Genomic DNA, 288358 nt, shown 5'->3' on the forward strand with positions numbered 1-288358 from the left:
CAGGTTTGGTAGGTTTCCCTAGGTGGCGGCTGAGCTACAGGCCAAAATCAACAGGTAGGCACTTTGCAAAAAAACAGGTCTATTTTCTGTGATGTGTCCACGTTGCGCTTTGGGGCGTTTCCTGTCGCGGGCGCTAGGCCTACCCACACAAGTGAGGTATCATTTTTATCGGGAGACGTGGGGGAACGCTGGGTGGAAGGAAATTTGTGGCTCCTCTCAGTTTCCAGAACTTTCTGCCACAGAAATGTGAGGAACATGTGTTTTTTAGCCACATTTTGAGGTTTGCAAAGGATTCTGGGTAACAGAACCTGGTCCCAGCCACACAAGTCACCCCATCTTGGATTCCCCTAGGTCTCTAGTTTTCAGAAATGCACAGGTTTGGTAGGTTTCCCTAGGTGGCGGCTGAGCTACAGGCCAAAATCCACAGGTAGGCACTTTGCTAAAAACAGGTCTGTTTTCTGTGATGTGTCCACGTTGCGCTTTGGGGCGTTTCCTGTCGCGGGCGCTAGGCCTACCCACACAAGTGAGGTATCATTTTTATCGGGAGACATGGGGGAACGCTGGGTGGAAGGACATTTGTGGCTCCTCTCAGATTCCAGAACTTTCTGCCACAGAAATGTGAGGAACATGTGTTTTTTTAGCCAAATTTTGAGGTTTGCAAAGGATTCTGGGTAACAGAACATGGTCCCAGCCACACAAGTCACCCCATCTTGGATTCCCCTAGGTCTCTAGGTTTCAGAAATGCACAGGTTTGGTAGGTTTCCCTAGGTGGCGGCTGAGCTACAGGCCAAAATCTACAGGTAGGCACTTTGCAAAAAACACCTCTGTTTTCCTTCAAAAATTTGGTTGTGTCCACGTTGCGCTTTGGGGCGTTTCCTGTCGTGGGCGCTAGGCCTACCCACACAAGTGAGGTATCATTTTTATCGGGAGACGTGGGGGAACGCTGGGTGGAAGGAAATTCGTGGCTCCTCTCAGATTCCAGAACTTTCTGCCACAGAAATGTGAGGAACATGTGTTTTTTTAGCCAAATTTTGAGGTTTGGAAAGGATTCTGGGTAACAGAACCTGGTCCCAGCCACACAAGTCACCCCATCCTGGATTCCCCTAGGTCTCTAGTTTTCAGAAATGCACAGGTTTAGTAGGTTTCCCAGGTGGCGGCTGAGCTACAGGCCAAAATCCACAGGTAGGCACTTTGCTAAAAACAGGTCTATTTTCTGTGATGTGTCCACGTTGCGCTTTGGGGCGTTTCCTGTCGCGGGCGCTAGGCCTACCCACACAAGTGAGGTATCATTTTTATCGGGAGACGTGGGGGAACGCTGGGTGGAAGGAAATTTGTGGCTCCTCTCAGATTCCAGAACTTTCTGCCACAGAAATGTGAGGAACATGTGTTTTTTTAGCCACATTTTGAGGTTTGCAAAGGATTCTGGGTAACAGAACCTGGTCCCAGACACACAAGTCCCCCCATCTTGGTTTCCCCCAGGTCTCTAGTTTTCAGAAATGCACAGGTTTGGTAGGTTTCCCTAGGTGGCGGCTGAGCTACAGGCCAAAATCTACAGGTAGGCACTTTGCAAAAAACACCTCTGTTTTCCTTCAAAAATTTGGTTGTGTCCACGTTGCGCTTTGGGGCGTTTCCTGTCGTGGGCGCTAGGCCTAACCACACAAGTGAGGTATCATTTTTATCGGGAGACGTGGGGGAACGCTGGGTGGAAGGAAATTTGTGGCTCCTCTCAGATTCCAGAACTTTCTGCCACAGAAATGTGAGGAACACGTGTTTTTTTAGCCAACTTTTGAGGTTTGCAAAGGATTCTGGGTAACAGAACCTGGTCCCAGCCACACAAGTCACCCCATCTTGGATTCCCCTAGGTCTCTAGTTTTCAGAAATGCACAGGTTTGCTAGGTTTCCCTAGGTGGCGGCTGAGCTACAGGCCAAAATCCACAGGTAGGCACTTTGCTAAAAACAGGTCTGTTTTCTGTGATGTGTCCACGTTGCGCTTTGGGGCGTTTCCTGTCGCGGGCGCTAGGCCTACCCACACAAGTGAGGTATCATTTTTATCGGGAGACGTGGGGGAACGCTGGGTGCAAGGAAATTTGTGGCTCCTCTCAGATTCCAGAACTTTCTGCCACAGAAATGTGAGGAACATGTGTTTTTTTAGCCAAATTTTGAGGTTTGCAAAGGATTCTGGGTAACAGAACCTGGTCCCAGCCACACAAGTCACCCCATCTTGGATTCCCCTAGGTCTCTAGTTTTCAGAAATGCACAGGTTTGGTAGGTTTCCCTAGGTGGCGGCTGAGCTACAGGCCAAAATCCACAGGTAGGCACTTTGCTAAAAACAGGTCTGTTTTCTGTGATGTGTCCACGTTGCGCTTTGGGGCGTTTCCTGTCGCGGGCGCTAGGCCTACCCACACAAGTGAGGTATCATTTTTATCGGGAGATGTGGGGGAACGCTGGGTGGAAGGAAATTTGTGGCTCCTCTCAGATTCTAGAACTTTCTGCCACAGAAATGTGAGGAACATGTGTTTTTTTAGCCAAATTTTGAGGTTTGCAAAGGATTCTGGGTAACAGAACCTGGTCCGAGCCACACAAGTCACCCCATCCTGGATTCCCCTAGGTCTCTAGTTTTCAGAAATGCACAGGTTTAGTAGGTTTCCCAGGTGGCGGCTGAGCTACAGGCCAAAATCCACAGGTAGGCACTTTGCTAAAAACAGGTCTATTTTCTGTGATGTGTCCACGTTGCGCTTTGGGGCGTTTCCTGTCGCGGGCGCTAGGCCTACCCACACAAGTGAGGTATCATTTGTATCGGGAGACGTGGGGGAACGCTGGGTGGAAGGAAATTTGTGGCTCCTCTCAGATTCCAGAACATTCTGCCACAGAAATGTGAGGAACATGTGTTTTTTTAGCCACATTTTGAGGTTTGCAAAGGATTCTGGGTAACAGAACCTGGTCCCAGACACACAAGTCCCCCCATCTTGGTTTCCCCCAGGTCTCTAGTTTTCAGAAATGCACAGGTTTGGTAGGTTTCCCTAGGTGGCGGCTGAGCTACAGGCCAAAATCTACAGGTAGGCACTTTGCAAAAAACACCTCTGTTTTCCTTCAAAAATTTGGTTGTGTCCACGTTGCGCTTTGGGGCGTTTCCTGTCGTGGGCGCTAAGCCTAACCACACAAGTGAGGTATCATTTTTATCGGGAGACGTGGGGGAACGCTGGGTGGAAGGAAATTTGTGGCTCCTCTCAGATTCCAGAACTTTCTGCCACAGAAATGTGAGGAACACGTGTTTTTTTAGCCAACTTTTGAGGTTTGCAAAGGATTCTGGGTAACAGAACCTGGTCCCAGCCACACAAGTCACCCCATCTTGGATTCCCCTAGGTCTCTAGTTTTCAGAAATGCACAGGTTTGCTAGGTTTCCCTAGGTGGCGGCTGAGCTACAGGCCAAAATCCACAGGTAGGCACTTTGCTAAAAACAGGTCTGTTTTCTGTGATGTGTCCACGTTGCGCTTTGGGGCGTTTCCTGTCGCGGGCGCTAGGCCTACCCACACAAGTGAGGTATCATTTTTATCGGGAGACGTGGGGGAACGCTGGGTGCAAGGAAATTTGTGGCTCCTCTCAGATTCCAGAACTTTCTGCCACAGAAATGTGAGGAACATGTGTTTTTTTAGCCAAATTTTGAGGTTTGCAAAGGATTCTGGGTAACAGAACCTGGTCCCAGCCACACAAGTCACCCCATCTTGGATTCCCCTAGGTCTCTAGTTTTCAGAAATGCACAGGTTTGGTAGGTTTCCCTAGGTGGCGGCTGAGCTACAGGCCAAAATCCACAGGTAGGCACTTTGCTAAAAACAGGTCTGTTTTCTGTGATGTGTCCACGTTGCGCTTTGGGGCGTTTCCTGTCGCGGGCGCTAGGCCTACCCACACAAGTGAGGTATCATTTTTATCGGGAGACATGGGGGAACGCTGGGTGGAAGGAAATTTGTGGCTCCTCTCAGATTCCAGAACTTTCTGCCACAGAAATGTGAGGAACATGTGTTTTTTTAGCCAAATTTTGAGTTTTGCAAAGGATTCTGGGTAACAGAACCTGGTCCCAGCCACACAAGTCACCCCATCTTGGATTCCCCCAGGTCTCTAGTTTTCAGAAATGCACAGGTTTGGTAGGTTTCCCTAGGTGGCGGCTGAGCTACAGGCCAAAATCAACAGGTAGGCACTTTGCAAAAAACACCTCTGTTTTCCTTCAAAAATTTGGCTGTGTCCACGTTGCGCTTTGGGGCGTTTCCTGTCGCGGGCGCTAGGCCTACCCACACAAGTGAGGTATCATTTTTATCGGGAGATGTGGGGGAACGCTGGGTGGAAGGAAATTTGTGGCTCCTCTCAGATTCTAGAACTTTCTGCCACAGAAATGTGAGGAACATGTGTTTTTTTAGCCAAATTTTGAGGTTTGCAAAGGATTCTGGGTAACAGAACCTGGTCCGAGCCACACAAGTCACCCCATCTTGGATTCCCCTAGGTCTCTAGTTTTCAGAAATGCACAGGATTGGTAGGTTTCCCTAGGTGGCGGCTGAGCTACAGGCCAAAATCTACAGGTAGGCACTTTGCTAAAAACAGGTCTGTTTTCTGTGATGTGTCCACGTTGCGCTTTGGGGCGTTTCCTGTCGCGGGCGCTAGGCCTACCCACACAAGTGAGGTATCATTTTTATCGGGAGACGTGGGGGAACGCTGGGTGGAAGGAAATTTGTGGCTCCTCTCAGATTCCAGAACTTTCTGCCACAGAAATGTGAGGAACATGTGTTTTTTTAGCCACATTTTGAGGTTTGCAAAGGATTCTGGGTAACAGAACCTGGTCCCAGACACACAAGTCCCCCCATCTTGGTTTCCCCCAGGTCTCTAGTTTTCAGAAATGCACAGGTTTGGTAGGTTTCCCTAGGTGGCGGCTGAGCTACAGGCCAAAATCTACAGGTAGGCACTTTGCAAAAAACACCTCTGTTTTCCTTCAAAAATTTGGTTGTGTCCACGTTGCGCTTTGGGGCGTTTCCTGTCGTGGGCGCTAGGCCTAACCACACAAGTGAGGTATCATTTTTATCGGGAGACGTGGGGGAACGCTGGGTGGAAGGAAATTTGTGGCTCCTCTCAGATTCCAGAACTTTCTGCCACAGAAATGTGAGGAACACGTGTTTTTTTAGCCAACTTTTGAGGTTTGCAAAGGATTCTGGGTAACAGAACCTGGTCCCAGCCACACAAGTCACCCCATCTTGGATTCCCCTAGGTCTCTAGTTTTCAGAAATGCACAGGTTTGCTAGGTTTCCCTAGGTGGCGGCTGAGCTACAGGCCAAAATCCACAGGTAGGCACTTTGCTAAAAACAGGTCTGTTTTCTGTGATGTGTCCACGTTGCGCTTTGGGGCGTTTCCTGTCGCGGGCGCTAGGCCTACCCACACAAGTGAGGTATCATTTTTATCGGGAGACGTGGGGGAACGCTGGGTGCAAGGAAATTTGTGGCTCCTCTCAGATTCCAGAACTTTCTGCCACAGAAATGTGAGGAACATGTGTTTTTTTAGCCAAATTTTGAGGTTTGCAAAGGATTCTGGGTAACAGAACCTGGTCCCAGCCACACAAGTCACCCCATCTTGGATTCCCCTAGGTCTCTAGTTTTCAGAAATGCACAGGTTTGGTAGGTTTCCCTAGGTGGCGGCTGAGCTACAGGCCAAAATCCACAGGTAGGCACTTTGCTAAAAACAGGTCTGTTTTCTGTGATGTGTCCACGTTGCGCTTTGGGGCGTTTCCTGTCGCGGGCGCTAGGCCTACCCACACAAGTGAGGTATCATTTTTATCGGGAGACGTGGGGGAACGCTGGGTGGAAGGAAATTTGTGGCTCCTCTCAGATTCCAGAACTTTCTGCCACAGAAATGTGAGGAACATGTGTTTTTTTAGCCAAATTTTGAGTTTTGCAAAGGATTCTGGGTAACAGAACCTGGTCCCAGCCACACAAGTCACCCCATCTTGGATTCCCCCAGGTCTCTAGTTTTCAGAAATGCACAGGTTTGGTAGGTTTCCCTAGGTGGCGGCTGAGCTACAGGCCAAAATCAACAGGTAGGCACTTTGCAAAAAACACCTCTGTTTTCCTTCAAAAATGTGGCTGTGTCCACGTTGCGCTTTGGGGCGTTTCCTGTCGCGGGCGCTAGGCCTACCCACACAAGTGAGGTATCATTTTTATCGGGAGATGTGGGGGAACGCTGGGTGGAAGGAAATTTGTGGCTCCTCTCAGATTCTAGAACTTTCTGCCACAGAAATGTGAGGAACATGTGTTTTTTTAGCCAAATTTTGAGGTTTGCAAAGGATTCTGGGTAACAGAACCTGGTCCGAGCCACACAAGTCACCCCATCCTGGATTCCCCTAGGTCTCTAGTTTTCAGAAATGCACAGGTTTAGTAGGTTTCCCAGGTGGCGGCTGAGCTACAGGCCAAAATCCACAGGTAGGCACTTTGCTAAAAACAGGTCTATTTTCTGTGATGTGTCCACGTTGCGCTTTGGGGCGTTTCCTGTCGCGGGCGCTAGGCCTACCCACACAAGTGAGGTATCATTTGTATCGGGAGACGTGGGGGAACGCTGGGTGGAAGGAAATTTGTGGCTCCTCTCAGATTCCAGAACTTTCTGCCACAGAAATGTGAGGAACATGTGTTTTTTTAGCCACATTTTGAGGTTTGCAAAGGATTCTGGGTAACAGAACCTGGTCCCAGACACACAAGTCCCCCCATCTTGGTTTCCCCCAGGTCTCTAGTTTTCAGAAATGCACAGGTTTGGTAGGTTTCCCTAGGTGGCGGCTGAGCTACAGGCCAAAATCTACAGGTAGGCACTTTGCAAAAAACACCTCTGTTTTCCTTCAAAAATTTGGTTGTGTCCAAGTTGCGCTTTGGGGCGTTTCCTGTCGTGGGCGCTAGGCCTAACCACACAAGTGAGGTATCATTTTTATCGGGAGACGTGGGGGAACGCTGGGTGGAAGGAAATTTGTGGCTCCTCTCAGATTCCAGAACTTTCTGCCACAGAAATGTGAGGAACACGTGTTTTTTTAGCCAACTTTTGAGGTTTGCAAAGGATTCTGGGTAACAGAACCTGGTCCCAGCCACACAAGTCACCCCATCTTGGATTCCCCTAGGTCTCTAGTTTTCAGAAATGCACAGGTTTGCTAGGTTTCCCTAGGTGGCGGCTGAGCTACAGGCCAAAATCCACAGGTAGGCACTTTGCTAAAAACAGGTCTGTTTTCTGTGATGTGTCCACGTTGCGCTTTGGGGCGTTTCCTGTCGCGGGCGCTAGGCCTACCCACACAAGTGAGGTATCATTTTTATCGGGAGATGTGGGGGAACGCTGGGTGCAAGGAAATTTGTGGCTCCTCTCAGATTCCAGAACTTTCTGCCACAGAAATGTGAGGAACATGTGTTTTTTTAGCCAAATTTTGAGGTTTGCAAAGGATTCTGGGTAACAGAACCTGGTCCCAGCCACACAAGTCACCCCATCTTGGATTCCCCTAGGTCTCTAGTTTTCAGAAATGCACAGGTTTGGTAGGTTTCCCTAGGTGGCGGCTGAGCTACAGGCCAAAATCCACAGGTAGGCACTTTGCTAAAAACAGGTCTGTTTTCTGTGATGTGTCCACGTTGCGCTTTGGGGCGTTTCCTGTCGCGGGCGCTAGGCCTACCCACACAAGTGAGGTATCATTTTTATCGGGAGACGTGGGGGAACGCTGGGTGGAAGGAAATTTGTGGCTCCTCTCAGATTCCAGAACTTTCTGCCACAGAAATGTGAGGAACATGTGTTTTTTTAGCCAAATTTTGAGTTTTGCAAAGGATTCTGGGTAACAGAACCTGGTCCCAGCCACACAAGTCACCCCATCTTGGATTCCCCCAGGTCTCTAGTTTTCAGAAATGCACAGGTTTGGTAGGTTTCCCTAGGTGGCGGCTGAGCTACAGGCCAAAATCAACAGGTAGGCACTTTGCAAAAAACACCTCTGTTTTCCTTCAAAAATTTGGCTGTGTCCACGTTGCGCTTTGGGGCGTTTCCTGTCGCGGGCGCTAGGCCTACCCACACAAGTGAGGTATCATTTTTATCGGGAGATGTGGGGGAACGCTGGGTGGAAGGAAATTTGTGGCTCCTCTCAGATTCTAGAACTTTCTGCCACAGAAATGTGAGGAACATGTGTTTTTTTAGCCAAATTTTGAGGTTTGCAAAGGATTCTGGGTAACAGAACCTGGTCCGAGCCACACAAGTCACCCCATCTTGGATTCCCCTAGGTCTCTAGTTTTCAGAAATGCACAGGATTGGTAGGTTTCCCTAGGTGGCGGCTGAGCTACAGGCCAAAATCTACAGGTAGGCACTTTGCTAAAAACAGGTCTGTTTTCTGTGATGTGTCCACGTTGCGCTTTGGGGCGTTTCCTGTCGCGGGCGCTAGGCCTACCCACACAAGTGAGGTATCATTTTTATCGGGAGACGTGGGGGAATGCTGGGTGGAAGGAAATGTGTGGCTCCTCTCAGATTCCAGAACTTTCTGCCACAGAAATGTGAGGAACATGTGTTTTTTTAGCCAAATTTTGAGGTTTGCAAAGGATTCTGGGTAACAGAACCTGGTCCCAGCCACACAAGTCACCCCATCTTGGATTCCCCTTTGTCTCTAGTTTTCAGAAATGCACAGGTTTGGTAGGTTTCCCTAGGTGGTGGCTGAGCTAAAGGCCAAAATCTACAGGTAGGCACTTTGCTAAAAACAGGTCTGTTTTCTGTGATGTGTCCACGTTGTGTTTTGGGGCGTATCCTGTCGCGGGCGCTAGGCCTACCCACACAAGTGAGGTATCATTTTTATCAGGAGACTTGGGGGAACATAGAATAGCAAAACAAGTGTTATTGCCCCTTGTCTTTCTCTACATTTTTCCCTTCCAAATGTAAGACAGTGTGTAAAAAAGACATCTATTTAAGAAATGCCCTGTAATTCACATGCTAGTATGGGCACCCTGGAATTCAGAGATGTGCAAATAACCACTGCTTCTCAACACCTTATCTTGTGCCCATTTTGGAAATACAAAGGTTTTCTTGATAGCTATTTTTTACTCTTTATATTTCAGCAAATGAATTGCTGTATACCCGGCATAGAATGAAAACCCACTGCAGGGTGCAGGTCATTTATTGGCTCTGGGTACCTAGAGTTCTTGATGAACCTACAAGCCCTATATATCCCCGCAACCAGAAGAGTCCATCAGACGTAACGGTATATTGCTTTCGAAAATCTGACATTGCAGGAAAAAATTACAGAGTAAAACTTAGAGAAAAATGGTTGTTTTTTTCACCTCAATTTCAATATTTTTCTTTTTCAGTTGTTATTTTCTGTAGGAAACCCTTGTAGGATCTACACAAATTACCCCTTGCTGAATTCAGAATTTTGTCTACTTTTCAGAAATGTTGCGGTGTCTGGGATCCAGCATTGGTTTCATGCCCATTTCTGTCACTGACTGGAAGGAGGCTGAAAGCACAAAAAATCGTAAAAATGGGGTATGTCCCAGTAAAATGCCAAAATTGTGTTGAAAAATTGGGTTTTCTGATTCAAGTCTGCCTGTTCCTGAAAGCTGGGAAGCTGGTGATTTTATCACCGCAAACCCTTTGTTGATGCCCTTTTCAGGGAAAAAACCACAAGCCTTCTTCTGGAGCCCATTTTTCCAATTTTTTTTAAAAAAAAACGAAATTTTCACTGTTTTTTGGCTAATTTCTTGGCCTCCTTCTGGGGAACCCACAAAGTCTGGATACCTCTAGAATCACTAGGATGTTGGAAAAAAAGGACGCAAATTTGGTGTGGGTAGCTTACGTGAACAAAAAGTTATGAGGGCCTAAGCGCGAACTGCTCCAAATAGCCAAAAAAAGGCTCGGCACAGGAGGGGGAAAAGGCCTGGCAGCGAAGGGGTTAAAGGTGAGACATGTGTCGTAGTTTGGACTTTTGCTCTGAGCAAGACTGCTGATCTCAGGATGACAGTACTTTTGTTTGTATGTGACTAAGGGCCATATTTATACTTTTTGACGCAAAACTGCGCTAACGCAGTTTTGCGTCAAAAAAATTAGCGCCGGCTAACGCCATTCTGAAGCGCCATGCGGGAGCCGTATTTATTCAATGACGTTAGCCGGCATTAGCCGCCGCCGCTGCCTGGTGTGCGTGAAAAAAAACGACGTACACCAGGCAGTGCCGGCGTAGGGGGATATGGAGCTTGGGCGCCAAAAAATGGGGCAAGTCAGACTGAGGCAAATTTTTCGCCTCAACCCGATTTGCGCCATTTTTTTCGACTCCCAACCCCCATAGAAATGACTCCTGTCTTAGTAAAGACAGGAGTCATGCCCCCTTGCCTGTGGGGCAAAGGCATGTAGGGGGCACAAATCAGGCCCCCCTATGCCACAAAAAAAAAACTTACCTGAACTTACCTTAATGTCCCAGGGATGGGTCCCTCCATCCTTAGGCGTCCTCCTGGGGTGGTCAAGGGTGACAGGGGGGGTCCCTGAGGGCATGGGAGGGCACCTCTGGGCTCCTTCCGAGCCCACAGGTCCCTTAACGTCTGCCCTGACCAGCCGCTACAAAACGGCGCAAAACCGGCTGTACGTCATTTTTTTGGACCCGCCCACTCCTGGGCGTGAATTCTGCCCGGGAGTGTAAATACGGCGCACATGCCTCGGAGTCACTTTTTTAGACGGGAACGCCTACCTTGCATATCATTAACGCAAAGTAGGTGTCCACGCTAAAAAATGACGCAAACTCCATGGACTTTGGCGCTAGACACGTCTAACGCCAAAGTATAAATATGGAGTTAGTTTTGCGTCGGAATTGCGTAAAAAAAAAACGACGCAATTCCGGCGCAAACAGAGTATAAATATGCCCCTAAGTCTTTTCCTACAATTAGTTGTAACTGTTGTCCAAACCTTACCGACTCACTAGCAGTACCTCACCAGAAACACAATAGTAAAAGGTGATTTGTAGCAGTCTCTTACGCATGTAAAGTAAGATATCTCAGGGTTGTCGTGGTTAAACGGAAATTACCCTTTTCTCCCAGATATATTATATCTCAGACAAACAAAGGCAATAACACAGATGCAGTGAAGTTATAATAGTTTTTATTTAACATAACTGCAATTTGCGATAAGTTGCATGAACTGCAATGATTAGGATAATGAATATACCAAGCAACAGTATTGTGAAGAAGAGAGTCATTGTTATGAAGACCCCCACCATTTTGCAATATATGAAAGAAATATATATGTATGTATAAGATGGAATATGCCCTAATACCCTAATGAGAATAGGCCTAACCTCCTACCTAAAGGAAAGCTGGGTTTGTTAAACCTAATCTGCCAAAGCCGGGTCCATGAGAGGAGGCCCCAACCCTCGATACCTTGGAATGAGGTCTCTATCTCAGACTCCGCAGGGACACGAAGACTGGGTCAGCGTCAAGATGACTGCAGCATCGGTATCAGCGATGGTGGCGATGCCCTCTGGTTGGAATCCCTCTGATTATCTGTCTAAAGTGTGATGTATTTATACAGATCTACAGTGCCACCGCTTCCCATTTAATATTACTTAGTATTATTGAGGAGACGGCGTCTAAGTTACGCATCAATTTCATCCCCAGATCCAGGGCCGGTGCAGCCCCATGCTCATTTTGTATTTGCTTTAGCACTTCCGGTAAATTGGCAAGTGTAGGGGTACCATGTGTGGTAGTATAAACGGCAGCGAAGACTGTACCCCATGTGGCACAGTCATCCACCGAGGGAACCATCCCAAACGGCAAGCACATAGTCAGCAGTCTATGTTTTTCCTGTGGCCCCGTATGGGGGAACACAGCTTCCAGCTGATTTGTTTTCTGGGCAATCCAGAACAGTATTTTTTCCCGTTCCGTGGGCACTTTACCCATAATAGTATGCACTGTCTGTGGATTAATCCCAGTAGCCAATTGATATCCACCAGCTACTGGCGGTGCTGGACGCGCTGGTGTAGTGTTCAATGTTCGCATTACGAACTGAACCAATTGTCTATATAATGCCACTAATTCATTATATAATACTCGTAAATCTGCGATCGGCATGGTCTGTATGCTTGGGTGAGGTGTATATGTGGCAAACATAGGCCATGTAGGTCCCTCATTACTTAAAGGACCTAGCCTCACCCGTCTTAGTACATGTGGTAGGGTGCCTTCAAACCAGTTCTGATGCTCTTGGTATGTGAGCAATATTTCATGATATTGGTATGCTTCGTATCTTACAGGAACGTTCGCAATTTCATATGTGTGAAATGTATGTGTTCTTTGGTCAGCCTCAGGAAAGGTGACCCAACTGTAAAAGTCTCTGTTTGGTATGCTTCAGTCGCTTCTATAATCAAAGTAACATCCCCGTCCTCTTCTGTAAGGCCACGCGCTAATAAATGTTGTGTAAGTGCATGTCTAGCCTTCGCAGGAATGTCTATGGTATCAGCCATAGTTGTTTAGAGAAACGGAACACCAAAATAGGGGACGTTTTTTCCCTGTTTATGAGTTCGGGCTCGAACAACCTACAGCTTAATTAGGTGTTACCTGTTCAGCTGAGGAGGATCCTCCCAAAGACCACGGATGTCTCCGTATAATGGTACTTAGGGTACCTGTTGTCTGTGAGACAGTGATAGTCAGGGTAACCGTAAATTAGTGCCTAAACACCATCATTGGTGGCGCCATGTCGTAGTTTGGACTCTTGCTCTGAGCAAGACTGCTGGACTCAGGATGACAGTACTTTCATTTGTAGGTGACTAAGGGGGTCATTCCAACCCTGGTGGTCGGTGTTAAAGCGGCGGCAATTCCGACCCTGGCAGAAACCGCCAACAGAGACCACCACATTAACATTCCGCCCACCACGGCGGGACAAACAAACAGCGCGGCAGTCACTGCCAACAGACAGGCGGGAGACAATGTACCGCCCACCCTATCACAACCCACCAATCCGCCACCTTTTCCGGGGCGGTAGCCCCGCCGATAAAAACACGGCGGAAACAGCCATTTCAAACGGAAAACGCTCACCTCCATACACCCCACGAGGAATCTGGACAGCATGGAACCCGAACTACACATCCTACCAGCCATTGTCTTCCTGCTCCTCTACCAGGAGCACGAACGCCGGCGCAGAAGACAACGGTGAGTACTGCACCTACGACACAGGGGAGGGGGAGGCAAAAAATTACGGGGACACACATATGCGACACACCCACCCTCACCCTCAACCACTACAACACACACATCAATGCATAGCAACACATCACAGTTACACCCCCAAATCCCCCGGAAGAATGCAAAGGCAAAAGGAAATGATTATAAATATAGAATTATATTGTAAGACTGAGTATAAAATATATCACACATCTATACCTTTATATACATAAATTGTCCAGTCCGATATGTCTATCAGCCATTGTTCGTGGGCCACTGGGCCAAAACACATGGGCAAAGCCCACACAGGATACCTGCCTCCAACGGAGAGAACACTGCAGATAGGAAAACTACAGGCACCTCAGGGGGAAGGGAAGCGGGGGCACCTCAGCCAGATGAGTCCACGACGCCAGATCCACGAGGGGCCTCCATGGCCACTGTGCCATCCTGGGGAGTGCAAAGCCACAGTCTCTCAAGTCTCTACAGCGAGTGGGTTGCCCACTGTGCCATCCTGGGGAGTGCAAAGCCACAGTCTCTCAAGTCTCTACAGTGGGTGGGGTGCCCACTGTGCCATCCTGGGGAGTGCAAAGCCACAGTCTCTCAAGTCTCTACAGTGGGTGGCTTGCCCACTGCCATATCCTGGGGAGTGCAAAGCCACAGTCTCTCAAGTCTCTACAGTGGGTGGGTTGCCCACTGTGCCATCCTGGGGAGTGCAAAGCCACAGTCTCTCAAGTGGATAACAGTCTCCACTGGTACTGGAGGGGGACTAGTGCCCAGAGTGCTTCGTGCAGCCCTGCCCGACACAGATGCGGGTCTGCCCCTTCCGCCAATGGGCCAGCGGTGCTTGAGATGAAGGGCCCAGTTCAGTGGTTCTTGAGACGGCGGTGCCCAGTGGAGCGGTGCTTGAGATGAAGGGCCCTGTTCAGCGGTGCTTGAGATGAAGGGCCCTGTTCAGCGGTGCTTGGGACGGCTGTGCCCTGTTCAGCGGTGCTTGAGACGGCGGTGCCCTGTTCAGCGGTGCTTGAGATGAAGGGCCCAGTTCAGCGGTGCTTGAGATGAAAGGCCCAGTTCAGCGGTTCTTGAGACAGCGGTGCCCAGCGGAGCGGTGCTTGAGATGAAGGGCCCTGTTCAGCGGTGCTTGAGACAGCGGTGCCCAGTTCAGCGGTGCTTGAGATGAAGGGCCCAGTTCAGCAGTGCTTGAGACGGCGGTGCCCTGTTCAGCGGTGCTTGAGGTGGCGGTGCCCTGTTCAGCGGTGCTTGAGACGGCGGTGCCCTGTTCAGCGGTGCTTGAGATGAAGGGCCCAGTTCAGCGGTGCTTGAGATGAAGGGCCCAGTTCAGCGGTTCTTGAGACGGCGGTGCCCAGCGGAGCGGTGCTTGAGATGAGTGTCCTGGTCAGCGGATCCGGCATGGATGTCACTCGCCACCTGACATGTGGCTGGCGGGGCCTTCCTGCCCATCTGTCTGGTGGCTTGCGGGGCCCTCCTGGGCTGCAGTTCTCGGCCTGTGGGTGTCCTCCTGCCCACCTGGGACGTGGTTTGCAGGGCCCTCCTGGGCTGCAGTACCGGGCCTGTGTGTGTCCTCCTGCACACCTGGGATGGGGCTGGTGGGGCCCTCCTGGCCAGCTGGCCTGCTGCCGGACTTGTCGGGCGTGCTGCCCTTCCCACCCTTCCCTGCACGCTTGTGGCCCTTTCCCACCTTTAGCGGTGTGCCAGATGGCACCTGACTTCCTGCCGGAGCCAATGTAGGGATTTTTGTCCCTGGGGTCTTTGGTCGCTCGCGCCGGACACTGGCAATCTTAGGATGCTTTTCCGGTGGTGGGCTGGCCGTGCCTTGGCTCCTAGCTGAACTGGATGCCCTTGAGGGTGGGGGACTCCACAGTGCATGGACAACAGTCTTCACAGGTCCCGGTTTTGTGGTTGCTGAGGTGCTGATTGGAGTCTCATGAGATGGACGGGGTGGGGGAGTTGTAGGAAAGAGGTCAAGTTTGGAAAAGAAAAGCAATTTGGAAAGAGAGGGACGGGTAGCTGTAGTGGGTATGGGAGTGGAGGAAGAGGATGTGGTTGTAGGAGTGTGAAGTCTGGTGTCTTTGGGTGCAGGTGCTTGGGCCGGAGGCTGTCATGAGGTGGATGGCTGTTGGGTGGGTGGCTGCATGCGTTTGTGTAGTTTGGAGGAGGGGGTGACAGACACACTTGGAGAGGACACAGGGGATGTGTAAATGGTAGTGGGGGTGGTGACTGCACGTGTGCGGAGTGTTCTGGTGGGTGTGCTGGTGATGGACGAAGTGGCTGAAGATGTTGTGCATGCAAGTGTGAGTGGAGACGTCACAGGGAGGGAGGAGGGAGACGAGGAGGAGGGGGACACAGTGGAGGCAGTGGCTGTTGGTATGTCTGCATGTGGATGTTGCTTTTGTGAATGCTTGTGTGATGTGTGGTGCTTATGTCTGGATGAGCTTCCCTTGGGTGTTGAGGTGTGTGCAGGCTGGTCTGTAGGTGTGTCTGGGATAGGCAGAGGTACAGGGGATTGGGTCTGGGTGGAGGAAGTTGGAGGGGGGAGGCTAGAGACAGGGACAATTGCTGCCGTCAGTGCTGAGGCCAGAGCATTGAACGATCGCTGATGGGCAGCCTGACCCGAATGAATGCCCTCCAGGTATGCATTACTCTGGTGCACCTCTCTTTGTACACCCTGGATGGCATTCAAAAGGGTAGACTGCCCAACAATGATGGTCCTTAGGAGGTCAATGACCTCCTCACTGAGGGCAGCAGGGGTGACAGGGGCAGGGCCTGAGGTGCCTGGGGCGAAGGAGATGCCCACCTTCTTGGTGAGCGGGCATGGGGCAAACGCTGAGGGGCTGCTGGGAGGGCGGTGCTGGTGTGCTGGGTGGCGGCTGTACCTGTTGTTGCGGGGGGCACGGATGTTGCCGCCACCACAAGGGAGCTCCCTTCAGAGGACGAGTCGCTGTCACTGACATCAGCACGAGTCCCCGCTGTGGAGCTACCCTCGCCCTCTGTCTCACTGGTGAAATCCGAGTCAGTTGCATGGCCCGCCATGACCATGTGAGATGCAGCTCCCTCGTGCTCCGATGCCACTTCTCCTCCGCCTGATGATGCTAATGTACACATAAACAGGAAGACCACAAAAAAGGGGGGGAGGAGAAATAAAGACATGTTGAGTGCATGGATTACCGCTACCGTTGGCGGACAAGACAGACACAGAAGCCCCCTGCACTACGCCGCGCACTTGGGGTCCACTACGCAATCCGTGGGACATGGCCTACAAGCCTATGGACGACAACTGCACACATAGATGACACAGGGCCATGTATACCTGTACTTGGTACCCTACAGAGGTGGGGGGCGGGGGCACAGGGCCATGCCTTACGGAGGGGCCTAGCCTACAGAAATCGCCCTAGCCTAGGGATACCCACAGCCCTCCTCCCCCACCCAGACACCTCCACTGCGCGCAAAGTCAGCAGAATGTATTTGTACTCACCCCCTTGTGTCTGCTGTGATGTCCTCACGCGCCCATCCAAATCGGGGTAGGCCACCGCCAGGATCCGGGACATCAGGGGGGTCAAATGACGACTGGCACCCTTCCTATGTTGGGAGGCCATCCCCAGCTGAGCCACCGCCGTCTTCCTGCTCCAGCGTTGGATGTCCTCCCACCTCTTACGGCAGTGGGTGCCCCGTCTGTTGTGGACCCCCAGGGTCCGGACGTCCTTGGCGATGGAACGCCAAATCGCGTCTTTCTGGTGGGCGCTGACCTATGTGACATGTACAGGGAGAGAAAAATTGGCATCACCTTCTGCATGCTCAATGAGAGTGGCCCCCCATCCCCACCCTTGCCATGTGGCACATGCTCTCATCTGTCGTTTGATGCATGCCTCAATCGCTCCCCTCCCCACCATCTTTCATCCACCCCACTCAACCCAGGCATTGCCCAATAAGCATGGTCCTGCCTGTTGGTCTGGAGGACCGTAGAGTAGCGCATACTGGGGGAGGACCCCATCCACAAGTTTCTCCAACTCCTCCGCAGTGAAGGCAGGGGCCCTTTCCCCAGTCGCATGAGCCATTGTCTCTTCCAGACCGAGGTCACAGCAGCACTTGCAGTGTAGGTCTTCTCCTGTCGAAGATCAGGTATCGAGTGATTAAGCAGATAGAAAATGGCGGTCATGCCCGCGGCGGTGCGTACCGCGACCGCCGGCGCACATCGTCATTGGCTCCTGAAACCCATAGGGTTCAATGTTAACCAATGCGGCTTAGCGCCGCGGTCTTCGACCGCCTACCGCCGCGGTGTGCCACGCCAGCGCATTGACCTCACATCCCACTGTCGCAGTTCACAGGTCAGGCAGCCGCCATTTCAAGGGCCCACATGGCCTAATTACCAACTGCGTCACACATACCTAGGCCATGCACCAACACTCATACAAGCCATTCAATGCATTGGGAATCGTGTTATGTGCAAGCTGTGGTTACGTACCTGTGGTTTGCTTGACTCTGTGCTCGCTGTTGTCCTTCATAGGCACCGTCCGCTGGGACATGCGAGGAGATGGAGGAATCTTCCCTTGTACAGACCGCTGGTGGACCTGTCGACAATGGAGGAACGACATGTCATACTGACATACAGGCTTGACCGAGCCACTATACAGGAACTGTGTGCCCAGCTGGAGCCAGACCTGATGTCACCCATCCGCCAACCCACAGGGATCACCCCTCTAGTGCAGGTGCTGTCAGTACTCCATTTCTTAGCAAGTGGGTCATTTCAAACAACAGTGGCCATATCATCAGGGATGTCCCAGCCTATGTTTTCCAAGGTGTTGTCCAGAGTGTTGTCTGCCCTGCTGAAACACATGCGGAGCTACATCGTTTTCCCTGAGGTGGGGGATTTGCCTACAGTGAAGGGTGATTTCTATGCCCTTGGACATATCCCCAACATCATTGGTGCCATTGATGGGACACATGTTGCTTTGGTCCCCCCCAGCAGGAGTGAACAGGTGTACAGGAACCGGAAGAGTTATCATTCCATGAATGTACAGATGGTGTGTTTGGCTGACCAGTACATCTCCCATGTTAATGCCAAGTTCCCTGGGTCAGTGCATGACGCCTACATCCTGCGGAATAGCAGCATTCCGTATGTGATGGGTCAACTCCAGAGGCACCGGGTGTGGCTATTAGGGGACTCTGGTTACCCCAACCTGTCCTGGCTACTGACCCCAGTGAGGAATCCCAGGACAAGGTCAGAGGAACGGTACAATGGGGCCCATGGGCAGACTAGGAGGGTGATCGAGCGAACCTTTGGCCTCCTGAAGACCAGGTTCAGGTGCCTCCATATGACAGGTGGATCCCTAATGTACTCACCAAAGAAGGTGTGCCAGATCATCGTGGCCTGCTGTATGCTTCACAACCTGGCTTTGCGCCGCCAGGTGCCTTTTCTGCAGGAGGATGGTCCAGATGGTGGTGTTGTAGCAGCTGTGGAGCCTGTGGAGAGTGAAGAGGAGGAAGCCGAAGAGGACGACATAGAGAACAGGAACACAGTAATACAGCAGTATTTTCAGTCACACACAGGTAAGAGTAGACACCGGCATATTACATTTACTTAATGACTCCTACCTCTCTACTGTCTGACTTTTTCCCCCAGTGTATGGTAACTGTGTTTTGACTTTCCCTTAGGTTTTCAGAGATGTGGGCCCCACTGCGTGACATCTGCTTTGTTTCCCCATGGACTACAGCTGTTTGACAGCGGTTTGTTAGCATCACAATGTGAATGAACATTTTGTCACGGTCATGTCTAATACATTTGTTCTAAATCACAGCCAGACTCCAGATTGTTTTGTGCAATAAGTGTTTTTATTCAAGTGCTCTAAATTGGATAGGTGGTTGCAAATCGGTGAGGGGTGATGGTGGAGGATTGTCCAGACTATCAGTTTCACAGGTGCATTGTCCAAATGCCTGTGGGAAGTGGAGCAGGGGCAGTTTAAGGTTGGACAGGGTGACAATGTGGGACAGTGGGATGACAATCAGGGCGGTGTCCTTTGCTGGCGGGGGTCTTGACATCTTACTCTGTCTTCTTCCTGGATCTCAGGGCCCGCTTGCGGGGTGGTTCTCCTTCTGCAGGGGGTGGGGTTCTGGTGGCCTGTTGGTCTTGTGTCGGGGCCTCCTGTCCGCTAGCGCCGGCGGAGGTGGTAGGCAGTTCTTGCTGCATGCTAGTGTCAGGGGCCCTTTGAGGTGCCACAGTGTCCCGCAATGTCGTGACTACCTCATTCAGGGCAACTACGATGGTACCCATGGCGGAACTGATGTTTCTTAGTTCCTCCCTGAACCCCATATACTGTTGCTCCTGCAGAAGCTGGATCTCCTGAAACCTGGCCAGGACCGTTGCCATCGTCTCCTGGGAGCGGTGGTATGCTCCCATGATGGAGAAGAGGGCCTCGTGGATAGTGGGTTCCCTGGGCCTGTCCCCCCCGTCGCACAGCAGCCCTCCCAGTTCCCCTGTTTCCCTGGGCCTCTGTCCCCTGGACCGTGTTCCCACTACCACTGCCCCCAGGTCCCTGTTGTTGGGGTGGTGGGTTAGCCTGGGCTCCCTGTAGTGGTGGACACACCCCTGATTGACGTGTCCTGGGGACAGAGGTATGGGCCCGCTGGGTGGGTGCTGTGCTGGTGTTCCCAGAGGGGGGAAGGTCTACTGTGGCCTGTAGCTGTGTGAGTGGAACCGACTGTCCCGAGGTCCCAGATGGACCGGGCTGGTCATCTAGATCCAGGGAGACAGAGCTGCTGTCCTCACTGTGGGCCTCTTCTGGGGGTGGAGTGGACATTTGTGGACCCTCCTGCGCGGTGACGTGGCGTTCGGGCCCTGCAGGGGTATAAAAGTATGGTTATTGCTTCTGTGTGTGTCATAGCGTGCAATGGGTGGGTGCCCGTGTACCCCAGTGCTGGCATTCCTTTGTGGGGGCTGTTGTGACGGTGGTTGGGGGGGGGTTGTATGTGTATGTGCAGTGGGCATGCTTAGGTGATGGGTGTCCATGCTTTGTGGACGCATGCAGGGCTAGGTGTTGGGATGGGTGGGTTGTGATGGTGAGACAGTTGCAAGGAGTAGGATGTGATGGGGGTGAGGGTGAGGGTGGGGGTATGAGTTGGCATGCAGGTGGGGTGGGGGGACGAAGTAGTTAAGATTTGCCTTACCAGAGTCCATTCCTCCACCTACTCCTGCGAGGCCCTCAGGATGCAGGATGTTCAAGACTTGCTCCTCCCATGTTGTAAATTCTGGGGGAGGAGGTGGGGGTCCGCCGCCAGTCTTCTGCACTGCGATGTTGTGCCTGGATACCATGGAACGCACCTTCCCCCGTAGGTCGTTCCACCTCTTCCTGATGTCGTTCCGATTATATGGGTGCTGTCCCACAGCGTTGACCCTGTCCACTATTCTGCTCCATAGCTCCATCTTCCTGGCAATGGTGGTGTGCTGCACCTGTGCCCCGAACAGCTGTGGCTCTACTCGTACAATTTCCTCCACCATGACCCTGAGTTCATCATCAGAGAACCTGGGGTGTCTTTGCGGTGCCATGGGGTGGTGTGGGTGATGTGTAGGGTGGATTGTGTGGTGCTAAGTGTGGTGATGTGTATTGTTGTGTTGTGTGAAGTGCGTGCAAATATTGCTGGGTGACAGTGAATTGGGCGTCTGGGTGCTCGGATGTCTTTTCTCGGTGCGTGTTCACGAATCTCTAGGAGTGGAGGTTTGTGGGTGATGTGGGTGTGTATTTTATATTTAATTGGGTGTGTGGGAGTGGTGTGTGTATGTGTCTCAGGTGTGTGTATTTTGAATTGTCCAATGTGGTTGTATTTTGTAAGTGTGTGTGTATTTTGAGCGCGGCGGTGTGTACCGCCAATGGAATACCGCGGTTGAAAGACCGCCGCGTGGATTCGTGTGTCGTGATAGTGTGGGCGTATTTCTGTTGGCGTGACGGTGGAGGTTTGGTCATCGCCAGTTTCTCGCTGCCCTTTGGTGTGGCGGACTTTTGTGGATGTCTATATTTTGGCGGTTTGCCTGTTGTGGGTCAGAATGACCGTGGCGGTTTACCGCGGCCGCGGCGGTGTTATGGCGGACTTCTGAACAGCGGTAAGCGCCTTTTACCGCCGAGGTTGGAATGACCACCTAAGTCTTTTCCTACAACTAGTTGTAACTGTTGTCCAAACATTACCGGCTCACTAGCAGTACCTCACCAGAAACACAATAGTAAAAGGTGATTTGTAGCAGTCGCTTACGCATGGACTCATAGTAAGATATCTCAGGGTTGTCGTGGTTAAAGGGAAATTACCCTTTTCTCACAGATATATTATGTCTCATACAAACAAAGGCAATAAAACAGATGCATTGAAGTTATAATAGTTTTTATTTAACATAACTGCAAATTGCGATAAGTTGCATGAACTGCAATGATTAGGATAATGAATATACCAAGCAACAGTATTGTGAAGAAGAGAGTCATTGTTATGAAGACCCCCACCATTTTGCAATATATGAAAGAAATATATATGTATGTATAAGATGGAATATGCCCTAATACCCTAATGAGAATAGGCCTAACCTCCTACCTAAAGAAGAGCTGGGTTTGTTAAACCTAATCTGCCAAAGCCGGGTCCATGAGAGGAGCCCCCAACCCTCGTTACCTTGGAATGAGGTCTCTATCTCAGACTCCGCAGGGACACGAAGACTGGGTCAGGGTCAAGATGACTGCAGCATCGGTATCAGCGATGGTGGCGATGCCCTCTGGTCGGAATCCCTCTGATTGTCTGTTTAAAGTGTGATGTATTTATACAGAACGACAAGGTCCCCTGACGTAGGTGTAATTCAAAACAATAGATAACAGGCATGCTTGGGACGGCAATTAATATCAACAATCCCTCAAAAGTATAGGGAGGGAAAATCCCTAAGTGTGAACACCTACTGTTTGTTTGTCTTTCGTGCTTGATCTTGAAGCCTTGGCACAGTGACACTGATAATAAAACTCATAACAAGTGGCCTAACTATAAACAAGGCTGCCATCTTAAAGGAAATAAATAATTAAATGGACTAAGACAGAGCAAGCTAAGTAGGTTAAAAGTCACTAGGTGACGGGGTCACAAGTTTACAAGCCAACGGCTAAGCTAACTCCTGTTATCCTGTTAAAACAAACTGGGATTCACTACACATGTACTGCTGTGGGTTACATGTTGTAACAGTGAAATACTGCCAAATTCAGTCTTCACTGTTGCAAGGCGTATCTCTCTCATAGGTTAAAATGGGGGCTGTCTTTAAATAACTTTAAAGTGAGATTTCCTTTGAGAGCAGGTGGAAATATGGAGTTCAGAGTCTCTGAACTCACAATTAAAAAAACCATCTTTTAGTGATGTTGGTTTTTATATTGTTAGTTTGAAAATGCCACTTTTAAAAAGTAGGCATGTTCTTGCTTAAACCATTCTGTGACTCTACCTGTTTGCAGATTGCCTGCCTGGGTCAGTTGAATGTGTGAATCCCCTCTAGACATCGGGCAAAGGGAGCTAGGGTGTATCCTGCATATCCTGATGAGCCATCTGTGCTAGAGTGGAGGGAGGAGCAGTCACTTACACCTGAATGGGCTGTGCCTGCCCTCTCACAATGCATCCTCCAACCACCTGCTGTGTGCCTAGGGCCTGGCCTGGGCAAGGCAGGATCTAGTGAACAACAGAGACTTTCCTTTGAAGTAGGTCACTTCAAAGGCAGAAAGGGGTATAAGTATTGGACCCAAAACCCCTGAAAACTAGATCACCTCTGGAACCAAGTGGAACCTCTGCCAAGGAGAAGAGCTGAAGAGCTGAGGAGGAGTGCTGCCCCTCCCTTTGACTGTGCTTTGTTGGGCTATCTTGCAGTTGCTGCTTCTGCCTGTGAAAGGGGACAAAGGATGGACTTCATGGTATATTCCTGCTTATGAAGAATCTCCAAGGACTTGAACTGAGCTTGCCTCCTTTTTGAAGTCTCAGGGTCATCAAAGTCTTTCTCTGCTAACATCTGGACTCTCTGCTGAGACTCCTGCCCTGGCAACCATTATCCTACCCAGTCCCTGGGCACTTGAAAGGTGAAGTTGGCAGACAAGAGCTGAAAATCCATGTACAGAACACTGTGCAGGGAAATGTTTGACACACCATCTGCAACGTGGATGATAAACAACGTGTCTCTGGCTTTGCGGCTAAATTCTACGCTCCACCTGTATCACGGCTGGGAGATCGATGCATCGTGGCTGGAGAAACAATGAGCAACACCCACTTGTGGCTGCTGCTAACAATGCAACCCCTGTAGTGCTGTTTTCTAACACCGTGCAACAGGATTTTCCAAGCATCATTCCTGGGTGTCAAACTCAACCCCACTCTGTGTGGATCAATACATCACTCTCTTGTGAGGGAGAAAAATGAGCTATCTCTGATCTGACTGGAGAAGAAACTAAACACGGGCTCCCTTGCGAGAAAGGAATCGACGCATTGCTGACATTTTTGACGCTGCCTCGTGCAGCTTTCTTTTTTTTACGCAAACCAGGTACTTTGTGCAAAATCATAATTTCCATTGTTTTCTTTGGAGCAAGACTATTATTCTTTTGAAAATTCATATTTTAACCTGTGTGTGTTGGAATTTTGTCATTTTGGCCTTGTTTGATTTAGATAAATATTACCTATTTTTCTAAACTGGTGTGGTGTCCATTTTGTTTTGTTTTCACTGTATTACTGGGTGTTTGTACAAATACTGTACACATTGCTTCCGAGTTAAGCCTGCCTGCTTGTGCCAAGCTATAAAGGGGGTGAGTCGGGGTTAACCAGGTGTGTTCCCCCTTTGCCCTGACTAGAGTGAGGGTCCTTGCTTGGACAGGGGGGTAACCTGACTGCCAACCAAAGACCCCCTTTCTAACACTGGTGATCAGTGGTGAGGATTGGACTTGTATTTGTACTTGACATACAATGAGTAAGTGCCCACTACTGTTTTTAGTGCACCATTATGTGACCACATACTATTTGATTTTACTTTTTCTCTTTTTGGACTTTTTTCTGCTTCCAGATTCTTGGTGATCTTTATATTGATTCTTGAACTCTTCATTGAGAACTCTTTTTCTGCTTTGGAACTTTGTACTTTTGATTTGCCACCCTGTCCCAATCTGGGGATGCACCAACTGGAGCTGCTTTTGAATTAGGGAAACTGGAAAGTTACACAATTGCTCAGTTGAAACACTTCTGTAAGGATTTTGTCTGTCCCATTAGGAGCTGCACTAGGAAGGAAGAGCTACAAATGGTACTGAGGGCCTGGATGACAGCCAAGGAGGCTGGGGGGCACACAGAGGATGAGGATGAAAAGGCATAGAGTATACACAATGAAGTAGTGGGTGGACCTGTTATGCCTGGAGGGGTGGGTCTCCAGGGCAGGTAGCTGTGTATCATCCAAGGGTCTGACTCCTGAAGAGTTGCAGGACAAACAGGCTGAGAGGGCTCACCAGGTGGAGTTAGAAAAGATGAGGCTGGCCATAGAAGCAATGAACATTCTAATGGCTCATGAGCTAGATCAGAGGAGCTAGTCTAGTAGAGATGGTGGCAACAATACCACAATGCAGCCTGAGAAGAGGGTGCACATTCCTAAAGACATAGTGAAGTATTAAAAGACGAAGGATGACATATACTTGTGTTTTAAGGAGTATGAGTATGCTCTCCACATGAATCTGGTCCCTGAAGGGGGGGAGGCGGGTCTGTGGAAGCACTTTGAGTTAGAGGGGAGGGATACACTGACATCCTTAGGGGATGCTCAGGGGCTCACTTACTCTATCAGGAAGGACGCCCTACTCACAAGGTATGGTCTCATCCCTGAGCAGTACAAGGACAAATTTAGGTCCTACAAAAAGAAGGAATCCCAAACATGATTGGAATGTGTTGACTCTTTTTGCAGGTCACTGGATGGTTGGGTGAAGGGCAGTAAGGTAACAACTTTTGAAGGGCTGTACAATTTGATTGCTTGGGAGTATTTGTATAGTCTTTGTTTTCCAGAGCTGTGCCAGCAGCTGATTGACAGCAAGCTGACGGGTCCCAGGAAGCTTGCACAGGAAGCGGTCTGTTGGGAGAGTACCATGGTCCAAAAGAGGTATGGGGGAGACCTGGCCAAGGGTGGGCAGAATCCCTCTCAGAAGAAAGGGGGTGAGGGTAAACAGGGTGAACAGAGTTCTCTAAAGGGCCCCAACCTAGCTCCCACAGTAAGGATTCCCAGCCCCCCAGTGAGAAGAAACCATGTGTCTCCAAAGGGAAACCTGAGGAGGGGGATCCACGCAAGTGCTTTGCATATTACATGTAGGGGTGACCCCAAATGTCCCAAGGGTACACCGGCACCCACTGGGGCTCAGTCACAGGATTTGGCCAGTGTAGCGCATGGGGAGGATTTGGTTACAGGTGGGAGGGAGCCATCTGAGATGACCCTTGTCTCACTATGGTACAGTAAGATAGTCCAGAGAACCCTTGTGCATGAGAACACTAAGAAATACCAATAGTGATATGGTCAAGAGAACTGTAGTGCCTGAGAACACTAAGAAATACAGGCAATGGGTGATCAATAATGGACAGAGGGTGGAGGTTCTGTGAAACACAGGAGCCAGTGTGACTACAGTGAGGAGTCACCTGGTTTCTGAAGAGCAGATAGATCCCCGTGTACTTCACCAAGTAGTTGCAGTGGCCAACTCAGAGCAACTGTGCAGAGTGGTGCAGTTTCCCTTTGAATGGGGGGGGTCTCAGGTTCCTTGAAAGTAGCTGTTAGTCCAACCATGCCTGTGGATTGTTTGCTTGGCAATGACCTAGAGGATTCTGCTTGGAAGGAGGTAGAACACAGGTCACACTTGGAGATGTTGGGTCTGCCTGGGAGGGTATGTATATCTACCCGGTCAATGGCAGCGCATCAGGGTGGTCAGAAGACTCTGGAGCCTGAAACAGTGACCAGGAGTCTGCCAGTAGGAGGAAGGGCAAGAGGCGTTCAAACCCAGCCCCAGAAGTTTCCACGGTCCAGGAGGAGGCTGCACCTGAGGGTGACACACCCCAGAGCCTACAGGGGAACAGGTGGCTGAGCTGGGAGAGGTCCCTGAGCTGTCACAGTGGCAGCAGGAAGGAGCACCCACCAGGGAGGCGTTCTGTGAGGCACTGAGAGTATGCCCTACTCTGGAGTGTTTGCGGCAGAAGGCTGCAGACTAGGTGGCTGGCAAGGAGCAAGGACCTCACCTGATCTGTTGGGAGGACGGCTTCCTGTATAGTGAGCCTAAGGTTGCTGAGCCTGGGTCTGCCCATGTGCTGGTGGTACCCCAGTGCTTCAGAGCCTTCTTACTGGGTCTGGCTCATGATACACCTTTAACTGGACATCTGGGGTATGACAAGACCTTTGACAGGCTTGGCACCCACTTCCATTGGCCCGAAATGTGCAGGCACTCAGATGCATATTGTAGGTCTTGCCAGACTTGTCAGGCAAGTGGCAAGAGTGAGGGGTAGTGTAAGGCTCCCCTCCAACCTTTTCCAGTGGTTAGTACCCCCTTTGAAAGGGGTTGGTATTGACATTGTGAGGCCTCTGGATCCCAAGACAGCCATGGGCAACAGGTTTATCCTAGTCTTGGTGTACCATGCCACTCAGTACCCAGAAGCCATTCTGCTGAGGTCAATCACCTCCCCTGTGGTTGGACATGCATTGATAGGGATTTTACCTGCATGGGGTTCCCCAAGGAAGTGGTATCTGATAGGGGTACCAACTTCATATCTACTTAGATGAAGTATCTGTGGCAGGAGTGTGGGGTAACGTAGAAGTTCACCACTACTTACCACCCCCAAATCTATGGTCTGGTTGAAAGGTTCAACTGCACCTTGAAAGGCATGATCATGGGCCTGTCAGAGCCCTTGAGACGTAGGTGGGATGTCCTCTCTCCATGCCTTCTGTTCGCCTACAGGGAGGTGCCTCAAAAAATGCTTGGATTTAGTCCTTTTGAGTTCGTATATGGCCACCCTCTTAGGGGACCTTTGAGTCTGGTGAAGGAGGGCTTAGAGAAAGCCCCCAGTAAACCTCCCCAGGACGTATTCAATTACATGCTAGCTTTTAGAAAACAGACTTCCTGCTTCAGAGCTCTTTCACAAGAGAACCGAGAAGTAAGCCAGGAAGATATGAAACAGTGGAATGACCAGAATGCCACTCTGGTTGTGTTTCAATCTGGATAGAAAGTGTTGGCAATGGTGCCAGTGGAGCCTAGGGCACTCCAGGACAAATGGACTGGGCCATTTGAGGTGGTGGAGCACAAGAGTGAAGTCAGCTACCTGGTGGACCTGCATACTCCCAGCAACCCCTTCAGGGTCCAGCATGTGAACCGCCTCAAGCACATGAGTGGGCTGAATTGTCCCTGCTCCTAGAAACAGATGACAGGGTGGAGGAAGAGAGTGAGCCTCTTCCTGACCTCCTGTCTGCTTGAGAGAAGGATAGGTATATGGAAGGAATGAACCTCTACCCCTCCCTGACCTCAGAACAAAAGAGGGACAGTCGCCAAGTGTTGGGTCAGTTTGCCTTCCTGTTTTCCTTGATTCCAAAGGTCACACACTTGTGTATACATGATGTGGACACTGAAGACAGTCCACCTGTTAAATAGGAGGTTTACATGGTGATTGTTAAGGTCACGGCTAGCATCAAAGATGAAGTATCAAAGATGTTAACCCTAGGGGTAATTTAGTTTTTTAGTAGTCCTTAGGCGACCCCTGTGGTCTTGGTCCCAAAGGCTGCTGCTCCTGGTGCCACAACAGAACTCCAGTTCTTTGTGGACTACCGGGGTCTCAATGCGGTCACTAAGCCTGAAGCACACCCAGTCCCCTGAGCTGATGAGATCTTCGACCGGTTGTGAGCTGCCAAATACCTGAGCACCTTTGACTTGACATCTGGGTTTTGGAAGATTGCCTTAACTGAGGGGGGTAAGGAGAGGTCAGCTTTTTCTATCCCTGATGGGCACTTCCAGTTTAAAGTGATCCCATTTGGGATGAAAAATGTCCCTGCTACCTTTCAGAGGCTGGTCAACCAGGTGTTGACTGGGCTGGAGGATTTCAGTGCAGCTGAGGGGTGAGAATCCAAAACTGTTGAGGTGGTCCATTTCCATACAGGGGATGGACTTTAGGTGGAACACTGCCCTGGCACGGAAAACATCAATGGTGCTGGTCTGCCCAGATTCTTCCACCTTAGTGATAAGAACTCCCATGAGGTTGGGTGGTTGCTCCTCACTTTCAGCCTGGAGGGGACACAGGTTAGACTTGGCATCCTTGGCGTGGTCTCCCCTAACTTTTTCCCTCTGCTTCCCAGGTTGTTGATGTGTACTGGACTCTTTGTTGTTTTTTGATACTCTGGGCACTTTACCACTCCTAACCAGTGCTAAAGTGCAAGTGATCCTATGTAAAATAAATGTGTAACTGGCTTATCCATGATTGGAATTTTGATTTACTAGTAAGTCCCTAGTAAAGTGCACCAGAAGTGCCCAGGGCCTGAAAATCAAATGCTGCTAGTGGGCCTGAAACACTGGTTGCACCAACCACACTAGTAGCCCTGTAAACACGGCTCAGACCTACCACTGCAGTGTCTGTGTGTGCAGTTTTAAACTGCCAATTTGACTTGCCAAGTGTACCCACTTGCTAGGCCTAAACCTTCCCTTTTTATACATGTAAGGCACCCCTAAGGAAGGCCCTAGGTAGCCCCATGAGCAGAATGCAGTGTATGTTAAAGGTGGGACATGTACTGCGGTGTGTAACATGTCCTAAACGTAAAATACTGCAAGGCCTATCTCTCATAAGTTAACATGGGGGCTGCCTGTGAACAACTTTAAAGTGCATATTCCCTTTGAGAGCAGATATAAATTTCAAGTTTAGGGTCTCTGAACTCACAATTTAAAAATACATCTTAATGAAGTTGTTTTTTAGATTTTTAGCTTGAAATGCCACTTTTAGAAAGTAGGCATTTTCTTGCTTAAACAATTCTGTGACTCTGCCTGTTTGAGGATTGCCTGTCTGGATTAGTTTGACAGTTGGGCTGTGTGTGAATCCCCTCTAGACAGTGGGACAAATGAAGCTGTGGTGTAGCCTGCATATCCTGATGAGTCATCTGTACTAAAGTGGAGGGAGGAGTGGTCACTTACACCTGAATGGGCTGTGCCTGCCTTCTCACAATGCAGTCTCTGACACCCTGGTGTGGGTCTTGGGCCTGGTCTGGGCAAGGCAGGATCTTGTGAACAACAGAGACTTTCATTTGAAGATGGCTGTAACAGGGTTGCGGTAACCCTGTCACCGTATAGTACAATGAGGCTGATGTGGTCGTACCCCGGGGGTCCAAGAGAGGGAAAAGAGGATCGGACCTTTTTGGAAATCCCAGATATCCAGGATACAAAGGATTTAGCAGAAAAAGAAGGTGCATCGGGAGGGGAGAAGGAGGAGACGCCAGCGACGGAAGGAGTGACGGTAAAGGAGACCTCGGAGACCGAAAGGTCTGCGATAGGGCAGGAGGAGAAGGCGGACGCACGGGGAGACAAAAAGGAAGGAGTATGGAAGAGGAGCAGAAAACACCGTACAGAGCAGGGAACCCGATATGGGTTGTGGAGACACCAGAGCGGGCAGACCAAAGACCCCAGCCACGTCCCTGGAGGGACATGGCTCATGCAGGTGCGTGCACATATTCCTAGCACCAGGGGATTTTGATGGAATTGGTGAGGCGGGAGGAAATACCTTGGGAGACGAGGAGCAGCAGAAGGGAAAATTCCTGTACACCGGGATTTGCATGGAAAGCATTGTTATGCTTTCAGAACACGATTCACACGCTCACATTATAGGGTAATTATAAGGGCCCCTTCCACACTCGCACAGGATATTTTTCCTTTGTTGTTTATTTTTCTGTTTCTCTCCCCTAACACTATTTTTGACCGCCCCTCCCCACCCATTTATTTTGTAAAGACATGAAAACAGAACAAGATCCACTTACCTTTTCTTTCCATGGTTTTTTCTTTTCGTATGGCCCAAGCCAATCTTGGAGTTGAAATCCAAAGAAGACATACCTAAGAAGGAGGAGAAGAAAAACTGGCAATTAAAAGAAATTACGAATAGAGGAAACACAGTGACCAGAAACATGAATGGGCAAAATAATTGAAGAGAGAGAGAAAAAGAAAGAGAGACTATTAAAGAGAAAGGACAATAAAATAAGATTTTTTTTCATACAGCTCTTCAAATAAATGAATCTAAGAAATTAACCTGGATTAACGTCACTTTTGTGTCTTCCATTTACGAGACCCCCAAAGAGCCTACCACAGTGGTATCAGAAGTGGGATTTTGGGGGTATAAAATACATCAATACTGGAAGACAAACCCACTTTAGAGGACATGATTCACCAATTGGCAGAAGGACAACGACATCTGCAATTGGTATGGGAGGAGCAAAGGAAAGAGGCTCACAATGATCAGGAAACGCTTCAAATCAAAATGCCCTGAAAAGTCAAGCTACAATAATAGCTAACAACCAATTGGTTCATTAAACAGCATTACAAAAACTAACCGATACCATTGCTTCTAGTCATGTCCATCCTAACGTACCAACTTCAGTTTTGCATAAATTCCAGGAGGGAGTAGATCCGGACAAGTTTTTTACTAATTTTGAGCGAGTTGCTGCTTCAGCTATGTGGCCGGAAGATAAATGGGGGCAATACATCGCCTCGCTATTAACTGGCCACCTATCAGGCTGTAAACCTGGGAGGCACCACACCTGGTCCTGAAATAAAAAAGGGATTTTAGAAAACGTGGGGTTTGATACTGAGTACTATTGTATCAAGTTTCGGAAAGCAAAATGGCACCCTATGGAGAATCCATGCGCCCTCTATTACCAAATATAGGATTTAGGTTTAAAGTAGCTGAGTTCCATACAGATAGGGACGAGGTGATTCAAATCATCCTACCTGAATAATTCCTAGAGGCCCTACCCCCACAAACCTGTAATTGGATTAAGCCACACTCAAACGTGGATACAACCACAGCAATAGAATTAGCCTGTGCGTTCCACAGGGCCCCTGAATGTAAGTTGGGAAAAGGGAAAACCATAGGAAATTGCCTACCTAGTCCCTCATATTGTGTAAAACCCATCAAAGGTCCTGAAGAAGCTCCCATACCAAAAACAAAAGACAAGAATCCTAATCAATTACCTCAGTGTTATCACTGTGCAGAATGGGGACACATTGCCCAGAACTGCTCCCACAAATTAGGCAAGGCTGAGCAAATGGAAATGGGGGTCAATAGAGGTAGAGTTCTCTCCACGGGCAAAGAAGTTTCTCACTATGTTAAGGAACTCTTAATAAATGAACGACCCACCAGAGCCCTAATCGAGTATAGTCAGTCAGTAATTTGTGCAAGTTTGGTCCCTAAGACGATATCAACAACTGATGATTGTGTCTCCATTTGTTGTATTCATGGAGATATGAAACAATACCCTCTGGTAAAAGTATCGATCGAATGGAGAGGACAGACTGAGACTCTTATGATGGGGCACTTCGTAAAAGAAGTATTTATAGGTACAGACTACGACAATTTTCCTATGTTATTGGACAGTATCCATGACAAGCAGAAAGTAGAAGAATGGTGGACTGAAGCTCCTTTTTCCCAGATTTTCATCACTCCGGAGAAATAACATCTGAAATTAAGTAAAAGACAGAGAAGAGAAGGGAAGAGAGCATACCAAATGGGGAAACTGTCCAGTAATTCACACACAGTTGATAAACCAGTATTGGCGATCATATCCCCTTTCAGGAGCAGCCAAAGAGATGACCCTACCATACAACATGCATCGGAGACAGATGTAACCAAAAAAACTGGACAGGTGGGTCCCTACTTTCTCGTCCAAAACAGTCTGTTATATAGAGTAAACTGTGTACTTGTATAGCGCACTACTTACCGGTTAGGGTCTCAAGGCGCTGTACACCTAACACTGTGGAACCCCTCCTGGCTTTTCCCTGTGAGGTGCCCACTCCTGGGCAACCTCCAAGGTGAAGCCAGGCATCCCAGCGCTGTTGGGGCCGTTGTGGAGATTAAGCAAGCCATTGCCCAGAGTGGGACCCATGAATTAGATTAGGCACCAATGCGAGAATTATCAGGTCCAAGGAAATTGAGCTCAAGACCCACTGAGGCGGGAATTGAACACTGGTCCCAGGCCAGATTTCTGCATCAGGGTCTGCCGCTCTAACCATTGAGCCACACTTCTCCTCAAGTGACCCAACATAATAAACAAGACAAAACACAGTTAGTAGTGCCCCATCCATATCGTACCCAGACCTTAGATTTGGCCCAAGCCACGTGGGAGGTGGGCATTTTGGTAGAGAAAAGACAGAAGAATACCAGTTACGTCGGTTTTATTGGCCAGGCGTCTTTTCAAAAATTTGCTGCTTTTGTCAACAATGCCCTAAATGTCAATTTATTAATCCCGGACCAAACAGAAAGGCTTCCCTCTTCCCTTTGCCTGTTATAGATATTTGTTTTTCACGGGTGGGTATAGTTTTGGTGAGACCTTTGACCCCATCCTCAAGGGGATACATGCATATCCTCGTTTTAGTGCATTATGCTACGAGGTACCCCGAAGCCATCCCTATAAGTAGTATGACCACCAAAAGCGTAGCACAGGCTGTGATCGGGTTTTTCTCTAGGGTAGGATTCCCCAGAGACTTACTCACAGACCAAGGAACTCCATTCATGTCCTGATTGATGTCACAAATTTGTCAAATACTTGGAGTTAACCACATTCGTACCTCAGTCTATCACCCCCAGACAGACGGCTTAGTAGAGAGGTACAATCGCAACCTGAAAACTTTGTTGAAAAAATCTATAGCCGATTCTGGTAAAGACTGGGATAAAAAACTACCCCTAGTGCTTTTCGCCATATGAACACATGTCCAATCGTCCACTGGCCAGAGTCCATTTGAGTTGGTCTTTGGACAACATCCCCGGACTTTACTAGATATGGCTGCAGAAAAGTGGGAGTAGAACGAAAGTGAAGACAAAGACATTCTGGAATACTCCCAACAATTAAAAGACCAGATTCATAAAGTTTGGGAAGATATCAGAATATACCTCGAGGAGGCACAGATGAGACAAAAGAAATACTATGATAGGAATACAGTCCTTAGGAAATTTAAACCCAGAGACAAGGTATTGATATTGCTACCCAGTTCAGAGAATAAATTATTAGCCAAATGGCAAGGTCCTTACAAGATACTAGAACCCATGAGTCCTGTCACATATAAATTAGAAACATCTGACAACCCTAAAAGGACCCAAATATTTCACGTTAACCTCTTAAAGAAATGGGAAGAAGCAGAGGACCCAACCAAATCTATAAAGACAGGGTTCTTCAAAAACAATGTGAAACCCATAGAATTTAATTTATGTCCACAACCCAAAGAGACATCTAATTTTCTTCCTACAATTACCTCCATGCTCTCTCAGGAACAACAGAGTCAGTTGAAGTCGGTTCTAATTAGATATAAAAAATTATTCTCCTTAACCCAAGAAAAAACACCCTTAATCCACCATAAAAAACCCAAGAGGGGAAAATCGTTCCTCTCTGCCCATACAGAAAACCAGAGGCATGTAGACAGGTACTAGAACAAGAAGTCCAGGATATGTTGCAGTTAGGTATCATCGAACCTTCTATTAGTCCCTGGCGTTCGCCAGTAGTCCTAGTTCTAAAATTAGTGGCTCTATCCACTTTTGTATTGATTTTAGACAATTAAATATTATTTCACAGTTTGATTCATACCCTATACTCTGGGTAGACAAATTACTCGAACAATTAGGCAGAGCACAGTACACGTTGACATTAGATCTTACAAAAGGTTACTGGCAGAACCCTCTACATCCCCCAGATAAAGAAAAAACAGCCTTCTCTACACCATCGGGCTTATAGTCGTTTCCAGTCCTCCCTTTTGGTTTACATGGGGCCCCTGCAACATTTCAAAGATTGATGGACAAACTCTTACGAGGACATACCGGATATGCAGCCACATATCTTGATGATATCGTAATATATAGTAACACCTGGGAGGACCATTTACAACATCTAGGTAAGGTGTTCTAAACATTATTCGAGGCAGGATTAACTGCCAATCCTGAGAAATGTTACCTAGCCTGTGATAAAAATGCATACTTTGGATATCACATAGGGAAGGGAAAAATAAGACCCCAATTGAATAAAGTGAAGGCAATCCTGAACATACCGCCACCTACCTCAAAAAAAGAAGTATGTTCCTTTCTAGTAATGGTGGGATATTATTGTCGTTTATACCAAAGTATTCCACCATCGCTGACCCCTTGACTGACTTACTAAAAAAGGGTAATCCTTCCAAGATTGAAGAACTAAATCCCCACCAACTCCGTAGCTATGAAACACTAAAAAGAAGCCTGACAACAGAACCAGTATTACAGTGCCCCGACTTCACCAAAATGTTATATCTACAAACGGACACATCTGACGTTGGCATTGGTGCCGTCTTATACCAGAAAAATAAACAAGACTCCATTTGCCCCATCGTGCATATCAGCAGAAAGTTGCTAACCCAAGAACAAAAGTACCCGGTAATGAAAAGAGAATGCCTAGCAATTAAGTGGGCGATAGAAAGCCTCCAATACTACTTGTTAGGACATCCCTTCATCCTCTATACCGATCATGCTCCCCTCACTTGGTTAGCACGACATAAAGACACAAATCCAAGGATACTGAGATGCTTTATGGAGCTCCAACCATTTGTGTTCAAGGTTCATCACCTCCTGGGCAGCCAGTTGTCAACAGCGGAATATCTCTACAGACACCCCGTGGAGCAAGGTCTCGATCAGCCCTTGTCGTGGGCAACAGTGTGTAACAGGGTTGCGGAAACCCTGTCACCGTATAGTACAACGGGCTGAGTGGTCGTATCGCGGGGGTATCAGAGAGGGAAAAGAGGATCAGACCTTTTTGGAAATCCTGATATCCAGGATACAAAGGATATAGCGGAAAAAGAAGGTGCGTTCGGAGGAGAGAAGGAGGAGACACCAGCGACGGAAGGAGCGATGGAAAAGGAGACCTCAGAGACCAAAAGGTCCATGATAGGGCAGGAGGAGAAGGCGAATGCATTGGGAGATGAAAAGGAAAACGTTGGATGGCAGGAGCATGGAAGAGGAGCAGAAAACACCGTACAGAGCAGGGAAACCGATACACGTTGTGGACACACCAGAGTGGGGCAGACCGAATAACCCAGGAACGTCCCTGGAGGAACGAGCTCAAGCATGTGCCTGCACACATTCCTAACACCTGGGGATTTTGGTGGAAATGGGGAGGCGGGAGGAAATAACTTGAGAGACGAGGAGCAGCAGAAGGGAAAATTCCTGTACACCGGGATTTGCATGGAAAGCATTGTTATGCTTTCAGAACACGATTCACACGTGCACATTATATAGGTGATTATATGGGCCCCTTCCACACTCCCACTGGATATTTTTCCTTTGTTGTTGTTTTTATGTTTCCCTCCCTTCACAGTATTTTCGACTGCCTCTCCCCACCCATTTTTTTAAAAGACAACAAAAACAAAACAAGATCCACTTATCTTTTCTTTCTATGGTTCTTTCTTTCCGCATGGCCCGCCAATCTGGGAGTTGAAATCCAAATAAGACATACCTAAGAAGGAGGAGAAGAAATTATGACTAGAGGAAATGCAGTGACCAGAAACACGAATGGGCAAAATAATTGAAGAGAGAGAGAGAAAAAGAAAGAGGGGCTATAGAAGATAAAGGACAATGAAATAAGATTTTTTTTTACACAATACTTCAAATAAACAAATCTAAGAAATTAACCCAGATTAAAGTCAGTTTTGTGTCTTCCATTTACGAGACCCCCAAAGAGCCTACCACATAGGCCTACTTCAAAGGCAGAAAGGGGTATAAGTATTGGACCCAAAACCCCTGAATATTAGATTACTTCTGGAACCAAGAGGAACCACTTCCAAGGAGAAGAGCTGAAGAGCTGAGGAGGAGTGCTGCCCTGCCTGTGACTGTGCTTTGTTGGGCCATCCTGCAGTTGCTCCTTCTGCCTGTGAAAGGGGACACATTCCTGCTTGAGAAGAATCTCGAAGGACTTGAACTGAGTGTAGGAAGGTAGCCTTGTTACCCCCACTTTTGGCCTGTTTGGGAGTATATGTGAGGGTGTTTTTACTGGGATCCTGCTAGCCAGGACACCAGTGCTCATAGTGGAAACCCTACTTGTCAGTGTGTGTGAGATGTGTCACTGGGACACTGCTAGCCAGGACCCCAGTGGTCATAGTTTGTGGCCTATATGTGTTCCCTGTGTGGTGCCTAACAGTTTCACTGAGGCTTTCCTAACCAGAACCTCAGTGTTTATGCTCTCTCTGCTTTTACAATTGTCACTGCAGGGTAGTGACTAATTTTACCAATTCTGATTGGCACACTGGAACACCTTTATAATTCCCTAGTATATGGTACCTAGGTACCCAGGGTATTGGGGTTTCAGGAGATCCCTATGGGTTGCAGCATTTCTTTTGCCAACCATAGGGAGCTCAGACACTTCTTACACAGGACTGCCACTGCAGCCTGAGTGAAATAAAGTCCACATTTTTGTCACAGCCATTTTACACTGCACTTAAGTAACGTATAAGTCACCTTTATGTCTAACCCTCACTTAGTGAAAGCTAGGTGCAAAGTTACTAAGTGTGAGGGCACCCTGGCACTAGTCAAGGTGCCCCCACATTGTTCAGGGCTATTTCCCTGGACTTTGTGAGTGAGGGGACACCATCACATGCATGAACTACATATGGGTCAATACCTATGTGTAGCTTCACAATGGTAACTCCAAACATGGCCATATAACGTGTTAAAGATCATGGAATTGTCCCCCCAAGCCAAATATGGTATTGGGGTGCCAATCCCATACATCCCCGGGGCTCCAGCATGGACCCCAGGTACTGGCAAACTAGCTCTCTGGTGTTCTCTCTGCAGCTACCGCTGCTGCCAACCCTCAGACAGGTTTCTGCCCTCCTGGGGTCTGGGCAACCCAGTCCCAGGAAGGCAGAATAAAGGATTTCCTCTGAGAGAGGGTGTTACACCCTCTCCCTTTGGAAATAGGTGTCAAGGGCTGGGGAGGAGTAGCCTTCCACAGCCTCTGAAAATGCTTTGAAGGGCACAGATGGTGCCCTCCTTGCATAAGCCAGACTACACCGGTTCAGTGAGCCCCCAGCCCCTGCTCTGGCGCGAAACTGGACAAAGGAAAGGGGAGTGGCCACTCCCCTGTCCATCACCACCCCAGGGGTGGTGCCCAGAGCTCCTCCAGTGTGTCCCAGACCTCTGCCATCTTGAATGAAGAGGTGTGAGCATAAAATGGAGACCTCTGAGTGGCCAGTGCCAGCAGGTGATGTAGAGACCCGTCCTGATAGGCTCTTACCTGGTTAGGTAGCCAATTCTCCTCTGAGGGCTATTTAGGGTCTCTCCTGTGAGTGTCTCTTCAGATAACGAATGCAAGAGCTCACCAGAGTTCCTCTGCACTTCTCTCTTCAACTTCTGCCAAGGATCAACCGCTAACTGCTCCAGGACGCCTGCAAAACCCCAACAAAGTAGCAAGAAGACTACCAGCAGCATTGTAGCACCTAATCCTGCCGGCTTTCTCAACTGTTTCCTGGTGGTGCATGCTCTGAGGAATGTCTGCCTTTACCCTGCACTGGAAGCCAAGAAGAAATCTCCCGTGGGTGGACGGAATCTTCCCCCTGCCAACACAGGCACCAAACTTCTGCATCATCGGTCCTCTGGGTCCCCTCTCATATTGACAAGCGTGGTCCCTGGAACACAGGAGCTGGATCCAAGTGACCCCGACAGTCCAGTGGTCCTTCTGTCCAAATTTAGTGGAGGTAAGTCCTTGCCTCCCCACGCCAGACAGTAATCATGTGTACTGCGTGATCTGCAGCTGCTAGGGCTTCTGTGCACTTTTGCAAGACTTCCTTCATGCACAGCACAGCCCAGGTCCCCAGCACTCCGTCTTGCATTGCCCTACTTGCTGGGTTGGCCTCTGACTTCGTGGAAAACCTCTTTTGTTGTGTTGAGATGACTGCCATGCTCAGATTTTCTGAATGCCTTTTAAGGTGCTTCTGCAGGTGCTGCCTGCTTCTGCATGGGCACTCTCTGTTGCTGAGTGCCCCTCTGTCTCCTCCATCAAGGGACGACCTACTGGTCCTTCCAGGGCCCTGGCAGCACCCAAAATCTTCAACTGTGACTCTTGCAGCTAGCAAGGCTTGTTTGCAGTCTTTCTGCGTGGAAGCAACTCTGCATCCTCCAGCTCACCGTGGGACATCTTCTGACCAAAGGAGAAGTTCCTGGCACTTTCCGTTGCAGAATCTTTGGCTTCTTCCACCTGGAGACAGCCCTTTTGCACCTTCATCTCGGATTTTGTGGGCTCCTGCCCCCCCCCCCAGACACTTGCATGACTCTTGGACTCAGTCCCCTTCCTCTGCAGGTCCTCAGGTCCAGGAATCTGTCTTCAGTGCTTTGCAGTCAGTTGTTGTCCTTGCAGAATCCCCTATCTCGACTTTACTGTCTTTCTGGGGTAGTAGGGTAACTTTACTCCTACTTTTCAGGGTCTTGGGGTGGGGTATCTTGGACACCCTTAGTGTTTTCTTACACTCCCTGTGACCTTCTACACACTACACTAGGCCTGGGGTCCATTCGTTGTTCGCATTCCACTTTTGGAGTATATGGTTTGTGTTGCCCCTAGGCCTATTTTCTCCTATTGCATTCTATTGTGCTCTACAGTGTTTGCACTACTTTTCTAAGTGTTTTACTTACAGGATTTTGGTTTGTGTGTATATTTTGTGTATTTTACTTACCTCCTAAGGTATTATATCCTCTGAGAGACATCTGCAATGCGGCAGCTAAAATCGACGCTCCACGTGCATCACGGCTGGGAGATTGATGCATTGCGGTTGGAGAAACAACCCACAGCAGATCGTGCTCCTCCACCAGATGATACTAATACACACAAGGACAGGATGACAAAACAAGAAAGGGAGGGAGAGAAAGAGAGACAAAGGATACACTGGGTCAATGACTGCATGAACACCAGTTGGCATACACATCACCGTCGCTCACAGGGAACAGGCTTAAGCACTATGCATTGCATTACCAGGGATATGGATAGACACTAAGGTGCTGAGGGCATCACAGCAGCCACAAGGGAGTGAGTACAGTGGGTATCAATACATATTTTGGCTGGTGGGGTGGTATCAGGGTGGTAGATATGTGTTAACGGGTGCCCCTAAGGCCAGGTCAGACATTGCAGCATGGGTCATCTGAAGGGTAATGGGTGTATAGCAAATACAGGTGACCTAACTTGTTAGCAGTCCATGTCAGCCAGGGCATCGTGGGTCCCAGGAGTGCCCTACCTTACACGATTCTTACACCCACATCATCATGCATCTTTGCCACTTGCATCGTGGTCAAAGTGTACTCACCTGTTGGTATGGAGGCCCATACAGCTGTCCGTACTGGGGTAAGGCCCCATCCACCCGTCGCTCCATCTCCTCCGAAGTGAAGGCAGGGGCCCTTTCCCTGGTCACACAGGCCATAGTAGGTTCCAGACTCAGGTCAGAGCAGCACATGCATTGTAGGTGTTTGTTAGAAATTGGGTTTTTGGTTGGCAGTCAGGTTACCCTCTGTCCAAGCAAGAACCCTCACTCTAGTCAGGGTAAGTCACACATAATCCAAATTATCCTGTGCCCACCCTCTGGTAGCTTGGCACGAGCAGTCAGGCTTAATTTAGAAGGCAATGTGTAAAGTATTTGTGCAATAAATTATACAAGAACACAATATAGCACCACAAAAATACACCACACAGTGTTTAGAAAAATATATAATATTTATCTGGATATTTGCAGGTCAAAATTAATAAAGATGCAATATGAAATTGTAGAGATATCACTAAAAAGTGATGTAATTTGTCATACGTCTTTAAAAAGCAAACAAAGTCTCTTTCAAGCACAAAGTACCTGGTTTAAAGTGGAAAATCGCCGCAAAGGGCCGGAGAGGAGGAGATATGTGGAAAAATGGTGTGTGCGTCGGTTTTGCCCCTTCACACACGGACTTGCGTCGTTATTTTTCACGTGGGGAAGTCGTGCGTCGTTTTCTGGCACGCGAACAGTCTCCTTCTGTGGTCCGCGGGATTACCAGATGTCCCGGGGTCTGTGCGTGGAATCCTAGGCTTGTTTTCCGGCTGCGCGTCGTTCCGTTGGGCTGTGCGTGGAATCTTCTCCCTCACGGCAGGAGTCGTGTCAATTTCCTTTCTGAAGTCGGGCGGCATTGTCCAGGTGAGGCCGTGCGTCGAAGTTCCGGTTGCACCGCAGGCATCGCGTCAAGCGGCATCTTTCCGGATCGGCGTGCAGTGAATTTTTCACCGCGGAGCAAGCTGTGCGTCGAATTTTTCGGCGCACAAGGCATCCAGATGAAAAAGAGAAATCTTTTTGGTCCTGAGACTTCAGGGAACAAGAGGCAAGCTCTATCCAAGCCCTTGGAGAGCACTTCAGCAGCAAGAGTTCAGCATGGCAGCAGGGCAAGAGCAAGGCAGCAGTCCTTTGTAGAAAGCAGTCAGGTGAGTCCTTTAGGCAGCCGGCAGTTCTTCTTTGCAGGATGCAGGTTCTGGTTCAGGTTTCTTCTCCAGCAAGTGTCTGATGAGGTAGGGCAGAGGCCCTGTTTTATACTAAATTGTGCCTTTGAAGTGGGGGTGACTTCAAAGAGTGGCTAAGAAATGCACCAGGTCCCCTTTCAATTCAATCCTGTCTGCCAGGGTCCCAGTAGGGGGTGTGGCAGTCCTTTGTGTGAGGGCAGGCCCTCCACCCTCCCAGCCCAGGAAGACCCATTCAAAATGCAGATGTATGCAAGTGAGGCTGAGTACCCTGTGTTTGGTGTGTGTCTGAGTGAATGCACAAGGAGCTGTCAACTAAACCTAGCCAGACGTGGATTGTAAGGCACAGAAAGATTTAAGTGCAAAGAAATGCTCACTTTCTAAAAGTGGCATTTCTAGAATAGTAATATTAAATCCGACTTCACCAGTCAGCAGGATTTTGTATTACCATTCTGGCCATACTAAATATGACCTTCCTGCTCCTTTCAGATCAGCAGCTGCCACTTCAACAATTTATGAGGGCAGCCCCAATGTTAGCCTATGAAGGGAGCAGGCCTCACAGTAGTGTAAAAACGAATTTAGGAGTTTTACACTACCAGGAAATATAAACTACACAGGTATATGTCCTGCCTTTTACCCACACAGCACCCTGCTCTAGGGGTTACCTAGGGCACACATTAGGGGTGACTTATATGTAGAAAAAGGGGAGTATTAGGCTTGGCAAGTACTTTTAAATGCCGAGTCGAAGTGGCAGTGAAACTGCACACACAGGCCTTGCAATGGCAGGCCTGAGACAAGGTTAAGGGGCTACTGAAGTGGATGGCACAACCAGTGCTGCAGGCCCACTTGTAGCATTTAATCTACAGGACCTACGCACATATAGTGCACTCTACTAGGGTCTTACAAGTAAAATAAACAGCCAATCCTGGATAAACCAATCAACAGTACAATTTACTCGGAGAGCATATGCACTTTAGCACTGGTTAGCAGTGGTAAAGTGCCCAGAGTTCAAAAGCCAACAAGAGCAGGTCAGAAAAAATAGGAGGAAGGAGGCAAAAAGTTTGGGGATGACCCTGTCAAAAAACCAGGTCCAACAGTGTTCTCCTGTTGAAGGTCAGCAAACAAGTGAGGATTGAGATAGAAAATGGGGGTCACATCCATGGTGGTGTACACCGTCACTGCCGGCGTAGATCCCCATTGGCCACTGTACTCAATAGAGCCCCATATCATCCATTGAGGAATTGCATGATGGTACAAGACCGCCTTCCGCCACGATGCCCAATGTCGGCAGAGTTACCTCACTTCCACCTGTCCCTACATCCAGGACAAGTGGTCACCATTTCAGAGGGGGGAACAGGGTTATCAACAATTGCTGCACCACAGATTGGATTGGCACATACTTCGCCATTAACACTGTACCAATAAATTAATGCACCATGTGGACTGCTGTTGTGGTGTAGGTGCTCAAAATGTGACAGCCTACTCACTCTTGTGTCCCTTAGATACCTACCACTATGGATGAAAAGGAGGTGGAGACATATCCCTGTGTACCTCTGGTGGACTTGGCTACACTGGAGGACAGGCACATTATACTGACTTATAGACTGGACAGGGCCACAATCACAGATCTGTGTGCCCAGTTGGAGCCAGACCTGATCTCATCTATCCGTCATCTGACTGGGATGCCCCCCTTGTGTGCAAGTGCTATCAGTGCTCCATTTCCTGGCGACAGGTTCTTTCCAAGTGACAGTGGGCTTGGCAGCAGGAATGTCACATCCAATGTTCTCAATCGTGCTGGCAAGAGTGTTGTTTGCCCTGGTAAAACACATGTGCAGCTACATTGCTTTCCCCCAGGTGGAAGATTTAGCCACTGTGAAGGCCGGGTTCCATGCAATCTGACATATCCCAATATTATTGGGGCAATTGACGGCACACATATTGCGTTTGTCCCACCCCCCCAGAATGAACAGGTGTACAGGAGTCATAAGAGTTTCAACTCCATGAATGTGCAGATCCCACATCAATGTATTCTGTGTTGGTGCATGATGCCTTTGTCCTGAGGAATAGCAGCATCTCAAATGTGATGGCCCAACTACAGAGGCACAGGGTGTGGCTAATAGGTGACCCTTGGTCCCCACCCAGTGTATGTTAGTGTATGCATCATAGGATTGTGTGTGGCTAAATGTTGTCTCTAAATAACTGCAAGTGACTCTGGCTACCCAAAACTATTGTGGCTGCTGACCCCTGTGAGGAATGGGTGAACCAGACAGATCATCCAAAGAACCTTTGGCCTCCTGAAGTCCAGGTTCAGGTGCCTCCATCTGACAGGTGGATCCCTGTGCTACTCACCCAAGAAGGTCTGGCAGATAGTTGTGGCATGCTGCATTTTGCACAACCTGGCCCTCAGACGCCATGTACCTTTTCTGCAGAAGGAGGAGACACGAAATGTCCCTGTGGCTGCAGTCCCTGATGACAGTGAGGATGAAGAGGCTGAAGATGACACTTCCAATGACATACAGGTGAGACAGCGCAACTTCACATTTCTATCACTATTGGTGTATTCTGTGTGACTTTTGCATGATGGCATTAACTACCTTTTACCTCCTACTTACTGTCACCTATGATTTATAATTTTACAGATGTTTGTGCTATGACAACTGTGTACTGATGTGCTGACTATAGCCAGCTTCAGGTCATTATTTCTATTCTCTCACAATGTACAGTTCATTTTCAATGAATGAAACAGTTTCCAGGGTGTTTATTTTAGTACTGACAAATTGTGGGAAAAGTACAATGGAATAGGGTGATGATAGAGGAAACTCCAGGGTATTGTTCCAGTCTGTTTGTAGCACAGGTGCAGTGTCCAAGTGGCCATAGGAAGGGACGCAACGGCAGTTCAAGGTGGACAATTTGACTGAGTGGGATACAATGGGAACAATCAGGAGAGTCTCATTTCCTGGCAGTGGTCTTAGCAAGTGTCTCTGTCTTCTGTCTGGGTCGTAGGGAATGTTTGTGGGGTGGTTCACCTTCTGCAGGGGGAGGCTCTCTAGTGGTCTGTGAGTGGGCTTGGGTGACCGACTGTCCAGTGGTCCCTCATGGGCCAGGTAGGTCATCCATAACCAGAAGGCCAGAGTTATTGTCATCACTGGGGTCATCATCTGTTGGGGTACTGGATAGTTGTGGCACCTCCTCTCCACTGACATTGGCTGGGGTACCTGTGGGGATGTAAGCAATGTATTATGCTTCATGTGTATGACATTTATACATCTCTGGCTTCCCCTCTATCATTGGTGTTTCCCTGCCACCTTTTGCTTGTGTATGGTGATGTATTGTGGGAATGTTAGTTTCCCTATGCTGTGCATGCTTTAGGGATGGGTGTCCATGCAGGGCTGGGAGGGGTGTCCATGCATTGGTATAGCATGCAGGGCTTGGCATTGGGGTTAGTCATATGTGTAGGTGCAGTGTGTGGGATGGAGTGGAGTGATGGAGTGACGGTGAAGGTGTGAGATAGCATGCAGGTATGGAGTGATAAGCAGTAAATATTGACATACCAGTGTCCAGTCCTTTGGCTACTCCAGCGAGTCCCTCGGGATGCAGTATTGCCAGCACTTGCTCCTCCCATGCAGTGAGCTGGGGGGGAGGAGGAGGGGTCCACAGCCAGTCCTCTGTATGGCGAGGAGGTGCTTTGCTGCAATGGAATGCATCTTCCCCAGTAGGTCGTTCCACCTCTTCCTGATGTCATCCCTTGTTCTTGGGTGCTGTCCCACTACATTCACCCTGTCCACGATTCTACTCCATAGCTCTATCTTCCTTGCAATGGTTATCTCCTGTACATGTGCTCCAAACAGCTGTGGCTCTACCCTGACAATTTCCTCCACCATGACCTTTAACTCCTCCTCAGTGAAACAGGGGTGCCTTTGTAGTGCCATGGGTGTTGTGTGGTGTGTGTTGGTGAGAGTGTGATAAGTAATGTGGTGGGATGTGTAATGTGGGGTTTGTGAGAGATGTATGGGTGTATGTGGTGTGTGTCTAGTTTTCTAAGTCATCTTCGTGTCAGTCTGGTGGCAATTATTTTTATTCTTAAAAGAGTTGTGGATATTGTGGGCGTGTGTTTTATAGAGGTGTCCACACCTCCATACCGGTCTCCACGCCATCGCCAACTGGATGGAGGCAAGCCGCCTAAAACTAAACTCAGAGAAGACCGAGATCATCATCTTCGGCTCCAACAAAGCAGCTTGGGATAACTCCTGGTGGCCTGCCACATTGGGAACTGCCAGAGAGCCCACCAACCACGCACGCAACCTCGGCTTCATACTGGACTCATCGCTCACTATGATCCAGCAAGTCAACGCCATCTCATCCTCATGCTTTAACACCCTTCACATGCTTTGCAAGACTTTCAGATGGATTCCCATCAAAACCAGAAGAACGGTCACCCACGCCCTCATCAGCAGCCGGCTGGACTACGGTAATGCACTCTATGCAGGAACAATTAAAAGCTCCAGATAAAACTCCACCGTATCCAGAACGCCTCAGCACGACTCATCCTCAACCTCCCTCGCCACTAACACATCTCAGCCCACCTGAGAGACCTCCACTGGCTCCCCGTCAACAAAAGGATCACCTTCAAACTCCTGATCCACACCCAAAAGGCTCTTCATGATGCCGGACCTGCCGACCTCAACGAGCACCTCAACTTCTACACTCCAACATGCCAGCTCTGCTCCGCCAACCTTGCCCTCGTCACCATCCCCCATGTCCACCGTACCACAGCCAGGGGCCGATCCTTCTCCCACCTGGCCGCAAAGACCTGGAACTCTCCCCCCATCAACCTACATCTCACCCAGGACCGCCTGACCTTCAGGAAGCACCTCAAGACCTGGCTCTTCGAGCAGTAGCTCCCTCCCGTCCAGCGCCTTGAGACCCTACAGGGTGAGTAGCGCGCTTAACAAATTACTGATTGATTGATTGGTGTGAGTGTGGTGTGTGTATGGGTGTCAGGTGTGTGTTTTTAGTATTGGCCAATGTGGTGTTGATTTGTATGTGGGTGTCCATTCTAAGTGCGGCGGTATGTACTGCCAATGGTTTACCACCTTTGAATGTCCACAGTGGTGATTCATGGGTTATAATGTGGTGGGCATTGATTTGTTGGCGTAACGGTATGGGTTTTGGGACGGCCACTTTATCACTGATCCTTGGTCTGGCGGATTTGTGTATGTGGCTGTATTCTGTCAGATTGGTGTGTGTGTGTCATGATATGGTTAACGGATATTCACCACCGTGGCGGTATGTCGCCCAGCGGCATGCTGCGTGAGCCGAATGTTCGGCTCGGGACGCGGCAGTGGGAAGTGCCACGCACTGATCCTTTCTTATCTTTATCGAGGCCCCACATTGGGCATGGGGCCTCGTTTCTACATTGGCGTGGCGCGGGACCCGTTAGTTCCTGCATTCCCCACTCACCTTCCATTTTCTTTTTCCTTCTTTTCTATCATCCTTGTTTTCTTCTTAACTCATGCTTTCCTTTCCTACCCATGTTTCCTTTCTCTTTCCCAGCATGCCTTCCTTTTTCCCTGCATGCACTGGGTCCCTATTTACTATGGTGCGTTTGCGAAAGAATTCAATATGGGAACTTTTACTTCCTGTCGGTCATTTCCTGTTCTTTGGGTACCTAAGGTGTGTGATTCCTTTTCTCTTTGCGCTATAACACTTCCTTTGGGTGGTGATCTTCGCTCCTGTTTTTCTGCGTCAAATATTGATTTTCTGATCTTGTTCCAGCTTTTTCCTGGTCATTTTTGCCTTTTTGTTCAGATTTTCTTTTACCTTTGTTTTTGTTTCAGGAGTTCCTTTTTTTGAGGTTTTTTCCCCTTTTTTTTTTTCCTCGGGGACTCATTCTGGAGGGCACGGACTGCCTTTGGCGTTTCCTCCATCAGCAGCACCGTGGCTACCAGAAAGGGTTGCCCCTATTTGTGCCAAGGCAGAACCTACAAGAACAAAAACCTCGCCACACTTCCCACGGGCCACAGACACAGACTACGAGTAGGCCGTGACACGGTATGTTGGCGGCAGTCAGCGTTGCGGTAAGTGGCATTTACCTCCAATGTCATAATGAGGGCCTAAGTTTGCAGCTTTGGGAATTCACAAAGGGAATTTACGAGTACTATGTTTAGGTCTCCACAAAAAAACTCAATAAAAGTACATCTGTGAGCTTAGTAAGAGGACAGAACTCTTTTGTAAAATGTATCAAATCCTACCAGGTTATACCTTTCTTAAATTACAGGAATGTAATTATTTTGGTCTCAACCTCTCTGATTCTGTGATAGGGCAGTGGAATAGTAAAGGCTTCAAAGAGCTGACTGATTTCCTAGCAAGAGATAGATATGTGACATGGGAAGAGGTCTCAATACATGTGGAGGATCGGGACCTAGACTTTCTTTGAGTTTTTTTCCAGATCATCCCTTTGCTAAATACTGATATACCAATAACTAGTAATAATAACACCCAACATGGAGGGCTCTAATTAGGACTAAACTAGTTAGTACTGGCAACTGGTATAGATTACTAGAAGATCACTCAGCTTGTGAATTTCTCACATATTTTAAGGAAAAGAAATTGCAAACCAACATAGTGTACAATTTCTAAAGAGGACTGGAGGATAATCTCTAAACTAGGACATAAATCTTCAAGGGCATCTACCTATAAAAGAATGCCTTTCCTCTTCCCAGGGATGGTATATTATACTCCTGAGGCTTTACATAAAATGTTCCCATCAGTTCTGGATCAATGTTTTCATTGCCATCAGGAGGGGAAGGAGAATTTGCTCCATATTTTTTCAGATTGCCCCAAATTGAGATTGTTCTGGTGGGAGTTAACCCCTTCGCTGTCAGGCCTTTTCCCCCTCCTGTGCCAGGCCTTTTTTTGCCTATTTGGGGCAGTTCGCGCTTAGGCCCTCATAACTTTTTGTCCACATAAGCTAACCAAGCCAAATTTACGTCCCTTTTTTCCAACATCGTAGGGATTCTAGAGGTACCCAGACTTTGTGGGTTCCCCTGATGGAGGCCAAGAAATTAGCCAAAATACAGTGAAAATTTAGTTTTTTTCCAAAAAATTGGAAAAAGTGGCTGCAGAAGAAGGCTTGTGGTTTTTACCCTGAAAATAGCATCAACAAAGGATTTGCGGTGCTAAACTCAGCAGCTTCCCAGCTTTCAGGAACAGGCAGACTTGAATCAGAAAACCCAATTTTTCAACACAATTTTGGCATTTTACTGGGACATACCCCATTTTTGCACTTTTTTGTGCTTTCAGCCTCCTTCCAGTCAGTGACAGAAATGGGCATGAAACCAATGCTGGATCCCAGAAACCTAAACATTTCTGAAAAGTAGAAAAAATTCTGAATTCAGCAAGGGGTCATTTGTGTAGATCCTACAAGCGTTTCCTACAGAAAATAACAGCTGAAAAAGAAAAATATTGAAATTGAGGTGAAAAAAACATCAATCTTTCTCTACGTTTTACTCTGTAACTTTTCCCTGCAATATCAGATTATCGAAAGCAATATACCGTTACGTCTGCTGGACTCCTCTGGTTGTGGGGATATATAGGGCTTGTAGGTTCATCAAGAACCCGAGGAACCCAGAGCCAATAAATGAGCTGCACCCTGCAGTGCGTTTTCATTCTATACCGGGTATACAGCAATTAATTTGCTGAAATATAAAGAGTAAGAAATTGCTATCAAGAAAACCTTTGTATTTCCAAAAAGGGCACAAGATAAGGTGTTGAGGAGCAGTGGTTATTTGCACATCTCTGAATTCCGGGGTGACCATACTAGCATGTGAATTACAGGGCATTTCTCAAATAGAGGTTTTTTTTACACACTCTCCTATATTTGGAAGGAAAAAATGTAGAGAAAGACAAGGGGCAATAACACTTGTTTTGCTAATCTATGTTCCCCCAAGTCTCCCGATAAAAATGATACCTCACTTGTGTGGGTAGGCCTAGCGCCCGCGACAGGAAACGCCCCAAAACGCAACGTGGACACATCCCATTTTTTTTAAAGAAAACAGAGGTGTTTTTTGCAAAGTGCCTACCTGTAGATTTTGGCCTCTAGCTCAGCCGGCACCTAGGGAAACCTACCAAACCTGTGCATTTCTGAAAACTAGAGACCTAGGGGAATCAAAGATGGGGTGACTTGCGGGGCTCGGACCAGGTTCTGTTACCCAGAATCCTTTGCAAACCTCAAAATTTGGCTAAAAAAACACATATTCCTCACATTTCTGTGGCAGAAAGTTCTGGAATCTGAGAGGAGCCACAAATTTCCTTCCACCCGGCGTTCCCGCAAGTCTCCCGATAAAAATGATACCTCACTTGTGTGGGTAGGCCTAGTGCCCGCGACAGGAAACGCCCCAAAGCGCAACGTGGACATATCCAAATTTTTGAAAGAAAACAGAGGTGTTTTTTGCGAAGTGCCTACCTGTAGATTTTGGCCTCTAGCTCAGCCGGCACCTAGGGAAACCTATCAAACCTGTGCATTTCTGAAAACTAGAGACCTAGGGTATCCAAGGAGGGTTGACTTGCGGGGCTCAGACCAGGTTCTGTTACCCAGAATCCTTTGTGAACCTCAAGATTTGGCTAAAAAAACACATGTTCCTCACATTTCTGTGGCAGAAAGTTCTAGAATCTGAGAGGAGCCACAAATTTCCTTCCACCCAGCGTTCCCCCAAGTCTCCCGATAAAAATGATACCTCACTTGTGTGGGTAGGCCTAGCGCCCGCGACAGGAAACGCCCCAAAGCGCAACGTGGACACATCCAAATTTTTTAAAGAAAACAGAGGTGTTTTTTGCGAAGTGCCTACCTGTAGATTTTGGCCTCTAGCTCAGCCGGCACCTAGGGAATCCTACCAAACCTGTGCATTTCTGAAAACTAGAGACCTAGGGGAATCCAAGATGGGGTGACTTGCGGGGCTCGGACCAGGTTCTGTTATCCAGAATCCTTTGCAAACCTCAAAATTTGGCTAAAAAAACTCATGTTCCTCACATTTCTGTGGCAGAAAGTTCTGGAATCTGAGAGGAGCCACGAATTTCCTTCCACCCAGCGTTCCCCCAAGTCTCCCGATAAAAATGATACCTCACTTGTGTGGGTAGGCCTAGCGCCCGCGACAGGAAACGCCCCAAAGCGCAACGTGGACACATCCAAATTTTTTGAAAGAAAACAGAGGTGATTTTTGCGAAATGCCTACCTGTAGATTTTGGCCTCTAGCTCAGCCGGCACCTAGGGAAACCTACCAAACCTGTGCATTTCTAAAAACTAGAGACCTAGGGGAATCCAAGATGGGGTGACTTGCGGGGCTCGGACCAGGTTCTGTTACCCAGAATACTTTGCAAACCTGAAAATGTGGCTAAAAAAACACATGTTCTTCACATTTCTGTGGCAGAAAGTTCTGGAATCTGAGAGGAGCCACAAATTTCCTTCCTCCCAGCGTTCCCCCAAGTCTCCTGATAAAAATGATACCTCACTTCTGTGGGTAGGCCTAGCGCCCATGAAAGGAAATGGCCCAAAACACAATGTGGACACAACATATTTTTTCACAGAAAACAGAGGTGTTTTTTGCAAGGTGCCTACCTGTGGAGTTTGGCCTGTAGCTCAGCCGGCCCCGGGTGGGGGGCAGAAATGCCCTAAAATTAATTTGCCACCCAACCCCCCCCCCCCCGGGAGCGACCCTTGCCTACGGGGTCGCTCCCCCTGCGTGACATTGGTGCCAAAAAACAAATCCCCGGTGCCTAGTGGTTTCTGCCCCCTTGGGGGCAGACTGACCTAAAATCGGCCAATCAATGGTCTAAATACAATTTGCCTGATGGGTCGCTACCCATCTCTAAAAAAAAACAAAAACAAAAAAAAACACAAAAAAAATTTTGCTCTAGCGCCTAGAGGTTTCTGCCCCCCCCCCCTCGGGGGCAGAAATGGCCTAAAATAAATTTGCCCCCCTAACACCCACCCCCCACCCCGGGAGCGACCCTTGCCTACGGGGTTGCTCCCCCTGCGTGACATTGGCGCCAAAAAACTAATCCTAGGTGCCTAGTCGTTTCTGCCCCCTAGGGGGCAGATTGACCTAAAATCGACCAATCTGCCCCCAAGGGGGGCAGAAATGGCCTAAATACAATTTGCCCCTCAGGGCAGCGACCCTTGCCTGATGGGTCACTCCCCATCTCTAAAAAAACAAACAAACAAAATAAAAAACACAAAAAAAAATTCCCCTGGCGCCTAGAGGTTTCTGCCCCCCCCCGGGGGCAGAAATGGCCTGAAATAAATTTGCCCCCCTAACACCCACCCCCTGCCCGGGAGCGACCCTTGCCTATGGGGTCGCTCCCCCTGCGTGACATTGGCGCCAAAAAAGAAATCCCAGGTGCCTAGTCGTTTCTGCCCCCTTGGGCAGAAATGGCCTAAAATAAATTTGCCCCCCCAGGGAGCGACCCTTACCTAAGGGGTCGCTCCCCTTGCGTGAAATTCACGCAAAGAAAAAACTCCCTGGTGTCTAGTGGTTTCTGCCCCCCTTGGGGGCAGATTGGCCTCATCAAAATAGGCCAATCTGCCCCCAAGGGGGGCAGTAATGGCCTAAATATAATTTTCCCCCAAGGGGAGCGACCCTTGCCTAAGGGGTCGCTCCCCACCTAAAAAAAAAAAATGAAACATAAAAAAAATGGTCCCCGGTGCCTAGAGGTTTCTGCCCACCCTGGGGGCAGAAAAGGCCTTCCCGAAAATGTGCCCCCCATGGGAGCGACCCTTGCCCAAGGGGTCGCTCCCTTATGTGAATTTCAGAAGAAAAAAAAAGAAATCCCTGGTGTCTAGTGGGGATTCAAAAGCCGGATTGCAAGCAATCCAGCTTTTGAAACCCTCGGAGAGACTTCAAAGGGAAGGAAATACTTCTCCTTCCCTTTGAAGCCCCTCCGGGCCTCCCCGAGTGATTGAAAGAGAAATGCAAAGCATTTCTCTTTCAATCGCGCTGGAAGCAGAGCTTCCAGCGCGATGGGGGAGGCCCCTGTGACAAATCAGCGCACCTCGCGCGCTGACGTCACTGGGGGGTGGGTGGGTCGGGGGTGGAAGGGGAAGGTCTTCCCCTTCCATCCCCGCCTTGAGGGGGTGAACGGGGGGGGCGCGCTAGCGCTCCCCCAAGTTCCCCTGTGCCTTGGACGAGGTGATCTAGTCCAAGGCACAGGGGAACTGTAGCCTTGGACGAGATCATCTCATCCAAGGCATAGAAGTGGTTAAATAAGGCAATAAATCGTAGCTCAAAGTTTCAGATGGAGGTTGAGACAAGCTTAGTCCCGTTTGAAGTGTCTAAGAAATCACATGAACTAACTAAATATGTTCAATATTTTATTGCTATTGCTTTTACGGTAGCTCAAACTTTAATACTGCAAAAATGGCAGACTCAAATAGTTCCTATGTTTCAAAATTGGTGGAATAAAATGTTAAGAACTAAGAAGTACAAGGATGCATATGCAAAAAGCTTTGGAAGTGGAAAAAGGTGTACAGCTATATGGCAGCATTTTGCAGAGTCCTAAATATTGCAAAGTCAGACAAAAGACTAGAGTAGCTTCAGTTGAAATATCTGAATCCGTGTCCAAGACAAGTGAAATATATTATGTTACTACACAATATGATACAGGTATATAGGAACTACCACAACAGTGCCAAATAAGTTAATCTTCAAACATGAAATGGCCAAACACCCTGGCCTCATGTGTCACATCCCTCATAGCTATGGCAGGTACACGTGACAAAATACAAACAGTGAGACATGAATTTGATGCCAGAATAGACATGGGGGGTCATTCCAAGCCTGGCGGTCATCGACCGCCAGGGTGGATGACCACGGAAGCACCGCCAACAGGCTGGCGGTGCTTCCCTGCCCATTCTGACCGCGGCGGTAAAGCCGCGGTCAGAAAAGGGGATCCGGCGGTTTCCCGCCGGATTTCCCCTGTCTGGGCTGAATCTCCATGGCGGCACTGCAAGCAGCGCCGCCATGGAGATTCCGACCCCCTTCCCGCCAGGAACAGGATGGCAGGAACGGGTGTCGTGGGGCCCCTGGGGGCCCTGCACTGCCCATGCCACTGGCTTGGGCCCCCTAACAGGGCCCCAGCATGATTTTCACTGTCTGCGTAGCAGACAGTGAAAATCGCGACGGGTGCAACTGCACCCGTCGCACCCCTGCAACACCACCGGCTCCATTCGGAGCCGGCTTCTATGTTGCAGGGCCTTTCCCGCTGGGCCGGCGAGCGCTCCTTTGGCGGGCGCCCGCCGGCCCAGCGGGAAAGCCAGAATGGCCTCCGTGGTCTTTTGACCGCGGAGCAGCCAAATGGCGGTGACCGCATGGCGGGCCGCAGTCAGAATGACCGCCATGATGTTGACATAGTACTGTATGGGCCATAGCTTTGAGTGGGCAACCATTGCCTAATTATCATACCCACAAAAGTATAACATGGACGAAAATGCGATAACTTTCTGCTATCAGGACGTCAGCATGGCTATCACATGCTTACATCTGATACATATATTTGTGTCCCAGTTTAATTGTAGCACATGCGGACAGGTATCCAACATTCATTTTGTCAACTCTGATGAGCCATCACACACGGCAATGTACATTCCTCCCTTACCAAGGGAATTACCTTGCAACAGGTGTGAAAATGTCATCTATGGACGTCATGTTGCATGCATGAAGTACACCCAAGCCTCACTGAATGTTGTGAGATACCAGAAACCAACATAGAATTTGGATGACTTGCTCCTTCCTGAATTAAAATCACACATAGACCCCACCGTTACATAGCAGAGGACAGAGAGAAACAACTGTCCCAGCATTCTTCTGTGACATTATGGAGGAATGATCTGTTGGTAGGAACTAATACCCACCAGAGTAGTAAAAGCAGATTACTGGTAAACAAAACACAGGCATATGAGCTCCATTCTGTGCAATGTGACTGAGAGGTCCCCATAGTTGTGTACCACGTCGCAAATCCAAATGAATATGCACACCTGTTGGCAATACATCACCCATGTGAACCAATGTGAGCACAGAAGATCTGTGACACGTGACACTTCACACATTGCCAGAGCTACCATTCTGTCCGTCATTCAATCTCCTGGTAAAGGATCAAATATGAGTTAGGTTTTTACTTACCTCCTTGTGACTGCTGTGCTGCCCTCAAATGCCCATCCAACTCTGGGTAGGCCCCCACCAAAATGCAGGTCATTTGGGGGGGTCATGATCTGACAGGCACCCTATCCTTGTTGGAAGGACAGCCCCAGATGGGCCCCTGCAATAATCCGGCCCAGCATCTCAGGTCCTGCCACCTCTTCCAACAGTGAGCGCTCCGCAGGGTGTGGACCCCCAGGGTCCACACCTTCTTGGTGATGGATCACCAAATCCCCTTCTTCTGATGGGTGTTGACCAGTATGGATGCAAACGACAAGACAGACAATCATGTCCACAAGCCTGACACAAGAACAGGCAGAGTTAACTACAAGTCAGTCCAACAAGCTGATACCAACCTGTCTTGAACATCCTGTCCAATTATGGCACATAGCAGTTATTGGATTGGGGGACATTAGGTATCCATCACAACAACTAGCTCAGCCCCTGCACTGACTAGTTAGTAAAGCAGTGTGTTTTGTGTGACATGAGCAATCCACATGACATTGACCAGGAACACAATATAACATATCACACCAAAGGGCAAGTGACAGGTACACAAAATAGCAAACATTACACACAAACATCCACAACCCCTGATGATCACAAGCTGCATTTGATCCCCACAGGTCACAGCCAGGCTACAGACAGGCCTATATTGCTACGTCAACATACAACGGAGGAGTCACATGTTGTACACACAAAGATGCAAGCCTTTACTGGTGTGCACATATGCACATACACATGCACCCATGTGTTACTTCAGGGAGTGGAAGTCTTTGTGTCAGTCACAAAAATGTCAAATTTACTTCCAAAACATGTGTGCACACAAAAACCATGTCAAAGTAAGATACACAGGCCTTGCGTTGGACATGTCCCACATCATGTCCAAAACATAGGCTCATATATCAGGGAACATCAGTGCACAGTTTTTAGATGTTCAATGCCCAAATAATTAGGAGCATGCATGGTACGTTTCAGACCTGGATTAAGGGGCCAACAGGGAAGTGTGATCATGGGACCTGTCAAGGATATGTAACACAAATGGTCAGAGTTGATCTTAGGATATCTGTCTCAGATCTCCACAATGCACCCAATACAATGAGAATAGTAATCACTGGGCATAGGCTCAAGTCAATGAATCTTAGTAGTGAGGCATGATTTTTAACCTTCACATGCTGTTTATGGATACAGGTTGTGGCTACAGGCTCACACTTGCAGTGCGAAAGCTATTCAATAACAGCCCAGATGGCAATATTTAAAGAAAGTGGCAACTGAAAAGCAAGTTTCTCTCCAGGCAGACCACACAAATCAACCCATAAAACCATGTCCCAAACAGCGAGATACATCACAAAACATCATATAATCCACAGCCAATTTCCAATGGCTGTCATTTTTCAGAGCTTAGGGCCATAGTTTGTTATTAGAGGACTTCAGTACAACACTACAACAAAATCAGGTGTGGCCACAGATGCATGTGCAGATACAGAAAGGGCACAAATATGGAGACAAACCGGCAAACAACATGCATCAGCAACTCCTGCTGTCATGGTACCACATATGACCACACATAATACACATCTAATGACAGGATTTACCTGGTGATGGTTGTTCTGACACCTCAGCTAACCATGTGCATCAATCACAAGGTGAATCAGGGAACACGCATTGCACACTCTCCAAAATGTCTCAGGACTCTAAACCTGTCACTTCACATAAGTACATGCCCAGGAACTCAACCATTTAAGCACACTGATGGCACCTAGAGTGTTTTAAGGACACATTCTGACATTTTGCCCAGAAGCCTAGGCTAACTAAAGAAAAGTTAATAGAGATACAGAAACATATGTGCACATGGTGCTCTTTCCTGCCTCTCTGGTGCACCACAGGTCTGTCTATACAGGGGTAGGACCTCCTCCACAAGCTTCTCAAGCTCTTCTGGTGAGAAGGCAGGGGCCCTATCAACTGTAGGATGTGGCATAATGGCTCTTGGAGGCAGTACACAGCAGCTCAGGTCATGGAGGTCTTGCTGGCTGCTGTATCAGGAGTTATGTGAGAGATTAAGAAGGAGATGATGGTCTCATCCGCCACATATGCAGCTGTCACCGCTGGCAGACACTGCCATTAGCCGAAGACCACCACAGGCAGTAATGTTATCTAATGGCAATGTCTGCCGAGGTAGTCTCTGCCTAACTCTATGACAACTTCCGCCGACGGTCGTAGTAATTTCCTATTGTTAAGTGGAGTAGGTCAGGCAGTCAACATTTTAAAGCCTCTTGATGGTTGACAAAGGTAATTTTTGATGTGTTGCAATGTGGAAAACATTTCTATGGCATAATTGATAGTGCTGGCATTTTCTGAAGATGTATTTTTGCCCTGAATGAAGGATCATTTTGTCATGTTGTTCTGCTAAATCCTACAAATCATTTGTGGTACAGTCACCACCCTCTCGGCCATGTGCAATCTTGTTTTTTAGGCATTTAATCACAGGCATTGTCTGATGTTAGTATCACATAGGGCCAGATGTAGCAAAGGGTTTTTCCCAATCTGTGTCAATGGGAAAATGTGTTCGTACATATGGCCCATAGTCTCGCTGACGTATTAGTTTATATATACATATCTTATTTGAGCTAAAGGGACAACAGGTAACTACTGTACCACTTTTACTATTGGTATGTTCTGTGAATCACATTTTCACTGTATCAAATTACATGTCACAGTTTTTATGTGACATATGTAATGTCACCTACAAGGGACACAATAAGATAAGTTACCCTGGAATGAGAAGGGTCATACAACCTCCGGTGTACAGTACACTAGCAGACTTGCAGACCATGGAGAATAGACATGTCAGACAAATTTACCACCTGGATAGGCAGACATTCAAGGGTCTCTGTCGTCAGTTCAAGCCAGATAAGATGACTGCCATCAGTCATCCTAATAGTATAACACACATTGTTCAAGTCATGTAAGTGCTGCACTTCCTGGCCACAGGCTCCTTCCAAAATACAGTGGCCCCAACTGCAGGGATGTCCTAGTCTATGTTCAGTCTGGTCTTGAAGGTTGTACTCTCTTCAATGTTGAAAAACCTGGATAACCTAGTTCCACAACATGAGGATTTTGCCCATGTTAAGGCAATGTTCTATGGTTTGGCACACATCCCACATTTAGTGGGAGCCATTGAGGGTACACATGTAGCCTTGGATCCCCCACATGTCAATGAACAGTCTATCAGAGCAGAAAGAACTTCCACTCTATAAATGTCCAACTAGTTTGTTTGCCAGACCTCTACATTCGCAAATATGTGCACGTACCCGGGATCAGTCCACGATGCCTTCATCATGCGGAACAGCGCTATCCCACAGCTGATGACACAACAGTACCCAGCGAGGGCTTGGCTGGTTAGTACGTTACATATGTCTTGTGTGTTTGTATGCTATGACTGCTGCCACATGTGATGGTGCCTTGAACTAATGTTTGCACACATGTCATAATTCCTTACAGGGGACTCTGCTACCCAAACTGTCCCTGGTTGTTGACAATAGTGAGGAACCCAACCATGCCAGAGAAAGTCCATTTCAATGAGGCCCATGGAAGGACACAGCATGTTGTAGAGCGGGCTTTTGGGCTCCTGAAGGCAGGATTCCTCAGCAATCCATAAGTCTGGTGGAGCCTTCCTCTACTAACCCGCTGAACTGTGTCAGATCATTGTGGCATGCTGCATGCTCCACCACCTTGCCTTGACACGACAGATCCTATACATCCCAGATGAGGGCGAGCTGGCAGTTCCACTAGGTGAGAATGCAGAAATGCTAAGTGAGGATGACAGTGATGAGGCTGAAGGTGGAGACATTCGGGCAGATCACATCAATCAGTACTTCACCTGAGTGTACATATGTGATGTTCTGTGATTTCACTGACTCTTTGGGGTACTTTAGGGGTCAGGATTGGTTGATAAGGGTCTCTGCATGACAACCCGACAGGTAATTTGATGCTATGCAGTACACAGCTCAGTTTTTCAGGCAAGTTTAGACTTGGAGTTGTGACTCTTGTGAGGATCTCCTTTGTTTGAGGCAGTCAAAATTCACAATCAAAGAAACAACAATATTTGGAACACAATTTTCTATCTCATGTATGTCTTTACCTGCCCAAACTCCTTGTTTATCACTTTTTCCTTCCAGGTCTCTTCACAACGCCATCCTCATGTGGACATTTCTGAGTTGTGTCAATGGCAGGTGGCTTTAGCCTGTCTGAGATGAGAAGAGGACATGGATTGATCCAGGTACTGTGTTACAGTTTTTGGAGTGTATGAGTCCCATGGCCAGACTGCCAGGATAGTGGGATGGCACAGATCTGTGCAACACAATTGACCTGTTTGCCACGGTATGCCGGTCCAATGGTGTCAAGTGTGTGATCATTTGTCTTTGACATGTTATCCTCTGCAATCCATTCCAAAAACCTTCACATTGTGTTGACAATGATGCTGTTTGACATGTATGTAGCTGTCATTGTGTTCCCTCTTTGCAGGCCACAGAGGTACAAGAATGGTTCCTCCCACTGTGCTGAGGCAGAAATGGATATATCTTGCACTTTTTGGTCATCAAGAAATGTCGAAAACCAAAGAAGGGCTACGGTTGACATACTGGTGGCCAGATATGGACAGTATAGTAGAGAGAACAATAAGGGAATATATGCAATGTGTAATAAGTGAGAAAAAAGTCAAACTCTATGTTCAGCCCATGAAGATTAGAGATCATCCTACCCAACTGTGGAAAGAGGTTGCCCTTGACATTTTAGGTCTGATTCACGGGGAAGGATATGACACGTACCTCATAGTTCTGACTGATTTATAATCTAGGTGGCCAGAGTTCATGTTTACTTAAGGAATTGAAACAAAACATGTAATAGGTTTTCTTAAAGAATTATTTGGGAGAGAGGGTAATGTTATGCTCACTTATAATGAGTACAATTGGTCTCTAGAGAAATGGAAATGTTTTTTAAAGACTATGCTATACGACACAAGAAGTGTGCACTATATCATCCTGAAACCAATGGCATGGTAGAGCGCTTTAATAGAGTGCTGAAAGAAACTATAGCTATGGCCAAAGACAGTGGGCTAAATTAGAAGAAGAAAGTGGTCAAAAGAACTGAAGGACAGAGAGTTTCACCTCACTCCACTACTGGGGAAACTCCTTTTGAATTCTTTAGAGGCAGACACCCTAATACTCTTCCAGCACCTACCTGGGTGAATGCTATGAAGTTAAGGTCGGGCAAGATGGAATCAGATGAAAATTGGAAAATAAGGGAAGAAAAAAATAAAAGCCTGCAAAGAAAGCCTGCAAAGAAAGCTTTGATACAAGGAAGTCTGTTAAAGAAACAAAGGTCAAAGTAAGAGATATTGATAAGAAATCTGTGAAGAAAGGAGGGAGTACAGGGATGTCATAACCTATGAGAGTTGTCAAGTTATTCACAAATGCAGTTAAGACTGAAGATTCTAGAATTTGGAATCTTAATCGCGGAGGTGCTCAAGGGAAATCTAGTTTGTCAGAAAAACTAACAAGACAATTGTAACTCTAAAGTACTTAGAAGATTATGTTCAGTAAGCATGATGTTTAATAGAATTCCATATCTTTTCTAAAATAGTTGTATAAATGTATTTATGTGTAACTAGCAATTGTTTGTGTTCTTTGTTGACAGGAGGACTGTGTGTAATATCCATTGCATTAATTAACATAGGCATAGAGAAGTCACTGTATTCTAGTTAAAATGTAATTGAGTCATCTTGGAATATTGAAAACCAAAGAAAGGCTACAGTTGACATACTGGTGGCCAGGTATGTGTGTCAACACTGACATGGGTGAGTAACATGACTAGGGACTGTTGTACTGTCCTCCGTTGTTATTATGAGGTATGTTGATTTGGTAGGCATGGTATTGGTATATGATAAGAGACATGCTGATGACAATTTCCATCAATCTGTTAGCCTATTCTGAGGGACACAGACTGACATGTCCCTTACTTGAGTGGCAGGTGCGATATTACTTACTGACACCTACGCAAAAGCAAAAAATGTTTAGACATACTTGACTATGACATTCCTGATGTTTGGGCAGCCTACGTGCTGCACAGTCTAATAAAAAATAGTTTGGTGACTGTCCACTTGTGTCACGGTGTTGGTAGTGACCCTCAGCATGACATGTCCCTTCTCACATTTCTTCCTTCTGAGTTAATCAGAAACAACTCACATTAATGAAAAATGACTATAATACATGGTGTATTATTTGTGTTTATTTTCATGTGCACAGGAGAGTAGGAAGAATGTGAGAAAAAAAGTGATGTTCAAACAGTTAAGGGATCAGTCATGGTGGATGTTATCATTAGAGCAGCTGCCACATCATTTGAAGTCTCAAGTCCAGTAACCTACTATATTGGAAAATTGGAAAGGGGTTGTAGAAAAGTCAACAGGGTGCATCTGAGGCATTCAAATGGAATCTCTCAGTTAGAGGTTACTTCCTGGCAGTGGTTGTTGTCTTGCCACCTGTACCTCTTGGTTGTTTGGGTGGGCATCTACGCTTGGGGGGGCTATTCAGCTATAGAGGCAGGGCTGTCTGAGGCAGGTCCTTCCCCTGGTAGGGCCTCTATTCCACTAGCTGCCACAGATGTTAAAGGGGCTGGTGTAACTTGGACAATGAAGGGGTCTGGTGTTCTGGACATTCCCTGCTCATGGTGATATTGATGTCTCTCAGCACACCTGTTAGGGAGACCATGTGGGCATTGTGGGCCTCTTACTTTTGCATGACTTCCTTGTGTTTGTTCCTCTGCAGCTGCTTGATCTCCCCCAGCATGGAAAGTATCTGTCCCATCATGCCTTGGGATTGTTGGTAGGCTCCCAAGACTCAGGAGATGGTATCCTGGACAGAACTATCCCTAGGAGCCTCATGCCACTGGCCCACACCATTGCTCCCATGCACCCTATCCCCGTTTGCCCAATGCCACTGGTACCAGGTCCATCATTGTTGGGGCTTTCGAGGTGTGACTCCGGTCCCTGGTATGGAGGGCACATGATGGTTGTGAGGAGTCGATGTGGGCAGGGTGAGGCTGACCGGGTTCTGCAGATGGGACAGAGCCATCCTCAATGTCCACACATACAGGAGCGCTGTCCTCACTGAGGGATTAATCAAGGGGGGAAGTGGCAGTCTCAGGAGTGTTTTCCCTGGTCCCAGAAGCAGGTAGACCTGTTGAAGATGAGAAACAGACAGGTACAGGTTGTATTGTGACATGTAGCATCAATTATTGTAGGTAGATATGCTCTGGGCCATAAACAGGTTGGATTTGCTTGATCCCCTTATGTGACAGTGACTCCTGCTTTCAATCATATAGACCTGACATTTAGGTTACAGACATTTCCTTTTTAAGTAATCTTGCTACAGGATGTCTGAGTAGCTTGGCTTTGGATGCCTGTTCATAGACTCATATATTGGCAGCAGTGGTGCATTATATGTTTCTGGGTTCTTCTTAGTTAGCAAAACTTTATTGTAGAGTTAACAGACAGTTGTACAATGTCATGGGAATGTGGACACCGGACTAGCCATCAGATTTAGAGTAACCAGTCTACCTGCCTGTATGTGGCAGGTTGCACAAAGTACAGCACACTGCATATATGTGAGATCCCCCCAAGTAGAGTCCAATAGGTGATGGGATGTAGAAAGGACAGATTAGCAGATGACACAGTTGTAGCTGTGTGTAAGAAGTATACCAGTGGAAGCTGTCCTTAACATTCCTGTCAATAGCTTTCTTATGCCAACAGACTACACAATTGTTATCTCCATGGGTGAGCACAGTTCTATAGGTGATGGGAGGCAGAAGGGACAGAGTAGCAGAGGAAATAGTTGTGGCAGTGTGTGAGGAGTACACCTTGTGGCAGCTGTCCTTAGCATTCCTGTCAATAGCTGTCCTATGCCAATATACTATACAATTGTTATCTACCAGGTGAGTACAGTTCTCTTGGTGATATAAGGTAGAAGGGACAGATTAGCAGAGGACACAGTTGTAGCTGCGTGTCACTGGTATCGTACTAACAGCTGTTCATAGCATTGCTGTCATTCCCACAGACTATACATTTGTGAACCATTTCAGTGAGTATACTCGATTGTTTAGTTTACATGCTAGGCTATTTTCAATGTGGTACACAGTTCTGGTTTTAGTAATGATAGAGCATTGCCTCTTAGGAGTTGTAGTGCTGTCAGTCTGAGTACTCCCCACACCATACACAGATAGTGTGCTCCCAGGTGAGTTAACTTCACATGTGAGATGCCAGACGGGGGTATTTTGACATTTGGACACAGACGTGGTGAGTGGTGTGACAGTGAAGGTGGCAAAAGGTGATCAGTGAGTATGCATGACAATACATTTTGGTGACATTATTTGTGTTGTGACTTTCCTTTCTCCACTCCCCAAGGTATTCCTGTCAAGCCCTGAGGATGCAGGATGGCAAAGACCTTCTCCCATGATGTGAACTGTATGGTAGGAGGTAGGGAACCATCACCAGATTTGAGGACCGCCAGCTGGTGCCTGGCAGAGATGGAATGCACCTTCCCCCAGAGGTTGTTCCACCCCTTCATGATATCCTCCCTTGGGCATGGGTAGCTACCTACATAATTCAACCTCTCGACTATCCTTTGATGCATTTCCATTTTCATTGCAATTGTAGTCTGCTGAACTTGGGCTCCAAATAAGTGTGGTTCTACTCTGATCATCTCATCCACCATGACACTTAACTCGTCACCTGTGAAACGCAGGAGTTTTTGTGATGACATGGTGGTGGTAGGCAACACAAAAAAGGTTGATGGGGTGTACGTGCTGTATGGTGAGGTGGGGACGGTTAACAAATGATATGTATAGGTGCTATTATGTGTGGTGGGAGTGTTGTGCTGATGGGGGATAGGTGCTACGTGATAGTTGGAGGGGTGCCAAATGTGTGGTACTGTGTCTCTGATTTTGGGCTCTAGCTTCTATACGTGACGTTGTAGGTGCAAAGAATTGTGGTGTGTGAAGGGGTGTTTTTTATAGTTAAGTTTGTAGGTGTGTTGGGTGTGTGAATATGTGGCAGCTGTGTGGAATTTAAATCCATCCAATGTGGTGTTTTGTATTACTGTGGGAACTGCCGCGGTTTGCGTCGCCATTGGAAGACTGCCATGAAAGAACCCACATTGTGATTTGTGAATTGTAATACGGTAGGTGGTTGGTTGACGGGCTGGGTGTGCTGGTGGGTGGACTGCCTATTTCCCACCTGACGGTGTTGGTTTTTTGGCTGTGTTTTGGCAGTCCTGGATGTTCAACTCCTAATGCGGCGGTCTGTGAGACAGCAAGCATGGCACATTTTGATGGCCGCAACCATGGCATGAGGCCATTTGTCATTTTCTAGCTCGGCATGGATGGCACTGTACTAATCCTATGCTTTAAAATATTGCTAGAAAAACAGAGATTTGAGGTGAGCAAATCTAGATTGTATATACATATATATATATATATACACACACTGCCTCCTATTCATGAAAAGGCACAGGCACTTTGTACAAGCAGTGAAAATACCTAGGGCCAGATTTAAAAGAAAGTGGTACATCAGCTGTGATGCACCACTTTTCTTGCACCTCCAGCACCTTTCTAAAGACACCATGTGTGTGCAGTAATTACAATACAATGCACCATGGCACATAGTAGGACATTAGCATTAGAATGTATGACGCTATTGTGGTATATTGCAGGGTTAGTGCCATAAATTGGGGCGCTAATAATGCAAAGTAAAGGGAGGCCCATTGAAAGTAATGGGTGCATCATTGTAATGCCTGATCTGAGCAGGTGTTATAAATAATGATAAAAATAGCACAGTAAAATGTTGTAAACTTCACTGCACCATTTTTACAGACCTCTCTGCAGGGGAACACCCCCTTGTATACATTATGCCTGATGAAGGCATAATGTGACGCACAGGGTTACAAAGTGGAGCAATGCATGCATTGCGCTACTTTGTAAATATGGCGAATGAGAATGGCCTCCTTAATGCTACATTAGCGTAAACAAATTACGCTAGTGTGGCACTAAGAGATGCTGGGGCCTTGTAAATCTTGACCCAAGTTTACTCTCTTAGCAGAGAAATATAAAAAAGCAGAATATGTTTCGGCAAGGTTGTTGCCTTTGTCTTTGCCTACAGGCTGACCCACTGGACGGAATACAGCAAATTTGGCAGGAAGCTAGAACTGGTGCGCAGATTGTGCTTTATGTTATTTGGTGTAAATTCATAAAGTTGTTATTAAAGGTTAAAAAATTTAGATATCAAGGGACGGGGAGGCTCATGCTGAGATCTGATTGAAGTGTTGGGAGCCTTTTTCGGACGAGTCCCAAAAAAGATACTAAAAAAAAAGAAAAGGGGGCAAAGGACAAATACCCTACCACTCTAGCCTTGGTCGTGGCATCAAGCCAGGGTAAAAAATGAATTTGTCTTACATTTTAATTAAAATCTGTGTTGGATCTGCAGATTTGACTGAAAAAGTTGAAAAGACAAGCAGGCATGTAGGCTGGGTAAGAAATAAAAGTACTGCTTCCGCACTCTGCTTTTCTGGTAGCTCCTTGCAAGCAGGGGCAATGCCGGCTTCTGCAGGAGTCGGGGAGCCAGCTGGGACTGTGGGGGCCTTGGGACTCCCCACGTGGTCCATGACAAGAATGAACACATAATTTTCAAGGTTCAACTGCATAGAAAACGCACTTTGGTGTTTTCTCTGCATTTGCACCTCAAAAACCTATCTGAGGAAGACGCTTGAGGAACAATCACATTGGCAAAATTACAGATACACAAGGTCACTGGAGACATTTCTTTGATGTCCTTTAGCAGCTGTGGTGTAGGAGATGCACTATACATATTCCCAACAAGGTATCACCTACTAATTAGCAAGTATAAAGTACTCCATTTGGGTAGACATTTTCACAAAATGGTGGCCTCTTCTTGGATAAATATGCAGGGCTGGATTTATTTTAACATGATGCTAATTTCATAGAAACCAAATCTCAATTGGCAGCACTTACAGAAATAAATAAAGCAGGTGCCCAAGTTGAAGTTCCACTTCTCTAAAGTACTAATTATCCAAATTTATAGAGGATGGACAGCTCATGAAAAGGACCCACTAAGCTAATTTCCCACCAGTTTTGGAGGCATGTTTTTGATGCACTGGAATATGGCCACATATTCCTGCTGAGCACAGCCAAGGGCTGCGCGTGGCGCAGGGTTGGGTGGTTATAGAGGGGGGTTGGCTGCAAAGCAGTGGTTAGATTAACATAAGGTAGTTAAAAGTGCATTATGTTAAAAAAAAAAAGTAATGAAATAGAATTTAAAAAAAACAAAGAAATGTACTTAAAAAAAACAGAGCGTACAGGGACATTATAGTTAGGTTCTGATTTTACTCGCACAAAACCAGAGAAATTCAGCAGTTGTAGCTATGGTTATCTCACGTAATTAAAACACATGCCCTAAGGTAACTATAACTCATACCATCGCCCAACCATTTGGCCATCTGCAGCGGGAGTTGGGTGCAAGGCATGCCTCTTTGGTTGTGAGAGTGGGTGTAAGAGTGTCTGTCTAGGTGTGGGAGTGGGTGTTTGAGGTTGTATATTGATGTGAGAGCGAGTGTGAAAGTATTTGTTTAAGTGTGAGAGTAGGTGTAAGTGTTTCTCCAGGTGGGACAATGGGTGTGAGAGTGTCTCTGTGAGTGGGTGTGTCTGTGTGGGTCTGTGAGTGCATGTGTGAGTCTAAGTGGGCCTATGAGAAGGTGCGTAAATGCCTGAGTGGTAATGTGATTGGGTGCATGAGTGTGTAAGTGGGTCTGTAAGTAAGTGAATGAGTCTGAGTGGGTCTGTGAGTGGGCATGTGAGTCTCTGAGTGATCTGTGAGTTGGTGCATGAGGTTTTGAGTGGGTGCATGAGCATTTGAATGGGTATCTGAGGGATGTGTGAGACTCTGTGTGGGTCTGTGTGTAGGTGTGTGAGTGTGTAAGTGGATCTGTGAGTGGGTGCATGAGTGTCTTGGTGGGTCTGTGAGTAGGTGCCTGGGCGTCTGAGTGAGTGTCTGTGTGCATTTGTGAGTGGGTGTGTGGGTGACTGTGTGGGTGTGTCTGTAGCTATGTGAGTGACTCTGCCACAAAGGAATCTCACCTGCCTTTTATCCAACAAGAGTACACAGTTTTTCACAAAATATCTACCCAAGTTGAGTTCTTTCTGCCTCCTTGGGTAAATGTCCATTATGTATTCTGCACTACAGCTGGGTAATGAAGGAAGTCGAACCAGCGACCATACTTGCATTTTGGCAACATGATTACTCCTATTCCCTGTTTCTCTAGAATTCTGTGATAGAATGAATACTCCTATTAAAAAGGACAACAATACTACAAAGATGTAAAACTCCACCAAACCAGGGTCCTCACTCCTATCCATATGAAGTAAGTGCTTCATTGTTTTGTGGAGATGTCCTCATATTACTCGGCATCAAGAATGAAGCATTTAAATCAACAAGAAATGAACTGGGGGCCCTTTGGGAAGCTATCCATCATCCTCGGAAAAGAGGGGAAGACATGCATACTACTAAGATGGATGGAACGGGGCCAGTGGGTGCAGCTTCCAGGTGATTTGCACATTTGCATACTTAGAAATTTAAAGGGAGACCCATGGACTCTAGTGGCCTGACCATCATAAAATGAAGGTGGGGTTGGCTTGCCCCCTATTCAGGCCAATTGTGGTCCCGGCCCCTGGGCCTGACCATCTCTCCTGGGTGCCCTCTGGGGGGAGCCTCAAGGCCCCGATGGTCCCAGCCAGCTCCCCACATCCTGTGGGGACCTGCATTGCTCTTGCACACAGGGAAATGCAAAACATAAAGCTCCCTTTGTGGAAGACCAATCAGTTTATCTCTTTTTCTGTCCACATGCCTGTAGCAGGGAAATAGATGATACCTCTACTTCCAGTGGGTTATAGCACTTTGACAGCTCTTGCCTGCTGGAAGCAGAGTGACTGCTCTGACTTGACAGGAGCTGTCAATTCTCCCACCAAGTCAGAGCAAACAGCTATGTCTAGGGAGTCGGTGGGACATAGCAGGAACCAGCCCTGGGGGTAGCAGACCCCAAGGCCATTGTTGGCTCCACCAGGGGGTCGCTTAGGCCTCCTTCAACATTTAAACACCTACAAGCAGGTGGTGAGTCCCAGGGCTGGGGGTCAGCAACGGACCATCTATCTTACTTTATTTCAGCCCTTGGGAGGTGAGAGTCCTGGGGCTGAAGGAGAGAGGTGCATGCCCCGTATATAATTAGATGTTAGCCCTGGGAGGCGGATGTCCCCAGGGCACAGGTGGGTACATGGCCTCCAAATACTGTTCAATATAACCCTGGGGAGTTGGCGGTCCCATGGGCATGAATAAGCCCTAGGAGGGGTGTCCTGTGTGCCCACCTCCTTGTCTTTTGTTAAATGCCCCTGGGACCTGGGTATCCCAGGGATTTTTTCAAAACAAGCAGGGGAAAAAATGCTTGTTTTTTTAAACCTTTTGCCGAAAATGTGTGACCCCGTCATGAATTCACAGCAAAAATGTTTTTTTTAAATGTACCTTTTTGCCCTGGGTGGGTCCCTCTGGGACCCCAGCACAAGAGCTAAGGGGTCAGGGTATCACTATCCAGGCCCCTTTTCTTTTTTTTTAATCTTTTTTCTGGGACTCAGCTGATGCTGAGTCCCAAGATGGCTGCCAACACTTCCTGGCTGAAGGGTTGGCAGCCAATCAGATCCAAACATGAGATCGGTAGGATTCAGGAAGCCTTCCCGTCTCCAGATATCTATATTTCTTTTTCTTTCTGTATCTCGAAAACTACTGGACAGATTTACACCAAATAACAAAAAGCATAATCTGCGTACCAAAAGCTACCTTTCTGACAAATCTGGAGTAATTCTGGCCAGTTGTTAGGGTTGTAGTTATGTACAAAGCTCCAATAGGAATTAACATGGGAAATGCGCATTTCCCCCCCCCCCCCCTCCTTTTTCTCAGCCCCTGCTTGGGCTTGTAAGTGTTGGGTGGTTATTGGGTTGGTCGCAAGGCCTGCCAAAGGACATACACAGCATGAGGTTGGACTGTTATAAGGGTTGTCTGCAGGGTTTGTGCAGTGCTTGTTGGGTTAACATATAGGTGGTCATTACGAACATGACGGTTTGGACCACCATGCCGGCGATGGAGGTAGTTTCCGCCACTGGCATGGTGGTCCAGACCGCCATATAAGGTATGTGGCAGAATCGCCACGGATGAAACGTCACCACCGCCAGGTTCCTACCACCAGTCAACTTGGCAGTGGCGGCATTTCTGATCCGACAGGGCAGCACTGCTCACTGGATAATGAGTCCGATTCCACCTGCCTTTCCGTGGCGGTTTATACCACCAGAGAAAGGCTGGCGTAATGAGTGATTTTGGGCCCCCCTCGGGGCCCCTGCACGACGCATGCACTTGGTATGTGCAGTGCAGGGGCCCCCATGCACAGCCCCATCGCGCATTTCACTGCCTGATTTACGGGCAGTGAAATGGGGGACGGGTGCTACTGCACCCGGCACACTGCCACATTGCCGCTGAAATCAATGTTCAGGCCCTGAATCGAGCTGGGCCGGTGGGCGGAAACACAGTTTCCGCTTGCCGGCCCAGTTGGATGTTCACAATTTGGCCAGCGGGGGTTCTGCGCGCTGGCGGTCTTCTGTTGACCGTCAGCGTGAAACCCGCCGAGATCGTAATGAGGGCCATAGTAATGAAAATTACTTTATGTTAAAAAAACTTAGAAATTCACTGAAAAAATCAAAGGTTACAGGGATGTTTGAGTTAGGAAATAGAATTTAAAAAAAACATAACATTTCAATGAAAAAAGAAAGGTTACAGGGACATTATAGCTAGGTTCTGAATTTGCTCATACAAATCCATTAAAATTCAGCAGTTATAATTAAAGTTCTTTGAAGTAACTATAACCTGTGCCCTAAAGTAACTATAGTTTGTGCCCTAGCCATGCACTGCTAATTACCCAAGATAATCCTCGATCAAAAGGGAGTATAAATATGTATATATATTTTTTTTTCATGGAAAAAACCCAAAGGTTACATGGACGTTGTAGTTAGGCTCTGAATTTACTCGTGCAAAACCATAGAAATTCAGCAGTTAATGTTACCTGAGCTAACTATGACTTGCGCTCTCGTTATGCACTGCTTATAACCTTACGTTACATCACTCATGACATGGTTAGTGACATCACTGGTGACATCTCATTTTTTTTATCTAGCCTTTTTTGGGCTTTCATATTGTTTAAATAAAATAAATGAAATTAACAAAATTCTTAAGGATTCCCTCGTAGAGCCAATGCTTTAGCAAGCAAGGAGCTGCTTTGACAGCCGCTCCATGCTTGCTGAAGCATTTCATATCTGTTCCCTGCACGCGTGCAGAGGACAGAGATGAAACTTTGGATTTTGACAGCAGGACCTGCTTTAAAGGTCTGTTGTCAAAATCCAAAATGTTTGCTGTGGTTTTGATGCAGCCAAGCCACAACAAACAGCTATGTCCTGGGAGTTGGTACCCAGGCACATTGCGGGAGCCAGCCCTGGGGGGCTGGTGGTCCCCAGGGACATCAGAGGCTCCATGAGGGGGTGGCCCCCTCCATCATGACATAGGTGGTCATTCCAACCCTGGCGGTCCATGACCGCCGGGTTGGAGGACCGCGGGAGCACCGCCGACAGGCCGTCGGTGTCCAATGGGCATTCCGACCGTGGCGGTAAAGCCGCGTTCGGACCGGCAACACTGGCGGGCTCCCGCCAGTGTACCGCCGCCCATTGGAACCCTGCGCCGCCGAGGGGATTCCGACCCCCCCTACCGCCATCCAGTTCCCGGCGGTTCTCCCGCCGGGAACCGGATGGCGGTAGGGGGGGTCGCGGGGCCCCTGGGGGCCCCTGCAGTGCCCATGCCACTGGCATGGGCACTGCAGGGGCCCCCGTAAGAGGGCCCCTAAATGTATTTCACTGTCTGCTGCGCAGACAGTGAAATACGCGACGGGTGCAACTGCACCCGTCGCACAGCTTCCACTCCGCCGGCTCGATTCCGAGCCGGCTTCATCGTGGAAGCCTCTTTCCCGCTGGGCTGGCGGGCGGCCTGAAGGCGGCCACCCACCAGCCCAGCGGGAAAGTCAGAATTACCGCCGCGGTCTTTCGACCGCGGAACGGTAACCTGACGGCGGGACTTTGGCGGGCGGCCTCCGCCGCCCGCCAAGGTCCGAATGAGGGCCATAGTCCCATTGGGCCCCCCTTTCTTTTTAACACTTTGCCCTGGAGGGGGGGGGTCCCCAGGGCATGGAGCGGCCACGGCCTGCATATTTTCAAATTGATGCCCTGGGAAGGTGGTGGTCCTCAGGGTGTGGGGGGGGCACAGGCCCCCCATATTTATTAGGTTGAATGTTCTGGGGATATGGCAGTCCCCAGTGGAGTGGGGGACCACAGGCCCCCCAAATACATAAAAATGGTGGCCCAGAGGAGGTGCCAGTCCCCAAGGTAGATGGGGGCCACAGGTCCCCCTGCATATAATCAAATAAAAGCTCTGGGGAGGTGATAGTCCCAACACAAAATTTGTAATGGCCCTGGGACCTGGCCCACCTGGCGACTTACAAAATACACAAGCATCTCGGAGCCTACACTTGTGTTTTTTTCCATTTTTTGCAGGAAATCTCTGGAACTTGCGGCAAAAAAATAATTACACAAATATTTGTTTGCTCTGGGGTGGTCCCAGTGCTAAGGGGCTCGGGTCTCTCTACCCTTCTTTTATTTTATTTTTACTTATTTTCTGGGACTCATCTCAAGCCAAGTCCCAAGACGGCTATGAACACTTACACACTTATACAAATTTGAATTCCCCTAAATTTCTCAAAAACTACTGAACAGATTTACTCTAAATAACCAAAAGCGTGGTCCATATACCGACAGCTGGCTTTCTGCCAAACTTGGGGTAATTCCGTCCAGTCGTTCGGCCTCCTTTTTCTCAGCCCCTGCTTGATGGATCAGCCCGAAAACGTTTTATGCGCCACTAGAATCACAGTGACACTTGTTTTGGGAAAATGTTGTTAAGATTTGTCAAAGGGTGAGGCAAGTCAAAAAAAGCTTTTCCTATGGAAACTAAGTCCTACCTATAACTACCTAGTGGCGACATATATAGTAATATATATAGTAATATATTTATATTACTATATATATATAACTATCTAGTTTGAGTGCTTTGCTTTGAAGACTGAGTTGAGGTTGAAAACCTTTATAAGCAGGAGCACCCAGATCTGTGAAAGGAAGATATAATTTACAACAATATTAGCGAGGAGAAACATTTCCCCTGCTTGTGTACTGTACTTGGAAGATTGGAACAGACTGTGAGGTCAATAACTTCCAAAGCGCCTTCGTGCCAACTTGTTTGTGGAAGAGATGGACTTATCTAAATTATGGTGAGCATATGTCTCTTCATTTCATGATTCACAGCACCGATGCGACCCTTTTAATTATATAGAGGGTCCGGGGATACAGCATTTGAACACCAACAGTTATTGTGCACAGAGGTTAAATAAGACATAAAATGGATTTCTGTGAAAAACACTGCAGGTATTGGAGCATATGCATGAATGTTGAAGTGCGGAGAGTTGAACTATTGAAATAATGAAAATGTGAACTGATATTGTGAAGATTAATGGTACAAACTACTTACTGGTTACTGCACCAACATTATTTGTGCCACCTCCTTTTTATTTTCAACTGCTCACAGAATAATGAAGTTCACAGTTGTGGGATATGAAGATATAAATCCCACAATACCTCTGTGCACTAGAAAGACAGGCGTTTTAAACCAGCATGGAAAAAGACTTTAAACCATTTGATAAAGAGGAGATGTCGAAACGCGTCAAGGAGCTTGATTTATGCTGCTTAAGTAACTCTGCCTGTCATTAAATCAACTTGCTAAAGAATTCCTGGGAGTGCAGTGTTTTTCTCTTGGGCGATTATATATATATATATATATAATCATACAGGGACATTATAGTTAGACACACAAGTTGTAGTTAGAGTTATCTAAAGTAACAATAACTCGAGCCCTAAGGAAAGTATAACTCACCTCTTCTCCATGTCCAGTTTTTTCATCAAACACTTTACTGCAAATATTACAGTGATTTTATCAATTATGTTATCAAAGATGTCATGAGTGCTGTAATTTGTGGGGAAATTAGCAGTGCATGGCAAGGGCGTGAGTTACTTGAGATAACTCTAACTATAACTGGTTAATTTTCATAGTTTTGTACCTTTTAAATGTGAGCCTAACTATAACATTCCTGTAAACTTTGGTTTTTAAGTGAATTTCTATCTTTTTTTAATGCTTATTATTTTTAATTACTGCACCTTAATCTAACTACCGCCGAGAACGGCCTTACCAGGCCCTGGGGCCAACACCCTATAAGAAGGCAACCTTGCACCATGCACAGCATTTGTCCGTGTGTGGCAGGGGTTGCTGCAAGACCTAGCCTGCAGCCAGACCCAGTGGCCAACCCCCTAACCACCCAACCCCACACTGCGCACAACCCTTTAGCCATGTGTGGCAGGAGTTGCCTGTCTTTCTGTGTGTGAGGATTGGTATAAGGGGGTGTATATTCAGGATAAATGTAGCTGTGAGAGTGTCTGGGTGTGAGAGTGGATGCATGAGTGTCTTAGTGAGTTAGCCAGGGTTGTCCAGGTCTGTGGGTGGCTGCATCAGGGTGTCATTGGGTCTGTGAGTGGGTGTGTGAGACTCTGAGTGGGTGTGTGAGTGGGTGCATGAGTGTCTGAGTGGGTCTGTGAGTGGGTGAATGAGGGGTTGTGGGTGGGTGCACGAGGTTGTGTGAGTGGGTGCACGAGTTTCTGAGATGGTCTGTGAGTGGCTGCGTAAGGGTCCGAATGGGTGTGTGAGTGGGAAAAAGAGATTGAAAGAGAAAGAGAATGAGATGGAGAGGGATAGAGGTAGAGGTAGAGATAGAGATAGAGAAAGAGAGTTTTTTAGGCTTTGATGGATGATATTTTTAGAATGAGATGTTGCTGCACAAATTGGAAAGAAAAATGTATTTGTCAATTAAACAGAGTAAAATCATCTTTCAGTATGAGTCCTAAACTTTGAATTTAAAAAATAAAATAAAGGAGAGAAATGACCAGGGATACACCTGGACTCGATCCTTTAACGCTCAGAGTGGAGGTCTTTCACAATCACATATGAACTATTGATTTAAAAATATATATATTTCTCCCTTTAAGGGCTATCTGGGACTTGGGGGGAGCCTCAAAGCCTACTCTGCAGTCCCTGATGATTTCTTTTTATTATAGGCCTTTTACAGGCTTTCTGGGACCATGGGGAGCCTCAAGACCTCCTCCGCAGTCTCATTGCTCCAGAAGCAGGAAGCTGCTTTTAACACCAGCTGCCAGGTTGCTGGAGTAATGCTTTCATCTCTTATCCTTGCACTCATATCTGTGTGCAAGGAACAGAGATGAAACCTCTGTTTTTTGACAGCGAAATCTGTTTGACAGGAGCTGCTGTCAGAAAGCAGGGTGTTTGCTGTGACTTGGCAGTCAAAGCTGCAGCCAAGCCACAGCAAAGAGCTACGTCCCTGTGGTGGGCACCCCAGGACAAAGTAAGAGCCGGCCCTGGGGTGGCGATCATCAGGGCCATCAGTGGCTCCTTGAGGAGGGGATGCGCAACCCCCCTCCAGCAATAGGAGACCTGGGGAGGTGGTGGTCCCCGGGGTTAAAGGGAGCTCTGTGGCCCCTGTCACGCTATATTATGAATGCCCCTGGGGAGCTGGTGGTCCCTGGGGCTGTGGGAGGGCCACGTGGCCCCCACATCCAATAAGTTAAAGTGCAGCAGGTCATGGTCACTGGGCTGTGTGGGAGGCAGATGTCCCTCCACCACAGAATGAAAAACATTTTGCCCTGGAGATGTGGTAGTCCTCGGAGAGGAGGGGGGCCACGCGCCCTCCAGCACATATTTTCAGCATTGCCCCAGGGAGGTGGCAGTCCCCTGGGCTACGGGGGCAGACAGCCCCAGTTACTTTAAAACAATACCCCTGGGACATGGCCCACCCAAGGGCTTCAAAAATCCAAAGCACGGGAGCCTGAGCTTTGTTTTTTTTTTTCATTTTCCCTGGATCTGTGGATCCACTGGGACTAGCGTTTTTTGTTTTTTTTTAAATATGCTTTTGTAGCCCTGGGGGGTCCTTCTGGGACCCCACAACCAGTGCTAAGAGGTAAAGGTGTCTATATATACATATAGATACTGCTCTGAACAATGTCTCGAAATCAGTGCTATCAAAACTAAAGAGATGACCTGCTCTAGTAAGAACAGGGTGAGGGGCACTGTAAATGTAGGTAAGGAAGTTCTGGAAAGAGTTCAGGAGTTTGACTACTTGGAGATTTGCCTGGCAGACTCTGGTTCTTGGGACCCACAGATCCTTAAATGTTCATACATGATAATTCATAGAGCTGGGGCAATTCTCAGGTTCACTAAAAGGGCTTATTGGTTCCCAATACTTCCATTTATGGAAATCTACAGGATGCAAGTAGTGGATGCAACATTACATGGTGCTGAACTATGGGGCCACCATAATATGGGTACATTGGGCACCAATTATAACACTTTTTTAAAGCCCTAACTGGTCTAGGGAGAGGAATGCCTTTGGTGCTTTTAACTCTGGACCTAGGTTTCAAACCTGTTACTGAGTTCACTGCTCTGAGGCCGCTACGCTAATGAGTGTGTATTTGTGTAAATGTACCACTAAAGAGAGGGACTTGGTGAGATTATAAAACTGAATCCCCTATGAAGATGAAGATTAAGTGGCTGGCTTATATAGAAAAAAGCATGGTTAGTCCTAGGCCTAGCCAATTTCTGGGAACATCCATCCTGGCCAACACTGGCTTAGTGGTCAAATCACGATTTTGGGAGAGAGCTACTGCCCATAATGAATTGTCCAGATGTGCCACCAGCCTTACAAGACGTTTTTTACTATACAATTCTATGCCAAAAGGGGAGGAACCTTTAAATTATATTTGTCCGGTGTGTTCCCATTTATTTATTTGCAGTTTAGATATTGGACCCTTCCATTTGCAGCTTATACTTCAATATGGAACTCTGTCAATCCCGTGCACTTCTGCTGCTTTTTTGTATTCTTCTTCTTATAAATCATTCCCCAAGATAACTATAAATCACTTCTTCATAAATGCACAGCTAATTACCCCACACATTATGTGTTGGAAAGTGGATTATTAGTAAGGGCAAGTAGGTACCTACACTTAATAACAGGCCACAATCCCACACTAGGTCCAGTCAAGGAATCAATAAATTATTCTATTCTCAATGATTGGTACCTTGGCCCAGAGCAGTTAGGCTTACGTTTGGAGACAGGTGTGTAAAGCATTTAATATCAACAAAATAGTAAATAAGTAAAACACAACACACAATAAAACTTCAACATCAATTTGTAAAAATAGGAAATATTTGTATCTTTATAATGAGGCCAAAATGACAAACATCCAATGTAGGGAACCGGAGATATGAGTTTTTGAAAGATTAAGTCCCTCATTACAACCCTGGCGATCAGTGATAAAGCAGCGGTAACACCGCCAACAGGCCGGCAGTAAAAAAAATCAAAATCATGACCACAGCAGAAACCGCCAACCAAAACAGCCACTTTCACACACCAACCGCCACGGTGGCGGTAACCGCCAACAGACAGGCAGAAGAAAATGTACCGCCCACTGCATTACAACACACCTATCCACCACCTTTTCCGGGGTGGTACCAACGCCATCAAAAGCACGGCGGAAACACTACTCTGAAGGGAAACGACACACCTCTCGACACTCAAGGAAGAACCACAACGCCATGGAGCCTGAGCTGCAGGTGTTCCCAATGATGGTGTATCTTCTCATATACCAGGAACACGAACGCCGGCGAAGACGACCACGGTGAGTACTGCACCTAACACACAAGGGAGGGGCGGAGGAAAAAGAGAGCGACACACACACGCAACACACTACGCCCTCACCCTCATCTCCAACACACACACACACACTGATGCAACAACATTACATATACGCCCGTAACCCTCAGGAATAACGCAAGGACAAAAGGAATGGAGTAAAATGAGTATAATAGTAAAGTCTTAGAAAAATACATACATAAATCAAGAACCAGTACAGTATCTCAAGTGGGTGGTTTACCCACTGCTTGGTCCTGGGGACTGCAAAAGCACAGTCTCTCAAGTGGGTGGTTTGTCCACTGCTTGCTTCTGGGGAGTGCAAAGCCACAGTCTCTCAAGTGGGAGGTTTGCCCACTGCTTGGTCCTGGGGAGTGCAAGGCTTCTCCACTGGTTCTGGAGGGGGCCTTGTGCCCAGGGTTCTTCATCCTGGCAAGGAGGGGCTGAGTGGATGGCTTCTTCCACTGGTTCTGGAGGGGGCCTTGTGCCCAGTGTGCTTCATCCTGGCAAGGAGGGGCTGAGTGGATGGCTTCTTCCACTGGTTCTGGAGGGGGCTTTGTGCCCAGTGTGCTTCATCCTGGATGGGGCAAAGTCACAGTCTCTCACCTGTGTGTCACAAAGACAGGTGTTGCAGGGGCCAGGACGCACTGCAGCCCATGTAGTCACCACTACACACTGCTCGCTGGCTGTGACGGCTGCTCAGTGGATGTCAGTTACGCTGCAGGTGGTGGTGCTGGCAGTGGTGGTGGTAGCCTCCAGGCCTTCACCTGCAGCCTCGGATGGCTGCCCAATGGGGCTGTTGCTGTTGGCAGTGGTGCTGCTGGTGGCAGTGCATGTAGCGGTGCTGGACGCGGTGCAGGTGGTAGTGCTGGCCGCAGTGCAGGTGGCGGTGCTGGCAGTGGTGGTGGTAGTCTCCGGGCCTTCACCTGCAGCCTCGGACGGCTGCCCACTGGGGCTGCTGCTGCTCGCAGTGGTGCTGCTGCCGGCGAAGCAGGTGGCGGTGCTGGCAGTGGTGTTGGTAGCCTCCAGGCCTTCACCTTCAGCCTCGGACGGCTGAAGTGTCATGGCTGGTGTTGTGTGCCCCTTCCTGCCCTTGGCAGGTGGTGGTGCCTCCTTGCTCGTTCCAGCTGGTGTCTTTTTCTTGCCCTTGCTGGCAGGTGGTGCCTCCTTCCCCTTGCTGGCTGATGTCCCTGGTGGCGGACCCTTCTTGGCCTTGGCAGGTGGTGCTGGCACACTGGCTGGGCTGACGGGTGCCTCCTTGGAGCCTCTCACACCTGCAGTAGCTGCAGAAACCACAGGGGCTGTGGACTGGGTGGCTGAGGGGTTGGGCAGGGTTCTGGCCACCCGGGCCCAAGGTGAAGGACAGTGGGAGGGGTAGGGAACAGGTCAATGTTGGCAAGGAAAAGCTTCTTAGGGACACTGGGGCAGGAAGAGGGTGAAGGTTTGGGAGTGGAAGAATAGGGAGTGGTTTAGGAGGTGTCAGTCTGCTGTGTTTGGGTGCAGGTGCATGGGCTGGATGCTGCTGTGAGGTGAATGGCTGTTGGGTGTGTGGTTGCATTTGTGTATTTTGGGAGGAAGGGTCACAGACACAGTGGGAGAAGACACAGCGGACGTGTGCATGGATGTGATTGTGATGACTGCCAGTGAGAGGGTGTGTTGTGATGAACGTGCTGGTGATGGAGGTAGTGGATGAGGATGTAGTGCATGCAGGAGTGAGTGAAGAAGCTACTGGTAGGGAGGTGGACTAGGAGGAGGAGGGGCACACAGTGGAGGCAGTGGATGTTGGTGTGTCTGCATGTGGATGGTGCTTGTGTGAGTGCTTGTCAGATTAATTTTGTTGCTTGTGTCTGCCTGAGCCACTTCTGTGTGTTTATTTGGGTGATTGCTGGTCTGAAGGTGTGCTTGGGATAGGCTGCGGTTGAGGGGATTGGGACTGGTTAGAGGATGTTGGAGAGGGGAGGCTGCAGACAGGGACAATGGCTGCCATCAGTGCGTTGGCCAGAGCCTGGAATGCTCTCTGTTGGGCCGCCAAGCCAGAGTGAATCCAGGTATGCATTTGTTTGTTGCAAATGGCCTGCTACACCCTGGATGGCATTCAGTATGGTTGACTGCCCAACAGAGAGGGATCTCAGGAGGTCTATAGCCTCCTCACCGAGTGCAGCACGGCTGATTGGGGCAGGGCCTGACGTGCCTGCGGCGAAGGAGAGGCCCACCCTCCTGGTTGAGCGGGCACAGGAAACTTGCTGAGGGGCTGCTGGGAGGGTGGTGCTGGGACAGGGGGGTGGCGGCTGTACCTGTAGTTGGGGTGAGCACAGAGGTGTCCACCACCGCCAGGGAGCTGCCATGAGAGGAGGTGTCGCAGTCGGTACTGTCCCCTTCTTGATCCGTCGTGGTGCTCCCCTCGCCCTCTGTCCCACTGGTGCCCTCACCGTTGGTGGCTTTGGCGGATAGGCCACCGCCAGGATGCAGAACATAAGAGGGGTCATGGTACAACGGGCACCCCTTCCTCATTGGGAGACCAGCCCCAGATGGGCCTCCGCTGTCCTCCTTGCCCAGCAGCGCAGGTCCTCCCAACATTGACGGCAGTGGATGCTTCATCAAAGACCCCCAGGGTCTGCACCTCCTTGGCCATGGCACGCCAAATACCCTTTTTCTGATGGGTGCTGATCTGCAGAAAAAATACAGCAGAAAAGGTATGAGTAATACCGTCCGGACTGTTATACTCATGGCCCAGCATATCCCCCATCCCCGTACGCACATTCATTGACCACTGTCCATGCAACACTCTGCCCAGGACCCCTCAAACCCGCCTACACGAGGCTTACACACACAGCAATCCATATATTCATGCCCCACACATCATGATCACAGTGTACTCACCTGTTTGTATGGAGGACCATGGAGTAAAGGGTACTGGGGTACGACCCCATCCACCAGTCTCTCCAACTCCTCCGATGTGAAGGCAGGGGCCCTTTCCCCAGACACTCAAGCCATTGTCGCTTCCAGACACAGGTCACAGCAGCACTTGCAGTGTAGGTCCTCTCCTTTTGAAGGTCAGGTAGCAAGTGAGTGCACAGATAGAAAATGATGGTTACATTAGCTGCAGTGCGTACCGTCACCACCGGCGTACATTGCCATTGGCTCCTGGAACCTATAGGTCCCAATGATAACCAATGTGGTGTTGCGCAGCAGTCATTGACCGCCGACCGCAATGGCATACAACGCCAGCGGAATTACCTCATTTCCACTTGTCCCTCCTCACAGGTCAGGCAGACGCCATTTCAGGGGGGCACAGGCCATGGCACCTCACTGCGTCACAGCAAACATTGGCACATCAACTGACTTTAGAGTTCACATACTGTTTCTGTGAAGGAAAAAAAGCATATTACGTTTGAAATATGTTTGAATGTGACCATCTGCTCACCTTTTTTTACCCTAGAGTTCAACCACTGAGGATGAATAGGAGATGGAGACATCCCCCAATGTACAGACCCCTGGTGGACCTTGCGACAATGAAGGACAGGCACCTTATCCAGACCTACAGACTTGATAGGGCCACAATCCAAGAACTGTGTGCCCAATTGGAGCCAGACCTGATCTCAGCTATCCGCCACACCACAGGTATCCCCCCTCTAGTGCAGGTCCTTTCAGTGCTCCATTTCCTGGCAGGTGGTTCCTTCCAAGCGACAGTGGCCATGGCATCAGGGATGTCTCAGCCTATGTTCTCCAACGTGCTGACCAGAGTGTTGTCTGTCCTGCTGAAACACATGCACAGCTACATCATACCCCCCCAGGTGGACGTTTTGGCCACAGTGAAGGCTGACTTCTATGCATAGACATATCCCCAACATCATTGGTGCCATTGATGGTACACATATTGCATTTGCCCCCCCACCCCGTAGAAATGAACAAATGTTCAGAAATAGAAAACGCTTTCACTCTCTGAATGTGCAGGTGGTGTGTTTGGCCAAGTATTCTGGCTCTATACATGATGCCTTTATCTTGAGGAATAGCAGCATCCCATATGTGATGTCTCAATTCCAGAGGCCCCAGGTGTGGCTAATAGGTGACCACATGGTCCCCACCCAGTTGATATAGGTATATGCGTGTGGGGTTGGCCCTAAGTGTGAGAGTCTGGCTAACAGGTATCCCTCAATTTTTTAGGTGACTCTGGTTACCCCAACCTCTCATGGCTACTGACCCCAGTGAGGAATGCTAGGACAAGGGCAGAGGAATGTTACAATGAGGTACATGGGCGAACAAGGAGGATCATTGAGCACACCTTTGGCCTCCTGAAGGCCAGATTCCGCTGCCTCCATCTAACTGGTGAATCCCTATACTACTCACCCAAGAAGGTGCACCAGATCATCGTTGCATGTTGCATGTTGACTAACCTGGCCTTGAGAGGCTAGGTGCCTTTTCTGCGGGAGGATGAGCCTGGGAATGGTCATGTGGCAGCGGGGAAGGCTGCGGACAGTGACGAAGAGGAGGCAGAGGAAGAAGATGTGGACAACAGAACCACACTAATTCAACAGTACTTCCAGTGACACACAGGTAAGACACAGTAACTTCACCTTCCATTGCAGTTTTGTGTTGGACATTGAACATGGCAGCCTAAATTCCCTATTTCCATGGCCACTTACTGCACTCTTTGACAGCTCAAACCTATCTAAATATTACAGTACATTTGAATTGCAATGTTTGCAGTTTGTGTAACTAATACATTTGTGACACAATTGACAGACTCCGTATTTGATTGCGTTCCAAGTGTGTTTATTTGGGTGCTGATAAGTGGAGTGGCATTGCAATGGGCTGGGTTGATGATGAAGGAAAGTCCAGGGTAGAGTTCAGTCTATTTTTTATCACAGATGCATTGTCCCAAAGGCCATAGGAAGTGGAGCAATGTCAGTCCAAGGTGGACAGGGTGACAGAGTGGGACACAAGGGTGACAAACAGGAGAGTCTTTTTTTCCCTGTGGGGGTCTTGGCAATGTTCTCTGGCTTCTGCCTGGATTGGAGGGACCGTTTGCATGGTGGTTCTCCTTCTGCAGGGGGGCTGCTGGTGGCCTGTTGTTCCTGTGGTGGGGCTTCCTGTCCACTAGCATCGGCAGAGGTGGAGGGCTGTTCTTAGGTGTGGCTGGTCTCAGGGGCCCGTTGGTGTGCCACTGCCTCCCTCATGGTGTTGGCCATGTCCGCAGCAGCCCTGCAATGGTGACCAGGATGGTGTGGATGTCCCTCTGGTTCTCCCTGATCCCCAGGTACTGTCCCCCCTGCAGCTCGCTGGGTCTCCTGCAACATGGCCAGTATCTGGCCCATGGTCTCCTGGGAATGGTGGTATGCTCCCAGGACGTTGGTGAGTGCCTCGTGGAGAGTCGGTTCCCTGGACCTATCCTCCCCCTGTCAAATACAGCAGCCCTCCCAGCTTCCCTGTTGTCCTGCGCCTCTGTCCCCTTAACTGTGTGCCCACTGCCACTGACCCCAGGTCCCTGATCGTTCTGTGTTTGTGGGGTTGCCTGGGGTCCCTGTAGTGGTGGACACACTGCTGATTGACGTGTCCTGGGGACAGAGGGATGGGCCCGCTGGGTGGGTGCTGTGCTGGTGTTTCCTGAGGGGGGAGGCTCTGTGGTGGTTTGTGACTGTGGCTGGGTCACTGACTGTCCAGAGGTCCCTGATGGGCCAGGTTGGTCATCGTGATCCAGACGTGCAGAGCTGCTATCATCACTGTGGGCCTCTTCTGGTGGGGGACTGGATGTGGCTGGCTCCTCTTCTCCTGTGACGTTGAGTGGGGGTCCTTTGGGGATGTAAATGCAGTGTCATTGTTTCTGCGTGTGCCATCTTGTGCATGGATATGTTTCCCTCTATGGTTGTTAATAGCAAGGCACCTTTGGGTTGTGTGAGATGTTATAGGTTTGGCTAAGTGATTGTAACTAGTGTGCTTGCTGTGGTGATGGGTGTCCATGCAGGTCTGTGATGGGGGTCCATGCATTGGTGTTGCATGCAGGGCATGGTATAGGGATGAGTGAGATGTGATGGTGGAGTATATGTGAGGTGGTGGAGTGATGGGGTGAGGGTAGGGGTAGGAGTTTGTGATAGCATGCATGTAGTGGGGTGTTAGTAATAAATATTTGAATTACCAGATTCCAGTCCTCCTGCTACTCCTGCGAGGCCCTCAGGTTGCATGATCGCCAAGACTTGTTCCTCCCATGTTGTTAGTTGTGGGGGAGGAGGTGGTGGTCCACCGCCAGTCCTCTGTACAGCTATGTGGTGTCCTGCAACCACGGAATGCACCTTCCACCGTTGGTCAATCCACCTCTTCCTGATGTCATCCCTTGTTCTGGGGTGCTGTCCAATGGTGTTGACCCTGTCCACGACTCTCCGCTATAGCTCCATCTTCCTTGCAATAGATGTCTGCTGCACCTGTGATCCGAATAGCTGTGGCTCTACCCGGATGATTTCCTCCACCATGACCCTTAGCTCCTCCTCTGAGAACCTGGGGTGTTGTTGTGGTGCCATTGGTGTAGTGTGAGTGGTCAGTGTGAGGGTGTGTGGGGTGATGTGTTGGGGTGTGTGCTGTGAGGTGTGTGGATGGTGTGTGGGTGATTGTGTTTTGTTGCTGTGATTCAGTGGGTGTTCCTGGCTTGTCTCTTTCTCACTTGCCAAAATCTTTTGGGTCATAAAAGGTTGTGGGTAGTGTGTGTGTATGCGTTTTATAGTGGTGTGGGTGTGTGGGTGTGTGGGTGTGTATGAGTGTCAAGAATGTGTATTTTGTATTGTCCAATGTGGTGTAGTTTTGTTAGTGTGTGTGTATTTTGTGTGCTGCGGTGTGTACCGCCAATGTTTGAATGACCACTGCAGTGATTCGTGGGTGATGATGCTGTGGGCATATTTCTGTTGGCGTAACGGTGTGGGTTTTGGTACCGCCAGTTTATCACCGACCTTTGGTCTGGCGGACTTGTGTGTGTGTCTATATAGTGGTGGATTTCTATGTGTGGGTCATAATACCGGTAGCAGTATACTGCCGCAGTATGTTGGCAACAGTCAGTATGGCGGTAAGGGGCACTTACCTCCAATGTTGTAATGAGGGCCTATATCTAAAAATTCACTTTTTAGCACCTAAAAACAAAATGTGCCAACTAGGGACCTCTGGTAGTGCTCAAAAGGGACAAAATCAAAGTTTGAGGCCGATCACGATGGAGCCCAAGTCGGATACAGAGAATGGTAGGCCTCAGTCAAAATATTACCTTCTGATTTAGGGCCTCATTAAAAGTCTGGCAGTCGGAACACCCGACTGCTAAACTCGTGGTGACGAGACCGCCACTGTGCTGGTGGTCTCCTCACCAGACCCATTATGAGTTTTCCACTGGGTCAACTGGTGGAAACCAAGGTTTCAGCCAGTCAGCCCAATGGAAAACGTGCAGCTGCATTGGACTCGGCTCCACATGGAGCGAGTCAAATGCCGTCTCACGGGGGCCGTCCGCAGTGTATGAGCCCCTCTGTGCTCCCATCACTTGCTCTCCACCAGCCTTTTCATAGAGGGGGCCTGCTATGAAAAGGCTGGTGGAGAAAAAGGTTGTAATCAGCCAGGTAGAGCTGAGTTCAGCTCCGTCCTGACTGACTACAACCAAGACCCCCATCACCCCAACGGGATCTGTGATTCTGGCAGGGACGGCAGTGATTAGGTGGGTCTACCTGCCTAACTTGTAATTTGGCAGTCAGACCGCCACAGCTGCAGCACTCTGACTGCCACAGTGAGGCTGGTGGTCTTGTGACAGCCAGCCTCATAATGAGGCCTAAGTCTCTTTTTTGGAGTTTTTTCTATTATCATGGGGGAGGCTTATCTTCAGGCCAGCTTCTGATGCAATATCATCGGTTTGGCTCAGAGTGAGGTCCTGGTCAACTCCTGTCAGTTTAATTGAAGGTGAAAAGCTCCAGAGCTTTAGCAGAACGAACCTGGGTCGCAGTTGGACGTTGCTAACTTGCCTGTCTTTAATGGGTTGGTAACCTCATGGAGATTTTTGCTGCAAACTTTTCCAAACCCATGGATCTTCTTACAGAAGTCATTTTGGGTCCTTGAAGTATCCACAAACTTGATCCAAGTTTCTAGAAGCTCTGAGTTGCTCTTTGGAAGTTGGGACTACACACATAAAATGCACCTGGTCAGAATCCTCAAATGATCACTGCACTCTGGTCAGCTGGGCTCCTCCTGCAGGACTTGAAGCATTGGACTCTGGTCAGCTCCTTTGAACATGTAGCTTACAGGAAGTCCACTCCTGGAGTTGCAGAAATAAAGCAAAGTCCTTCTTGTGGTGAAACCCAAAGTATACATTTGGTGCAGTCCTTGTAAGTACAGGCCTACAGGTGCAGACCACGAGTTCAGCATGGAAGTCCTTCATCTCCAGTATCTTCTTCCAGCATAGATCTGAATTGCTGGGAAGCTCTGCCATATTTATCCTAGCTCCTGGGTTGGCAAGCAGGGGTGCACCCCTGACCATTGAGGTGCAGGGTGCCACCCTCCGATGTGACCATTTCCTGTGAAGTGTGGCAAAAATCAGCCACAGAAAGCAACATTCTTTAAAATTCCAACATGGAGAAAATCTCTCCTTGGAGGTTACATCAGACTTAGCACACCCACTGGTGTGGACAACATTCCCTAACACACCTCTTCCAGCCCCTCTCCTAATCTAATTACTTCTGGTAGGGTAGCAGGAAATGGGAGAGGTCTTGTGTCTGTCCCAGGTGGTTTTCCCCTCCTTTGAAAACCAATTTGACCACTCGACCCCCTTCGTGTTCTGCAGCATTTCTTCTTCCACCAGATGCTTCCTTTGTTTCAGCCGAGGCCAATTCACTCCTCATTAAAGTCGGTTGGCTCAGGCTGCCAGAGTCTGAACACTCTTTCTGTGTACTAATCATAATAAGTCCAACATTGGCAGTTGTTGGATGTATTCTAACTGTTACTTTGATACCAAACATGATATATTTAGCTCTTTTCTAGCAGAAATGAGACTTTCTAATTTTTAACAAAAGCCTCCCAATGTTAGGCTATTGTGCAAATGCACCACAATGAAGAGAAAATAATGTGGTTGTTTTTCCCTCACAGGGGCATATAAAACATATTTTATTAAGTTCCTGCCAATATTCACCCTGCAACCAACCACTGGGGCACCTAGGGCAGATCTTCGGGGTGACATGTGGAAACATAAGGTTGTTTGAGACTTTGGAGGTACCAAAATTCCGAAGTCGAATTTAGGTTACCTACAATTTAAAAGCAGCCAGCAAGGCAAGCCTGCTTTGAAAATGACACCAGAGCCCACAGCATTCATGATTGTCCTAACTACCCTCGGGTCCCTAAACATACATGTCCTGCAATGTACAAGGGACTTATAGGAAGATTGTCAGAGCCACTTATAACTAGGACTAGTTTGCACATACCATTTTAAAGCAGTGCCCAGGGCACAGTCAGAGTCAGAAAACACCAGTATCCGCTAGAAATGGGGGCAAAAAGTGAGGGGGCTCCTGCATTCAGCCCAGTTTTCCCACAGGTGTGGCTAGTGCCCTTTACACCTCAGTGCACTAATCAACACTAGTCCAATGAAGCAAATATGTGACCGTCCCACCAGTACCCCTCTGATTGAGGCGTGAGGCCACAGTGCATGACTGAAACCCAAGGATGTCATTTCAAATCGGACACTAATCTCAGTTTGGGTGCAAATCATAACTATGCTTGATTTAGAATAATACATGCGCATAGAATTATTTTGATTCCATGGTTTTGACAAGAAAAAAATGTGGTACAAACCATGCAAGCTAATAGCGGAAAAAAACAAGTCCAACTGAAGTATCTTGCGCTATTCTCACATTAACCTCCATTCCAAGGTTCATAAATCAGAATGGTATTGAAATTATGATGAAGCCATTAATACTGTTCATTATTTAGGGCAGAGAATAAATTAACTCAGAGAAGTAAGTGCATGGGCACACGCAGCACAGCTTGGAGAAGCAAAGCAACAATTCCCTGTCCATGTTACCAAGCTCTGTTGTCTAAAGCACATGCATTAACTTGAAGAATGTTTGAGTTAATATATGCCCCGCAAACAGGCCAAGTTAGGTTAAAAAAAAGTCCCATCTACAAGTGAACTGCCCAGAATGACATACTGATATATCCGCTGGTGTATAATTCGCACTCAGGAAAATGTGCAATAGACGGGCTGTTCAAAATTCCTAATTTCTATTAGCTCAATTTTGCTTTCTTGCGCATAGATCTGGTAAACACCAGAAGCAATAAAGGTCACACCCTTGAATAAATTTTAGACGGTCAAATCTGCTGAAATTTAACAAGTAAAAGAGGTCTAATATTTACAGGGGCAGTAAGTAAGTCAGTATTGTACGCAATAAAATCAATCCATGTTATTCCCCTAGAACTCGAAATATGAAAAAATGATCACATCTTTTAGATTTTTAACACCTTCATGTCAGATTTGTATCCATTGTGTTATTTATGGCATTTAATAGGACATTCTCAGACAGTTATTTTCACAAAGCATTCTTTATGGTAGGCATTGGTTTGGAAGAGGAAAAATAGTATTAAGCTATCCTTAAAAGAAAAGTTATTTGCCATTCATCACACACTTCCCAAGTATCCAGGTGTTGCTAGAAAATGATTTTAGAGATTTAATAAATCCTACGTATATTGAATTTATGTTATGTGATTGAATTTATAACTGAACCCGGGCTTTGAATGAACAGTTAAATTTTTTGGATTGTATTTAAACATTTCATTCCATTTTGATTTCATCTGTGGTGAAGTGCAGTGCACATCAATAACCAGCTGTGCGGCAAGCTTATTTCTATTTTATATAAAACTTTTGAACAATTCATGCATTCTGTTCAGCAAGACTTTGGCAACACTATTAGTCAATTTTCACTTTGATTTACTGAAGACAGCGTGTCACCTTTTTATTGAAAATCATTACAGCTCTTGTCTTATTTGATTGCTATCCGAGTTTTTATTTTTTAGCTCGTTCCACTTTATTTTAATTACAACTGTGTGAATGTTTACAATAAAATCGTCAGTGTGACACCCAGTTATAATCCCCAACAGTAATAATGTTGAAAGGCAAATATAAGGAATCAATCCAATATATTCAAAAGAAGCGCATAACTTCAATCTTGTTATCGCAGCCTCTAGGAGTCCAATTCATTTTTAAAATTCGTGTCTGAATAGTTCAGTTTTCAAGAGCTTACTGAAGTGACTGTAATTGCCTTCTTATCTCATGAAGGTCACAGGGCATTCCACAGTCTTGGCCTTGCAGTACCCAAAGTTGCCCCTGTGTTATTTTTTCCACCAATCGCTTTTGGATCAAGTCTGCACTTGATGAGTTGATGATTATATCTGGTGTGTAATGTGCGCATATGTTTGAGCATATTTTAGGCTTTGCCCCAATAGGTGTAATGTATGGTGCATAGAACCTTATTTGGGATTTTGTCCAACCCTGGTAGCCAACTGACAGCTTTCAGAATGGGTTTTTTGTGGTTCTACTTGCATAAGTTAAGGCTTTTCTGCCTGCCTCCCTTTGTAGCTGTTACATTCTGGCAATGAGTATTTTGGGAAAGCCTGTGTAAATAATGGTACAGTAGTCCAGGCTGCACATGACAAGAACTTTAGTTAGTTCCATTTGAACAGTCTATGTGATGTAATGGAAGTATTTGGAGGAGCAAGGATGGCTATAGTTTCATCTGGTTAACCACTGTGTTGACCTGTGGATCAAATAACACCTCAAATGTGAAAAGTGTAGCCGAGTTGAGGGGTGATTCAGAGTTCTTGACATCAGTTAAAGAGTAGTGTGACAGATTCTCCACTTATGATGAACTGGTTTTTGGTACTTTTTAGGCAGAGGTAGGTCCACTGTAAGACAGAGTTCGCAGACTAGGTGAAATTAGTGCTTATAGTTGCCTAGTCTACATCTGGAATTAATTTTGGTAGTGTCTGCAAATATGTAAAAATGTAGTCCATGTTTCTTGAGAAGTTCTGCCAGGGGATTCACATAGGTATTGAATAAGAGGAATAGCAATAATATGCATCTCATATGTCATGTAGAAAAACTGATCATAGGTAAATGACACACTGGTTGTGTCAAATCATGGTATCTTTATGGCAGATATGTCACCTGTTAAGTAGTTGATCGGGCCCCATTAGGACAACATGGCGAGATTATCTATGTAGCTAGCTTCAGAAGCTATTCTAAAAATGGTCATTTATAGTCTGAAGTTTTCAAAATGACTTATATCCCTGTTGGCCGAAGATGCATTAGTTCAGTTACATGGTCATGATGAAACACTTAGGGGGTCATTCTGACCCCCGCGGGCGGCGGTCGCCGCCCGCCTGGAGGGAGCCGCCATATGGCCGCTCCGCGGTCGAAAGACCACGGAGGCCATTCTGGCTTTCCCGCTGGGCTGGCGGTCGACCGCCAGAAGGCCGCCCGCCAGCCCAGCGGGAAACCCCTCCCCACGAGGAAGCCGGCTCCGAATGGAGCCGGCGGAGTGGGTATGTGCGACGGGTGCAGTGGCACCCGTCGCGTATTTCAGTGTCTGCAAAGCAGACACTGAAATACAAAGTGGGGCCCTCTTACGGGGGCCCCTGCTGTGCCCATGCCATTGGCATGGGCACTGCAGGGGCCCCCAGGGGCCCCACAACACCCCATACCGCCATCCTGTTCCTGGCGGGTCGGATGGCGGTATGGGGTGTCAGAATCCCCATGGCGGCGCAGCTAACCGGCGGGAGACCGCCGGTTTTCCTGTTCTGACTGCGGCTGAACCGCCGCGGTCAGAATGTCCTGAGGAGCACCGCCAGCCTGTTGGCGGTGCTCCCGCATCTCCGGCCTCGGAATGACCCCCTTAGTATCTGACCTACATGCATCATTTTCAACATGATGTGTGGGGTGCATTTTAATAGTCTGTATGCAACTTGACACAACCAAAGTCCATCTTTGAATCACGTACATTTATATGTTGTTTGTTGTGTATTTTTACCTAGCAGGTCACAGGCCCAAAGAATGATAACCTTTGAATAGAGGGGTGATTTTATTCAGCAAGTATAATTTGTTTCATTATCTGCATACATGGCTACGGATATAGCCTTGCATTGTCTTATATAGTGAGTGCCCAAACAGTAGATCAGGTTTTGCTACAAGAAACGGTCCTGAAGAATTTCCATCGACCCGTCCTAGGCATCACAAGCAAGAAACATGATGACCACACTTTAGAACTCAGGGATCATTATTACCCCTTGAGTTCTTATGCTGCTTATTTTATCCTTAATATGTACAACGATGTAGGATAAAATTGTCCTTGGCGGTCCATGGTTATTTTTAATCTGATCACTATCCCATCTACCTTATACCCTTCTACCTGGACAGAGGAGGGCACGGATATTTTTGTTTGACCAACATCAGACTTAGGCCCTCATTACGAGTACAGTGCCCATGGACTGCTGTACCCACTATGGAGGTTGGACAGCTGCAACGATGGCAGTCCGACTGCCACATTACGATGCTGGCAGTTGTACCACCAACACACTACCACCCCTATCAGGATCATAGATATCGATGGTTTGGTGGTGGTGCAAGTTGTGGTCAACCACAGTGGAGCTGAGTTCAGCACTGCCGTGCTGATTACGACTTGCCTTTTTAACAGCCTTAGCATGGCAGGGACCCCACCATGGAAAAGCTGGTTTAAAGGCAGGGATAGTGCCACAGGGGGGTCCCTGTACTCCCATGCCCATGACATGGGCAGTGCTGGGGCTTCCCTGTCTGTACACTTGTAATGCGCACTGTCCACCAGGGACAACAGTGCATATTCCGAGTGTGCCGCTGGCACACACAGTGCAGTGACTGTGGGAAAACTGGGCTCAATGCAGAATACCCCTACATTTTTGACACCATTTCTATTCATGCTGGTGCTTTTATTTTACTCTGATGGTGCCCTGGGCACTGCTAACTAGTCCCAGGGCCTGTGCCCAGATCAAAATGGATATGTAAACTAGGCTAATTTTAATTGGCTGTATCAACCTACCTAAAACTCCCTAGTATATGGTGGGGCATATAGGTTTAGGAACCAAAGCATAAATGGTACATCCATAGGTGCAATGCTGTGGTGCCCAGTGTCATTTTGAAGGCAGGCCTGCCATCCCTGGCTGCTTTCATGCTAAAGTTAATCCCAAATTCGACTTTGGAATTAAAAGTACTTTCAAAGTCTTAAACTACCTTATTTGTACATATCTGTCACCCCTAAGGTGTGCCCTAGGAGCCCCCTGGGTTGGATGCAGTGTAACTATAAGCAGTGACTTTATAAAATATGTTTTATAAGCCCTTTGTGGGAAGAATACCTACATTTGTTTTCCCCATTTTTGTGATTGGGTCCATAGGCTAACATGGGGCGACTTTATTTTTAATTAATAAAGTTTCAAAAAGAGCTAGATATTTCAAGTTTTGTATCAAACGTATTGTTATAATAACTCCAACAACTTGCCCTTGTTGGATGTAATATAACTAACTCAGGGAATGAGTTTGAGAACTCTACCTGAAAGTTGTCGGTTTCAGCTCTGTAGTACCCTTCTCTGATTGGCCAACCTCTGGCAGCTTGGCCAGGCCGCCTTGATGAGGTATGACGTGGCCTGGGCTGAACACAAAGGAAGTGCCTGGCGGAGGAGAACTGCATCAGCAGATGGTGCAACAGGATGAGGGAGAGCAGCCAAACTGTACTTCAAAGGTGGGAAGGACATTTGGTCCAGCAAATGGACCTTCCCCATTTCTTGCAAAACCAGATAGCCAGGTGCCTCCCTGATTAGATTAAGAGGTGGCTGGAAAGGGGTGTGTTAAGAAAAATGTAGCCACACCAATGAGTGGGCCCAGCCAGACCCAACCTCTGAGACAGAATTTCTGCCATTTTGGATTTTTGAGGAATGTTGCTCTCTGGGATTGATTTTTGCCGCACTTCCCAGGAAGTGTTAATCCAAGAGGGTGGTGGCCTGCCTGTGATTGGACAGTTGCCCCCTCGGCTTTTCACCCCAGGGGCAAGGATTATTAAGTGGTTATTTGAACAGGATTTGAAACAGGTGCATTCTGGGAGTTAGAGTCCTAACCCTCAAGGAGCAACTCAGAGCTTCTGGAACCTTGGGGTGAGTTGTGGTCTCCTAAGGGACCTTCAATGACCTTCTGGAAGAAGAACCAGAAGTTGGATTACTTTTGAAGAAAAACTCCATAAATTGACCTACCCAACATCGTGAGTTTAGCCGGCTTAGGTCGACCGCAACCCAGCTTGAACTTGCAAGTTCGTCCAGCTGAAAAGCTCCGGAGCCCCAGACTTCCGGGATTTCGCCGGGGGCTCCTACAAAGGCAATTCAATGTAGTCGACCCGAAATCTGTGGAGGGTCATCCAACGTCGGAGTGAAAAAGCTCCAAAAAAGTAACAAAGTCCAATTTAGAAAGTTGACCGAGGCTTCCCGCACAGCGTATCCGAAGATGACTCCAGGGAGGTCAGCTTCCATTTCAAGTTGGTTCCTGACAAAGATTTTGGTCACGAAAAATCATCTAAGTCCGAAGGTAGAATTCTTCACCGAGGTCCCCTGCAACATTTATTTGAAGAGGGCTCCAGGAAAGTCGGATCCGACTTGCGACTTTGTCCGGGTGAAGAAAATCTTCAAGAAAAAGACTAGGTCAGAAGGTAAAACTTTGACCTAGGCCTCATGCTCTCTGTAGCCGAGCAGTGCTCCATCTCAGGCGGACTAAAGTGCAACCATATGTCCAGATTGGCACTTTTAGTTTCTATGTACTAAAAAACATTAATTCTTTAAAAATCATCTCTTCGGTTCCCTTTGTTGGATTTTTGTCATTTTAGTGTGATTTTAAAGATAAAACCTAGTTTTATAAATAGGTGTTGGATTTTTATTGTGTTTTGTGTTTTACTTATTTTCTGTTTTGTGATTTTTAAATGCTTTACACATCTTTCTCCTAAGTTAAGACTAACTGCTCATTGCCAAGCTACGAAGGGTTGAGCTGGTATTAATTTATTGAGACCTGACTGGACCTAGAGGGAGTTAGTGACCCATTGCTCACTATAGGTACTTACCTGCTCTTACCAATCATCCACTTTCCAACAGTGGCAGTGACCTTGGCTCTCCCTGTGTACGCCAGCGGGCCCGGCGGGGAACTCATAATATGGTGGTGGGGATGCAGCCGGCTTGGTGCCCGCCTCCCCACTGTCACATTGGTGGTCCAATGGTCAGACTGCCAAAGTTCCAAAAAGGCCCTTGGAGATACAAAATCTACTGCAAAGAGCGCTGCCTTGGACACTACAGCACCTACCCAGTGAGAAGTATGGCCTGCTTATGAAGCATGCCACTATGGCGGGTGAAGGTCTGTATTCCCTGAAATGTAAAAATCCAGTGACCTGAATAAGTCCACTTACCAGCCAGTGCCTTGTTTAGTGGGACCTACGGAACAGTACAACTAATTGACACTAATTCCTAGCAGGGAAAGCCTGTGCTAGACTGGCCAATACCTTTATCTTCCCCCTTTCTATTGAATGGCACTTATCATATTTGAAGATTCTAGATTTGAAACACTAAAGTATGTCTTTATAATATTGAAGATTGTTGCAGGTCACACTGGTTGCCCTTTAGGACTTTGTTGTTGACTAGTTCATGGTAAACGTCCAATACCTCTATTGATTTATCCATAACCTCAACAATTCATGTATTATCATCCTCAGACTAGTTTTTAAAGTCATGGTGGATGTAATTCAGGTAGGAAAGCTCTGCATGACATCATCCACTCCATTCTTTGATTACTTACGTAGGCTTTAAAGTTTTTAAGGGAACACAAATATCTAGGGTTGCAGAGTTTTAGTTTCAATGTATGCAGATCCAAAGGCTTTATCAAAATATTTCCAAAATGTCATAAAAAGGCTTTTAATGATATAGTTATTGGAGCTGTAAGTGGTACTAGTGTAAGAAGGTTTGATTCAAGGTTTCACACGAAGGAAAGGTCCAGCACAATCCAGATATGTGTATTTGATCACTAACTTCATATTTAAATTCATGCTATCAGCGTTGTTTAGTAGAGTAACATCATTTTGCAATGGCTCATCAGTCAAAGTATCATATTTGTGTCATACGGCTTTATAATATTTGCTTAAAGATCAATGACATTGCAAATCCATTCAAATGTGAAACCATTGTTGTGAGTTGTGCATTAAAAGAAGATTGAAGAAAAGATAACAAAAAATAAATTGCTCTCAAACAAGAGGTCAGACAAATGAAACCTTTTTACCATAAAGAAAATAAGAATTCTATTAATATTTTAGTATATTCAACGGAAAATATAAGGATGAGATTGGGTAGCTTAAAATAAGTAGGCTGTCTTCAGTCCGTAACAAAACTTCAATGAGAAACAAAATGGAAGGCTTATAGAGTGAGGAAATGGAATATGTTTCAGCGAGAGAACAAGTTAGCTGTAAAAGGAAAAGAAAGTGGGAGTTGGGCTTTGTTATGCATGGTGGTAATGGAAATGGTTGGTGAAATACTAATGCCCCCATAGTAAGTGCCATCTTATATTTTACAACAACTCAGCCTTCTGGAGGTACTGAGAATTTGGATACTAGTAACTTTAGCGAAGGTGAGGTGGAGCTGATGTGGAATTATGAGTAGTGCTATTAGGTTTACCATGCCCCATGTAATCTGGACCATGATACGGAAAAAGGGAGGCAGTGGTAAGGATGGGTTAGCAACAGGATAAGAAAGACGGTGAGGGACAGATGAAAGAAGGAGAACCCCAATATGAAGAGCAAAGGAGAATGAAGATGGAGGAGAAAAAGAGGAGTATACTTTGGACCTCTCTCATGTAACATATTAAGGAACAAAATGCTAACAACCCTGCTACTTATTTTATCAACTTTCAAGAAGGGTCTTGCAAAAATGAGCATGCAACAATAATGGCAAATTATGTTATTCCTGGTTCATTATTTTTGACTCATAAAATGGGAGCTAATTTATGCTGAGTTTCTTCACCATTACAAAGAACTTCAGAATTTCACTAGCAGCAGAACGTTGGTCGTAATCTAGCCGTAACAGGTTATTCTGAAAGATAAAGGCTTATGGCTCTGTCCTCGTAAATTAGAGTTTAGAATTTGAATGGTGAAATTTGCTTACTTCAGATTTTGGCTGGAGGAAGTCATAGGGCTACAAACGTTCACGTTATGAAGGACTATTCTATTTTAATATGTGGGCCCGATATACAAATCAATTTGCACATGTAAGTTTGAATTAGAAGTGCAACAATTGTATAGATGAACAGGGACGTATCTTGGTGAGTAACTATTCTCCTCCAGGAGAGAACTGGGCACACATAGCCAGGTAGGCTCCAGATTTTCGTGAGCATGCAACACACTTGTTGGAAGAAATTCTGGAACTCATCTCTGAAACCTTACACCCTTAAAATGGACAGTGATTTATTTCCAGTAAAGGGAGGTGTACATCCCTTTCCATGGTACAGAGGAAAAGAGATCATCTCCACAAATGTTGTGCTGTAGGATAAGTGGCTTCTCCATCTAAAATGATTTCCCTATAGATATATAAAAGAAAAAAGTAAATCTGCACTTTCCTTTTTTTGCTAGGGAATGAAAGTCATGAAAAAAATTCGAAGCTAACGCTTGGGAAATTGCATCTAGTACAGGGTTCCAGGTGAAAACTAGAAATGATCACCTACATATGATAATACTTTTACCAGGCTACACCAACAGTTTCCCTGGGGAGTCACTTGCTGTTATAGCTTGTGTAATCAGTACAGCACATCCCCTCACTAGCTGCCATTTCTGAGAAAGGCAAGGGTACAGGCAGTATATTCTGTTTAGTTCCACAAAAGTAGCCTTTTAAAACACTCCTCAGTCCTGCCACTGCAGCCAGAAGCACAGTTTTAAATCACCATTTTGACCTAGCTAAATAAGCCTTTTGCTAAGCCTAAGCATTGCTTTTTAATACTTATAAGTCACACCTAATATAAGCCCACAGTATTTAAAATGTAAGGCATGTGTTTTTAATTATCTGTTCTGACAGTGACTCCCAAAGTCTTATTCACTTTTTTAAAGCCCTTCGCTTTCATGTTCTAGCACTGGATTACCTTATTTCAATTAGTATGTGTTAGCTTCAGTTTGGGAGAAGATAGGGAATTGACAATTACCCTCAAATTAATGGTAAGTGAAAATCCTCTTTAATGGTGAAGTCAGATTGTAGATTATAATTATGAAAATTGAACTTTTAGAAAGTTGGCACTTTTATGCCGACATTTTCCGGGACTCTTCTATGAGTTTCCATCTTCCCAGACCTGTGATTGGTTCCGTCATAAAGAATGTGGATTGGGCATAGATAGTGAATAATGGGACCTTAGTGTAACTGGAAGAGGGTCTTCCTGGCAGTATGGCTAGGGAGGGGCTGGAAACTTGCCCTGATTATATTGGGAAGGACCTTGCCCACAACACACACAAGTGAACCTGATGCCAGGTCTGCCCTACCTTTCGTCACCCGAAACAGTGTGGAGCCAAACCTGGGAAAGGAGAAACACTGACAGAAGGAAGCAGTTTTGGAGGAAGGTTAGGGAATTCCTCCAACCAAAGTCCGATACCAGGTATAAAAAGAGAAACTTCACAACCATTCAGAAGAACACACCTGGACCTGTGGTAGATTCAGAAGGACTGCCCTCCCACTTGAAAGACTGCCTTGCTGTCTGAAAAAGGATGATTGGACCTGCTTGCCTTTATCCTGGGCTCCCTACAGTGCTCAAAAGGTCAGTTGACTGACCTCCTGTATGATCTACAGGGACACAACAAGCTTTCATTGGCCTCCTTGCGCCTGACCAGCTGCATATGGATATACCTGGGCCTGCCTGAACCCTGTTACTGGCCTCTGCAGAAGTGAGATCTGATCCCCAAAAAAAGGAACTTTGAGGTCCTGTACCATTGACTGGCATTGAGGAGAGCTCCTCCTGAAGTAAAACCTGAGAATCAAGAATTTTGGTCTCCTCCTGACTGCAATTTGGCAGTTGGCACCAGGATTCTGCCTCCTCCAATGGCCCCCAACGTGAGGATGCAGCGAGACTTCCTCATTGCACCAACAGTGACCATCCATGACAATTCACCTACATTTACCAGATCGTTGTGCTTCAGTAATTACCGTCTGTGAAGCTCACCCTGTTCTTTGCACCAGACATTTCCTCCTTATAGCCTTCCCAAATACTAAAGGAACTCTTTGTGCTGGAGTGAAAAGGTATCTCTTCAGGAGGACTAACCTGGATCCAGGATCTGGCCCTCTCTCCCCTGTGGCTGGCCTCAACCTGTGACTTTTCCCTGGTCCAGCATGATCAGATAACTGGGAAAAAGTAAACTTTCTAGCATCCTTAGGAAATGCCTTAGTCCCTTTCGTTCTTCACTATGCGAGTTTCACCATTCGAGGAGATTTTAACTTCCAACTTGAATGCAGCAAAGATTCAGATGTAACTAACTTTATGGGCACTGTGGGTCTCCATCAATTGGTGACATCACCTACCCATTCTAGAGGACATACCCCAGATGTGATTTTCTCAAATAACACTAAGCTGACAGTTCAGTCTCCCACTAGGCAGGCTTGGTCCAAAAATATAGTGATTCTTTTCAGTATTCAACTCTAAACACCTGGCCTATTTCTTGCCCCTCCACCTTTAGTTCCTCAAACCACATGAAAATAGGACAAGCTGCTGGCTGACTCTGATTTTGCCAGCAATGTATAAGCTTCCACCTCCACTTTGTCAGGAAATGTATAGAAAGAGCTTTGGCTTTTAAGAGATGAATGACTTGGGCCATCGATGAATTAGTATCAGAAATCCATATAAAGAAGAAACAAAATTCACATACCCCAGTCCCATGGTGCTCCCAGGCTTTAGCAGAGCAACATCTCCACTGCAAGCAGCATGAGTGGAAATGCGGAGACCCTATAATACAAAGGACTTACTCCAGTTTAGAACAGCGCTAAAAGTTTATCATGCCAGATTAAGACAATGAAAAGGCTTTACTTTTCCAAGCAGTTGAGGCAGCTCAATTTGGTCAAAAATACATTTTTATGAGTTCTAAATTACATTCCTCTCTCACAAACATTATGTAACCAAATTTCTTCCTTTAAAAAAAAAATAATTCTGAAGGTTTAAGGGGAGTTCTGTCCTACTCCTTCATTAGGTAGTGACGCAGAGAAGAATATCCCCCCCAAAAAGACATCCCTATATACTATCCTGAAAATTAGCCTAGCTCCGTCGCAACAGGCAATTTTGTCCTGTAAATCGGGATCCCCCTTTGACCCTTGTCCTTTATTGATATCATCAATCCAGTGATTAATAGGATCTTGAACAGTTCCCTAGCCACTGTTGAGGTCACATCAAATTGGAAGCATGCTGTTGTCAAGACCCTTCAGACAAAAATGCTGGCAAACCCCTCAAACCTAAGCCCCATCCCATTGCTCCCTGCTCTTGGCAAAAATGTTGAAAAACTGGTTAATAGCCGAATAACTACATTTTTCGAAGAGGTTACTATTCTTCACTCTTGTCGATCTGGCTTTCGCCCCAGGCATTCTACAGAGTCAGCTCTGTTGGAAGTGGCAGACACTCTAAAGTTAATTTTAGATGCTGGAAAAAAATCAGTGCTGATTTTATTAGACCTATTAATTGCATTTGATTCCAACCCCCAAGATATTCTGCTACAACATATTAACAACTGTAGCATTTCCTGCCTTGGCCTGGTTTATATCTATTATCGCAGATCGCAGGCAAATAGTTGCACTAGGACCTTTTTTATCCCCGGAAAAAACGTCACTTCAGGTGCACCGCAGGGTTTGTCACTCAGCCCTACATTATTTAACATATATATATGGCCCCCTAATTTCATTGAACATCTCTTCTGCGATTGAAACTACATCTTATGCTGATGAAACACAGTTGATCCTGTCCTTGGTTAAAGCATCCACTGGCTCCAAACTTAACTTCAAACATTGCCTAAATCCAGTGGATGCAATCCAACCATTTAAAATGTAACACCAACAAGACAGAGATCATGCTGCTGGATAAGGCCAACTCCTTTAACCCAGTGTTATGGTGGCCAGATTTCACACATCCCCTGCCTGCAACAGTTGAAGTAGTAAAAAACCTGGGAGTGAAATGTGACTCTTTGTTATCTCTTCACCCACAAGTACTTGCAGTGGCAGGATGATGTTTCAATGTGCTAAAATCCTCAAAAAAAATATTTGATTACCTTCCACCTGCAGCAAGAAATACAGTGACCTTTACATTAATAACATCCAGATTGGACAATTATATTAGTCAGTATGCAGGTACCACCAGCCAAACCATCCAGAAACTGCAGGTGGTACAACATGCCAAGCCTGGCTTCCGCTGAAACTGCCTCAACGGTCATTGGCATCTGCAGCTCTTAAAGCTGTACAATGGTCACCGGTGAACAAGAGGGTTCTTTTTAAAAACCTCCTGTTTACATTTAGAGGCTTTTGGGAGTCATGGCCAAAATAGCTAACCTCTATATTTGTCCACTACACCACCAAAAGTACCTTAAGATCCTCATCTGCCAATCTTCTCAAACACCTCACTTTCAGACTCAAATATCAAGGTGGGAAATTCTTTGCAGTCCTAGGGACTAAGGCCCTCAGTATGAAATTGGAAACAAATGCCACCTATCGCCACAGCGACGGCTGCAAACATACCATCGTCGTGGCTATGTTAATCCGTCCCAAAAGTGACGGTAAAGTGACGGATATACCACCAGCCGTATTACGAGTTCCATAGGATATAATGGACTCGTAATACGGCTGGTGGTAAATCCGTCACTTTTCCGTCACTTTTGGGACGGATTAACACCTCCTCCAAAGTTAGAATAACCTCCTATGTCCTTAGCAGCACTTTTGCCAGAAGGCTGGCGGATTTCCAGCGATGGGTATGGTGGCGGACGGTAGAATGGTGGCACTGCTGCCAGCAGCAGTGCCACACCAGCAAAACACTGCCTACCATATCATGTTCTATAACTTGGCAGTGTTTTTCTGGTGGATGCTGCTGCTGGTAGCAGCGCCGCGTCCCATCTCCTGCCGGAGGACCCGCTGCAAACAGGTAAATCGGGTTCTCCGACAGGAGAGGGGGTGGGGGTGTTATGTGCATGTGTGGGGGTGTGTGTGACTGTGTTGGAATGCATGCATGCATGTGTAATCATTGTGTGCATGAGTGGGAGTGTGTGTACGTGCATGTTGTGTCGTGTGCGTGTGTGTGTGCCTGGATGTATGTTTGTAAATTTAGCAGTGAGTGTGAATGTATGTATGCATGTGTGGGTGAATGTGTGTATGCGTGTGTGTATGGGTGTGTATGTATGTGCGTGTATGTGTGTATATGTGTGGAGGGGAGTCCGGTGGGGGAGGACTCTGGGGAGGGGAAGGGGGGGATCCGTATCAGTGCCATGGAAGGAATTCCCTTCCATGGTTTCCGTGGCGGTACAGAAATCACAGAAACCATGGTGGTGGGCGGGGTTGAAATACCATTGGCGGCCTAGTGACGGCTGCCAGGCTGGAGACTGAAGTCTCCATCCCGGTGGTCATTACTGCCATGGTGGTTGGTGTGTTGACTTGGCGGTTTGGCCAATGTCATAATAGTGGAGGTAGGTACCTGTTGGTGGTAATACCTCCACTATAGCACCAACTGCCGACCCCACTATCCCCGATTCACTGTGTTATGGGCTCAGGTAGGGACTTTTTTACTCCCCCCCCACGTGTCTTTGATGCATTATAATCCCCTGATTTTGCAGCATAGTGTTAGAGTGCTCCTCTGGGAGAGACAGTTACACTCTACAAATGCAACATTCATTTAGTTATTCCTTCTTCCTTGAAGCTGTTTTCATTAAAAAAAATAAAGTTCAATATGTCTGATTTTACTGACTGGATTCTTGTCATTCAGGTATCATTTTTTTAAAGATTTACTCTATGCTTCTAAATTGGGTTGAGATTTGTGTTGTGTTTACACTTTAATATTGTTTGTGTGCTGCATAAATACATTACACATTGCTTCTAATTTAAGCCTGACTAATTCTGTGCCACGCTACCAGAGAGTTAAGCATGTGTTAATTTAGTGACCTTTGTGGTTCACTGTGACAAGGATTGTGGTTGTTGCTTGAGTGGTCTTCAAGCTCTTTTAAGCAATTACCCATTTTTTTGCACCCGTCATGTCCCATATTCGTTCAAACATACATCTGCCAAGCACGCTCATCCCCATGTCTTCCCGATCCCAACACCTAGACAAGGATTCTGTACAAACCCGCTTATGCTACTTCCTTTGCCCTTTATCTGAAAAATATAACACACTTTAGGTTGTACTGTGAGGTGCAGGGTTGATTAGAGGCATCTCCCTATTTCCTCAGGACTGAGTGGATTTCCCTTCGTACTGTACATACAGACGGGAAAGTAGGGTGAGACTGTCGACTTCAAGTGTGCAGTCCCAACCACCCCATCGCAGCCATCCTTCTGCTACATCAGGCCATGGCAAAATCTGTGTTGTAGCCTCGAAAAAAATTAAAAAAGAAAACATTGTATTGTCGGTATCAGGAGCATGGTCAAAGGCCTAAACAGAAGGTACATCCAGGTTATTGACGCATACTGGGAAGTTTCAAAGTCTTACAATGATAAACTTTTAAGTTGAAGAAAATGTTCAAATGTTTCCAGTGGATGATTAACTGACATGTCCTGCAAAGGACTTGTTTTTGTTAATGTTGTTGGTGTGAACATCCAACAACCAAAATGTAGGGTGTAAAGAAATAACCACTTAAGCCTTCAGCCACCGTTAATGCTTAATACCTCTTGGGGTGAGCTGCCAAATAATTTCTCTTTCACAGTTGGGGGATACTGGACAATATAATTCTTAATTTTCGTTCTTCAGGACTATAAAGTACGTGTTGTTCCACCATGCAAAACTTTCAGTCCTTCATGAACATTTCACAAGTCCCTTTTAAATAATTATGGTTTTGACCTCGAGTTAAGCTCAGTGAAGTTGGACTAAGGTTTTCCACTATAAAGCGAAACTATAATACTTTATTTGTGCGAATTCTACCGCTAAGCTAACAAGTCAAATTCACAAAAAACAGGGCAACCCACCTACCTTTACAGCAAAGAAAGGCAAGACAAATGCCGAAGTAATTGTGTGCCATATCTCCCAAATCTCATGTCTTAAATGCATTTGGTGATTATCGAGGTTACTCAGATGTTGTACGACCATTAATAATACAATATTGATCCTTCTTATATATAAGCCAACTATTTCTGAAACCTGGGTGCTAGGGATCACAGAGCTTCTGCTTCTATGAGCGTTTTATACCTTGTTTTGTATTATAGTGGGAAATTTGTCAAAAACGTATGTTTACTCAGAGTGAGAGCCCTATGAACTAGATGTGGAAAAACAAAACCGTATTCCCTTTAGACACTGTAATGCAAAATCAGCCCATCCCACACAGATTCCAGAAAGTTCAGAACACAAAACAAATTGTTTAACATCCTAAATAATAAATGACATAGAAAGTTACATTTGTATTTGGACAATATATAATGGAATTATATAATTGCAACTAACAATATCCATGTGACATGAGTACTTGTCACAGATCATCATAACTGTTACCAATCTCAGTGTGATGTGATAGCTGTTAAGTCTCCCATGACAAAATAGCATTGTGAGTAGTTAAGAACTAAAAGGTCAATTAGAACTGATTGTCTCACAACTGATTGCAGTTTTTCTTTAATGCTACCGAAATGTTTCCATCAGAGGGCATAGCTAGTGTTCTTAAACCTTTAGAATGAACACAGAGTGCAAGGCTACGGCCCTGGCTTCAACTTTGATGACATTATTGATATTATGAATGCAATATTTGCAGTAACATTTTTGACCAAAAACTGTCCATGGTGGGGGCACTTTAGATAACTCTAACTATAACAGGAGAATGTCTATGGTTTTCTACGTTTCAAATGTAAGCCTAACTATAACATCCTTGTAGCCTTCATTTTTTTCAGTTAATACATATATTACCCCACCTCTCTAGCCTTGGTGCAGGAGTCCCCCAGGTTCCCCCCACAAGATTTTAAAAAAGGAAAGCGAAAATCATGGAGGATATGCAAATTTCCCAGTGATTTAAAAAAAGCAGGTCTCCCGAGCTTCCTTTAATTTTTGCCCCTGGTGTAGGCCTGGATCCGGGGGCATTAAGAGGTGAACAAAACGAGGGGAATGCACATGGTCCCCCCTCTTAGGGCTTTTCAAAGCCCTAGGAACTCCAACCTCCCTTGGGTACTGTAAAATAATGTATCGGGGGGCACACAGCCCCCCATGCCCTGTGGACCTCCACCTCCCCACGGCAAAAGAGTAATTCAAAATGGGAAAGTCCCTTATGGCCTCCCCGACAGCCCCAGGGATCACATCCTCCCCAGGCCAAAATAATCATTTAAAATAGGGGAGGCCTGTACAGCCTACCCCACAGCTCCAGGGTCCACCACCTCCCCAATGATAAGTATGGAATCAAAGCGGGGGGTGGGCGCATGGCTCCCCTGCAGCCCTGAGGACCACTCCCTGAGTAATGTATTCAAATTAAGGGGGGTACTCTGCGGCCCCCCCCCTGCAGCCCTGGAAACTGTCACTGCCCCGGGGCTGAAATAAAATAATGAAGGGGGTCCATCCCAGACCCCCTGGCCCGGGACCACCACCTCCCTGGGGCTAAGTTAAATATTGAAGGGAGGCCCCATGGCCCCCCTCATGTACTGAATAATGACCCTGCTGCTATATCCCAGGGTGCCTACCCCCGGGACATAGCTGTTTGCTCTGACTTGGTGGGAGCTTTGACAGCCCCCTCCAACTCAAAGAAGCCAACACTCCAGTTCCAGTGGGCAAAACCTGGCAAAGTGCTTTCGCCAATCTGAAGCAGAGGTTTCATGTCTTTTCCTGTGTGCAGAGAGAATTGGGCAGGGAAAGAGATGAAACAATTGCTCTTGCACATACGGAGCTGCATTATTAGCAGCTACCTGTCTGCAATAGAAATGATGTCTCACGCTGGAGGCGAAGAGACGGCTGGGACTGCAGGGGCCTTGAAGATCTCTCTGTGGTACCAGTGCACACTGGGTGCCTAAAAACATGACCAGGCCCTAGGGGATAGGGTCCCCAGAGCCGAAATCAGCTCAGGGAGGGGGGCCTTAAAGTGTTCCACCCTCATTGAATTGTGGTGAGCCCCAGGGATGAGGTCCCCTGGGCCAAAATTGGCCGGGGGAAGGGCCCCACCCATTTGTAATAATATGGACAGGTCTTCCTGCATTTTGCCAGGATGATGGACAGCTTACCAAAGGGCCCCCTGTGCATTTCCCACTGATTTTGGAGGCACGTTGTTGTTTGTGAGGTTTATGAGGACATCTACACAAAATAAAGAAGCATTTATGTAATGTAGATAGGAGGAAGGACTCTAGTTTAGTGGAGATGTACAGCTTTGTAGTCTAATTGGACTCTCTATAAAAGGATTCATGTTATCACAGAATCTTTGGAGAAAGATGCACAAGTCACATTCACATTTCTAAATGCACACATGGCCTCTTGAGACACTTCCTTATGGTCCACTATGCAGCTGTAGTGTAAAATAAGTACTGGACAATTACCCAAGGAGACAGAAACAACTCCACTTGGGTAGATTTTTTTGCAAAACTTTGCACTCTTGTTCAATGAAAGGGCCAGTGAGATTCCTTTGTGGCCAAATCAATCACAGAGCTACTGACACACCCACACAGGTACTCACACACCCACTCACAGACACACTCAGACTCTCACTCAGGCATGCATGCTCCCACTCAAATACCTATTCAGACATTCATGCACCCACTCACATACCCTCTCAGACATTCATGCACCTACTCACAGATCCACTCAGAGACCCATGTACCAATTCACAGACCCACTCAGACAATCATGCACTTACTCACAGACCCACTCAGACAGTCATGCATCCACTCCCAGACCCACTCAGAGTCCTGCATCCACTCACACATCTACTCGGAGACTCATGCACCCACACACAGACTCACTCAGATACCAATGCGCCCACTGACTGACCCTGATGAGGTACTCAAGCACACACATACATCCCAACTCAGATTCTTAAGTCTGCAGGGTGGAGTGGTTATAGGTGGTTGGCCACACGGCCTGGCTGCAAATGTCTGTTTGTGGTGCAGGGTTGAGTGGTTATGGAGGATTGGCTGCAGCCCAGGCCCTGTGGCCAACCCACACCGTGCATGGCCGAAGGTGTGGTGTGGGGTTGCGTAATTATAGCAGTGGCTGCAAACCTGGCAAGAGACAACCCCCACTGTGCACGGGCATTGGCCTTGCACAGCGGTGGTTGCACATATAGTTATCAAATTTACTTTACATTGAAAAAAAACATAGAAATTCACTAAAAAAACAATGGCTACATGAACATCATAGTTAGTATCAGGATTTACTCGCACAAAACCATAGAAATTTAGCAGTTATAGTTATGGTTAACTGAAGTAACTATAACTCATGCCCTACTGCAACTATAACTCACACCTTCACCATGTTCTGCTAATTACCCCAGATATCACAGCATTCTTGACAACTTTTGTAACAGAAATAAATACCCTTGGTAACTAGGGCATGGGTACTGAAGAGTGTCCACCAGAGTTTGAGCTCCAATTGTGCCACTCTGAGAGTCACCACACCAGGCTCATGCTGATGCCAGTGTTGGATGTATTATAAGTTGTACCAAGAGGAGACCTTAGAAGTGTCCTCTGCAAAACCTAACAGCCCTAGCATGGTTGCTGACTGGTCTTAGCCAGCCTGCCACCATCAGACAGAAGTCTGGACTCGTGGGGTGAGGGGCTCTGCTCTCAGGAGCCAAAACACAAAGCTTTTGGGTGGAGGTGTTACACCTCCACCCACAGACAGGCACCCTGCACCAGCAATCCACTTGAAATGCATGACCGCCTCAGAAATCTGACCCCTGCCTCCACTGCTAGCAGCAGATGACTGCCCAATGCTTCCTTTCCCCACTTTGAGTGGGTAAACTGGTGGGAAAACTTAGCCAGAGCAGAAGGAGTGGCCCCCGAGCCTGCACCACCCCTTAGGTGTGGCAGGTGAGGTGACCACTCCATTTCATTTTCCTCCATTTTTGATGGCAGGAAATAAGCCAATCAGTGTTAGGGATGAAGGGGTCACGACAGTGCAGGGTTCACCCTTTAGCCCCCTGCACCTGCTCTCCACTGGCCTTTTAATGAAAAGGCTGGAAGACAACAAGGATGATTACAACCTGCATCTGCCGTCAGCCTGTAGGTATCCAAGATCTGGGCAGGGACGACAGTAGGTTTTTAAATGATTATCAAGCAGTTCTGCCATAAGTTTCAAGCAGAGAAAGCCCGTACTCCAAGAAGTCAATGCCGAAAAAGCTTTATTGAAAGGCTAACACGTTTTGACCAACACAGTCTTTTTCAGAAAAGAGCATGTTGGTTGAAACATGTTAGCCGTTCATTAAAGCTTTCATTGTTGCAAAACTGCTTGGTTTTTTATCTATTTATCTATCTATCTATCTATCTATCTATCTATCTATCTATCTATCTATCTATCTATCTATCTATTTATAAATATACACATTTGTGGAAGGAAATTGAGTAATTCAGCACCTAACTATAATGTCCCTGTAACCTCTGCTTTTTTCAGTGAATCTCTAAGTTTTTTTTATTATGTTTCCTAACTATAACTTCCTTGTAACCTTTGCGTTTTTCACTGAATTTCCAAGGTTTTTCTAACGTAAAGTAGATTTAATTACTTTATGTTAATCCAACATTTGGCTGTGCATGGCAAGGGTCGGCCACAGGGCCTATAACCATCCAACTCTGGTTGTGAGTGGTTTAAATAGGCAGCAGGGCCTGGCCTGCAGCCAGGCACTGTGGCTTACCCAATGGCATGTATGAAGTGCTCCTTTGTTTGTTGGAGATGTGATTATATTCCTATGCATCAAGAACACATCTCTAATAGGTTTTGGGGGGGTAAGCCTTGCAGCAACCATATACAAAAGCAGGACTGAGAGTGAGAAAAAAGCATTGAGAAGGATGGAAAAGCAAGTGCTTGTGAATTCAGTAAGCTGTTCATTGCTGTGGGAAATATGTAAGAAGTCGATCCATGCCAGTAATGTGCATCAGGTGGGTCTTCTAGGTCATCTGAAGGATCAGTATATACTAAATGGTTCTCAAATGTTCAAGGATACAAACTCCTCCATTGAGGAGTTTATTTAGTGGTTTGCTCAGTGAATTTCTTTTGTCATTTTTTTTATTATTTGCAAAATTGTTGTGAAATGTTCTGTCTCATATATTCCGGTGTCATGGATATTCACAAATTTGAGGTGTTTTTCAAAAAGTGTAAAACACATATATACATATCTTGTAACTAACGGTTGAGATCAGTATTTTACTAATGTAATGTGCAAACTTGTATTTATGCAAGTAATTTTACTGTCAAACAGTATTTTATATGAGTTCCCGTATTTGTCATGACAAGGTAAATGTTTGTGAATATCACATGACTATTTAACAAAAAGATTTGATTGGACAATGCACTTTCCTGTTATCTTCACAGGAAGTCCCCACCCAGTTTCCTCTTTTTTTGCAGTTCCAGTGCTGATATTGGAAGCTTATTGCCAAGTCTCCTATAATTTGCACTGTTACTACTCCATTTTGATTTTTTTGGTTTAAATTCTTATATACAATGGGATCTGGAGGAAGTGAGGGCCAGGAGCCATGCCCTCAGGATGAAAGCTCTCTCCTCTGGGGAAATAAAAACTGTTGCAAAATTTGTAAAGTGCTCCTTATGTGAGAGAACTCTTTCGAAGGTCACTTTAAAAAAATATATATTTGTGGGACAGCAAGCATGTTGACCCATTGAACATTTGCCATCATAGGCAACTGACAAGAGCACAGAGGGAGAGAAGTTCTGGTGAACCACTTACCTCAACTGCATCAGCAGCTACAGCAGGAGTGCTAATTCCCAGTGAGTTGGAGAGATGTGGGCCTAAAACGTCTCCAGACCTGAGGAGCATAAGATCATTTTGTTTAGACTACAACAAGGTATTTACTGTATGTGAACAGTCTGTTTCTGTACTATTGGAGGCAGTGAAAAATCATATATGTTACTTTTTAATTTTTTTATGCACACCACTTGTTACCCTGTTTTTGAGTTTTTCCGGAGAATGTTTTTTTTCTAGTTGCCATTTTATTTAAGAAAAAATACAAAAGGTTAAAAAACTAAAAATAAAAACAGTTCCAAAAAAATGAAGGAAAAAGTGGTTATTGTTAGAACCACCTTTTTGTTTTAAGGAAGAGAGGCTGTATACTTGAATGACTGGGAGTGTAAGTGGCAGTATTGGTGAGGGATTGGTTGTGTGAGTTACAGTATAAGAGAGTGAGTGGGAATGTGTGTCGCTGTATCAGTGAGTGAGTGTTTGTGTGACTGCCTGTATGAGTGAGTGGCTGGCAGTGTGTCTGCCTGTATTGGTGAGCAACTGTGAGTGAGTGTCTGTTTGTTTTGCTCTATGATTGAGTGAGTGGCTATATGAGTAGTTGTATGAGTGAATGAATTGGGGCATGTGCACTTGTATGAGTGACATTGTGGGTGTGTGAGTGACTGTGTTAGTGGCTGTATGTATGAGTGAGTGGCTGAGTAGCTATTACATTGAGTAAATGGGAGTGTGAGTGACTGTATGTGTGAGTCACTGAGTGTGTGAGTTGTATGAGTGGAGTGCTGGATACATGACTGGCTGTATAAGTGACTGAGTGTGAGTGGGAGTAGCTGTATGAGTGAGTGGAAGTGTGAGTGTATGTATGGCTGAGTGACTAAGAGTGTACTTGCTGCATGAGCGAGTGACTGAGAGTGTGAGTGGCTGTATGGGTTAGTGACGAGGTGTGTGAGTTTCTGTATTACTGGCTGGCTGAGGGCATGATTGGATGTATGAGTGAGTGACTGTGTGAGTGCCTCTGTGAGTGTCTGACTGGGGGCGTCAGTGGCTGTCTGGGTGAGTGTTTGGGAGTGGCTGTATGGGGCAGTGACTGGGTGTGTGAGTTGCTGCATGAGTGAGTGGCTGGGAGTACTAGAAGCTGTGTGGGTTAGTGACTGGGAATGTGTTGTTGTTTTATGAGTGACCAACTGGGGGTGTGAGTGGCTACATGACTGAGTGATTTTGTGTGTGGTGCTTGTGTAAGTGACTGACTGGTGATATGAGTGGCTACATGAGCAAGTGACTGAGAGTGTGAGAGGTTCTATGGGTGAGTGGCTGAGTGAGGGATTGTATGGGTGAGTGAATGGAGTATGAATAGGTGTATGGATATGTAAGTGGGTGTGACAGTAGCTGTATGTGCGAGTGAGTGTGTTAGTTACTGAATGAGTGACTGTGTGAGTGCATTTGTGAGTGATCAACTGTTTGAGTGATGACTGAGATTGTGAGTGGCTGTATGGGTGAGTGACTCAGTGTGTGATTGACTATATAAGTGAGTGACTGGGAGTGTGAGTGGCTGTCTGAATGACCATCTGGTGGTGAGAGCAGAAGTATGGGTGTGTGACTGGGAGTATGAGTCATTGTATGGATGAGTGACTGGGTTTATGAGTAGTTGTGTGTGTGACTTAGTGCCTATGTTAGTATCTGTATGAGTGAGTGAGTGATTAGAATGAATGTATGATTCAGTAACTGGAAGTGTGAGTGGCTGTAAGGGTGAGTGACTGGAAGTGTGAGTAGGTGTATGGGTCAATGAGTGTAAGTGTAAGTGTTTGTATGGGTGAATGTGGATCAGTATATAGGTGAGTGGCCAACACATATATGCTATTTGACACATATGGGCCTGGATTTAAGAAACTATAGTTTCCCATTACCTTTAATTTCTTGTATGCCTATGTGGCATTAGGCTTCAAAAATCGCTGTGCCATATTAATTATTAAAGTGGCACAATACATACATTGAACCACTTTGTAACCCCTTGCACACATAATGCCTGTACCAGGCATAATGTATGCAAAGTGGGCATAACCCATTAGGGGAGCTTACAAAATGGAGCAAAGAAATCTAAAAGATTTCTTTGCACAATTTCTTGCTGTATTTTTAACACCTGCTCAGAGCAGGCGTTAAAAGTGGGCACACCATTGTTACAATGGGCCCCTATGTACTGTTCAGGGTTAGGGCCAGAATTTTAGCACTAACCCTGTACAGTACATCAGTAGTGTCAAAAACTTTGATACTATTGCCCCCCACCCTGCGCCATGGTGCCCCATATTTAAAATATGGCGCACACATGGTGCCAGTAGGGGGGTGCTAATGGGTGCTAGAAAAAAGGCACTACACTTCAGTGCCACTTTTCTTAAATCTGCCCCATTATTTTTTAGTTCAAGCCATTTTTATTGGAAAAAGAAGGAAGTGAACAATTGCACAGCAGATAATAAAGCCACATTACATGTTACATTGTGAAAGAATATAAGGAGTCTGGGTACATGAATTAGGTGGGAACAGTGGAATGACAGCAACCAATGATATATTTTTACCATATAAGACAACTTCATGGGGACTATGTCAAGGGAAGTAAAGGCCTGTGGTTGAGATTACTGTAGGGATAAATGTTGAGGTCCCTGCATTTGCCTGTGGTGAAAACACATGGACGAATAAAGTAGAAAGAAATGAAGACGGATGGGGGAAGAGGGAAGGGAAGGAGGGGACGAGGGCGAGGGGAAGGCTTGAGTGGTGACTTCTTCAAAAGCATGCTCCCCGAATTCATTGAGCTATGTGTTACAGTATTTTGCTTGGTGAGTTGGGCCCAAGGAATTCTATGTGCAGAGGCGTTGATGGGTTTATGGTGGGTCTATTTTTTGTATGTATAAACCCAGTTTATTCCATAAACAGGTTGTGTTGGGTGTGTTGTGCAGTTTCTTGCACATTATGTTATCCGCACTTCTGGTGGAAGACAAGATGTTCCATTACTTGTCAAAGAAGGTACATCAGTCGATTCCCATCCTGAAAGAACCGTTTTTGAGCACTGAGCAAGTAATCCGTCCAAAAGTAGGTTGTCGTGTAGGGGAGATCTGTACATGCTGGCTGTGGCCAGAACCCAGGCATGCAATTAAGATGGAGGTGTTGACACATATTATAATAATTCACTGCCAACAGAGCACCTGAAATATTTTGGATATTTTGCTATATGTACAATCAGCACTAGTATGAGGAAGCCAACATATTTGATAAACTCATTGTATAAGAGAGCAAGGAACACACAGCCAGAAATACCACAAATAATATTATATACTCAGATTTAAATAATCCATTATACATTCTGAACAAATGTCAAACAAACAGTGCTTAGGACGTATTCTCACTTGTATAATAAAATCATGTCGGCAATTATACAAAAAAATACAGTACTACAATCTTGATGGAATAGAAATCGAGTACCTGGAAAATTGTGTAGGTCAATCACTAGTCCAAAATTCAGTGGCTCTGATGTACGGTAAGAAATAACGCACTCCCTAAGCGTTAATCATGCGGACACAATGACTTGGGAAGGGGCCTGTATGAGGAGTTTAAATACTGACCACATGTTTAATCCACGAATGCAAAGGCCGTTTTAGAAATGTTATTAGAACCTTGGAATGCTGGGGGCTCCATTGAAAACAATGGAGTGCTGCGGGCTTTTACTGGCCGGTAAAAGCCTGCAGCACCAACATTCCAATGTTCGCTTTGTTCACAGCAACAGCTGTGAACAAAGCTCACGGAGCCCGAGGGGATTTTAATCCCCTCTGACTCCGTGAACATTTTTTTTTTTAATAGAACATTCTGCCCTGAGTGGCAGAATGTTATAATAGCCTTAGAACCCGCCGTAGCGGGCTCTGCCGGCTATTAAAGGCCCGCTCCCCGCGTTAAATGCCCGAGCCGAAGGCGAGGGCATTTAACAAGGGAGAGGGACTTTAATAGCCGGTAGAGCCCGCTACCGCGGGTTCTAAGGCTATAATAGACAGACTAGAATGAATTGAGGAAAGTGGGCCATGGCAAGATCAAACATGATTTATCCATGGTTGTCAATAAAGACACCGGCTCTCTCGTTGACTTTATTTTGCACCTATAAGAAATACAGGTTTGTGGCCTAATTGTTAAACTGATGGAAAAAGAGGAACGGTTTGTAGAGAGCTGTACTGCGGTATCTTTCCATTTTTTTCTATAGCCTTAGAACCCGCTGTAGCGGGCTCTACCGGCTATTAAAGGCCCGCTCCCCGCGTTAAATGCCCGAGCCGAAGGCGAGGGCATTTAACAAGGGAGAGGGACTTTAATAGCCGGTAGAGCCCGCTACTGCGGGTTCTAAGGCTATAATAGACAGACTAGAATGAATTGAGGAAAGAGAAAGTGGGCCATGGCAAGATCAAACATGATTTATCCATGGTTGTCAATAAAGACACCGGCTCTCTCGTTGACTTTATTTTGCACCTATAAGAGATACAGGTTTGTGGCCTAATTGTTAAACTGATGGAGAAAGAGGAACGGTTTGTAGAGAGCTGTACTGCGGTATCTTTCCATTTTTTTCTATAGCCTTAGAACCCGCCGTAGCGGGCTCTACCGGCTATTAAAGGCCCGCTCCCCGTGTTAAATGCCCGAGCCGAAGGCGAGGGCATTTAACAAGGGAGAGGGACTTTAATAGCCGGTAGAGCCCGCTACGGCGGGTTCTAAGGCTATTAGAACATTCTGCCACTCAGGGCAGAATGTTCTATTAAAAAAAAAAAAATTCACGGAGCCCGAGGGGATTAAAATCCCCTCGGGCTCCGTGAGGGTTTGTTCACAGCTGTTGCTGTGAACAAAGCAAACATTGGAATGTTGGCGCTGCCAGTAAAAGCCCGCAGCACTCCATTGTTTTCAATGGAGCCCCCAGCATTCCAATGTTCTAATAGGCCAATAATCACCCTGCAATAGGCGTGGCTTGTTGACCTTGGTGTTAAAGGTATAAATGGCATCAGAGAGTGCTACTTATTACCCCCTTCCCATGAGTTACATTCCTGAACATCCTTCAAATATCAAATTGAATGGAGATGACAATGCACGGTTTTTAGCTGCTGGACATGAGAATGTGAAAAAAACCTTTTCTTTCACTGAATGTGGATTCGCGCCTATGTCTTGTTATGAGTTAAATTCTGGAAATAAGGAGATAATGAATGCAGATAATTCTGTTTTGCCAAACAGGTTATGGTTGCAGAAGTTACAAAAATATACCAGGTATGTGTTTTCTTTAAGCATGTGTTCTGTTTCTTTCTCTTAAATTATGTAATTTTTAGTTTCCAGAATGTTTTAATTAAGTTTTAAAAGAAAAAAAGCTATGACAATTATTAAAACACATGGCCTATAATGTTCCACTTCATAAAAGTACTGTGATGGGAAACATAGATCTACAAATAACAACAAAGCATTCAGATTAGAATTATATAAACAATACAAAGTAAAATCATATTCCATAATATGAAGCAATAATAGGTACATTGTATGCCATGTCATGGAGATAAAAAAGGAAAAAAGAAGAAAAGAAAACAGAGAAGCAAGAAAGAAGAACCCCCACAGGAAAGAGAAAAGAAAAGAACAAGAAAGAAATAAGTACGGGCTATGGTTCATAGAATCAAGTCAATAGTAATACTTGAAAACATGGAACTTCAAAATCCCCATTATTTAAAATGCTATGGTAGGAATAATTGGATAGCGGAAAAGAAGCATCTATGGAGGCTTGCTTTTTTGCAAATATACATCGAGAGCGTCCCACATATGTCTAGAATGATTATTGCCATAGTTTAGCATATAATGTATTGTCTGCACCCCGGGTGTAGCAGAGAAGGTTCCACCATTTATCAAAAAAAGTAATAGATGTTAACTTCCAATTAGAAAGTATAGCTGTAACACCTAATTTGTTTATGATCAATCAAAATTAACATCTGATCCGTCCATTTCACAGGTTCAGGAGCTGCAAATATCCCAAAGGCAATAGTCGGAATGCCGATTTGAATAGATTTGAATATGAACACCAGTTATGTCATAGATAAGCGAGTTGATTGTAGACTAAAATGGGCAAACCATTTGACAAGTAAAAAACATATGCTGTAAATCACCTGTCTCCTCTTCACATCTCCTACATTTATTTGTTGTACTTAGACCGATTTTATGAAGCCTAGAAAGTGTCCAGAATGTTTTATGTATAGACCAAAAGCGGGATTGCTCCAAAGCTGGTGTAATTTTAGTACAGAAAGGAGATTGCCAAATTTTCTTCTGTTTAGTGTCTGAATGAGTCATAGTACGTGTGGGTTCAAAGTAGGCTTGCCATTTTCTAGAAAGTAATTTGCCTAATACTTTTATAGGTGAATCCAATAATTTGTAATGTAAATCTGATAAGCCGTATGTTCTTGTTTTTTTAAATTGGAGAAAAAGCCAGGAAATTCTGGAATATGAGGCAACTCCAATCTACCAACAGCACCTTTAAATTTCAAAAAGTGATAAAATTAAATATCCCCAAGATTAAATGTGCTTCTAAGTGAGGACAATGGAATAGGGAATGATCGGTTAACAAGGTCACCAACCAGATTTTTTTTTTTCATTTCCTATGATTTCCTGAATAACGACTTCCCATCCAGTGTAATTGTGTGATTATACCACAGTAACGCCGCAGTGAAACCCATCAATTGGATTTCTTATGAAACCGTAGAAGGGCCACAACAGTATCTAGGATAATGAGTTTGGAATGTTCCACAGAAAGTTTGGCTAGATTATGTACTGAAAGGGTATAGTTAAGAGGTAAAGGATGCAATAATTACATTACTATTGAAAGCCCTGGGGAAGGGCAAGTGTTGGTCATCTGGAATCACCAAGATCCTTGGGCAAAAGGAAAAGCTGAATGGTAACGAGGATAATCAGGAAGATTGATACCACCTAAAGATTTACTCATCTTCACTGTAATCATAGCAATTATCACTTTTTCCCCTTTCCAAAGAAACTCAGAAATATTAGTGTGTATAGAAGATGTAAAAAACATTGGATGCATGTCAGCTATAAAATTAATTAAAGATGAAATCGTCATTTTTACAGTATTTATTCTACCCCACCAAGTAATACACTAGGGAGACCAAGTTTTCTGATTTTGGAGAGGGTTGTATGTTCCTTATTAGTTATTGTTTGTTTGAAATGTTTGCCAAATCAAATGTCCAAATATTTGATAGTATCTAGCTGCCACTTCAAACCTACACTGCCAATGATATCAGACATACAATGAACATTTAATGGAAAGACTTCAGACTTACCCCTGTTTATCCATTATCCAGCTACTAATGAATATTTCTCAATCTTTGTCATGATAATAGGAAGAGCTTGGGGTGCATCTTCCTTGAACAGCAATATATCAGTGGAATAGGTTTCACCACCTGTCTTCCTGATTTAAAAGAAATCCCATGTGTATCTAGATTATCTCTAAAGGAAGCGATCAAAGGTTCAATTACTAAAAGAAAAAGAATAGGAAAAAGTGAGCAACCTTGACGAGTACCTTGAGCTAGCAAGAACAATTGTGAAAGATTGTCATTAGCTCTGATTGTTGCAGTTAGGTTAGAGTAAAAAGCCATGGGCATCTTCATAAACTCCTCACCTAAATGGTATTGATATAAACTGCTTCCAGAAATGGCCAAGATACTTTGTCAAAGGCCTTCTCAGCATTCAAAACAAGTGCAGCTGATAGAGAAAGTGAAAGCGTAGTTTTTTCCAATACATGACAAAATCGTCTAACATTATTCGAAGCAAGTCTGCCTTTTAAAAAATTAGGGGGTTATTACAACTTTGGAGGAGGTGTTAATCCGTCCCAAAAGTGACAGTAAAGTGACGGATATACCACCGGCCGTATTACGAGTCCATTATATCCTATGGAACTCGTAATACGGCTGGTGGTATATCCGTCACATTTGGGACGGATTAACACCTCCTCCAAAGTTGTAATAACCCCCTTAGTCTGTGATGGAACAATTAAGTGTATAATAACCGATTCCAATCTCCATGCCAAAACTTGGCATAGATCTTACAATCAAGATGAATCAAAGAAACTGGTCAATAATTCTTAACATTTAACGGATCATTTACCACTTTTGGAATGACAACAATAGTAGTCTCTGTTGCTGATCCAACTATAGAGCCTGAAGTGGCAAATTATTGAAAGACAGCAAGTAAAGGATTGGCAACTTTGTCTATGAACATTTTATAAAATTGTGCAGTGTAGCCATCTGGACCAGGAGCTTTCCCAATTTTAAGTGTATGTATAGCAGCAATAACTTCATCTTTCATAATAGGTCTATTAATATTAAGAACATTTTTGTGGGAAAGGTGTGGAAGATTGTAGGTTTCCAAATATATATTAATAGCAGCTGGGTCAGCTGAGCTATTAGAGTTGTCTAATTCTTCATAAAAGGTTTTAAAAGTTTCAAGAATAACCTATATTTCACAAACCACAGTCTCTTCTTAATTCTTTACTGCTGGGATAAGAGATTCAGATGTCTTGTATTTTAAATAATTTGCTAAGGTCTTACCCACTTTATTTCTATTACAAATTTTACTGGCAGTAGCAGCATCAAGTTACTTTTTAGCTCTTGTGCTCGAAATTTGGTTATATTCATATTGTATTGCTCGTAATTTAGGAAGGACTTCTGAACCTTTTGTATGTCTAAGTTGTTCATTTAAATTAGTCATCTCTGTTCCTAACTCCATCAAATGAGTGGAGGACGCTTTATTCTTAATTGATATTTGTTTTTATCATTGTTTCCCTTAATTTAACATTTAAGGCATCCCATTTGATCGAAGGTAAGGTATCAGAGATATGGCATCTACTCTCTGGTATGATCATTCTCAAGTCATATATCATATGGTTTCCACATATGAGGAGGAGGATTGACATCTACCACATGATCTGAAATTCTAATTGGTTCAATATTTGGAAAATGGGCTGAGTGTTACAAAATTTTGATAACAAGTAAGTAATCTATTCTGGAAAAACAATGATGTGCGGGAGAATAAAAAGTATAATCACAGCCCATAGGGTTATATAATTACCAAACATCAATTAAATCATTGTTGTTACAAGAAAACTTAATTTCTTTGTGGGAGTTGGTAAGTATACATTTACAAGCTGAAATTCCATGAAGGTTGCCATCCATAAGCTTAGGAGATTAAAGTCACCTCCAAGAACTATCCAAGACCATCAGGAAGGTCTGTCAATTGTTTATCTAAATCTTTCCATAAGAATAGCATTATCATTAGGGGTGTAGATGTTGAAAATTATAATTCAAGAATATTTTTTGTAACCTTTGAAATAAGCCACCTGCCATTTTGGTCATGTGTATGTGAAATAACTGTTAGAATAGATTTATTGGATATTAGTGTGATAACCCTTTTTTTTTTTTAACTGCAGGTGATATGCCATTATCCACTACTCTTGGGCTATACAATTTAGTGAGTTGAATGGAGTTTAGATGGTCTCTCATAGTAAACTTATATCACCTTTTAATGAGATACAGTATTCAGCAATGTTTTGCCTTTTAACAGGATGATTGAGATCCTTAGAGACATATTTATAAGCCCCTAGTGCTACCTTGCGGCAAATTAGCGTCATTTTTTTATGTTAATGTGGCCTAATGAGGCCAAAATACTTGCACCATATTTACAAAGTGGCACAATGCATGCATTGTGCAGTTTGAAACCTTTTGCTCTACATTGTGCCTGCACCTGGATAATGTATGCAAAGGGGGCGTTACCCCATTAGGAGGTCCCAAAAAATGGCACGAGGTAATCTAACAGATTTCCTTGCGTCATTTTTACTGCACTTCTAATGCCTGCTCAGGGCAGCCATTAAAAGGAGGCCTCTATTATTTATAATGGGCCCGATGTACTCTGCAGGAGTAGCACCAATATTTTGGCGCTACTCCTACAGAGTACATCAATAGCATCAATAAAAATTATGCTATTGCCCCCTACCCTGCTCCATGGTGTGCCATATCTTAGATACAGTGCACATGGTGATAGTAGTGGGACGCTGAGGGGCGTAAGGAGTTAGGCCCCTTTATGTTTCAGAAATCTATCTTAACAGGACAAGTCATCACTTTTTACCAAAATGCACACACAATATGATGGACATCTAATTAAAAAAAAATGTTTTTAAAAGATCCATCAACATATGAGTATAATGGGATCAGATATCGATCTGAATAAAAGAGAAATACATCCATCAAATCCAGCAAAAAACAGCCAGTGTAAGCCCTTTATAAAAACTGAAAAGCCTGAAAGATGAAGGAAGGAAAATAAAAGAAGAAAGTCAAAACTTAGCAATAACAAAAGACAAGCAAACTAAAAATATTTCTATGAAGTTCAACCACCCACCACCCAAACTCTGAAATGTGCCAATGGCACATTATCCACTCCCTGTTGATTATGGACATTAAGGCCATAAGCAGGGCAGCCTGAGTTAGGCAAACACCCCCAGAAGACACACAATTGTATATTAATTAGAAATTAATCATCTAAGATCTAGCATATAAAGTATAAGCACACACTTGTATATGTTATAAGAAAATAAAAAAGAGAAAAAAAGAAGGGAAAGCATCTTGATAAACAGATAGAAAGAAAAAGAAAAACATATATCAAAATATGTGAGTAATAACATTGAAAACTTAGAGATCAAGTAATATGCTGTAAACTACATTACAATCCCATTCAAAGCCTACATTATACTAAAGCATTAACATTGATAAAGGGAAAACAGATAATACTATGTTTAACTTATACAGACATCTTGTCAACCTAGTGCTATTAAAAGTAAGGAAATAGGTAATAGTGAAAGAAGGCCACTTAAGTGTGATCAAAACTCAATCATTTGTTGGATACAGAAATTGTTATCATTTAAGATTACAGCGAGGGGTCTAAAAACTCCTGAAGAGCAGTTGGTTCTGTGAAGTGAAAGTGATATGAAACTTCACCGGACCAACACATCTGAAGAGAATAGAGTGATCCCTCAATCTTTGATCACTTGAGAGGTAACCTTTTCTGATAGAAACCGTCTCTTTGGAGAAGCCTTGGGCTATGCTAATTTTGGTATCCCTCCATTGTGCATTTTTTTATCTTTCTCATGTGAGATAGTATTACTTCAGAATGTTTATATCGAAGTGGTAGAAAGAGCATAGTTTGTGGATTTAAATTCCCAGTAGTAGGTTGCAATTATGGTTTATCAATGGGCACACTATGAGCTCTTTCTATTTAAAAATCCCTATCAAAAGAGATCCTTAATACTCGTGGTATCCAAGCTTCAAGGAATTCCTCACAGGAGTTCCCTTCACTTTATGCATTTTTTAGTAGGCCAAAAGTACGTAGGTTACCTCTCCTATCACAATCTTCAAGTTTAGAAAGTTCTCTGAATTGCGTTTTAATTCTATTATGAAAAGTGTCATAACGTTTCTTTTCAGAGGAAGGTAAATCCTCCAGTAGCCCAATTCTAGCTTCTGTTTTGGTGAGCAGCGTTGCAAGATTTTAAAAATCAGAGCGCAAAGCTTGAATGTCTTGATGCATAGCATTTGGACTTGCTTTGTTCTTGCGTGCTAAGTCATCAAGAGCATCAAGTCTTTGTAGGGTTATGTCACGGCTAGTTCCTTGTTCTGTCATTGATTTAATTGAGGAATCAGGAAGGGGTGGCTCCGCTGTTTCTTATTTTAGAGTTGCCTTACTGCCTTTTGAATTTTGCCATTTCAGGCTAATTAACGTGGCAGAGAGTATCAGCGGAGAATTAGACAAACTTAATTGAAAAGTATGGGTAATCACTGGAAGTATAACAAAGGTGATGAGGTTATAAAGTGGCAGCAGATGGGTTGGATCAACAAGCTATCATGCACCACTAGTTCCTTATTAAAATTATAAACATAACAACAAAGACACCTCTATATAGTAGAAATTAAAGAGCATCAATAACAGATCTATCAGTGTTCTGTCACTGGTAATATTTGTAAATGAGCACGCGTTTATCGGAGAGATTTGATTTTTAGATCCAAGCATGAGGATAATCATTGGATTAAATACAGTGAGCAAACTATTCAAAATAAAAGCATGGAGGAGAAATAAAAATAAAAATCAATAATTGAATAATGTAAAAGCAACCCACGATAAGAGGAATCTTAGTAAGCTCTTGGACCACAGGGACCAAAGAGAATAAGATGGCCATCATTTTGTATTGTTCTCCATGTTATGCAGAACTTATAAATCCTCCAAGAGCACTTTAAACAACTCAGGCGGCAGTCAAGTGGTGGCAGAGACATTGAGACCAAATCAATGTCATGCAGTGCAGTGCATGTTCAGCACGGCGGCACCCACAGAGATATAAAGTCAATAAAGCATTGGGGCGAGCAGAAGCACATAGTTGAACAAGATGAAGCACAAAAGCAGTCCTCCATTCAAAAGTTAATAATCTTTCTGTTGTTCACCTTTTATTAAGCATATTGCCCTTTATCCTTAGTCGAAATTGGCACGCCCATTGCAGTCACCTATTTCTTTTGTTCCTCTTCTTCATTTATCCACCTCTTTTTTCCCTCTTCAACCAAGATGACTTTAGAAGCCATCCCAGAGACATTGGATGATCATCCAACCACTGTAAAAGTCATTTTCATATCATCCAAGATCATCAAGCTGTTAAGCTCATCACCATAGTTTAAAAAGCTGTGCCTCATGATTTAAGGATGATTTGAAAATTATTATCTGATTACTTCTTAAGCTGAGATTGTTTGACTTGGGGATAAGTTGAAAATGACTGTCCGAAGACCTCACCGGGTAAGATTATCCCTGGGGATTTGAGGATGAGCTGAAAATGATTATCTGAAGACTTCAACTGGTGAGGTTGTTCCTGATGACTTGAGGATACTTTAAAATAAATATTTGATCACTTTACAGACCTCGCCATTTTGTATGCACTGAACTGGCTCCTGATGATTTGGGAAGGGTTGTTTCCTGAGAATGTCCATAATTTTGGTATAGTTTTTGTTAGCTAAATTGCGTTGACCTGCTGAAGATGTAATGTATATGGCTATATAGTTGCTATAATAAATTATCCAACAATTAAAAGCAGGAAAAAAACAAAATCTGGGAGATTTATGTCCCCTATTGAGCTACATTTAAACAGAGGCACATTTATGTTGAAGGTGGCTAAAATAAAGTGTTTTTGGTTTAAAAAAATCAGGAGACTCCCATCGGAATTGGTCTTTTGGAATCTATGCTACTGGAATACAAAATTTCGGACCTAACAACAGCAAAGTTAATAAATAACAAGCAGAACTTTCCTTTCCAAGTCAGGTGAGAAATGTAAGTGTGCTGAACATGTGTTTAAAAAAAGCTCATTAGGTTGAAGCACCTGCTGCAGAGATTAGAGTGAATCTGCAGGTCAGATGGACAATGGGAATGTCATATCACTCCATGTTAGGAAGGTGCTTTGATTTCCTTTCAAAATCAGTGTAACTTTAATTGCTTGTAGCAAATGTTAACAGTCTCAGAACACCTTAATTGCATAGAACGTGTTTTATGGTGTGCTTCTAATATCCAGAGATAACAGTTGCTTAAATTTATTCTAAATTGCTTTTATTGCAGCAATTGCCATAACTTTTACGTAAAAAAAGTTTATATATGAATTTATAATTCTCCTTTGTATATAATGTACCTTTGCCCTATTTTTTTAATACATAAACATAGCTGCCAAGCATTCCAGTTCCAGGTGTGACATGTTAGGCCAGTCTGTGTTTTTCTTAGAATTCTGGGACTTGTAGTCATATTTAACCCAGTTTAAAACCAGGACTACAAGTCCCAAAATTTCAAGGAAAAAAAAAAAAAAACAGGAATGCCCTAATTAAAGGTGCATAGACCTGGGAAGCTTTTTTTTGCAGTTTTTATACAACTGGCACTTGACCCCAAGAGACTGGAGCACTTTATCCGAGCCCCGCTTGCATTACACAATGACACATTTTCTTTTTTTTTTTTTTGAGCTACAGGGAAATTAACTTGGCAGTTGTGTCTAAAACGTGTACATGCATTTGTTTCCCCATACATGTGAGTTACCAGTGAGTTAAAAGACACACATAAAAGCACTTATTCCTGCAGTGCTTTGCTTCTCAAATTTCAAACACATACACAAACAAGCACATATGGACAAAGGTTTTGGCGCCATGAGCTTTTTGCCCACTGGGCGCAACCAGCTGAAAAATTGAAAAGGGTTTTTGTGTGTGCCTTTTCTTTCCAATACAAACTGCAATTAAGAATATGTTACATTATAGCATGTTTAAGGGTAGCAGTTTGCATTTCTGCTTTTTGAGAGTTAAGCAGGAGCACAAGATATTGCTTGCTCACCCCTCCCACTGTGGAGGATTTGATGAATCCCACAACAGTCTATTCACAAATGCGGCCGTTCATCAAAGAGAGTCGTGGCTGTAGGAAAGTTCTTCGGTGCAGGGCAGCAGGGACAGAAAGACAGAGAACGGCCTGGAGATGCCGTGCAGGGAAAATAAGGAGAATAATAAGGGCCAAGAGTTGCTGTAGCTGGAAACTAAAAGGTAAAGGGAATCCTCGAACAAACTTCCCACATCGACTCTTGAAGCATGTTGCCATTTCAAGCTCTGCACCGGAAGAGAAGGAACACTCCAATCATGAGCTCCCTCTCCATCACTTACCTTTACCAAACATTGTTTTAGTATCCAGATGACTGCACGCTTCCCTCAGAGTGCAGCCCACTGGATGCCTGGAGGCTCGAACAATTTAAAGCTGAAGTACAGTCCTTAAAAGAGAGGCGATGCATCACGCAATCCTAAACACGGAAAAAGCTTCTAAGGGATGCAGATTGTAAACTTGTATTTCCACTCGTGGGTTGAAGTGGACGAGTAGTGCGACAAGTGCGTACCTGCAGTGCACATTTTTCTTTTGCATAGTGGGATTGGTAGTCCACGTCATGGTATTATAAAATTAGGCTGAGTAACAGAAAGAGAATAAAACCCTAGACTGGATGAAATAGTAGCACACTGACCTGGAAAAAACACTTATCAGATTTAAAGGCTTAAAGCATTTATGTGTGCATTTTGAATTTAGGAACCATGACCATCCTTTCCCTTTAAAGGGAAGGGGGCAGGGCTGGGTGTTCATGGGTGGACAAAACCTTTAGTCCTGGGATTTGGGCAGGATAGGTAATTTCAGTGCAGAAAAACTTGCCTTAAGTAGCTAACGTTTTTATGTTACTTAAACAAATATCAAGATGGATAATAAAACAGTCTTCACCATGTGCGGGTTTGTCCCCTTAGGCATTCATATACTTTGCATATTGGGATTCATTGGCAGGTACCACAAGTCCCTTAATGGAAAGTGGCACTGGCTAAACAGGATGACGGGCCAACATTAAATGGGGCTGTTCATATTTCGTGCACAAGACCAACACTTACATTTTGGACAGGACAGTCAGATTATACTGCCCAGCTAACCCCCGTCCCCACACCCAGCCAAGGTCACAACATCACCAGCACAGACAGCCACCTCAACCAGACTCACAGACCAGCTTCTGTCCCCACCCAAGATAGCAATGCCCTGACGTCCAAGTAAGACCCCCATAGAGGCAATTTACAATAATATTGAAATCTTTGCTACCGCACGTAGTGGTACATGAAATTCTTAAATGTTGGACATTTTTGCACAGGTAAAATCCTCTAGGGTGGGGGCTGGATATTTTGCCCTATGGTATTACCTGCGCTGTTTTAAATGCACCAATTCCACATGTAAAATTACCACAATGTTTCTAATAGCAATTTTGAGGTTTGTGGGGTTTAAACCTCTGTTGCCACCTAAATTGGTACTAAGAGATGGCTTGCAACATGATCTAAAGAGAGAGACTTTGTTGGTTCTGATGACGACACTGGACTAACGCACCGCATTTTTAAAAGGATAGAACTGGAAAAATTGTGTTTATACAGACATGAAGATATCTGGTAACGTTAAACAAAACCCAGATTCCTATCCCATTTCTAAGCTGTAACCAGTGTAGGCCCACATAACACATCCAAATATGCTGTCCAAGGCTTCCAATTTAGCTATTCAGGGCCAAACATCCAGCCAAGTTCCTGGTACGGAGCCCTGACCCCTAGGATAAGATTAAACCCAGGCATACAGGCCGAGTCACAGTTCATAATGCTTTGTTTGCAAAATGGGCCATTAAATGCAGCAGAAAGAGCTGACCTAATAAAACTACTACTGGCATTCCTTTTTGCCAAATTTTTGTTCGGACCTGACAATCTGGAGACTACAGGGCCGTTGCTTCGCTGGTAATTGATCAAATATTTCTCTGCCAGCACATGATGACAAATCGGAGAACAAGCAGAATATGCACAGTATTTATTACCTGATAGCTGACAGTATTACAGCTGCATCTCCCAGTAGCACCAGAGATGGGGGCCGCTGTATGCCAAACATATGCAATATGCCAGTATTACCCTATTGATGTCATACACGTGCCACTGCTTACCCTTCTGTGAAAAACTACTTCTACCATGTCAGACAGCATTTTCTTATGGTCGTCCTCGCATGGCAAGGATTACCTCTATTGTGCCAGCACCCTCATTTGGCATGGGTGGTCATTATGGCAAGAATCTCTTCCAGTTTACCCGCACCAGCATTTTTCCACAGGTGCCTGTTCTGTCACATATTGCCCTCAGTATTTTACATTAGCATTTTGTCATGGGTGTCCCAAATTCCACATATTACCTCTACTATGCAAGTGCCTGCATTAGGTCACCGGCTTGCAATCACAAAATCCCTTTCTTATGCTCACATACATTCACTCAGTCACACTCATGCTCATTGATTATCATACACTCACCTTTGTCTTACTCCCTCTTTCGCAATCAGTTACAATCACTCTTAATCCTGATCATACTTATTCATTCACTCTTTCACACATACGTCTCATTCATTCTCACTTTCCTATTCTCACTCACAGATTCACTAATCTCACTCACTCATTCTCACTTGCACTCCTTTATTCACACTCATTTTTACTCATTCATTGTCTTTCACTCTCATGTAATCACTCTCATCCCCTATTTCCACTGGCTCTGATTCGATTCACCCATATTCATGCACTTTTTCACTGACTGACTCTGTCATCTTTACTCATGCACATGCTCAGACACAAATACACATACATATTCTTTCACACACACACCTCATAAGAGGGAGGAGCCCTGGGCTCGGGTCACTACCGTTGCCACAAACCAAAGGGTCTATTCTTCAACCCAGAACTTATCTAGACTCCAGGTGATGACCTAATATTCAGATCCAACCCAAGGACTCAACATACTTCAAGGCTAGGTCTCCACAGTCACCCAGGCAAACCACTCAGCTGATACACCAAGCACAGACATTAAGACAACCGTAGCTTTCCCTCTGCTCTGAAGCAAAGCATATTAGGTGTAAGTAGATCGTTTAGACTGGTTTTCTTTTGCATTGTTCTTGCAACCATGCATTTTATAGTGGGCTAGAATATAAAAGAAAAAACATCTGGATGTGTTTCTATCATCTAACCATAGGAATCTTCTCTTAACTTGCCCCTCACAGTGGGGTGCTCAGTGGTTGACTAATAACTCCTTAACCTTCTGTCACACACACCTAGACCCTGTCACCTAAATTGTTTTTTGTCGACATATGTTAACCTGTAGGTATCCACTCATTTATGGCTTTACAACTTCAGTCACTCAGCCACTTTCAGTTTAGTTTCCCCAACTGTAGAGACAGTTGCTTATAGCATTCCTTAATAATGCCTGCCTATTTAAAAACGCACATCATTCAATTTACCTTACCCATTTGCCAACAGACTATCACTCTTATCTTCCCATGCCCCCTTTCACTGTCTTGTTGACACTAAACCGTACACTCACTCACCTATAAAATGTATCCTTTATCTCCAAATGTGTTAAGCTTTAAAGTTTGGATTACTGTCACTCAAACACCCACTGCTTCCCTCTCCTAGTGGCTCAAACTACAGAATCGGAGCCACTCACAGCCTCCTGTGTATTCAGGCACTCTTCTACAGCCACTCAGCCACTCGTGGCATCCTTAGGTCACTCTTCTACAGACATCCAGCACCTAACAGTATTCGTTGGCCTCAATCATTTATCTCTATCCATTTGCTTACAGTGTTCCTCAATCTAAGGCACTCATAATTTAATGCACAGGCCAACTGATTCCCTTATCTCACAAAAACACACCCATTAAAACTCACCCACAGGGTTTTATTATCATCCATGCCACTTACCATTTAACTTGATCATCACTTGCACTTGTCACCGCTTATTAACATTCTCACTATTCTTCTGAATGGAGAAGAGATGCTTGGTAGGACACAAATCAGGGTTCAGATCAGAGAGATAACTTGGAGGATGGCATCCCATCATAGTGGTTCGCCTAGAAGGCCTAGCATGGAGGAGATGCAGTCACAGTCAGTCATGGAATAATTCAGCACAATTATGAAGTTGTATGTAATAGGATCCTCATTGTGAGACATGTGGGTGTTGGTTGAGGTGGGTGTGAGTCCTTCTCAAGCAACATCTTTAATCCTTGTCAGAGTGAACCACAAGGGCCCCTAAATTAGCATGTGGTGGCTTGGCACAAAAACAGTCAGGCCTATCTTGGAGGCAAGGTGTAAAGCATTTATGCAACACACAATAATAAAGAGAAACCACAACACAAGAAAAATCCCACATTTGTTTAGAAACAAATGGAGTAAAATGTATTAAGTTAGTTGACATCAAAATGACAAAAAATCCAATCAGTAGATCTGGAGGTGTGCAATTTTAAGGATTTACATAAAGTAGTAGGTAAAAGCAGAAAGCACCAAGTGTGGTTTTCTGGTTGCACCAGACAAGGTTCCAGGACCTGAGTGGCACCTCTTAGGGGATCAGGACCCACTCCAGCAAGAGGCCAGCAGCAGGGCACAGGCTGCTCGAGTTGAGTCTGGGCATCCTGGCAGTCCTTCTTCTGAGTCTTCCGCAGGTCCTTAAGTGATATGAATAGTGGGTCTGAGGGTCCTATTTAAGAAAAAAAACAATTATACCTGGTGCTCACTTTGAGGTAGAAAAAACTTCTGCAGTTTTCCCCTAAACAGAAGTGTATGGAATTTCCTGCCTCATTACCCTGGTCCAGGATGTCTTAAATCCCAATGTTTTGGCATGAAGTCCATTTTGAAGTTGTCACAGAGTCACTCCGGTGTAATTTGTACTCCTTTGGAAGTTGTTACTGAACCACCCTAGAGTAATTTACTATCATACTGAAGTTGTCAGAGATTTATATTAAAGTAATCCACACTCATCCTGAAGTTATCAGAAATAGATCAAGAAGTAATCCCCACTCATCACAAAGTTGTCAGAGAATCATACCAGTTTAATCCACACTCATCCCGAAGTTGTCAGAAAATACTCTTAAAGTAATCTATACTCATCCCGAAGTTTTCAGAGAGTCATACCAGCGTAACCCACACTAATCTGGAAGTTGTATGAGAATTATCCTAAAGTAATCCACTCTCATCCTGAAGTTGTTAATTAGTATTGCTTGAGTAGTAAAAGATCAGCATGCATTTCAATTGAAGTAATCAGAATCCCATCCTGGAGTAGTTTGTGCGAAGACTCTAGAGTCATCTCATTTAAGTATTTCACCCTATACACATACTTCAGGTGGGTTGTGTTCACATACCCAGTTAATTGTAGAAATAGCCCAGTTTAAGTCATTGGATGACGACAGGATGAGCTTCCTTTTTGACCTGGGCTACTGCTGGCCATCTCTGGCGAGGTGAATAAAGTCATCAGTTGTTCCCACATATGTTCACTGGCAGAAACGTGCTCAGTGGATGTGATGTTGAGAGGGACATCGTGGATTTAGAGCAGAGCTGCTAACTCAGGCAGCCATTCCGCCTGGGCTCAAACCATGCCTGTCCTCTCTTAAATTATGTTCAAAGTATGGCCAAGATGAGAGGACCCCTTGGGCCCAAATTATGAGTTGCATAGTACTGGAGTAGTTTCTACTTGGTAAGTACAGCACAATAATTAATAAAATTCCATAGAATGTGGAATGATCATGTGAGTAAGAACTTTGTGACAAGAAAAGCATACGCAGTTCACGATTCCATTGAGTTTTTCTGCAAACGTTTACCCCCATCTCTGAGCAGGTGGTAAAGCAATTGATGCAGTTGGTGAAGGGGCAAGAAATGGGGTAGGGGAAGTAGAGACGAAAAGGATTTTTTTTCTAACAGGGAAAGCATTGTATCCTTCTGGATAAGAGACTCATGTGCATTTTCCTACCATTTTATACAGTTAGAAAAATCGTATTTGGTTCTCCCACCCAGACAACAGGTTAAGGAAAATCCAACAACTTTTAATCAGGAGGTGTGAAAAGATTGCATAAAATCATGCATTTATTTTTCCCTGCCCACGTAATAATCATAGCCTAAACTTCTGGAGATGACTTTATGAACATCAGTTGTGCCAAAACATCTCATAACGCAGTTCATTATACTTCTCTGATTATGATGCAAGCTGCTTCCTGTTTGCATGAATGTTTCTTTGAAACTTGTATCACATGGAGGTTACTTTACTGTGGAAGAGACAAGAAAAAATTAATTAAGTAATTATGAAGGAGGTTGAGCACTTCATATATGTATATGATACTGTAATACACCTAGGTTGTTGTAAGTTAAGGCATTATGGCCCAGATTTACGAAATAGTAATGCAGTGCAAAACAACATTGCAAAATGCTGTGCTACACTGTGTGAGAAGTGGAGAAGGAGAAGAGCACAATATTTACAGAAAACTCCCTAGGGCTGATGCAGATTTTAGCTGCTATGCACCACATAAACACACATTTGCACTATAGTGCAGGGGTGTGTGTGTTAGTCTAGTAAATGTTTTGTACGGGAAGTGTACCCTTCCATAACAAAATAATATGCTTAAATACACTTTAAAAATTTCCCTTCTTTGTATGTATGCTGCACAGTGCAGCACCCATGTAAAGATGAAAAAGGAAGGAGAAATGAAAACATATATCTTTTTAATGCCTTGTTTCAAATGGTGCTGTCTACTATTCTTTGTAGATAGGGTTTTGTGTCAAAAGCCCTGGGTATTGCAGCATGGCATGACTATTCATTAGGACTCACTGAATACAGTCAAATTAACATTAATGTGTCAGGACTGTGTTTGGAAATCCTACTGAATGAGCTGCAACACTCCCAGGCTATCAATAAAAAACAAAAGTAGCCTGGTACCAGCTCTGACTTCTAAAGAAAGCGGAACTGTTTCTTCCAGAAAGTGACTTTAGAGCTACTGTTCGAACCATTGAACCCTTTCATCCAGATAGTGGTAATACTCTGCTCCACAGCCTTCCTGATTTCACACTGGCACCCCTTAACAGCACCCTACACACCATAACATGTCTCATCCAGCATAGTCATGCTAAAATTGATATATGTTGATTTATTGAATACATGTACATAGATTCTCATACATCAATGCAGAGTATCCAAGAAAACAGGTGTTATAAACACAGTGATCTGGTCTTATCTTTCCTGTTTTATCTTGTTATGAGTAAATCGATGTTCATAGAGTATGATATTACATTAGTTCCATGTTGTAAATATGTATATATAAATATTAATATAGGAGTAGTATAGAGATATATTAATTTGTACATATTCAAGTTCATTAGTAGAGTGGTACGTTCCACTTACCTTGGATTGTTGGAGATGGAACAACCTGGAGTTTACAATGGAATGTTGAACTGTGGAGCTGGAGAGAGTGTGAGGAGTTGATCAAATAAACAGCTCAATTAAATTGCTCTCGTGTGATTACTACAGAAGAGCTATAACTTTCCAATGTAAACCTGCATATTTTGGTTTTCAGTATCCTGTGAGCTCATGCTTAAGGAAAAAACATTCTTTGTTGAATGAAACCTTAAATAAGACAAATAACTTTAAAGAAATCTGATGCCCAGTAAGTCAATGCTGGAGAAGGGTGCAGTACTTTCAATGGTTATTAGAAGTCTTTTGAGAGCGGGAGAGATGGGGGGGAGAGTGATAGTAAGGTCAGCAGAGAAGACAATGAAACAAGGACATATGAAAGAGGGAACAGAGGAATGGAGCAACCTGGTGAGTTGGCTAAACACGAATGGCCATTCACTCCCCTTAACTGATAAAAATCATATTAAACATGCAAAAGTGAAAAATATTTACTTACTTTGGTGTGGAGGGGTACACTTCATTCAATCAAAACATGATGGGACCAAACACAAGATTGGGGAGTATTGCTAGTTCTGTTGGCTAGAGTTGTGAGTGGGTCCACCCATTTAGTATGCCCAGATGTTTGTTTTTTGATCACACAGTTTTGGACCCTTATGGTGGCAGAGTATAACTACCTAAGTCTCGCCCCCAGTAATTTCATGGTGAACTGCATGTGCCTACTGCCAGGATAAAACTTTTAATGCAAAGCCACTGTGATGTAACCAGGGTAAAAGGCGCTAGGCTACTTACACATGAACATGTGCACACATATGTACACACAGGTATTGCTGCACATGAAAGACTACAGTTGTGCACATCCTGGTAGCTGCAAATAGGTAACCTGTATGTGGTGGTTTTAAACTGCAAATTTTGCCTGTAAAAATACACTTTTTGACAGGCCTAAACTTTCCTTTTAAAATGAATAATCACCCTTATATAGGCCTTATTACCCATTAAGTCATGGGGAAATTTTCAAAAGAAGATCCTGTAGAAATGAATGTTGAACATGTCCTTGAGGTGAAATATCCCAAAAGACAGTTTTCACTACAGCAAGGCAAGCTGCTACCATAGGGAATCATTTGACTTTTTTGTTACATTTATTAAAAGTTATGGGACATATTTATACTTTGTTTGAGCCACACTTGCATAATTTTATTTCCGCAAATGTGTGCAAACTTAACTCCATATTTATATCTTGACACTACACACGTCCAGAGTCAAACTATTGGAGTTTGCACCATTTCTTGGATGCGTCAATAAGATGCAAAGATTCTGTCCAAAAAAATTAGACTAGCGCCATATTAATCCACCGTGCTAAAATGATGCATGGGTGGGAGGCAGACCTAAATAACGGCGTTAAGCTTCCTAAATGTCATTATTTAATGCGTGTGTCAGACCAGGCATTACTGGACCTGTGGACCCATTTCTATGGCTAAACACCATGGAATGGGCTCAGAGGTGCCCGCCTCAAGGACACCTCCACCCACACCAGAGGATGGGGGACCCCATCCCAGGTAAGTAGGGTACGTTTAGGAAAGTATTTGTAAAATATCTTTAAGTGCCATTGGGGGCCCTGACATGGGGCCACCTGCATGGCACTGGGTGCAATGGCCATGCCCAGGGGACACTGGTCCCCTGTGCTGGCCATTTGGGTGATAGGCATGACTCCTGTCTTTTGTAAGACAGGAGTCATGTGTTATTGATTGTTGTGCATCAGGAAATTATGCTAGGCTGGTTAGAGGTACTTTTTGCCTCTAACCAGCCTAGCATAATTTTTTGACACTCAACTTCCATCTCCTCTACCACATCACCCACCTGGCTAGCATCATTTTTTGTGACACCAGCATATTCTTAGCACCGGCTGGCCCCATTCAATAAATATGGCGCCCGTCTGGCACTGTAGAATGACACAAGCTGGCACTAATATTTTTGCTGCACAACCGCGTTAGAGCAGTTTTGTGTAAAACACATAAATATGGGCCTAAATTCAGATTTGTACCCGCTGGAAAAATACCTCTTACACTCGAATTTTCATTTAAAGCCCTCCTTAAGGTTCAAGTCAAATTTTAAATATTTAGAAATCTCCACTTTTAGCATGTTTGCATTTTTTTGCCTACGTTTTCTAGGAATTTCCATCTACCTGGGCCGGTGATGGCTCTCCCACTGGGAAATGTGCATGAGAGTCAGACAGTGCATAAAAGGGCCTGTTTGTAAAATTAAGTGGGTTTTTCTGACAGGATGACTGATACCAAAGAGACCTGATACCAGCCTTTGCGTCACTAGCCAGGCCCAAGAAATGGGGAAGAATCCCCACTCATAAGCTGCACTGGGCATAAAGGTGGAACCCCAGAACATGAAGAAGAGCAAGACATTGGGCCTGGACTGAAACAGTGGCACCACCATGGACAGCTGGAAGGACAAGCCCCCGATACCCTAATGGACTGAAGAATTTAGGGCACATTTACAAGGGACTTGTGGCACCAGTGTGTGAATTTTTTTGACACAGCAGGAGTTCTTTCTTTGCTCCATATTTACAAAGTTTCTAGGCAGACACATCACTTTTCATCATGATGTGTTGTGTTTTTCCTTCATCGGAATCGGTTGCATTACATTAGAATGGGTATATGCAAGGTAGACCCTCCTTCGTAAAATACCCCGTAAAGCTGACGTAAAAAAGTCAAGCATCGTTAATAAGTGAGCCGAAGTGCTTGAAATTCGTCAAAATTCCAATGCCTCTAAAACCCAGGCATAGAAATGATGCATTGGTTGTTGCACAGGAATTTCACCAGCTGAAGTGGCTTGACAGTGCAATCTGCAATCAAGTCACATCCTCTCAACAGGTACATGCACACATAAAGTAGGTAACACAGTTAATTTCACATTACATGCCATTAATGATTTATGTCATACATACGTAGGCATAGTGGCATGCATAGGCACACTATGGACACTTGTATGATTGACATCTAGGACCAATGTAATAGAGTGCAATGTGAGTTTTTAACCTTTTGATACTCTATACATTGGTCCCCAAACAGAAGGCTATTTGCGTCAATCAAAACTGACACTTCACCTTTTTTTATGCATTGCTGTAGTTGTATTGGTTTTATAATCAACTACAGCAATGCAGCACATTTGGGTCGGATACTTTTCGATGTCCTTCTCACGGATACTTACAAATTGTTTATAGCATTCTTGGGACCTCGTGCCATGAAGCCCTATATTTTACATTTGGCGCATCCATGGCGTTGTAATGATTTTTTACTCAGGTGCAATAAATTTTGACCCATCGCTGCCTTGGTGAAGCGATGCATCTTTTCTTGTAAATGAGACTATTTGTGTGCAGTTGACCCAAAAACTAGTGGGTCTTTCCAGGGCCAGTGATGATGTCTCCTTTACACCTTCTGAGGACTAGTTGGGGAAAAACTTGGACTCTGCTGCACCCCAGGTGCCCTGCATGGTGGCCAGGGGTCTGCAGAGGGCACAACAAGAGAGAAGGCTGGTGCAGAGAACCATTGAAACCAGCTTCCTGCAGCGTGCAAGCCCTTTTGAGGGTGGAAGGGCTGCAGAGAATACTACTGGTGGCTAGAGCTTACCCCCAGAAGTAAAACAAGCCCAAGGCTGTCTAAATTGGACGCCCAGAACCCGAATGATGGTACTTTAAAGTTTTGTGACCTTAGACTTTTTTGAGTGATGGCCCACGTGGGGCTCTGCTGCATCTCTGAACTTTACACACTGGCTGAGCCAGGGTCACGGGGGCAGTGCAAGAATAATTTCATTATGTCTCCAGAGAGGGTGCATATGTGGGGCTTTCTCCTCAAACTCCCTCATCACTGGGGACCCAACCCTGTCCAGCACTCCAAACCCCATTCCTGGGCTCTGAAGATCAGTATCTGTTCCTAGGACCCAAAAGGATGGAGGTTTGCTACCCACTGCAAGAGCACAAGGAAAGTGCTCCTGCGTGGCAGGAGAGCACACAGATTTTGCCGATTCCTGCACAGCATGTTGATGCATGCTGGGTGCCAGCTGAGGTTGGGAGGGCCTTGGAGCTCTCCCTGCCGCACAGTCTTGAAACTTGCCTTGGGGGTGTCCCAGGTGTGACCAAGCACCCCTGGGAGTGACTATGCAACTCCAAAACAAAAGAAGAAAAGAAACCCAGAAGGAAGCCGCTTCTCTGGGCAGTGTGGCTCTCCCAAAATCCGTTGGAGAGACACTAACATGATATTCAAGGCTCCTGGGCTGTGAGCACACCATAATGACTCTGGAGAGGCTGACTTGCCACTTTCCTGCCTTTTGTAGTGTCTCAATGAAAACCACTAATTTGTTTAAAGCAGTGCTTCGGGCCATAAGAGTGCAGTAGCCCTTTCTTGCACGCCCTCCTCCACACCTCCTGCACGCCCCCACCCCCAGCTCCCATTCGCCCCACCTGACCCCTCCCCCCCCCTCCTACCTCATATGGCGGCCGCTGCGCGACAGTGGTAGCAACCCTTGACATAAGGGTAGGTCGCTCCCCCTGTCGCTGCAGCTCCTCCAGGTTCCTGAGTTCCTGAGACCCACCTCACAGTAAGTACCCCCCCTCCCAGCCCCTCGCTCTGCCCCGCGCTACTCACCCTCTCTCCTGCTCCTGTTTCTTTTCTTCTTTTCTTCTTCTCTATTCTTCTGTTCTTCCTCCTCGCTCCTCGTCTGTAATCTTCTTCTGTACTCTTCTTTCCCCCGTCTTCACTATTCTTCTCTTCTTCCTCATCTTCTTCTGTGGTCTTCTGCCCTCTGTTCTTCGTTTTTCTGTATCTTCTTCTGTGTTCTTCTGTGTTCTTCTGTGTTCTTCCGGTCTTCCTTTCTTCTCTCCTTCGGGTCTTCTGTTCTTCTGTTCTTCTGTTCTTCTTGTCTTCGGCTCTTCTGCCTCCTCCGTCCTCTTCTCCCCGCGCCTGCCCTCCTGCTCCTGCCTCATCCCCCTCCCCCACTCGCATCCCCCTCTCTATCTCTCCTATCTAAGCCGTTCACTATCTACCTCCCTCACTCCTCCTATCTACCTATCTCTCTATCTCTCTATCCCACTATCTAACTCCCTCACTCTCCACCTCCTCCTATCTTCCTATCTCTCTATCTATTTCCCTATCTATCGATTTCCCTATCTATTTTCTCTATCTATTTCTCTATCTCTCCCCCCCTCCCTCACCCCCTCTATTACCTATCTTCCTATCCTCTCACTCTACCTCTCACCCTCACCCACCTCTACAACCCCCCTCCCCTATCTTCTCTACCCTACTCCTATCTTTCTCCCTTATCTCCTAAACCTCCTAACACTCACCCCCCTCCACCCTTAAACCCCCCACCCCAGCTCTTCTCACTCTACCTGTCCCCCCCTCCCTCGCGCTTTCCCGCCGCGACCTCCTACACGCCCCCGCCCCCCAGCTCCCATTCGCCCCCACCTGACCCCTCCCCCCCTCCTACCTCATATGGCAGCCGCTTCGCAACCGCGCGCAGCGGGCGCGCCAGAGGCAAGCCCGTCTGCGCCTGTCCGTGCCTGGCCTGCGCCCAGCGCCACGACCCCTGGTCCCCAGCTCTCCCAAGCCCCGCTGACCCGCTACGACCCCACCACCCTCCACGCCCTCAACCCAGGACGCTCCAACACCTGCTTCCAAGCTCACCCCAAACGCACCCATGGACCCTTCGCTTGCAACTCCTGCAAACGCACCTTCCACCACGCAACAACCACGACCACAAGCCCACGCGCCATAACCACCTCAAGTGCATCCTAGTCAACGCTCGCTCCGTCCACAAACACGCCATTGAACTCTGGGACCTCCTGGACTCCATAGCACCGGACGTCGCCTTCATCACGGAGACCTGGATGAACGCCTCCTCGGCCCCTGACATCGCCACTGCCATCCCCGAAGGCTACAAGATCTCCAGAAAAGACCGCACCAACCAGTTAGGAGGAGGTATCGCCATCGTCTTCAAAGACTCCATCAGCGTCACCACCTCCACCGAAGTCACCCCTCTCGCCGCTGAACACCTGCATTTTCAGATTTGCACCGATCCGAGGACCACCCTCAGAGGATCCCTCGTCTACCGTCCTCCCGGGCCACGCGCCCCTTTCAGCGACGCCATCGCCGACTTCATCTCCCCGCACGCCCTCGCCTCGCCGGACTACATCCTCCTAGGTGACCTCAACTTCCATCTGGAACAAAACAACGACCCCAACACCACCACCCTGCTCGACAACCTCGCCAACCTCGGCCTCAAACAACTGGTGAACACCGCCACCCACATCGCCGGACACACGCTTGACCCCATCTTCTCTGCCAGCAAACACGTCTTCTTCAGCCACGCCTCCACCCTACACTGGACCGACCACAGCTGCGTCCACTTCACATTCCGACGCGAGACCCGCCACCTCCGCACCCAACCCATCCCTCGTCGACAGTGAACAAGATCCCCGAAGAGCAACTCTTCTCCGCACTCGCCGCCAACCAACCCACCCTCACCACCGACCCCAACGACGCAGCCCTCAACCTCACAAACTGGATCTCCAACTGCGCAGACATCCTTGCTCCCCTCAAACGCATGCATCGACAGGCCAACACCAAAAAACCTCTCTGGTTCTCTGACACCCTCAAAGAATCAAAGAAAACTTGTCGCGCCCTTGAGAAAGCCTGGTGCAAGGACCGCACCGCTGACAACATGACCGCCCTCAAGAACGCTACCCGCGAACACCACCACCTGATCCGCGCTGCCAAAAGGAACTATTTCACCGACAGACTGGACAAAAACAGACACAACAGCAGAGAACTCTTCAGCATCGTCAAGGAGTTCTCCAACCCCAGCGCCAACGCCGTCACGCCCTCACAGGATCTGTGCGAATCCCTCGCCACTTTCTTCCATCGCAAGATTAGTGACCTCCACGACAGCTTCGGACACCAGACCCAACCATACACCACCGAACCGGCATCCACGGCCATCACCCTCAACAACTGGTCCCACATCAACACAGAAGAAACCAAATCCATCATGAACTCTATCCACTCCGGCGCCCCTTCGGACCCCTGCCCGCACTTCATCTTTAACAAAGCCGACGACATCATCGCCCCGCACCTCCAGACCGTCATCAACTCTTCTTTTTCTTCTGCTACCTTCCCCGAATGCTGGAAACACGCCGAAGTCAACGCCCTACTAAAGAAACCTACGGCTGACCCGAGCGACCTAAAAAACTTCCGCCCCATCTCTCTTCTGCCTTTCCCAGCCAAAGTAATAGAGAAGACCGTCAACAAACAGCTGACCACCTTCCTGGAAGACAACAACCTGCTCGACCCCTCACAAACCGGATTCCGAACCAACCACAGCACTGAAACCGCCCTCATCTCAGTCACTGACGACATCAGAACCCTGATGGACAACGGTGAAACAGTCGCCCTCATTCTGCTCTACCTCTCGGCTGCCTTTGACACCGTCTGTCACCGCACCCTAATCACCCGCCTTCGCTCCACCGGGATCCAAGGCCAGGCCCTGGACTGGATCGCCTCCTTCCTCTCAAACCGTTCCCAAAGAGTTTACCTCCCTCCGTTTCGCTCAGAACCCACTGAGATCATCTGCGGCGTACCCCAAGGCTCATCACTCAGCCCGACACTCTTCAATGTCTGCATGAGCCCCCTCGCCAACATCGTACGCAAGCACGACATCATCATCACCTCCTACGCCGACGACACCCAACTTATACTCTCCCTCACCAAGGACCCCGCCAGCGCCAAGACCAACCTACAAGAGGGTATGAAGGATGTCGCAGATTGGATGAGGCTCAGCCGCCTAAAGCTGAACTCTGAAAAAACGGAAGTCCTCATCCTCGGCAACACCCCATCCGCCTGGGACGACTCCTGGTGGCCCGCGGCCCTCGCCACCGCACCGACCCCCACAGACCACGCCCGCAACCTCAGCTTCATCTTGGACCCTCTTCTCACCATGACCAAGCAAGTCAACGCCGTGTCCTCCGCCTGCTTCCTCACCCTCCGCATGCTCCGCAAGATCTTCCGCTGGATCCCCGCCGACACCAGAAAAACCGTGACCCACGCCCTCATCACGAGCCGCCTGGACTACGGCAACACCCTCTATGCCGGGACCACAGCCAAACTCCAAAATCGCCTGCAACGCATTCAAAACGCCTCGGCCCGCCTCATCCTCAACATACCCCTCAGCAGCCACATCTCCGCACACCTGAGACACCTGCATTGGCTCCCTGTCAGCAAAAGGATCACCTTCCGACTTCTCACCCACGCACACAAAGCCCTCTACGACAAGGGACCGGAATACCTCAACAGACGCCTCAGCTTCTACGTCCCCACCCGCCTCCTCCGCTCCTCTGGCCTTGCACTCGCTGCTGTCCCTCGCATCCGCCGCTCCACGGCGGGTGGGAGATCTTTCTCCTTCCTGGCGGCCAAGACCTGGAACTCCCTCCCCACCAGCCTCAGGACCACCCAGGACCACTCCGCTTTCCGGAGACTCCTAAAGACCTGGCTGTTCGAACAGCGATAACCCCCCCTTTTTCCCCTAGCGCCTTGAGACCCGCACAGGTGAGTAGCGCGCTTTATAAATGTTAATGATTTGATTTGATTTGATTTCTTGGCTACCCTTTAGAATTTACCCCTGTCTATCAAGTCCTAAAATGCATGACATTTGGAGACCTTTGGATCATTTTTAAAACATTCTCAAGTTTGAAACTTTTGTTCTGTAGCCTGGGATTGCATTGATCTATAGCAGTGGTTCCCAACCTGTGGTCCGGGAACTACTGGGGGTCCACAAATCCTTCTCAGGGGGTCCCTGACTGCTGAGAAAATTAAATAATATTAAGTGATTAGGTCCCCAGCTTTCAGCAATGACTCAGTGAACGGTCCCCGGATTCCAATAATGATTTAGTAGGGGTCCCTGGGCTCCAGTATTGATAAAGTGGGGGTCCACAAAAGTCCAAAGGTTGGGGACCATTTATACATAGTGGTTGACTTTATGGCTGTATGTCACGTGGCCGAAATGTGTAAAAGAACAACTCAGACAAACATTATGTTGATTGTAAATTCATTTTTTAGCTACATGTTTTTGAAAGTGATTTTGATAAACTTACAATTCCTTATTGACACTAATATTTGTATTTTACATGGTTATTCGTTCCAAAGATGATTGTGCTTTGTATAATGTGTATTATTGGTATTTTAATTTGGTAAACCTTTTGCTTAACCTTTCACAAAGCCAATAGACTTGCTTTTTGTATTGTGGTGATGACCCCTTGACAAAGCCAATATGCTTTCCTTATACATTGATCTAGTGACTTGTGACAAAGCCAATAGGCTTGCTTTATTTAAAGCAATACCGCCCTATAATGTGATAGGGGGTAAAGTCTAGGGCGACAACAGGGTGTTTGGTTCAAGTAAGGAGATTTTGTGGAACTTCGTGCAAGCCTCACAAAAATGTGTGTTACATTATACAATATTCTGTCCAGCTGTGTGGTCACTTCAGTGTTGAATGCTTATAATAGGAGGACTGCTGTTATCCTTTGAAAAGCCCTTTATAAAAAAGGTTACAGAAGTAAATAACTTTTGTTGAAAATAGTATCCATTAAAGGAAGGCTGTTCAGGTCAAGTGTGCAGCAAATCTGGCCTGTGTGGTAGAGGAAGGAGCTATCTCTCTTGTCACGAGTTACAAAAAACATCGTTTGATCCTTTATTTAATCACTCTTGTCCACGTCTTATGAGGAAAGTGCTATTTCAGCATTATAAATATCTTTCTCAAGCAGGCGGTCTTTCCCTCTGGAATAACAACTGGAGAGATTAAACGTTTATGAAACAATACAATTTAGACTCTCAGGAACTTGTAAATTATTGTCCAATCATACAGTTTTCATTTTTTAACTCAGAAAGTTGCAACTGTGAGCTTCTCATGCACATTGACTGCATTGTCCCCTGTAATCAGACCTTTCTGCAAAATATTTTTGTATTTTCTGTATCTTCTGCCATGAAGATCTCTTAGGCCTGTGGGCGAGGCGGGCACTACAAAAGGGGGTTAATATATTAAAAGAATTACCAACTACATAAATCCTAAACATTTTAGTTTTCAATTCCAAATATACAAACGCATTCAAATGATATTGGCTTAAAACTTCAAATCGTGTCTAAAACGTGTTGTGAATGTAGAACTCAAACAGTCTAGAAGACTATTCATAAAGTCATCAATGAGACGTGTAGTTATTGTTTTTTTTTTTTATATTGAGCGCTTCAAGCCATTCCACATAAATAACTACCTTTCTTAGATTTTGACAAGAAAATCTTTTAAAGTAATGGCGGAGTCCGACTGCTAATATGGCATGTATGATGGAGTGCGTTGTTCAAAAACGAAAATAGACATTTGATTTTAAGATCTATAAGTACATGGCTTTTGCTGAGCTGCACAGTTGAAGCTACACCCACAATACCTGCCATTCTTCATCAAGAATTGTACACATTAAAAATCAGTAACATTAACATCAATCACGGTCACCACTAGGACAATGTTTCCATAGAATAAGTGTTTATTGACTTGCCTATATCTTTGTCACCGTTTGACGAATCTTCACATCATTCTCCCCAAAAAGTGGAATCCTGATTCTTATTGTGCACAGGAGGTTTTGAGGAGATCCTTTAAGCGGGGGCAAGAAAAAGGGGGCTAAAAAAACATTCCAATGCACATAGGAACTGTCAACACGTCTACAACCCGAAGCACTGGACAGAATTATTTCAACCTTGGCAGAAAGGTAGCTACTGGTACACAGATTGAGCTTTTTATTATTTGGTGTAAATCCACTCAGTAGTTTAGGAGACTTTTAAGGGCAAATAAATTTGTATATCTCTGGCCTCGGATATTTCACAATTACTTTGCAATAATTCACGAAAATTTGTGAATTTTCACAAATACACATGCAAAAATACATGTTGCAATTGGCTGACCACAACCTGGCTAGAAAGTTGCACACCGCCATTTTATGTGACATGGTCCCTGTGGATGAAAATTCAAATTGAAAGTGGCATAAGGGACCAGGGTAAAGGTACCCTGGCCCCAGGGATATGATATAGGGGTGTTTTAGGGGCAATTTATAGGTTACTATAATTTTGTATCATGGCATGCACTATTCATGAAAATTCAAAAATTTTCATGAATTTCTGGGAATTATTCACAAAATATTTGCCATTATGGAAACATTCGAAAGAAAACTCACCGACTCATTCATACACTAATTAATTCACACACACATGCACACAGAGGCTCAGGTGCCCACTCATGCACCCACTTAGACCCACTCATTTAGTCTCTCACCCACTTTCAAACACTCAAGCACCCACGCACACATTTACTGATGAGACAGGCCCTGTGGCCAACCTGAGCTGGGCAGGGCCAAAGGCCTTGCGTGCCACAGGTTGGGTGGGTATAAAGGCTTTGCTGCAAGGCCTGGTTGCAAGGCCAGGCCTTGTGACCAACCCCTGTCGCGCACTGATTTTGGCTGTGCATGACAGGTGTTGGATTAACGTATAGGAATTAAAATTACTTCACATTAAGAAAACATAGAAATATACTGAAAAAAAGGTTACAGGGACGCTACAGAAACCATAGAAATTCAGCAGTTATAGTTCTAGTTCTTTCAATTAACTATAACTCGCTCCTTCACCATTCACAGCTAATTACTCCACATATTATGTCATTGATGAGATCTTGTATGGCATTGTTGATATCACTGCAGTGTTTGCAATAACATTATTGATAAGAAAACTGTCCACAGCAAGGGCGCAAATTATAATTAACTTAGGCTGCGCTGCGAGTTAGAACATGTCACTTTAGATCCTAGGGAAACCTTTTGGATCACTGCATTATAACCTGTTCTGTACTGATTAACCACCGACAGGGAACTTCACACTATGATGTAGTTACCGACAAAATATACATTATTTATGTTTGAGATACTGGAGGATTGATAGTTTTCTCTGTTTTGATGAGGGTTGTGACTGGGCTCTGTTATCAAAATAATATTGTGATTATTTTTAAGATAGTTATATTATGTTTTGGAACAGGAGGGTAAGGTATAATAATTTAGTGTCTGATAAGGTGGACTGTGATTTGAGATCTCTTAGGCTTGGAAGAATACAATGTTCAATTCGAAGACATTTTTAATGATTTAAGCGCTAATATTTTTTAATCATGTGTACTTTTCAATTTTAGAATTAGCTAGTTTGGTACTTATGATAGATGGTTCGCGTTATTAACTTTTTGTCAGAGGAATGTTGAATAAGGGGTGGTCTCTTTAACACAGTGGTCAGAACAAGAGTGGTTACTTTGATACAGGTGCATTTAATTTGTTAATGACTAGGTTATAAAAAGGAGTGGTGATGTAGTGTGCCTTGTGCATCAGTGGAGAATTCTCTCTGAAATACTTTTGCTAGCGTACGTAGAGTGGGTCGGGGTGCCGGTTTCATTTTGGGTAATGTATGGCTTATCAGAATAGGGGTACATGTAATGAAAGAGTGTTGATGGTGGGAAAGGGTGGCCTAATTTGCTGTGGAAGCCCGAAATACTGTTGAGGCAGATTGTTCTGATTTGGGATGTTGAGATCCTTATGTGATAAAGTCAGCCGGTCACAATTTACAGTGATGATTACTTTAATTTGAGTTTGAGGTTCATTGTTTTGAATGGGGGTGCTGGGATGCAAAAGCTGCAGTGCATGTAGTGATGAGGGGTCGTTGGATGGAGTATATTATGCCGACTATTATAACTCTTAGTTGAACTGTGAATGGGATGCTGAAATGTTCCGAACACGGGTGAAGCTTGTCTGATTTAGGACAGCATAAGGGGTGAAAACATGTTATATATTTCGGAAGCGTCTCACTTCCATTGTCTGGTGGCACAAGAAGGGAAAGATTCAGAGGTTCGGGCGGGGGTCGAATACATTTTTTTTTTCATTCTTCTGATGATGATGACGTAGTGTGCTTTAACTTTTGATTAATGATTGCAGAGTTAAAAACAATCGAACGAGTGAGAGGGTAGAGGCCGTGGGTTGGAAATAGGCATTTTAGGAAAATTTGTAAGTGGAACAACTTGATCGAGATGCCCATATGCAACGCTGGAGCCGCTGTGGTTGAGAAACGAGCCTCTTTTGGGCCAAAATAAATCATTGACAGCATGAGAAAATGTCCGTAATAGTGGGGGACGGTTTTTCTACAGAATATAGAACAAACAAAGTGAATTTGGAAGATTGAATAGTTTGGTCAGGGGAATATGGTTGATGGTGGTACAGATAAAGTGTAAAAAGGGATGAGAGGGATCTAAGTTACTTTGTGACGATGATGAATCAGCTACAAGTGTGGTAAGCTTCCATGGGATTAGAAATTGTATTGGATAATAAATAGGGATGGTTGATGATGAATATGAAGATTGTTACCTGTTGAATATGTGGGAAAGTTGAAGGAACTATGAGTAGCTTTTGAGCTCGGCTGAGGCTGTGACGAAGGAGATGGTCTCCTACCCTAATGCGTGATTCTGACAAAACTGGACACGAAGGGCCAGATTTACAAGACCCTAGCGCCTCTTAGCACCACACTAGTGTCATTTTTCTTGCATTTTGCTAGCATTGCACCACTTTGTAACCCCTTACACCACATTATACCTGCGCCAGGTATAATGTATGCAAGAGGGGTGTTTCCACACAGGGAGGGCGCAAAACATGGGGCAGTGAAATCTACAAGATTTCACTGCAATATCTTTTTGATCATTTTTAACGCCTGCTCATGGCAGGCGTAAAAGAGACAGGCCCATAGCAGCCTATGGGTCTTTCTAGAGCTTTTTTGAACTAGTGTCAAATTATGACGCCATTGTGGAAACGAGCACCATGGTGCGACGTATTGGTGTTGTTAGGGGGGGCGCAAGAAAAATGGTGTATCAAAGTGGATGCACCACTTTCTTGTAAATCCGCCCTCAGTATTTCTAAACGGGGTCCAGGTGTGCATTTAATTTAATTTTAGGATCTTGTGACATGGGGATTTTATAAATGAGAGACAATTAATGATGAAAACACTTGCAGACACATACTAACTAAGTTAAATAAGGACAGATGACTATCTATATTTTTGGGATGTGATTTCTAGCAATAGTTGGCGTTTTGAAAGTAACGCAGCTTCTAATTAAATTACAGGGATTAACTTAAATTGTAATGATCAATAACAGTCGAATTTTGGGAATTCTTATGATGATGTATGAATTGTTCTTATGCACTGAAGTAAGTGCTCTAGGCAACACGTTTTTTACATATACCTCTTAGATGACTTATGTACAGGAGCATAACACTGTGTGAATTATTACCTACAGGTATTGATTGCATATGAATACTGCCACAATTCACAATTTTAAGAACACGCTGTTGTATATCATGAACAAGATAGTTTCCAGGGAAATTTGTTGAAGTTCTGAGGTCTTTATATATAGTGTAGTAGATTAATATTCAGGGGTAACTGAATGAAATGTATGCTAAATACAACCAGGAATCACTGCTATGTGGTTGGGTCCTATACTAACACTGTCAGGGTTGTCTCTGTCCCCTGGGTAGTGGGGAAGTCTAGACTGTGTTTAACTTTGAATCCTTGTATACAGTTCGAACTTGTCCTTGTGTTTGTCATAAGTATTGAAACATGATTTTCTATTTTTGTAACTACAGCCCTGAAGAAACACAGTGAGTGCAAAACATGTGCTGGCTGTTTGTGCTGCTTAAAGAAAAGCAACTATTGGAAATTGCATATGAATGAATAAAAGAAGAAATATAATTGAAAATGTGTCGAGGTGATTTTGTGTGCATCTCAGTATTGTTATTTTCCATATATATATATATATATTTATATATGTATATATATATGTATATATATATACATAAAAGAAGAGAGAACTCTGTGTAGTTCCCAAGTTTAGATGGAGAGCAGTTCCTGTTAGGAGCGCCCAGCAACACTCTCGATTTGCTCACATCAAATGTCTGTTTATCTAGCAAATTTGTTAAGCATAGGATCAGTACAGTGCTATCCACGCTGAGCTAGATAAGGACAAAGTATTTTGCCATTTGTACAGCATAATCTTTAAGCATAGGATTGACTCTGTGTTGCAGGGTGATCCTGGAGCTTTGTTTTGACACACACTCACTCATTATTTATATATATATATATGTATATATATATATAAACAGCAAAAAATGCTCACTATCGGGCTCCTGGAGGCCCGAGAGGGGTGGTGCGTCCAAAACCGGCAGAGCACTCCAGATAATTGTAAATAAGTAAAGCAACACTTCCACAGTGAAGACGCACTCTCAGGATTTCGCAAACTGTTAATATTTATTAACACAATGCGTTTCGGCTGTCAAGCAGCCTTGTTTACTTGTATAGCTTAACTAATGTGGACCAACTTTAAATACACACCAAATACCTTGACAGCCGAAACTCGTTGTGTTAATAAATATTATCAGTTTGCGAATTCCTGAGAGTGCGTCTTCACTGTGGAAGTGTTGCTTTTCTTATATATATATATACAAATATATATATATATATATATACATATATATATATATATATACATATATATATATATATATACATATATATATATATATATAGATAGATAGATAGATAGATATACATATACACACACACATATACATACATATATATATATGCCCTACTGGCATTCGCTCTAGGTAGTCATACTTAGGACCCAATTACTATAGAAAAGTGTTTTTTTTGCTTTCCTATATATTTGGCGCTGCTTGACAAATCTACATGACAATTTTCAAAAATATTCAACAGTCACATGAGCGGCTGTCTGGAAAGGTTTGGAGTGATCCATGAGCGGGGGCCAAGATAAAGGGAGGGTGAAATTTAGAGTGTTTCCAATGTAAATTCCCATAGAAAAAACTGAACAGCAATAGCACCAAAATCACTGGACAGAATTTCATCAAATTTTGCAGAAAGGTAGCTCTTGGTCCTGGAAAAGCTATTTTTCGTATTTGATGTAAACCCGTCCAGTAGTTTTTAAGAAATAAAAATAATTCCAAATTTGTAAATATAGGGCAGCGAAAAATTCTCAACCCCTTTCGATCTCGTGCTGAGATCTGATTGGCTGTCAGCACTTCAACAAAGAAGTGTTGGAAACCATGTTGGGACTCAGCTTTAGCTGTGTCCCAGAAATATATCCGAAATTGCAAACACCCTGACCCCATAGCTCTGGAGGTGGGGTTCTAGAGGGACCCCCCCCCCCCAAAGCTAAAAAGCATTTTTCTTTGAATGTTTGCCCAGATTTGCAGTGGATCCATGGATTTGGCAATTTTTTTTTTTTCACGAAGGTTGGGCTGGTGCCCTTCCTATTTGTTGAAGCCCCTGAGTGGGCCATGTCCCCGGGGAATATTCTTAATATGAGTCCATCACCAACCCGGGGCAAATATGTAATAGTTTGTACGTCCGTGGACCACCACCTCTGCGGGTTAAAAGTAACTTTTGGTGTGTAGCCCCAAGGATCACCCGCTCCCCAGGGCTTTCATTAATGTAGATGCAGGGGGGCCACCCATCCCCGCTGCTGACCGGAGATCACCACCTCACCAGGGGTTTATGTGTTAAATGGGGGGGGTGCTCCTGCTCCCGCCGCTGCTCGAGGCACCATCGCCTTACTGGGGCTTCCAACATGTTGGAGGGGTGATGCAGAGCACCCCTTGAGGAGCCACTGATGGCCCTGGGGACCTACACCCACCAGCTCCAGCTCCTGATATGTCCCGGGGTGCCCACCCCGAGACATAGCTGTTTACTGTGGCTTAGCTACAGCTTTGACGCTACTGCAAAGCCACAGTAAGCACTCTGTGAAGCAGGTCCCACTGTCTGAAAGCAGACCTTTCACCTCTCTTCCCTGCATGCATGCAGAGAACAGAGATGAAATCATTCAGCAAGCTGAGAGCAGCTCCTTGCTTGATGAAGCAATGGTACTTTGAGGTAAGCTTTGAGGCTTATCCCACAGTGCCCTTCTTTCAGTACAGGAAGATCATTCAAAATGCATATGCACCTCTGTGACACCTCCACCTGCCCTGTGTACAGGCTGTATGAAACGTATGCACAAAGCCCAACTGTCAGTCTGCCCAGACATGGATTGGAGTCAAGCTGCAAAACACTAGAGTCCTAAGCACAGAGAAATGTTCACTTTCTCGAAGTGGCATTTCTGTAATGATAATAAAAAATCCACATACACCAGTAAGCAGCATTTCTTACTACCATTATAACCGTACCAAACATGCCTACGCTACCTCTCATAAATAAGACAATACCCGCTGTACATAAGGCAGGGCATTTTCAATGCAATACTATGAGAAGGCAGTGCTCACATCAGTGACAAACCAAATAGGTTGTCTGTCACTACCAGGATTGGCCATGCAACCAGGCAAAAGCCCTTCCTTCTACATACATAGCACCCTGCCCTTAGGGCTAGGTAGGGTCTACCTTAGGAGTGATTTACATGTAGTTAAAGGGGAGTTCTGGGCCAGGCAAGTAAATTTGGTTGCCAGGTGCCTGTGTCAGTAAACTGCACATGCAGGCCCTGAGCTAGCAGGCCAGAGACAGGTTTAGAAGGCTACTTCTGTGGATGACACAAGCAATGCTGCAGGCCCACTAATAGCATTTAATTTACAGGCCCTGGGTATAGGGATACCACTGTACAAGGGACTTACAGGTAAATTAAATGTGCCAATTAAGTGTAAGCCAATCATGCCAGCTTTAGAAGGGAGAGCACCTGCATTTTAGCACTGATCAGCAGTGATAACGTGCTCAGAGTCCTAGAGCCAAAAGCAAGAGGTCATAAAAAATAGGAGGAAGGAGACAAAAAGTCTGGGGATGAACTCGCAAAAAGGGCCTGGTCCAACAGTTTAAAACTTTTGTCTGGACATTGATCTATGCGACTATGCTCCTGAAGAACTAGGTAGTGTCTCCAAGTACTGGAAAGTTGAGCATAATTTCTGGTGAGAGGTCACTTACCAGGGACGTTGTGTGCTATCAGTGGATATTTTCCACGTCATGCTTAATTTGCTGCCTGAGTATCGTTTTCTGTGTCATTCTGAATTTGCTGTGTTCTGAAAATTATGCCATTCTGAATTTTGTGTATTTGGATATTTTTCTATGCCATGCTTAATTTGCTGCTGGAGTGTATTTTTCACTGTCATTCTGAATTTACTTTTTGTGGATTTTTTTAATGCCATGTTTAATTTGCTGCCTGGGTGAATGGCTGTTTAAATGTGGTGTCATGCTTAAGGTCTGGAATTTTTGTGTTTCAGCTCCTGTACTATAGGCAGGAGTACATACCCTCTTATAAGTTGTGATGATCCTTCCTCACGTGTTGAGGTAAGGGTGTTGGGAAGATATGTGTTGCAACCGAGTATGCAGTGAGCCTGCATGTGTTATTCAATATAAGGAGGATGTTATGTGTTGTTCCTTAGGTGTGGGTTGCAAGGCCCTGTACCCTAATGTTGCATTGCAGAGTGTGTACCCTAGTGTTTTTGTTGCAGGGACATGTACCTTATTGTTGTGTTGCAGGGCTGTGTACCTTAAAATTGCATTGCAGGGCTGTTTACCATAGTGTTGTTTTGCAGGGTCATTTACCCTAATGTTGGATTGCAGGGCCATGTACCCTGGTGCTGCATTGCTGGGCCATGTAGCTTTGTGTTGCTTTGCAGATATGTGTACCCTAATGTTGTATTGCAGGGCCATGCTCCCTAATGTTGCATTGCAGGGTTGTGTACCCTAATGTTGCATTGCAGGGTCGTGTACCCTAATGTTGCACTGCAGGGTCGTGTACCCTAATGTTGCTTTGCAGGGTCATGTACCCTAATGTTGCATTGCAGGGTTGTGTGCCCTAGTGCTGTGTTGTAGGGCTGAGTGCCTTAGTGTTGTGTTGCATGGCTGTGTGCCTTAGTATTGCGTTGCAGAGCCATGTACCCTAGTCTAGCATGACAGGGCCGGGTGGGTATTATTATTAGCTCCCTGTGGTTTCAGGGGATGGCATGAAGTGATTATTAATGCATCTGTTGTTGTAGGACTGTTAGATCATATATTTCCATCTTGAGTCCTCCTTCATGTTGGTATTATTAGTACTTTGTAATTTAGAAGATTACATGTTTGCAGGGCTGTGTACCTTAGTATTGTCTTGCAGTGTTAGTGGTTATTGTTGTTATTAGCGCCCTAAAACCTGCAGAGGATAGCATGATTTGATTATTAATATACCTGATGTTGTAGGACTGTTTGAGCATATATTTAAACTTCAGTACTTCCATCTGTGGTCTTTATATTTAAGGATGATGTTATTTCCACTGTACTTGATTTGACATCCTCTGTTGTTCTCTAAAGAGAGGAAGTGTGTTGTGACATGAATAGTTGCTATGCATCCCTCTCCTTAGTTACAATTTCCCTACTGCTCAGGCAATGTGAGTGTGATGTTATGGAATGCTGAGGAGTGCCCTAAGTTGGATGAATGTCAGTTGGAGAGAGTGAGCTGAGTGGCAATGATGCTGCTCCTGATGGGACAATGTACCATCTTACTTGCAATCTGCAACTGAGACTTATCTTAAACAATAAAATTGTTTCTCACAACCTACGTGACTGAATATCTGGATACTTATGATCTATTACTACACATTTGTTTATGGTACCATACTAATTTTAGGAATTGTAGTGTGTTCTAAGGTGATTTTACCCTGTTGGGATTTCATGAATCAAGTTTGAAAGAAAACTGTTTTCTCATGATTTTCCCATAGAAGTTATGGAAGATTCTGCAGAAGCTAAAATGAGAGCATATTTTCTGTAAATTCACACTATCTTTCTCAGCGATATGAGAATAAAGTCTTTCATGCTCAGTAAAACATGAACTTCCAACAATAACAGTCTGTCAGTTCATTACAGAGTGCCACTGCACAACTACTAGAGAACACCAAGAGCACTAACAGTCTTACTTATTACACAATTGTGACACACCTGAAACCATTTTGATTGAATTGAACTGGTAAAACTTAAAATAATTAATTTAGAAAGGAACAAAATGATGGAGTTTGTTTTGTCATAGGAATTATGGCTAGTGCTGTAGAAGGAAACTTTAGGACAAATTTTAAATGAGTTAAATAATAAAATATCTTCCACTTCTCTTTCATTGAAACATTCTGACATGCAGACTGAAACATACACTTTCAACACCAGAAGCAGACTGCTAGTTAATTCCCTGGTTATCAGCAGCTTGCAGTGTTATAATGTGTTATAATTAGCAACTAGAATGCTAGCATTCTGAATTTATGCTAAAAGTGTGAAATATCTGAATGCCATCTTGATGGAATTGAAGTTGGGCTTTGTGCATACTTTTCAGACAGCCTGTACACAGGGAGGGTGGAGGTGTCACCAAGGTGCATCTGCATTTTGAATGATCTTCATGGGCTGAAAGAAGGGGGAGGTGGGGCACTCATGCATCTGTAAAGGCTTTGCCCTGGCCTCACACAAAGGGCTCATTTACCCCCAACTGATGTTTGGAGCCTGTGCTGGAGGAGAGGGGGCACTCCCAGAACCAGTTGTAACTGGCTGGAACTTCCTCTCCCATTCTTTGTTAAACCTTTGCAAAACTGAGTATAAGTACGGGGGATATTTCCCCACAATTTGGAACACCTTGGGAACACTTTAGTGCACTAAAAACTACTAGTAACTGGACACAGAATGCTGGAGGGATTCACCAGGAACTGCTTTGGACTGCTACTGCTGTGCTGACCTGCTACTTGGAGGAACTGCCACTGTCTGCATCCCCTTTGTGCTGGCCTGCTACTGGGCCCTAACGCCCTGTGCTCCATCCTTTTGTGTCCCCAGAGGATGGATGCTCTGGCCCCTGTCCTCTGCAACCTCTGGAACTACATTGCTAAAGAGCATGAGGCACACTTTTGCCTTTTTATGTCATAGCACCAAGAGAGCGCTTTGTTTAATTATCCTAAAGCGCCCTGCAAGCTCCTTTTTCTGTCAAAGCATTAGCACCTCGAAAAGTGCTCTGCTTTTGTGGCCGTAAGTGAAACCAGAGCTTGTCGCAGGGATGCCGTATCCTGTGCCCCCGGGGCACTGCTAACTGAAGATTGGAGTGAGCCTGCTCCTAACGGTGCCCACGCTCTGAGGAGCGCCCCTGGGGCACAAACTGGCTCCACCTTGTGGTAGAATGATCGCTGCGGCCCGGGAGGGCTCTTGGAGGCTTGTGCACCACGTCTTATGCGGGAGCTAGTGTCAGAGCAGGGTGGAGGCCTCATTGGAGGCCCCCTGCTCCACCAGGCCCCTTAACCTTGTAAAGAGGCTTGTGCGACATAGCAGGAGCTGGTACTGGGGGGGGGGTGGCAGTCCCAAGGGCCATCCGAAGCTCCAAGAGGGTAGCCATGCAGCCTCCTACAATGATAATAGCAACGAGGGGTGGTAGTCCCAGCGGCTTGGGGTTCTGTGAAAAATGAAAGCATTTTCTACTGAGGATACTGCAGTAAATGAGTAGACTGGGGAATGTCATAACAAATAAGTCTCCCAAGATGGCCACCAAAGAATATGAAATCCAAATGTAACACAAATATTAACCAAATGTAGCCCAAGTTTAGACCAATGACTGAAGTGTGCAAAACACTTAGGGCCAGATTACGACCTTGGCAGATGGGATACTCCATCACAAACGTGACGGATATCCTGCCTGCTGTATTACAAGTTCCATTTTATCCTTTGGCACTTGAAAAATGGCAGGTGGGAGATGCAACACTTTTGTGACTGAGTATCCCATCCTCCAATGTCATAATCAGACCCTTAATTTCTTTGTTTTTTTTGCAGTTCTATGTAGCGCAGACTTGACCCAAGGCACCGGAGTGCTTTACATGAGCATCAGCTATATTACATAAGGACACGTTCATTTTGGTTTTAGGTATGGGAGATTAAGTGATTTGCCCAAAATCACAGGATGTAGAGCTGACACTGAAACTTGAACCTGGTCCCCAGTTGCAAAGTCTGCAGTGCTGGCTGCAACACCATATCCTCTCCCCTAAGTGAAACATATAAAAGTTATCAACTGGACAAAAACACTGAAAGATAGCAAAATATTTAAAATTACTCTGTCACCACTTGGGAACTCAGACATTATGTTCTCATTTTAGTTTTTTAAGCACTAACCATAATTTTTATGGAAAGAAGACCCTCTCGTTTTTATAATTTCTAAATTAAATGGTTTAGATATTACAGTTTTGATTACATCAAGATGATGTCAGGTGTGCCACACTTTAGTAATAAATATAGAATGTTAGTGATCTAGTTTTTCATTAGAACACTGTGGTGTGGCAGAGGTCAGGGGTGTAGAGTTGGATAACTGGTGGCAGAGAGGAGGGTGCAGAGGCAAAAAGTTGACCACGATGGGCAGTCGGGAGGGAGAGTGGGCATGGGCAAAATACCAACCATACAAGATAGGCAAGAGAGACTTTGGAAGTACAATAGACCATTGAGAGCAGAATGAAGAGGTAGTAGAAGTACAACCATTAATGCCAACAGACCCGGGCAGGAGACTACTGATTTTTTTTAAGTGCAAAAGGGCTTTATTTTATATGTCTCCTGCCTACAATTTGCTCTTTTTCAATGTAAGTCAATAGGGAAAATCACTGCCACAGGTTTCTTTTTCAAAATCTCCATCTTACCAAGTTCAAAATGTTGGCAAGTATGGTACGTTGGATCATGGAGGGGAGGAGATTTGGGGTATGGACATGCACTTGGATAACAGAGGGCAGGAGGGAGATGGACAGAGGCAGCAAACTGGCCTTACCGGGCAGGTGTCAAGGGTTACAGCAGCACAATACACCACACACGGCAAGCGGAATGGCAGTGCAGCACAACAGACCATGAAAAGCAATTGGGAGGGGACAGGGCCATGCCCATGGATATCAGAGAATAGAGGCAAAAGAGGGAAGGGCAGCAAGCTAACCATACCAGACAGACAGGAGGGACATTACAGCATAACATACAATGAAGGGAAGGAGGGAGGGGGCAGGGGTACAACAAAGAACCAGACAATGCAGGAGGGAGGGGATAAGGGCCTGCTCATGGAAAACAGGGGGAAGATGGCAAGGGGGCAGGGCTTGGACAGCAAGCTCACCATAGAGTGCAGGTGGGATGGGTATTGGAAGCGCAACACACCTTAGAGGGTAACAGTAATGTCATAGGCTATAATGGCATAGACACAGACAACAGAGGGAACGTGGGAGAGGGTCAGGGGCAGCAAGCTGACCACACAGGGCAAGTCAGAGGGGCTGTGGCAGGGCAGAAGATCATGCATGGCAAGTGGGAGCATTAGTGACAGCACAACAACCATGGTGGGTAAGGGGGACTGGACAAGGCCATGCAGAAAAGACCATTTAAGACAGAAGGGAGGGGTTGGGGCTGGACACAGACAAGACAGGGCTGGAGAAGGAGCTTCACAACAGACCACGCAGTGCAGGCAGAAGGAGCAGTTGCATCACAAAAGAACATGGAGGACAGAAGGGAGTGGCAGTATGGCGGTCAGGAGGGAGGGTCTACGGCATGGAACTCAGACAGGCAGGAAAGAGGTGGCAGGGACTGGCGGCAGTTATCTGACCATGCTAGGTAGGTGGGAGGGGCAGTGGCAGCTCAACAGAACACTCAGAGTAGATAGGAGGAACAGTGGCAGGTCTATGGGACATGGTGGGCAAAAAGGAGGGAGTAGGGGCTAGCACTCAGACATCCGAGGGCAATGGAAGGAAGGTACAAGCAGCAAGCTAAGGACAGAGGTTAAGCAGGAGAGCAATGAAGAGGCATACAATTGGCAATGAAGGGTAAGATGAGTGGGCAGGGACATCAAGCTAAATGGAGCACAATAGCAGCACATCGGACCAGGCAGGGCAGAAGGGAGCGGGCTGGTGCATGGCCTTAGACAACAGAGGGTTAATAGGAGTGGATGGGGCAGAAAGGAAGGGCAATGGCAGAGCAACAGCCACACAGTCCTGTAATGAAGGAGCTGTAAATCACGCCTTCGCCATGCACTGCTAATTACCCTAGATATTACATCACACATGACATCTTCTATGACATTGTTGATAATATCACTGTAACATTTGAAGTAAAATTATTGATGAGAAAACTGTACATGGCAGGAGCACAAGTTATACGTACCTTAATGCAGGAGTTATAGTTATTTGAACTAACTCTAACAGCTGAATTTCTAGGGTTTTCTGTGTGTGTAGAATCTGAACCTAACTATAATGTCCCTGTAACCTTTGGGTTTTTAGTGAACAAATATATATATATATATATATATATATATATATACCAGAGACAGTGGCATCTATTTTTTTTCATTTATTTTTAGAGCAGTAGCTGGCTTCCGCTCCATGCACCAACCCCGACAGAGTGGAAGTAGCCGGGCAATGACCGCAAATGTATTTTTTGTAATTTTATATATATACCGGAGACAGTGGCATCTATTTTTTTTCATTTATTTTTAGAGCAGTAGCTGGCTTCCGCTCCATGCACCAACCCCGACAGAGTGGAAGTAGCCGGGCAATGACCGCAAATGTATTTTTTGTAATTTTATATATATATAGGCTTGCAATATGTGATAAGAAGGTTTAATGGCAACGCGTTTCGATCGCACTGAGATCTTTCTCACAGCCAATATATATATTGTTATTTGAATGGTGATGTTCACTAATTGAAAAAATTACATCTAATAACGATATACCTGCAGAGAAGAATATAACGTTTTAGAAATACATTTTTAAGCATACTTTACACAACATCTGACATGATGATCGAGTATAGGCTGATCGGAACTATTATAAAACGTGGTTTCAATGATGAATTAATCTAATTATTTAGATATATATTTTCTGTCAACATATAATCAATTGATAACTGCCATCAGATTGAATGAATGGTATATTAATAATAACATTTGTTTAGGCCTCATAAGTGATATGTATACCTTATTTATGGCCTTTTAATTCTAAACTCTTAAAACAATAGTCTTATGAATGTAGGTGATTCCTTTATCAACTGTTATATTTAAATAATGATTGTTGCATGTTTTAAAATGGCCGCTGTTTTATATCACACTAGGGTGTCATGGAAAGAAATGAAGGACTTTGAATTCGCATATAAATGATGTTGGCTCTGCAGCCAAACTGTCCAGTAGAAGGCGTTTTGCCGAAACGCGTTGACAGACACTGCATTTCAGGACTCTGTGTTACCTGTGGAAGCAAATAAATCTTTGAACTGAATACGAGCGTATTGAATTTTTGGGATATATTCGATGGGATCGGTGCAGCCGTCTGATGGCCATCAGTCCATCTGTTGAAGAATTATATATATATATATATATATATTTATATATAATACCAATTGGCAGTTGCCAGTAGGTAGTTATAGCTAGGACCATGTTTAGGACCACGTTTCCATACGAAAAGGATTTTTTGACTTGCCTATATCTTTGGCACTGTTTGACGAATCTTCACGAATCTTCACGAAATTTACCTAGAAAAGTGTTGTGGTGATTCTTGTTCCACATGAAAAGTTTTGGGGTGATCCGTCAAGCAGGGACTGAGAAAAAGAGGACTAAAAAAACATTGGATTTCCCATGGTAATTTCCATTGGATTCTTTAGACACGACTACAGGCCAAACCACTGGATGGAATTACACCAAATTTGGCAGAAAGCTAGCTATCGATACGCAGATCACGCTTTTGTTTATTTGGAGTAAATCCATTCAGTAGTTTTTGAGAAATGTAGGGAATTTCAAATTTGTATATGTCTGACCGCGAAGTGTTCGCAAATAAAGACAAATTTGCGCAGGGAAATTCACAGTCCTGGTTGGATGCCAACACTTCAAACCAGGAAGTGTTGGCAGCCATAGTGGGACTCTGCTTGAGCCGAGTCCCAGAAAACAGGTAAAAAATAAAATAAGAGCAGCCTGTGTAGGGACACCCAGAACCCTTAGCACGGGGGGCTGTGGTGGTCCCAGATGGGCTGCCCAGGGCCAAAAAATATATATATATAGTTTTTGGCTGCAAGTTTGCGAGATTTGTGAAAAAAATGAAAAACAAAGCCCCCCACAGCTCCAGGAACTACCACCACCCTGGAGCTTTTATTCCTTTATATGTGGTGGGCCTGTGGTCCCATCCTGCCCTGGGGACCCCCATCTCCCCAGGGCACTCATTTTTATCTATGCAGGGGTGGTGTGGCCCCCTGCTGCCCTGGCGACTTCCACCTCTCCAGGACTTTTTAATGAATACATGCAGGGGGCCAACATCCCCCTGCACACCAGGAACCACCACCCCGGGGCTTCCTATTAAATGTATGTGGGGGGCCTATAGCCCCCGCATCCCAGTGACTACCACCCACAGGGGCAAAGTATAAAAAAACATAAAGGAGGGCCCTTGGGACCACCACCCCGGGGCTATTATCATTGTAGAGTGCTTGCCATCCTATTGGAGCTTCTGATGGCCCTGTGGCCTGCCCCCCCCCCAGTGCCGGCTCCTGCTATGGCCCGGGGTACCCAACCCTGGGATACAGCTGTTTACTGTGACTTGCTTGCAGCAATGCAGCTGTAGCCAAGCCATAGCAAACACTCTGATGTTTGACCTTTAAAGCACACCCCACCGTCACACAGAAGAGCTTTCATCTCTGTCCCCTGCATGTGCGCAGAAGATAGAGATGAAATGCCTAAGCAAGCAGCTGCGTGCTTGCTGAAGCATTGGTACTGCAGTGTCAGGTAGCCGATAAAGGGTGTTTCATTTTTTTTAAACATTTTGTTTGAAGAAATAATGAAATTAAAAATATGTATAGGTACCACAGGGGGGGCCTTAAGGCTTCCTGCGCAGTGCCAGATAGCCCTTAAAGATCTTTATTTATTCTAAATAAATAATATGAAAGCCCATAGAGGGCTAGAAAAAAACCATAGCTCAGTGTAAAGGTTGCAGACCTTCACGCTGAGCTATGGGGATTAGAGTCCAGCTGGACTCATTTCCACTTCAAAAAAACAGAAAAAAAGATTATATTTATTGAAAAATCAACTATATTTTTTATTTTAAATTGGAGACAAATAACTCATTCTAAAGATGAGACATCAAAGCTTTAAAAACTGTCTCTCTCCCTCTCACTTTCTTTCTCTGTCTCTGTTTCAATCTATTCTCCCTCTCACGTACTCACTCACATACCCATTCATACACTAACCCCCAGATACAGCCCCTCACACCTATTTTTCACACCCACAGAGGCCACAGCTAACTTCTGCTGTGCATGTGCAAAGGGCAGTGCACACCATTGGCTTGGGTTGTTAGGGGGTTTGTCTGCAGGGACTGGCTGCAGGCCAGCCCTGAGCGTAACCCCTACTGCACATGGGAGAAGGCAGTGCATGGTGAAAGGTTGGGTGCTTATAGTGGGTTGGCTTCAGGATCGGGCTGCATGCTGGGCCCTGTGGCCATCTGCCGGCGTGCATGGCCGAAGGGGGTGCATGGTGATGGCTGGAATCACGTATAGTAATTAAAATTACTATCCGTTAAACAAACAATAGAAATTCACTGAAAAAAAAGGTTACAGGGACGTTATAGTTAGGGTCTGAATTTACTCATACAAAACCATGCAAATTCAGCATTTATAGTTAGAGTTCTTTCAAGTAACTAAAACTTGTGCTCTAAGGTAACTACAACTTGCTCCTTCGCCAAGCACAGCTAATAACTCCACATAGTGTATTATTGAAGACATATTCTATGCCATCTTTCATACTCTCAATGGAACATTTGCAATAAACTTATTGATGAGACAACTGGGCATGGCGAGGGTGCGAGTTATAGTTACCTTTGGGAGCCCAGAGTGGACTCTGTTTCTAGGTGTTTGCATGGGTGTCTTGTACCCAGGGTTCTCGTACACCACAAACTTGGAATGTCCTAGTGCCACCAAACTTGGTAGAGAGGCAGGACCGGTCCTCTGGGGCTGTTAGATATTTTTTGACTGGGCTACTGCATCAGAGTCATTGGCTAGTAGCGTGTCAGTAACCAGACTTCACGGATTCCTTGCCTGCAGTGTATAGGAGTGTGATACCTTCACTCTGAGGTGGTCCCTGGTGATTTTTTAAGGCTGCAGGTGTTCTGCGGTTTTGTAGAGTCGTTCAGGTTTCCAGATGATGGTGCAGCGATGATTGTCGCGTCCTTGGAGCAGCAGGCAGGATTTGGCGCCTTTTTCTTTGTTCAGCAGGGCTTCAGTTCTTGTGCCTTGAGTCTTCTTTGTCCTAGTCTTCTTGAGTCCTTTAAAAATGATGTCTTGGTCAGGGGATGCCACCTAAATACTGTATTTAGGGGGTGTTAGGGGAGTATGTGGTAGTAACCAATGGTCTACCAACCTTTGGGTGGCTACACCCCACATAGTGACCACTAGGGGGAAGGGGACGCTAGCCTGACTATAATTGGCATTTTTTCCTACCAAAGAAGATGGAGGAAAATTAAATAGAGTGATCCTCGACTGCCACACCTGGGTGGTGCAGGCTGAAGATGGCCATTCCACCTATTCTTTCTAATTTTCCGGGGGGAAGAAACTGGAAGGGTGGGGTCATATGTCAAAGGCAGCAAGGCCTTTGAATCTGACCTTTGGAGCAGGATGCCTGGCTGGGGAGGAGGTGTGACACTTCTGCCCAGTAAATACTCTGCCTTCTATCTCCTGGGAGCAAAGGCTCTCACCCCAGCAGTCCAAATCTCTGTCTGGAGGTGGCATGCTGGCTAAGACCAGTCAGCAACCATGCCAGGACTGTTAGGCTTTTGCAGGGGGCACCTCAAAGGTACCCTCTGGGTACATTTGTTAATAAATCCCACACTGGCATCAGTGAGGGTTTATTATTCTGAGTTGTTTGATACCAGGGTTCAGATAGGCCATCATGTAGCTTGGGAACTCGTAATGACCAAAGCCCAGCAGATGTATTTGCTATGGCTTTCCTGCACACTTACTATGTCTTAGGATTTTGCAAAGGCAGAGTAGGGGCAAATTTGCTCATGCACACATATATCCTCATATGCATTTAGTTCACCCTGCCTTAAGGCTGTAAGGCCTGGCATAGGGATGACTTACCTACATTTCATGCAGTGTTAGTGCACATGGCACTCTTTTTCAGTGTCATGTCTAGTTTGCAACTTTTGAATATACCTTTTTATGTACTTGCAATGGCAGTCTACATGAGGCTGGTATGGGGCCTCTCAGTTGGTGCTGCAGTTCCTGGGGGTGGGTCTTTTCTGTACCTTTGCCCTAGGTATTAAGGGTAGCATTTAATAGGGACTTACAAGGCTGGCAGAAGTGCCAAACATAGTACAGATTAGGAGAAAGAGATCTGATTCTGGGAACAGTTTGAAACCACATCATTTTCCAGGTAAACAGTGGGGGACTACTATGTCAAAAGAGACTGTTTCTCACAACTGGGTGGGTCCATAAGTTGCTGTATGACTGAGTAAGTAAGTGTGTGCATATCTGCATAGGTAAGTGAGTGCATGTAGTATTAGTTGTATGTATAAGTGAATGAATATGTTCCTGACTATATCAGTGACTCATTGGGAGTGTGAGTGGCTAAATGAGCAAGTGACTGCAAGTATAAGTGCCTCTATCAGTGTGTTATTGGATGTTCATATGGCTGTATCAAACTCTACCTTGATTTATACTCGTATGCCTCTTGTATGGCTGTATCACAATCTACCTTGATTTATACCCTATCGTTTTAATATGTAGAAATAGAGGGAAAAAGTAATTAGGACATCATTTTACTTTTGGGTGAGTGGCTGTATGAGTGAGTGACTGACTGGTGATGTGAGCAGCTGTATAAGTGTGTGTCGGAGAGTATGAGTGGCTGTATGGGTGAGTGGGTGTGTGAGTCGCTGTATGAATGAGTGAGTGGGTGAGTGGTTCTATGACTAAGTGGGGGTCTGAGTGGAAGTATTTGTGGGTGGCTGTATGGATGTGTGATTGGGTATGTGAGCCATTTTATGAGTTTGTGACTCAGTGTGTTAGTAGCTATATGGGTGACTGAGGTGCTGTTAGTTTCTGTATGAGTGAGTTAGTGGGTGAGCGAGTGGCAGCATGAGTAAGTGGCAGCAGTGTGAGTGGCTCTATAGGTGATTAACTGGGTATGTGTTTTGCTGTATGATTGCATGACTGGTGTGGAGTGTGAGTGGCTGGATGTGTAAGTGACTGTGTGACTGGCTGTATAAGTTAGTGACTGGGAGTGTGAGTGGCTGAATGGGTGAGTGCCTTGGCATGCGAGTAGCTGTATGGGTAATTGGGTGGCTGTGTTGATGGCTGTAAGAGTGAGTGGGTGGGTGAGTAGCCATACAAATGAGTGACAGTGTATATGAGTTTTTGTATGAGTGAGTGACTTGCAATTAGAATGGCTATGAGTGAGTGACTGTATCAGTGGCTGTATGAGTGCATGATTGGGAGTGTGAGTGGCTGTATGGGTGAGTGACTGGGTGTGTGAGTAGCTATATAGGTGACTGAGTGGGTCTGTGAGTTGCTGTATGAGTGAGTAAGTGAGTGTATAAATATCTATATAGGTGAGTGATTGCATGATTGTGAGAAAGTACCTCTTTTGACTTGGTAAGCCCCCCCACTATTTGCCTGGTACATGATGTGGTTTCAAACTGTAAGTGTCCTGGGACCCTGCTAAACAGTTTCCCAGGTCCAGATCTCTTTCCCCAATCTGGACTGTGACTGGCACTTCAGCCACCTTTTAAGTCCCTAGTAAATGGTACCCCCCTTACCTGTGGCAGGGGTACTGAGGAGGGTCCCCCAGAGTTACAGCACCCATTGTGCCCCCCTTGCGAGGCCCCACACCAGCCTCATGCAAACTGCCATTGCAAGTCTTCGACAAGTGTAAGAGAATGGCCCACTATGTAGTGTGCAAAGCTAGGCACACTGTGCAGGGAGTACAGGCAACCACACGTTGGTTTGCAGAGGTAAAAACTAGATCACCTGATGCTCTAATTTGTAAGGCAGCTTGGTCGAGCAGTTAGGCCAATCTTGAAGAAGTGAAAAGCATTTGTTGTACTCACAGTGTCAATCATGCAACTCACACATTCAAACAAGTAACTCAAGACCAATATAAAAAAATACTTCAGATTTTATGTCATTTTTAAGATCAAGATAATCAAAACTGGTTAAGTACTTTTTGAGATATGGATTTTTGTAGTTTAATAAAAAGTCTCTTTTGTGCATAATTATGCACCATAGGAATCAATGGAAAGTCACCTTTAAAAATACATTTCAAATCCCACAGTTGCCTTACCAAGTTCTACTTTTGCAGGTTTCCAAGGTAGGTAGTGGGCACCCTGTGCCTTCTGGAGAAGTTTGGGTGGCTCTGGGTTCCAGCAGGAGCAGTAGTGAAAGGTCTCTGGAGCTAGTACAGGGCCACTGTGGGGGACCACTTGGAATAGGTCTGTGCAGATAAGTTTAGAGGTGGTTCTTTGGGATCCCCTTGGAGTGCCAAGGTCACAAGGGTAGAGGGACCCTTAGGGGAACAGCAGGTTATTTGGGATAGGGCATGGATGCCGGGTGCAGAGCGAATAAGGGAGCAAGGAGCTGTGAACAAAGGTGCCCTTTGGAGCTAGAGGTAAGTCAGTTGAAGGATTGTTTGCAGGACAACTGAGCACTCTGGCAAGAGGTCTGGGGTGTTCCTGAAGTCCTTCAACTGGGGCTTCCTCCTGGTCCTTTTTCAGCCCTGGGCTTGCTGATTTTCCTGCTGCTCAACATCAGCTGCGCAATACCCAGGATATTGGCATGGTTTGACCACTGGAGTGTGCAGTGCATCTAAGTTTGAAGGATTTGTCATTGCGGTCATTGTTAGTTTGTTGGGTCGACCTGTGACTTCCATTTCAGAGTTAGTGGCTGCTCATTGAAGTGACCCTCACTGGTTTGCTGGTTTCTTCTTGTTACAGAGTGGTACTTCCACTCTGGAGGCAGGTCTAGGGTGATTTTTGAAGCCTGGCGGTCCTCTGGGGTTCTTTAGAGTTGTTCCATTTGTCCAGCAGCTCCCCAGTGGTGATTGTTGTGTCCTGGGTGCAGCAGGCAGGGTTTGCCGCCTTTTCTTTGTGCAGCAGGTCAACAGTTCTCATGCCTTGGATCTTCTTGGTGCTGGTATTCCTTTTGTCCATTTAATCTGATTAGGTGGTCTAGGGATGCCTACTAAATACTGAATGTAGTGGATGTTTTAGGGGGAACCTGGTAGGGTCCAATGGGGCACCTACCTTTGGGTGGCTACACCCACTACAGTGACCACTTCCTGTGGGAAGGGTCAATTCCTTATCCGTGATTGGTTATTTTCCTTCCATTTAAGTTGGAGGAATGAAATGGAGTTTCCAGCTTGCAGGTAACACCTTAGGGGTGGTGCATGTCAGGCGGGGGCCACTCCTCCTACCCTTTGTGTAGTTTCCCACCTTTGCTCCCGCCAAAAGTGGGGCTTTGCAAAGGGGTTGACCATCTACTGCTAGCAGTAGGCCTGGGGGTCATGTTTCAAAGGTGGTAAGCCCATTGAAGCTCACCATCAGGGCAGTGCACCTTCCTGTGGGAGGGGGTTAGCACTTCAACCCATTATGGGCATTATTCTACAAACCAGAGAGACATTGCTCTCCCCCAAGGTTTGTAGACTGGGTGTCTATAGGTGGAAGGCTGGATACATCCAGTCAGCAACCATGCCAGGGTAGTTAGCGTTTGCAGGGGGCACCTCTAATGTGAACTGTGGGTAAATTTAGAGGGAAAACCAGTATTGGTACCAGTTTGGATTTATCATTCTGAGTTGTTTGATACCAAACATCTCAGGGTTCAGAGTGGCCACCCTGTAGCTGGAAAAGTCGGGCTGACCAGTGTCCAGAACATGTATAAAAATGGCTGCTCTGTTCACTCACTATGTCACAGTTTTGGCAAGGACACAGTGGGGCCATTTTGCTCATGCAGCTATGTCCTCACATATAATATGGTGTATCCATCCTTAGGGGTGTGAGGTCTGTCAGAGGGGTGTCTCACCTATAGTATATGCAGAGTATTTTGAACAGGGCACATAGGCAGTGTGTCATGTCGAGTTTGTGTTTTAGGTTTGCAACAGTACACCCAGCCTGCAATGGCAGTGCTGGGGGCATCTAGATGCCTGGCCCTAGAGGGTGGCACAATCAGTACTGCTGCCCTCAGGGGCCTACCATAGTACCCCATATCATAGATACCTAAGTACCTTTTATTAGGGACTTTGGTGGTAGCTGAAGGTGTATCCAATTGTGCCAATGCATTATAACAGTTTAAGAGAAAAAGCCCTGGCCCAGGGAACCTAGTTAACAGGGGCCCTGGGCACTACAATTTCTAGGCTACATCATACTTCAGGCAAATGTGGGGGCTAACCATGTAAAAAAAAAATCATTTTCTCACAACAAGGTGTAGCCAAAGTTGCAACATCAACATGGTACTCACTATTCCATGCCAACAAACATTGTACCACTCTGCAGGCCTTACAGCCCTATGACAGGGTGCACTAAAGTGCATGTGAGGGCATATGTGCATGAGCAGATATGCCCCCTACTGTGTCTTTGCAAATTCTTAGACATAGTAAGTGTAAAGGGAAGCCACAGCAAATGCATGTAGTGGACACAAGTTCCCCAGCTACATGATGGCCTCTCTGAACTCTGGGCTGTTTGGTATCAAACACCTCAGAATAATGCATCCCCACTGATGCCAGTGTGGGATGTATTATACAATGTACCCAGAAGGCACCTTAGAGGTACCCCCTGCAAAATCTAACAGCTCTGGCATGATTGCTGGCTGGTTTCAACCAGCTTTTTCAGCACCAGACATTATTCTGGACTCCTGGGGTGAGAGCCTTTGCTCTCAGAAGCCAAAAGAAAAAGCCTTTCCTGGACAGAGGTGTCACACCTGCTCTGCCAGGCAGGCACCCTGCTCCAGGGGTCAGCTTCAACAGCCTTGTTGCCTTTGAAATCTGACCACAGGATCTGCTGCTAGCAGCAGAAGGCACTCCTTTACTTCCACCCCCACTTTAGTTTGGAACACCAGCAGGAAACCTAGCAAGAATAGAGGGAATAGCCACCCTCAGCCTAGCACCACCCCTCAGGTGTGGCAGGAAAAGTGACCACTCAATTTCATTTTCCTCCATCTTAGGTAAATAGTCAGTGAGGGATGTGCCCTATTCCCACAGAAAGTGGTCACTTATTGGGTTTAGCCACCTGAAGGTATGTGGCCCACTTACCACTACCAGGTACTTCCCCTATTGCCCCTAAAGGCATTATTTACAGAGCATCCCTTGACCAAGATTCTCAGACTCAACAGACACAAGACAACCTAGACAAAGAAGACCAAAGGCACGAGAACTTAAGTCTTTCTGCAGAAAGAGAGAGCTGCCAAACCCTGCCTGCTGCTCCAAGGACTCAACCATCACTGCTGAGGTGTTGCCTGGAAACCTGAAGGATTCTGAAAACCCAAAGCACCTCCAGCCTTCTAACATTGCCAAGAACCTCCATCAGAGTGATGATATCACTCTCCTGTACCCTGCAGGCAAGGAACCCATGAGGTATGGGTTACCGACCTGTTGCTGACCGATGACTTGGACACAGCAGCCCAACCAAAAACCATATAACAGCTCCAGAGGATGAGACCATCACTGTGCCAAGTTTGGTGGCACTAATTGAATTTAGGGCTTTGGTGTACCAGTACCCAGGGTTCAAAACTTCCAACGTCAATACCCAGAAGTAGAGTCCACTCCGGACTCCTGAAAGCACAGTAGTAAGCACCATTTGGAGGACTTCAGGACACCCAAGATCCACCCCTGAGTGGTCCTGCTGACCTGCAATCCACCCTCAAAACTGTCTGCCCCAGACCGCAAGGACTCAAAGATGAACAATGCCTGACTCACCTTACTTCACCCAGCCTCTGTGGCCCCACAGTAACCAAGCAGCGGTGCTCTTGTGGTTCCCAAGCCCTGGTGAGACCTCATCCCTCTGAGGGGACCCAGTGGACTTTCTTTTAAGTCCCTGTGTGCAGTGTATTTCCAAGTGGCCCGCTTCTCCTCTGTGCGTCAGGCCCCCTTCAGCCCCTGCTCCTGCTCAAACTGGGAACAGGCCAAACTTCTCCTGCTGGACCACTGGGCCTGTCCGCGACCTCAACCTAAAAACTGAAGATGATACTTGCGATAGCATTGCCTGACTTTATATGCATTTTTCTAATTTCTCCTATTGAGTTCTATGGTGTGTAATTATGCACAAAAACAGTACATTTTCAAAACTTTTAAAAATCGTACTTAATGTACAACAACAATCTTGGTCTTAAAAAACGTATAAAAATCAATATTATGGGGGTCATTATGATCACGGCGGGATTTATGCTGGCGGTCTTATCACAAACCGCCAGCCCCCTTGAAACAGTGTTTCTGCCCGCCAGCCCAGTAGAATGCAGGGCCAGGACATTGCTGACGGCTAACCATGTAGCCGTCATCAATGCCTCTGTGCAGCAGGTGCAGCAGCACCCGTTGCGCAGATCACTGCCTGGACCTGCACGACAGCGCACTGCACGGGGGCCCTGGAGTACCCCTTCCACCAGCCTTTCCCTTCGGGGAAGCCTGCCAGAGAAAAGGCTGGAGGAACAAGGGTTGTTTATCCGGAGGGCAGTGCTGCTTGCAGCGCTGCCCTGTCGGATAAAGTAATCCGCCATCATCAAGCTGCCTGTCGGGGGTAGCCTGGCGGTGGTGGAGGGCCGCCTGTGACGGCCCTCCCTTGTTCAGAATATGGCAGTTCAGACTGCCATGCCGGTGGCGGAAAATACCGCCATAGCGGTCTGAACCGACATGTTCGTAATAAGGGCCTATGCTTGTAAATTGGTTTCAAGTTATTCTTCCGAGTGTGTGTCTTCATTTATTGATACAGTGAGTGCAACAAATGCTAAGCACATCTCATGGATTTGCCTAACTGCTCACCCACACTACCACAAAAACAGAGCATTAGGTGGTCTCCTTTTTACCTATGGATACCAAAGTGGGGTTGCTTGGACTCGCTTCACAGCGCACATCATTGCTATACTGTATATGGAGAGTTAGCCTCCTACAATGTGGTAGTAACAATCTATTTCTAAGTGAATTAATTTTGCCCTTACTATATCAGTGACTGATTGCGTGTGAGGGGGGATGAATGAATGAGTGACTGCATGTATGAGTGCCCTTATCATTGTGTTACTGGACGTTTGTATGGCTGTATCAAATTCGACCTTATTGTATACATTTATATTTTTACATTTTAGAAGTAGTGAGAAATAAGTAATTAGGAAATTACTTTACTTTGGTAGATACTGTCATTGATGTGTTTAAAAAGAAACAGAACAGAAGTTTAAGTTAGTATTAAGTTTGCAAAATCCCTTGAAAAAGTTTTAGTTTCTGCAATGTTTAAGTTCATACTACATTGCAAGCCGTAATTAGTTATTATGCTCTAATAGTATTCTACATTATAGTAAACCATTTCCTTTTCTCTTTGTTACTGTTTTCAGCTTTTATACTTGTACATCATAATGAATATACTGTGTAAAGTTTCATTCTTGATCAGTGAGGAAAAAACAATCATAAAGATTGTAAACAATCTGCTAATCAGTGCTAAAGTGCATATGCTCTCTCCTTAAAACATGGTGACATTGGCTCATACCCAATTGGCATATTTAATTTACTTGTAAGTCCCTAGTCAAGTGCACTACATGTGCCCAGGGCCTGTAAATGCTACTAGTGGGCTGCAACAATGGTTGTGCCACCCACTTAAGTAGCCCTCTAACCATGTCTCAGGCCTGCCTCTGCAGTGACTGTGTGTGCAGTTTCACTGTCACTTTGACTTGGCATTTAAAAGTACTTGCCAAGCCTTAAACTCCCCTTTTTCTACATATAAGTCACCCATAAGTTAGGCCCTAGGTAGCCCAGAGGGCAGGGTGCTATGTATGTAAAAGATAGGGCATGAACGTGTGTTCTATATGTCCTGGTAGTGTAAAACCCCTAAATTTGTTTTACTCTACTGTGAGGCTAGCTCCTTTCATTGGATAGCATTGGGGTTACCCTCATAAACTATTTGAATGGTAGATCCTGATCTAAAAGGAGTAGCCAGGTCATATTTAGTTTGGCCAGAATGGTGATACAAAATCCTGCTTAATGGTGAAGTTAGATTTTAGATTACTATTTTAGAAATGCTACTTTTAGAAAGTGAGCATGTCTCTACACTTAAATCCTTCTGTGCCTTCCAATCCATGTCTGGCTAGGTTTAGTTGACAGCTCCCTTGTGCATTCACTCAGAGAACCCCAAACACAGGATGCCCAGTCACAGTTGCACACATCTGCATATTGAATGGGTCTTCCTAGGCTGGGAGGGTGGAGGGCCTGACGCTTACATGTCAAAGGACAGTAGCCTGCCCTCACACAAAGGACTGCCACACCCCCTTCTGGGACCCTGGCAGACAGGAGGGAACCTTGTGCACTTCTAAGCCACTCTTTGAGGTCTACTCCACTTCAAAGGCACATGTGGGTATTTAAGCAGGGTCTCTGACCCTACCAATTTAGACACTTCTGAGGTAGACACTTCTACTTCATCAGACAGTTCCTGGAGAAGAACCTGAACCAGAACCTGCAACCTGCCAAGAAGAACTGCCTGGCTGCCAAAATGACTCACTTGACTGCTTTCTGTGAAGTACTGCTGTCTTGGTGTTGCCCTGCTGCCTTGCTGCTCTCTGGCTGTGCTGAAGAAGTGCTCTCCAAGGGCTTGGATAGAGCTTGCCTCCTGTTCCCTGAAGTCTCAGGACCAAATAAACTTCATTCCTGCAAGAAGCACTCCCTGTGCGGCATAAATCGATGCACAGCCTGCAAGAAACAACACACAGCCTGCATCACAGTAAAAGAAATCACTGCACGCCGAACCAGAACGACGCAACCCGACTTCGCAAGGAGAAGATTGATGCAGCGCCAGCATGGCGACCAGAAATTCGACACACAGCCCACTGGTTCGACACAAAGCTGAGCCGGAACAACACAGCCCGACTTCCTGAGAGGAGCCTGCAGTGCGGTAGAAATTTCCATGCAACGCCCACCGGATCGATGCAGCCCCTGTGACTTTGTCCTGCAAGTGGCAGATTTCAACGTATCGTCCCTGGAGCATCCAAAAACCTTGCAACCCAAAGAGGATCCCAGTCTACGTGCTGGAAATCGACTCAAAGCCTGCCCTTCGTGAAAACTCGACAACGCATCGCATGTGTGGGCCAGATAAACACCTCCGTGGTTTCCACGCATCTCCTCCTCTGCGGTCCCTTGCGGAGAATTTGAACTCAAACCAGGTACTTTGTGCTTGCAAGAGACATTTGTTGCTTTTAAGTGACAAAAGACACTTTACATCATTTTTGCAGTGATATTTTCACATATATACTTATTGCATCTTAATCATTTTGACCTGCATCTTATCAGATAAATATTATATATTTTTCTAAACACTGTGTGGTGTATTTTTGTGGTGTTCTCCTGTGTTATTGCATGATTTATTACACAAATACTTTACACATTGCCTTCTAAGTTAAGCCTGACTGCTTGGTGCCAACTACCAGAGACTGAGCACAGGATAATTTGGATTGTGTGGGACTTTCCCTGACTAGAGTGAGGGTCCTTGCTTGGACAGGGGGAAGCCGGACTGCCAACCAAAGACCCCATTTCTAACAATTTTATTTGTCCTTTTTACTGTTCTCAGCTTTTATACGTGTACTACTTTAATCTTGCTTCATATATGGAATTATGATTGAACAGTGGGAAAGAATCAATTGCATGGATTGATGCACAAAATCCCAAACCTGCACAGTATATCACTACAAATAAGTGACACTATGAATTGCACTCACTACAAATAGTTAACTAATTGTTTTGTGTACAATTTCTAAACTAATCTACACAAATGTGTCCACAAAATCATTATCTTATTATAACTGGTACAGCAGTGCTGATACATATAAAGTAGATTTGTATTTTGGAGACCTTTTTGAAGACATTACCCCTGGTAGGCTGAAAGATGCCTAAATTGCTGATGATCCTTGTAGATGAAAACCAATTTATTGTTTTTTTTCTAGAAATATTTCTTAGAAGTTTTATTGAACAAAAGGTGACAACTTTGTAGTTTTAATGGCAGTTTTTGTACCAATTTAAGGTTGCAGTGATTGCATTCTGTTAATCCAATTTCACTCTTTTATTAAATAGTGTGTTGTCCAGATATTATATTAACTCTTTCATGGAAGATAAAAGGATTGTTCAGTTTTGGAGAACTTTGTAATGACATCAGCTGGTAGGCTGAATGATGTCTAAAACACTGACAATCCACGTAGAAGAAGCATCATACAATAGGTTTTTCCAGAAATACTCCGTAGAACGTTTATCGAAGAAACAACAGACTACATCCACAATCTCCTGGACCAAGGTGAAACTGCAGGTTTCACCCTTCTGGACCACCAAGCCACCTTCAACACCATTTCCCAACCCACCCTATGCACAAGACTCCACAAAGCTGGCACCTGCTGTAAAGCCCTGAAATGGATCATCTCCTTCCTCACTGGCCAAACCCAGAGAGTCAGGCTCCCACCATTCACATTCAAACCTGCAGAGATCAGCTGCAGCATCCCCCAAGGCTCCTTTCTGAGCCCCAAACCTCTTTCAAGGCTTGAAAAGTTGTAAAAGTGGCAAGTAGAAAAACTCTCTTCTGTCTGGTTTTTGGCAACTAATAATTCTGTGGTTAATTAGATTTCCTTTGGTGTGTCTGACCAAACAACTCTCAGATCCAAGTACTGCATATTTCCCTTCTATGTTTTCTATTACATTGCTTCTATATGTATAGTATTGAAGTACATCATAAAGGCAAATGTTTTCTAGATATGTACTCCTTAGATAGTATGTTTCCAGCATATTAGATTTCACAATGTCTCTGCTTTGTGGATCAAACTCTACTAGATACTGAGGGCCTCATTTCCAACAAATTGATGCATCATCGTTGATGCATCAGATTTCGTGCACCTGCCGCACATCCATTACTAATACCATGGATGCACTGTACTTACAATCCATAGCTCCATGGCACATGTTATTACAGATGCGTCAGAAATTCTGACGTATCTTTTGGCTCTAAAGTGACGCACTACTGGAGTTGCATAGTTGAACTGATGCAACTCCAGCAATGCAAGAAGAGTCCCACTGATTAAAACACTGCGTCAATTTTATGGCTGGTCTGAGGGGCTTGTAAAATTTTGACTCAGTGAAGTCGTAGAGTGGCACAGTGAAAAGTTCTACGTTACTGCGTCAGTTCTACATGGCTTTTTTGGTGGGAACACCTACCCTACATGGTGCATGTATAATGTGATGCAGGGCTTTAAATACGGACTCATTGAGTCCAATGTGTCAGTTTGTAAATATATGGAGCAGTGTAGTGTGCTGCTAGAGCTGCCACTACGTCTAAAAAAATTACACTGCAGTGACGCAAGGGGCTTGGAAATGAAGCCCTGAATTTCTGGGAAACACTTTAACATTCTATTTTGTGTGCTTGCAAGGCCTAGACTTCCCCAAACAATTCCCCTTGACTTTGAGAATCAACCAATCCGAGCGCTCATAGGACCCCATGTCTCTGAAAGCATTTTCAAGCTGAAGCTATACAATTTTTTGGTAAGATTATTTTCTGCAGAAATCTCCTCTGACATTTCCTTGATCTCTGTCTCCTCTGATTTGATAATATATGAAGTCACATAACGAGCAACAGCGATGAAGTTGTCTGCAACAAGCTATATATCCATGTTCACATTCCACATTTTCAGAAAGAATGGATTATAGTCATTAATATATTTCGAGGCCTCTGTGCTTCTCATGTTGTATGTGTTTTTCAGTGATTTTCATGTCAGTCTATGTCTGCAGATAAATATTTTGGGATGGTGTGTGTTACATGCTGTTCTATGAAACGAAGGACAAACTCATCACTGTCTGTTCCAAATTGTGGTCCGTCTTTTATCCATAACAGCAAGCAAATATGGAGGAGCACCTTTTGCTTGGTACTCTTTATGCCAAAAAAAACAGTTACTTAACCAAGCGGAGGATTTGTTGCAGATGAAAGACATCATGGCTTGAAACATGTGTTTTAAATATCTGCAAGCATTAGTACAATCCAAGAAGCAAAGTTCTCCAGCTGTCTTCATTTTGATGTCCTTAATGTTTGAGTTTGCTTCTCACAAAAATATAAGAAAGCCATCCCACGCATACTCAGCACAACTGAGTTTCAGAAACCAAGTAAGTGCACCTAGGTTTCTCAACATGCATTTCAGCATGACAATGATACCAATACTCGGTGCCACATTGGCACAGCATCAAATTAATAAGCTTTTTGTCTTTTCCTTGATTTTTTTCAACAAATTCTCTTGCAGAAAGATTTTGCAAATTAACTCCTGTCTTTAGAATATGATTTACTGCCCACGATAGTCCTGGCAAGTCACTGTCAGATATTGATGAAACATAGAGGGAATACACTGGCAAATCTAGGGTCCTTTGCATGTACTCTATTAGATCCTCATTCAGCTGCTGGTACTTTCACTGCTCAGTCATCATACAGACCACTTACTCCAGTGGGAAACAGTTGTGGAAAACAGCAAGCCACTAAACCTTGCTCCCACACACTCATGAAAATGCCTTCTGTTTGGTTAATTTGAAACAGATTAATAGTATCACCAATAAGTTATTTAGAATGCAGAGGATGGATGCTGTAGGGTTCAGACATTTTTTCTGATCTGGATCAATCCACCATTCCAATTTGACCTCTTGACAGTAATGTATCATCCTCCGTATGTGTTATATCTTGAACAACATCACATATAAATAATAAATATTTTGTATGAAGAATAATGTTGCTTTTTTACTTTTTTAACATCCACTAACTTTTACCATATTTTCTGTTCTTGGTAGGGACGCCATTTACTAGAAAAATGTGGTCCTTCAAAATCACTCTACACCCCTATAGTTTAAATAATCTGTTTCAAATCTGATGGCAAATACATAATCATACCTTTTAGACCTTTCAGTAGCTCTGTTGGAGTTAGTTATCCTGTTTTTGGTTCCACACCAATAATAGCTTGAAAAGGATGTATACATTGTATACAAATTGATTTATACACATTTGAATCTTGAACTTCTTGTGAAATTGAAACTAGTTCTAGCTTGTTATGCACTGCTCTAGCTGGCATGTTATTATTCTCTAACTTATCATAGCAGTAGTTTCATATAATTTGCTGTGTGGATAAATCAAATTGTTCATGTACAAATAATAAGCAGCACATTCTTGAAACGTATCTCTGTTTTCCACTTCAGTTTTAGAGTACAGAACAACATTATGAGTTTGACTTTTGTAGAAAGTGATTCAACAACATATACAAACACAGATTGGTTACTTTAAAGAACATGGGTTAAACATCCTAATCTCTTCTCTAAAGTTATCAACACTAATACCTGATTCCCGATCCTCTAAACCTGCTGATGCCAACTCCTCATTTTGTCTACACTTCTCTTCAGGACCAAGCAAATTAAACTTTTTCTACCTCAGATACTGTGCCATGCACAAGAGCTCAATTCATTCCTTCTAAACATAGGCAGGAGTTTCGACATAGTAAAACCTCTTAGCTAACGTTTGCATTTTGAAGTGGTGTACAGCTAACATTCTGAAGTGATTTAAGATTCTTTGGCACATTTTCTTTGATGGACATGCTATTGAGTGTCCCTGTAACTTAGTATACTTTCTTTCTATGCATGCTACTAATCCTTGCAAAATACATATTTTCTGTTTCAAACTTCAACAGGGAAACATACATACATTTTTCAATTCATCAACTGATTCCCTCTGAATGCTGCACACATTGTTATAGTTCCATTTGCATACAGGGGCTTTTCTACACCTTCCCTGAACCTCTTCAGGTATCACTTCCTCTACAGTTCTAGGAACCATCTCTTCTTTTGGAATAGGATTACCACCCTTTATCTCATAACATCATCTAGATGCTTCAACTGCATGCACTAATGTTTTCTATTGGAAGTAGCTTTCTTCATTAAAAAAAGGCTCAGTACTGGAAGTATGTTTCCATTTGCCACTGAAAATTTTGCACAGTTTTTTTCTTTTGGAGTCTTTTCCTCATAGACACCACTATTTTATCCTGTGTTCATATTCTGCTTAGAATCAAAATAAAGACCTTCTTCTTGAGGGCAAATGCCTTATTAACTACAGCCTCAGCATGTTCCTTTTGTCTGATTGTTTCTCTTCTCCTTTGATACTGCTTCACAGTTTTTTGAGGTTCTGAATTATCATACTAATAAACATTCTGGCCCTCATTACAACCCTGGAGGTCGGTGATAAAGGGACAGTAATACTGCCAACAGGCTGGCGGTAATTACCGCCAAATTATGACCATGGCGGTGAGGACTCAGACAGACAGACAATTTACCACACCGACCAACAGGGCGGAAACAACAGCAACCACGGCGGTAGCCACCAACAGCCAGGCAGAAGCCAATGTTCCGCCCACCGTATTAAGACAACCAAATCCACCACCATTTCTGGGACGGTACCAACAACATCAAAAGCCTGGTAGAAACATGGCATAGAAGGGAAAGGACTCACCATTGTAGTCATAGGGAGCAACCACACAGCCATGGAGACCGAGCTGCAGATCTTTTCAATGATCTTCTATGTCCTGCTCCACTACGAACACCAATAACGGCGAATTCGAAGACGGTGAGTATAGCCGCCTAGCACAAAGGGGGGGAGGAAAAAGAGAGTGACACATACACACACACACACACAGCACACGCACCCACTCCCAACACCATACACACAATCAGATGCATTACCAAAACATTTGTACCCCGTGCCCCACAGGAATAATGCAAGGACAACAGGAATAGAAGAAAGTGAGTGTAGTATGAATATAGTATAAATAAGAAAATACAATCTAATAGTATATACATATGTACAGTTCAAGGGACACAGCCAAGTCCTCAATGCGCATGGGCCACAGGGTCACATGACAAAGTCCATGGCCCCACTTGTCTCTTGCAGCAACACGAAGAGAACACTGCAGGTGCTTCGGTTGAAAAATAGGCAGGCACCTCAGGTGGACAGGAAATGGGGGGGCACTTCAGTCGGCTGATGGAACAACAACATCGGTCCTGGAGGGGGCAACATGACCTGTGCTTGGTCCTGGGGAGTGCAAGGCCAGAGTCTCCCAAGTGGGTGCCATACCCACTGGCTCTGGAGGGAGCATAATGCCGTGTGCTTTAGATCCTGCTGAGGATGGGGTGAGTGGGTGTCATACCCACTGGTTCTGGAGGGGGCATTGTGCCCTGCGCTCCTCATCCTGGGGAGTGCAAGGTCACAGTCTCTCTGCTGGGTGTCATTCCCACAGGATTTGCAGGGGGCAGGCTGCACAGCAGCACATGGAGGCAGGACTACAGACCATCTGCCAGCGGTGACAGCTGCTCAGTGGTGGTAGTGGTGCTGCTGCTGCAGGTAGAGATGGGGGAGGCTTTAGCCCATCCCCTGCAGCCGCAGACGGCTGCCCACTGCTGGTTGTAGTGCTACTGCTGCTGGTAGTGGTAGGGGGAGGCTCCAGCACATCCCCTGCAGCCTTGGATGTCTGCACAGCCATGGTTGGTGGTGTGGGCTCCGACTGAGTCCCTGCACCAGGCCCCTTGCCCTTCCTGGCAGCACTTGGGGCAGGCCCCTTGCCCTTCCTGGCAGCACTTGGGGCAGTCTCCTTGCCCTTACGGGCAGCACTTGGGGCTGTCTCCTTGCCTGGAAGGGCAGCACTTGGGGCAGGTTACTTGCCCTTTGTGGCAGTAGCTTGGGCAGGCACACTTTCTTTGAGGCTGGCTGGTGCCCTGGATCCTTTTCCACCATGAGTGGGTGTGGAGACTAGTGGTCCCGTGGACTGGGTGGCTGAGGTGCTTGCCTGGGTTTCTGCTACCCTGGCCAGATGTGAAGGATGGGGGAGGGGGAGGGAAGAGGTCAATGGTGGAGAGGAAAAGCTTCTTAGGGACACGGGGGAAGGAAGAAGGTAAAGGTTTGGGAGTGGAGGAAGAGGCAGTGGTTGTAGGAGGAGTCTGTCTGCTGTGTTTCGGTGCAGGAGCATGGACTGGATGCGGCTGTGAGGTGGATGGCTGTTGAGTGTCTGAGTGCTTGCGTTTGTGTACCTTAGGAGGGGGGACAGACACAGTGGGAGAGGACACAAGGGACGTGTGCATGGCTGTTGTAGTGGTGTCTGCAAGTGAGGTGTGTGTTCTAGTAGGTATGGTGATGCTGGTAGTGGATGAGGATGTAGTGCATGCAGGTGTGAGTGTAGACAGAACTGGGAGGGAGGTGGAGGAGGAGGGGGACACAGTGGAGGCAGTGGATGTTGGTATGTCTGCATCTGGATAGTGTTTATGTGAGTGCCTGTGGGATGATGTGAGTTGCTTGTAGATGCCTGTGCCACTCTTGTGTGTTGTCTTATGTGCATGCACATCTGCCTGTGTGCTTGGGATAGGTTGAGGTTGAGGAAATTGGGACTGGGAAGAGGAAGATGGAGGGGGGAGGGTGGTAACAGGGACCATGGCTGCCATCAGAGAGGAGGCCAGAGTCTGAATTGATCATTGTTGGGCCACAAAGCCAGTGTGAATTCCCTCCAGGAATGTATTAGATTGTTGCATCTGGGCTGCCAGCCCCTGGATGGCATTCACAATGGTTGACTTCCCTACAGAGATGGATCGCAGGAGGTCAGTAGCCTCCTCACTCAGGGCAACAGGGCTCACTGGGGCAGGGCCTGAGGTGCCTGGGTAGAAGGAGATGCCCACCCTTTTCGGTGAGCGGGCATGGGCAACTCAATGAGGGGCTTCTGGGAGGGCGGTGCTGGTACTGGGGGTGGCGGCTGTACCTGTGGATGGGGAGGTCACAGAAGTATCCACCACCACCAGGTAGCTCCCATAGGAGGATGTAACTGTGTCCGAACTGTCCCCTCCAGTCTCCGCAGTGGTGCTCCCATCGCCCTCCGTCCCACTGGTGCCCTCAGTGTCGGTGGACTCGGCCTCCAGGGTCATGTGGTATGCAGCTCCCTCCATCGCCTGCGCCGGGAGAGACAAAGGATACACTAGGTCAATGGCTGCACCAACACCACCTTTGGCATACACAGCACCCTCACACACAGGGCACAGGCCTACGCACTAAGCAGTGCACTACCAGTAATAATGCTAGCCGCCATGGCATGGGCATGAACACATGCCACCAACTGCAGCACACCTGGGACCCACACATCACCTGACCAGTAGTGGATGCCTACAAGGTAGGTAGCAGCATTATCACTTCTAAAACCTGCCCAACATGGGACCTACTCTCCAATGTAAGGCCTGTCCTAAGGGCACCCACTGACACAAATACCCCACCCAGGTACCCCCCTACCATGTGTGAGTTGTAATGATGGGAACTATACTCACCCCCTTGTGGTTGGTGTGATGCCCTCAAGCGCCCATCGAGCTCCAGGTAGGCCACCGCCAGGATGCAGGCCATCCGGGGGGATCAGGGTTCGACGGGCACCCCTTCCTCATTGGGAAGCCTTCCCCAGCTGTGCCTCCGCTGTCTTCCGTGCCCAGCGTCTGAGGTCCTCCCACTGTTTCTGACAGTGGGTGCTCCGCCTGCCGTATACCCCCAGGGTTTGCACATCCTTAGTGATGGCATGCCATATACCCTTCTTTTGATGGGCGCTGACCTGAAGAGAAATACACACAGGGAAAGGCATTAGTCAGACCGTCCTGCCTGTTACTCTCATGGCCCACCATACCCCGTCCCATCACCATTTGCACACACAGGGCCCAGCACACAACATCTCCGCCCCCCAGGGGCCATCCACCAATCCCCCCCCACATGAGGCCTTCACACACACCACTCCATCCATTCATGCGCCATGCATCGTGCTCACAGTGTACTCACCTTTTGGTCTGGAGTCCCATACAGCAGTTGGTACTAGGCTACGACCCCATTCACCAGTCGCTCCAATTCCACTGAGGTGAAGGCAGGGGCCCTTTCTCCAGTCACACGAGCCATGGTAGGTTCTAGACACAGGTCACAGCAGCACATGCAGTGTAGGTCCTCTCCTGTTGAAGGTCAGGTAGCAAGTGAGGAATCAGTTAGAAAATGGCGGTAACGTCCGTGGCGGTGCATTGCCTCACCCCCGGCGTACATCACCCTTGGCCACTGTACCCCATAGGGGCCAATAGTATCCAATTAGGAGTTGCACAGCGGTTCATGACTGCCTCCCGCAACGGCCCACAATGTCAGCGGAATTACCTCACTTCCACCTGTCCCTTCACATAGGACAGGAGGATGCCATTTCAGGGGGGGGGTAGGCCCTGGATTATAGCTGTCATAGAACACAATTGGACTTACAGGACAAATCCCACCTACCAAATACAAATTGACATCATGTTGTGGCTCCAATGTTCAGTTTGTGACCGGCTCCTCACTCTTTTGCCCCATAGATTGCTACCGCTGCAGATGAATATGAGATGGAGACATACCCCCATGTATAGACCCCAGGTGGACTTGGCAACAATGGAGGACAGGCACATCATCATCACCTATAGACTGGACAGGGCCACAATCACAGAGCTGTGTTCCCAAATGGAGCCTGACCTGATATCTGATATCCGTCACCCACTGGGATCCCCCCTCCTGTGCAAATTCTATTAGTGCTCCATTTCCTGGCAACTGGTTCTTTCCAAGTGACAGTGAGCTTGGAAGCAGGAATGTCACAGCCAATGTTCTCAATAGTCCTGAGCAGAGTGTTGTCTGCACTGATTAAACACTTGTGTAGCTATCTTGCCTTCCCCCAGGTGGAAAATGTGGCCACTGAGAAGGCTGACTTCTTTGCAATGGGACATATCCCCAACATCATTGGGGCAATTGATGGAACACATATTGCATTTGTCCCTCCCCCCAGCAAAATAAACAGGTGTTCAGAAATCAAAAGAGTTTCCACTCCATGAATGTCCAGATGGTGTTCCTGGCGGACCAGTACATCTCCCATGTCAATGCTACGGATCCTGGGTCAGTGCTTGATGACTTTATCCTGAGGAATAGCAGCATTCCAAATGTGATGGGCCAACTACAGAGGCACCGGTTGTGGCTAATAGGTGAGCCCTGGTTCCCACCCAGTGGATGTTGGTGTATGGTTATGGTGTGGGCCATATGGGATAATGTGTGGCTAAATGTTGTTCCTCGATATTTGCTGGTGACTCTGGTTACCCCAACCTATCATGGCTACTGACCCCTGTGAGGAATCCCAGGACAAGGGCAGAGGAACGTTACAATGAGGCACCACAGGTGAACAAGAAGGATTATTGACACACTTTTGGCCTCTTGAAGGCCAGGTTCAGGGGCCTCCATCTAACAGGTGGATCCCTGTGCTACTAACCCAAGAAGGTCTGCCAGATCATCGTGGCATGCTGCATGTTGCAAAACCTGGCCTTGTTGCTTTTTCTGCAGGATTAGGAGGCTGGAGATGGCCGTGTGGCAGCAGTAGACCCTGTGGACAGTGAGGATGAGGAGGGAGGCAGAGGATGAGGATGAGGACAACAGAACTGCAGTGATTCGACAATACTTTCAATGACACACAGGTAAGACAGCGTTACTTCACATTTGATTGACATTTTCTTGTTTCACTTTGTCACTGGCAGGCTGTTATTTCACAGTTTTATACCTATTCACTGTACCCATTGGCAACTCTTTTTGCAGATGTTGGTGCCCCACAATGGCTCGTGGTGTGATCACTGCAGCCAACTACAGGTCTAACCTATGAACATTATTTTACAGTTGAATTACAATTTTTGAACCTGGTTAAACAAATACATACTTAAATTATTTGACATACTCCATACTTGTATTTGTTCAAAGGGTATTTATTGAAGTGATAAGGAGGAGGTAGGCAAGTGCATTGGGATGGGGTGATGATGGAGGAAAGTCCAGGGTAGAGTTTCACAGGTTCATTGTCCATGGGGACATAGAAAGGGGAGCAATGGCAGTTCAAGGTGGACAGGGTGACAGAGTTGGACACAAGGGTGATAATCAGGAGAGTCCCATTTCCTGGTGGGGTTTTGGCAATAGTCTCTGGCTTCTGCCTGGATCGTAGGGAGCGTGTGCGAGGTGGTTCACCTTCTGAATGTGGAGGGGTGCTGGTGGCCTGTTGGTCCTGTGGTGGGGTCTCCTGTCTACTAGTGGCAGCAGAGGTGGAAGGCGGTTCAGATGTCTGGCTGGTGGCAGGGGCCCGCTGTTGTGAGGCTGCCTCCCTCATAATGTTGGCCATGTCTGCCAGCATCCCTGCTATGGAGACCAGGGTGGTGTTAATAGCCTGCAAATCCTCCCTGATCCCCTGGTACTGTCCCTCCTGCAGCCGCCTGTTCTCCTGCACGTTGGCCCGGATCTGGCCCAGTTTATCCTGGAAATGTTGATATGCTCCCAGGATCTCTGCAAGTGCCTCCTGGAGCGTTGGCTCCCTGGGCATGTCCTCCCCTGGTGCACAGCACTCCTCCCAGTTTCTCTGTTGTATTGTGCCTCTGTCCCCTGAACCGTGTGCCTGCTGCCACTGACCCCAGGCCCCCGATTGTCTTGGGGGCGAGGTGTGACCTGGGGTCCCTGTAGTGGTGGACACACTGATGATTGACGTGTCCTGGGGACAGAGGTATGGGTACGCTGGGTGGGTGCTGTGGTGGGGTTTCCAGATGGGGGAGGCTCTGTGGTGGTGTGTAGCTGTGCCTGGGTAACCGACTGTACGGAGGTCCCTGATGGGCCAGGTTGGTCATCCAGATCCAGGCGACCAGAGTCGCTGTCATCACTGTAGGCCTATTCTGTGGGGGGGGACTGGAGAGTGCTGGCACCTCTTCGCCTCTGACATTGGCTGGAATACCCGTGGGGATGTAAATGCATTGTTATTGTTTCTGTGTGTTATACATTGTGCATCAGTGGTTTGCCCTCTTTGGTTGTGTTCACCTTGGCAGCTTTCACTTGTGTGAATTGTATGTGGTGGGCTAGCTGATTCTCTCTAGTGTGCATGCTTTAGTGATAGGTGTTCATGCAGGGCTGTCAGTGATGTCCATGCATTGGTGGTGCATGCATGGCTTGGCATCAGGATGGGTGATATGTGATGGTGTGGTGTGTGGAAGCTGGTGAATTGATGGGAGTGAGGCTGGGGCGGGGATATGTGATGGCATGCAGGTAGGGGGTGAGAATAGTATAGAGTTGACTTACCAGAGTCCAGTCCTCCTGCTACTCCTGCCAGGCCCTCAGGATGCATGATTGCCAAGACTTGCTCCTCCCATGTTGTTAGTTGTGGGGGAGGAGGTGAGGGTCCACCACCACTCCTCTGTACAGAGAGTTGGTGTCTTGCTGCAATGGAATGTACCTTTCCCCGTAGGTCATTCCACCTCTTCCTGATGTCGTCCCTGGTTGTGGGGTGCTGTCCCACGGCATTGACCCTGTCCACGATCCTCCGCCGTAGCTCCATCTTCCTAGAAATGGATATCTGCTCAACCTGTGCTCCAAATAGCTGTGGTCCTACCCAGATGATTTCTTCCACCATGACCCTTAGCTCCTCCTCTGAGAATCTGGGGTGTGTTTGTGGTGCAATGGGTGTTGTGTGAGTAGTGTGGGGGAGGGTGTGTAGGGTGATGTGTTGGGGTGTGTGATATGGGTTGCATGGGTGGTGTATAGGTGATGGTGATGTGTGCTCTGATCTTGTCTGTGGTAGTGGTGTTTGTCTTGTGCCATTGGTTTGTATTCATAAAGGGTTGTGGGTACTGTGGGGGGGGGGTTTATAGTGGTGTGGGTGTGTGGGTTTGGTGTGTGTATAGTTGTCAGGTGTGTCTTGTTTGGATTGTCCAATGTGGTGCTGTTTTGTTTGAGTATGTGTATTACAGTATGAGCGCAGAGGTATGTACTGCCAATGGTTTACCGCAGTTGAATGTCCGCCATGGTGATTCGTGGGTCATAATGTGATGGGCATAGTTCTCTTGGCGTAACGGTGTGGGTTATGATACCGCCAGTTTATCACTGACCTTTGGTGTGGCGGACTTGTGTCTGTGATTGAATAGTGACAGATTGGTGTGTATGTGTTATGATATGGTGAACGGATATCCGCCGCGTTGGTGGTATGTTGGTGGCAGTCATTGTGGCGGTAAGTATGATTTACCGCCAATGTCATAATGATGGCCTCTGTCATAATTAGGGCCTCTGTCTCTTATTTCCTTATGCTGCCTATGACTTCTGGTTAAACTCTCTGCTTTAGAGTATGATTTTTTCACTGTGAATGTCTTGTACTTTTTCTCCTTTCTTTGTTGATTTGAAACTTTGTTACTGTTTACTTGATGGTGCTCACTGCAGTTTACCACATACTATTTTAAGAAATGTCTTTGTTTTCTTTTCTCTCTCACCATATTCTCTGTGTTAAGTTTTTTTAACTGCCAACATAAACAGTTGTGTTACAATATTATAGCCACCCTTACTCTAATAATTTTCATGTTCATGTCTCTGTGTCTCTGTATATGTCAGAGTATGCCTTAGTCTCTCCCTGGATATACTACTGTATCTATTACTATGTTCCTGAGTATTTACCCATGTTTAAAGGAGTAGTTGTCTGAATGACCGACTAGGTTGTGTAAGTACTTGACTACATATCTGAGTAAGTGTATGAGTACCTCTGGGAGTGCCATCAGATGTTTAAGTAAGTATGCTGGTATATAACTGACTCTTTTAGTAACTCTAAGGCTCTCTAAAATTGAATATATGTGACTGTTTGACTGGGTTACTGACAGTGTTGGTGACTACAGGGCTATGTACCTCTGTATGCAACTGCCTCTGATACTGGTTGATACATAACTAGGGTCGAGGTATGTCAATGATATAAGTAGGTCTATCACTGTGTGACTGGGTGTATGATTGGCACAATGTGTTTGTAAATAGGCATGTGTATTGCATTATGGGTGGCAGAATAGATGAATAACTGGGCGTAAGTATCTGTCAAGTTCACTTGTAACTTAGCAAAAATCAAAAGGACATGTCGTACCTTTTAAGCAAAAAGCACCCTGCTTTATGGCTTACCTACATCCTACCCGTGAGGTGATTTATGTGTACTAAAAGGTCAGTTTAAGGCTTGGCAAAGGAGTTGTTCATGCTAAGTCGAGCTGGCATTAAAACAGCACACACAGGCTCTGCAGTAGTAGGACTGAGCCATGTTTAAAGGACTGCTTGTTGGGATGGGTGACTAGGTTGTGTCCGTACTTGGCTTCATATCTTATCTGAGTGAGTGTATGAGTACCTCTAAGGGTGTGCCACTATTTCTTTAAGGAAGTATTCCGGTATATCACTGATTCTTTTAATAACTCCAAGGATCTCTAAATATGAATAAACTGGCTGTATGAATAGTGTACTAGCTGTTTTGGTGATTACAGCCATATGTAACTGTGCATGCAACTGGCTCTGATACTGCTGGATATATAGCTAGCGTCAGGGTATGTGAGTAAATGTGTAAGTGTGTCTGTTGCTGTCTGACTAGGTGTGTGTGTGGTTCTATAATTTTCTAAATAGGGATGCGAGTTATACTATGGGTGGGAGAGTAAATGTTTAACTGGCCGTAGGGGCCTGCACATACACGTCTAACTCAATGAAGCCCAGAATGACATGTTCCATCTATTCAGCACAAAGCACCTTGCTCTATTGCCTGCCTAGATGGGTGTGTGTTTTCTGTAGAAAAAGGACACTGTAAGTCTAGTCAAGAAGGTTTTCTAATGCCAAGTTGAACTGACAATAAAACTGCACACTTAAGCTATGTAGTAGTAGGTCTCAAACATCTTTAAAAGGCTACTTATCTGGATGGGTGACTAGGTTATGTCAGTACCTGGCTATCTCTGTAAGTGAGAGTTACAGTCCCTCTATGGGTGTGCCACCAGATGTTTAAATAAGTATGCTGGTACATGAGAGATTCTTGTAACTCTATGGGTCTCTAAATGTGTATGTGAGTATATATGAACAGTTTACTGTCTCTGGTGAGCACAGGGGTTTTTAACTGTGCATTGGCTCTGATACTGGTAGATACATAACTGCTATCTGAGTGTGTGCATGAATGTATAAGTGCTTTACTTATGTGACTGGGTATGTGAGAGACTTTATGCTTTTGAAAATAGATATGCCAGTTTTATTATCGGTGGCATATTGTATATACTACTTCGCCTAGGGCTCTGCAAGTGAATGTGTAACCTAGGGCCAGATGTATGTAGCTATTTTCTTGTTGAAAATTGACCTATTCACAGAATTGGGCGGTTTGCAACAAGAAAAAGGCATTTGGCATGTACAAACCTATTTTGCGATTTGGTAATCTATTTACTGAATCGCAAAATAGGTTTGCGAGTCACTATTTGGAGGGGTGTGCCTAGAGTGTCCCCTCCAAATAGCGAGCCTTAGTAGTATGTAAGATTGTTTTCCAGCCGTGAATGGGGTTGCAAAACAAACACAGTTACCACCAAATTTAAGTTGGTGGTAACCCATTTGCAAACAAAAAGGGCTCTCCATGGGATCCTTTCTCCTTTGTGAATAAAAGCGAAAATATTTTTTCAGAGTACCTAGTGGTCCCACGGACCACTGCCTGCCCTGAAAAAGTGAAAAGAAAGCGTTTCATTTTTTTTTTTTTTAAATGCATCCCATTTTCTTATGGCCTTCCTGAATATTAATAAATATGTATGAATCGAAATGAGGTAGGTCATTTATGACCCCATTGGGAATCACTAAATGTGTCTGAGACACATTTGTGCATTTCATTTTGCGAGTCTGTAATTGCGATTCACAAAGAATCGCAATTAGAGAGTTGCAAAATTGAATAGTCATACATCTGGCCCCTGGTAAAAGTCAAAGGTACTTGTCTTACTTTTTACACACAAGGCACCCTGCTTTATGGCATACCTGCAGCCTACCTGAGAGGTGAGTTATATGTACTAAAAGGTGAATTTAAGGTTAAGGTGTGACAGAGGTCTTTTTCATGGCAAGTAGAGCTGGCACTAAAACTGCGCATACAGGATCCGCAGTAGTTGGCTCGAGCTATGTTTAAAGTACTACTTGTTTGGATAGGTGACTATGTTGTGTAAGTACTTGGCTACATATCTGAAGGAGTGTATCAGTACCTCAATGGATGTGCCACCACATGTTTAAGTAAGTATGCAGGTACTGCACTGGCTCTTTTAGTAACTCTATGCATCTCTAAGGCCCAGATTTATACTTTTTCACAGAAAACTGTGCTAACGCGTGAAAAAAATACCGCCGGCTAGCACCATTCCATGACACCGGCCGGGCATCATATTTCTGGAATGATGGTAGCTGGCGGTAAGGCCCGGCTAGCCTCATAAAAAAAGAACGCCAGCCCATTTGGGGTAGGTGTAGGAAGACCAGGAGGTTGTGCATCAAAGAATGGCGCTAGTCTGGTTAGAGGCATACAAATGCCTTTAACCCGACTAGTGTCATCCTTTGATGCACTACTCCCATGGACATTACGACTGCCTTAGTTAAACACAGCAGTCATGCCCACCACCCCAATGGCCATGCCCAGGGGACCTTGACCATTGGGCCTAGTGCCATGAAGGGGGACCCAAATTAGGCCCCCCCTGGCACTTTAACAAAACATTTTAAATAGTCACATGTACTTAACTTACTTACATGGGATGGGGTTCCCCCCATCCTCTGGCATCCCTCTGGTGTGAGTGGGGGTATCCCTGAGGCTAGGGAAGGGCACCTGTGGGCCCATTCCATCGTCTCTGACCATGGAAATAGTCCCACAGGTCCCCTAATGCCTTCCCTAGCCCAGGCATTAAAAAATGGTGCTAATCAAGCTTAGCGCCATTATTAAAGACCCCCTTCCACTGTGCTTGAATTTAACACAGACGGATAAATATGGCGCTAAGGCCATGCCATCATTTTTTGCATGGGAACTCCTACCTTGCATCTGATTGACACAAGGTAGTTTCCCCCAAGCAAAAAATGACTTTAACTCCAAAACTTTGGTGCTATGCGGGTCTAGTGCACTGAATTTATGTAAAAACCAATGACAATAATTTGGCGCAAACAGAGTGTAATGCTGGGCCTGTTTGTATAAAAGTGGCTATATGAGTCGCTTCCTGGCTGTGTTAGTGAGTATATGGGTATGTAACTGTGTGTGCAGTGTGAGTGAATGTACATGTGTGTTTGTTGCTGTCTGAGAGGGTGTGTCAATTGCTGTATGCTTTCATAAAAAGGTATGTGAGTTGCAATATGGATGGGCGACTGTATTTATAACTGGGCGTATGGGTCTGTATGTGCACGTGTAACTGAACAAAACATCAAACTACATGTTTTACATTTTAAGGAATATGAGGAAGAGTCCCTTTTGACATGGTAGCCCCCAACATTTTGTCTGGAAAATGATGGGGTTTCAAACTGTAGGTGTTCCAGGCCCCTCTAAACAGGTCCCCAAGGTCACAACTCTTTCCCGAAAAATATGTTTGGTACTTTAACCACCTTTGTAAGCCCCTAGTGAATGGTACCCTGCTTGCCTTCAAAATGGTTAGAGTGTGGATTTTGGGTCACAGCTTTGTGTTTTGGCCAGGTAGTGCACTAGAAAGAATAGTGTTGATAAGGACCTTGGTTTCCCAAATGTGGACATTACTTGGATTGGCCAGAGATGGTTAAAGTGCCATCAATTGCTGTCTTCGCTGACAGCATTAGACATTGCCAACACTCTGACCCCATTACTATGCACTGTGGTGGCAATGACTGGGCACTCTTAATGGCATATGACTGGAAATCCTAAAGAAGGATACCTTTGAACAAATAATTACACTTTTTCCTCAGATTGCCTAGGTATTCTCAAACAAATGCAAAAGGCAGAATTGTAAGTGGTCAACTGAATTCTGTCCACAGATAGACAAACCCAGGAAACATGTCAACAAAACTGTTTCTGTATTCCTCAGAGACCATAACATGGGCTCTATCTACAACAACAACTTGCACTTTGACATGGATGGAATCTGTAGAAGTGATGCAGTTCATTTTACAGAGAATGGCGACAGTGTTTCCCAGCAACTTGAAACACCGCATCTTGTTTTATGTGTAGTTATTATTCACACACAATAAAAACAACAGATCTTCTCAGGGACATCCCATTTCTTAAAAACTGCTCATTTTATTTAAAAATTACTTAATTTATACTTTTTAAGATTCACAAATGTGACATGAATATACAAAACAAAAGCATATGTTTAATGGTAAACAGAACATTATGAATTCACAAATACTTAAGTTATTCTGTGCATCACACTGGGTGAATCATTGTGTTCATGATTCTGTGACTTTATGAACGACTGTCTGAGTTGGTGTATGAGAGGGTGCATAATTGCATGTGTAGGTCTGTGAGTGGATGAGTGTCGGAGTGAGTAGGTGTGTGAGTGGGTCCATGAGTACCTCAGACTATAACTCTGAGTGGCTGCATGAGTGCTCCAGTGGATCTGTGAATAGATTCATGAGCCTCTGAGAGGGCCAGTGAGTGGGATCATGATTGCCTGTGTGGGTCTGTGAGTAGCTGTATGAGTGGGTGTGTGAGTGGATGCATGAGTCTGAGTGGGTCTGTGGGTGGCAGTATATGTGCCTGTGTAGGCCTTTGGGTGGATATATGAGTGGGTGTGTGTGGGTGCATGGGTTCCTCAGTGGGTCTGTGAATGGGTGCGTGAGTCTCAGAGTAGGTCTGTGAGTGGGAGCATGAGTTCCTCAGTGGGTCCTTGATTGGGTTCATGAGTGTCTTTGGTGGTCTGTGATTGGGTACATGAGTGTCTGAGTGGGTCTGGAAGTGGGTGCATGAGTGTCTGAGTGGGTACATGAGGGTCTGAGTCGGACTGTGAGTGGGTGCATGAGTGTCTGAGTGGCTCTGTGAGTGGGTGCATGTGTGATGGCTAGGCTTTTGAGTGGGTGAATGTATCTCAGAGTGGGTATGCGATTGTGTGCATCAGTGTAGGAGGGTGGCTCTCTGTATAGTGTGCAAAAATGGTGTGTACTGTGTAGAAAATCTAAGCAACCCTACCTTTATACCTAGAGGATAAAAAGCAGACCACCTAATGCTCTGTTTTTATGGTAGTGTGGGTGAGCAGCTAGGTTTATTTTGAAGATGTGCCAAGCATTTTTTGTACTCATAATGTCAATAACTATGGACAAGCACTCAAAATAATAACTCAAGATTAATTTACAAATATTTCTCTAAATCTTTTAAAACCAAGATGGTTAAAATCGGGTTAGTACTTTTTAAGTACTTTTAAGTTATGATTGTTCAAAGTTTAGCAACAATTGTCTTTTTGTGCGTAATTCCGCACCATAGGAATCAAAGGGAAAATCTTTAAAATGCATATAAAATCAGACAAGTGTCACCTTCCACTTTTAGGTTGAGGTCACTGAAATGACGTGTGGGCCAGCAGGAGTAGTTTGGGTGGCTTCTGGTTCAAGCAGGAGCAGCAGATGAAAGTGTCGGAGCTGGTGCAGAACAGAGAGGAGACAGCTTGGAAAAACAGTGCACAGGTGGACTTAAAGGTAGGTTCGGTGGGTCCCCTTGGAAGGTAGAGGTTTAAAGAGATTTTGGACCCCTAAAGCACAGCTGGTTTTCCAATGCAGGTGCCAGGGAGGCCGAGTGTGATGCAGATAGATCAGCCAAGAGTCATGCATCAAGGAGCCTTTGGAGCCAGGTGCAAGCAGGATCACTCTGGGGGTGGTCTTTGGGTGACCTGAAGTGCTCTCATAACTGGTGCTTGGTTCTGGTTCTCGGAGAGTCAGTAGAGTACCACGGGCTATGGCACATCTCAGCCACAGGAGGTCACACTGCCACCAACCACAGCACACTTGTCATCCTCGTCAGTCAGGTGAAATTTAGTCTGGCTGTTGCCTCTGGTCCATTGGTCATTGGCCAGTCAGTGAACTGAACTTCACTGGTTCTTGTCAGCTGGGTGAAGGGAGTGATGCCTTCACCCTGGAGGGAGGTCCTTGGCAATTTTTAGAAGGTTAGAGGTCTTCTGCATTTCTTTTAGAGTCTGTCCGATATCCAGGCAACTGGATTGTTAAGTCCTGGGTGCAGCAGGCAAGGTTTGGCACCTTTTTATTCTTGCAGCAGGACTTCTGTTCCCGAGCCTTGGGTGTTCTTTGTCTCTGGTCTTCTTATGTTCATTGAATCTGATCTGCAGGTCTAGGGATGCCCGCTAAATACTGCATTTAGTGGGCATTAAGGGGAGTACTGGTAGTGGCCAATGGGCCATCTACCTTAGGGTGGCGACATCCACCATGTGACTACTTGCTGTGGGAAGGGGTCACATCCCTAACCCTGATCAGCTAGTTTCCTGCTATCCAAGATGGAGGAAAATGAAATGGAGTGGTCACCTCACCTGCCACCCCTGGGGCGGGGTGGTTCAGGTAGAGGGGGCCACTCCTCCTACTCTGACTCAAGGTGCGGAAAAATCCATTGGGAAGCCATCTGCTGCTAGCAGCAGATTCATAGGTCAGATTTCAAAGGCAGTAAAGGCTGTGAAGCTGAATACTGGGCCTGGGTGCCTGCCTGGGGAAAGAAGTGTACCACCTCCACCCAGGAAAGGCTTTGTGTTCTAGCTCCTGAGAGCAGAGGCTGTCACCCCAGGAGTCCAGCTTTGTGTCTGATGGTGGAAGTATTCAGAGAGGTGATTATGTAGCTAAGGAACTCGTAGTGATTAGTGTTCACCACATGTATTTGCTATGGCTTCCTTGTACACTCACTGTCTTAAGGTTTTGCAAAGGCAGAGTAGGGACATATTGGATCATGCACACATTTGCCCTCACATGCATTATAGTGCAGCCTGCCTTAGGATTATAGGGCCTGCTAGAGGGGTGACTTACTTATAGTCCATGCAGTGTTAGTGGACAGGGCACTCTTGCTTTATGCCATGTCAAGTTTGCAACTTTTAAGTACACATTTCCATGCACTTGCAATGGCAGTCTGCAAGAGGATGGTGTGGGTCCTCTCAGAGTGTCAGGATTGGTGCTGCAGATCTGGAAGGCCCTCTTCAGTACCCATGTCCAAGTTACCAGCAGTAACATTTATTAGGGACTTACAAGGGTGGCTAAAGTGCCTAACATAGTACAGTTTTGAGGAAAGAGATCCGGCCCTGGGATCCTATTTAGCAGGGGGCCAGATCACTTACAGTTTGGAAAAATATAATTTTCGAGGCCAAAAGTTGGGGCTACTATGTCAAGAGGCCCTTTTGTACGAGTACCTCAGTAGGTCTGTGAGTGGGTGCCTGAGTGCCTAAGTGGCGCTGTCAGTTGCTGGACGAGTCTCTGAGCGGGTCTGAGTCTGGGAGCATGAGTGTCTATGTGGGTCTGTGAGTGGGTGCATGAGTGTCACTAGGTCTGTGAGTGGGTGCATGAGTGTTTGAGTGGGTGTGTGAGTGGGTGCATGAGTGTCTGAGTGGGTCAGTGAGTGGGTGCATAAGTTTCTCAGTGGGTCAGTGAGTGGGCTCATGAGTCTTTAAGTAGATCTGTAAGTGGGTGCATAGTCTTAGAGTGGGTCTTTGAGTGGATGCATGAGTCTCTGAGTTAGTCTGTAAATGGCTGGATGAGTGTCCAAGTGGCTGTGTGAGTGGGTGCATGAGTGTCATAGTGGGTCTGTAAATGGGTACATAAGTGTCTGAGTGTGTCCGTAAGTGGGACCATTAGTATCTGAGTGGGTCTGTGAATAGGAGCATCAGTGCCTGAGTGGGTCTGTGAGTGGGTGCATAGATACCAGAGTTGATCTGTGAGTGGGTGCATGAGTGTCTGAGTGGGTCTTTGAGTGAGTGCCTGAGTGTCTCAGTCGGACTGTTAGTGGGTATGTGATTGTCTCAGTGTGTCTGTAAGTGGGTCCCTGAGCATCCGAGTAAGTGTGTGAATCTGTTTTTTTTTTGTTTTTTCCTCTGGCGATATACAGTAGCTCTTGGTCCAGAAAGAACCATTTTTTTGTTATTTGGTGTAAATCTGTTCAGTAGTTTTTGAGTAATTAAAGGAAATTGTAAAATAGATATATGGGTGGAGTCTAAGCACAGATCACAATGTGAGATCTGAGTGACTGCCAGCACCTCATCCATGAAATGCTGACTGCTGGCCTGGGACCAATATACATGATAGCACCTTATAAATTATCTCCAGGGCTAAAGCTCATATGTAGGGAAAAATGCACTTTAAGGTAACTAATACTCGCATTCTCACCATTCACTGCTTTTTTCCCAAGATCTCTCATGACATCTTCTCTGACATCATTGAGAATATTACTGAAACATTTGCAGTAAAATTATTGATAAGAAAACTGTGCATGGCAAGAGCGCAAGTTATAGTTACCATAGCGCACAAACTATAGCTACTTGAATTCTAAATATAACAGCTGAATTTCTTTGTTTTTGTGCGTGTAAAATTTGAACCTAACTATAACATCCCTCTAACCTTTGCTTTTTTAGTGAATTTCTTTTTTTTTTTTCTCTTTCCTAACTATAACGTCTCTGTATTCTCTAGTTTTTTCTGTGAATTTCTAGGGTTATTTGATTGTTAAGTAAGACGATCATTGCAATACACAGTGGGGTATGGGTTGGATGTAGGGCGTGGCCAGGCACTGTGCTGCCCCACCAAGATTGCAGCTCCTGCCCTCCTCCTCTTTGCCATCCATTGTCCAAGTCCATGTCCCTGCTCCCTCATTACAGTCCTGTGAGGCTGTTGCTCTGCCACTGCCCTTCCAGCCTGCCCTGAACAGTAAAGTTGTTGCCCCATCCACCTCCTTCATATCCTCTGTTATCTGAGTCCATGCACCAGTCCCTTCCCTTCTGAGCCTGCTTGGTCTGATGGGCTGCCACTGCCCTCCATTTAGCTCGAAGTCCCTGCCCACTTCTCATGCCCTCTGATGCCCAATTCTATGCCCCATCATTGCCCCCTGATTAGCCTCTGGGCTTAGCTTGCTCTCCCTACCCTCTTTCCATCTGCCTTCCAATGTCAGTGTGCATGCCCCTGCTTCCTCCTTTTTGCCCACTGTGTTCTAAGGACCAGTCACTGCCCCTCCTATGTACTCTAATTGTTCTAGTGAGCTGCTACTACCCTTCCCACATGGGACCCCCCCTAGCATGGACAAATAGGTGTCACCTGTCCCTGCACCTTGCCAAAGTTCCATGCCCTTATCCCCTCTCTCCTGTCCTCCATAGTCCATTTTGCTGCCACTCCCTTCTGCCCTATATACTCTCCATGCCTTTCATGCCCACTATGCTCTGTTGTGCTGCAACTGCTCCTCCTGCCTGTCCTTCATGGTCTGTTGTGAAGCCCGTTTCCATGCCCGGTCTTGTCTGTGTCTAGCCCCAGACCCCTCCCTTCTGTCCACGATGGTCCTTTTTGCAATCCCCTGCCCCCCCACCCCTTGCCCACCATGGCCATTGCGCTACCACTAGCCCTCCCACTTGCAATGCACGGCCTTCTGTGCTGCCACAGCCCCTCCTACCTGCCCTGTGTGGTCAGCTTGCTGCCCCTGACCCCTTCTACTTACCCCCCGTTGTCTGTGTGTATGCCACTATGGTCTCAGTGGTGTCCTCCATGGAGTATTGTGCTTACAGTGCCCATTTCACCTGCCTCATGCCTTGTCTGGTCGTTATTGTGCTCCTGCCCCCTCCCCCTACCCTTCATGGTCCAATATGCTGCAACTGTCCCTCCTGTCTGTCCCGCACAGTCAGCTTGCTGCCCTTGCCTCTTTCCCCTCTGTTCTTGGTTGTCCATGTGAATGGCCCTGTCCCCTCCCTATTGCTTTCCATTGTCCATTGTGCTGCACTGCCATCTCGCTTGACCTGTGTAGTGTATTGTGCTGCTGCAATCCCTGACACCTGTCCTGTAAGGTCAGTTTGCTGCCCCTTCCCATCTCCCTTCTGCCCTCTGTTATCTGATCCCTGTCCCTATCCCATTCCTCTTGCCTTGTATGATCCAAAGTACCATACATACCAACATTTTGAACTTGGCAAGAGAGACATTTTGAAAAAGAAAAACTGGTGTCATGATTTTTCCCTTTGACTTACAATGAAAGAGGAGGTTTTAGTGAGATGACTGAAAAAATAAAGCCCTTTGGGGCTTAAAAACTTCAGGAGTCTCCTTCCTGAATTCAGTCTGTTTCCATATACTGCTTTACTGCCACTGCCTTCTGCTCTCAATAGTCTGTTATATTGCCATAGCCAATCTTGCTTGTCCTGCATAGTTGCTCCGTTGACCATGCCCCCTTTCCCCTGCCCTCCATGGTCTGTTGTGCTGTCACTGCCCCTCCCGCCTGACCAGCGTGTTCAACTTGTTTAATCTGTGTAGGAGGCTGGCTCTCTAATTGTGTACGAAAATGATATGCACCATGCAGAGTTTTAGCAATCCCACCTTAATACCTAGAGGTAAAAGTAGATCACCTAATGCTCTATTTTTGTGGTAGTGTGCGCTAGCAGCTAGGCTAATCCAGGAGTCGTGCTAATCATTTGTTGTACTCACAGTATCAACAAATGGAGACATACTCTTGGAAGAATAACTCAAGACCAATTTACAAAAAATAATGTAGTTTTTTTAAATTAATTTTTAAGACAAAGATCTTTGTTAGACAATAAGTACTTTTCAGTTATGAATTTTTAAGTTCAGAAAATGTACCATGTTTGTGTGTAAATACGCACCATAAGAATCAGTGGGAGAAAACAGAACAATGCATGTAAAATCAGGCAATAATCTCACAAGGGTTACCTTCTATTTTTAAATCAAGGTCATTGAGAGGCATAGTGGGCTACCTGGGGAAGTTCGATCAGCTCCCGGCTTGAGCAGGAACAGTGGCTGAAGTTCCTGGAGTTGGTAAGCAATGGACAAGTGGCCACTCGGAAACACACTGCACAGAGGAAATTAAAAGTAAGTCTGGAAAGTCTCCTTGGAGGGAGGACTTTGCAAGTGTTTGAGCACCATGGGAGCACAGCTGGTTTGTCGGTGCAGGAGCCAGGGAGGCCCTGTGCTGTGCAAATGGGACAGCCAGGCTTTGTGTTCCTTAGAGTCCTCACAGTCAGGAGCAGACAGCTTTGAGGGTTGATTGCATGTCAGTTGGGCAACTCAGGGTGTGGATCTTAGGTGTCTTGAAGTCCCTTGACTGGTGCCTGCTTCCGTGCTTTTGGGAGTCCGGAACAGACTCTACTTCTGGGGTTCTGCTGTTGGGGATCCGGTACCCTGGGTATTGGTATGTCATATCCCTGGAAGGTCTTAGTGCCACCAAACTTGGAGGGAGGCTGGTTTGGGCCTCTGGAGCTGTTGTACAGTTTTTGGCCCGGCTGCTCTGCCGAGTCATTGATCAGTAGCAGGTCAGTAAATCGGTCTTCATGGGTTTCTTGCCTACAGGGTACAGGAGTGTGATACCTTTACTCTGAGGGAGGTTCTTGGCAATTTGTAGAAGATTGAAGGTGCTATGGGGTTTTGTAGAGATCTTCAGGTCTCCAGGTGACTCCACAGCAACGATAGTTGAGACCTTGGAGTAGCAGGCAGGGTTTGATGCCTTTTTTTGTGTGCAGCAGGGCTTCAGATGTCGTGCATAGTGTCTTCTTTGTCCCGGTCTTCTGGTGTCTGTCGAATCTGAGGTCTTGGTCAGGAGATGCCACCTAAATACTATTTTTGCCACCTATATACCTTTATTTAGGTGGGGTTAGGGGGAGTACCTGGTAGTAACCAATTGGCTACCTACCTTATGGTGGTTACACCCACTAATCGACCACTTCCTGTGGGAAGGGGACATGATCCTGACCCTAACTGGCTATTTTTACTACCATCCTACATAGAGGAAAATGAAATGGAGTGGTCACCTCGGCTGCCATACCTCAGGGGTAGTGAAGGCTGAGGGTGGCCACTCCCCCTATTCTTTCTATGTTTCCTGCAGGTTTCCCCACCTAAAATGGGGGTAGAACTGATGAGCTGCATTCTGTTGCTAACAGTAGAGGCTGGGTGTCAGATTTCAAAGGTGGAAGGTCCTTTGAAGCTGACCACTGGAGCAGGGTGCCTGCCTGGGAGAGGAGGTGTGATACCTCTGTCCAGGAAAGGCTTTGTGCTCTGGTTCCTGCGAGAAAAGGCTCTCACCCCAGCAGTCCAAAATCGTTCCTGATGGTGGCAGGCTGGTTAAGACCCATCAGCAACTATGCCACGGTTGTTAGGTTTTTCCGGGGGCACCTCAAAGGTGCCCTCTGGGTACAATATATACTAAATCCCACACTGGCATCAGTGTCGATTTATTATTCTGAGTCATTTGATACCAAATAATCCAGGTTTCAGAGAAACCATCATGTAGCTGGGGAACCCGCAGTGACCAGTGACCAGAACATGGATTTACAATGACTTACATGTACACTTAGTAGGTATAAGAATTAGCAATGCCACAGTAGGGGGATATCTGCTCATGCATATATGCCCTCACGTGCATTATAGTGCACCCTGTTTTAGGATGGTAAGGCCTGCTAAGGCCTTATTGCATGCAGTGTTAGTGGACAGGACTCCCAGGGTGAGTGCCACGTCAAGTTTGCAATTTAGGGGACACCTTGTTATGCAACTTGCAATGGCAGCTTGCATGAGGCAGGTGTGGGGCTTCTCAAAGTGACACAATTGGTGCTGCAGCCCTGAGGGGCCCTCTTCAGTACCCATGCCCTAGGTACCAGGGGTACCATTTACTAGGGACTTATGAAGGTGACTGAAGTGCCAATCACAGTACTTTTTTGGGAAAAGAGATCTGGCCCTGGGAACCTGTTTAACAGGGGCCCAGTGCACTTACAGATCAAAACCACATCATGTTCCAGGCAAAAAGTGGGGTGCTAACCATGTAAAATAAGTACTTTCTCACAATGTGCACCCTCCTCCCTGCCCTCAATTATCTGAGTCTGTGCCCTTGACCTCTTCCTCCCCGCAGTATGAACAGCTATCTTGCTAACATTCTATATTTGTTACTAAAGTGTGGCATGCCTGACTTCATCTTGATATAATAAGAACTGTAATACAAAAAGCATTTCCTTTAGAAATTATAAAAATGAGAGGGTCTTATTCCCATATAAATTATGGTTAGTGCTGTAAAAAACTAAAATGATGACATATTTTCTCACATAGGAGTAACAAATCACCATTATTGTTAATGTGCAGGAAGAGACACCTTCCTGCACAAAGACAATCATCGCTGCAACACAGACGCCCTTGCATCTGCATTGGCTCTAGGCAGATAAATTTAGCACTAGTGCTAGGGGAAACAGGGATGTGCCATATTTTTGTAAATGCGGTGCATCCTTGCATTTCTGAAATGACACATTGTGGCACTGTCAATTTTGGCACAGCGCCACGCTGCGCCATTTCCTTGTACATATGCCCCTAAATGTTTTGCAGACTTTTCTCATCACACTTATCCTGGACTACCTTTTGGTGACAATTGTGCAACATTTGGGCTCTTTTTTCCCCAGGTGGCCATCTTGGGAGTCATATTTGTTATGAAGCTCCCTACTTTCTTACTTTACTGCAGTATCCTCAGTAGAAAATGCGTTCCGTTTTCCACTTCGATTCCATCAAGATGGCGTTTAAATGTGCCACACTTTTGGCATGAATTCAGAATTTTACCACTCTAGTTGCTCATTAGAACACAGCAGTAAAGCTGCTGATCACCAGATGATTAACTGGCAGACTGCTGCTGGTGTTGAAAGTGCATGTTCAGTCAGTATGTCAGAATGTTTTAATGAAATAGAAGAGGAACATATTTAAGAACGCACTTTAAACATGTCCTAATTTTACTTCCTACAGCACTAACCGTAATTTCTATGACAAAGAGAACCTCCTCATTGTTTTCCTTTTTAAATTAGGGGCCTAATTTACGAGGCCTGTGGTGCAGGGCTGTGCAGCAAGTACTTTGCTGCGCAACCCTTTACCAGTGGAAAGGGAAGAAATGTGCCAAAATGACAAGACATGGCACATTTCTGTCCTCTACCCCTGCCCTGGTGCACATATTGCTGCCTAGCAGTAGACTGAGTTGTGAGGATGATTGTTGTTTGCACAGAAAGGGACACCTTCCTGCACAAGACGTGTTTTCCTCTTTCTAGCTTTCTATGTGTGTTACAGAATATAGCACACATAGAAAAAGGAAAACACAAAGAGAAATAAAGAGATTTCTCCCGTTGCATCATTCTTATGCCACCGCTGAGGTGGTGTAGGAATCTGATTATCACACTTGTAAATTTGGGAATACAGCAGATTACTTCAGGTTCCATGGGTGTTGTGTGGGAACACCCTAAGCAACAACCATGGAACGCTCCTATAAGGCAGTGCTACTCATGAAAGGGGTCCATATTTACAAGTCCATGAAAAACCATGCAATATGGCTTTGCATGGCCTCATAAATATGGGCTGGCACACTGGGCCCCCGGAGCATAAAAAATAAATGATGCTCCTGTGGGGCAGTGTGCTGCTAGGGCTTCGAAAATGAGGCCCTAAATGTTTTAAGTTTGACCAGTTTGATTCAATCAAGATGGCTTCAGGTGTGCCCACTTTTGTCATAATTAAGACTTTTAGTGCTCTAGTTGTTCTTTAGAACACTCTGGGAGGCTAAAGTAAAACACAAGGCAATCAACTGCCAGGCTGTTTCTTTTGAAAGTACATGTTTTACTAAGAATGTCAGATTTCATTCTCATATGGCTGAGAAAGATAGTGTGAATTTACAGAAAATATGCTCTCATTTTAGCTTCTGGATGTGAAAATCACAAGAAAATAGTTTTCTCTCAACCTGATTCATAAAATCCCTGCAGAAGGCTTTTTCAAAGGGTAAAATGACCTTGGAACACACCCCAATTCCTAAAATGAGTATGGTATCATCAACAAATGATTTATATTGTAACTAAGATCTGTTATTACCCTTTGTATGTTCTCATTTTTGTGACTCTCAAAACCTGCCATTTACTACAATGCATTTCAGTGGAGTGCTAACATGTAAATTAGTTGAAGTGCTGACATTCAATCGGATCTCATCATGAGATCTGCGCTTAGGCTCTGTCCAGGTATGTATATTTATTTTTCCTTTAATATCTCTAAATATATTGAATGAATTTACACAAAATAACAAAAAAGAACAGTCTATCCACCATGATCTAGCTTCCTGCTAAATTTGGTTCAATTCAATTCAGCAGTTCAGACGGTAGTCGTGTTTAAAGACTTCATGGGAAAATGCATAGGGAAAAGGTGTTTTGGTACCCCCCCTTTTTCTCGTCACCCGCTTGAAGGATTACCCCAAATTATTAAACACAGCAGCTGAACAGACTTTCTTATTATTTTAGAAAAATTTGTGGAACTTCATCAAACGGCGCTAAAGTTATTGGCAAAATGAAAAATGCTTTTCCTATGAAATGTAGGTCCTAATTAAAACTGCCCACTCACGACCACCAGTATGTAATATATATATATATATATATATATATATATATATGTATATATATGTATAGATAGATATAATTAAAGCACTAAAAACCAAAGGTTACACGGATGTTATAGTTAGATTCTGAATTTACTCGTACAAAACCATAGAAATTCAGCAGTTATATTTAGAGTTCTTTCAAATATCTAAAACTCACACCCTAAGGTAACTCTAACTAGTGCCCTTGCCATGCACAGCTAATTACTCCACATATTATATCATTGATAACATATTCAATGCCATCTTTCATACTGTCACTGCAACATTTGCAATAACATTTTTGATGAGACAACAGTGCATGGGGAGGGTGTGAGTGATAGTTACCTTACGACGTGAGTTAAATTGATTGGAAAAGAGACAGAGAGAGTAAAAGAAAGTGAAAGGGCCTTCACATTGAACTTTAGGATTTTTTAGTTTTTTATATTTTTTTCAACCCTTTATGGGCTATCTGGGACACAAGGGAGCTCTCAAGATCTCCCCTGCAGTCCCTTCTTATTAATTGTTTTTTTATTATTATTATTTTTTTTAAATAAATAAAAGGCCCTTTATGGGAAACCTGGCAATGCGGGGAAGCCTGAAGGTTTTCCCTGCAGTGTCAATGCTTAAGCAAGCAGGGAGCTGCTTTGACCTGGCCTCCCTACAATGAGGAGATGTCCTTGGGGGGTGGTGGTCTCTGGGGCTTGGGGGTCCCAAAAGGACTCCTGTTTTTTCTATTTGCCCCAGGGTGTAGAGGTGGGCTGCTTCCCCTCTAATAAATAGTACTGATAGCACTGGGGAGGTGGTGGTCCCCAGGGAAGTCAGAGGGGTGGTGCGGGACCCCCACATTTTTATGAATGAAAGCCCTGTGGAGGTGGCAGTACTCAGTACAGCAGGGGGGCACAGGCCCCTCTCACAAATAATACTGAAAGCCCTGGGGGGGTGGGGGTCCCCAGGGCAACTCCCCCCACATAAACTGAGGAGGTGGCAGTCCCCAGGGTAGTGCCTGGTTTGAAGTGTTGGCAGAGTTGTGCATTTTCCTTTGCAAGCTCTTCTTTGTTCGCAAATCCTTCGCTGCCAGAGATATACAAATCTATATTTCTTAAAAACTACTGAACAGATGTATTCAATTAAATAAAACAAAGATTACAGGGACGTTATAATTAGTTTCTGAATTTAAACACACAAAACCAGAGGAATTCAGCAGTTTTAGATACTTATTTCAAGTAATTATAGCGTACCCCTGAAGTAACTATAACACCCCGCCATGCAAAGTTATGTGATCAATAATTTTACTGCAGAAGTTATAATGACATTATCAATGATGCTATGAGAGCTGTAATTTGTGGGGTAATTAGCAGTGCAAGGCGATTGTCCCATGCTTTTTCAGTGTCCCTGGGACCTGGCCCACCCGGGATCTTCATTAAAACAAGCACAGGAGCGGGCACCTGGTGTTTTTATTTTAATTTTATTTTTGCAATTTTCACTTGATCCACTGCAGCTCTTGGTGAATTTTCTAAAAAAAATACTTTTTTTGCGGCAATTGGGTGGGGGGGGGTTGCGATTGGATTGGAAAGATTTGAATGATTTGAAATCCAACAGTATGATTGTTATTAAGCCCTCTGATAAAGGAGGCAATATTGTAATCATGGATGTAGAGAGTTACGTTAAGGAGGCCCATCACCAACTATCCAACAGGGACCATTATGAGAAATTAGGTACCAACCACACTACTGAATATCAGGTCATTTATTGGGAGATGCTGGATACATGGTGTACTAATGGCCTAATTGATCAGAATGAGTACTTCTACTTGAAGGTTGAATTTCCAAGAATTCCCTGCATTTATTTCTTACCAAAGATCCATAAAAATAAAAAACACCCCCCCTGCCGACCAATTGTCAGTATGAATTCTTCCCTCCTAGAAAATACTTCTCGGTATTTGGATCTGTTTTTATGTCCCTACGTAACTGAATTGCCCTCCTATTTGCGAGATACAAATGATTTTTTAGCCAAAAATACATAACATTCCATGGCAATCCAGTTTTCTATTGATTACCATGGATGTAACCGCCCTCTATACTTCCATCATGCACAAATATGGTATTCAGGCTTGCAAAAAATTTTTGGGCACCCGCAAAATTGAATTTTTTCAACATACTAACATGCTTCTAACCATGCTGAGAGTCTGCCTTACCCATAATGTTTTCTTATTCGATAATGAATATTATCTGCAGAAACAAGGGACAGCAATGGGAGCTTCATTTGCTCCCACATACGCGAACCTGTATATGGGTTGGTGGGAAAAGGAGATAGCTTGGTCTGATTCCAATAGTGACTACATGGAACGAGTGGTTCTGTGGGTCAGATACATTGATGATCTCTTTCTCATTTCGGATGGTGATGAACAATCTCTGGCACAATATGTTAATTTACTCAACAATAATGAGTTTAACATCCATTTGGATTTGAAATGTAGTGCTAGTACCAGAACCCTGTTCAGATAACCGTCCATAATGAAACTCTGCAGACAACTATATTCCGCAAACCAACTGCATGTAATTCTATTTTGCATGGAAACAGTGGTCATCCCAAAGCTCTAAAATGGAGCATTCCATATAGTAAATGTTTACGGGCTCGTAGAATTTGTTCTGATGATGAATGCTTCAATATTGAAATTGATACCATGACACAGAGATTTCTAAAAAGAGGTTATCCTCGGAAGATCTTAAATGATGCCCATTTGAGAGTACTGAATATGTCGAGAGAAAAATTGCTTTTTAAATCAGGAGGTACAGATGATAACTGTCAAGGTGATAGATCTCCTTCAAGGTTGTTTCTCGAATTCAATTTAGAACATTCCCAATTGAGCGACATTATACAAAACAATTGGCATGTTTTGCGTCATGATTCCTCTATTAAAGATAGTATAGGTTCACATCCCCAGATCACTTATCGCAAAACTCGGTCTTTAGGTGATCATCTTACAAGAAGTCTATTTTGTTCCAAAGTCAATCGATCTTGGCTATCTAAGAAAAGTCTGGGCTTTTGGAAATGTGGCCACTGTAAATCTTGCAAATATGCGTCCAATACTCATTCGTACATTACATTTGAGGGTAGAGTTTGTGAAATAACTGATCGCATCACCTGTGATACTGAGTATGTTGTATATGTGATTGAATGTGGCTGCCATAAAAAATATGTAGGCAGCACTATTCACAAATTGAAAGTAAGGTTTTTACAACATCTTGGAGCAATCAAAAATCATGATCCATCGTATCCTTTAGTTAAACACTTTTGGGATGTCCATGAAGGCAATTGCAGCTCTTTGACATTTTATGGGATAAAAACCATTGCTGAAAATTCACGGGGGGATAAAACTGCTTTGCTAAGACAAACTGAATCAAAGATGATCTTAATATTAGGTTCTGAAAACCAGTGGGGACATAATTTGGATGCGGAACTTTATGTACATTTGTGAGAATTTAAACTTTTATAGCCTCTATTTATAAGTAATGAAATTCCTGTATATATTATGTGCTAATAGACATTATAATGACATTTTTCATTATTTGTGATTATGAATAACAGCACCGGACTCCGAAATATGTATTTTTTAATTTATGTATTTTTTTACACCTAGATGAGTATTGTTGCACAATAATTTAAATCAATTTCAATCAGTATTTTGGGTGATTGTTAGGCAGTTTGTTTTTGGTCCATGTTTTTAAATTGTATTGGTCCTTTTCTTTATTTATAGGGACCTTTTGTTTCATTTACATGATCGACATTATAATATGATCCTTTCTATTTATAGCCCATATATTAATTTAATATTACTGTGGGGATGAATTGACACATTTAATTAATTTTTAGCACCAGCTATGATAAAATGTGTATTAATTGATGTATATTATTTTTTAACATCTCTTTTTTATATGCATATTGTAACTATTTATTTTATTTGCAGGACATAGATATTGTATTTATCGATGAATTTATTGAAACTATGCCAGCAATGGTTAAAGACTTCCTTAAGAGACGTGGATAGAGAACACCTCAGTGTCCTGTCTAATAACACCGACTTACAGGATTTCCTGTTAGGCCCCAGAAAACAACGCTGAAAACCCTTCTTACATGAAGTATATAATGAGATTTGGAAGCTTTCACAACCAGAAGCTGCTGCCCGGTTAAGGCAAATAGACCAGGAAAATTTAAAGAAGGCATTAGCTGTTGAAGATAATGGGTTTAATACCCTGTCTGACCAGATATACACCTCAAATAACATCGTCTTTTCTGCTATAGACATTGTACAAACAAATATGTCTTCCTTACATCATGGACAGAGTCAGCCAAGGTCCATTATGCAGTTGGCTTGGACACTACAAACACTGAAGGTGGGTCGCATTCCCTGGCAATATGTCAGCGCGAGGGAAATATTTTCTTCTTTTAATTTAACGTGACAACAACAACTAATGGCTAAGAAAGAAGCGACCTACATCATGCTAAACATCGAAAAATTAGAAAAGTTGCCTTTTACTGTGGCTGAAATGTGGCTGAAATACCATCTGCTGAGTGGTTAATACACAGGGTCATTTATCTGTCTATTTCCACACTACAATTCACATGCTGTTTAAAACACATTCCTGAAGGCAGAAAAGAAAACCTGGGAGATAGTTACATCCATGAGGTGTGGGAGCTACCCTTCGCATACTAATGTCTCATTGGCATGAAAGAAGTGTTTCTTTGCTGTAATGAATGCTAGACTTATGTCAGCATTCAATGGTTTGTAAACAGCTGTACTTGGATGGGGCATGTAACGCATCTGCAGTGAACTTGGCTTGTTATCTGAAGGGAGTTCCGGTCCCCTTGATTAGACCTACATTCCAGGTGCTTTCAAACAACAGCTATGTTCTCCTCAATGGTGAAGATTGTTGTGGGATGCGAGCCGGAATAGTTTATGTTGTTTCGGTGTCTAAGATTGTTAAATGCGGCGGGAACGTACTTTTTCCTCCCACTAAAATAAAAGAGGTGGCGGACATTTGGTCTCATATTGCTACTTCTAATGTAAATTTTGACAAGTTGAGCAGACTTAAGGCTTTATTGTTTCAAAAACATGTGGTTCTTACATCTGCATGCGAGACTTACGTACTTCAGGTGGCAGGGTCGTCAGCAGAGATACAGTCCCTTTTAAGGACCAACTTTCCGAGACATTTTGGTGAACTCGTGGGACGGATATTTAATGCGTCCAGTACTTCTGGAATCACAAATTTCTTTAAGGCTGTTGGTTCTGGTTTTCGTTCACACCTTCTCCTCCATATTCGGTTTAATACCATCAACCATCCACTCCATATTCTCAAGTATTTTCGGGGGATTTCCAATGACTTTGGCAATAATAGTTAGTGTTTTGCTGTTGCTATTTTTTATGCGCAGTGGCAGCCTTGCCGCAACAAGGAGGAACAAAAGCACTCCCATCAGCGCAGCTGTGTCGTGAATGCATGATGCAGTATTTTGTAGCAACACACCTGGAGCAATTGGAGTGTGACTGGTCCCCGTCATTCAGACCGGTTTTACATTGTGTATTCATATACCGTGATTCAGTGCCTCTGGTGCTCTTTGGAACATGCACTGGAAGTTTGTCTTTCTACGCAGTGCTTGTTTTCATTGGATGCTGATCTGTTGATGTTCTCGCTGAGGGCTCATTTCCAGACATGCTCGTTGAGGGTGCGTTTGCAACAGAAAGCTACTCATGAGTTGCCCTTCCTGGAGGATGTGGCTCTTAACTCATCATTGGGCACACCACGGAATACCACCTTATCTGAGGCTCAGGCTATGGAACACAACTGCTCCTTGGTCCTTCTCGGTGATGGCTTTCCAACTTTAACACCTGCCAAAGTGGAAAATGTCCTGTCCTCCATTGTCCTGGAATCGATTGGAAATTCTAAAAATAACTCTGCCTCTTGAAATTCGGTCCCTTTTATGCCACATGTTACCAGTTTTAAAATGTCCTTTTATGCGCTCATGTGTCCTTTTAACTTGTCATTATTGAAATTTTTTATATATATATCTTAGGTTGTGTTTTAGTGGCTTTTAAGTATATTTAGGCAACCGACAAGGGGAGGGTGTTGTGTAGCCATTTTAGTTATAGCTCCATGCACGTTATTTTAACACATTAGGCATGCCGCTGTGCACTGTAACCTAGATATATTTTATTTGGCTTTGCTTTATTATTGTTACAGTATCCACTTTTATGGTCTTGTTTTATTTTCTCTCAATCTGACTGTTTTTGCCTAAGCCAGCACTCTGTTCTCAAACAAGACATTCTTTCTCATTCTGTGCTTCTTCCAAGGCTGCAGCAAGATAGGTTGCCGGTGAACGTGGTATAAGTTTAGTCTCTGACATTCATACATAGGGACATTTTCTCAGAACGTCAGCTGTTTTATTATAAAAACACTTCCCTGTCCCTTATACATTAGAGGGAGATTCCAGCCAGAGAAACATGACTGTATGCTGTTTGCCGAATGCTTCGCTACAGGTGTTTTGCAGACCTCAGGCCTTTGCTCAGGTATGGGGGATGATGTCTTCCCAGGGGAACCTGAAGGGCACAATTAGAGCTTAACACGCTGTGCTCTATCATAGCTTAGGTAAGAATTAGTCTGTTGACTCTAGTGACAATGCAGTAGCATTATTTTTATTGTTTACTCTCCTTATCACAATTTTAATCTTGCAATGCTGTATTGTCCTGGTTATTTCAGTCCACACTTTGCTATCTAAGATGCTGTCACTTTATTAAAGCATTATTAAAATATTTACTGCCTCTGTTTGTCATTGTGTATGTGAGACTAATGTAACTGAGAGAAACGGATGAGACCTGAGTGACCACGGCTTTCTTGAGAAACCTGTTATGTCATGCACTCGGCTGCCCACTCATCCCTGCCCATGGGTAGAGGTGAGGCACTGCTAGTTAGCCGGGGCAGAACCTGGATTGGAGCGACAGGTGTCACCTGTAGTGGATCAGACTCAGTCTCCCACACCACAGGTGATTCTGCCACTCAAAATCCAGTAGTCTCATTAGAATAATGAGAGCCTACGCGACAACGTCATTTGCATTTACAGTTGAAGTGTATTATTTTTACCTTAATAATCTGTCAGACTTTTTTCACCAAAAAGAGGGAAACAAAACTAAGGGGTTTATTTAAGAACGCCATTCTAATGCCACATTTTGACACTTATGTGGCATTAGAAGTCCAAAAACACTGCGCTAATTTTAGAAAGTGGCACAATGAAAGCATTGCACCACTTTGTAACCATTTTTGCTACATTATGCCAGCACCAGGCATAATGTAGGCAAAGGGCATGTGCCCCCCATTACGGGGACTGAAAAAATGGTCAAGTGAATCTAACAGATTTCCTTGCTTCATTTTTTTCAGCACCTTCAACTCCTGCTCAGAGCAGGTGTTAAAAGGATACATGCCGTTGAATACAATGGGCCCCTACATACTCTACAGGAGTAGCTAAAAACTTTTGGCACCACTCCTGCAAAGTATGTCAATAGTTTAAAATAATGACCCTGTTGCCCCCTACCCTATGCAGGTGCACTCCATTTTAAATACGGCGCACACATGGTGGCCGTAAGGGGAGCTAAAGGGCGCAAGAAAAGTGGTACTCCACTGTGTGCAGCTTCACTTTTCTTAAATACGTCCCTAAAGGTTTTCAAAAATACATTTAGATACACTGCAGCTGAATGTAACGTTTAAGGTTGAGTACTGCAATTTTTTCTTTTGTCACAATTTTTAACCTAAAGATAATTGTTGTTCACTATATTCCAACTATGATCCTATATGTCACGTTTTTTACTTCTTTGCTCATGCAATAATTCATTGCGACCTGCATGTTTAGGCATGATTTGAGCATACTTCTGAACCTCCAGCATGACTTAAAAATATGCTCATAAGCTGCACCTCAACAAACATCCCCACAAGAAGTTGAGAAGATACTCAGTTGGACTTCCAAAAAAACACTTTATGTGCCATAAAGCATAGTGCTATATCAATGCCAAATACGTGCAAGCTCAAATTTACAGCTTTTTTAAGTCACAATATATTGGCAGCATGCACTGTCATTATTTTAAACTGCTTGTTGTCAAACTAAAAGCGAAGTTGGTTTTATACTGTGCCCTCCGACCCAATTTCTTTAGACCTGAATGAGTTGCCCCTTTCTACAGGATTACATTTTTTCATTCTCCACTACTACCAGACACCGAACTGGGAGGGATCTGAGTAGCATGATCTGCTCATGCTTTTTTAATTTGCCAAAAATGGTTTCCCTACTCTATGTTAAAATACCGCCATCCTGGGACTGATAGTTCTGAAATTGGAGATACCTCTGTTAAAATGGAAGAGAGGAAGTCTCCAGTGAAGCAGAGGGCGGGGCAGATAGCTAAGCAAACTTTCGCACCTGGGTACCTGCAGCCTGCACAAATATAATTTTGAGTGAAATTGGTTAATCTGCAAATGTAAAGGCTGCTTAAAAGTGGGTATTGGCATTTATTAATGGAGTCACTAAAAGCTTAGTGATTTGGGCCTGATTTAGATGTTGGCAGTAACGGTACCACTGTCAGTTTGTCAACTGTAACCCGCCTGCTGCCATGACGGTCCGCCTGCCTGTAAGAAAGTACCATCTTTCTTGGCATGTTACCCCCATTTTTACCTCTATGTCAGTATGTTTGTGCCTGTCTCACTGGGATCCTGCTGGTCAGGACCCCAGTGCTCATAGTTTGAGTTGTGAATAGTGCTTAAATGTGCCACTGAGGCTCTGCTAATCAAAACCTCAGTGTTTATGCTCTCTCTGCTCACATTTGTCACTATAGGCTAGTGACTTAATTCACCAAAATCAACTGGCACACAGGACCCCCCTTATAAGTCCCTAGTATATGGTACCTAGGTACCCAGGGCATTGGGGTTCAAGGGAAGCCTTATGGGCTGCAGCATTTTTTTGGCCACCCATAAGGAGCTCAGGCAAACCCTTTCAAAGGACTGCCACTGCAGCCTACGTGAAATAGAGCACACATTATTTCACAACCATTTGCACTGCACTTAAGTAACTTATAAGTCATCTATATGTCTAACCTTCATTTACTGAAGGCTAGGTCAAAAGTTACTAAGTGTGAGTGTACCCTTGCACTAGCAAAGATGCCCCAACATTGTTCTGGGCCAATTCCCAGGACTTTGTGAGTGCAGGGACTCCATTACACGCGTGCACTACATATAGGTCAATACCTATATGTAGCTTCACAATGGTAACCCTGAATATGGCCATGTAAAGTGTCTAAGATAATTGAATTGTCCCCCCCATTCCAAATCTGGTATTGGGGAGCCAATTCCATGCATCCTGGGGGCTGCACCATGGACCCCCAGTACTTCCAAACCAGCTCTCTGAGGCTTGCACTGCAGCTACAGCTGCTGCCACCTCACAGACAGGGTTCTTCCCTCCTGGGGTCTGAGCAGCTCAGTCCCAGGAAGACAGAACAAAGCATTTCCTTTGGGAGCAGGGTTTTACACCCTCTCCCTTTGGAAATAGGTGTTACAGGCTGGGGCGGGGTAGCCTCCCCCAGTCTCTGGAAATGCTTTGAAGGGCACGGATGGTGCCCTCCTTGCATAAGCCAGTCTACACCAGTTCAGGAACCCCCAGTCCCTGCTCTGGCATGAAACTGGACAAAGGAAAGGGAAGCTCCTCCAATGTGTCCCAGACTTTAGCCACATTGTTTTCCAAGGTGTGGGGACACTCTGGATGCCTCTGAGTGGCCAGTGCGAGCAGGTGACGTCAGACATCCCTCCTGATAGGTCCATACCTGAGATGGGAGCCAATCCCCCTCTTAGGATATGGTGGCTCCTCTTACTGCCTTACTCAAAAAGAATAGGCCTAATCACATATCCCAACTAAACAATTGGAAAAATTATGTTTTCTACAATTAAAAGACCTACTAACAACTAAACCTGTCTTACGTTGCGCTGATTTCCACAAACCTTTCCAGGTTCAAACTGATGCTTCCGACCGAGGGATAGGAACTGTTTGTCCCAAAGAGACGAGGATGGACTATATCAATCTATTGTATATATCAGCAGAAAACGTTTGCTCCGAGAAAGACATGATCCCACAATAGAAAAGGATTGTCTCGCAATAAAATGGGCTATTGAATCCCTTCGCTATTATTTGTCGGCCCGCCCCTTTACTTTGCTCACGGATCATGCTCCTTTGACCTGGCTGTCGCAACACAAAGACACAAATGCATGTGTCCTCCAATGGTTCTTATCCCTACAATCTTTTTCCTTCCAGATACAACATTCCCCTGGCTCCCTTATTTCAAACGCAGATTATCTCTCTCAATACCCATCCAGCCTGTGGCTCCAACAGCCACTATCTAGGGGGAGTGCATGTGACGGTGCGCGAAGCGCAGACCCGGAGAAGAAGTACCCCGGGACCACTGCCGACGGCAGCGACCCTGACCCAGAAGAGGCAGGAGCTGCTGTAGAGCGGATTCGCACGAATGACTTGGAACCTATAGGGGTTTTAAACCCTGAGTGGGAGGAGGTAGAGGAAGAGTCATTTTCCCCAGGAGTAGAGGAGACGAAGACGGAAAACGGAACGTTGGGAGGTGTATCGACGCTGAACCCCGGAGGCGGAGGACACTGTGTAGCAGAAGAGCCGAGCATCACCGTAGCAGTGATAGCAGAGGACGTCTTGGAGGAAAGAAGAAGCGGACAGGCCCGCCACGTTCTTGGAAGAGAGAAAAACAAAGAGACACATGTATAGAAAGACTATAATGCATAACGTTAAGGAAAATAAATAAAACCATAAAATACTACACCACCTACAAGCCTCCATTATTTCTGACCCTGTCACACCCTGACTGCACATTTATTAGCAAACGGCCTGACAGCCCAGGAGGGTCCAGTCACAATTGTGGTGGATGCCCATACAGCTTATAGAACAGAACTTTTCTATTCTTGGGTCACATTTCCCGCAGTTGATGGGAATACAAACACATTTCATCACTATGTACTTGTAAACGTACCTGGACAATACAGGGCATATGCATACTTAGAAATACCTCTACCTTATCAAGAACATAATAATTGGCTTGATGGCACCCTACCCCACACGATCTTACCAGTTAGGTTAGGTCTTCTAAATAATGATGGTCCTACCTGGCCTTTATTGGACATTTATACACCTCATCCTGCAGTAACAAATTTAGCAGTAGCTGAGGTTCGTCGCTTACATACTGAACTGACCGTGATATACAGACGGTTAGTACAGTTTGTAATGTAAACATTAAATACAAACCCAGCACGTGCTGCTCCAGTGCAACCACATGCAGTGATGCCAGGTATTAACCCTGCAACTGTACATCCAATTATGGGTAAAGTTCCTGCCAAATGAGAGGAACCTCCGTTTTGGTTAGCTCAAAAAATAAATGCACTAGAAGTGGTATTTTCCCATACGGGACCTCAAGATAACCATAGAATTTTAACAATGTGCTTGCCATTTGCGATGGTCCCGACAGTAGATAACTGTAATACCTGGGGCACAGTATTTGCTGCACTCTATACTACCACACATGGTACACCAACACTTGCTAATTTACCGGAAGTATTGAAGCAAATTCAAGATGAATACAGGGTTGCCCCGGCCCTGGACTTGGGTCTGCAATTAATGGACAATTTGCCACAGTATCCTCAATTATTTTGAGTAATCTTAAAGGGGAAGCAGTGGCACCAGCAGTGCGCATGCCGCTCCATGATGTTCCTCAACACGATCAGGAAAGCAAGCTGCCAAAGATTATAGCAGAGACCTATTCTAGCATTGGTCTAGGGGCCAGACCAACTAAACCACAATTTCAGGGCAAATCTAATAAATATTTTTCCAAGCAAGCTCCTGAGGACAACAAGAAATGCTGAGATAAAAAACAACAAACTCTTAAAAAAGAAAGGGGACAATCACTGCGTACGGAGACCCCAGAGAATAGATATAATCTCAGAAATAGAGATAATATAAAAATGCCTGATACATATCAATATACTAATACACGCCAATCTCGTTCCTTTTTAGGATTCATTGGAAAAAGAGAGGTGGGTGATCAGAGCGAAGAACAGAGTACGTGAAACCAAGACAGGAATCGCAACGCTCATCTGAGGTTTGTGTTAAAAAGCAAGAGAAACCTCCCCAACAAAAACCCCAATTTAAAAAAAAAAAGGTGGCAGCAGTTGCAGTATGACATGCTGCTCAAGAAGAGGGTCCTCTTGAAGAACAGGAAATGGGCACTAGTGCTGCTAGACAGCGCGGCAGAGGTCACAATAGTTTGCCGGATTCTTCTAGAGCATCTGGAGGTGAAAGCAACTGATGACTTTCTACAAGTAGAAACTGTGGACATGCGAGTCTCCACACCTGATAGTGTGTATAAAGTAACGCTACAGTTAGAAGGAGACATCGAACCCACAATAGACGCAATCTTTTGGGATTGCATGGTAAGTATATATGATATCTTGTTGGCCGAACAAGATTGGCCACCTGAATTTGTCCGTACTTGCCCATATGGGGAAAAAGTTATTAAACATTCTTTCTCACTGTGAGAAAGTAGCCTCTTTCTAGCCTTGTTACCACCACTTTTGGCCTGTTTGGGAGTATATGTCAGGGTGTTTTCACTGTCTCACTGGGATCCTGCTAGCCAGGGCCCAGTGCTCATAGTGAAAACCCTATGTTTTCAGTGTGTTTGTTATGTGTCACTGGGACCCTGCTAGCCAGGACCCCAGTTCTCATAAGTTTGTGGCCTATATGTATGTGTTCCCTGTGTGATGCCTAACTGTCTCACTGAGGCTCTGCTAACCAGAACCTCAGTGGTTATGCTCTCTCTTTACAAATTGGCACTAACAGGCTAGTGACCAATTTCACCAATTCACATTGGCATACTGGAACACCCTTATAATTCCCAAGGAAAATATGGTACTGAGGTATTGGGGTTCCAGGAGATCCCTATGGGCTGCAGCATTTCTTTTGCCACCCATAGGGAGCTCTGACAATTCTTACACAGGCATGCCACTTCAGCCTGAGTGAAATAACGTCCACATTATTTCACAGCCATTTACCACTGCACTTAAGTAACTTATAAGTCACCTATATGTCTAACCTTTACCTGGTAAAGGTTGGGTGCTAAGTTACTTAGTGTGCGGGGCACCCTGGCACTAGCCAAGGTGCCCCCACATCGTTCAGGGCAAATTCCCCGGACTTTGTGAGTGCTGGACATAGGTCACTACCTATGTACAGCGTCACAATGGTAACTCCGAACATGGCCATCTAACATGTTTAAGATCATGGAATTGTCACCCCAATCAGACAATTCCATGATCCCCCGAGTCTCTAGCACAGACCCGGGTACTGCCAAACTACCTTTCCCGGGGTTTCACTGCAGCTGCTGTTGCTGCCAACCCCTCAGACAGGTTTCTGCCCTCCTGGGGTCCAGCCAGGCCCTTTGGAAAAAGGTGTCAGGGCTGGGGAGGAGTAGCCTCCCCTAGGCTCTGGAAATGCTTTGATGGGCACAGATGGTACCCATCTCTGCATAAGCCAGTCTACACCGGTTCAGGGATCCCCCAGCCCTGCTCTGGCGCAAAACTGGACAAAGGAAAGGGGAGTGACCACTCCCCTGACCTGCACCTCCCAGGGGAGGTGCCCAGAGCTCCTCCAGTGTGCTCCAGACCTCTGACATCTTGGAAACAGAGGTGCTGCTGGCACTCTGGACTGCTCTGAGTAGCCAGTGCCAGCATGTGACGTCAGAGACTCCTCCTGATAGGCTCTTACCTGTGTTGCTAGCCTATCCTCCTTCCTAGGTAGCCAAACCTCCTTTTCTGGCTATTTAGGGTCTCTGCTTTGGGGAATTATTTAGATAACGAATGCAAGAGCTCATCAGAGTTCATCTGCATCTCTCTCTTCACCTTCTGCCAAAGGATCGACAGCTGACTGCTCAGGATGCCTGCAAAACCGCAACAAAGTAGCAAAGACGACTACTGCAACCTTGTATCGCTGATCCTGCCGCCTTCTAGACTGTTTCCTGGTGGTGCATGCTCTGGGGGTAGCCTGCCTCCTCTCTGCACTAGGAGCTCTGAAGAAATCTCCTGTGGGTCGACGGAATCTTCCCCCTGCTACCGCAGGCAACAAAAGACTGCATCACCGGTCCTCTGGGTCCCCTCTCAGCACAACGAGCGTGGTCCCTGGAACTCAGCAACTCTGTCCAAGTGACTCCCACAGTCCAGTGACTCTTCAGTGCAAGTTTGGTGGAGGTAAGCCCTTGCCTCCCCACGCTAGACTGCATTGCTGGGTACCGCGTGATTTGCAGCTGCTCCGGCTCCTGTGCACTCTTCCAGGATTTCCTTCGTGCACAGCCAAGCCTGGGTCCCCGACACTCTAACCTGCAGTGCACAACCTCCTGAGTTGTCCTCCGGCGTCGTGGGACTTCCTTTTGTGTCTTCGGGTGAGCTCCGGTTCACTTCTCTTCATAGTGCCTGTTCCGGCAATTCTGCAGGTGCTGTCTGCTTCTGTGAGGGCTCCCTGATTTGCTGAGCACCCCCTCTGTCTCCTCATCCAAGTGGCGACATCCTGGTCCCTCCTGGGCCACAGCAGCATCCAAAAACCCTAATCGTGACCTTTGCAGCTAGCAAGGCTTGTTTGCAGTCATTCTGCGTGGGAACACCTCAGCAAGCTTCTTCACGACGTGGTACATCCATCTTCCAAAGGGGAAGTTTCTAGCCCTCTTCGTTCTTGCAGAATCCACAGCTTCTACCATCCGGTGGCAGCTTCTTTGCACCCTCAGCTGGCATTTCCTGGGCATCTGCCCAATCTCGACTTTGTCGCGACTCTTGGACTTGGTCCTCTTGTTTAACAGGTACTCTCGTCCGGAAATCCACTTTGGTTGCTTTGCTGGTGTTGGTCTTCCTTGCAGAATTCCCCTATCACGACTTCTGTGCTCTCTGGGAATATAGGTGCACCTTGCACCTACTTTTCAGGGTCTTGGGGTGGGCTATTTTTCTAACCCTCACTGTTTGCTTACAGTCCCAGCGACCCTCTACAAGCTCACATAGGTTTGGGGTCCATTCGTGGTTCGCATTCCACTTTTGGAGTATATGGTATGTGTTGCCCCTATACCTATGTGCTCCTATTGCAATCTACTGTAACTTTACATTGTTTGCATTACTTACTTTTGCTATTACTGCATATTTTTGGTTTTGTGTACATATATCTTGTGAATATTTGGCATCCTCATACTGAGGGTACTCACTGAGATACCTTTGGCATATTGTCATAAAAATAACGTACCTTTATTTTTAGTATACCTGTGTATTGTGTTTTCTTATGATATTGTGCATATGACACCAGTGGTATAGTAGGAGCTTTGCATGTCTCCTAGTTCAGCCTAAGCTGCTCTGCTATAGCTACCTTCTATCAGCCTAAGCTGCTAGAAACACCTCTTCTACACTAATAAGGGATAACTGGACCTGGTACAGAGTGTAAGTACCCCTTGGTATGCACTACAAGCCAGGCCAGCCTCCTACACTCACCCCTTGTTCCGGAGGAACTCGCTGAATCCAACGTCATCTATTGGGTATTGCCGCAGGCACCCGCGTTATTTCACAACCATGTAGGATGGGATAAAGAATCCCCCTGCCATGTAACACCTATTAAGAATGAACTTCAACCTCAACCTCAGTATCCAATAAAACATGATGCGAAAGCATCCGTGAGAGAAATCCTCACAAAACTAGAGTGCCAGGGCATAATTGAGCCCTGTGTCTCCCCAATGAATAATCCTTTATTCTCAGTAGCTAAACCAGACCATTCATATAAAATAGTTTTAGACTACAAACACTTATACAGTCATACATGCACATATGCTGTACAAAACTCACATAGCACAGCACTGATGAACAACATAGTGGGCAAAAAATACATAACAACACTGGACATTTCCAATGGTTTATTCTGCCAGAATATAGCACCTGAGAGTAGATACTTAACAAGTTTCAGCGCACTCAGCTCTCAGAAAAAAATCTTTCATTTTCCCCAGGGGTACAAGAACAGTCCAGGACTGTTTGCAGCACGTGTGACTGCAATTTTGCACGACATTGACCCTGAAGCATTGTCTAATGTAGATGATATCTATCTTATGGATGATGAATTGCTACAACATTTAAGGCAGGTAGCCCGCATTTGTTGTGGGATTTGCCAAATTTGCCCTCAAATTCAACTAAAAAAAAAAAAAAATAGCCTTCCTCAGCGTCCTGTTTCTGGGATATGAGCTATCGAGTGAAGGAAAGAGTTTAGCGCCACAATTCTTAGACAAATGTGCACAAATACAACCTCCAAATATGATTAAGAACTCCAATCTCTATTGAGTTTCCTAAGTTTTTGGCAGAACTTACATTCCAGATTATGCGTCCCTTATTTGACTGAATACGTCCTGACTTTTCAAGTAAGTTTTGGACAGTCAAACACACATGCATTCTCAGAGACCTGCAGAGAGACATGCTTGCAGCACAACATCTACACACAAGAGACAACAAAACACACTTGGTCATCAGAGTAATTGCTGGTGCCATTGGTTTCACCTATGTAACATTTAATGAGGGTGAGACCGTCCCAATAGCATACAAATCACATTTATACTCAGCAGCAGAACAACGCTTTGCTCCCACTGAGAAAATACTCACTGCTGTTAAGATGGCTGTCATTAAAGAAAGACCTCTAGCCCAGGGCAAACACATTATTGTCGCTTCTCCAATCCCAGCCCTAGAGGCTGTCACAAAAGCCAGCGTCCTAACTCAAAAGCATTACATCCAAGTTGGATCCAATGGAGCATGTTTTTGACAGACACTGATGTAGATTACATTTTTGACCCAAAATTACAAACTCAAGAATTTTTGCAATACAAACTAAAATACCCAGTTCCAACAAATATATTGCCTATTGAACAATATCATAGAGTCATGTACACCGATGGCTCTGAACAACCTGCGATTGGCACAAAGCATCAATACTCTGCCGCTTCGTAAGCGGACACATTTTGTCCCCTACATTCATTTACGCAAACCCATGGGGATTGCGCAGCACAACTAGAAGAGCTGAAAGCTCTGGTGATGGCACTGGAACATACGGATCCTGCACAGCACATGCTGATTGTTTGTGATTCGTACTATTGTGTCCAGTCCTTCAATGAATACCTGCATTATTGGCACCAGAATGGGTTCAGAGATTCTAAAGGCAACACCATTAACCACTTCGCTGCCAGGCCTTTTCCCCCTCCTGTGCCAGGCCTTTTTTTGCCTATTTGGGGCAGTTCGCGCTTAGGCCCGCATAACTTTTTGTCCACATGAGCTAACCAAGCCAAATTTGCGTCCTTTTTTTCCAACATCCTAGGGATTCTGGAGGTACCCAGACTTTGTGGGTTCCCCTGAAAGAGGCCAAGAAATTGGTCAAAATACAGGGAAAATTTTGTTTTTTTCAAAAAAAATTGAAAAAGTGGCTGCAGAAGAAGGCTTGTGGTTTTTCCCCTGAAAATGGCATCAACAAAGGGTTTGCGGTGCTAAACTCAGCAGCTTTGCAGCTTTCAGGAACAGGCAGACTTGAATCCAAAAACCCAATTTTTCAACACAATTTTGGCATTTTACTGGGGCATACCCCATTTGTGCAATTTTTTGTGCTTTCAGCCTCCTTCCAGTCAGTGACAGGAATTGTCATGAAACCAATGCCGGATCCCAGAAACCTAAACATTTCTGAAAAGTAGACAAAATTCTGAATTCAGCAAGGGGTCATTTGTGTAGATCCTACAAGGGTTTCCTACAGAAAATAACAGCTGAAAAAGAAAAATATTGAAATTGAGGTGAAAAAAACATCAATTTTTCTCTACTTTTTACTCTGTAACTTTTCCCTGCAATGTCAGATTATCGAAAGCAATATACCGTTACGTCTGCTGGACTCCTCTGGTTGCGGGGATATATAGGGTTTGTAGGTTCATAAAGAACCCGAGGAACCCAGAGCCAATAAATGAGCTGCACCCTGCAGTGCGTTTTCATTCTATACCGGGTATACAGTAATTCATTTGCTGAAATATAAGGAGTAAAAAATAGCTAACAAGAAAACCTTTGCATTTCCAAAAAGGGCACAAGATAAGGTGTTGAGGAGCAGTGGTTATTTGCACATCTCTGAATTCCGGGGTGACCATAGTAGCACGTGAATTACATGGAATTTCTCAAATAGATGTCTTTTTTACACACACCCCTATATTTGGAAGGAATAAATGTAGAGAAAGACAAGGGGCAATAACACTTGTTTTGCTATTCTATGTTCCCCCAAGTCTCCCGATAAAAATGATACCTCACTTGTGTGGGTAGGCCTAGCGCCCGCGACAGGATATGCCCCAAAACACAACGTGGACATATCACAGAAAACAGAGCTGTTTTTAGCAAAGTGACTACCTGTAGATTTTGGCCTCTAGCTCAGCCACCACCTAGGGAAACCTACCAAACCTGTGCATTTCTGAAAACTAGAGACCTAGGGGAATCCAAGGAGGGGTGACTTGCGGGGCTCGGACCAGGTTCTGTTACCCAGAATCCTTTGCAAACCTCAAAATTTGCCTAAAAAAACACATGTTCCTCACATTTCTGTGGCAGAAAGTTCTGGAATCTGAGAGGAGCCACAAATTTCCTTCCACCCAGCGTTCCCCCACGTCTCCCGATAAAAATGATACCTCACTTGTGTGGGTAGGCCTAGCGCCCGCGACAGGATATGCCCCAAAACACAACGTGGACATATCACAGAAAACAGAGCTGTTTTTAGCAAAGTGACTACCTGTAGATTTTGGCCTCTAGCTCAGCCGCCACCTAGGGAAACCTACCAAACCTATGCATTTCTGAAAACTAGAGACCTAGGGGAATCCAAGGAGGGGTGACTTGTGTGGCTCGGACCAGGTTCTGTTACCCAGAATCCTTTGCAAACCTCAAAATTTGGCTAAAAAAATACATGTTCCTCACATTTCTGTGGCAGAAAGTTCTGGAATCTGAGAGGAGCCACACATTTCCTTCCACCCAGCGTTCCCCCACGTCTCCCGATAAAAATGATACCTCACTTGTGTGGGTAGGCCTAGCGCCCGCGACAGGATATGCCCCAAAACACAACGTGGACATATCACAGAAAACAGAGCTGTTTTTAGCAAAGTGACTACCTGTAGATTTTGGCCTCTAGCTCAGCCGCCACCTAGGGAAACCTACCAAACCTATGCATTTCTGAAAACTAGAGACCTAGGGGAATCCAAGGAGGGGTGACTTGTGTGGCTCGGACCAGGTTCTGTTACCCAGAATCCTTTGCAAACCTCAAAATTTGGCTAAAAAAACACATGTTCCTCACATTTCTGTGGCAGAAAGTTCTGGAATCTGAGAGGAGCCACAAATTTCCTTCCACCCAGCGTTCCCCCACGTCTCCCGATAAAAATGATACCTCACTTGTGTGGGTAGGCCTAGCGCCCGCGACAGGATATGCCCCAAAACACAACGTGGACATATCACAGAAAACAGAGCTGTTTTTAGCAAAGTGACTACCTGTAGATTTTGGCCTCTAGCTCAGCCACCACCTAGGGAAACCTACCAAACCTGTGAATTTCTGAAAACTAGAGACCTAGGGGAATCCAAGGAGGGGTGACTTGCGGGGCTCGGACCAGGTTCTGTTACCCAGAATCCTTTGCAAACCTCAAAATTTGGCTAAAAAAACACATGTCCCTCACATTTCTGTGGCAGAAAGTTCTGGAATCTGAGAGGAGCTACAAATTTCCTTCCACCCAGCGTTCCCCCAAGTCTCCCGATAAAAATGATACCTCACTTGCGTGGGTAGGCCTAGCGCCGGCGACAGGAAACACCCCAAAGCGCAACGTGGACACATCCTACATTTTGGAAAAAAACAGAGGTGTTTTTTGCGAAGTGCCTACCTGTAGATTTTGGCCTCTAGCTCAGCCGGCACCTAGGGAAACCTACCAAACCTGTGCATTTCTGAAAACTAGAGACCTGGGGGAATCCAAGGAGGGGTGACTTGCGGGGCTCGGACCAGGTTCTGTTACCCAGAATCCTTTGCAAACCTCAAAATGTGGCTAAAAAAACACATGTCCCTCACATTTCTGTGGCAGAAAGTTCTGGAATCTGAGAGGAGCTACAAATTTCCTTCCACCCAGCGTTCCCCCAAGTCTCCCGATAAAAATGATACCTCACTTGCGTGGGTAGGCCTAGCGCCGGCGACAGGAAACACCCCAAAGCGCAACGTGGACACATCCTAAATTTTGTAAAAAAACAGAGGTGTTTTTTGCGAAGTGCCTACCTGTAGATTTTGGCCTCTAGCTCAGCCGGCACCTAGGGAAACCTACCAAACCTGTGCATTTCTGAAAACTAGAGACCTAGGGGAATCCAAGGAGGGGTGACTTGCGGGGCTCGGACCAGGTTCTGTTACCCAGAATCCTTTGCAAACCTCAAAATTTGGCTAAAAATACACATGTTACTCACATTTCTGTGGCAGAAAGTTCTGGAATCTGAGAGGAGCCACAAATTTCCTTCTACCCAGCGTTCCCCCAAGTCTCCCGATAAAAATGATACATCACTTGTGTGGGTAGGACTAGCGCCCACGAAAGGAAAGGGCCCAAAACACAACGTGGACACATCACATTTTTTTATAAAAAGCAGTGCCTACCTGTGGATTTTGGCCTGTAGCTCAGCCGACACCTGAGGAAACCTAGCAAACCAGTGCATTTTTGAAAACTAGAAACCCAGGGGAATCCAAGATGGGGTGACTTGCGGGGCTCTGACCAGGTTATGTTACCCAGAATCCTTTGCAAACATCAAAATTTGGCCCAAAAAACACTTTTTCCTCTCATTTCGGTGACAGAAAGTTCTGGAATCTGAGAGGAGCCACAAATTTCCTTCCACCCAGCGTTCCCCGAAGTCTCTCGATAAAAATGGTACATCACTTCTGTGGGTAGGCCTAGCGCCCACAAAAGGAAATGGCCCAAAACACAACGTGGACACAACATATTTTTTCACAGAAAACAGAGGTGTTTTTTGCAAGGTGCCTACCTGTGGTGTTTGGCCTGTAGCTCAGCCGGCCCCAGGGGACAGGGGGGGGGGGCAGAAATGCCCTAAAATAAATTTGCCCCCCCAACCCCCACCCTCCCCCGCCGGTAGCGACCCTTGCCTACGGGGTCGCTCCCCCTGCGTGACATTGGCACCAAAAAACAAATCCCCGGTGCCTAGTGGTTTCTGCCCCCTTGGGGGCAGGTTGACCTAAACTCAGCCAATCTGCCCCCAAGGGGGGCAGAAATGGTCTAAATACAATTTGCCCCCCCAGGGGAGCGACCCTTGCCTGATGGGTCGCTCCCCATCTCTAAAAAAAGAAACAACAAAAAAAAAAAACACAAAAAAAAAATTGCCCTGGCGCCTAGAGTGTTCTGCCCCCCCCCGGGGGGCAGTTCGGCCTAATAATAGGCCGATCTGTCCCCCGGGGGGGCAGAAATGGCCTAAAATAAATTTGCCCCCCCAACCCCCACCCCCCCCCCCGGGAGCGACCCTTGCCTACGGGGTCGCTCCCCCTGCGTGACATTGGCGCCAAAAAACAAAACCCCGGTGCCTAGTGGTTTCTGCCCCCTTGGGGGCAGCTTGACCTAAAATTGGCCAATCTGCCCCCCGGGGGCCAGAAATGGTCTAAATACAATTTGCCCCCCCAGGGGAGCGACCCTTGCCTGATGGATCGCTCCCCATCTCTAAAAAAAGAAACAACAACAAAAAAAAAACACAAAAAAAAAATTGCCCTGGCGCCTAGAGTGTTCTGCCCCCCCCCGGGGGGCAGTTCGGCCTAATAATAGGCCGATCTGTCCCCCGGGGGGGCAGAAATGGCCTAAAATAAATTTGCACCCCCAACCCCCACCCCCCCCCCCGGGAGCGACCCTTGCCTACGGGGTCGCTCCCCCTGCGTGACATTGGCGCCAAAAAACAAATCCCCGGTGCCTAGTGGTTTCTGCCCCCTTGGGGGCAGATTGACCTAAAATTGGCCAATCTGCCCCCAGGGGGGCAGAAATGGTCTAAATACAATTTGCCCCCCCAGGGGAGCGACCCTTGCCTGATGGGTCGCTCCCCATCTCTAAAAAAAGAAACAACAAAAAAAAAAAACACCAAAAAAAAAATTGCCCTGGCGCCTAGAGTGTTCTGCCCCCCCCCCGGGGGGCAGTTCGACCTAATAATAGGCCGATCTGTCCCCCGGGGGGGCAGAAATGGCCTAAAAAAAAATTGCCCCCCCCAACCCCCCCCCCCCCCCCGGGAGCGACCCTTGCCTACGGGGTCGCTCCCCTTGCGTGACATTGGTGCCAAAAAACAAATCCCCGGTGCGTAGTGGTTTCTGCCCCCTTGGGGGCAGATTGACCTAAAATTGGCCAATCTGCCCCCAGGGGGGCAGAAATGGTCTAAATACAATTTGCCCCCCCAGGGGAGCGACCCTTGCCTGATGGGTCGCTCCCCATCTCTAAAAAAAGAAACAACAAAAAAAAAACACACAAAAAAAAAATTGCCCTGGCGCCTAGAGTGATCTGCCCCCCCCCCCGGGGGCAGTTCGGCCTAATAATAGGCTGATCTGTCCCCCGGGGGGGCAGAAATGGCCTAAAATAAATTTGCCCCCCCAACCCCCACCCCCCGCCCCCCGGGAGCGACCCTTGCCTACTGGGTCGCTCCCCCTGCGTGACATTGGCGCCAAAAAACAAATCCCCGGTGCCTAGTGGTTTCTGCCCCCAGGGGGGCAGAAATGGTCTAAATATAATTTGCCCCCCAGGGGAGCGACCGTTGCCTGATGGGTCGCTCCCCATCTCTAAAAAAAAGAAAGAACAAAAAAAAAAAACACAAAAAAAAAATTTGCCCTGGCGCCTAGAGGTTTCTTCCCCCCCTGGGGGCAGATCGGCCTAATAATAGGCCGATCTGCCCCCAGGGGGGGCAGAAATGGCCTAAAATAAATTGCCCTCCCCCCCAGGGAGCGACCCTTGCCTAAGGGGTCGCTCCCTTTGCGTGAAATTCACGCAAAGAAAAAACTCCCTGGTGTCTAGTGGTTTCTACCCCCCTTGGGGGCAGATTGGCCTCATCAAAATAGGCCAATCTGCCCCCAAGGGGGGCAGAAATGGCCAAAATATAATTTTCCCCCAAGGGGAGCGACCCTTGCCTAAGGGGTCGCTCCCCACCTCAATAAAAAAAAAATGAAACAAAAAAAAAAAAAAAAAAAAAATATGGTCCCTGGTGCCTAGAGGTTTCTGCCCCCAGGGGGGGCAGAAAAGGCATTTTCAAAAAAATGCCCCCCCTGGGAGCGACCCTTGCCCAAGGGGTCGCTCCCTTTGGTCAATTTCAATGAAAAAAAAAAAAATCCCTGGTGTCTAGTGGGGTTTCAAAAGCCGGATTGCAAGCAATCCGGCTTTTGAAACCCTCGGAGGGACTTCAAAGGGAAGGAAATACTTTTCCTTCCCTTTGAAGCCCCTGCGGGCCTCCCAAGTGATTGAAAAAGAAATGCTTTTGCATTTCTTTTTCAATCGCGCTGGAAGCAGAGCTTCCAGCGCGACTAGGGAGGCCCCTGTGACAAATCAGCGCGCGCTCGCGCGCTGACGTCACAGGGGGGGGTGGGGGGGGTCGGGGGTGGAAGGGGAAGGGATTCCCCGGTCAGCCCTGACCTAGGGGGGTGGGGGGGCGGCCCTCGGGAGGAGCGCTAGCGCTTCTCCCGAGGGAAGCATTCAGGACGTAATGGTTACGTCCATGGCGCCACACGGGCACTGCCATGGACGTAACCATTACGTCCGTGGCGGGGAAGGGGTTAAACACAGATTACTGTGGGGGAAGGTAGCAGATCAGAAGGAAACACTACCAAATGTCCATGTTGTAAATACACTTGGACACCAGCTCGTTGGAATACACGTGGCTGGGAATACACTGGCTGATGAAGCCGCAAAGTCAGCAGTTGCTACGGCCACTGTTGCTGTAGTAACCCGCTCAGGATTGAACCGAACACAGACATATGGGCTGCCGTGAAAGCAATGGCTGATGGTGCGCCCTAGCCAAAAGCATTTCCTGTTAAATATTCCTACCGAAGTGGAGGCTTCCTAAATGCTGAAGTTAAGATACCAGGCGTAAGCATTCCTAATAAAGATATAAGACCAGAGTTGATTAAAGCAGTGCATGAAGGGGCAGCATCTACCCATGCTGGTGTGGCAGCTACAATATTATTGCTACAAGCCCGTTTTTGGTGGCCAGGCCTATACAAGGAGGCCAAGCAGTATGTCCTTTGTTATGACATCTGCCAACAAATAAAAGTTTCCACTGCTAAGCACCCACCACTCCTAATTTCTAATAAACCTTTACAATGTGTGTACTTGGACCATTGTGGTCCCCTAACACTGGACAGTGCATACAAATACATCCTAGTCGCTGTTTACTCTTGCTCCAGATTTCTATGGGTGTGGCCACAATGCTCGGCTGACGCTCAGAATGATTTGCGAGTCTTTATCAGTACATATGCAGTTGCAGCTTTCCACTTGGACCAGGGCTCTGCTTTCACTTTAAGGGCATTCAGGGGCGCCAGGGCTTCGTTGGGGTCCAACTCCAGTATTCCTCTCCATTTCATCCCGAGGGAAATAGTGTTGTGGAGCGATTAAACTGTGATTTAAAGGAATTCTGAGCAGCCAGAGTCTTAGGTACAGGTCGTAGTTGGTGTATTCACCTGTATGGAGTCCAGAGAGAACTTAACAATCTGCCTAGAAGGTCCCTGTGGGGGTCGTACTTCATATGAGTGCCTGTTCAGAACTCAAATGTTTGTTCCAGATCTTGATGATCCTGGCGTAGAGGCGGCAGAAACACCTTTTGACAGAAATGAATGTGTCATTGTCTTACAGGAATTACAACAGTTCCGTGACAACAACTCTTCTGCCAGTGCTGCCTCCATAGGAATTAAGGATGTACCTGTAACACCTATCGGCTGGATTCCTAGAGTGGAGGATCTAGTATGTGAAAAGGTTGCTGTGAAAAGGAATTTGGTCCTTCTTGTCGTGCAGCAGTACCAGTCTTGGGAATACACAGTACCAAAACTGTCATTCTACCACCGTTGGCTGGTGCCAAAGGAAATCGTTTTGTCTACATCAACAATGTCAAACTACACCATGTGGCCGATCCTGCACAGCCGACCAAAAGGAACAGCCAGTAGTTCCCAAATCTCTCTCACTACTGGTCAAGAAGTTCCTCTACAAGTTGTAAGCAGCAACACTGACACCTCTCCGAGCTTGGGGAGGCTGGAAAATGGTCTTGCATTGGTTCCACTGACATCAAATAATATGGAAATACCTGATCGATTTGACACAACTTCGACACAGATGGATGGTGCTATTTATTCTGTGCCACCGCAAGAAACACCAGCTCCACCAACAAAGATGGCTCCAGTTTTTGCACAAACTGCTTCTGGATACTTTGCCATCATCAACAATGACTTTTCGGACTCATTTGCCTCTCTGACACCTGAATTGTCAAAAACACATTAGCTGAAAAAATTGGCTTAAAGTAACTTTCTTCATTCTTCCATGGAACTATCTGTGGATTTCCTTGACTGTACTAGCCTTACTGCTTTGGATTGGGTTTGTCATCACATTCTTTTTATTAATGCATGGTCATTTTCTTCTTGAAAAATCAACAGTTGAACTGGTGGATGAGGTCCTAAAACCACATTTTTCCTGATGGGATTGTTTGGGATAAAGTAAGATTTGATATATACGGCCCTAAAAGGTCATTCAAATACCATATGTGTTTAAACTTTCAATGTACAATATAATAATACCCGGGGTTGTTTCTGATGATTGGGATGTGAAAACAGTTGATTCTATGATGACTGAATTGCAGTATTATACTGTATTTGAAAACAAAGATGTTTATCAATTTAAAGAGAATTATGATGATATGTTTTGATATCATTTTTATGGGCACCATTTCATCCACAGAGCAAGCAGCCCAAAGTCTGTTTAATTATACTTAACAGGAACATTGTCCTACTCCACCACAAGGGAGTTCTAAAACATATTCTGAAAAGTTTACATATTTTTCTGGGCACGATGTTAGAAATGCTGAGTCATATTATTTTAAAATGCCAACTACAGAAAATATACGCATACTATTGACAAATACGAAATGTATATATTCAGATTCCTTTGTTTCCCGGTTCACTATAGAAGGCTATGAATATTGGCTGAAGTCGATTGACTTAAAAAGTGTGAGGGGAACTAGACTTTGGCAAATACGGGGGAAGGAAGTTTTATTTAGAGCATGCCTGATACCTGTTCAAATGATATTTTTAAATGAAACTGTACAACAAATGAGTTTTTTAGGCTTAGCAAAGATTAAGAAATTGAACACGCCCAGTATACCTGTCCCTGCAAAATTGTATAAATGGCAAAAATATATATAAATGCAACTGAAGATTTTTGGAGGCTGCCCTGGTTTGTAGTTGGTACCTTGGGTACTTACACCTTATACCAGGTCCAGTTACCCATGTTCGGAGATTTTTACCTAACCAACAGTGTGAGTGTAAATTCTCAGAGTTCCTATTAGTATGTTTTAAAGTTGGGCAGTGGGGTGGTCCACTGGCCCTATGTCAAATGCAGAAAATGCTGGACAGGGATGCTGTCTCAATAAAGCCATAGCTGGGCAAAAGCTTTTTCCATATGGCTGTAAGAGAGAACAGGGTTGCCTTGTTCTCTTGAGTTGGAGCAGGGCAGGGCGGCTAACCTACAAGCTTCACACCAGGACAGTGCTGCTGTCCTAAGTGCTTAGAGGAGGTGCAGGGCTGCACTAAAGTTTCTCTGGGAGGTTTAGAGGGATGCTCCATATTTACTAAAATGGTGCAGTTTTACACATCTGGATTAGTAGTTCTACAGAGAGGTACTTTTACCTCTGGGAGTCCTGCTGCAGTAGCTGAAGGCTCCGTTGTTGCAGGTTCCACCCCAGGAGAGGTTTCTCCAACCACAGGAATGGTATCCTTAGTGGCAGGGTGGGGAAGGGATACTTTGATACCCTTGTTGCCTGTTGGTGGAGAGGGATCCTGAGATTTCAGGCCTTTTTCTCTCCTTTGATTTTTCATTTCACCAGAAATGAGAGGAAGCAATTCCTCAGGGGTACCCAGCATGGATGCATGGGCACTGAAGTCTACCTCAGCCCAACCTGAGGCCTCTAGGTCATTCCCTAAGAGACAATCTGCAGGTGACACCAGGTTTTCAGTCACCAAAGTGATACTGGCACCTGTGTCCCTGTAGGCCTGGGCCTCAACACCATTTATTAAGATTGACTGCCTGTACTTATCCATGCCACTAGGTGTGACAGAAACTGTCTTGGGACTGTCTACCCCAGTTTCTATTACGGTCCCAAAAGTGAACCCAACTACACCTTTAGTTTGACTATTGCCAGTAGTCCCACTACTATTACCACTACTGCTAGGGACACTAGAGTCTGATGTCTTAGTGGTGATAGGCTCAGGGACTTTATCTGTGCAGAACTTATCCCCTGGCCAATAGCCTTTATTTCTACACACATAGCACAAAGGCTTTTTCTGATTGAATGAAGGGTTTGAAGAAGACGAATACGTTTTATCCCCACCCCCAGAGGAGTGTTTTGGACCTGAAGAAGGATCTTTGTGTTTACTTTTATCCAAATGCTTGTCCTGAGATTTTTCACCATCGTTCTTCTTGCCATCCTTGTCACCCTTGTCACCTCCGTATGAGCTTTTCTGCTCACCCTTGTGCTGACACATTTGCCTGCCTTCTTTCCCAATTCTTGGGGAGAGGTCAGATCTGAGTCCACAACATACTGATGTAACAAGTCAGACACACAGTTATTCAAGATATGCTCTCTCAGAATCAAGTTATATAGGCTTTCATAATCAGTCACCTTACTGCCATGTGGGACAAGGAGGCCACAGCACACAGAGTATAATGTCCAACAGTATAGCACGAAAACGTAATCCTGGTGACGTGTTGCAGGTAACAGGAAATATCAAGTTGAAGAAAGTCTCAAGTCCTTTTTTTGTGTGGCAGATGATGTCTTTATTAGTAGGTGTTTAGAGATGGTTGTGTCATCATGGAGAAACAGCCAGACGCTCTTGAACTCTCACGAAGCCCGACGCTGCTCCTCTTCCAAGGTTACGACCACGGGATTATCAGGGCCCGCATTACCGATTGTACTAGACATATCGAATTCCTGCACGCACCGACAGCTGTTTTAGCAGCCATACCACATGCAGATCTACTACTTTCGAATAGCCTTGATGAAGTCACTTGTGTGACGAAACACGTGTTGGCTGTTTCTCCATGATGACACAACCATCTCTAAACACCTACTAATAAAGACATCATCTGCCACACAAAAAAGGACTTGAGACTTTCTTCAACTTGATATTTCCTGTTACCTGCAACACGTCACCAGGATTACGTTTTCGTGCTATACTGTTGGACATTATACTCTGTGTGCTGTGGCCTCCTTGTCCCATTTTGTCCTGGGGTACTCCTAGTACCCGTATGGTGCCTATCGGGTAGTAAGGCACCGGGCCAGTTTGCACCAGACTTTTTGCTTTGTACGTTTATACCTATTAAGATACTATATGCTTACTGCCTAGAAGTGCGGCGCCTTTCACCCTTACTACCCCTATGTCTCTCCTCCCAGGTTATTTTCTGCCTTACTGCCATGTAACCAACCTTCTAGGGCCTTCAAAGAACAATCCACAAAGTCTGTCCAGTCCTGTGATGACTAGTTTCTGGTCTTTCTAAACTTAAGTCTGTACTTTTCAGTGGATAAGCCCAGACATTTTTAAGAACCTGGTAATCATCTGCATCATCCTCTCTAAGAATAAGAAGTCTTTCTCTACCTTTTCCAGAGAAAGATAACCAAATGATAGCAGCCCACTGTACATGAAGGACCCTCTGAACTTTACAGGACCTATCAAGTGAAGCAAACCACTTGTTAATGTCCTCACCATCCTTGTAAGGAGTTACAACTTTGTGCAGCTTTCTAGAATCAAATGAAGGTTCCCTAACATTTGTATTTCTAAAACTGCTGCTGCCACCATGGGTAACTAACCCCAAACCCTGCCTCTCTTTCTCCACAGCAAGGGATTCCCTGTCTAAGGCCAACTGCTGCTGCATTAGCTTCAGTCTGTCTCCTCTAACCTCAGCTTTCTGAGTTCCCTATCTAGGGACTGGTCCTCAGGGTTAGAATTTTGTGAAGCCTCTGAAACAGAGGTAAGATGAGAGTGTGCAGGGGCAGACCTATCTCTAACAGGGGCCACTCTAGTGACCTGGCCTCTAGGGGTGAAGGGAGCCCTACTTGAGTGTGAATACTTACCACTACCATTTGTACTAGGAGGTTTGTTGCTAGATAGTTCTGTGGAAGGACCCTCCCCAGTATTGTCATCTTGCACCTCTGAGCTTTCCTGGTTGGAGTTATCCTCTACATCTTCCTCTGTGCTGATTCCCTGGTCATCCTGGAGGAGGAGATTTAAGAGGTACTCCTTATTGGGTTTCTTCCCAATCCCTAAATTTCTTTCAACGCAGAGCCCCTTCAAACTTTTATAGTTGTCATAGATAGTCTTGCCAGCTCAAGGGGTGGCTTCTACAGAAGACATATTGAAAGAAAAAAGTTTAGGAAAGTGAGTAAAAAGCTAGTAGAATAAAAGAGCTAACTTTTTAGAGAAAAGAAGAAAACTTTTCAGAACTTTGTGAAAAATTTCCCCAAGTTTAAAGAACTTTTAGAAAAGTTTGAAAATTGTTTCTACGTATATATTATATATATGCTCTAAGTACTGGAGCTAGCTTTTCTTGTGAAAATCACAGGTAACAAAGTGGTAAAGCAATTGCAAGTACTTATCCCACCGCTGCCACCAAAGTAGGAGGATGGCCTGGTTTGTAGTGGCTACCTTGGGTACTTACACCTTTTACCAGGCCCAGTTATCCCTTATTAGTGAAGTTCTAGTGTTCCCAGCAGCTTAGTCTGATAGAGGTAGCTATAGCAGAGCAGGCAGGCTGAACTAGGAGACATGCAAAGCTCATGCAGTACCACTTATAGACACACAATACTTATACACAAGTAAAGACAATACTCAGCGTTACCAAAAATAAAGGTACTTATTTGAGTGACACAGTACCTAAAATATCTTAGAGACAATACTCCTTCTGGAGGTAAGTATTATATACAATATGTAAACTATACACCAAAATTAGACGAGTAAATAGTCATAGAACAATGCAAACAGTAGGAAATCCTATAGAATGCAATGGGTGAAAATAGGTCGAGGAGCAACACAAACCATATACTAAAAAAGTGGAATGTGAATCACAAATTCCCCCCTAGACAAGTGTAGTGTGTGCAGAATCGCTGGGAGAATAAGAATACATTAAAGGTAAGTAAATTACCCCACCCCAGAGCCCAGAAATGCAGGAGTAAAGTACTGAAAGTTGCCTTAGGACACACAACACATCTTTTTGGGGATTCTGCAGCAGCCAACCAAGTCTGCAAAGAACAACTGCTGGATTATTGGACCTGAAGACCTGCAAAGAAGGGGACCAAGTCCAGAAGTCGAAAGAAGTTCCAGGAAGGACAGGAGCCCCTGCCAACCCAGAGGAGGGTGCAAAAGAAGAGTCCCTTGTTAGTCGAAGAATGCAGAAATGCACCCTAGGAAGATGCCAGCGGGTTTATGCATGATGCAAAAGATGTTCTACGGCGTGAATATCGTTTCAGATGAGATTTCATGTTTGATGGCGCCAACAAGCCTTGGCTATGACAAAAGTGCGTTTTTCATCAAAATGGCGCTGATGGACCCAGGAGGGACCTGTAGGCCTCAAGTCTGTGTGAGGAGGAAATGGGGGGCTCTTAGCACTTTAGAGAGCCCTCAGGATGCCAGCCAGCACCACCAGAAGCTGCAGGATCCGGGTTCAAAGGAGGTGCAGAACACAGTTGATGCAGCACAGCAAAAGAAGGTCCCACGCCGCCGGAGAAGAACTCAGCAAGTTGAGATTCACCGGGTGGAATGCTGGGGACCTGGGCCAGGCTGTGCATAAAATAATTTTGCAAAGAGTGCACAGAGGCCTCAGGAGGTGAAGAAGACACAGTACAAAGGGGTACCATTGTTCTTGGGGAAGGCAAGGTCTTCCCTCCTCCAAATTGTGACAACATGACCTCAGGACAGTCTATGTCGATGATGTCTACCATCTGTGTCCTTAGGAGCATGCTCGTTGTTGTGAGAGGAGTACCAGGGTGCCGGTTGTCGTCTTGGAAGGGGCCTGCTTGGAGCAGAGGAGTGACTCTGTCACTCCACTGGAGATTTCTTCCATCCTTCTAGTGCAGGATGAAGACATGGAGTCCCCAGAGCGTGAACACTGTGGAAACTGTTCCAGTTGCTGACTTGGAGCTGAGGTTGCTGAAGGAAAGTGTCTCTTGTAGGCACTTTGTTGCAGTTACAGTGTTTCTTGGAGCAGGCTGCGGTTGATCCGAGGTCCGAAGAGTCTGAAGTTGTTGCAGAGGATTCCTGAATGAAACTTGCAAGCCGAATCTGAAGAGAACCCACAGGTGAGACCCTAAATAGCCCAGAGGGGGGGATTGGCTACCTTATCAGGTATGGACCTATCAGGTGGGGTGTCTGATGTCACCTGCTGGCACTGGCCACTCAGAGCCCTCCAGAGTGCCCCCACACCTTGCAAAGCAAGATGGCTGAAGTCTTGGACACACTGGGGGAGCTCTGGGCACCACCCCTGGGGTGGTGATGGACAGGGGAGTGGTCACTCCCCTTTCCTTTGTCTAGTTTCCCGCCAGAGCAGGGTAGAAGGGGTCCCTGAACGGGTGAAGACTGATTTATACAAGGAGGGCACCATCTGTGACCTTCAAAGCATTTCCAGAGGCTGGGGGAGGCTACCCCTTCCCAGCATGTAACACCTATTTCCAAAGGGAGAGGGTGTAACTCCCTGCTCTCAGAGGAAATGCTTTGTTCTGCCTTCCTGGGACTGGGCTGCCCAGGCCCCAGGAGGGCAGAACCCTGTCTGTGAGGTGGCAGCAGCTGTAGCTGCAGTTCAAGCCTCAGAGAGCTAGTTTGGCAGTACTGGGGGTCCATGGTGGAGCCCCCAGGATGCATGGAATTGACTCCCCAATACCAGTTTTGGGATGGGGGACAATTCCATGATCTTAGACATGTTACATGGCCATATTCAGAGTTACCATTGTTAAGATACATATAGGTATTGACCTATATGTAGTGCACACGTGTAAAGGCGTCCCCGCACTCACAAAGTCTGGTGAAATGGCCATGAACTATGTGGGGGCACTTTTGCTAGTGCAAGAGTGCATTCACATTTACTAACTTTGCACCTAACCTTCAGCAAGTGAAGGTTAGACATATAGGTGACTTATAAGTTACTTAAGTGCAGTGAAAATGGCTGTGAAATAGTGTGTGCACTACTTCACGCAGGCTGCAATGGCAGTTCTGTGTAAGGGTTGTCTGAGATCCCTATGGGTGGCAAAATAAATGCTGTAGCCCTTATGGATCTCCTGGAACCCCAGTGCCCTGGGTCCCTAGGTACCATATACTAGGGACTTATAAGGGAGGTCCAGTATGCCAATTGAAATTGGTAAATGAAGTCACTGGCCTACAGTGACGAATTTAAAAAAAGAGAGAGCATAAGCAATGAGGTTCTCGTTAGCAGAGCCTCAGTGACACAGTTAGGCACTACTCAGGCATACACATTAGGCCACAAACTATGAACACTGGGGTCCTGACCTCAGCAGGATCCCAGTGAGACAGGCAAAACATACTGACATATAGGTTTGCATCTATGAGCACTGGGGTCCTGGCTAGCAGGATCAAAGTGACAAAGTAAAAACACACTGACACACTAGAAAGAGGCTACTTTCTCACAAAGATGAGCTCGATGAATGAGTCCAGGATGGCACATTTAATGCTTCACTGACACGTCCTGGCGGGTGGTTATTGTGGCCAATAGATACCAATGGGTGTCACAAATGTTTTTTCAACTCCTCGGTGGGTTTTAGAACTAGTAGACTGGACCGTCGCTTTATATCGTCCAATAGGGAAACTATGCCAGCAATGGTTAAAGACTTCCTCAAGAGACGTGGATAGAGAACACCTGTCTCCTGTCTAATAACACCGACTTACAGGATTTCCTGTTAGGCCCCAGAAAACAACGCAGAAAACCCTTCTTATATGAAGTATATTATGAGATTTGGAAGCTTTCACAACAAGAAGCTGCTGCCCGGTTAAGGCAAATAGACCAGGAAACTTTAAAGAAGGCATTAGCTGTTGAAGATAATGGGTTTAATACCCTGTCTGACCGGATATACACCTCAAATAACATTGTCTTTTCTGCTATAGACATTGCAAACAAATATGTCTTCCTTACATCATGGACAGAGTCAGCCAAGGTCCATTATATAGTTGGTTTGGACACTACAAACACTGAAGGTGGGTCGCGTTCCCTGGCAATATGTCAGCGCGAGGGAAATAATTTCTTCTTTTAATTTAACGTGACAACAACAACTAATGGCTAAGAAAGAAGCGACCTACATCATGCTAAACATCGAAAAATTAGAAAAGTTGCCTTTTACTGTGGCTGAAATACCATCTGCTGAGTGGTTAATACACAGGGTCATTTATCTTTCTATTTCCACACTACAATTCACATGCTGTTTAAAACACATTCCTGAAGACAGAAAAGAAAAACTGGGAGATAGTTACATCCATGAGGTGTGGGAGCTACCCTTCGCATACAAATGTCTCAGTGGCATGAAAGAAGTGTTTCTTAGCTGTAATGAATGCAAGACTTATGTCAGCATTCAATGGTTTGTAAACAGCTGTCCTTGCATGGGGCATGTAACGCATTTGCAGTGAACTTGGCTTGTTATCTGAAGGGAGTTCCGATCCCCTTGATTAGACCTACATTCCAGGTGCTTTCAAACGGCAGCTATGTTCTCCTCAATGGTGAAGATTGTTGTGGGATGCGAGCCGGAATAGTTTATGTTGTTTCGGTCTCTAAGATTGTTAAATGCGGCGGGAACGTACTTTTTCCTCTAATGTAAATTTTGACAAGTTGAGCAGACTTAAGGCTTTATTGTTTCAAAAACATGTGGTTCTTACATCTGCACGTCTGACTTACGTACTTCAGGTGGAAAGGTCGTCAGCAGAGACACAGTCCTTTTTAAGTACCAACTTTCCGAGACACTTTGGTGAACTTGTGGGACGGATATTTAGGCCCATATTTATACTTTTTGACGCAAAACTGCGCCAGCGCAAATTAGCGCCGGCTAACGCCATTCTGAAGCGCCATGCGGGCGCCGTATTTATTGAATGACGTTAGCCGGCGTTAGCCGCCGGCGCCGTCTGGTGTGCGTAAAAAAAAACGACGTACACCAGGCAGCGCTGGCGTAGGGGGATATGGAGCTTGGGCGTCAAGAAATGCGGCAAGTCAGGTTGAGGCAATTTTTGCGCCTCAACCCGATTTGCGCCATTTTTTTTCACTCCCAACCCCCATAGAAATGACTCCTGTCTTAGCAAAGACAGGAGTCATGCCCCCTTGCCCAATGGCCATGCCCAGGGGACTTCTGTCCCCTGGGCATGGTCAGTGGGCATAGTGGCATGTAGGGGGGCACAAATCAGGCCCCCCTATGCCACAAAAAAAAAAAAAAAAAAACACGTACCTGAACTTACCTTAATGTCCCTGGGATGGGTCCCTCCAGCCTTGGGTGTCCTCCTGGGGTGGGCATGGGTGACAGGGGGTGTCCCTGGGGGCATGGGGGGGCACCTCTGGGCTCCTTCAGAGCCCACAGGTCCTTTAACGCCTGCCTTTTGCAGGCGCTAAAAAACGGCGCAAAAGCGGCCGTACGTCATTTTTTTTGACCCGCCCACTCCCGGGCGTGATTTTTGCCCGGGATTATAAATCCCACGCACATGCCTCGGAGTCGATTTTTTAGACGGGAACGCCTACCTTGCATATAATTAACGCAAAGTAGGTGTCGACGCTAACAAATGACGCTAACTCCATGGACTTTGGCGCTAGACGCGTCTAACGCCAAAGTATAAATATGGAGTTAGTTTTGCATCGAAATTGCGTAAAAAAAAACGACGCAATTTCGGCGCAAACGGAGTATAAATATGCCCCTGAATGCGTCCAGTACTTCTGGAATCACAAATTTCTTTAAGGCTGTTGGTTCTGGTTTTGTTCACACCTTCTACTCCATATTTGGTTTAATACCATCAACCATCCACTCAATATTCTCAAGTATTTTCGGGGGATTTCCAATGACTTTGGCAATAATAGTTAGTGTTTTGCTGGTGCTATTTTTTATGCGCAGTGGCAGCCTTTCCGCAACAAGGAGGAACGAAAGCACTCCCATCAGCGCAGCTGTGTGGTGAACGCATGATGCAGTATTTTGTAGCAACACACCTGGAGAAATTGGAGTGTGACTGGTCCCCGTCATTCAGACCGGTTTTACATTGTGTATTCATATACCGTGATTAAGTGCCTCTGGTGCTCTTTGGAACATGCACTGGAAGTTTGACTTTCTACGCAGTGCTTGCTTTCATTGGACGCTGATCTGTTGATGTTCTCGCTGAGGGCTCATTTCCAGACATGCTCGTTGAGGGTGCGTTTGCAACAGAAAGCTACTCATGAGTTGCCCTTCCTGGAGGATGTGGCTCTTAACTCATCATTGGAATACCACCTTAGCTGAGGCTCAGGTTATGGAACACAACTGCTCCTTGGTCCTTCTCAGTGACTGCCAAAGTGGAAAATTTCCTGTCCTCCATTGACCTGGAATCAATTGGAAATTCTAAAAATAACTCTGACTCTTGAAATTTGGTCACTTTTATGCCACATGTTACCAGTTTTAAAATGTCCTTTTATGCACTCATGTGTCCTTTTAACTTGTCATTATTGACATTTTATATATATATATATCTTAGGTTGAGTTTTAGTGGCTTTTAAGTATATTTAGGCAACCGACAAGGGGAGGGTGTTGTGTAGCCATTTTAGTTATAGCTCCATGCATGTTATTTTAACATATTAAGCCTGCAGCTGTGCACTTTAACCTAGATATATTTTATTTGGCTTTGCTTTATTATTGTTACAGTATCCACTTTTATGGTCTTGTTTTATTTTCTCTCAATCTGACTGTTTTTGCCTAAGCCAGCACTCTGTTCTCAAACAAAACATTCTTGCTCATTCTGTGCTTCTTCCAAGGCTGCAGCAAGATAGGTTGCCGGTGAACGTGGTATAAGTTTAGTCTCTGACATTTATACATAGGGACATTTTCTCAAAAAGTCAGCTGTTTTATTATAAAAACACTTCCCTGTCTCTTACTCATTAGAGGGAGATTCCAGCCAGAGAACCATGACTGTATGCTGTTTGCCGAATGCTTCGCTATAGCTGTTTTGCAGACCTCAGGCCTTTGCTCAGCTATGGGGGATGATGTCTTCCCAGGGGAACCTGAAGGGCAGAATTAGAGTTTAACACACTGTGCTCTATCATAGCTTAGGTAATAATTAGTCTGTTGACTCTAGTGACAATGCAGTAGCATTATTTTTATGTTTTACTCTCCTTATCACAATTTTAATCTTGCAATGCTGTATTGTCCGGGTTATTTCAGTCCACACTTTGCTATCTAAGATGCTGTCACTTTATTAAAGCATTATTAAAATAATTACTGCCTCTGTTTGTCATTGTGAATGTCAGACTAATGTAACTGAGAGAAACGGATGAGACCTGAGTGACCACGGCTTCCTTGAGAAACCAGTTATGTCATGCACTCGGCTGCCCACTCATCCCTGCCCTTGGGTAGAGGTGAGGCACTGCTAGTTAGCCGGGCAGAACCTGGATTGGAGTGACAGGTGTCACCTGTAGTAGATCAGACTCAGTCTCCCACACCACAGGTGATTCTGCCACTCGAAATCCAGTAGTCTCATTAGAATAATGAGAGCATTGGTGACAACGTCATTTGTATTTACAGTTGAAGTGTATTATTTTTACCTTAATAATCTGTCAGACTTTTTTCACCAAAAAGAGGGAAACAAAACTAAGGGGTTTATTTAAGAGCGCCATTCTAATGCCACATTTTGACACTTATGTGGCATTAGAAGTCCAAAAACGCGGCGCCAATTTTACAAAGTGGCGCAATGCATGCATTGCACCACTTTGTAACCCTTTGTGCTACATTATGCCAGCACCAGGCATAATGTATGCAAAGGGCATGTGCCCCCCATTACGGGGACTGAAAAAATGGTCAAGTGAATCTAACAGATTTCCTTGCATCATTTTTTTCTGAATCTTCAACTCCTGCTCAGAGCAGGTGTTAAAAGTGTACATGACGTTGAATACAATAGGCCCCTACATACTCTACAGGAGTAGCTAAAAACGTTTGGCACCACACCTGCAAAGTATGTCAATAGTTTTAAAAAATGACGCTTTTGCCCCCTACCCTGTGCAGGTGCACTCCATTTTAAATACGGCACACACATGGTGGCCGTAACGGGAGCTAAAGGGCGCAAGAAAAGTGGTACTCCACTGTGTGCAGCTCCACTTTTCTTAAATACGTCCCTAAAGGTTTTCAAAAAATACATTTAGATACACTGCAGCTGAACGTAACGTTTAAGGTTGAGTACTGCAATTTTTTCTTTTGTCACAATTTTCAACCTAAAGATAATTGCTGTTCACTATATTCCAACTATGATCCTATATCTCACGTTTTTTACTTCTTTGCTCATGCAATAATTCATTGCGACCTGCATGTTTAGGCATGATTTGAGCACACTTCTGAACCTCCAGCATGACTTGGAAATATGCTCATAAGCTGCACCTCAACAAACACCCCCAAAAGAAATTGAGAAGATACTCAGTTGGACATCCCAAAAAGCACTTTATGTGCCATAAAGCATAGTGCTATATCAATGCCAAATACGTGCAAGCTCAAATTTACAGCTTTTTTAAGTCACACTATATTGGCAGCATGCACTGCCATTATTTTAAACTACTTGCTGTCAAACTAAAAGTAAAGGTGTTTTTATACTGTGCCCTCCGACCCAATTTCTTTAGACCTGAATGAGTTGCCCCTTACTTCAGGATTACATTTTTTCATTCTCCACTACTACCAGACACCGAACTGGGAGGGATCTGAGTAGCATGATCTGCTCATGCTTTTTTAATTTGCCAAAAATAGTTTCCCTACTCTATGTTAAAATACCACCATCCTGGGACTGATAATTCTGAAATTGGAGATACCTCAGTTGAAGTGGGAGAGAGGAAGTCTCCAGTGAAGCCGAGGGCGGGGCAGAAAGCTAAGCAAGCTTTCGCACCTGGGTACCTGCAGCCTGCAAAAATATAATTTTGAGTGAAATTGGTTAATCTGCAAATGTAAAGGCTGCTTAAAAGTGGGTATTGGCATTTATTAATGGAGTCACTAAAAGCTTAGTGATTTGGGCCTGATTTAGATGTTGGCAGTAACGGTGCCACTGTCAGTTTGTCAACTGTAACCCGCCTGCTGCCATGACGGTCCGCCTGCCTGTAAGAAAGTACCATCTTTCTTGGCATGTTACCCCCATTTTTACCTCTATGTCAGTATGTTTGTGCCTGTCTCACTGGGATCCTGCTGGTCAGGACCCCAGTGCTCATAGTTTGAGTTGTGAATAGTGCTTAACTGTGCCACTGAGGCTCTGCTAATCAAAACCTCAGTGCTTATGCTCTCTCTGCTCACATTTGTCACTATAGGCTAGTGACTTCATTTACCAATATCAACTGGCACACAGGACCGCCCTTAGACGTCCCTAGTATATGGTACCTAGGTACCCAGGACATTGGGGTTCAAGGGAAGCCTTATGGGCTGCGGCATTTTTTATTGCCACCCATAAGGAGCTCAGGCAAACCCTTTCAAAGGACTGCCGCTGCAGCCTACGTGAAATAGAGCACACATTATTTCACAACCATTTGCACTGCACTTAAGTAACTTATAAGTCACCTATATGTCTAACCTTCATTTACTGAAGGCTAGGTCAAAAGTTACTAAGTGTGAGTGTACCCTTGCACTAGCAAAGATGCCCCAACATAGTTCAGGACCAATTCCCAGGACTTTCTGAGTGCAGGGACACCATTACTCGAGTTCAATACCTATATGTAGCTTCACAATGGTAACCCCGAATATGGCCATGTAAAGTGTCTAAGATAATTGAATTGTCCCCCCATTCCAAATCTGGTACTGGGGAGCCAATTCTATGCTTCCTGGGGGCTCCACCATGGACCCCCAGTACTTCCAAACCATCTCTCTGAGGCTTGCACTGCAGCTACAGCTGCTGCCACCTCACAGACAGGGTTCTTCCCTCCTGGGGTCTGAGCAGCTCAGTCCCAGGAAGACAGAACAAAGCATTTCCTTTGGAAGCAGGGTTTTACACCCTCTCCCTTTGGAAATAGGTGTTACAGGCTGGGGAGGGGTAGCCTCCCCCAGCCTTTGGAAATGCTTTGAAGGGCACGGACGGTGCCCTCCTTGCATAAGCCAGTCTACACCAGTTCAGGAACCCCCAGTCCCTGCTCTGGCATGAAACTGGACAAAGGAAAGGGAAGCTCCTCCAATGTGTCCCAGACTTTAGCCACATTGTTTTCCAAGGTGTGGGGACACTCTGGACGCCTCTTAGAGGCCAGTGCGAGCAGGTGACGTCAGACATCCCTCCTGATAGGTCTATACCTGAGATGGGAACCAATCCCCCTCTTAGGACTATTTATTGTCTCTCCTGTGGGCTTCTCTTCAGATTCTACTTGTAACTACTACTTCATCCTCTGACCTCGGATCGACCGTAGACTGCTCCAGGAACCGCTGAAACAGCAACAAAGTATCCAGAGGGCTACTTTTCCTCTGCAACTTCAGCACCAGCCAGCAACTGCAACACTTTTCATGGTGTGCACGCTCTGGGGACTCCCTGTCTTCACCCTGCACCAAAAGGACCGAATAAATCTCCTGTGGAGTGACGGACTTCCCTGCTCTTGCAGGCACCTTCTAAGTCAATGACCAGTTCTCTTGGACTCCTCTCCTGGTGACGAGTGTGCTCCTTGGAACACAGGTGGTGGATCCCTTCTTCACAGACTGTCCTAAGGCCCTGCTGTCCAAATTTGGAGGAGGTAAGAGCTTGCCTTCCCGATTTGTGAAAGTACCCCTGTGCATGTGTCATCTTCACCTCCTGAGGCCTCTGTGCACTATTTGAAAGAATCCTTCATGCACAGCCTGGCGCAGGTCCCCAGCACTCTATCCGGCGATGCGCAACTCGCTGAGTTGTCCTCCGGTGGTGTGGGACCTTCTTTTGTAGTGCTGCAGCAACCACAATTTGCACCTTCTTTGTCCCCCGTGTCCTGGGACCTCCATGGGTGCTGCCTGGTCATCTGTGGGTCCCCCCAGTGTTGGGAGCCCCCTCTGCCTCGTCAGTCCAAGTTGAGGCCTCCAGGTCTCCCCTGGGTCCAGGCAGAGCCACTTTGACGCATTCTATGGGAATATTCCTTCAGTTATCCTTCCACCAATTTCTATCCATAGGTCATCTCTTTCACTTTGACTTTTTTCTTGATACGCCAGCAACTCGGTGTCAGTTTCTCTCAGCCGTATCAGTCCTGATAGACTTCGGATTTAAGTCAAGGAGAAGTGTTGTTGGAGAAGATTGGTACCATAAGAGAGAGGGTGCACTAAGCAGGTCCCCTGTCCTTTCAGTCCTGAAGGAGACCCGTGTGTGAGCCTGGAATTAGCCCGAGAGTCAGAGAGGGTTGAAACGTCGACGATGGCAGTTATGCCTGGATGTGATCTTTTTTCCGTAAAATGAAGGAAGGACTTTAATGGGGGTTTAATACCGTTGAAATTATAGAAATGATTCAATGCAGAAAAGGATTAACTGACAGGCTTTTCTTTTAATCTTTCGTTTCTTGAAGTGATAGGTGTGAGATTTATGCTCTTTTTCCTTTCCAGTCACAAGCACTTGATCTTTTTTGCACTTTTTTCTGTCCTTCTTCTTTTTTTCTGGTGTTTAGATAGGGGATCTATTTATTTATTTAGAATTTGTATTTGTATATGAGTATGGCATATATCTTTGTATATAAAATAAAGGATGTTTTTCAAATTATTATGTACCTTTGCTGCATGTAAACTAGATATGTTGTTGTTCTCCGAAGGGGCAATATAGTTCTGTAACTATTTAGATGTCAGCAGGAGCAAAGGCGAAAGACCACCTCCGGTCCACTGTCCCCAGCAAGAAACTTCACCCTTGTTGACTGTGCCATAGCTGTTTGCTAACAAGAAAGTCCTGTCAGAGGTGTAAGGTATTGTGCAAACTCTGACCAATACATAGTCAATGCAGGACAGTGCCACAGCATATACAGTAGATCAGCATCTGTTCAGTGACAGTGGGGCACCCCACAGCATCATCCAGAAACATTTTGTGTAGTCAGTGTGGGGTAAGATATGCTTTGTGAAATACTGAGAATTGAACGAACTTGAATCCAGAGTTTCGTGACACCACTTTCGGGGATGTTATAAGAAAGTTCTATTCTTTATCAGTGAACCCACTGGACAAATCCATCTCCCATTTAGTGCGTAGCATCTCGAGGGAAGACCCCACATGTGCTATAATTCTGCAGTACAGCCACTGTAACAAATGACTGCCGTGGCCTATTGTGTGCAGAACCTGGAGGAATCTATACGTATCTCGTTCTGTCCTGTGAGGAGCCCAGTATTGTTGAACGTAGTGTATTCAAAACAAGTTATTTGACAACCCATGTGTATGTGTGAAATCAGGGTGTGTCAGTAATGCTCCTTCTGCAAACAGCACCAAAACAATCAGTGTCTTAGATTGTTCCCATGCTTCCAATGGCTTTGCTGATAGTGTGCCCAGGGCAAGTGGGAAGCCCTGCATTGGTATATTTGGGGCATATAGGGTATGTGTGCGTATACTGCAAAGCCATGTGCCAATATGACAGTGCCACCTGTAATAGTAAAGGGGCAGCATGCGGGGCCAAAGTTCCAGGACATAACAGTCTGTGTAATTGTCCATTTTGCACCTGGGTGGATGTAAATCCTGTTTCATGTAGATTATGGCCTGTGGGCCAGTAGGCCATCCATTGCATTTGGTCCACTATGCAGTATGCTTTAAGTTCCCGGGTACCCATGCAACTGTAGATTTGTCAGGCCAACTCTGTGGCGACCACCCACCCATGCCTGTTCAATCAACAATGTGTTCAACACTCAAGCAGGAACCAGATCCACAACAGGTAGGTTTACATTAAGATATACTACAGATTAATGTAAACCTACCTGTTGTGGATCCGGTGGGGAGGAGGAACATTTTCACCAGGGCTAATCTGCCTGCTACTGAGAGAGGTAATATGTCCAAAAACTAATTTGGGGTGTGAGAGAATTAATCATCTGTGTGAGATTTCCTTCTAGTACATCTTGTGGTTAATGATATGCATGTATCCCCAGGTATCGAAAAGTGTGTGGTGCTGTATGAATCAAGTTAGCTCTGAACTCCAATGAATTCCAATGTTATCTGCCTTGGATCAAATACAAATGTAAAAGCAATTGATTTAGCAGCATGTATCTGGAGGCCAGATAGTTGTCTGAATTCGGTTATTTTTCCGGCTATATTCGAAACACAGGTCAATTTGTAAGTCCCTTAAGTACAAGATCATGTTGCCACCATAAAGAGAAAAAGCCTGGGTCGTGCCCTTTAGTGAAATGCCCTCGTCCACCACCCCCTGACTCAATAGTTGCGCTATAGATTCAAACGCTATCACAAACAGTAGGGGTGATAGAGTGTAAGCCTGGCGTGTTCCCTGGGAGATTGCATATGGTGTTAAAATGCAAATACCTGATTTTGCCCTTGCTGTTGGTTGTGAGTCTAACCCATTTGACATAGGACACTGGTATGCCGTAGCAGGCCAATACTTTAACAAAAAGCTTAGGGTGTCAAAAGCATGGTGAATATCTAAGGACAGGCAGCCATCATGGGGACAATGTGCCTGAGGGCTGTTAATTGTGTGAAATGCAAAGACCACGATAATGCTGCGCAATGCAGTACTGTGTAACGTTGTAGTCAGAAAATGTATTGTAACAGACCTTGAGATAAAAGTAGCACCCTCCAGTCTGGTATGGACTTCCTTTATGGCAATGTACACCTAAACAAAAAATCTCAACAATCACAAATAAAAATGTTTCCACACTCTTGTGTGCAATAATGTCCTAAAATATCAAAAGCATCATCTAAAACAGTATACCCAATATGTATCAAACAATCCTATGATAATGTAGGAATTACACTACAACATACTGCAGGTGAGTGTGCCCAGAATGTACTAACAATTTTAGTGGTAATCTGCAAACCTGGCAGAGATTTATGAAGGTCACATGTCCCCTTGGTGTGTGCAATACATCACAAACATAAGATACCATTTAACTGTTATGTGCCAGGTTACCTGTGTAATACATATATGCATATCATTGACACATCAAGTAAAAATAAGCACACATGCATTCTCCAGTCACAAAAACAGGAGCAATTGTCCAGTAACAACATGAATACTTGCACTAAAATATATATGTATATACCAGTACCCTGAACTGTTCTGTACACAGTAAAAGTCATGTTCAATAACAATCCAGATATTTCTAAACAAATTATCTCAAAAGTCCAAATATTCCATAGGTTTTCCTATTTATTTGTTGTTTTCGAGGCAGATCCAAACTCATCCAAATGCGATATACATATCCATGTAATTTATATTCTCTTGAACTTCACACAGAACACATAGCTAACACGTGTTTTGTCTCAATGGCAGTTAGCCAATTACTTTGTCAGGGCTACAACAAATGCAGAGTATAAAGACCAATAAAACGACATCTGGTACATATCTTGACATAAGACCAGTGTGTACATTCCTCCTTTCAGTGTGAGCAGAGGAAAAAGAAAGAAAAATATTTAAATCCAAGAAATTATTTCCCTTTCCCCCAGGGTGTCAAGATCATGGATCATATAAATCTGAATGGCACAGACTATTGGGGTAAGACCTGGTTATTGATGCACAGATTTCTTTCTTCAAGGACTTGTTGCCAATATATGTAAGTTTCAGTTACATTCTGATTTGAGTTTGTTTTCTTTAAATAAATTGTATAACACTTTACTTATTTGTCATTTCTACATTTTGGGCAAACGAATGTTCAAATGATTTGACAACATGATGGTGGAAGAAACACATGACAAATAAAAGTCCACAAATAATCCAACACAAGTCTTGTGGTCTGTGTCCATAACATTTATTAGCATGACACAAAAGAACGGTGAATCAAAAAAGATGAAATGAACAAATAAAGTCTGTCATGGTGGATGGAAACATGGTAGTAGAGACAAAAAACAGTTTGAAATCTAATGTCCAAGATACAGCTGTCCTCCGAAAAGCTAAATGTATCCATGAATAGTCCACAGAGTGAATGATAGACACACACTGGAGGAAATTAGGTTCTGCGTCTCTTGGAAATAGTGGTATTGGTCTTTCCACCCTCTCCAACTGGTCTTGATGGCCATCCCCTTCAGGGAGGGGGAAGGGCCCAGTTGCAGGGACTGGGGTGGGAAGAGCAGGCTCCTCATGTGGTAGAGCCTACCAGTCTGTTGCTGGCAGGGGTATACTTGGTGCAGATGTGGAAGAACCACAGACAGGAGCAGATGGAATGGGAAAAGCCCCGCACATATGATGGTAAAGTGCCAAAAAGCACCCCAGTCAGGGAGCTCATTCTTTCATTGTGATTCTGTAGTTCCAAGATGTGCTCCCTCTATATATTCTTCATTGCCTGGAGCTCAGTTATAACCTGGCCCATCAAGTCTTGGGACTGTTGTACTGATCCCAAGACGTGGTCAATTGTGGACTCGCTGACAAAGACCCCAGTGGCCTTGCTTGGCTGGCCCACAAATTCTCTCCCATGATCTCAACCCTCACCAGCCTGTGCCCTTGAAGAAGTTTACCCTATCCCACTGTGTCCTGGAATGCCTGGTTGTCTCACCAGCAGCCATGACTGGGGGGCACAGGATTGGTGTGTAGCTCGTTCGTACACAGAAATTGGAGGTGTCCTTATGCTGAGGTATTGTTGCAGCTGGGGTGGAAGGTGTGCCTGTGGGCCGAGTACAACCCACTGGAGCTGTCTGGCCAGACAGACCAGATGGACCAGCTGGCTCATGATCATCTTGACAGCATTTCTAGTCCTTACTGAAGGCTTGCACCTGGGCTGAGTGGAGGTGTGTTGGCTACCAGGTATTTGGACCTGTGAAGGTTGCAAAAAATATGCAATAATAAACAGTTTGTGCATTTTATGTTTCTTTGTCTACAAAAGGGCCAACCTAAAAACTAGAAAGAGAGTGATAAACTCATTAGGCCTTTAGTTGATATAATTATTTAACAAATGAAGCCTAGTTTACACAGATGAGAATGACAGTGCTGACCTTGTAGAGATGCCCTGAAATACAAAAGTGTTATTTCAGATTTGTAAGTTACATATGATAGACATTTAACCCAACACAATGGTGAGTAGATTGGAGTCCTGAGCCATTCTAAGGCCTAGCAGGTTGTAATACATTGGATTAAAAATGGTTCATATTGCACATAAACGTGTAATTGGTCATCATATGGACAGTGCAAATTAACTTGTGTGTGGGTACTGCACCTACTCTGCATGCCACATTTTTGAAATCTTGGATTCAAAAGACAATGAATTATGTAAGCATTTTCATTATTTCAATGTAGCTATGAGCATGTGTCAACATGGTTGAGATATACAAGAAATGACATTTTAATCCATCAAATGACATTGTGACTGTCAAATGCACTAGTTGTTGAAATGAGTGTACAAATGGAAGTAAAGGACAGTGAAACAACAACACATTGCACTATTGTTTTTCAGATCCAAGAACAGAGCATCACGGTACTGTAGACATATTTTGACACCATAGACAATAATTGTTTGAAAAGTAAGCTACACATATCACTTTCAATCACTATAATGGAGATGAACACGCATTTGCAATATGTACACACACAGATATGGGTATGATGTGACTATGAGAAAATACCACTTAGAATAATAATGCTTTCCTGGATATAATTTTGGACCGGTTTTTGGAAGCACAACATACAGTGATAGAAAGCGAGGGGCAGAGCCAATGCAAGGGATGATCCAGGGGGAATTACACACAAACTGACTTTACATATTGTTAAAAGGAGAGATACAACCATGCTGCTAGTAATTGGTATGATACAATGGTGGTCATTACAACCCTGGGGGATGGTATTAAAGCGGCGGTAAGACCGCCAACAGGCCGGCGGTAAAAAAATTGGAATTCCGATTGTGGCGGAAACCGCCAACAAAGACAGCCACTTCAACACTCTGACCACCACGGCGGTACAAACAAACAGCACGGCGGTCACCGCCAACAGACAGGCGGAGGACAAAGTACCGCCCACAGTATCACAACCTACTAATCCACCACCTTTTCCGGGGCGGATTCACCGCGGACAAAAACACGGCGGAAACAGGACTTCGAAGGGAAAACGCTCACCTCTACACACCCCACGAGGAACCAGGACACCATGGAACCAGAGCTTCAGATCTTGCCAGCCCTTATCTTCTTGCTCCTCTACCAGGAGAACGAACGCCGGCGGCGAAGACCACGGTGAGTACTGCACCTACAACACAGGGGGGGGAAACAGGGACACACACACGCAACACACCCACCCCCACCCTCACCCACGACAACACACACACTAATACATCATGATACATTATAGTTACACCCCCCAATCACCCCGGAAGAATGCAAAGACCAAAGAAAATGAGTGTAACCATTGTAATATATGAAAATGCAGTACGCAAAAACATACATATATACACTATAAAAAAAAATAAACACCAAGAATAGTAGTCCAGGTAGTGCTCCAGTGAAACCCGTGGAACACTGGGCCCACACAGTATGGGTGAGGCCCACACAAGATCCCCGACCATGATGGAGAGAACACTGCGGGGGCATCAGATAGCAATAAAACGGGCACCTCAGGGGGAGGGAAAGGGGGGCACCTCAGCTGGTTGAGTGCACGAAGCCAAATCCACGAGGGGGCCACATGCCCACTGTTCAATCCTGGGGAGTGCAAAGCCACAGTCTCTCAAGTCTTTACAGTGGGAGGGTTGCCCACTGCTTTATCCTGGGGAGTGCAAAGCCACAGTCTCCCAAGTCTCTACAGTGGGTGGGTTGCCCACTGTTCAATCCTGGGGAGTGCAAAACCACAGTCTCTCAAGTCTCTACAGTGGGTGTTTTGCCCACTGTTCAATCCTGGGGAGTGCAAAGCCACAGTCTCTCAAGTCTCTACAGGGGGTGGTTTGCCACTGCTTTTTTTCTGGGGAGTGCAAATCCACAGACTCTCAAGTCTCTACAGTGGGTGGTTTGCCCACTGCTTTATCCTGGGGAGTGCAAAGCCACAGTCTCTCAAGTGGATGACAGTCTCCACTGGTTCTGGAGGGGGCTTGGTGCCCAGAGAGCTTCATCCTGCCAAGGACTGAGGTAGTGGATGTATCTCTCCACTGGTTCTGGAGGGGGCTTGGTGCCCAGAGTGCTTCATCCTGCTCGTGATGGACTCAGTAACGTCAGTGCCCTTGCCGCTCATGGGCCAACGGTGCATGTGGCGCGGTGCCCTGTTCAGCGGTGCATGTGGCGGCGGTGCCCTGTTCAGCGGGGCTTGTTGCGGCGGTGGCCTGTTCAGCGGTGCTTGTGGCGGCAGTGCCCTGTTCAGCGGTGCTTGTTGCGGCAGTGCCATGTTCAGCGGTGCTTGTTGTGGCGGGGTCCTTTGCAGTGACTCAGCTGCTGGTGGTCCTTTATGGCCCAGCGGGGCTGGTGCAGGCGATCGTGTCTGGCCCAGCGGGGCTGGTGCTGGCAGTCCTCTCTGGCCCAGCGGGCCTGGTGCTGGCGGTCCTGTCTGGCCCAGCGGGGCTGGTGGCGGTGGCCTATTGGGCAGCAGGGCAGGTGCTGGCGGTGGCCTCCTGGGCAGCGGGGATAATGGCGGTGGCCTCCTGGGCAGCAGGGCAGGTGATGGTGGTGGCCTCCTGGGCAGCGGTGATGATGACGGTGGCTTCCTGGGCAGCGGGGATGATGACGTTGGCCTCCTGGGCAGCGGGGATGATGGCAGTGGCCTCCTGGGCAGCGGGATGATGGCGGCCTTCAAGGCCGTGCTGCGCTTCCCAGACCTGCTGACTTTCTTGTGGCCCTTACGCACCTTGGAAGGTGTCGCAGCTGACTCCACACTCCCACCTGCACCCCTGGGAGCGGCTTTGGTGGCTGGAGTCTTACCCCTCTCCCGCCGGGCACTGGACAACTTTTGATGCTTCACAGGTGGGGTACTGTCCGTGCTGTGGCTCTGTGCCACACTGGCTGCCCTGGTGGCCGGTGCACTCCAGATTCCGGTGACTACAGGCACCACTGGTCCCGGAGATGTTGTGGCTGAGGTACTAGGTTGGGACATGGAGAGTCGGGCCCTAGGAGATGGACGGGGTGGGGGAGGTGTGGGAAAGAGGTCAAGGTTGGACAGGAAAAGTTTTTGGGAAACACTGGGACGGGTAGCTGGAGGGGGTTTGGGAGTGGAGGAAGAGTTTGTGGTTGTAGGAGGTGTTGGTTTGGTGACTTTGGGTGAAGGTGCATGCGCTGGAGGCTGTTGTGAGGTGGATTGGTGTTGGGTGGGTGTGTGCCTGCGTTTGTGTATCTTGGGAGGTGGCGTCACAGACACAATGGGAGAGGACACAAGGGACGTGTGAATGGCAGTGGGGGTGGGGACTGCACGTGAGCAGGGTGTGGTGGTGTGTGTGCTGGTGATGGCAGTAGTGGCTGTAGATGTAGTGCATGCAGGTGTGAGTGTAGACGAGAATGGGAGGGAGAAGGGAGATGAGGAGGAGGGGGACACAGTGGAGGCAGTGGATGTTGGTGTGTCTGCATTTGTGTGATGCTTACGTGAGTGCCTGTGGGATGTGTGAAGCTTATGTTTGCCTGAGCTTCTCTTGTGTGTTGATGTGTGTACATGCTGGTCTGAAGGTGTGCTTGGGATAGGCTGAGGTAGAGGGGATTGGGTCTGGGTGGAGGAAGTTGGAGGGGGGAGGCTAGACACAGGGACAATGGCTACCATCAGTGCTGAGGCCAGAGTCTGAAAAGCTCGCTGAAGAGCCGCCTGACAAGAATGAATGCCCTCCAGGAATGCATTTGTTTGTTGCAACTGCCTTTCTACACTCTGGATGGCATTCAAAATGGTAGACTGCCCAACAGTGAGGGACCCTAGGAGGTCAATGGCCTCCTCACTGAGGGCAGCAGGGGTGACTGGGGCAGGGGCTGATGTGCCTGGGGCGAAGGTGATGCCCACCCTCCTGGGTGAGCGGGCACGGGGCAAAGGCTGAGGGGCTGCTGGGAGGGCTGGGAGGGCATGCTGGTAGGGAGGGTGGGGGCTGTACCTGTAGATGCGGGGGCACAGATGTTGCCGCCACCACAAGGGAGCTCCTATCAGAGGACGAGTCCGGATCACTGGTTTCAGCTACTGTCCCCGCCGTGGAGATCCCCTCGCCATCTGTCCCACTGGTGAACCCCGAGTCCATTGTCTCACCCTCCAGGGCCATGTGGGATGCAGCTCCCTCCTGCTCCGGTGCCACTTCTCCTCCGCGTGATGACGCTAATGCACACAAGAACAGGGAGACCACAAAAAGGGGGGGGATGACAGAAGAAAGACATGTTGAGTGCATGCACTACCGCCACTATTGGTGGAAACGACAGACACAGAAGCCCCCTGCACTACGCCACGCACTTGGCCTCCACTGTTCAATCCCTGGGACATGGGCTACAAGGCTATGCCCGACATCTGCACACATGGATGTCACAGGAGCCTGACTAGGTGTACTTGGCACTGTACACAGGTGGGGTGGGGTGCCACAGGGTCTGTCAGAAGAAGGGGACCTAACTAGCACACTCACCCTGGCCTAGGGAAACCCACAGCCCACCTCCCCCACCCAGACACCTCTACTGCGTGCAAAATCAGCAGAATGAGAGTGTACTCACCCCCTTGTGGCTGCTGTGAAGCCCTCCCAACTCAGGGTACGCAACCGCCAGGATCCTGAACATCAGGGGGGTCATGGTGCGACGGGCAACCCTCCCACGTTGGGAGGCCATCCCCAGCTGGGCCTCCGCCATCTTCTTGCTCCAGCGGTGAATGTCCTCCCATCTCTTACAGCAGTGGGTGCTCCGTCTGTGGTAGACCCCCAGGGTCCGGACGTCCTTGGTGATGGAACGCCAAATATCCTTTTTTCTGGTGGGCGCTGACCTACATGAATTGAACCGGGTGGAAAAGAAAAGTTATTACCAACTGCACCATCACAGTCATTGGCCCCATGCCTACCCTTGCCATGTCGTTTCATGCACGCCTCAATCTCCCCCTCCATCTTTCATCCACCCCACTCCACACAGGCATAGCCGATACAGCATGCTCCCAGTGTACTTACCTGTTTGTCTGGAGAACCGTAGAGTAGCGTGTACTGGGAAGGACCCCATCTACGAGTTTCTCCAACTCCTCTGATGTGAAGGCAGGGGCCCTTTCCCCAGACGCACGAGCCATTGTCTCTTCCAAACCGAGGTCACAGCAGCAGTTGCAGTGTAGGTCCTCTCCTGTCGAAAATCAGGTATCGAGTGATTGAACAGATAGAAAATGACAGTCACGTCTGCGGTGGTGCGTACCGTCACCACCTGCGTACATCATCATTGGCTCCTGGGACCCAAAGGGTCCAATGTTAACCAATGCAGAATTGCGCTATAAATTTGCTCTGGCTTTCTTTTCCCTAAAAGAAACAACTTTGGCCCTACAATCAGTGCGCAAAGGGAAGGCCCCTGGGCTGGATGGCATCCCAGGTGATTTATACCTGTCTCGACCGACAATTTGGTCCTTGTACTTAAATGCGCTCAGCAATGAGATACTTAGGGGGGGAGGATTTCCCCCCACGTGGCAAGGAGCAATCATAGTCCTTATTCACAAGAAAGGGCCAAGAGAAGAACCTACCAACTACAGGCTGATTAGCCTACTCGATATTTAGCAAGCAGGTACTGAACAGATTACAGGCATGGACAGAGGATTTTCATATTCTTTCCGACTTCCAGGTAGGATTTAGGAAAGAAATGAGTACAATAGATCAGGTATTCAGGTTTAATCTCCTTTGTTGGAAATATCTGTCACTGAATAAGAGCCACCTGTATGTAGCTTTCATTGATCTAAAAGCTGCTTTTGACATGGTCCTCCGTGATCAATTGTGGAATGTCTTGGAGAGCTATCAACTTGATGGAGAACTACTAAGATTGATTAGATATCTTCATGAGGGAACGTACGCTCAAGTACGTTGGTCTCAAAGTGGCGACTTAACAGAAGCAATACCCGTTAATAGGGGGGTTAGGCAGGGGTGCGTTCTGGCCCCAGTATTGTTTAATCTTTATATTAATGGTGCGGCAGACCAATTATTACATTGCAACCACGATGCCCCAAAGCTCGCTGGAACCCCTGTCCCCATTTTAATGTTCGCTGACGATACTCTACTAATTTCAAGAACACCTATGGGCTTGCAAAATGAATTGGATGCTTTTTATAAATTTTGTTTGAATAGAGGGCTTGAAATAAATCCAACAAAATCAAAGTTCATGGCTTTTAACCCACATAGATCGTTTCGGGGGAAAATGACCATAGCAGGCCAACCAGTGGAGAGAGTCGGCCAATTTGATTATCTGGGGATCAGGCTAAGCGATGACCAAAAATGGTCGGCGCAGATTGGGAAGAGTTTGACAGCCTTGAGGCAAAGGTCTTTAGTGATAGGGAGAAATATTGCAAATACCTCGCAAGGGGAGATATCACCTGCTTTTACTGTTTATAAAGCAGTGGCAGTTGCAGCCTCAACCTATGGTGCTGAGCTCTGGGGCTACACTAATTCCAGGTGTTTGACTATAGCAGAAAATAATTTTCAACTGAACTTTCTGTGACTGCCGACGAGCACCCCTCTTATTCCGCTTAGATTCGACCTAGCCTTAAATGAAATCCACCACAAAATTGCACTAAGACCACTAAAGTATTGGGTGCGTCTTTGGACTTCCGAGCACCTGTCTATCATACACATAGCATTAAAGGAGTTTCTTGTAGGTGACTGCTATTAAAGATCCCTTGGCTTAGACACATCAGAGACACGTTTAAACTCCTTAAAATGGAGGAGGTGTGGAGTGCTCCATATAACCTGACCAAGGAAGCAAAAGAGCGTATTAATAGGTGTTATTGGGAGAACATCCTGGTGCAAATTTGGACGGAAAACCAAGGTAGTCTGACGCTACAGTTCCTGGATCATAAATGTAGCCCCAAATTTGAGGCCTATATGGATAACATAAATCCTCCCTACACCAAAGCACTTTTTCTTAAGTTTAGATTAGGGATCCTCCCACTCAAGACATTCACTGCACAATGGAGTGTGGAGGACTGTAATTCAATATTTTGTCATTATTGCCAAAAGACAAAAGAGTCACTAGCGCACTTTATGTTCTTTTGCCCTAGATATCTGGTGCCCAGGAAGAAGTGGATTGCCCTGTTATGTAGGTTAATGGGGATAAGGGAATGGAACACAGCCTTACGTCTCTTCATAACTGACACAAATGACAAAATAGTTTTTTCTGTCGCAAGATACCTGCAAAGTGCATGGGCAATAAGAAATAGAGAATTGGCATAATTGTGTGTTTTAACATACTGGTTTTAGATTCTACTCATTTATTTATCTTAAGAAGCAAGTTGTAAATCGACCAGAGCCAAGATACAGTGGTCATCGCACCACATATTTAACACCTTAAGACAAAAGATTTGAGAATAATGTCTGTATTAAATTGGTTTTATAAAAAGCGATTTTAATATTTATTTAGGGTCTTAATGCATAATGTGGTAATTGTTGTTGATTTCCATTTGTAACCGGCATACTGCTTAACTATGATATGATGTTTTATTGTTTACTTTTGTGGCTTTTAGCCGAAATAAAGTATAATTTTCAGTTTCAGACTGGCCTATGGCCTTGGACATTGTTTTTAAATTACATTTTTGACATGAAGGTTAAACCAACAAGTTGTGTGTTTTAACGTTCCATCTTTGTCCTGCCTTTCCTTTCCTAGGTTTAAGTTGTTCATGGCTGACATTGGTTGTGTGGCAGTATATGTGTGTGTGTGCTGCTTGATGGTTCCAGTATTGTCTGAGCAGTCTGTGAGGTTGTGTACAGTGCTTTTATGCCCCAGGGATTGTGTGTGTTTTGTGTGATGGGTATGTGTATGTAATTGATTTGTTGTTGTCATGGTTATGTGTTGTGTTAATGTTGATATGTGTTTGTTGTAGTGACGTGTGGCTTTCTGTGTTTGGCCTGTTTGAGTCTGTGTGTATTGTCCTTGGCATAATAGGTCCGGTATACTCTCACAGATGGTTGTATATTGTTTTATATGTGTGTGGAGTTCCTGCCCAGTGTTGGTTGTGAGTGTTTGACATATGTACGTATTTGTGAGGTTTTGGTGTTGTTGTTACGAGTTTGTTTGTTGTATGTGAATTGGTGAGGCTGGCCTTGTGCTGTGTGTCCTTGACATGTGATATGTGTGTGCTGGCTGCAGTGTGCATGTTGTGTATGTGTGTGTGTGTGTCACTGTACTGTTACATGCAAGTATGGCCCTCACACCCCCCTCTTAATGGTACATCATGTAACAGTTGAAAAATCATTCAGTTTCCAAATGTAACAGGTATGTGTACTTACGGTTGTTGTCTTCCTTGTCAGTGATGATTCTATTGTCTTTCGGTGAGCAAAAGCAGTGGGATGACATCTAGTAGTAGTTCCAAGGCGGCTCCGGATGAGTATGGCTTCCTGGAGGGGAGTGTATCCGTTTATTCTGTTTGTTTCTACCTCGTATTCTGTGGTGGTCCCACCGCAGTGGTTATGTTGGTGGTGTGCAACCTCTTACAGCAGAAACATGGTCTCTGCCGGACTGATGGTAGCTCTACTCAACCACAGCAGTGTGGCCACACTGGCAGTGCCAGTGTTGCTTTGGCAGGATCCTGTGTGCATCACTGCCAATGCCCTAATTTGGCGATCTTCGCCACCAGCCTATTGGCACTCAGACCGCAGCCACCAACATGGCGGTCCTCAGACCTCCAAACGTGTAAAGAGGCCCTACATCTCCCCCACTGTTAATTAAAAAATAATGTTTTACAAATTTATATACAATCATACATCATTGATGAGCCATTATGCTGCTCTGATTACTCGTCCTGATTGTGACTTAAGAAACTGAGAACCGGCAATAGGAGTGTCCATGATCTGCATTGGTGATGTAGAAGCAACAGCAGTCTGGACTTTTTCAATTTTCCTTTCGGCATCAGTTTCTCTATTGACATCAGTATCTGATGAGTGGTAAGCTTCATGTTTGAAATATGAGAAATCTCACATAATTGATTTCCCAGGACTTTGGGCAGTCACATCGTGTCTTTTGGTATTTATGACATGGAATGTCTCATCCTTCAATGGAGCATCAAACTTACATTTTCTTGGCTGATGGACAAGCACTCGATCTCTCATGAAAACAAAAGTTTGGTGGGCTGCCCTGCTGATTACAACCTTGTTCTACGCGAGCCTTTTCATGACTGTTTTCTCACCATGAAAAGGCTGGTGGAGAACAAGTGCTGAGGACCACAGGGGGGCCCCTGCACTGCCCATGGCATGTGCAGTGCAGTGACCCCCTCCCCAGAACCATCGGAATGCGCACCTTCTGCTATGCAGACAGTGCACATTCTGAGGGTGCTAGTCTGCCCCCTCTGTGCTATGAGATAGCACTTGGCTCCTTTAAGGTCTGACTGGCTGTAACGCTCCATTTCAAGTTTATGCCGGTCAGCCAAGTCAAACTAACAGAAATCTTTTAGTAGAGTGGGGACGCCACCACCATGGCGGTGGCATCCTCCCTTGTGAGCTTGGCGGTTCTGCATTGGGACTGCCAAACTCGTAATCTGCCCCAATGCCTTTTGTATGTCATTACTTTTCTGCACAGGCCTTCATTTTCTTTTAAAGATCAAAGTCTTTAGTACAGGTTTTTTCCTCAGTACATGAATTTGTGTTGGTCCATTGAGGTAACTTAGTCAACATAGCACTTCCGAACGTCAAAGCTGCAAGGCTTTCACCTGTGGTTGACTGAGGAGTTGAATGGTAAGTTCGTAGGGTAGAAATCAAAGCAGTTTTAAGGTTCAGATTTTCCAATACGCCACGCTGAACAGCTTTCTTTAATGTACTCATGGAATGTTTGACAAGTCCTTTAGCCCGTGGCCAAAGAGGTGTGATTTTCTGATGCTTCACATTGAGATGATTGTGAGGGTCTCTGAATTCTCGACTGTTGAAAGGTTGGCCAGTGTCAGATTTAGGAATTGCAGCAATACCCTATGTCACAAAGATGCTGTCTAATCTCTTGATGATTCTCTCAGAAGTGATAGATAAGAAATCTTTTACCAATAGAAAATGGAAGGTGATATCCATTGTCAAGAGGACTGAAAAAGTCAACAACAATTCTTTTCCATGCATACTTTGGCAACTCTAACATACTTAAGGAATGTTGAGTGGTTCAATGGGAGGCAGTTGCGTAGATGACAGGCCTTCTACTCTCTTTCAACTCTTTCACTGAGGTGAGTAAACCAAACTTGATGTCAGAGAGCTTGCTTTGTAGCATCTATTCCATGTTGTCCTTCATGAGTCACTTCAATTATCTTTTGTTGTAGACTGTCCGGGATAACAATTTGAGAACCTCTCAGGATAATGCCTTTTTCATTCATGGACAATTCATCTTTAACATTCTTGAACTTCTGGTATTCGCTTTCGCTGGCAAGAGGTTTATTGTGCTGGTTCCAAGGCTGATGTATAATGATGTCTTTCAGTCTTAACATGTCACTAACGTAAGTCATTGCAGTGGTAATTTGCTCCAATGATAAGGCAGCTAGTGTATTTTATTTCACAATGAAATGCATGTAGGCTTCAGCTTGTATGGTATAGGTACTCTAGAGAAGTAGTTGGCATGGTTTTGATCTTTCCATGGACAGTGCACAGTTGTGTAGTTGTACTTTTGTAATTGTAGACCTCATGTTAAATGAGGTGAGGTATGTTGGCTTTTGGATTGCTGAAGATGTCAACAATGCTTGATGATCTGTAACAAGCATAAACTACTTTCTGTCTAAGAACACTTGGAAATCTTCACAAGCCCACACTACTGCTAAATCTCATTTTCAGGTTATAAATAAGCACATTATTGCTTGCATAAGCCACAATATGCCTTCGAGCATTTGGGTGTCCACTGTGCTGTACAAGGATTGGGCCTAACCTGACTCGGTTAGTGTCAACAACTTCTGTATGGATGCCAGTTCAGTAGTGTTCTTGACAGCTTGTTTGTTTGTCTTAAAGCTTCACTCACATTTATTTGACTAATGAAATTAAACATTTTTTCATTGAGTTTCTAAATAGAGCACTCACTGTGGCAAAGTCTTGTCTGTATCTGTAACTGGACATGCCAAGGAATGAACGTAACATGGAAACAGCTTGTGGGGACTTGCATTTGAAAACAATTACACTTTAGCAGGATCAGGTGTCACACGCCCATCAGAAAAGATTAGGGCAAATAATTTTTTGCCTTGTCTTACTGAATTCACATTTCTCAGCATTCAAAGGTAAACCTGCATCAACTAGTAAATCACATACTTGCTTGAGAGCTTTAGCATGCTCCTTCTGCATAGCACAGAAGAATAATATTGTTAGAAGCTTCATTACAGGCTGCATGATATGTTAAATCACTTCTTGAATAATCGCTGCAGCTGATGACACACCAAAACTTAAAGCCTGATTGACATTTAGTTTTTTGCACTGCCAAGCTGCATCGGGTGAGGACCAGAAAATACTGTCACATCGCCGTCAATGATCTTCCGTCTGTCGTATTTCAATGTTACATTTCTGATGGAGGTCTGAATGGCGGTGGTTGGCTGCTGGTGGGAGTCAGTGGCGGGACTCTATGGACTCCGTACAATAGCAGTGGCTATGGAAAAAAAGTAAGTGACCCACACATTCTGTTCCTTAGACATAAGGGTACCCTAACACTACCAACTACAAAACACAATACATTCACACAATAACAAATTGCTTGTCCAACACAACCCATACATGTTAAGGACACCCATTGACATACATCCATGACACAACAGACACAAACCATTGACACTGCACACACATACTACACAACCACAACAAACAACAACACTACAGAGTCATCTTCACAAACATACTCACCCCCCCGCTCCCCCTCACCTAACCAATCGCATTACATACACACATACACACATACAACTCGCAGCACAACATGACAGGTACAGGTCCCCTGGCAATGTGCACACATGGACAGAGTTGACAGGTGAGAATGTACCATTATTCTGGTGCCAGTATTCATTTGTGTTAGAAATGGGGTCTTTGGTTGACAGTCAGGTTACCCCCTGTTCAAGACAGGACCCTCACTCTAGTCAGGGTATAAGAGAATTACCCTCAGATAACCCCTGCTTACCCCTTTGGTAGCTTGGGCAGAGCAGTAGGCTTAACTTCGGAGTGCTAGGTGTAAAGTGTTTGTACCAACACACAGTAACTTTATGAAAACACTACAAAATGACACAACACCAGTTTAGAAAAATAGGACATATTTATCTAAACATAACAATACCAAAACGACAAAAATCCACACTACACAAGTCAAGTTATCAATAAAAAATTTAAAAAAAGAGTCCTTTAAGTAGTTTTAAACACACACTAACGCTGTCAGCGTGAAAAAGTACCTTGGGTGCATCAAAAATAACCCCGCACGGGTGAGTGTGCTTCAAAAAGGGCTTGCGATGCGTTGATTCCACTCATGAGTGGGACCTTGCGTTGTTTCTCCTTTCACTGGGTCGGGCGTGCCCTTTAGGCTGCCAGCTTCTCCTTTCAGGGTCCCATGAACTGGATGGGCACCACAGGGAAGAGTAGGAGTCTCTTCAGAGACTCCAGGTGCTGGCAGAGAGAAGTATTTGCTGTCCTTGAGACTTCAAACAACAGGAGGCAAGCTCTAAATCAAGCCCTTGGAGATTTCTTCTTAAGATGGAAGGCACACAAAGTCCAGACTTTGCCCTCTTACTCTGGCAGAAGCAGCAACTGCAGGATAGCTCCACAAAACACAGTCACAGGCAGGGCAGCTCTTCTTCCTCAGCTCTTCAGCTCTCCTCCAGGCAGAGGTTCCTCTTGTTTCCAGAAGTGTTTCTAAAGTCTGTGGTTTTGGGTGCCCTTCTTATACCCAATTGCTCCTTTGAAGTAGGCCTACTACAAAGTAAAGTCTCTTTTGAATGTGAAATCCTACCTTGCCCAGGCCAGGCCCCAGACACTCACCAGGGGGTTGGAAACTGCATTGTGTGAGGGCAGGCACAGCCCTTTCAGGTTTGAGTGACCACTCCTCCCCTCCCTCCTAGCACAGATGGCTCACCAGGATATGCAGGCTACGCCCCAGCTCCATTTCTGTCACTGTCTAGTGTGAGGTGCAACCAGCTCAACTGTCAAACTGGCCCAGACAGGGAATCCACATACAGGCAGGGTCACAGAAATAGTATAGGCTAGAAAATGCTCACTTTCTAAAAGTGGCATTTTCAAACACACAATCTTAAAATCAACTTTACTAAAATATGTATTTTTAAATTGTGAGCTCAGAGACCCCAAACTCCACATGTCCATCCGCTCCCAAAGGGAATCTACACTTTAATCAGATTTAAAGGTAGTCCCAATGTTAACCTATGAGAGGGGCAGGCCTTGAAACAGTGAAAAACGAATGTAGCAATATTTCACTGTCAGGACATATAAAACATATTAATATATGTCCTACCTTAACCATACACTGCACCCTGCCCTTGGGGCTACCAGGGCCTACCTTAGGGATGTCTTATATGTAAGAAAAGGGAAGGTTTAGGCCTGGCAAGAGGGTACACTTGCCAAGTCGAATTTTCAGTTAAAACTGCACACACAGACACTGCAGTGGCAGGTCTGAGACATGATTACAGAGCTACTTCTGTGCGTGGCACAACCAGTGCTGCAGGCCAACTAGTAGCATTTGATTTACAGGCCCTGGCACCTCCAGTGCACTTTACTAGGGACTTACTAGTAAATCAAATATGCCAATCATGGATAAGCCAATTACATACATATTTTATAAAGGAGCACTTGCACTTTAGTACTGGTTAGCAGTGGTAAAGTGCCCTAAGTAACAAAAACAGTAAAATCAGAGTCCAGCACACATCAACAACCTGGGGAACAGGGGCAAAAAGTTAAGGGAGAGCATGCCAAGGATGAAAAGTCTAACATGTGTCCCCCCCAGCTGAAAGTGAGGAGCAACTACCCAACCTCATGGGAGTTCTCATCACTAAGGCGGAGGAACCTGGACAGACCTCAGACCAATACCATGCTCTGAGGCGTCTGTTTGCACAACAAACTCCTTGGAGTAGTCAGGTGCCTTCACCACAGGTGCTGTGCACATGGCAGCCTTCAGGGCATCAAAAGCGTTCTGGCAAGCCTCTGGCCAGATCACTTTCCTGGGTTGCTTCCTCGAAGTCAACTCAGTTAAGGGGGTAACAATGGTACCATATCCCTTAACAAAACTCCTGTTATATCCTGTGAGACCTAAAAAGGCTCTCACTTCAGTCTGGGTCTTGGGAGGCTCCCAAGCCAGAATTGTGTCAATCTTAGGCTGTAGGGGTGTCACCTGGCCACTCCCCACCTGGTGTCCTAAGTACACCAGAGATCCCTGTCCTTTTTGGCACTTGCTCACCTCAATAGTGAGGCCTGCCTTCTGCAGGGCCTCTAGCACTCTCCAGAGGTGTTGCAGGTGTTCCTCCCATGTGGAACTAAACACAGCAATCTCATCCAGGTAGGCGGCACTGAACTCATCCAGTCCTGCCAACACTTGGTTAACCAACTTCTGAAAGGTGGCAGGGGCATTCTTCATCCCAAATGGCATCATTTTAAATTGAAAGTGTCCATCTGGGGTAGAGAATGCTGACCTCTCCTTGGCCCCCTCAGTTAAGGCAATCTGCCAGTACCCAGATGTTAAATCAAACTTACTGAGGTACTTGGCAGCTCCCAACCGATCAATGAGCTCATCAGCTCTGGGGATGGGGTGTGCGTCAGTCTTGCTGACTGCATTGAGTCCCCGGTAGTCCACACAGAACCTGAGTACTGGAGTGGCACCAGGTGCAGCAGTCTTTGGGACCAACACCACTGGGCTGGCCCAAGGACTACTGGAGTGCTCCATAACCCCTAGGGTAAGCATTTTGGATACCTCATCCTTAATGCACGCCCTGACCCTGTCAGTCACCCTGTAAACCTTCTGTTTGATAGGTGTACTGTCCCCAGTGTCCACATGTGGGCACAAGTGTGTGACTCTTGGGATCTGGGAAAACAGTGAGGAAAACTATACCAACACGTGGCGACAATCACCTTGCTGCTCCTGAGTCAGGGAGGGGGAGAGGATCACTCCCTCCACTGACCCATCTTTTTGTCCTGCAGGCAGGAGGTCAGGAAGAGGCTCGCTCTCCTCCTCCCCCCATCATCTGTTGCAAGGAGCATGGACAGCTCAGTCCGCTCAAAGTGTGGCTTGAGGCGGTTGACATGAAGGACCCTTAAAGGGTTCCTTGGAGACCGCAAGTCCACCAGGTAGGTGACTTCGCCCTTGCGCTCCACCACCTCAAATGACCGAGTCCACTTATTCTGGAGTACCCTAGGCTCCACTGGCACCATCACCCACACTTTCTGACCAGGTTGAAACTCGACCAAAGTGGCATTCCGGTCGTACCACCATTTCATATCTTCCTGGTTGCTTCCAGGTTCTCCTGAGCGAGACTCTTCAAGCGGGCAGTCTGGTTTCTTAAAGCCAGCATGTAGCTAAATACATCCTGGGGTGGTTTACTTGGAGCTTTCTCCAAAGTTTCCTTCACCAGAGTCAAAGATCCCCTCACAGGGTGGCCATAGATGAGCTCAAAGGGGCTAAACCCAAGTCCCTTTGGAGACACCTCCCTGTAGGCAAACAGAAGGCATGGCAAGAGGACTTCCCACTTCTGCCTCAAGGCCTCTGGCAGGTCCTGGATCATGCCTTTCAAGGTGCGGTTGAATCTCTCAACCAGACCATTACCTTGGGGGTGGTAAGGGGTGGTGAACTTTTAGGTTACCCCACACACCTTCCACAAAGACTTCATATACGTAGATGTGAAGTTGGTGCCCTATCAGATACCACTTCCTTGGGGAACCCCATCTGGGTAAAACCTCCCATTAAGGCACAGCCCACCACAGGGGCAGTGACGGTCCTTAGAGGAATGGCTTCTGGGTACCGGGTTGTATGGTCCACCAAGAGCGGGATGAACCTGCTGCCCATGGCTGTCTTGAGATCCAAAGGCCCCACAATGTCAATACCAACCCTTTCAAAGGGGTACTAACTACAGGAAAAGGTTGGATGGGCACTTTACAATTCCCCCCACTCTTGCCACTTGCCTGACAAGTTTGGCAAGACCTATTGTAGGTATCAGAGTGCTTTTGCATTTGGGGCCAATGAAAGTGGGTGACAAGCCTGTCAAAGGTCTTATCCCGCCCCAAGTGTCCAGCTAAAGGCACATCATGAGCCAAACCCAGTAGGAAGGCCCTAAAGCACTGGGGTACCACCAGCACACGGGCTGACCCAGTCCCAGGAACTTTAGGCTCGCTATACAGGAGGCCATCCTCCCAGTAGGGTAGGTGTGATCCTGGCTCCTCGCCAGCCCCCTGGGCTGCAGCCTGCTGATGCAGCCCCTCTGGAGTAGGGCATACCTTCTGTGCCTCACAGAATGCCTCTTTAGTGGACCCCCTTCCTGCTGCCACTGCGACAGCTCAGGGACCTCCCCCCATTCATCCACCTGTTCCCCTGTAGGCTCTGGGGCATCGCCCTCAGGCACCGCCTTCTCCCAGACCATGGGAACTTCGGGGGCCGGTTTCCCACGCCCCCTGCCCTTCCTCTTCTTGGTGGTCCCCTGGGCCACTGTTTCAGGCTCCAGGGGCTCTTGACCACCCTGCAGGGCTGCCATTGACCGGGTGGATATGCATACCCACCCAGGCAGACCCAACATCTCCAAGTGAGACCTGTGTCCACCTCCTTCCAAGGGGAATCCTTTAGGACATTGCCTAGCAAACAATCAACAGGCATGGTTGGACTCACAGCTACCTTCAAGGAACCTGGTAACCCCCCATTCAAAGGGAACCTGCGCCACTCTGCACAGGCGCTCTGAGTTGTCCACTGCAACTACTTGGTGAAGTACCCGTGGATCTATCTGCTCTTCAGACACCAGCTGACTCCTCACTGTAGTCACACTGGCTCCTGTGTCTCTCAGAGCCTCCACCCTCTGTCCATTGATGGTCACCCACTGCCTGCACGTCTTAGTGTTTTCAGGCACTAGGGTTCTCTGGACCATCTCACTGTCCCATAGTGAGACAAGGGTCAACTCAGCTGGTTCCCATCCACCTGAAACCAACACCTCCCCAAGCGCTAGACTGGCCAAACCCTGGAACGGCGCACCAGTGGGTGCAGGTGTACATTTGGGGCATTTGGGGTCCCCTCTCACATGACCCACCTGGTCACATGCATAGCACTTGTGTGGTGAACCACCTGCCACTGGGTTCCCTTTGGAGAACCATGGCTTCTTTTCACTGGGGGATTGGGAATCCTTACCCTGGGAATCAGTTTGGGGCCCTTTAGAGAACTCCCCCTGTTTACCCTTACCCCCCTTTCTTCTGAGAGGGACCCTGCCCACCCTTGGCGTGGTCTCCCCCATACCTCGTTTGGACCCGGGTGCTCTCCCAGCGGTCCACTTCCTGCGCAAGCTTCCTGGGGTCAGTCAGCTTGCTGTCAATCAGGTGCTGGCACAGCTCTTGAAAACATAAACTGTACAAGTGCTCCCAAGCAATCAGATTGTAAAGCCCCTCGTACGTTATTATCCTACTGCCCTTCACCCAACCATCCAGTGACCTGCAATAAGAATCAACACATTCTAATAATATTTGGGATTCCTTCTTCTTGTAGGACCTAAACTTATTCTTGTACTGCTCAGGGGCAAGACCATACCTTGTAAGCAAGGCATCCTTCATGCTAGAGTAGGTGAGGCCCTGAGCATCCCCTAAGGCTGACAGTGTATCCCTCCCCTCCACCTCAAAGTGCTTCCACAGACCCGCCCCCCAATGAGCTTCAGGGACCAGATTCATGTGTAGAGCAGACTCATACCCCTTGAAACACAAGTATATGTCATCCTCCATCTTGTAATCCTTCACAAGGTCTTTAGGAATGTGCACCCTCCTCTCAGGCTGCACTGTAGGATTGCTGCCACCTTCTTTACTAGACTGGCTCCTTGTGTCTAACTCCTTTAAGCTAACCTCATGAGCCAGCTTCCTTTTCTCAATGGCCAACCTTCTCTGCTCCATCTCCCTTTCCATCTCCATCTTTAGAATGAACTTTTTCAGCTCCAATAGGTATTCCCTCTCTGCCTGTCTGTCCTGTAACTCTTCAGGTGTCAGACCCTTGGAGGACACACTGCTACCTGCCCTGGAGACTCTCTCCCTGGACATAACAGGCCTACCCACTACATCATTGTGAGTGACTTGTACCCTCTCCTCCTCACCCTGTGCCTCCTCTGTGTGCCCATCAACCTCTTTGGCTGTCACCTAGGCCGTCAGTGCCTTTTGCAGATCCTCCTTCTTGGAAGAGCTCTTAATGGGACAGGCCAAATCTTTGCAGAACTGCTGCAACTGAGCCACTGTGTAGCTCTCCAATTTCTCTATGTCAAAAGCAGCTCCAGCTGATGCATCTCCAGATTGAGACATGATGAAGATTTAAACAAAGGTGCAAAGTTCCAAGGCAGAAAACAAGTTCCCAAATGAAGTCTCTAAAAAAGGTCAATCAAGGGATCAGCAAAAATAGAAGTAGAACAAAAATAGTACTAAAGAGAAAAAAAACGAAATCACAAGACAAGTAATATGTGGTCACATAGTGGTCTGAACTCAAATAGTAGTGTACACTTAATCACTGTATGTCAAGTACAAATACAAGTCCAATCCCAACCGCTGATCACCAATGTTTGAAATGGGGTCTTTGGTTGACAGTCAGGTTACCCCCTGTTCAAGCAAGGACCCTCTCTCTAGTCAGGGTAAAAGAGAATCACTCTCAGCTAACCCCTACTTACCCCTTTGGTAGCTTGGCAGAGCAGTAGGCTTAACTTCAGATTGCTAGGTGTAAAGTATTTGTACCAGCACACACAATAACTTAATGAAAACACTACAAAATGACACACCACCAGTTTAGAAAAATAGGAAATATTTATCTAAACAAAACAAGACCAATTTTTTTTAGGGTCGAGCGTGCAAGCGCTCTGACCCCTGTTGAAATCTCTCTGTGGGCTTTTAACCAATCCCATGTCACGTGTATCCATTTCATTGGTTCATTTGTGAAAGAAATGCATATGTCATGCCTCTGCCAGAGTTTAGCCCCCCACAAGAGCACACATAAACTACTGAAAACATACAAGGCTCCATGTTTTCCTCATGGCTTCTGGACTACTTTGTTGTTTGATTCCTACGCTGTGCAATCTCGCTGGCCAGTAGTCGAGTGCTTTGCATGACATCGAACCTGTCACATGGATAATTGCACTTTTGTTGGTTACATGGATAATTGTACTTTTGACGATACGTTTCACTGTGAACTTCTGTTTCCTTTTGTGTGTCTCCTTCACGCTCATTGCAGCTGTCGGCTCACTTATGTAAGACTGTTTAACTTTTCATTTTCAGTTTGTGTGGCAAGAAAGTCCGGTTAGGAGTTTACAACGCAAATTGATTGTCAGTATTTTCTTCCTGTTTATGTAGTGCAGCAGTATTAGCTACGAAAGTGTGGATCATATTGTGTAAGAGCCCAGTTCCTTGGCTACTGCACTCTTTCTTTTAAGGAGGAATTTTGTTCAGAATTGAGGCATCCACAATAGTTAGCATTTTATCCAAGTTGTTTCTTATTGTATCTCTCATGAGGTGGGCATGGTAGGATCATACATCGTTGATGGGAGTGAAATGTGTTGCAAAGTCTATCCAGTAGTGTTGACCTGACCACGAAGAGCCTTCTGGATTGTGCACGTGCCTTTTATTGTATTCTTCATTCCACTGTGAGCCAGTGTACAGTGTCCACTCCAATGCTTATCTGTGTGTATCCCAGTTTCTGAATTTGAAGTTCGGTAAGGCTTAAGGTATCATAGTCTATTATGGAAAACGTCACTGATAAGATGATCTCTTTTTACTGCTTTTAATCTATGTGGTATAATGGCTTCATCTGGTGGTTCACATGCGTGAATTTCTTCATTATATAGTTTGTCGAAGTAAAGTCTTCTTCAAATAGAATGACTGTATTGAAGGTAAAGAGCCAGGGGCATATTTATATTTTATTTATTTATGTAGCTTTCATGCAGTGCAGCAAGTCACCTTACTGAGCTGCATAATAGGGAAAAAACTGAAATGCACCAAATTTAACATAATATGACGCACTCCTGTCCTTTTCTTGCACTGGGATTCTTTTGACTGCCTTGCGCCAACTCAGGCACCCTTGCGCCGTTGTGCAAGATTGCCTGAGTTGCTGACAGGATTGTTTTTGTGCAGAAAGGTACACCGTCCTGCACAAAACCAATCCTCTGATGCTTTTTCCTCCTGTGTGCTGCAGCACACATAGAAAGAGGAAAAACGAGGAGAAATAAAGATATTTTTCCTCGTTACCCCTTCCTTGGGGCAGTGTAGCATTTTTACCCATTCCCAGAGTAACCACTATTGGTAAATCTGGGAATGCACTAAAATCTATGGGTGGATGCATGGGAACACCCACGCTCCACCCAGGCAATGCCTCCCTTCAGGGCAAAAAAAAAGTAATACAAAATTACTGTTTAAAAAATATTCATATTAAAGCACTTACCCTCCTGCATGAAGGTAAAATCATATATTATGGTTTTTCTGGCTTCTGTGATGTCTTTTTTTAGTTTTTATAACAACTGTGCCCCTGATTTAGATTTGGGGGTACTGTTACTCCATCACAACGGTGACGTATGAGCCCGCCGAAATATAAATGCCATAGGAACTAATTGAATTTATATTTCGCGGATGGGATATCTTTGTGGCGGAGTAACCCGTCCGTCGAAACATAAATCAAGCCGTCACAGGTATGCTGTAGCCTAAGTAACATTGCTGTGGAATCACTTAAATCACACTGCAATGATGCAGAGAGTAGCGTATTATAATTTGTCTCTGAGGTCATAAACATTCAGTGAACACCTTACTACTGACAACACATCAAATAGGCTGATTTTGAAGGCTTGATCGTGTACTTCGTTGTGGATCTTAGGTCGTCTTATGTTCCCTTCTTTAATCATGTGCACCACATTTCCTCTGTCGTGCAGAGGAGGTTCACAGTACATCCACCACATCAAAGCAGAAGATTCTTCTGGTGCAGTAACCCGAATTATTCTCTTTTCTTTTCAAGAGAGTTTAGAACGTAAATGAGGAGCTTTTCTCATGTAAATATTTTTGCTCTTGGCACTGTGACACGTAGCACGCACATCAGGCTGACATCAGTGTAAAAAGTGAAAGCAAACAGACCAATTGTCCACCAACTTCCTTCACTTTGATCTAACTGCACCTGGAGCACCGATCTGTGTCCCCTTTCCAGAGGTTCCTCTTCTACTTGGATCCCTTCTGGGGCATCACCCTAGGACTGCAATCCCCTAGACACCACAGAAGGCATTTGTGGGGGGAGCGGCTCCTCTGGCAAGGGTGGGGGCTGCCTGCTGGGGTATTGGGATGAGACACCAACCAAAAATGGGTAAACATTGTGGCCCTCCTACTCCAATGCAATTCGAGAGATACCTTTATAATTCAGAACTTTTTATTTTAGAAACAGCATGGGAGACCTTTATTTTTGCATAGATCTGTAAGTGCTTAAACCCTTAGCCTAGAAAAAAAGAGGACGCATTAATCTCCATTGTCAAACTGTGAAAAACAAACGGTAATAGTCCTTTATATGAGCCTTATTTCTACACTGGTAATTGCTTGGGAATTTGTATTATATTCTCTGTGCTGAAAACAAAGCTGGAACTTCGCAGCAGGCTTGGAAGAGGACGCATCAGGGTTATGTTGTGGCTTTCCTCAAACAATAAGATGGTCAGAGGTACCCTCCAGAGGCAAACTAGCATGAACAAAAAGATTACATATCAGAACGTTCTTTGGATTTCCTTTTAGAAGCTTCATCATGCCAAACTGATTACAGCTATGAGATAAGAAGCATGCATGTACACATCAGGTTTCTGCTACAACAATGGTTTCAAATAAATTAGCCATTAACAAAAAATATAAACCATGAAAACTAAAGGTTAAACTATCTAAATTACCAATATATGTTAAGCTATCCATTTCATTCCATGAGATATGAATCTCAGGGAAACGAATTCGACCCCTTGTGAACCTCATCAGAAAGTGTGCTAAGGTTAGACAGACATCAGAGGTACATTACCTCAGCCACAATGGCTGTGTCCCAGTAGTCACAGCATATCAAGTGTCCACTCAAAGGGGTTCCGACATATATAAATCATATAGAAGTTTGATAATATTTTTTACCTGGAGAAAATGGTGGGTTATTAAAGAAACCTATTTTATCGTGTTCAAATGGATGGGATCCACCCTTCTAATAAAATAAGATATGAAAATATCAAACAAATTGAAAATTAAACACATATTTAACTCGTTCTCTGAAGTAACCAAAACTTGTGTTCATGCCATGCACAGTCTTGTCATCAATGATCTTATTTCAAATGCTGGATTGATGTTTTCAAAGATGTTATAGAATGTCATGAGTGATGTAATATGTAAGGTAATTAGCTATGCATGATGTTGGCGTGAGTTATAGTTACCTTAGGGCAGAGTTATAGCTACTTGCAATAACTATAACTAGTGAATTTCAGGTCCATATTTATGGCCAATTGGTGTAGGTCAGCACTGCAAGTCTTCTTTCTGCGCTGCCTTACACCAATGTGATAGGGCAGGGATGTACCAAATTTATGAAATACGGTGCATTCCTATCCTTTCCCCCTGTTCTGGCGCACAATTGGCAGCCTAGGACAAATTCATGCACCCTTTGTTGCATGATTGTTTTCGTACAGGATTAGACACCTTTCTGTGCAAGAACAAACCAAAGAGGCGTTTTCCTCTTTTTATGTGTGCTACAGTATGTAGCATTTCTGGCAAGAGGAAACAATTAGGAGAAATGAAAATCCTTTTTACGGCTACTCTCAGGAGGCGTAAGGTTTTGGCTCTGCCCCACGTTTATGTGATTTTGTAAATCTGGGGCAGTCTCAAAATCTATGGATGTTGTGTGGGAAAACCCACAGCAACACCCATGGAATACCTCCCTGGTGCAAAGTGAGGCAACACAGCAACTTTTGCTACATTGTCTCACTCCATATCTATTAGGCCATGCAAAGCCAGGCAACGTGGCTTTACATGGCCTCATAGGTAGGTATGGTTGAGAGATTTGCACTGATGGAGCGTCAAAAAAAGTGACAAGCCTCCCATAAATATGCCCCTCAGTGTTTTATGAGTTTAAAACTTTATGTTGTCACTTAATTTTCATCTCACTATAATGTCACTTTAACCTTGTTTTTTCAGTGAATTTCTGAGGTTTTATTGCCATAAAGCTATATTTAGTTACCATATACAAAGCTACCTTCTGCCATGGCCATGCATTCAGGAAGGTGTGGATGCAAGGCCTGCAACCAAACCCTGTAGGAAGCGTACACCATGCCACATTCTGCCTTTAGCTGTGCGGTTTGGGTTGTCTTCAGGCCCTGCATCCAACTGAACACCACTTACCGCTATTGGGCCTCAGGCATCCCATCCCTGGGCCCTTTTTATTTTATTAGGAGTGAGTGGCATGTGGCTCTTCTCCTCAGGCCACCAAGAGCCCTGGGTAACCCATCCAACAGGGCCTTTTTCACTGAGGGGAGGGGACACAGACCCCTCCCAAGCCACTCAAGGTCCTACAGACCCCATCCGACACAGCCTTCGATGCTCCTGGGTGGATGCCATGGTGCCCAACCAGGGTACCCACCAAACAGTATGTTTTGGCCCCCAGGAGGAGCCCAATGACCCTGCAGCCCAGCCATCTCTCCACATGCACCCATCCTGGGTCCTGGGGTGGCTGGGCAGGAGCAATCTGAGATTTCCTGCCTGCAAGTACATGGGCAGGGAAACAAAAGTCTGCTCCCACCCAGCTGGAGCATTTTCAATAATCCTGCAGGGTAGGAGCAGACTTGCTTTCCCTGCCTGCGTTCCTGTGGGCAGGTAAACTACTGTGTCCTGGGGTTGGTCTCTTTGAGACACAATGATTGAACCGGCTCCTGGTGATGGGTTCCCAGGGACCTTTGATGGGCTGGGTAGGATGATCATCTGCACCCCTCCTTGTATTTCAGCCCCGTCCGATGGTAGGTGACTTGATGAGGCTCAGGGAGAGGCACCGCGCACTCGCCCTCCTTTCTTTTTCACAGAGGCCCCTGGACTCCTTTTGATTTGATTTTTTAAAAACCACCCGTGAAATTACAGCTTCTTTTTTAAAACAACAAAAATATATTATTCTGGCCCAATAGGGCCTGGAGGGCAGGGTAGCCCTACCTTGCCCCTTTACATTATTTTTGCAATAAAACTAATTGCTATAACTTGTGCCCCCACCTTGCACATTTTTCTCATCAATACGTTTATTGCAAGTGTTGCAGTGATATTATCAATTATGTCATAGAAGATGTCATGAAGTATTACGTGGGGTATTAGGCACTGCATGGTGATGGTGTGAGTTATGGATACCTTAGGGCAGAAGTTATAGTTATTTGAAATAACTATAGCTATAACTGGTGAATTTCTTTGAGTTTTAGAGTTTAAAATGCTACTTTTTTCTGAGCAGTTCTCCTAACCATAACATTACTTTCAACTGCATTTTTTCATTTAATTTGTAGGGTTTTCTTACTGTAAAGTAATAGTTTATTACCGTACATAATCCAATCTCCCCATCACATACAGCCTTCAATCGATCACCTACAGGTAGCCAACCCCACTCTTGGCAAAGCCTTTAGCAGTGGGTGGTGGGGGATGGCCACAGATCCTGGACTGTGGAAAAGTCCTGAGGCCAACCACCCGAAAGGTAGCCAAAACATCCCCCTCCCAATACCGTTCCCCCATCAACACCCATACCCAACACCCTATATATAAAGCAGATCTATCATCTATCTTGAAAAATTGCCAATAATTATATGTGTATATATATATATATATATATATATATATATATATATATATATATATATGAATAATAATACACATAATTTAATGTTTAATATTATTGATTAATGAAAAAATATTTAATTTTTTTTTACTAAACTACATCTGAATATTTCTTTTTACATAACTTTTATTATTACATTTTTGGGTTGAAAACGTGAAGATAAATATTCTGAAATACTCTCTCGCTTTTTTAATGAACAAAAAAACAAACATGTCTCTTAGTCTACATTTTACAGTCCAAAAAAGACAATCATAAAAATAACTACATAAAAGCCTTGTATTTTACGGGATACTTCTTCAGGCCGCTGGATGGCACTGCAGTCCCAGCCCCCTCCCCATAGTAATTGTTTCAAGTTATAAAGTGGCATGCCCCAATGGCAACTTATGGAATTCCACAATTAGCAGCAGCATTTTTTTTAAGCGGGTGCCCTGGTGCCAACTCGGGCACCCTACAGGTAGTCCACCACTAGGGGCTGCTGCAGGATGCCCAGGGCACCCACAGCCCTGCCGGCTCCCTTGCTTGCAGCCATGGTGGATACTGCGGAAGCTGGCATTGCTCCAACCCCATGGTAGCAGTTTTCTTTAGCTCAATTCAAAGTATTTCCCTGCATGAGAGTTCAGGCAGGGAAATGTTTTGTCATCTAACCAGGTGGGAGAAACTTTGTTCTCCTGCACAGTGGGAGAACATTTGCACTTTCCATGCCACAGTCACTGAGCTGGCCCCGCAGATGGATTCCCTAGGGGCTCTCATGGCTCAGGGAGAGAAGCCATGCATCCCCTCTTCTTTCTATATCACTCATTCGCCCCAGGGGACAGGGGCCCCTGGGGATGGAGTCTGCAGGGACTTTTGGAGGCTTGGGATGGGAGCCATGCACCCATCTCCCCTAAAAGTATATACCATGCCTCCCTCCAGCCCATGGCCCAACCCTGGTTTTTGTTTGTAATTGTGGTAGAATTTAAAATACATTTTTGGTCTCAAGCAGGGTCCCTCTGGGTCCCCAAAACAGGCCTGGGGGCAGAGTATTTCTACCCTAACCCCTATGTCTTTTTTCTTTTCTTTTTTTTAGAACTCAAACTGAGTCCTGGATTCTGACATGGGTGCATAACTTCCTTGTTGATGTGGTGGCAACCAATCTGACCTCAGCAGGGGATGTGTCAGCCATAAGGGTCCTCAAATTGTGAGTTATGCAAAGTGTTTTTATAGTATTACTTGCTTATAAACTACTGAATGGATTTACACCTAATAACAAAACGTTGTCTTTCTGGTCCATTATTGAGGTTTCTGCTAAATTTGGTGTAAATCCTGTAGCTGTGTCTAAATTCCGTATAGAAAAAGGAATGCAGAAAACACATTTTGAGACCTCCTTTTATCTGAATCCCTGACCTCATGGCCCCATGGACCTCCCTGGGGATAGGGACCCTGGTGCGCATGTGGCGCGGGGAGGGGAAATTCGCCAATGGGTTAGACTCAGGGCCCATGGCCAACCCCACGCTGCGCACATCCGAAGGCCATATGTGAGTGAGGTTGGTACCCTCAGGAGTTTGGATGCAGGGTCTTGCATGAAAATTACCTGAAACAGCCAAAGGTTAAAGTAACATTCTAATTAGATGAAAATCTCAATGGCAACTTAATGTTTTAGTGAACAAAATCACCAAAATCGACCAGTTATAATTATTTCAAGTAATTGTAACTGTAACTGCAACATGTGCCCTAAGGTAACTATTACTTGCACCCTCACCATGCACTAATTACCCCAATATTGCATCACACAAGACATCATCTATGACATCATTGATATTATCATGGAAACATTTGCTATGAAATTATTGATGAAAAAACTGTGCAGGGAGGGGGCGCTAGCTATAGTTAGGGCAACAGTTATGGTTACTTGAGATAACCATAACTGGTGAATTTCACTAATTTTGCACATTCATATCTTTACGTTGTCATTGAAATCTTCCTCTAACTATAACTTTACTCTAACGTTTATGTTTTTTTCAGCGATTTAGTAAGCCAGGCCCTCCTGCATCCAACCTCTGCGAGCAGCCAACCCCACTCCGTGCACGAACTTGGGCTGTTTCCAGCTTGGAGTTGATCACAGGGCATGCACACACACATTATTAAATCTCAGTCAGGGGCCCCCAAACATGAAGGGTGGCCTTAGCTTAAAGGGTGGAGAGTCCCACTGTAGTATTTCAACAACCAAAACAAAATTCTGGTGCCCAGTTTCATGTAACTTTCATGCTTTATTCAAAATAACAGTAGCAGCAACCATGCAGTCCTGAGGCGTTTCTGCTAAAAAAGCCTTGATCACAGGTAGGTGTTTTTCTGTGTTTGCCATGCAAGTGCTTATGAATCATATGCAACATGACTCAATAATCCAAGCATACATCTCCCATAGTGCACTGTAAATGTTCTCATAATCTGATGTTGTAATTTACCCTGATCATGCTTGATAGCATCCATCCAGTCAACAGAATTTCATGATAAAATAGCCACTGCTTTTATGAAAACATTACTCCACCTGAGCTTTTTTAGCTGAAACGCGCCAGGACTGCATGGGTGCTGCCATTTTTATTTTGAAAAAAGCATAAAAGTTACCTGAAACTGGGCCTAAATACATATAATAAAAATTCCCCCAAAAAATATGACGCTCACATCAGCTGCTGTCTGGAAGTTTTGGGGTGATCCATCATGCGGGTGTCGAGAAAAAGGGGGTGTACTAAAACGTATTTTCTCCATGTTAATTTCCATAGGAATTTTGAAGAGGAATACCGGCCGAACCACTGGACAGACTTACACCAAATTTGGCAGAAAGCTAGTTCTTGGTCCAAAAAGTGACCTTTATGGAATTTGATGTTAATCTGTTCAGTAGTATTTTTAGTTATTAAATCAAAACCAAATTTGTATCTGTAGGCATGCGGAACTCCTTGAATCCTCCTCCGATCCTCCACAGACTCAGAGGAAAAGCAATGCACTGATTGATTGGCCGCAAACTGACAGAAAGGTTGTGGTCACCATTTCCTAAGGTGTGGACATGTGGCTGTCTGGAGCAGTACTCAACACCTCATGAGAAATGCAATACACAGGGTAGTGGGTGAAGCAATATGGATTGATTAACAGAGAGAACGGACAATAGCAGGTCTGGAGTTTTGTAGAGGAAGATAAGAAATAAGGTCTGCAATCATGGAGGACATCATTGAGCAAAGAGTCTATGTACAAAATGCTGTCTACAAAATACTGATTGCAAATTACAACCAGCATCTTTGCAACTGATGTTTGAGTTCTGTGCTGTCTTTGGCCCACGGAAGTCTGTAGAATGTGAAGTTTCCATTCATTTTTATTGTTTTTGCATTTGCTCGGATGCTTCGACTGGTGCCTTACCACACTTTTTGTTAACTTAGCCTGAAGCTCGAACCTTTATGATTTGTGCTATTGCATATCCTCAGCGGTAAATAAGGCAGTGCTTGGTGCAAAAACATTTTACCACCATATCATAAAAGCAAATGTATGGTTGTGGTAATATGTAACAAATTTATGTATGCATATATTTTTTCTTTTGCATTTTATTGTAGTGGTAATATGTCATGTTGTTCTTTTTTGATACTGTGTTTTTGTGACACACCATTGCGTGGTATGGTTCTATATTGCACTTTGATTGTGTATTCTTGAGTTGTGCCCTTTTTTTTTCTATGTATGGTGTTAGTTTATCTGGTTATGTTGTGCTCTGTAATTAGCTCAAAGAAGGAAGTCAACTAGGCTGAAAAGTTCCCAGTCTAAAGTGGCACATTCCTTCAACGTTCACAAATGTGAATGGTCCTTCCTGGTAGATATTGAAGAAAATCACCATCATACAGTGATGTTTCATTTGAATACGTTTGCCATATAAAATGCCGAACTTCGTAGATTCATTTGGTTGCCTTTTAAGAATGCAAACAGCCCGTTTAACACTGCCTATAAATACATCACACATCAGCTGGGAAACAGATGTTTTCCGAGATGCATTCATCAGAAACAGTCAGGAAAATGGATAAGCAAGCAGTTAAAAGAGAGTTGTCAATCTTTGTTCCGTCGGATGGCTTGCTTGCTCGTGTAAATTTACATTTTCAGGAAGAGGCTCTAAAATCACATTGCACCTGCCCGTTTCTATTTTTTAATGTACAAAGCAGTCTTTGCGTGAAAGCAACAGAACTGTAAACTTGCAAAAAGAATGCCATTCGCGTAGGCTAGGTACATACTGTTTCATTCCACAGTTCTATGACGATCGACATATATTTTTTTAATTACATTTAATTTCCCATTAAACAATTGCAAGGCTGATATTGACAGAATCAAGAATAAAAAACGAATGTAACTTTTGCTAAGTTAAGGTAAATCGTGCATCACTAACTTAGAAGATCGTATTTTTGTTCACTTATAACGCACACGTTGTTTCCTGAGCTCATAAATATGTAAGCGACTGATGAGCTGAGAATCGATTAATGGAAGACTGAACATCAGGGACTGTATCACGATCAGTTGTGCTGGCTGAGTGCAGAGCCAAACATTTTTTAACGCGTTTGCAGTATCTAATGCTCAAACATGTAACTTGGAATTTCTCCAAGTTAGGGCATGAACTAGAGACTGCACAATCGGTAATAGGGAAAGTGATTGCTTCTCTCTATTTCTTCGCTCCAACATATCCAGTGTATATTTTATTTTTGAGGATTTCCAGGTCATACAGATTATAATTGGCAGTGTTGACTAAAATAATATTGTGACATAAAATTATTTAGTTAAAATAACGGTAAAAATATCAACGTTCAGTACTTGAAAGCAGATCGAAAACAAGAAAGACAAGCAAAATGTTGTCAGTACAACCATATTCAGCACAAAAAATGTCCACTAAAATATTATAGATCAAAAATTCTAGGGGCATATTTATGAAACGTGACGCTGCACCTAGTGCAGTGCCATTTTGCTTGCGCCCCTTAGCGCCCCCCTAACCATGTGCATTTAGTATATGGCGAACCATGGCAATGGTAAGGGAACTAGCATCAGAATTTTTTTACGCTAGTTTGGTGCTTTGCAGGATTAGCGTAAAAAATCCTGCAAAGCACCCAGTTGCCAATTGGAACCAATGGGAGCATCCTTTAAATGCCTGATTGGAGCAGCAGTTAAAAGTGCTGAAAAGAATGACACAAAGAAATCTCTTATATTTCTTTTCGACGTTTTTTTGGCCCCCCCTAACGGGGGAACGCACCTTTGCATACATTATGTCTGACGCAGGCATAATGTACCATAAAGGATTACAAAGTGGCATAATGCATGCATTGCGCAACTTTGTAAATATGGCGTGGCGTTTTTGGCACTGTTAAATCTGGGCCCTAATATTTTACAAAATGAACAGACATCACAGTAAAACAATTTCTTAAATAATATTAAGAAGATGTGTCAATTGTTAAAGAAAATCCGTTTAATAATATATCCATTTCATTTTTTGACATCATATTAATTAGGATATTTAATATGTGATTTTTTTCCTTCCAACTAATCTTTCTAAATGAAAAATTAATGAATATCAAATGAAAAGCATGTAGTTTAACTGAAAGTAAAAAAAGTATTTTCATTATATTTCTAGATTGTATAAGTTTCATTGCAATGTATTTTTATTCAACATTTTACTAAGTTTGCAAATGTAATAAAATTAAATTGTAAAAACGTGAACACCTACAGTTTTAGCTAGTTTTATTAAGAATGCAGAAATATGTACTTTTATAAAAAAATTAAATCAATAAAAACTTACTTTTTACTATTTTAACAAACATAACAACCATTTATGAATTATTATAAAACATTAAATTAAAGAATCTTAAACATCTTAAACACATTTTAAAAGGAATTTGTATTGATTTAACATATATTCATTATTTAATACTTTAAAAATGATACTCGAAAATACATATTTAGTAATCTGACTACTGTATTCTACTCTGGAAATTGTGAAGTACTAGGCTACTCAAGATGGGCCTTCCAGCACTGGACATAAATCAGGCATCTAACTCTCCCAATTAAACACATACCAAGGTCTTAAGCTTCTTACTAAAGCTCAAATCATCTTCCATCTTCCTTACCTAAGAGGCAGAGAGTTCCATAATTTAGAGAGAAGAGGAGACTCACCAACCACTTCTGACATTGTGCACTACTAAAGCCTCTGCAAAATAGGAAATGGAGGATATTTTCAAATCATGTAGCAAAAGACCGCTCTTTTTGTGATAAACTTGGTGAGCAATAAAGTGCTTTAAGTTGAATCCTCTCTTTGATAGGTAGACAAAGCATGGAGACCAATGATCTCTGAACCCGGAAATGGTTCTTCATCCTTAATAGAATGTGGTGGGGCTGCGTTTTTTCACCACCTGTAATCTCATCAATATGCAATGAATGCATCCTAAATAAAGAGAATTACCATAGACCAGGTGTGAGAGCACCTAGGCCTGGACAAAGGTCGTCTGCGAAGTACAAGGTAGAAATTCCAGAATCTTTCTAAGCAGTCTCAGAATGAAATGTGCACTGTCTACTGTGCAGAGAGTGTTCATTTCAAGGTTGCTGGTGCACCCTGCTTGCAGCAGCATTGCCGCTGGCTGAATTATGAGCCACAAACAATGCTGCAGCACCTTTTCAAACCTTAGTTTCTGCTGGTCATCCCAGTTGAAAAGTTTTAATGGGGCGGGTGGGGAGACCACTAACACCGTGGTGGTCATCTCATTGTAAGCTTGGCATACCAAACACTGCAATTCACAGAATAACTGTGTTTGCAACCTCAAGTTGTTTTTTTACTAGATACTAATCCCACTCAAAGAGTCTGTTAGAAGAACTTTTACAGATTCCAAAAATAGGTATTTTATGGATACCGAATTGCAATTTGGAAGGAGTGCTTTGTAGGGACCTTTTCCATATTGCGAATAGTTTTGTGATAAACTAAGAGTTTGCACCTGTTCTCCAGTCACAAAATACTTTAAAATTACTGACTCACAAGCTGGGGTGGTAATGCTTTTGTAAGTGGGAAGAGGTCCAAATAGAACACTTTTCACTTTGTGAATTGAAAAAAAAAAGTTGATGGGGAGAAATCAGTGGTCCAGGTCACTAAAGGGCATCGCTCAAAATATTTTTCTTTCACATAGCCCCAATATTTTCTTAAGGCAATAGCGCTGCATTTGAAAAAATGCTTACTTTATTTAAAAATAATCGTAGACATTGTGGTCTTCTGAGTCACAATTTGTGAATTATCTCATTACTAATCATAGGGTAGGTCAGATTGTGATCCACTCCAAATGGGAATTTGGCAAACATCCTTGTTTGTGTAATATTGCCATCATCTACTCAAATTTGGGTACCATGACATCTTATCCCATATCATATACATCCTAGTGTTCCTTTGAATATTATGTTATTCCTCTGTTTCACTGCTAGTGGCATAATCATATTCATTAGGTGTTGTTTGTTTTAATGAAGGCTTGATACCCAGGATGTTTACAAACATATATGCTCCAATCACTATGTTCCAGGGATTTTATATATCATAATTCTCCAACTTTTCATATTCATATCCTAGATGTATATTTATTTATAAATATGAATGAATTTGGGCCTACATTTCCCAGAATTCAAGCTTCAAGGCACCTCACAACACATAGATTATTGTTTTACATGTACAAATAAATATGTGTCTTTTATTTCCCAGTATGCAGTGACTTCCGGGTTCCACTGGACATAACTGACACTTTGCACACCCTGTTTCAAAACAAAACACCATTCTTGGAATTATGAGCGGTTCTGTGCCTACATCTCCCATGACCCTTTCCCTTCCATCTACAGCGTCACTCACGACTATCCCGGAGCATTTAGACACGTTGGCCGGTATGTCAACATTGACTTCAAAAGACAGACGAGAAATGGTAATCTAGGCATAATCAAGTATCTACTCATCAATATGTGTGCTATATTTTGCATCAACAAACTATAATTATGACTTTAGTGACATGTGTTTCAATTACACAGCAAGGCATGCTAGTTATTGGGATACCTTTTTTACAGATCTCAAATTGCACCTGGACCCGCTTTTGGAGATCTATTCTTTTGGAACTGGGATCAATGCACTTTATATTGTGGTTCTAAGTACTTCTCAATGTGCAGCTAATGAGTGTTTACTGTAAAGGTTTCAACTTATGAATTGTGGTTCCCTCCAGCATACTGTGTTACACTTTTTACAACATGAATGCATAAGGTAACATTAGTTCATAAGACATTTTTCTTGATATGCCAACCTGGCTTTGGATAACATCATAGTTTTATCTAAATCTTATCTAAATGTATCTTTTAGCGAGGCTTCCTTGTTAAATTGTAGGAAACAACCCAGCTTGATCTTAAAGTCCAGACAGTTAATGATGTTGAATCTTTATGCTGACATGTATTACATGTATGAAGTTACAATTGTTTCAGTAGTGACCCCCTCCCCTCTGATGTTCATGTGAGGAGGCAGGGATATATCTACACAAAAGTAAGATCAAATACAGTTCATTTTGTGCAAATATTGACTACAGTTCTAGGGTAATTTTACATGTTGCATGCTCACTTTCAACCTATACCTGTGTATTTTTCCATTGACCCTTGATCTAGTTTGACTTGTGGAATACCAACTATACACAGATAAGTTGTTTTGTCTCTTGTCTTTACCCATGCTATATTTCAACTAGGCCCACCTCTAGGAGACACAGTGTTCTTTTAAAGGACTCACAGGCTTAGTAGTATTGGTGTTTTAAAACTGTTGTGATTTACATCAGTATCCTGATCAGAGAAGGTTGGACCTGATGAAAGCCCACTGCACCAGTCAAGGGTACATAGAAGGAAAGAAGCATGTCAACCTCATAGGTAGGATAGAATTAACCCCTTCCCATTAGCCTTCAATCCTACACACTGGAGACACAAATAGGAGTTGGTAATCTACAATTAGGTAGTTGTTTTTGTGGCTTCATTCCTCTCTGCACTAACTACATCCCACACCTTCACTTCTAGGTACCAACAACAACACCATGGTTGTATTGCCATCAAAAGAGCTCCCCTGTTTCCCAGGTTTACAGCCCACATTGACATAACTCCATTACCAATGTGAGAAGGAGCCTTATGATAAAGCATGCAACCCCTGGCTGGCTGAAAGCATTCATCTTTCAAGAAATATGACCACAGAATATTGGCCACTAAGACTTGAGACTTCTACTATTGGCCCTATTTGGAAATACACTCAGTGGTACTCATGTTGTTTATATCTTTAATTGAAGGGGAAGCCTACCCTGGTTTCTCCTATATCCCTCCTACTCCCACGTATTGATATATCTAATAGAAATATGTCACTGAATGAGATTTATTCTTTTTATAAGCTGATCTTCACATGTTAAATCCAGCTATGGGTTTACTAATTCATTGAATATTTGTCCTTAAAGCTAGATAGCCCTCTGTGCAGATTATGCGCCCACAATGCTACTCTAAGTGTCAGCCAGGAGGGACACAATTAGGGGTCATTTTTCCTCGACCTGGTTACTGTCATCCATAGTTGTGGACAGAGCTTTCCAGAAACTGAAATTCTGGAGCTATTTCTTTTAGTACGGAACATGATTTAAAACAAGCTATATGGCCTGGTTGAGACCGAGGGGAACACAGTCTGTCCTTCTTCCCTCTTGTCCCACAATTCTTTTTTCTGCTATCCTATGTCTCAGAATTATGCTATGGGGTGAATGTTATAAGTGATAATATTTCTAAATGATAAACAGTAATTGTGAGGCCAGATAATGCATGTTAGGGTCCACCATGAAAAGAGGACTTAGGCTCAGATGTACGAAACAAATTTGCATTTGTAATGTATTCACTTCCAAAAATCATTAGCTTTATGACTGCATAACCGGAAATCACAGTGTTTAAAATGTTCTGTGCAAGTTGAAAATGTATTTTCAACCAGTGAAATACAGCAGACGTGTAATCATGTTGCCAGTTGTGTCTATTATATTTGAACAGGAATTGTTTTGGTCTTTAATCCTAGTTTGTAAATGAGGGCTGCCTACTATGGTCAGTTTGGCAGTTGGGTGTGTTCAAGCTTGTTGGATGATGCCTGCTCCAAACCTTTTTTTGGATTGACTGATGGGTTTGTTTTTTGTTGAATATATTTTAAACATCTGAATATATTGTACCTTTAAATTGGGTGTATTGACACTTAAAGTAAATGCGCCATCATGTTGTAATTTTGTGCTTCTATGTACATTTTCATTAAGGTCAAGAACTCACTAAACCACAAATTACATGTCCTCCAGACTTTGACAGCCCAACAATTACTTTCAGATTTACAGCTAGATTTAACATTTTTTCATGCAACGTATCACAGCAGGACAGCTTGCTGCAGTGTGATGTATGAAAGGGAGAGGGCAAGAATGCAACATGGCGCATTACTGTCCTCTGCCTGCACTGGTGCACAAACTGCAGCCTAGCGCCAATGCAAGCATCCTTGTGACATGGAGCAAGGTTGCCTGCACTACAGTCAGGATTGTTTTTTCTGCACAAAAACAATCATTAGAGGCATTTTCCCCTTTGTAAGTGTGTAGCAAAATGCAGCACACATAGAAAGAGGAAACAATGAGGAGAAATACGATTTTTCTCCTCGTTTCACCTCTGCTAGGAAGGCATACAATTCGAACCTATTCCCTGGTCTAGCAGTGTTGGTAAATTCGGTCATGCTTTAGAATATAAGAATACATTTGTGGGAACACCCCCACTCCACCCATGTAACTCCCCCACCACACAGAATAATGCAAGGCTGTGACTTGCCCTGCGTTGCAATACTCTAGATTTACCAAGCCATGCAGAGCCACACAAGGTGGCCTTGCAGTCCTTGGTAAATCTCATTCTAGACTTTGCGTTGCCCTGCATCTTCTTGCACGGTGCAAGGGCGAGGCAAAACGATAATAAATCTGGGCCATAATAACAAATACAAGATGAACAAAGGTACCACAAAATTACACCAAATGATAATATACTATCAACTATAGCGTCACAAAGTACTTAGTTAAATAATATGGTCAAGAACCGACATATTCATTTTATAGGCAGCAACCAACGCCAGCTCTTGTCAGCATATTGATATGTTTTGAGAAGAGCCAGAACACCAGCATGTGACTCATGAACAAGTTTAAAAACAAACACACAAGTGATACATTGTAGCCCTTTTTGTAATTTGAATATGTTCTTTCAGTTGCTACATATTGACTGGAAATCTACCCCTAAATATGAAATGTGGCACTTACTGCATCTGCAAGGGGTTTGTGTGAGAGAGACAATTAAGCTTTCTTTAAGATCATGGAAATCCAGGCAACCTTTGGATATCATTTAAAGAAGACACTGTTGCCATTGTGAGTGCTTACGTTGAGCAGGAGGTTGCAGGTGAGGGCCATTAGGACAAATTTTTGCTGACTGGCATTTATTTTTTTCAACAAGCTTTGACCAAGGCTACAGAGAGGAACACAAAAGAGGAAAGAAGGAGGTGTGGAGAAATTGAAAAACAGTGGTGAAAGGAGAAAGCATGGATGAAAAAATACCATGCAAGTGTGAGAGAAAAAGGCAGGGAGTATCTGGTGGTGGTGGTGGTGTGAAGAGGCATGACATGGAATCTAGACTACACAGCTCAACCTTCAATGGTGCTGGCCATGATCATCTGAATAAAACTTTGGTCCCCAACTCTTACTCCTTTGCAAATGAAGCACTGGCCATTGATGTAGTCATCATGCTATCAGTGTAGCAGATCAAGGCCTCAACAAATTAATCATGGTTTCTTTTGAAACATCCAGGGTTTGCCTATTTAAATGATGTATCCTGCAAAATACGACACATGTGATGTCAGGTAGGTATTGGTGTAGCTGCAGTATGTATTTATCTGCAATTTGTATATTGCCAACCAAGGTAAAATGCAGCTGAGTTCTGTACAAATAGAAAGGCAGGTTAGATGAAATGGTAAAGTAGGTCTGCCAAATGTAATCGAGACACGAAGAAGGATAACTAGAGAATATATTATTCCAAAAGGAAAAAAAGCAGCAAAGTAGTTGAAAACTATATTTGATATTTGAACCCATCACACAGACTGTAGTTAAGCTGAGGAGGTGCATTTTAACAGTGTAACAAAATCTGACTCAGAGAATGTGTCAAAGCAAGGTTCTTTAAAAAGTGCATGTGAAAATAATTTGGGAATACCAAAAATAAATGAATTGGTGGAAAGCGACAATGGAAAAAGGGAAGTCAAAAACATGCACAGAAAGTTGTAGTCATTTTTACCAGGGCGGGCTTTAGCTCTGGTTGCTCTGGTGCAACAATCTTTTTTAGTGTCCTAAACCAATGACATTCTTCTCCACAGATTCGCTCACACCACTATTCAAAAGTGCCCCTCCTCTCTCCATAGCCCCTCTCACATACATTTCATTTCTTTTATGGTGCTACTCATACCAGTGTGTGGTGGTAGAGCACTTTACATCACATACGCATTACAAGGAGACAAAAAAACATGCATATGTGAATCAGTCCATAGTAAATGTTACATAAGACAATGAGGATTACAAGATATAGGAATCACATGTCATCCATACTAGTTGGTAGTATTTTATGAGAGTGTTTGATCTGGAGAAGCACAAACCCATGATTTAAAACATAACAATGTGGTTGGTGTTGGCTTTACTAATAGGAGTGTATTTCTACCCCAACCAACCCTGTTTAGAAACGTTAGAATAATGAAAGACTCTCGAAAAGAAACATAGCATTTTAACCTATAACATGCAGTTTTCATGCAGTTCTTAGACAACAGTTTATAGGTCACTGAGCTATATTATGATTGTAACTTATGAAGTGCAAGTAACAGAACAGAAGGATGTCTGTGACAGAAGCAGTAACCCACTGTGCTATCCTCAAAAAATACTGTTCTGTGATCTGCATGGCACACTTTCTTTGCAGCAGGCATACTCACCTTCTCCACTACCTCATGTTGAGTCACAATTGCCACTAGACAAATTCATGATCCTTCTCTATCCTCTTCAAAAGGAATTTCAATTACCAGTGTGACCTTGATGTTTTTATTGATACCTGAAAAATGCTGGGTGCACAAGGAGCTCTGAACTCTGCAACAGGTGCTTTTAAATGCATGTTATGTTTAGGCACGACCCCTCAACCCCCCCCCTCCCTTCCCCTCAAGGTCAGCACCAGCACTGGTCGCACTACCCTAAAGCCGATCCTGGTTTTTACGTAAATACCACAAATGCCAGAACACGCAGAGCCACAGACATATACCAAATATATTCCATCTGTTTACTTCAGGTTATGGCAATCATGGGAATTGTAAGAAATTGGTTTATAACCAAAGGAGGGTGACAGGGGTAACAGTACAATCCTAGTCAGTGTGAACCTTCAAAGTCATGAAATTAACCAGAGCTCAGCCCACTTGTAGTTATGGCACAGAGCAGACAGACATAACTTAGGACAATGTATTTATGTAGTAACAGAAACTGTATTTGTTTTTAATTGATAGAAAAAAGTGAATAATTAAACACATTTAGAACAAAGGTATGTCATAATTATTAGATGTAAAGAAACAAAAAACCCATTTAGCAGGATTATGGTTGACAACCTCAACAGAGAACCATCAACAGATGATTGTATAGATAAAAACAAGAGATAGAGCAGTTAGTCATAAAAACTGTGAAGCATATTTATGACTTTGTTGTGCAGTGCAGCAAGTCACCTTGCTGTGCTGCGCCACAGGGAAAGTGTAGGAACGCACCATATTTAAAAGAATATGGTGCATTCCTACCTTTGTCCCTTTGCTGGTGCTGTTTTGGCAACCTAGCGCCAATGCAAGTATCCATGCACCATGATTCAAGGGTGCCTGAGTTGTAAGGAGGATTCTTTTGGTGTCAGAAGGGGCACCTTCCTGCACAAAAACAATCCCCTAAGGCATTTTTCTCTTTCTATGTGTACTGAAGAACGTGTTGTATTCTGAAATCAGGCCTGATGCGATTATATGTCTGTACTTAGAAGGCTGACTCCCTAACTCTTGGATCGGCAATACCCGTTAAACTATCCTGTATACATTTGACATCCTTCAGCAGGGCACAGAGTGAAATGCATGCAAGGGACAGATACATGTGGAACACAAACAAGCAAGTTTCCTAAAAAAAAGCAGCTGATAAAAAATAAAACAACAAGCTAGAAGTGAGCTGTGCTAAAATGCATAAAATGAATAAAGCAAATAAAATGTGTTTGCTTCTTTGAAAGAGGGGGCTGGAACCAGAAGGCTAGAATCATTGCAGTTGTCTCCAGGAATGATAGAAAATGGTAGCAACACAAAAGGATGATGGACGGAGTGATGAAACTTTTCAAACACTCACCCCAGTTACAGATCTGGGATTAATCCATTGTTCTTATGCTCACTATGCATACCCAGTTTGGACACAGCCATATGCAAACCAGTCTTGACCCTGTTCCCAATGGGAACAGTCCAGCCCGAACAGCCAGGCCAGGTCCTCCCTGGACCGGAAACAAGTATCCTGGGACCAGTTTCGGGGTATCACCCCTCACCCTCCAGGCCAGCTTGAATTCAGTGACGCAGTGAGCAAGGGACCCATGTCTGGGCATACCCTGACTACTATAGGCACCTTTAGCAACACAAAAGGATGATGGACGGAGTGCTGAAATGTTTCAAACACTCACCTCTAGACCCAGATCTGGTTTAAATCCTTTGTTCTTTAGCTCACCATGTCACCATATTTTGGACCAAGTCATATGCAAAACAGTTTTGACCCTGTTCCCCATGTGAACAGTCCAGCCAGAACCGCTAGGCCAGGTCCTCCCTAGACCGGAAACAAGTGTTCTATGCCCCTAGTTTCCTCCTTATGAAGTGCAACTGCCTCAACTCTGGCCCAGGTCGCGATAGCATGTTCCCAGGTTGTGCTGGAAGGGCGATGAGTATTATTTCACTTTAATCTAATAGTATGTTTAGCTACTATCAAGGACATGTCATAGAATCTGATGGCTACTTTCTGTTTCTTTGGTCACTTGTAGATGCCCAGATCCATCATCTGCTAGGAGCCATCTTCTGTTATGTGTGTGAGAGGCATCAATACCAGCAGGACCTCAGCCCAGAAAGTGGACAATTGGGGACAGGCTAATAACATGTGCTTCAGGGTGGCTGCTAGGCAGACAGATCTAGTGCAAGAGTTGAAAGCCCAGGGGAAGATTCTGTGTAGCCATTTAGGAGTGTGATATACCCTATATAATGTGTATCATTGAATTCATTTCAGGCAAGCATTGCAGGAGATTTACAAGGGTATTCCAGAGATCTGGGAATGGGCAACCAGCGTTCTGGACAGCCAGGTTAATTGTCTGGGACCTTCTCCCATCGTGTGAAGGGTGTGTATAAGTTGACAGTTGAAAGGGTCAGTTTCCCATCATTCTGACACTTCTAAGTGCCCGAAATATCACACAATAAGTGAGGAACTGACAATTATGGAGGTCGTGCTCCATATGTATGGTAAGGAGGAACAGCCATTGTCCTTCCTGAAGCAAGCCCCCGACTGAGGTGATACTGACCTGATGTCATAACCTCAGTTCATGGTGGGAGAAATTACATAACCTAGGAAGGTCAACAACTGGAATTGAAGGGGTGCAACTGGGTATTTTCTTGGTAGGTCACAGTCATCTATGGAAGCATGTCAGGGCTACCAGCAGGAGTCACGGAACCCGCCATGTGGTCAGGTCCCTGGGGCCACAGTAGCTAAGTTTTTTCTCCTGATTGGAGTGGGAATTGCTTGTATTCTCAAGAGAAAGCACTGCTACAGAATGGGCCAGCAGCTATTAGGCTGCAAAGACAGTAACAGAACATTAATAGAATGAAAACACAACACAGTAAAAATCCAAAACCGAATTAGAAATATAGTACAGATTTTATTAATGAAAATGACACCAAAATGACAAAACACCAAGAAGGAGAACCTAAGAAGTGAATTTATAAAGTTTTAAATTAAATAGCACCAAAATGCTTTAAGCACTAACCACAATCAACTGGTCACAGTGGACTGGGACCTAGGTACGATTTGAGGCTGCCATGATGTAGCCCAAAGCAGAGACACAAACCAGGTTATACCTGATTAGTGATGTTATCTTGAGATTTATTCTCAAAATGAAAGTCCAAAATCTTCAGTGTGGCCAAGCTGCAATCTGTAGCTGATTAGCGAGCCACATGGTCAGATAGCCATTAGATGATTTCCCATGAAGCTGCTTGTTTTTTATGGGAAAGTTCAGAATGGGAGAAATTAAAATTTGGCGCCCATTTGAGGTCCCTTGCCAGATTTATACTTTGACACCTTTGCAGGGTCAAAAGTTATTTGCTTGCAGTTAGGCTTTTTTTACTGATCTGGGAACATTTTTCATATCTCATTCAGTGATTGAGTGCTCAGAGGGCTGTAGCTGGAGGCTCATGCACATGATCCTCAAGGGGTTTCAGGGAGTAAAAAGGTAACTGTCTAACTGTTATTTTTCTTTAATATTTGTCAAAAATCTTACTTCACCATTAAATTGGGCTTTTGATAAATATTTAAAGAGTTGTTAAATTATATTTCTAGCTGTTCGCTACCCTGAGATAGGAAAATGAGTGGCATAGTTACAAGGAACTGGTGCATCATCTTCAATGTGCCAATTTCCTTGCATCGCCCTGTGCTGCTTTAACAACACCACTGTGGAGCTGTTTTTATAATATAGCGCACCATAGCACTTGCTAGCATGATAGCGTCAACATTTTTGATGCTATTGTGGAAATTAAGATGTCTAGCAAAGCTCGGGGAGGCCCATAGGAAATAGTCTAACGCCACTCCAACACCTGGGCAGGCGTTAAAAAATGACGCTAGAACGGTGCAGTGAAATCTTGCAAATCTCACTGTGCCATTTTTTTAGGCCACCCTGTGGGTTAACGCCCCCCTTTCATACATTATATCTGGTACAGGTATAATGGGGTGCACAGGTTTACAAACTGGCACAATGCTAGCATTGCGTCACTTTGTAAATATGGTGCAGTGTGAGGTCCTGTTTTGTGCCGCTGTATCGTAAAAACAAAAAAAGAGTTACAGTGCATTAAGTGGCACAAGGGGCTTGTAAACATGCCCCTCAGTATTTACTATTGCTTCCCAGTGTTTTTTTATTTTTATGGGCCAGTCATCCTTACTACAATGAAAATAACTTTTAAGGGTTGTTCACCTTAAGGACATGTTAACATTACATTTCTGCATGTCCTACTTTTCAATACCATCCACCTTGCATTAGGGGCTATTCGGCCTACAAAGGATTACTTATTAATGTTTAAAAGTAGGGTTTATTTGAACAGGTTAAATTCCAGTTTAACACTGCTATAGTCAGGCTACAATGGTAGGCCTGGTGGCATGTTTGCACTGCCACTGAGAATCTCCTCCCTCCATCTGACATTACTTATGTTTGCACCACACTGACCATGCTCAGACATGCTCAGCTTCACTGCACTGCTTGTGCCCACCCACCCGTGATTCTATTATGCTCCTGAAGTAGACTTATTGGCACACATAATTTGGCTCATCGGAGCATTGGAACTCAGGACCTTTTTGAAATAACACTGGTCCTCCTGCTTCCTGTGGGACCATCAAAAGGATTGTGGGGGCTATTGATCTTGTAAAATCCTTTGGAACATAGAGCTATCTAGCACTTAGGCCCTCATTACAACCTCAGCGGTCTTCACAGAAGACTGCTGAAGCTGCGGGCGCCAGAATACCACCAGTGCTGGCGGTATTTCTAGCTCCCTATTTTGAATTTTCCGCTGGGACAGCAGACGGTAACAGTGTTACCGTCTGCTGGCCCAGCAGAAAAGTCACGTCAACATTGCTGCCGGCTCGTAATAGAGGCGGCGGCAATGCTGATGTGCAGCCGGTGCAGTAGCACCCGTCTCGCATTTCACTGCCTGAAATTCGGGCAGTGAAAAGCGCAATGGAGCTATGCCTGTGTGCCCCTGCACTGCCCATGCCTGTTGGCGGTGTTACCGGGAGCTTTCCGCCGGCTTCCAGGGTCGTAATGAGTCCCTTAGTGCCTGGAGCATGGAATAGAAGCACTAGTGGCCGGTGTTACCCAAACTTCCTCAATTGTATTCGCCCTCCTAGGGAGCTAGGAAGGCAGGCATGTTACAGGGTGGTCATGAATGTTCAGCAGACAGACAAACTTAGACTTAGTGCCTGTAGTTTCTTTGTCTCATGATGCCTGGGCTTAAGTACTAGCTAACCTCACAAAGGGTGCAAAGTGGAGAGTGCCACATGTGTCCCGTGTGACAAAGATGATGGGTATTTAGAGTAGAGGTGGTGGCAGTATATCTTTCGGAGGGAGAAGGTAAGTCATATTTGCTTTTGTTTTTATTGAGTGAGGTCGTTTTTATTTGCAAACCTTATTTGAGGAGAACTAAGTTGCTTTATCTCCTACTATTTTCAAAAAGGAAACTATGGTATTGTTTATTTTTATACCCGTAATGAAAAACTTAAGGAAGGGCGTTAGGGGAACAACGGGTCCTTTAGCAGGAACACTGTGAGGAGGAAGAAAAATCATAAAGAAGGAATAAAGGCCACATGAAAGAAAACACTCAGTGTTTACACTACTGGAGGTTGAATGGGTTCAATGATTCTAAAGGCAACACCATTAAACACAAATTGCTGTGGGGGAAGGTTGCAAATCTGAAGGAAACGCTTCCTAAAGTCCATGTTGTACATACACTTGGACACCAGCGCGTTGGAATACACATTGCTGGAAATACTTTGGCTGATGAAGCCGCGAAGTTGTCAGTGGCAGTTGCCACTGTGGCTGCAGTGACTCGTTCGAGTTCCAAACCAGACACAGAGATTTCGGCTGCCATAAAAGCTATGGCTGATGGCACGCCATTTCCTAAAGGATTCCCTTCTAAATATAGTTACTGCTTGGGTAGTATGCTAAATGCTGTTATTAAAGATTTGCGCATCTTTGTTGATACGTTTGCAGTTGCGGCCTTTCATTCGGACCAGGGCCATGCTTTTGCCTCTAAGGCATTCAGGGACACCATGGCTTCGTTGGGGGACCAACTCCAATTCTCGTCTCCATTTCATCCCGAGGGAGATTCCGACCAGTGTAAAGCTTTCGAATTAGGAACACTCGCTTTTGTAACAGCCTCTAAGGCCGGAATCGGGGAAAAGGCAATGATGCGTTGGCCCTGGGCAAGAGGTCTTTCTTTAATAACCGCCATCTGTACAGCAGTGAGTATTTTCTCATTCTGTGCAAATCGTTGTTCTGCAGCAGAATACAAGTGGGACTTGTATGCGATCGGGACTGTCTCACCCTCATTAAAGGTGACATATGTAAACCCAACAGCCCCAGGTATAACCCTTATTACTAAATGCGTTTTATTGTCCCGGGTGTGTAAATGCTTAACTGCTAAGAGATCAGTTTGCAAATGTCGAAGTATATGTGTATGCTCAATCGTCCAAAATCTACTTGAAAAATTTGGGCGAATCAACTCGTATAAGGGTTTTATACGCGTAGCATAGTCAGGAATGTAAGTTCTGTTCTATAGGCGACATGGCGCCGCCAACGATTGGTCTGGCTCTAATTAATGGGTCCATCTGACTCTCTCAGTCTCATATATATACTGACTCCTCGGTTCCGTAAGCAGGGACGTCCGTGGGGCTGAGGATTTCCGCCGCCACGGAATAGGTGCATCCTATTACTTAGTGGTCGGTTGTTCAAGCTTGAACTTTGAAAGGAAAAACCCCGTTATTGGTGTGCCTTCTCTACCCAGGTGCTGTTTTTCTCTAGATGGCGAATCCAGTAGTGGTGCAAGTAGCGCTTAATATGCGCCAACCGCTCATGGGAGATCTGTTAGCACATGGCCTGACCGTCCAGGGGGGTCCGGTCACTTTTGTGGTGGACGCCCATGCAGCCTATAGAACAGAACTTTTTTACAAAAGATACTTTATTTTGGAGCCAAAAATGCCAAAAATACCATAGAGAATATACCCCCTTAGAAGGTAAGTAATACACACATTATATACACTAGTATGCAGAAATGTGCATAAAAACAGTTAGAAAACAGTGCAATTAGTGAAAATCACAATAGTTAGAACATTGTGCATGAAGAACTTCATGGAAGGATGCCTAGGAGGAACACAAACCAGATACCAAGAAAGTGGAATGAAAATGTTGGTATCCCACCTAGGATCAGGAAGCATGCGCAGGGGTCCCAAAGCACGGGGACCAAGGAGGTGCAAAAAGAGACCCATGCAGCACTATGACAAAGGCTCCCAAGCCGCCAGAGAACCACTCAGGAAAATGTGCGTTTCAGGATAGAGTGCTCGGGGCTGGAGCTGCATGGTGCATGAAGAACTTCATGGAAGGATGTCAAAAATCCTTGGCAACTGCAAAACACGTGGTGCACTGGGGTACTGTCTTGCATGGGGATGCAAGCTCTTACCTCTACCAATGTTGGACAGCAGGTCGTCAGGATCATCCGGACCACTTCAGTTCACCACCTGTGATGCAGGATCCATGCAGCTCGTCATGAGAGGGGATCTACACAGTTAATCATCGTCGCAGTAGGTGCCTGCTGAAGCAGGGGAGTGAGTCCTTCAGCCTGAGGGAGATTCCTTCACTCTTCTGGTGCAGGCTGAAGATAGGCTGTCCTCCAAGGATGCACGACCACAAAACAGTTGCAAGTGCTGGTGGGAGCTGAAGATACAATGTTGCAGAAGTCGTCTTTGCTTCTTTGTTGCAGTTTGTAGAGTTCCTGGAGGGTCCAGATGCAGTTTCTTTGGTGAGAAGTTGAAGTGGATGATGCCGAGGATTCCTGCTGGAGTC

The sequence above is a fragment of the Pleurodeles waltl genome, chromosome 2_1 (genome assembly GCF_031143425.1).
Source record: "Pleurodeles waltl isolate 20211129_DDA chromosome 2_1, aPleWal1.hap1.20221129, whole genome shotgun sequence".
In the NCBI taxonomy this organism is placed as follows: domain Eukaryota; kingdom Metazoa; phylum Chordata; class Amphibia; order Caudata; family Salamandridae; genus Pleurodeles; species Pleurodeles waltl.